We start from the raw sequence: 288,358 nt of genomic DNA on the forward strand, positions 1-288,358 counted from the left end.
CCACTGACTCTGTCACACTTCCCACTGACTCTGTCACACTTCCCACTGCCTCTGTCACACTTCCCACTGCCTCTGTCTACACTTCCCACTGACTCTGTCTACAATTCCCACTGACTCTGTCTACACTTCCCACTGCCTCTGTCTACAATTCCCACTGACTCTGTCTACACTTCCCACTGACTCTGTCTACACTTTCCACTGCCTCTGTCACACTTCCCACTGACTCTGTCTACACTTCCCACTGACTCTGTCACACTTCCCACTGCCTCTGTCTACACTTCCCACTGACTCTGTCACACTTCCCACTGACTCTGTCTACACTTCCCACTGACTCTGTCTACACTTCCCACTGACTCTGTCTACACTTCCCACTGACTCTGTCTACACTTCCCACTGACTCTGTCACACTTCCCACTGACTCTGTCTACACTTCCCAGTGACTCTGTCTACACTTCCCACTGACTCTGTCTACACTTCCCACTGACTCTGTCACACTTACAACTGACTCTGTCACACTTCCCACTGCCTCTGTCTACACTTCCCACTGACTCTGTCTACACTTCCCACTGCCTCTGTCTACACTTCCCACTGACTCTGTCTACACTTCCCACTGCCTCTGTCTACACTTCCCACTGCCTCTATCACACTTCCCACTGACCCTGTCTACACTTCCCACTGACTCTGTCTACACTTCCCACTGACTCTGTCTACACTTCCCACTGCCTCTGTCTACACTTCCCACTGACCCTGTCTACACTTCCCACTGCCTCTATCACACTTCCCACTGACCCTGTCTACACTTCCCACTGACCCTGTCTACACTTCCCACTGACTCTGTCTACACTTCCCACTGACTCTGTCACACTTCCCACTGACTCTGTCTACACTTCCCACTGACTCTGTCTACACTTCCCACTGACTCTGTCACACTTTCCACTGACTCTGTCTACACTTCCCACTGCCTCTGTCTACACTTCCCATTGACTCTGTCACACTTCCCACTGACTCTGTCACACTTCCCACTGACTCTGTCTACACTTCCCACTGACTCTGTCTACACTTTACACTGACTCTGTCACACTTCCCACTGACTCTGTCTACACTTCCCACTGACTCTGTCTACACTTTCCACTGACTCTGTCTACACTTCCCACTGCCTCTGTCACACTTCCCACTGCCTCTGTCACACTTCCCACTGACTCTGTCACACTTCCCACTGCCTGTCTACACTTCCCACTGCCTCTGTCTACACTTCCCACTGACTCTGTCTACACTTCCCACTGACTCTGTCTACACTTCCCACTGACTCTGTCACACTTCCCATTGACTCTGTCTACACTTCCCACTGACCCTGTCTACACTTTCCACTGACTCTGTCTACACTTCCCACTGACTCTGTCTACACTTCCCACTGACTCTGTCTACACTTCCCACTGCCTCTGTCACACTTCCCACTGACTCTGTCTACACTTTCCACTGACTCTGTCTACACTTCCCACTGACTCTGTCTACACTTCCCACTGACTCTGTCTACACTTCCCACTGCCTCTGTCACACTTCCCACTGACTCTGTCTACACTTCCCACTGACTCTGTCTACACTTCCCACTGACTCTGTCTACACTTCCCACTGCCTCTGTCTACACTTCCCAGTGACTCTGTCTACACTTCCCACTGACTCTGTCTACACTTCCCACTGCCTCTGTCTACACTTCCCACTGCCTCTGTCACACTTCTCACTGACTCTGTCTACACTTTCCACTGCCTCTGTCTACACTTCCCACTGCCTCTGTCACACTTCCCACTGACTCTGTCTACACTTCCCACTGACTCTGTCACACTTCCCACTGCCTCTGTCACACTTCTCACTGACTCTGTCTACACTTTCCACTGCCTCTGTCACACTTCCCACTGACTCTGTCTACACTTCCCACTGACTCTGTCTACACTTCCCACTGCCTCTGTCACACTTTCCACTGCCTCTATCACACTTCCCACTGACTCTGTCTACACTTCCCACTGCCTCTGTCTACACTTTCCACTGCCTCTGTCACACTTCCCACTGCCTCTGTCTACACTTCCCACTGACTCTGTCACACTTTCCACTGCCTCTATCACACTTCCCACTGACTCTGTCTACACTTCCCACTGACTCTGTCTACACTTCCCACTGACTCTGTCACACTTCCCACTGACTCTGTCTACACTTCCCACTGACTCTGTCACACTTCCCACTGACTCTGTCTACACTTCCCACTGACTCTGTCTACACTTCCCACTGACTCTGTCACACTTCCCACTGCCTCTGTCTACACTTCCCACTGACTCTGTCACACTTCCCACTGACTCTGTCTACACTTCCCACTGACTCTGTCACACTTCCCACTGACTCTGTCACACTTCCCACTGACTCTGTCTACACTTCCCACTGACTCTGTCTACACTTCCCACTGACTCTGTCACACTTCCCACTGACTCTGTCACACTTCCCACTGCCTCTGTCTACACTTCCCACTGACTCTGTCACACTTCCCACTGACTCTGTCTACACTTCCCACTGACTCTGTCACACTTCCCACTGACTCTGTCACACTTCCCACTGACTCTGTCTACACTTCCCACTGACTCTGTCTACACTTCCCACTGACTCTGTCACACTTCCCACTGACTCTGTCTACACTTCCCACTGACTCTGTCTACACTTCCCACTGACTCTGTCTACACTTCCCACTGCCTCTGTCACACTTCCCACTGCCTCTGTCACACTTCCCACTGCCTCTGTCTACACTTCCCACTGACTCTGTCACACTTCCCACTGACTCTGTCACACTTCACACTGCCTCTGTCTACACTTCCCACTGACTCTGTCACACTTCCCACTGACTCTGTCACACTTCCCACTGACTCTGTCTACACTTCCCACTGACTCTGTCACACTTCCCACTGCCTCTGTCTACACTTCCCACTGACTCTGTCACACTTCCCACTGACTCTGTCTACACTTCCCACTGACTCTGTCTACACTTTCCACTGCCTCTGTCTACACTTCCCACTGACTCTGTCACACTTCCCACTGACTCTGTCACACTTCCCACTGACTCTGTCTACACTTTCCACTGACTCTGTCACACTTCCCACTGACTCTGTCTACACTTCCCACTGACTCTGTCTACACTTTCCACTGACTCTGTCTACACTTCCCACTGACTCTGTCTACACTTCCCACTGACTCTGTCTACACTTCCCACTGACTCTGTCACACTTCCCACTGCCTCTGTCACACTTCCCACTGCCTCTGTCTACACTTCCCACTGACTCTGTCTACACTTCCCACTGACTCTGTCTACACTTTCCACTGACTCTGTCTACACTTCCCATTGACTCTGTCTACACTTTCCACTGCCTCTGTCACACTTCCCACTGACTCTGTCTACACTTCCCACTGACTCTGTCTACACTTCCCATTGACTCTGTCTACACTTTCCACTGCCTCTGTCACACTTCCCACTGACTCTGTCTACACTTCCCACTGACTCTGTCTACACTTTCCACTGCCTCTGTCTACACTTCCTACTGACTCTGTCTACACTTCCCACTGACTCTGTCTACACTTCCCAGTGACTCTGTCTACACTTCCCACTGACTCTGTCTACACTTCCCACTGCCTCTGTCTACACTTCCCACTGACTCTGTCTACACTTCCCACTGACTCTGTCACACTTCCCACTGACTCTGTCTACACTTCCCACTGACTCTGTCTACACTTCCCACTGACTCTGTCTACACTTCCCAGTGACTCTGTCTACACTTCCCACTGACTCTGTCTACACTTCCCACTGACTCTGTCTACACTTCCCACTGACTCTGTCTACACTTTCCACTGACTCTGTCTACACTTCCCACTGACTCTGTCTACACTTCCCACTGACTCTGTCTACACTTCCCACTGACTCTGTCTACACTTCCCACTGACTCTGTCACACTTCCCACTGCCTCTGTCACACTTCCCACTGCCTCTGTCTACACTTCCCACTGACTCTGTCTACACTTCCCACTGACTCTGTCTACACTTCCCACTGACTCTGTCACACTTCCCACTGCCTCTGTCACACTTCCCACTGCCTCTGTCTACACTTCCCACTGACTCTGTCTACACTTCCCACTGACTCTGTCTACACTTCCCACTGACTCTGTCTACACTTCCCATTGACTCTGTCTACACTTTCCACTGCCTCTGTCACACTTCCCACTGACTCTGTCTACACTTCCCACTGACTCTGTCTACACTTCCCATTGACTCTGTCTACACTTCCCACTGACTCTGTCTACACTTCCCACTGCCTCTGTCACACTTCCCACTGACTCTGTCTACACTTCCCACTGACTCTGTCTACACTTCCCACTGACTCTGTCTACACTTTCCACTGCCTCTGTCTACACTTCCCACTGACTCTGTCACACTTCCCACTGCCTCTGTCTACACTTCCCACTGACTCTGTCTACACTTCCCACTGACTCTGTCTACACTTTCCACTGCCTCTGTCTACACTTCCTACTGACTCTGTCTACACTTCCCACTGACTCTGTCTACACTTCCCACTGACTCTGTCTACACTTCCTACTGACTCTGTCTACACTTCCCACTGACTCTGTCTACACTTCCCACTGACTCTGTCTACACTTCCCATTGACTCTGTCTACACTTTCCACTGCCTCTGTCACACTTCCCACTGACTCTGTCTACACTTCCCACTGACTCTGTCTACACTTCCCACTGACTCTGTCACACTTCCCACTGCCTCTGTCACACTTCCCACTGCCTCTGTCTACACTTCCCACTGACTCTGTCTACACTTCCCACTGACTCTGTCTACACTTCCCAGTGACTCTGTCACACTTCCCACTGACTCTGTCTACACTTCCCACTGACTCTGTCTACACTTCCCACTGACTCTGTCTACACTTTCCACTGCCTCTGTCACACTTCCCACTGCCTCTGTCTACACTTCCCACTGACTCTGTCTACACTTCCCACTGACTCTGTCTACACTTCCCACTGACTCTGTCACACTTCCCACTGACTCTGTCTACACTTCCCACTGCCTCTGTCTACACTTCCCACTGACTCTGTCTACACTTCCCACTGCCTCTGTCACACTTTCCACTGCCTCTATCACACTTCCCACTGACTCTGTCTACACTTCCCACTGCCTCTGTCTACACTTTCCACTGCCTCTGTCACACTTCCCACTGCCTCTGTCTACACTTCCCACTGACTCTGTCACACTTTCCACTGCCTCTATCACACTTCCCACTGACTCTGTCTACACTTCCCACTGACTCTGTCTACACTTCCCACTGACTCTGTCACACTTCCCACTGACTCTGTCTACACTTCCCACTGACTCTGTCACACTTCCCACTGACTCTGTCTACACTTCCCACTGACTCTGTCTACACTTCCCACTGACTCTGTCACACTTCCCACTGCCTCTGTCTACACTTCCCACTGACTCTGTCACACTTCCCACTGACTCTGTCTACACTTCCCACTGACTCTGTCACACTTCCCACTGACTCTGTCACACTTCCCACTGACTCTGTCTACACTTCCCACTGACTCTGTCTACACTTCCCACTGACTCTGTCACACTTCCCACTGACTCTGTCACACTTCCCACTGACTCTGTCTACACTTCCCACTGACTCTGTCTACACTTCCCACTGACTCTGTCTACACTTCCCACTGCCTCTGTCACACTTCCCACTGCCTCTGTCACACTTCCCACTGCCTCTGTCTACACTTCCCACTGACTCTGTCACACTTCCCACTGACTCTGTCACACTTCACACTGCCTCTGTCTACACTTCCCACTGACTCTGTCACACTTCCCACTGACTCTGTCACACTTCCCACTGACTCTGTCTACACTTCCCACTGACTCTGTCACACTTCCCACTGCCTCTGTCTACACTTCCCACTGACTCTGTCACACTTCCCACTGACTCTGTCTACACTTCCCACTGACTCTGTCTACACTTTCCACTGCCTCTGTCTACACTTCCCACTGACTCTGTCACACTTCCCACTGACTCTGTCACACTTCCCACTGACTCTGTCTACACTTTCCACTGACTCTGTCACACTTCCCACTGACTCTGTCTACACTTCCCACTGACTCTGTCTACACTTTCCACTGACTCTGTCTACACTTCCCACTGACTCTGTCTACACTTCCCACTGACTCTGTCTACACTTCCCACTGACTCTGTCACACTTCCCACTGCCTCTGTCACACTTCCCACTGCCTCTGTCTACACTTCCCACTGACTCTGTCTACACTTCCCACTGACTCTGTCTACACTTTCCACTGACTCTGTCTACACTTCCCATTGACTCTGTCTACACTTTCCACTGCCTCTGTCACACTTCCCACTGACTCTGTCTACACTTCCCACTGACTCTGTCTACACTTCCCATTGACTCTGTCTACACTTTCCACTGCCTCTGTCACACTTCCCACTGACTCTGTCTACACTTCCCACTGACTCTGTCTACACTTTCCACTGCCTCTGTCTACACTTCCTACTGACTCTGTCTACACTTCCCACTGACTCTGTCTACACTTCCCAGTGACTCTGTCTACACTTCCCACTGACTCTGTCTACACTTCCCACTGCCTCTGTCTACACTTCCCATTGACTCTGTCTACACTTCCCACTGCCTCTGTCACACTTCCCACTGCCTCTGTCTACACTTTCCACTGACTCTGTCTACACTTCCCACTGACTCTGTCTACACTTCCCACTGACTCTGCCTACACTTCCCAGTGACTCTGTCTACACTTCCCACTGACTCTGTCTACACTTCCCACTGACTCTGCCTACACTTCCCAGTGACTCTGTCTACACTTTCCACTGACTCTGTCACACTTCCCACTGACTCTGTCTACACTTCCCACTGACTCTGTCACACTTCCCACTGACTCTGTCTACACTTCCCACTGACTCTGTCACACTTCCCACTGACTCTGTCTACACTTCCCACTGACTCTGTCTACACTTCCCACTGCCTCTGTCACACTTCCCACTGACTCTGTCTACACTTTCCACTGACTCTGTCACACTTCCCACTGACTCTGTCTACACTTCCCACTGACTCTGTCTACACTTTCCACTGACTCTGTCTACACTTCCCACTGACTCTGTCTACACTTCCCACTGACTCTGTCTACACTTCCCACTGACTCTGTCACACTTCCCACTGCCTCTGTCACACTTCCCACTGCCTCTGTCTACACTTCCCACTGACTCTGTCTACACTTCCCACTGACTCTGTCACACTTCCCACTGCCTCTGTCACACTTCCCACTGCCTCTGTCTACACTTCCCACTGACTCTGTCTACACTTCCCACTGACTCTGTCTACACTTCCCACTGACTCTGTCTACACTTCCCATTGACTCTGTCTACACTTTCCACTGCCTCTGTCACACTTCCCACTGACTCTGTCTACACTTCCCACTGACTCTGTCTACACTTCCCATTGACTCTGTCTACACTTCCCACTGACTCTGTCTACACTTCCCACTGCCTCTGTCACACTTCCCACTGACTCTGTCTACACTTCCCACTGACTCTGTCTACACTTCCCACTGACTCTGTCTACACTTTCCACTGCCTCTGTCACACTTCCCACTGACTCTGTCTACACTTCCCACTGACTCTGTCTACACTTTCCACTGCCTCTGTCTACACTTCCTACTGACTCTGTCTACACTTCCCACTGACTCTGTCTACACTTCCCACTGACTCTGTCTACACTTCCTACTGACTCTGTCTACACTTCCCACTGACTCTGTCTACACTTTCCACTGCCTCTGTCACACTTCCCACTGACTCTGTCTACACTTCCCACTGACTCTGTCTACAATTCCCACTGACTCTGTCTACAATTCCCACTGACTCTCTCTACACTTCCCACTGACTCTGTCTACACTTCCCACTGACTCTGTCTACACTTCCCACTGACTCTGTCACACTTCCCACTGACTCTGTCTACACTTCCCACTGCCTCTGTCTACACTTCCCACTGACTCTGTCTACACTTTCCACTGACTCTGTCTACACTTCCCACTGACTCTGTCTACACTTCCCACTGACTCTGTCTACACTTCCCACTGACTCTGTCACACTTCCCACTGACTCTGGCTACACTTTCCACTGACTCTGTCTACACTTCCCACTGACTCTGTCTACACTTTCCACTGCCTCTGTCACACTTCCCACTGACTCTGTCTACACTTCCCACTGACTCTGTCTACAATTCCCACTGACTCTGTCTACAATTCCCACTGACTCTCTCTACACTTCCCACTGACTCTGTCTACACTTCCCACTGACTCTGTCTACACTTCCCACTGACTCTCTCTACACTTCCCACTGACTCTGTCTACACTTCCCACTGACTCTGTCTACACTTCCCATTGACTCTGTCTACACTTTCCACTGCCTCTGTCACACTTCCCACTGACTCTGTCTACACTTCCCACTGACTCTGTCTACACTTCCCACTGACTCTGTCACACTTCCCACTGCCTCTGTCACACTTCCCACTGCCTCTGTCTACACTTCCCACTGACTCTGTCTACACTTCCCACTGACTCTGTCTACACTTCCCAGTGACTCTGTCACACTTCCCACTGACTCTGTCTACACTTCCCACTGACTCTGTCTACACTTCCCACTGACTCTGTCTACACTTTCCACTGCCTCTGTCACACTTCCCACTGCCTCTGTCTACACTTCCCACTGACTCTGTCTACACTTCCCACTGACTCTGTCTACACTTCCCAGTGACTCTGTCACACTTCCCACTGACTCTGTCTACACTTCCCACTGCCTCTGTCTACACTTCCCACTGACTCTGTCTACACTTCCCACTGACTCTGTCTACACTTTCCACTGCCTCTGTCTACACTTCCCACTGACTCTGTCACACTTCCCAGTGACTCTGTCTACACTTCCCACTGACTCTGTCTACACTTCCCACTGACTCTGTCTACACTTCCCACTGCCTCTGTCTACACTTCCCACTGACTCTGTCTACACTTCCCACTGACTCTGTCTACACTTCCCACTGACTCTGTCTACACTTCCCAGTGACTCTGTCTACACTTCCCACTGACTCTGTCTACACTTCCCACTGACTCTGTCTACACTTCCCACTGACTCTGTCTACACTTCCCACTGCCTCTGTCTACACTTCCCACTGACTCTGTCTACACTTCCCACTGACTCTGTCTACACTTTCCACTGCCTCTATCACACTTCCCACTGACCCTGTCTACACTTTCCACTGACTCTGTCTACACTTCCCACTGACTCTGTCTACACTTCCCACTGACTCTGTCTACACTTCCCACTGACTCTGTCTACACTTTCCACTGACTCTGTCTACACTTCCCACTGACTCTGTCACACTTCCCACTGACTCTGTCTACACTTCCCACTGCCTCTGTCTACACTTCCCACTGACTCTGTCTACACTTTCCACTGCCTCTGTCTACACTTCCCACTGATTCTGTCTACACTTTCCACTGACTCTGTCACACTTCCCACTGACTCTGTCTACACTTCCCACTGACTCTGTCACACTTCCCACTGCCTCTGTCTACACTTCCCACTGCCTCTGTCACACTTCCCACTGACCCTGTCTACACTTTCCACTGACTCTGTCTACACTTCCCACTGACTCTGTCTACACTTCCCACTGACTCTGTCTACACTTCCCACTGACTCTGTCTACACTTTCCACTGACTCTGTCTACACTTCCCACTGACTCTGTCACACTTCCCACTGACTCTGTCTACACTTCCCACTGCCTCTGTCTACACTTCCCACTGACTCTGTCTACACTTTCCACTGCCTCTGTCTACACTTCCCACTGATTCTGTCTACACTTTCCACTGACTCTGTCACACTTCCCACTGACTCTGTCTACACTTCCCACTGATTCTGTCACACTTCCCACTGCCTCTGTCTACACTTCCCACTGACTCTGTCTACACTTCCCACTGACTCTGTCTACACTTTCCACTGCCTCTGTCTACACTTCCCACTGCCTCTGTCACACTTCCCACTGACTCTGTCTACACTTTCCACTGACTCTGTCACACTTCCCACTGCCTCTGTCACACTTCCCACTGACTCTGTCTACACTTCCCACTGACTGTCACACTTCCCACTGACCCTGTCTACACTTCCCAGTGACTCTGTCTACACTTCCCACTGACTCTGTCTACACTTTCCACTGACTCTGTCACACTTCCCACTGACTCTGTCACACTTCCCATTGACTCTGTCTACACTTCCCACTGACTCTGTCTACACTTTCCACTGCCTCTGTCACACTTCCCACTGACTCTGTCACACTTCCCACTGACTCTGTCACACTTCCCACTGCCTCGGTCACACTTCCCACTGACTCTGTCTACACTTCCCACTGACTCTGTCACACTTTCCACTGACTCTGTCTACACTTCCCACTGACTCTGTCTACACTTCCCACTGACTCTGTCTACACTTCCCACTGACTCTGTCACACTTCCCATTGACTCTGTCTACACTTCCCACTGACTCTGTCACACTTCCCACTGACTCTGTCTACACTTCCCACTGACTCTGTCACACTTCCCACTGACTCTGTCTACACTTCCCACTGACTCTGTCTACACTTCCCACTGACTCTGTCTACACTTCCCACTGACTCTGTCTACACTTCCCACTGACTCTGTCACACTTCCCACTGACTCTGTCTACACTTCCCACTGACTCTGTCTACACTTCCCACTGACTCTGTCTACACTTCCCACTGACTCTGTCTACACTTCCCATTGACTCTGTCTACACTTCCCACTGACTCTGTCTACACTTCCCACTGACTCTGTCTACACTTCCCACTGACTCTGTCACACTTCCCACTGACTCTGTCTACACTTCCCACTGACTCTGTCTACACTTCCCACTGACTCTGTCACACTTCCCATTGACTCTGTCTACACTTCCCACTGACTCTGTCACACTTCCCACTGACTCTGTCTACACTTCCCACTGACTCTGTCTACACTTCCCACTGCCTCTGTCACACTTCCCACTGCCTCTGTCACACTTCCCACTGACTCTGTCTACACTTCCCACTGACTCTGTCTACACTTCCCATTGACTCTGTCTACACTTCCCACTGACTCTGTCACACTTCCCACTGACTCTGTCACACTTCCTACTGACTCTGTCACACTTCCCACTGCCTCTGTCACACTTCTCACTGACCCTGTCTACACTTCCCACTGACTCTGTCTACACTTCCCACTGCCTCTGTCTACACTTTCCACTGACTCTGTCACACTTCCCACTGACTCTGTCTACACTTCCCACTGCCTCTGTCTACACTTCCCACTGACTCTGTCTACACTTCCCATTGACTCTGTCTACACTTCCCACTGCCTCTGTCACACTTCCCACTGCCTCTATCACACTTCCCACTGACTCTGTCTACACTTCCCACTGACTCTGTCACACTTCCCACTGCCTCTGTCTACACTTCCCACTGCCTCTATCACACTTCCCACTGACTCTGTCTACACTTCCCACTGACTCTGTCACACTTCCCACTGCCTCTGTCTACACTTCCCACTGACTCTGTCTACACTTCCCACTGCCTCTGTCACACTTCCCACTGCCTCTGTCTACACTTCCCACTGACTCTGTCACACTTCCCACTGCCTCTGTCTACACTTCCCACTGACTCTGTCTACACTTCCCACTGACTCTGTCACACTTCCCACTGCCTCTGTCTACACTTCACACTGACTCTGTCTACACTTCCCACTGCCTCTTCACACTTCCCACTGACTCTGTCTACACTTTCCATTGCCTCTGTCACACTTCCCACTGACTCTGTCACACTTCCCACTGACTCTGTCTACACTTCCCACTGCCTCTGTCACACTTCCCACTGACTCTGTCACACTTCCCACTGACTCTGTCTACACTTTCCATTCCTCGGGAAGGCGGCAAACACAATCAAGGATCCTTCCCACCCTAGTCATTCTCTCTTTTTCCTTTCCCATTCTGCAGAAGCTTGAGAACACATGCCAGTAGAATGAAGGACTGCTTCTCCTCTAGTGGCACGCACAAAATGCTGGAGGAACTCAGCAGGCCAGGCAGGATCTATGGAAAAGAGTACAGTCGCTGTTTCGAGCCAAGATCCTTCATCAGGACTGGAGAGAAAGAAAAGATGAATAGACATAGTAAGAAAGTTGGAGGAGGGGAGGAAGAACCACGAGGTGAAAGATGAAATGGGGAGCTGGAGGGGGAGGGGTGAAGTAAAGAGCTGGGAAGTTGATTGCTGAAAGAGATACAGGGCTGGAGAAAGGAGAATCTAATAGGAGAGGACTGAAGGCCATGGAAGAAAGGGAAGGGGGAGGAGCACCAGAAGGGGGTGATGGGCAGGCAAGGAGATAAGGTGAGAGAGGAAAATGGGGATGGTGTTGGGGAATGGTGAAAGGGGGTGGGGTGGGGGGTGAGGCATTACTGGAAGTTTGAGAAATTGATGTTCATGCCATCAGGTTGTCGGCTACCCAGGCGGAATATAAAGTGTCGCTCCTCCAACCTGAGCGTGGGCTCATCACTGCTGTAGAGGAGGTTATAGACAGCTTCTACTCTACCCAAATAAGACTCTTGAAATGACAAAGGTGAAATCTTCATCTCTCAGTCTACCTTGTGATAGCCCTCGAACTTTATTGATCTCCCTGGACCACACTTTTGCTGTATCTGTGAAGCTATATTCTGCCTTCTGTAAATTTTTATTCTCTTAATGTACTTTTGTCTGGACTGATCTGTCTGGATGGCCTGCAATCAAAAGTTGTTCGCTAGATTGTGTTTACTCCAGACAATATTAAACCAGCTACCACTGATGGTCCGGAGTGTTGGGGACACAGGTTGAAAACACTGGGGAAGGGGTGATGTGAGGAGGGTTTATCTTAGATGGCTTTTGACTGGGAACCCATTATCTGTGAGGGTGGAGTAGGCTTATCAATGATAAGAAGGATATTGGATCAGAAGTTGAGGGGAAAAAAACTTGCAGGGATGGGGAAGTAGGGTTAAACCCAGAGGGGCAAATATCCTGCTTTGTGCTGTAATATATCTACATTGCCACGTTCTGCCAAGTTGTTATAAACCCCTGGTCCATCCCAACATGGACATGGCATCCAATTCTGGGTCCCACACTGTGGAATGGATTCACAGCTCATGGAGAAGGTGCAGAGGATATCTATAGGAAAATGCCAGTAATGTGGAGGAACTAGAGGTGCTGAGGGACTGCTCCTCAGAACAAAGAAAGTTAATGGGAGATGACAAACTTGTCATTTCAATAGAGTGAATCAGGAGTAGCTGCATCCAGGGACAGGAAGGAAAGGGATCTCGGAAAAGGAGTGAGGGACTTGGCAGAGGGACCTGAGGACAAGGAGTATTGGTAGAGGGACCTGAGGACAAGGAGTGAGGGACTTGGCAGAGGGACCTGAGGACAAGGAGTATTGGCAGAGGGACCTGAGGACAAGGAGTGAGGGGCTTGGTAGAGGGACCTGAGGACAAGGAGTGAGGGGCTTGGTAGAGGGACCTGAGGACAAGGAGTATTGGTAGAGGGACCAGAGGACAAGGAGTATTGGCAGAGGGACCTGAGGACAAGGAGTGAGGGGCTTGGTAGAGGGACCTGAGGACAAGGAGTATTGGCAGAGGGACCTGAGGACAAGGAGTGAGGGACTTGGTAGAGGGACCTGAGGACAAGGAGTATTGGCAGAGGGACCTGAGGACAAGGAGTGAGGGGCTTGGCAGAGGGACCTGAGGACAAGGAGTGAGGACATCAGCACAGGGACTGAAGTGGGGGAGGAAGAGAGCAAATGGCTTTGACTGGGGGATATGCTGTCTGAAAGGGCACTGGTGATTGTTCAAACAAAGTTGAAGAAAGAGTTGAAGCAGGGAATTCAAAGTTCAAAGCTCAAAGTAAATTTATTGTCAAATTACATCTATTACATATCCAACCCTGAGATTTATTTTCTTGTGGGTTTTCACCGTAAGTACAAGAAACACAATAAAATCAATGAAAGACCATATCCAACAGGATGAACCAGTGTGCAAAAAAAAACTGTGCAAGTACAAAAAGTAAGAGAAGAAAAACAAAGAAAATAATAATAATAATAATAATAATAATAATAATATATAAACAATAAATATAGAGAACATGAGAAGAAAAATCCTTGAAGGTGTGTCCATAGGTTGTGGGAACAGTTCAGTGACAGGGTGAGTGAAGTTGAGTGAAGTTATCCCCTCTGGTTCAAGATCTTGACAGTTGAGGGGTAATAGCTGTTCCTGAACCTGGTGCTGCGGGTCCTGAGGCTCCTGTACCTTCTCCTTGATGGCAGCAGCGAGAAGAGAGCATGAACTGGGTGATGGATGTTGATGGATGTTGCTTTCCTGTGACAGTGCTCCATATAGATGTGCTCAACGGAGGGGATGATGCACCATCAATAACTCTGAGACGTGGGTTAAGGTAGGCTTTTATTGGCTGGAAGAAAGCACAAGCAGCAAGTGACCACCACACAACATCCTGGAGACTGAGGCCGGGGCTGTGCCTCCAATCGCCTTTATACCGGGGTCTTTGGGAGGAGCCACAGGAGCAGTCAGCAGAGGGGTGTGTCCAGACAGGTATATGTAGTTCACCACAGGGGAGGGCTTTATCCATAATAGACTGGGCTGTATCCATTACTTTTTAGGCTTTTCTATACAAAGGCATTGATGTTTCCATACCAGACCATGATGCAATCGGCCAATATACTTCCCACCACACACCTATATAACTTTGTCAGCATTTTAGATGACATGCCAAGTCCTTTTGCAAACTTCTAGGAAGGTTGAGTCACTGCCGTGCTTTCTTCATAATGGCACTTATGTGTTGGACCCAGATCAGATCTTCTTAAATGATAACACCGAGGCATTTGAAGTTGCTGACCCTCGCCATCTCTAAACCCCCAATGAGGACTGACTCATGGACCGCCATTTTCCTCCTCCTGAAGTCAATAATCAGCTCCTTGGTCTTGCTGACTTTGAATGATAAAGCCAGACATTGCTGTGACAGCACTCAGCCAGATTTTCAGCCTCCCATCCTACATGATGATTTGTCACCACCTTCGATTTGGTCAATGACTGTGGTATCATTGGCAAACTTAAATATGGCATTGGAGCTGTGCTTAGCCACACAATTGTAGGTGTAAAGTGAATAGGGCGGGGGGCTATGGACACATAGCTGAGGGAGATTGTGGAGTAAATGTTGTTGCCAATCTGAACTGACTGGTCAGCAAGTGGTGAAATCAAAGATCCAGCTACACAGGGGGTTTTGAGGCCTAGGTCTTGAAGCTTATTGATTAATTTTAAGAGAATGATAGTATTGAATGCTCAGCTTGAATTTATAGGATTGTGAGGAGACAGCAGGGACTAGTGGGGTTGACTAAAGAGATTTAAAACAAAAACGAAGAGCGGGCAAAAATTGCTCCTTGTCTCTCTGAACAAGGGCAACGCAGAAAGAGACCGAGAATGAAGACTGTTTCAGAGGCAGTTATGGGGTCTCAATTTGTTTAAAGGAATATATCAGAAATGGAGCAACAAATAATCTACTGGAGGAACCAACAGTTGATCAGCATCTGTTGGAGTAAAGGAATTGTCAACATTTCCCCCCACAAATGCTGCTTAACCCCCTGAGATCCTCCAGTAGATTATTTGTTGTTTCAGATTCCAGCACATGTAGTCTCGTGTCTCTCTTTTTATTAAAACTGTTGTGCTGAATATTGATCAACTCAAAATGTTAATTTTAGAATCATGGACAGAAGAAGGCCATTCACTCCAACATGTTTGGGCTAGTAAAAAGAGAATTTTCCAGCTTCATCCCATCTTCTTATACTGGGCTGATAGTTTGGGAGATCCCAGCACTTATAGTGCATACTGAAGGACTGTTTCACTGTGGTGAGAGTTTATGCCTTGATCACACCTTCAGCCAGTGAATTTCAGGCTCCCATCACTGCTGGGACAAAAACAAATCCCTTCTCTTCTTCTTTTGCACGATCAATTAAGTAATTTATTGTAAGTTACAGTAATTTTAATGCATGTCACTGTACTGCAGCCGTGAAACAACAAATTTCATTCTGTACAATAAACCTGATTCCTAATTCTGATTCTGATTCTGCCGATGATCTCACTGGTTTGTGACTCGTCTGCTAAGGCCAACAGATCCTTCCTTTCTGCTTGAACCTGGTCCTCAGGACTTTGACCTAGATTATTAATCCAGTGATAATACCTCTCAGTCATCATCTCCCTATAATGTGGAGCCAGAAAGAGTTAACATTTCAGGTCTGTTCTGAAGGGCCCCAGAATGTAATCATTACCTGTTTGTCTTCCCACAGTTGCTGCCTGACGTGCAGAGTATTTCCAACATGACCTGCTTTTATTTCAGATTTTCAGCATTTACCGTTTGATTATCAATCACGTAAATGAGAGTGGTTCAATAATAAATTGTAGCTTTAAGACTTTCTGTGTTACACCCGACAACTGGAGCAGCGATCCGAGAAATCATGGTTAACATCTATCAAAGGGTTTTTGATGGATTGCAATGTTGTCCAGGTTTAACATCCCCCGCTGTGGACCAGTGACGCTGTACTGCCTGGGATTTTGTGTCTAAGCGCTTGGAGAAAGCGTGTAGCCCAGATTTCATCAACCTCCTCTCCACGGACAGTTGGGAATCTCTGGAATATGTTGTTGGCTGAGTCACTGGATCTGTGAGGTAGCAACACAACATACCGCCACAACCATTTACATACAATAGATCAATACAGAACAGGAACAGATACTTCGGCTTCTGATGCCCAGTTACACTAATCCCTTCATCCTGCGCATGGTCCAGATCCCTCCATTCTCTGCACATTGATGTAAACTGGTGAATTGGTGAATCAATTTATCATTGTCACATGTACTGAGGTGTTGTAAAAAACTGTCTTGCATGCCTTTCATACTGGCCAACTCATTACAACAGTACACTGAGGTACTTTGTACAGGGTAAAACAATAACAGAATGCAGTATAATGTGTTTTAGTTACAAAGAAAGTGCAGTACAGCAGACAAATAGGCGAAAGGTCATAGACATAAGAATTGATATTTCAAGGAGTATAATGATTATAATAGGAGAAATGAGTGAATCTGCAGAGATCAGCTTGTAACAAGGTGCCCTGATCTAATGCCATTACATGTGCCTATCTAAGAACTTCTTAAAAAGCTCTATCACATTTGCCTCCTCCACCACCCTCTGTGTAAAAACCTACCCTGCACATCTCCTTTGACCTCTTCCCCTCTCACCTTAAATGTATGCCCTAGGAAAAGGGTACCAGATGTCAACTATAACTATCTAGTATTTCAGGTGCCTTGCCGTTCGGCATGGGCAATCATGTCTCTCCATCCATCACGGTCCCTGACCCTCCGAATTGCCTCCCCTGTTTCTAACCGTGATGTTAATCCATCTCTCATTTTCATTCTCTGACTGCCTCTGCTTCTTTTTCCTTCCAGCTTTCCAGCTGTAACTAAATGTCCTAATGTCTCTCTTCACATGATGTGTCCAAAGAATTTTGATTGCTGTTTTCTGATTTTTTAAAGTAATGTACGTTTTGTTTTCATTCTCTATAGAACTTCTTCGTTGGTTATCCAGTCTGTATATGATATACATAGCATTCTTCTAAGAAACTACATCTCTGCTGCATTGATTCTTTTTTCCATTGCATTTGTGATGGTCCATGACTCGCAGCCATACATCAGTATAGGAAGAATATAGCAGCTGAGAGTTCTAAGGTGGGTGTCAATTGGTATTTTCTTGTTCGTTAGGATGGTTTTCATTTCTGTAAATGCTGTTCTTGCTTTTATGTCTGTTTCGCATTTGCCATCAGATGTTACCCATGACCGAAGGTACTTGAAGTTGTGAATTTGTTTCAGGATTTCATTTCACAATACGATCCTACAGTTTGGGATACGTATCAGGTTTCTTTGATACTGCCATTACTTCATTTTTCTTTCTGTTTAAGGTTAGGCCACGTCTTTCGCTCTCTGTGTTGATGATAGATACTAGTTTCTGTAAATTTACTTCACTGTTTGCTATCAGTACTGTATCAGTCACATAGCGGAGGTTATTGATATTGTATCCTCCTATACTTATTTCAAGTAGGTCTTGGATGGTTCTCATGATGTTTTCACTGTACAGGGAGAACAGGTCTGGTGATAGAACACAACCCTGTCTGAATCCTCGCTTTATTGGCTGATATTCACCAATCTCGTTGTCTATCCATATGGCTGCACTTTGTTGCCAGTGGAGATTCCTGATTATTCTTAGATCTTTTAGGTCGATATCAATATCTCTAAGCATTTTCACGATGACTTGGTGTTTCACTGTGTCAAAGGCTTTTGTGTAGTCAATGAAACAGAAGTATAGGTTTTTTTTGTACTTCTATTGACCTTTCGATAATATTCCTGAGAATACAAGTTGTGTTTGATGTTCCCTTGCCATCGACAAAACCGCACTGTTCTTCACTGATCTCTGGGTTAATTTTGTTTCTTATTCTCAGCGTGATGATTCTCAGTAGAATTTTTGTGGGGTGGCTCTATGCCTCTCATAATTTTACGAAGTTCTGTCAGATCTCCCCTCAGCCTCTGGCACTCCAGAGGGGGGAAATATCAAATATGTCTAACCTTCCCTTACGGCACATGCCCTCAAATCCAGGCAGCGTTCTCGTCTACAGCTTCTCCAAACCCTCAACATCCTTCCTACAATGGGCCGAAACAGAATTGAATGCAATACTGTAGATGCAGCCTTACTAGAGTTTTATAAACATCTCAGCTGGTGAAAGTTTATCCTTTTCTTTCCAAGTAAATGTGTAACTTGAGTCATTGTTAAAATGCAAAGCAAGTGAATTAATTCAGAGTACATTGGACGGGCACCTACATTCCATATGTGCCCACCAGAGGGCACCACAGCCCCAGTGTTTGGATTCAGGATGAACCCTTCCCAGGGAGATCTGGATTTCAATTCTCCATCTTCCACAGGTGCGTGTGCAATTCTGAAAACACGTTCATAAAGAGATGGGTGGCTCCCATCACATCTGTAATACTCTGCTGGTGCTGTAGGTAAGAAGGAAACAAGAGCCAGAGCCCAGTTCAGGAGAAGGCCATTTAGCCCATCGAACTCAGGAATGATAGTCATAGAGCAACACAACAAAGTAGATAGGTCCTTCTGCCCAATCAGTTCATGCCAACCCCATTGTCATTGAGCTAATCCCAATTTCCTGCACTCGGCCTATATCCTTCCAGGCCCCTCCCGTCCATGTACCTAGTCAAGTGCTTCTTAACTGATACAATTTTACCTGCTGCAACCACTCCTTCATCAGCTTGTTCATACACTCACCATCTTGTGCATGAAAACTCACCTTGTAAATCTTCCTGCTTTCACCCTAAATCTATGCCCTCTTCTTTTGGACTCCCATACCTTGGGGAAAAGACTTGTAATATTCATCTTATCTATGCCTTTCAGATTTTTAAACCGCTTCTATCCTTCTTTTTCAAGGAATAAAGACCTAACCTGTCCAATCTCGCCCTTTAACTCAGGCCCCGTAGAACTGGCAATATCTTCATCATTTTCTTCTGCAAGTTTTCCTGTTGAACCTCAAGTGTGATCCTGAGCGCTTCCCCATCTGTCCCCGTTCTCTCAGTTTCTCTCGGTGTCTCTGAGTCCATCTCTCCCTCGACTGTATCCAGTGACTTCTTCTCCAGCGTGAGTAGTTCCAGAGTCTTCTGTGAGAAATTCTCCTGATCTCCCCCTTATTTTGAATCGGGATCAGATGCAGGTTCATTATCACTGATATATGTTTTGTGACAGCAGTACAGTTTGTCGTTAACAATTACTGTAAATTACAATAAGAAATAAAATAAATAAGAAATGTAAAAAAAGGAATAGTGGGGTAGGGTACATGAGTTCACGGGCTGTTCAGAAATCTAATGGCAGAGGGGAAGAAGCTGTTCCTAAAACACCGAGCGTGGGTCTTCGGGCTCCTGTGCCTTCTGCCCGATGGTGGTAATGAGAGGGTGGCATACCCTGGGTGATAAGGATCCTTTATGGCAGATGCCAGTTTCCTTGCTACTGTTAATTGCTTTCCTTCATCTGCCCAACACATCAGGTGACTGAGGGGTTATATTGCGTTGTTCTGAGGTGAATGATAGCAGGGCAAAAATAAAAAAATAAAGTGTGTGAAAGTAAGGATAGGATCAGGGTGGTCGGGAAGGTTCCCGAACTTTGTCCGTTCACATTCAGTCAGATGGTGTCAGAGCTTTGGCCTCAGCTCCCTCCATTTCCAAGACGTAGTGGTTCAGGTGGGCAGCAAGAGGCTGTTTCTGAACCCCTCGCGGGCTGGAGCTTACGGGGTTGGCAGATCGAGGTGTTCAACATGAAAGGTCTCTTCTGGTGGGAGGAGACATTTTGAGAACAAGAGAGCAGAGGCCGATGTTTGGAGCCGTGACATTTGGCTGTTCGGTTAGAGCTTCCATCTACTGAGGGCAAACAAGGAGTGAAAACACTCTCGGCCAACTTGTTGGGGCTGATCACCACAAAGCTCACAGTACATTTTTGTCGGGGGGGTTTCTAAGGAGCTTGAAAGGGGGTGAGTTGGTGCTGAGGTGTTCAACCTGCTAGCACAGGCTTGGGGAGGTAGCTGGTCTTCCACAGCAATCTTTGGAAAATATTGTAGAAGAAATGATTGTGAAACTGTACATTTATAGTCAATGATAGCTTCTGGTTTCATTGTCATGTCTAACAATTGTTAGTTTGCCAGCAGGAAGCCTCAATCATCTCTCTCTCTCAGAGCCCATCTCAACTTGGAGATTACTTGGGATGTTGCATTCTGCCCTGGTCATCTCACCATAGGAAGGAGGAGAGACCATGCAGAGGAGATTTACTGGGATGCTGTCTGCTTTAGAGAACACGAGGAAAGGTAGAAACCAGCAACTCACCAGGCATTGACCACTGTTGTGAAGAACGCTTCTGTCTTCCTCCATCCTCTGCATGTGGGAGTCTTTCTAATTCCACTTCAGAATGGCTGTGTCCCCGATCCCAGACAACCTGCAGGATGGATTCGCCTCTTCTGATCCATGTATGTACAAATCTGAGAAAGTCCGTCTAAAAAACTCTCAGAATTCCAAACTCCAGAAAACACAACCCTGGTTTATGCAAACCCCTACAGCACATTTCACAGTGTTCATCCCTTCCTGTGCCTGTAACCCCCTCCATCCACTACATCACTCTAGCCCCTCTACCTCTCCCTGCCTCTATAGCCACATCTGGCCCACTATATCGCTCCCTGTATCTGTAACACAACCGGCCCCTACACCCCTTCCAATCTCTGCATCCCCCTCCAGCCCCTACACCCCTTCCCATCTCTGCATCCCTTCCCATCTCTGCATCCCCCTCCAGCCTCTACACCCCTCCCCATCTCTTCAGCCCCCTCCAGCCTCTACACCCCTTCCCATCTCTGCAGCCCCCTCCAGCCCCTACACCCCTTCCCATCTCTGCATCCCCTCCAGCCCCTACACCCCTTCCCATCTCTGCATCCCCCTCCAGCCTCTACACCCCTTCCCATCACTGCAACCCCCTCCAGCCCTTACACCCCTTCCCATCTCTGCATCCCCCTCCAGCCCTTACACCCCTTCCCATCTCTGCATCCCCCTCCAGCCCCTACACCCCTTCCCATCTCTGAATCCTCCTCCAGCCTCTACACCCCTCCCTATCTCTTCAGCCCCCTCCAGCCTCTACACCCCTTCCCATCTCTGCAGCCCCCTCCAGCCCCTACACCCCTTCCCATCACTGCATCCCCTCCAGCCCCTACACCCCTTCCCATCTCTGCATCCCCCTCCACCCCTACACCCCTTCCCATCACTGCATTCCCCTCCAGCCCCTACACCCCTTCCCATCTCTTCAGCCCCCCTCCAGCCCCTACACCCCTTCCCATCTCTGCATCCCCCTCCAGCCCCTACACCCCCTGCCATCTCTGCATCCCCCTCTAGCCCCTACACCCCTTCCCATCTCTGCATCCCCCTCCAGCCCCTACATCCCTTCCCATCTCTGCATCCCCCTCTAGCCCCTACACCCCTTCCCATCTCTGCAACCCCCTCCATCCCTACACCCCTTCCCATCTCTGCAGCCCCCTCCAGCCCTTACACCCCTTCCCATCTCTGCATCCCCCTCCAGCCCTTACACCCCTTCTCATCTCTGAATCCCCCTCCAGCCCCTACACCCCTTCCCATCTCTGCATCCCCCTCCAGCCCCTACACCCCTTCCCATCTCTGTAATGCACTCCAGTCCTCAGAACCTTCCTGTTGTACCCCCCTCCATTTGCTGCAGGGAGCAGGTTGTGCAATATCGTCAGGGTGCTTGGAAATGTCCTGAATGGAGGAATCCTCTTTTGTGTTTGAGAAAGACATTGATGAGGATGAGTTATAAGCAGTGTTCGAGGTGCAGGTGTATCCACCAAAAACGGAGGGGCTGCCAGCCCTTCCTCATTCTGCCTTGTCCCAACACAGCCACTGTGAAATGTGACAATTGTTTAACAGGTCAAGTTGATTCATAAAACTCAGTGGTGTCATAAAACACATCGAGAGATTGTGCTTTATTGTACAACACCACAGGTCACCCTGACCGGAACCACAGTCAGAGATTCTGGGTTTGTGAGCTCTACTGTGAACTCCCTGCTCTAGACTGAGATCCAGAAGCTACAAAGGGCTGAGAACGCACACCACCAGACTCAAGAACAGCTTCTATACCACTGTTATCTGACTTTTTATTCAGCTGTTGTCTAATTCCAGAGACACTTGTTCAAGGAGGCAACAACCCATCATCAAAGTTCCCCACTGTCTGGACCATGCTATCTCTCACAGAAACCTGAAGTCCCTCACTACCAGATTTACGACCAGCAACAATCATTCAGCTCTTGAACTGACCAGCATAACTTAGACCTTGAGACATAGGAGCAGAATTCGGCCGGTCAGCCCACCGAATCTGTTCTGCCATTTCACCATGGCCTACCCATTTTCCCTCTCTTAATTCTCTAAAGTTCAGCAACACGATGACTGCTTTACACTACTCGATAGTATTTTTCACCATAGATGCTGCCTGGCCCGCTGAGTTCCTCCAGCATTTTGTGTGTGTTCCTTACACTAAGACTAGGTTTCTTATTTTTCTTCTAACTGTGTTCTTTCTGGTAAAGTTTGTGTTTGAGATTTTAAATTTATCTTCTTCCTGTGAATGCTGTTTATCTGATGCTCTGAGCCTGTGACACTGCAGCAGGTAAGTTTTCCGTTGCACCCGTGCACACATGGACTTGTGCAGATGACAATAAACTGAATTTTGGCTTTGAGTCTTGAATGGATCTCTTGTTTGCTGAAGATGAGCTTTTGATCTTCCAATCGTTATTTCAGTTTGTCAATCCTCACTGCATCAGTATCATTATTCTGCATTCTGTTTTTATCTACCTTTTGTACTCGCTGGATGTGCTTGTTTATGGAATGATCTGACAGGACGGCACAGAAACAAAAGCAAGCGTTCCACTGCATCTTGGTAATTATACGCCAATTACAAATTGCCTACTCCATTTTGTCTTACTCTTTGCTTACTGCTGGTACATGGAACTCAGGGCCAGGGGTTGTGTCTGCCAGCAATAGCCCACCCTCTGCGGGTGAAACTCTCCGCTCCTGTGGCAGCCACAGGTACAATACCACAGCTGCAATCACTTCCTGCCACACTCAGTGTCAAAGGAAGTGGATTTTGCTGATGATGGCAAATTACAATTTATAACACCTCAGTCAAGAAAACAATGCAAAACTTTAACCTGGAATTATGCAGTGCGGCAGAGTCTCTTTCGCCATTGTGTCTGTACCAGATTTGACATCCCAGTGTAGGTTGGGAGCATTATGACAGGCCACTGGATAGAGGGAGTGAGTTAATCCCAAAGTTAGCCCATCTCACCTTTTCCCAATTTTACTCAACCCCCTTTTAAGAACTCCTATTGAATCTGCCCTCACCAAAGGGAACAAGTGGCTGTGTAAGAGAAAAGGTCTCAAACCTACATGTACAGAGACTCTGTTTTACTTTTTTTCCTGTGTTCACATATCAGGAATAAAGAAGATCTGGGTTTACATTCACATCCCTTTTAGTAAAGGCACTTTACCAAACTTAGTTTAGTTGGGTGTTTGATGGTCAGTTTTAACACAACGGGCCGAACAGCCTGTTTCTGTGCCCTTCCCTCTCTGCTGATCGCTTCATTCTATATCCCTCTGCTTACTCGCCCTCCCACCACCAGAATTATTTGCTCCTCATTTCAGTAAAATTCATCATGTTAAACACCTCCATCCAATCTCTGCTGTAAGGAGAGCAACTCTGGATTCTCGAGAACCTCTTCAGATCTATCTAGCGGCTCTTCTCCCCGTCCACCACGAGCGTTGGACACCCAGAATGGGACGTGGTGTTCTAGTAGGGATCTGTCGACGTTTGACATAACCCTCCTGACTTTGACAATTACAGTTCAACGTTAACCTACATGGAGGTAAATCCATAGCTATTTGTTAAGTGTTTTGAGCTGCAAAGACCACAACAACGTCATTGACAGTCTGTGGTGTACAACCCTCAGTAAGTAATAATGCTGCAAAGCACTCTGATATCAGTTGTTAAACATGGTTCAGCAAAGTGGCGGAAGTGTGTTGTAGCACAGAGTGGTGGGGCACATTCACAGTGGAACTTGATTAACAGCTCTCACGTGGTTAATGTCACGCAAACTGCCGGCTCGGTTTTATCAAGTCATTGCGTGATAGGGCGTGGAAACTGGCCCTTCTGCCCATTGAGCTGATGCTGATTAGACTGATTCAACCCAGCCCCATTCTACTCTCCCCAATCAGAATCAGATTTATTATTAGTGACTTAGATGACATGAACTGTGCTGATTTGCGGCAGCAACACAGTGCGAAGACATTAAGCTACTATAGATTGCAAAAATGAATAAATTATGCAAAAATATAAGGAATACACAGTTAGTGTTCATGGGTTTGTGAACTCCCCTCCCCCCCCCCACCCCCACCAAACCTACCACCCACTCACACACTAGGGGCGATATACAGAGGCCCAGCTGACATGCCTTTGGGATCTGGGAGGAAATTGGGTGCGGGGGTGGGTAGCCCATGTACTCACAGGGAAAACGTGCAGACTCCATACAGACAACACCAGAAGGCAAGTTGAAGCCTGCTCTCGTGCTGAGAAGCACCAGCTGTACGAGCTTTACTACTACGTTCTTAAAAGTAGTAAGACCTCTCTGATGAACAGCTTGGATTCTTCTGGAAGTTGCTGGAAACTCCATTCTTAAATGCTGGTGCCAGCTGGTGAATTCTGAGAAGTCCTGGATTTTCTGAGTGAGCACCAGTGCTCAGCTCCTACCGCTGGAGACCACAGAGGGTCCCGTGCTGGGGCAGGAAGATTCCCTGGTATTTACCACTCTTGGGCCCTGCTCCATCTCTGCACCAGGTTCCATTAAAAATAGGTTCTCTGCTCCCAAAGGGAATTGGAGGCGAGCAGTGGAGGGAGTTTTCCCTAATTAAAAAGCTTCCAATAGTTTTCTATTTGGAATTATTTATTGCATTTTAGCTTGTCGTTAATGGTGTGTGAATGCAGAAGCCAGTCTAGTACACAGAGCACAGTCTAGTGCAACAGAGCATAGGGCCCTACAAACCACAACGCTTGTGCCGAACATGATGCCAAATTAAATTAATTCTCTCCTGCACATGCTTCTGAATTGCCACTATTGTATCTGTTTCCATCAACACACGAGGCAGCTCGTTTCAGGCACTTTAACATTTTCTGTGTAAAATAAAACCTTGCCTCATAAATCTCCTTTAAACCTCCCCTGTCTCTCCTTAAAACTATGCCCTCTAGTATTTGACATTTCACCCTGCAAAGAAAATGCTAATTTATCCTAAGTACGTCCCTCACAATTATACATGCCTCTATCAAGTCTCCTCTCAACTTCCGCCATTCCAGAGAAAGCAACCCAAGTTTGTCCAAGCAATAGGTCAAACACACGGCCTGGTAAATCTGTCCAAAGGCTCCCCAGACCCTTCCTATAATGAGGCGACCAGAACTGCACATAATGCTCCAAGTAGCTTTATATTGCTGCTATGCTTCATTTGATCTACACAGTTCAGTGTATGAAGCATATTTCAAGCAAAAGAAGATCTGCAGATGCTGGAAATCCGAGCAACGCACACACACAGAGCTGGAGGAGCTCAGCAGACCAGGCCACATCGACAGAGAAGAGAACAAAGAGGACAGGCAGCATCTATGGCAAAGGGTCTCGGCCCGAAACATCGACTGTACTCTTCTCCATAGATGCTGCCTGGCCTGGTGAGTTCCTTCAGCACTTTGTGTGGAACATATTTAGTAGAAATAGGATTCTGTCACGTTTTCCTTCCCCTCAAGCTTGCTGTGTCATTTAATGAGATCATAGCTCATCCGAGTCTGGTCTCAGCTCCAATGTTTTACCAATTTCCTACACCTTGACTCTCCAAAAATCTGTCTCATACATTCATTGACTTCACCTCCATATTTTCTGGCAGAGAGGCTTCCAAAGATCCACGACTCTGAGAGAACAAATTTCCTCTCATCGTCATATTAAATGGGTGACCCCCTCCCCTTATTCAAACTCCTGAATATTTCCACTCAAAGAAACATCCTCTCAGCATCCTCCCTATCAATTCACCCCCCAGGATCTGACATCTTTCACTAAAGTGGGCTCTAATTGTTCCAAACTTCAAGTGACTGAAGATACTGGAATCTGGAGCAACATACAGAAGGAACACAGTAGGCTGAGCAGCACCTATGGGGGGGGGGGGGGGGCGGAGAGGAACTGTCGATGCTTCAGGTTGAAACCCTGCATCAGGACTGAGAGTGGAGGGAGATATAACGAGTATGAGGTGGTGAAGGGGATGGTGAGACAGAGGTCAAAAGGTGATCGGGTTGTTGAGGGTAAGTGAGGGATAAAGGTCAGATGGAGTTGGATGGGGTAGGGAATTGGTGAAATAGAGGCCCGCATGGGCCCAGTCTGTTTAACCTTTCTTCATTAAACAATAGCTACACCCAGGAACCATCCTGGCAAACCTTCTTCTACAGCCTCCTGTGTAATGCATCCTTCCTTAAATATGGAGACAGAACTGTTCACACACTACCAGTTCATTGATCTTTGGCAATGTGGTTATGAAAAAAAGTGCATAGAGGCTACAGTAGGATGCAAGAGGAGAGGCTGGGAATGTCAGTAGGTTGGAAAGAGATCAGAAAAGTGGTATTGAAATCAATTTGGACCATTGTGATATTATAAAATGGTAGAGTAGGCTCAACAGGCATACAACTGTTTCTCTTTCTTATGCATATTCTATAGGCAGACTAAGAGAGTGGGCAGGACTTGGTAGACGTGGAAAAGTGCAAGGTCAATTACTTTGTGGAAGTAAAAAAGCGGAGGATCTTTTACCTGGAGATTGAAAGCTGTTGGAGTTTGGAGGAACCCAGCTGTCACAGCACATGAATCATTGAAAGTGAACAGCCAGAAACAGCAAGCAATTAAGATGGTAAACAATCCCCGTTGGGAAGTGGCCTGGTCGAGGGAAGTGCCTGGTGTGAAAAGTGCTAGTCTTTGGCTCGAGAGTCTTCGGCGAGGAGACTACGCCAGGCACAATTGCAGAGGGTGAAGACATGACCGCTAAGCTGATTCAGTGTGCTACGCGCATGATGTGGGAGGTCAGGGACACAGATGGTGCCCCCGGCTGCTACAGCCGTGGAAAGTGTGTCCAGATTCAGCTTCTGAAGGAGCATGTTGCAGCACTGAAGAAAGAACTGGTTGACCTCAGGTTTATCCGTGAAAACGAGGGTTTTCTGGACAGGACCTACAGTGAGGTTGTTACACCGAGGATACCAGAAGAGAGAAAGGGGGCGATGATGAGGAAGGAAAGGATGCTTGAAGTACAGGAGACCCCAGGGGATGTACCTCGTAAACAGGTTCACCTTCTTGGAAGCTGTCAGGACAGAAGATACTGCCAGTCTGAGAGGCGGACAGGTCTGCGAGCCGAAAATTGGTGCAGAAGCAGAGCCGAGGAGTCAGACATCAGGAAGAGCCGTGGTAGTAGGGGACTCCATAGTGAGAGGTACGGAAAGGGGTTTCTGCGGCAACAGGCGAGATTTAAGGATGGTGTGTTGCCTCCCTGGTGCCAGGATCCAGGACGTCATGGACCAATTGCAGGGAATCCTCAGGGGTGAAGGTGAACAGCGGAAGTGGTAGTGCATATCGGCACAAATGACATCGGGAAGAAGAGGAAGGACATTCTGCAGCGGGACTTCAGAGAACTCGGAAGAAGGCTGAAAAGCAGGACTTCCAGGGTGGTTTTCTCTGGTTTGCTTCCAGTTCCTCATGCTGGAGAGGGCAGGAACAGGGAGATAATGGATCTGAATGTGTGGCTGAGGAACTGGTGCAGGAAGCAAGAATTTACATTCTTGGACCACTGGGATCTGTTTTGGGGTAGGGATGAATTGTACAAAAGGGACAGGTTGCACCTTAATAGGCAGGGGACCAGCATTCTGGCAGACAGGTTTGCCACTGCAACACGGATGTGTTTAAACTAAGTAGTGGGGGGGAGGGGAAGAACTGGAAATTTAAGGATGGAGTTAAAGGGAAAGTGAAAATAAGAAAAGTTAAAAGGGACAACAGAATCAATGGAGTAGAAAGCTCAAGAAGAGATCATACAGTATAGCCAAGTGAAATAGGAATTGATATGAAAGGAGAGGGGAGTACTGAATTAAAAGTATTATATATGAATGCACAAAGTATAAGGAATAAAGTAGATGAGCTTGAGGCTCAGTTGGAAATTGGCAAGTACGATGTTGTGGGAATAACTGAGACATGGCTTCAAGCGGACAGGGCCTGGGAAATGAATATTCAAGGATATACATCTTATCGAAAGGTCAGACTGACTGGCAGAGGGAGTGGGGTGGCTCTGTTGGTGAGGAATGATATTCAGTCCCTTGCGAGGGGGGACATAGAATCTGGGGATGTAGAGTCAGTATGGATAGAACTGAGAAATTCTAAGGGTAGAAAGACCCTAATGGGAGTTATCTACAGGCCCCCAAACAGCAGTCTGGATGTAGGGTGTAAGTTGAATGAAGGGTTAAAATTGGCATGTCGCAAAGGTAATGATACAGTTGTCATGGGGGATTTCAACATGCAGGTAGACTGGGAGAATCAGAATGGTACTGGACCCCAAGAAAGGGAATTTGTGGAGTGCCTCCAAGATGGATTCTTAGAACAGCTTGTACTGGAGCCTACCAGGGAGAAGGCAATTCTAGATTTAGTGTTGTGCAATGAACCGGATTTGATCAGGGACCTCGAGGTAAAGGAACCATTAGGAGGTAGTGACCATAATATGATATGTTTTAACCTACAATTTGAGAAGGAGAAGGGAAAATCGGATGTGTCAATATTACAGTTGAACAAAGGGAACTATGGAGCTATGAGGGAGGAGCTGGCCAAAGTTCAATGGAACAATACCCTAGCAGGGAAGACAGTGGAACAAAAATGGCAGGTATTTCTGGGAATAATGCAGAAGGTGCAGGATCGGTTCATTCCAAAGAGGAAGAAAGATCCTAAGGGGAGTAAAGGGCGGCTGTGGCTGACAAGGGAAGTAAAGGGCAGTATAAAAATAAAAGAGAAGAAGTATAACATAGCAAAGATGAGCGGGAAACCGGAGGACTGGGAAGCTTTTAAAGAGCAACAGAAGATAACAAAAAAGGCAATATGCCAAGAAAATATGAGGTACAAAGGTAAACTAGCCAAGAATATAAAGGAGGATAGTAAAAGCTTCTTTAGGTATGTGATTAGCAAAAAAATAGTTAAGACCAAAATTGGGCCATTGAAGACAGAAACGGGTGAATTTATTATGGGAACAAAGAAATGGCAGATGAGTTGAACGGGTACTTTGGATCTGTCTTCACTAGGGAAGACAAAAACAATCTCCCAGATGTAATAGTGGCCAAAGGAACTAGGGTAAAGGATGAACTGAAGGAAATTTATATTAGGCAAGAAACGGTGTTGGATAGACTGTTGAGTCTGAAGGCTGATAAGTCCCCGAGACCTGATGGTCTGCATCCCAGGGTACTTAAAGAGGTGGCTCTAGAAATCGTGGATGCATTGGTAATCATTTTCCAATGTTCTATAGATTCAGAAACAGTTCCTGCTGATTGGAGGGTGGCTAATGTTGTCCCACTTTTCAAGAAAGGAGGGAGAGAGAAAACAGGGAATTATAGACCAGTTAGCCTGATGTCAGTGGTGGGAAAGATGCTGGAGTCAATTATAAAAGAGGAAATTACGACATACTTGGATAGCAGTAGAAGGATCAGTCCGAGTCAGCATGGATTTATGAAGGGAAAATCATGCTTGACTAATCTTCTGGAGTTTTTTGAGGATGTAAATATGAAAATGGACAAGGGAGAGCCAGTGGATGTAGTGTACCTGGACTTCCAGAAAGCTTTTGATAAAGTCCCACATAGGAGATTAGTGGGCAAAATTAGGGCACATGGTATTGGGGGCAGAGTACTGACATGGATTGAAAATTGGCTGGCTGACAGGAAACAAAGAGTAGCGATTAATGGGTCCCTTTCGGAATGGCAGGCTGTGACCAGTGGGGTACCGCAAGGTTCGGTGCTGGGACCGCAGCTGTTTATAATATACATTAATGATTTAGATGAAGGGATTAAAAGTAATATTAGCAAATTTGCTGATGACACAAAGCCGGGTGGCAGTGTGAAATGTCAGGAGGATGTTATGAGAATGCAGGGTGACTTGGACAGGTTGGGTGAGTGGGCAAATGTATGGCAGATGCAGTTTAATGTGGATAAATGTGAGGTTATCAACTTTGGTGGCAAGAACAGGAAGGCAGATTACTATCTAAATGGAGTCAAGTTGGGAAAAGGGGAAGTACAACGAGATCTAGGTGTTCTTGTACATCAGTCAATGAAAGCAAGCATGCAGGTACAGCAGGCAGTGAAGAAAGCTAATGGCATGCTGGCCTTTATAACAAGAGGAATTGAGTATAGGAGTAAAGAGGTCCTTCTGCAGCTGTACAGGGCCCTGGTGAGACCCCACCTAGAGTACTGTGTGCAGTTTTGGTGTCCAAATTTGAGGAAGGAGATTTTTGCTATTGAGGGAGCGCAGCGTAGGTTCACAAGGTTAATTCCCAGAATGGCGGGACTGTCATATGTTGAAAGATTGGAGCGACTGGGCTTACATACACTGGAATTTAGAAGGATGAGAGGGGATCTGATTGAAACATATAAGATTATTAAGGGATTGGACACACTGGAGGCAGGAAGCATGTTCCCGCTGATGGGTGAGTCCAGAACTAGAGGCCACAGTTTAAGAATAAGGGGTAAGCCATTTAGAACAGAGATGTGGAAAAACTTTTTCACCCAGAGACTGGTGGATATGTGGAATGCTCTGCCACAGAAGGCAGTGGAGGCCAAGTCTCTGGATGCATTCAAGAGAGAGTTAGATAGAGCTCTTATAGATAGCGGGTTCAAGGGATATGGGGAGAGGGCAGGAACAGGGTACTGATTGTGTATGATCAGCCATGATCACAGTGAATGGCGGTGCTGGCTAGAAGGGCAGAATGGCCTACTCCTTCACCTACTGTCTATTGTCTATTAATTCATTGGCCTTCATTTCAAGAAGGTACGTGTACACAAGGAGAGAAGTTTTACTCCAATAGTAAGAGCACTGGTGAAACCAGACATGGAATAATATGTACAAGCCTGCCCTGGGCTCTATACCTAAGGAAGGACAGACTAGTCATACAGACAGTGTAGATCTAGAGTTATAGGTTCAGTATGGAAATAGTCTCTCGGTTCCATTGAGTCTATGTGGGCCTTTAACTGTCCATTTAGACTGATCCAACACCTATATTACACAAATCCCGTTTTTATTCTCCTCATGTTCCCATCAGGTCTTCTCAGATTCTACCACTCACCTACTACAAGAGGCTAATTAGCCAATTAGGAAATGGGAAACTGTCCCTTTAGAACAGAGTAGAGAAGGAATTCCTTTAGTCAGAGGATGATGTATCTGCAGAATCCATTGCCACAGATGGTTGTGGAGGCCAAGTCATTGGGTGCATTTAAACTGGAGGTTGATGGGTTTATATTAGTAAGGCCGTCAGAAGATGCAGGTTGAGAGGGATACTAAATCAGCCATGATGGAATGGAGAGCAGATTTGATGGGTTGAGTGGCCTCATTCTGCTTGTGTGCCTTATGGATTAAACAGATCGGGTGTGTACTCTTGAGTTTAGAAGAGTGAGTGGCAGTTTCACGGATATATACAGAAGTCTTTTGGAGATGCTGTGTGGATATTGCCCCTGGCTGAGTATCTAGAACCAGGGGTCTCAGTCTCTAAGTATGGGCCAGATGTTCAGAACTGGTTCTGTATGCAGAGAGTTAAATCTTTAGGGCTGTGGAGGCTTTGTCATTCCGGTAAGTGTACTCAAGACTTGATTTTGAAAATGAAGAGAATGAAATGATATGGTAATACTGCAAAGGAGGGGCTGAGGTAAATGATCAGCAACCATTTTTATGACCAAATATTCCATTTCTCTGGTTTATCTTCATCCCAGTATTTGTGTTTCATATGTCATCAAATTTTCCAAATGCATCGTTAACTTGCTCAGAATTCTGAGATTAAATTCGCGCAATCGTGTCTCTACCCGTCACTCTCCTGTGCAATCCTTACCAATGTCACGGTGGCCTCCCGTGTTACCATTGCAGATTTTTATGCATGTGTGGTGGAGAGCACTCCCACTGATTGGATCACAGCCTGGTGTGGAGACCTCAGTGCTGAGAATCACAAAAGGCTGCAGAGAGCTGTAGATTCAGGCAGTCCATCATGGGCACAATGTTCCCCCTCCCCCCCCACATTATCGAGGCATCAAGAACATCTTCAACAGGAAGCACCTCAAGAAGCTTACATCCATCACTAAAGACCTTCACCATCCAGGACATGCCCTTCCATTACCACCATGGAGGAGGAGGTACAGGAGCCTGAAGACCCCCACTCAATGATTTAGGAACTACTCCTTCCCCTCAGCCATCAGATTTCTGAATGTCCAGGAACCAAGGAACACTATCATTATTTGGTCTTCTTTGCGTTATTTATTTATTTTTGTGATTTGTTGCAATTTTATTTCTTTGCCCTGCACTGCTGCCGCAAATCAACAAATTTAATGTCACGTAAGTCAGTGGTTGCCCACTTGGAGAAAGCAAATGCAGATCATGTGGCTGCAGAATATTTTCAATCTCCACATGGATGCTCCTGAGCTTCCAATTCTGACAATGGGTCTCTGACCTGAAATATTATCTTACTTTTCACAGATGCTGCCTGGCCTGCTGAATGTTTCCATCATTCTCTGTTTCTATTTCAGATTGCTAGCATTTGCAGTTCCTTTTGTTTTCATTCACTGAGCGTTTACTCTCAAATTATCTAATACCTTCAACTTCCTTTCACTCTGACAGTGACATCTAATGTAAGTTTGAGGAACAGCACCTTCCCTTCTGACTGGGTGCATCACAACTATTAGGGTTCAGTAATGAATTCATCACTTTTAGATAACCACTCCTTCCTTTTGATTAAAGATCATAAACCAGAATGAACAGTATCAGTTTAGTTGCGAGAATTACCGAGTGCACATGCAGCCAGTTTATCGCATGGTGAAGCGACTGGGCCTGCAATGCGTGGGAGGCACTGTCTTTTGGGTGTGGGCTTTCAAGTGTCCTTGACTAGACAGGCCCAGTTTGTGGCTCCCATACTAAGTCACCCAGCATGTACCATTGCTAACATGACTCAGTAAAAATGTGTAATTAAATGTTGTTATTCTTGCTCCATGCATACAGTACATAACAGAAAGGGGAAACTGGACAAGTTTGGATTGTTTTGTCTGGGACACTGGGAGATGAAGAGAAATTGGCTGACGATTGTTGGTAGAATCTCAGATGGAGACGAGAGGGCGCACAGGAGTGAGATGTATCAGCTTGTCGAGTGGTGTCGCAGTGACAACCTCGCATTCAACGTCAGTAAAACCAAAGAACTGATTGTGGGCCTCAGAAAGACAAGGGAACACGTACCTGTTTTCATAGAAGGATCAGAAGTGGAGAGAGGAGCAATTTCAAGTTCATAGATGTCGATATCTTTCAGTACCTAACCTAGACCCAACATATCGATGCAGCCATAAAGAGGGCAAGATGGTGGCTACATATCATCAGGAGTTTGAGGAGATTTGGCATGTCACCAGAAACACTCACAGATTTCTACAGATGTACAGTGGAGAGCATTCTAACTGGCTGTATCATCGTCTGGTATGGGGGTGGGAGGTGCTACTGCACAAGATTGAAGTAGGCTGTACACAATTGTAAAATTAGTCAGCTCCATCATGGGCACCAGCCTCCAGAGTATCCATAACATCTTCAATGAGTGCTGCCTCAAAAAGACAGCGTCCATCATTAAGGACCCCCACCACCCAGGCCATGCCCTCTTCTCATGCTACCATCAGGAAGGAGGTACAGAAGCCTGAAGGCACACACTCAACATTTCAACAACAGCTTCTTCTCTTCTGCCATCTGTTTTCTGAATGGACATTGAACCCGTGAACACGACCTCACTACTTCTTATTTCTATTTTTTGCACTACTTATTTAATTACTTTATATATATTTTTTCTTTAATTTACATTTTTTCTTTCTATTATTATGTATTGCATTTTACTACTGCCACGAAGTTAACAAATTTCACAACTTCCGCTGATGATATTAAACCTGTTTCTGATTCTGATCTGGTTGGTAGCTGGTGCCAGGTATGGACTTTTACAGGTAGTGGTGATAGGCTGTTAGCGGGACACAAGAACTGGCAGGGAGTGGAGGGATATAGACAATGTGCAGGCATGGTCTATATCCCTCACATGGGGTACAGACGGGATGAGTTTAATTTGGTGTTGTGGTCAGTACAGATATAGCGGGCCAAAGGCCTTTTTCTGCACAACACTCTTCTATGTTCTACATTAACTTCTTTTTGCTCTCTCTGCAGATGCTGCCGGTTCAGCTGAATATTTTCATGGTCTGCTGTTTTATTACAGAATTCAATAGACAATAGACAGTAGGTGAAGGAGTAGGCCATTCTGCCCTTCTAGCCAGCACTGCCATTCACTGTGATCATGGCTGATCATACACAATCAGTACCCCGTTCCTGCCCTCTCCCCATATCCCTTGAACCCGCTATCTATAAGAGCTCTATCTAACTCTCTCTTGAATGCATCCAGAGACTTGGCCTCCACTGCCTTCTGTGGCAGAGCATTCCACATATCCACCAGTCTCTGGGTGAAAAGGTTTTTCCACATCTCTGTTCTAAATGGCTTACCCCTTATTCTTAAACTGTGGCCTCTAGTTCTGGACTCACCCATCAGTGGGAACATGCTTCCTGCCTCCAGTGTGTCCAATCCCTTAATAATCTTATATGTTTCAATCAGATCCCCTCTCATCCTTCTAAATTCCAGTGTATACAAGCCCAGTCGCTCCAATCTTTCAACATATGACAGTCCTGCCATTCTGGGAATTAACCTTGTGAACCTTCGCTGCACTTCCTCAATAGCAAGAATGTCCTTCCTCAAATTTGGAGACCAAAACTGCACACAATACTCCAGGTGGAGTCTCACCAGGGCCCTGTACAGCTGCAGAAGGACCTCTTTACTCCTATACTCAATTCCTCTTGTTATAAAGGCCAGCATGCCATTAGCTTTCTTCACTGCCTGCTGTACCTGCATGCTTGCTTTCATTGACTGATGTACAAGAATACCTAGATCTCGTTGTACTTCCCCTTTTCCTAACTTGACTCCATTTAGATAGTAATCTGCCTTCCTGTTCTTACATTCCTACATCTATCGTATTTTGTTTGTCCATACTGACTCCATCCAGCCATAGGCAGAGGGTCTCAAGTTGTGGAGGCCCCCTCCTTGGTGACAGATACCCCAGGGGTACTCAGGGATCAATCATTCAATCCCTCCTGCGCTGGAATTTGCCTTGGCAAATTCATGCGCTCACGGCTGAAAATGTTGCACGTACCCACACTCTCTCCTCCGCTAATACCTCTTCATTATCAGACAAATTCTCAGAATCAGAATGAGAATTGTAATCATGTTTATTATCACAGACTTGTGTGACAGGCTGCAGCAGTACAATGCAAAGTTGCAAAGATGTAAAATCACTCGAAGTTACAGAATAAATAATAGTGCAAGAGAAGAGGACTAGCGAGTTATTGTCATGGGTTCATGGACCATTCAGAAAGCTGGTGCTGGTGCGACAGAAGCTGACCCTGAATTGTTGAGTGTATCTCATCTCTGATGGTAGTAACAAGAAGAGGGCATGCCTAGGGTTCTTAGTGACAGATGCCGCCTGCTTGAAGCACTGTATGGTGAAGATACCTTTGATGTTGGGGAGGGATGTATCCATGGTGGAGCTGGTTGAGTTAACAAGCTTCTTGTGATCCTGTGCATTGGAGCCTCCATTGCCAGACTGTGATGCAACCACTCAGAACGCATCTATAGAAACTTGCAAGAGTTTATGGAGAAGGTTAAAAGATCAGCACAAGTCATAGGCCAAAAGGACTGTACTGCGCTGTAGTGTTCCTCAGACTTATAACTAAGCAGAGCCACTGGCTTGCCTTCTTCGAGATTATGTCAAAGTATTATCAATCAATTCTCTGACATCCAGCACTTAAAGAGATTAATTTCCACCAAGGCCATGTTGGAGACCCAACCATTGTGAATGCGCCCACCACAAACTATGTTTACCAACACTGAGTCAAATCTCCCCACTGGTTAAACCCAGCTGAGCCGTTCCCAGCCTGGTTTGATGTCATGTTTGATCAGGTGTGGTACTGATCGTACATCAGCTCTCCTTGCTTCCAGCCCTGCACTGCTTCAACATGCTTCACAGAACTGGCCTCTAAGAATCTTGTACTGCACCTGGACTTAACTCCACAGCCCACTGCAGTTTCACCCCTTCTGTGCATCATAGCCTGAGGGTGACTCGGAGAGATGCAGTTGCCCCTTAGCTCCTGTGATTCAGGTTCGATCCTGTCCACTGCTGTCTGCATGGAATTTGCACGTTCTCCCTGTGACCTCATGGGTACTCTGGTTTCTTCTCACACCCCAAGGATGTGCTTGGAGGTTAACTGGCTGCTGGAAATTACCCTTAGCCTGGGCAAGTGACAAGAGAATCAAGGGAGATTTGATAGATACATGAAAGAGAACAAGTCGCAAGGAGACAAGCAAACCTGAAAGCAGGATACAATAAATAGCATTGTCCTTTGAGAAGGCAGCAATGGATCTGAGTTTAAGGAAGGTTATTTGCATTTCTGCTGTCCAGCCTTAGCTGAACTATCACATGCCATTCCATTAATTCTAAATATCTCATTTTTTAGCTGTTCCTGAAGTATTTCCTTCCTGGACTGGTCCTCCTCATGATTCTCCCCTGTTAGAAGCAACAAACTCAACCCTTTTCTCACCTTCTCCACATGATCCTACAGCAACTTTACCAATAAGATCCTACCAATCTCTGCCCTAAGTATGCCCAAAGCACAAACCAAGGAGGAAGGCTGTTGGGAAATAAGAAGAGAAATCTAATGATTCCAACAGATAGTAGGAGAAAAAAAGTTTAGATAAACAATCACAATCTGCAAAAATTATTGTATGCAGAATTATTTAAGGAATAAACAGTCATTTAGGGGCACAGGGAATACTTCAGGCAAAATGTCCAAATGTAGAATTTGCTGATGAATTGTTATAATTACATTGCTAATTAACTGGCTGGGAAATCAAACCTTGTTGTGAATGGAAACCATGGAGAGTTGAGAGTGTGAGTCATGTCCAGAGATCCTCTGTCTGCTTTTAGTCCTTTCTCAAAGGAGACGAAGGCAATCAATAATTTAATTTACAAGCAGACTTCTCGTGAGTTGTCTTTAGAACCTTTTGCAGCAAACTTGAAAGTCACGGTGCAGATCCCTAAAATTGGATATTTGTCTTCTCGTTAATGTTCTCCTGAAGTTGATTAACCCAACTCCTGTTTCTGATTAGCCATATCTCCTCACCCCTAGTCAGTGAGGGAACAGGAGCTACAGCTGCTGGAATCTGGAGTGGTAAACAACCTGCTGGAGGAAAACAGTGGGTCTGGCAGCATTTGTGGGGCAGGGCACTGGCACTTCAAAACCAGTTGCCTCGGGCAGGTGGGGCTTGTCAGCCTCGGATGGCAGCCCGCCTAGGAGACGGAAATCTGATTTTAAACCTCCACTGCCTTGTGGTTATACCCACCCATGGGAAAGGCTTCAGGAGTAAAGCCTGAGGAAGAAATCTGGAATCGGGGTCACTAAGGCGGTTTGATGTTGTGTATAAATTCACTCTGGCAACCTCTGCGATGACACTGGTGCCAAGCTGTATCAGAGCTTGTCCTTCCCTTGGACTACATCAGTGACGTGGAGAGAGGGAACCCACTGCATGGGCAAGAGCCGGTTCTTCAAATCTTCCTGCCCAGGCTTGTGCCCATGGGATTGATGACTGCCTACTGCTATAAGTTCAAAAGTCAGGAAGTTACGTTGCAGCTTTATGAAACTTTACTTAGGCCACATCTGAAGTATTGCATACAGTTTTGGTCACCCCATTCTAGGAAGAATGTCAAGGCTTTGAAGAGGGTGCACACAAGGTTTACCGGGATGCTTTCTGGATTAGATTGCTATAATGAGAGAGTGGACAAACTTAGGTTATTTTCTGTGGAAAGGCAGAGCCTGAGGGGAGATCTGAGAGAGGTTTATAAGATCATGGGAAGCACAGATAAAGTAGACAGACAGTATTTTTTTCCCAGGGTTGAAATGTCCAGTACCAAAGGGCATGCATTTAAGGAGAGGGGGGCTATGTGCAGAGCAGATGTGTGGGGCAAGTTTTTTACACAGAGAGTAGTGGGTGTCTGAAATGTACTTCCTGGGGTGGTGATAGAGGCAGATACATTGGGAATTTTAAGAGACATTTAGGGAGGCACACAAACGTGAGGGAATTGGAAGGATATGGACATTGTGTAGGCAGAAGGGATTAGTTTAGTTGGTCATTTGATTGAGCTACTAAATTAATTGTTCTGGCATCACACTGTGGACTGTGTTCCTGTGCTGCACTGTTCCATGTTCTATGATCTACCTACAACATCTGGAGCAGCACACAATCAACGTTCCCGCTGATTTGTTTTCACAGCTGTGCGGACCAACCATTGCTCTGAGTAGGTAATTTTCACATGGCCTGAAAACTGCGTGGCATTTTAAATGAACATTATATGAAGGAAAATTTCAGCTGCGAGGCACCGAAGGCTGCCTACATGGGGGCATTCCAGTTACGGGTGGCTGTGCACCCGTGCAGCTTAGCGGGAACCATGCATGCAGTCTGCTGGAGGTACTCAGTGGGTTGAGCCGCATCTGTGGGAGGAAAGGAATTATTGATGATTCTACTTGAAACCCTGCATTGGATTTTGAATCAAAATGTCATCAATTTACAGTTCTATGTTTGATGTTCTACCCTAATCTTAGTTTATTCTCCAACACTCCTATGAAATACCCCAGATTCTACCCCTGACAAACACTCTGACATCCTGAAGTCCCACACCACTAGGTTCAAGAACAACTACTTCCCTTCAACCATTTCGCTTTTGAACAAATTGGCACAACACCAATCATTACTGTTTAGCAAAGTATGACTACTCTGATCACTTTGCACTATAGCGACTTGATTTCCTTTGTTCTTATTATGCCCTTTCTTGTAAACATTGTGTATAATTTATGTTTGTGTTTTTCTTGTGAATGCTGCTTATCTGATGCTATGTTCCTGTGATGCTGTTGCATGTAAGTCTTTCACTGACCTGAGCATACACATACTCAAGTGATAATGTGATAAAAAACTTGACTTTGACTAGGACAATTGATCTACCAATTGATCAGGGATGCAGAAGAAGCCAGTACAGTCACAGGGAGAACAGATTGCACCCAAGATCAGAATTGAACCCAAAACAATCTTCAAGGATGCGTCAAAGAGGCAGTGTCCATCATTAAGGACAACACTCACCCAGGTCATGCCTCGTTCTCATTGCTACCATGAGGAAGGAGGTACAGGACCCTGAAGGCACACACTCAATGATTCAGGAATAGCTTCTTCCCCTCTGCCATCCGATTTCTGAATGGACATTGAACCCATGAACATGAGAAAATCTACAGATGCTGGGAACCCATGAACACTACCTTACTACTTTTTTATTTCAATTTTTGCATTATTTATTTATTTTTAACTATTGAATATATATACAGTATAGCAGAGCCAGAGGACCAGAGGCCATGTCAGGACAAGCCACTGCACGGGATGTACCATCGCCAGGTATCAGAGGTGGCTGACATCAGAAAGTCCTACCCATGGGTGGAAGTGGCAGGGCTGAGGGACAGCACAGAGTCACTGCTCATGGCTGCACATGAACAGGTGCTGAGCTCAAGAGCAATAGAGGCAGGGGTCTCTCACCCCAGACAAGACCCAAGATACAGACTGTGCAGGGAATCCACTGAAACCATCCAGCACATGGTAGCAGGGTGCAAGATGCAGGCAGGGACAGCATACACCGAACGGCACAACCGAGTTGCAGGAATTGTGTACAGGAACACCAGCACTGAGTATGGATTGGACACTCCCATGTCCAAATGGGAAACACCGAGAACTTAGTGGAGAATGACAGAGCCAAGGTCCTGTGGGTAAGTGGGTAAGCAGGTACTGGCCAACCAGCCAGAGAAAGTATTGGACAAGGAAGAGAAGAAAGCGATAGTAATAGATGTGGCCATCCTGAAAGACAGTAACATCGGGAAGGAAGAATACGAGAAGCTGAAGAAATGCCAGGCCTTGAAAGAGCAGATAGAAAGGATGTGGAAGGTTAAAGCCAGAGTAAATCCAGTGGTGATAGGAGCACTTGGAGTGTGATACCTGGACTGGGAGAGTGGCTCCAACAAATCCCCGGAACATTGTCTGAGATCTCGATCCAGAGAAGTTCAGTACTAGGAGCAGCAAGGATACTGTGCCGATCCCTCAAGCTCCCGGGCCTTTGGTAGAGGACCCGAGACTGAGGGAAAAATACACATACACACCATCCATAAGGAGTGAGAAAAAAATATATAGATACTTACTGCAATTCACAGTTTTTCCCCCTATTATTGTGTATTGCATTGTACTGCTGAAGACAACGAATTTCATGACATATGCTGGTGATATTAAACCTAATTCTGATTCTGATCTCTGTTGTTATCAGATTGTAGATCTACCAACTGGGTGGTTGTGCCTCTCTAACCCAGGGTCCGTTGCCATCCCAGGTGGACTTTGATGTTACAGCACAACTTCAGATATGAGGATTCTTCCCAACAGCCTGGACAACACATCCTCTAGAAATCCTCAGACAGAAAAAAAATACCATTATATCACCAGAATGCAGAGGGGAGCTGAGTATAGGGTTGTTCATCTTAACTGGAAAGCATGTTGGCCACACACAGCAAGAGGAATGTCTGCCTGTGTTTTGTATGAGAATCTGTTTCTGTCTGCATTTGTGTGTATATGTACCTGTGTGACAAACTATGTTTGAGTATCTTAATTTTTGTGTATTTGTCTAAATGTGTGTGTGTGTGAGAGAGTGTATGAGAGAGTGTGTGTATGAGTGTGTGTGTGTGTGTGTGTGAGAGAGAGAGAGTGTGTGTGTGTGTGTGTGTGTGTGAGAGAGTGTGTGTGTGTGAGTGTGTGTATGAGTGTGTGTGTGTGTGTGTGTGTGTGTGTGTGTGTGTGTGTGTGTGTGTGTGTGTGTGAGAGAGTGTGTGTGTGTGTGTGTGTGTGTGTGTGTGTGTGTGTGTGTTAGTTAGAGACCACAAGGGAGCGCCTTCTCCGCGGGCTGCAGCCGCTGCACATTTCTGGATGAAATTCGCGTATCTGAACAAAACCGCACAGCGAAAGCAAACCCTGGTTCTGGACAGTGATCACAAACAATCTCGTTTACTTGAACTTTTGGAAAAGTCAGATTGAATGCTTTAATTTCAACCTGCTGTTCATTAACTAAATATATATATATATAAACTGAAACGTAGAAGGAAATTACAGTAAAGGAAGAGAAACTCTCGGGGCAGGAAAATAAATATCCGAACTGGAAACCAGAGTTTTTTTTGGCTCCTTAAAACGTCGCAGTTGACGATGTGAATTATTCCATTATTTTACCAATTGTGATTTCCTCTATGTGAGCAGCTTCAGCAGGTGGGTCCAGATAGATCTGAGGCATTTACCAGACAAAGCGTTGCCACGGAGCAAGTGCTGAGGATGTGAAGTTAGTTTGCAAGGATCGGATTTCAAAACAATGTAACGCCCAACGCGAAAGTTCCTTCGAGAGCGGTGGGCACTTTGACCCTTATGAGATCTTGCCTCCCACTTTGCACAGTGACGTGTTAACGCTTTAAATATGGAAATAAAATTGCCCGGCGAGTTCCTCGGGTAGAGAGAGGTACTCGCGTACACAGCCAGTCTCTGACTCACAGGTTGTGTTACCTTACCCCCGGCGTGGTCGCAGCCAACAGAGAAAGAGCGAGAGGAAATCCCCCGGCTGTGTGTTTCGTGGTGCCTGTTCTGAGGCAGGGACAGTGAGAAGGCTCCCAAACCCCCCTGTCTCCGGATATTACTGCAAAGTGGAACTCGAGCACCCAGCTTCGAGGTAGGGAGAGTTCGGGCTCTGTTTGGTGTCTTTGTGTGGGGAATTAAACCAGCCGGTGTGGGAATCGGTGTGAGCTTGTTTGTATATGACACTGTGTGTGCAGAAGAGTGTGAATTTGTGCGTATGATAATGTGTGTAAGGTGAGAGTGTGTGGACTTGTGAGTGTGCATGTGGATCTAAGTGTGTATACCGGTGTACCCCCGGCGAGTGTACTCGACTGTACTGTATTGTAGGTCTGGGTGAACCGTGTGCCCGGGTGTACTGTACTGTTATCGGGGCGGCAGGCATCACCCAGAATGCGCCGTTCCGCTCGCTGCCGCCGGGACAAAGGAATCTCCAGAGCAGCCCCGGCCGTTCGTCTGGGAGAGCTGCGGGGCTCAGTCTGGGCTGCAAAGCCGGCGCAGGTCAGAAGTTTGCCTCTTCTGTTGGCCGTGTTTGGTTTTAGGACGGAGCCGATTCGATGAGGCGCGGGACAGCGTTCGGAGACGCCACGTGCTTTCGGAAAGCACTGGACTAACCCGGCTCAGGAAGAGTGTGAGGGTGCAGGCGACAGCCCACCCTTGGTAACTGCCTTCTCCAGGTGGGATCGAACTGTGCACCAGCTGCCCTCTCGCCTTCCGAGGGGCAGGGAAACGCGGAGTATTGTCCGGTCGGTCGTGGACAACCCTGACCGAGACAATATCCTTGTACCCCCCACTCCCCCCATTACCTCAGCTGCTTGTTCTGGTCGCCAGCATTGGCTTGTAACCGTGAGAGGTGGCCGGGAATGGACGCTTTCTTAGCAACGGCGGAGGCTGAGGGGACAGTAGTGGAAGTTTGTGAGATTATGTGAGGCATTGATAGGACAGACAATCAGTCTACTTGGGGTGGAGATGTCAAAAACCCGAGGACGTGCATTTCAGGCGAAAATTGGAAAGCTTAAAGAAGGTGTGCAGGTCGGATGATTCTAATATAGATTGTGGCGGGGGCCTGGAATAGGCTCCGAGGCTGGTGGTAGAGTCAGATACCATGGTGGCGCTTGAGGCTGTTAGACACAGGGGTATGCGAGGAACGGAGGGATAGGTAAATACATGGATAGAAGATGTGTAGTGGGTTATGGGCCAAACACAGGCAGGTGGGACTAACTTGCTGAGCTGGGATGGCACGGACAAGTTGGGCCAAAGGGCCTGTTTTCGTGCTGTATGACTGTTAGTCATATGAGATTTAGTTTAGTTTGACATAGCGTTCAGCAGAGCTGACGGGCTTGTCCCTGTGCGCTGTGGTTTTTGTGTTCCCCGTTTTCTGGCTTTGTCATGTAGAGGCCAAGTCGCCTGCCTTGTCCAGTTCTTCCAGCAGGGCTGGTGGGTTGGGGGTTGGGGGAGGAAATCGGCTGGTAACGCTCGGTCTGGGACTCCCTTCACTTTCCCAGTGTCAGATCCAAACCCAGTATACTCCTCTGTCTAGCAGTGTGAGAAAGAAATTCACCATGGACAACGGCTCATTGATCTGCGGTGACTAAAGCGCAGATAGTGGAAATTTGAAATAGAAATCAGAAACAGCCTGTGTGCTGGTCAGGCGGCCCCACCAGCTGGGTGCTCTGTCTCATGCTATCCTTGCTGAAGTAATTTAGAGTGCGGCTGGGTTCACACGGTGCACGGCAAACTCCACAAAGAGCAGTGTGATTCCAGCCTTGCCCCATGAACCCTGGTTCCACTCCAAGGGAACAGACACAGCCTCCTCTGACTGAATCACAGGGCTCCCAAGTTGCCTAACTGAGCCAGTCCCACTTGCCTGTATTTGGCACCATCCTATTCCTGTACTTGTCTAAATATCTAATAGAGATCTTTGGCAGCACTTTCCACTGCCCCCTGTGACAAAGTTGCCCCTGGGGTCCCTTTCAAATCTTTCTGCTCTCCCTTTAAACCTTTGCCCTTTTGTTTTGGATTTGTTCAGCCGGAGGGAAAGACTGAGTGTTCTCTGGCCATCATGACTATAATTGTGATGCCTGCCGCTCTGATACTGCAGCACTCCCGCTGGGAGATTAGATTGTGAGCACGACTGTATAACCAGTAAGGTAAGCCTTGTTGGCACCAGAGGCAGGCTGACACTTGTAGAGTGCTCCTAGTATGCTGATCTTTGATGCAAATGACACATTTCACTGTATGTTTCGATGTTTGTGTGACAAACAATCTTTGACCAGTAGCCCTTAAGTTGCCTGGAGGTTGGGAATGGGCTGCTGTTAGTGAACTGCCAAGGAACTGGTTCACAGGTCCATTGTTTCTATCGGGGCAGCTCGCCAGAGTCCTCTGTCCTGGTTCAGTCTTCCAAGTTGTCCCCAGATGTAACCCATCTTGAAGGATCCTTCCTCTCCCAAGGGATGAGGTCTTCGGAGTTTCTGTTGGCATTTCTGTAGCTCTGGGTCATTATGGGATGGGATTGCTAGCCCCATGCCCAACCCTCTCCTTTCGCAGCTTGGGTTAGGACCATCCATGGTGGTGTTACAAGTGTTTATGTCCAGGCCGAATTCATTAATAGCAGGTTTTGTTTATTATTCTCGTCACCCAGTGTAAGCTGCCATGGCTGGCTTTGTCCTGGAGCAGTTACTAAAAGCTGTCCCATCACCAGTGCAGGAACTGTCATGGATAATGGGAAGCACAGAGTGAATCTTAATCAAGATCCACAGGAAAGAAACTTGCAATGTTCTTTATTATTGGGATGCAATGGTTTAAGCAAAGCTTTGCCTGCAGTCTGCTGGCTGCCAAAGATTCCATGGTCATCACTTAAAAGAAGAGCAAGCCGTTTTCCCCGGAGTCCCAGCTGAAATCTGTCCCTCATCAGCATTCCTGAAAACTTGGTCGTCTGTTGTCCACAAATCACTTGCAAGGCTTCCTACCTTCCCGTAGCGACTACTCTTTGCAAGGTACTTCATTGGTTGTAGAGTGCATTGGGATATCCTGTGTTGTCGAAAACTGGTGCAGAAGTGCAGAGCATTGCTTACAGATAACCTCTCTCAATAACCCCCTCTTCGCGTAGTCAACAAAGCAGATCCTTCCTTTCTACTGCAGCTAATGGTGGTCACTGTGATGAAAAACCCTGCTGACTCCCTACTCGCTCTCTCCCTAAGATCTGAGTCACAGCTTCAGCAGTGGAGTCACTGCTGTGCCGTGTTAGAATGACTCCGGTTATTCATCCATAGTTAACTTGAAGGGATATTGGGCCAGCTTCCAAATGTGGGAGCCCCCGCAATACTTTAATTGTTGCTGATGTGAGAAGCACAGCATCAGGACACAGTCATGCTGCTGCTTGTGGGATCTTACTGTGTGTCAATTAACTATCCTGTCTCTGCATAAGGCTGTACCGAGCTTCCGACAGGTGCTAAAGTTATATGGCTCAGGCAGAGTGGTTGCACAGGGGAGATGACAACCAATACTTCTTTCCCCACTTCTTGTCTTCCTGCCACCCCTCCCTCTCGTCCATACCCTCCTTTCTCCATAATCTGCCATTCACTGCATGTGTCCTGATGGATAAGTTATTGTGATTTCCTTTAGTTCAGCAATTTCATTTATGCTTTATTCATTTGTGAACTTTTTGATTGTAATTGGTGTTTCAAGTAGCTTAAGTTGAGGTGAAGTGTTACTGGCCGGTGTGGGAATACAGTGTTCGGTTTCACATCGACCAGATACCTTCACACCCTGGTGGAGGAGACCCCGTGCACTTTGGTTGCGAATGGAGACTCGGCCACTGAATACTGAGAGAGGCCGCACCAGGAGAAGGCATTTTGTGTCTGCGGTTGAATCGGGCTTCAAGTATGTGCTTTATTTAACTGTCTAGTAAAGAGACAGAGCCCTCCAATCAACAGAGGAGTTAGGGAGGAGGGACATGCTGTGGGAAAGAGAGAGAGAGAGTAGTAGATCGAGAGTTAGAGAGATGCAGAGAGAGAGTAAAAAAGACAGGGAGACAATGATAAAGAGAAACAGGACGGGGGGAGACAGAGAAGCAGAGAAAGGGGAACGGAGAGAGAGGGAGACCGAGAAACAGAGAGAACAGCATGAGAGAGACTGAGACAATTAGAGCACACAGAGAGAGGGGGAGAGAGAGAGCAAAATAAAAGGAGAGTGAAACACTGAGATAGACAAACAGCAGCAGAGAGATGCACAAGAAAGAGGGCAAGGTAAAGTGTGAGACAGGGAAATGGGAAGAAACGGGGGGGGGGGGAAGGAACAGTCATGGCTCTGCTAACAGTGAGCTGAGGTGAGGTGAGCTTGTGTAGAGCAGCAAGGGGTCAGACCCGAGGAGCAGTGAGAAAACCGAACAGAGAAGGAGAGGATGGCATCTTCCTGTGTGTGTATTTATGTATCTGTGCACCTGTTTCTGTTTGTAGGGAGAGGGTAGTGAGGAGGTGGGAGGAGTGTGTTGATTGATGGAGGGGAGGGCAGGCTGGGTCTTTGTATGAACTCTTTGTAAATGCTGACCAGGTGTTCATATGGTCTCCAGCCTCTGCTTTGCTGCAGAGCGTGTGGACCAGGGGCAGTGTTATGAGAGTGTTACCCTAGGGCTAATCTCATTGTGCGACTTTGGGCCATTCACTGTCCTCTACATGGATGGGTGGGTGGGGGTGGGGGGAGAATATCAGAATGTTTCATGATCGGGACAATTAAAGTGCAGGCACATCTGGTTCTGTGCTTTCTGAGAGGGTCTGATAGAGTGAATCAGGAGAGACTGCAGGATGTGGAGTGACAGTGTGAGTGGGATGGAGGAGGGCTGCAGGGGTTGGGGGAAGAGGGGGAAGGGCACTGAACGGGAAAGGATGAAGAATGGGGTGGTCTACCCCTGTGAGGGCCACTTGGCCAGGGTTCACCAGGAGCTGGAAAGGTATGCAGGTCACTGGATTGGGGACTGATTAAAGGGCTCATTCAGATCCAGCACTGCACAGTGGGCTGAATGGCCTTCTGATGGGCCCAAGGAAGGTGTGACCCTGGGGGCACAGGAACTGGTGATGAGGTGTACCGTGGAGAGGGTGGGCACATTGTTGATTACCTGGGCCAAATGCTTAACAGCTCTCGTTGGGATCGATAGTTTGCAGATAGCACTGACCGCCAGATGCACCTCCCGTGTGTTTGATTAAGTTCTCTTTCGTCTTCAGGCCAGCAATGTCTGAGCTGATAACACCATCTAAGCTCACATAAATAGCATAACTATTAATACCTTTGTTGCTAATCTAACAATCACACCCAGCTGGGAGTGTCATTTGCCATTATTTCGTATTTGGCAATAGAATAACCTGGCAAATGCCTGCACTTTAAGTTTAATGATCTTACACCTCCCACAGTTACATGTTAGTGATAAGGCTTCATTTATCAACCTCAGGTCAAGGTCAAGCAGAAACGAGCAAAAACTTTGGGGTTGTTAGAATTATAGTGCAATACAGCACAGAAATAGGGTCTTTGGCCCAACTTGTCTGTGTCAACCACGGTGCCCACCAAGCTGGCCCCATTGTATTTGTGTGACCCATATCTCTCTCAGCCCCTCCTGCCCATGTAATTACCCAAATGTCTTTTGAATATTGTTATTGTACCTCCCTGAATCGCTTTGGCCGGTAGGCTGTTCCACCACCCTCTACGTGAAGAAGGTGTCCTTCAGGCCCATCTTGAATCTCCCTCTCACTTGACACCTCAGCCCTCTAGTTTTTAGTTCTCCTTCCCCATGAAAACAACTATCTGCATTCACCCTGTCTAAGCCCCTCGTGATTTTATACACATCTATCAGGCTAGGCCCCCCCCCCACCCAACCCCAGTCTCCTACATTCCCAAGAATAAAGTCCTAGACTGCCAACCTCCCTCTATAATCCAGGCCCTTGAGTCATGGGAACATTCCTGTAGATTTTCTTTGTACTCTTTCCTGCTTAAGGATGTCCTTCCTTTAACAGGGTACTGTACACAATACTCAGCATGCAGTCTCACCAGTGTTTTATACAACTGCAACATAATATTCCTACCCCTGTACTCAGTGCCCTAATTGATGATGGTCAATGTGCTAAAACCCTTCTTTACCACCCTGTCAACCTGTGATGTCTCTCTCAAGGAACTGTGTACTTGTACTCCTAGATTTTGCTGTTCTACAACACTCACGATCCAACCTTTCACTATGAAAAGTCCTACCCTAGTCTGACTTTCCAGAGTGCAACACCTATCTGAGTTGAAAGCCATCAACATTACCCTGTAACTATTGATAAAGTTCTTCATTATCATTATACGATACCGCCTATTTCAGTGTCATCTGCAAACCTCATCAATTATCTCGGTTACCTCTTCAAAAAAACTTTTAACAGATTTCTGAGACGTAATTTCCTATGCTGTCTAGTTGATCCCTGTCTATCCAAATGTTGTTAGAACGTGTCCCTCAGAATCCCCTCCAGTAACTTATTCATCACTGAAGTCAGGATCACTGGGCTGTGGATCCATGGCTTCTCTTCGCTGCCTTTCCTAAATAACAGTAGTCACCCTCTGGTCTTCCAGAAATTCACTTGTGAATTGAATTGAATTTATTTACATCTTGCATCCATCCCACTGCGTGAGGGAGTACAAATCTTTGCCTTATAATTCTGTCGCAATGTACAGGCATGTGAATTTAAAAGTCTAATGTCCTGTAGAAAGAAGCTGCCCATAGCTTGTTGGTCCCGGCATTAATGCTGCGGTACAGTTTGCCAGACGGAAACAGTTTATGGGTTGGGGTGGCTGGTTTCTGCGATGATCTTCCAGGCCTTCTTTACGCACCTGCTGCTGTAAATGCTCTCAGTGGAGGGCAGTTCACATTCACAGATGTGCTGGGCTGTCCGTACCACTCTCTTGCACTGCCCAGCGATCAAGGTTGGTGCAGTTCCCGTACCAGGCGGTGATAGAGCCAGTCAGGATGCTCTCAGTAGTGCCCCTGTAGAAGGTCTTGAGGATCTGGGGGCTCATGCCGAATTTCTTCAGTCGTCTGAGGTGGAAGAGATGCTGTTGTGCTTTTTTTTCCACACAGCCGGTGTATAAAATGCCTGTGGGTAAAAATAATGCAAGTATCTGTGCAAGGGCATCAGCAATTTCTTCCCTAGTGTCCCACACAGAATGAGACCCTGGGGATTTATCTACTTTAATGTACTTTCAGCTGCCAATAACTCCTCTTTGCTTATCACTCATTTGCCTCAACCTCTCGGCTTCTATGACATTCTCCACAGTAAAAATTGGTGAGAAGTTTTCATTTAAAAATTGCACTCATCTCCTGCTGCTCCACACACTCTCGCACACAGCAATGCTGATACTTAAGGAGTCCTACTCTCTCCATAACCGCACATTTACTCTTAATATACATGTAGAATGTCTTGGGATTTTCCTTAAGCTTGCCTGCCATATGCATCTCATGACCTTTTTCTGCCCTGTGTCCAATCAGAGCCTTTCTGTTTCCATCCTGTCATTATTAGCATTTTAGTAACTGATTATAGTTCATACCATTTAGTTATGAATTGCTCATTGTTGTGCCAATGGTCTGGTGCAGCAGGTTGGGAAACAGACATAGAGGTATAAGAATGACAAAATCACAAGTTAGTAGGGTTTACCGATTAGGGAGGACAAAGAGCACCCAACAATTTTAACCTTTTTACCTTTTTTTGTTAATATTTGTTGATGTGTGTTAATATTGAGAGATGAGGGCTTTTTCTCTGTTACCCTATTAAAGAGGTAAATAAGAGATTTGTAATCATAATTATTTTGTGAAGGTGTTATCTAGAAGTATTTTCTCTGTACAAAGGTTTTTCTTTTCAACTTTCACTCTATAGCAGTAACATAAATGATTGGATTTTATTCTGTCATCTTTGCCATTTGCTGTGATTACACCATAAATACTTTATCGATAAAAGCTGGAGGTAGAGGTTCAGGAGGATGGAGAAACAAAGTTAAGGTGTTGGGTCAAAGATCTGTTCCAGGACTTTATAATGCGGGTTGTTTTCATATCCAGCGTTTACAACAGAGATCTGTTTTCAGAGTTAGTATTCATGCATGAAAAAATATTATTTTGAATTTAATAATCAGATTGTGTGTTGGATTAAAGGATGTATGAAGATAAACTGGAGATGTTTATGTTTTATGCGTCCTTTAAATATGATAGCTTTATTTCCCAGTCAATGTATTCCCCTTAAATTTCTTGGGACACCTTACCATCCAACATGTTGGTCATGGAAGAGTGGCTCTTTACTAGGTTGGAACTGATCCAGTGAGAAGTTTTGGTTGCAGTGGATCCCGGTTACTGTGATGTCAGGTGGTCAATGATGGGAAGGGGAGGAGGAGGAATTGCAAGTTGGTATTGGATAGGTTACAAAACATCATGTCCACACTCGCTATCTGCTAGTTCTATTTTACTGAAGCCATTCTCTGAGCCATTGAAAATTTTCCTTCCTATCTATTGATCTAACTCCCTCTTAAAAACCATAGTGGAACCCCTCTCCATCACATCCCCACCCACTGCACAAGAGCATTTCTCTTCAAATCAAAATCAGGTTTATTATCACTGATTTGTTGTTTTGTGGCAACAGTACCCTACAAAAACATTAAATTCCTATAACTTACAAAAATAATTAAGTAGAAGAAAAGACATTAAGTGGTAATTTTAATAGATTCATGAACCATTTAGAAATCTAATGGCAGAGGGTGAAAGCTATTTCTGATTGTTGAGTGTGTGTCTTCAGGATCCTGTACCTCCTCGATGGTAGTAATGAGAAGAAAACATGTCTTGGATGGTGAGGGTCCTTGTGATGGGTTTCACTTCCTTGAGGGACCATTTCTTGAAGATTTCATCAATGATGGGGAGTGTTGTGCCCATAGAGTGATTAATTCTCTTTGATCTCCAGTCCTTAACCCTTTTCCTCCTGCCCTCTTTCCTTTCTTTTTTCCTCTTTCTTTATCTGTATTATCAACCATCAGCTGTTATCCTCCAATTCCATATCTCCACCTCCAGCACTTGGTTGTCTGTTCATCAACTATTTCCTCACCTGGTTCCACTTATCGCCTTCCAGCCTCTGACTCGAACTGAAATGACTTTATTTCTTTCATCCCTCACGTGCATGAGGAGTAAAAATCTTTATGTTGCGTCTCCGTCTAAATGTGCAATCATAGTAGTTTATAATTTATAATCAACTCTTTATACTAGGCATGTCCCCTCTACTGTCTTAGTCCTGATGCAGGGGTCTTGACCTGAAGCATTGACCATACCCTGCCTCTACAGATCCACCAGTTTATAGCTTGCTCTGTCTCAGGCCTCTCAACCAATGGGAAGGGTCTCCAAATATACCCCGTCCAGACTCATCATTTAAGTATACTTCTATTAAATCTCGCTCAGCCTTCTCTGAAGAAAACAGTTGTAGCCTCTCCAATCTATCCTAGAGGGCTATAGTCCCTCAGTCCATGAGCCATTCTCATGAGACTTATCTGGACCCTCTCTGATGCCCTCACTTCCTTCTCTTATCAAGATGCTCAGAAATGAATAATACTCTAGTTGAGGAAGGCCCACTGTTTTGTAAATGTTTAACCTGACATGGTGTGCTAACATTATATACTCTTCCTAAGTTGATAAAGCCCAGAGCCACGTGTGTTCATTCACCTGCTCTTCCAGCCTGCCCTGTCACTTTCAATGTTTCGTGAACACTTGCCCCTTCGTTTGCTCCCCATTTTGAACAGCATCTGTTGTTGCATTTTGCTGCTGCTTGTTTGGATCATGATCCATTAAGTAACATTTCTCCGCAGTGAACTGCACCTGGCCACTCCACCAGGCTGTTCATAGCCATGTCGCTGCAGTCTAGGACTCTCCTCTTTGCACTGTGAAGTTTGATGCCATTGGCAAGTTTAGACGTTTTGATATCATCACCAAGCTTGTGTCAATCACACAGATCAATTTAAAAAAAACACAGAATTTAAAGATAAAGATTTGTCACGTTTACACTGAAATGCATCATGTGTCAAACCAATGGAGATGGTGCTGGCCAGCCACTCAAGCGTCACCACGTTTCTGATGCCAATATAGCATTCCCACAGCTCACTAACCCTAACCCACCAATGTGGGAGGGAACTGGAGCACCTGGAGGAAACACACATGAACACAGGGAGAACATACAAACTCCTTACAGACATCAGCGGGGGTTGGACCTGGGTCTCACTGGTGCTGTAAAGCATTATGCTGACCACAATGATATCATGCTATTCACACAAAATGCTGGAGGAACTCAGAAATTCAGGCAGCATGTAGGGAAAAGAGTTCCTCCAGCATTTTGTGTGTGTTGCATTGGATTTCCAGCATCTGCAGATTTTCTTGTTTATCATGCTAGTCACCTTCCTCCAGTCTGAAATACAACCATCTCATCTTTTAACTTTAGCTCTGTGTCCTCAGCGTCCACTGCAGCTTCCCACTAGTTCCATCCTATCCAGGCCCTTCTCTGAGGCCTGTATGGGTCTATTTCCCTCTTGAGTTCCACAGTGGAGTCCGCCTCCACCCGCAGCCCTTTCTTTGCCAACGTGCACGACTTTACAGATAACCCTGTTATGTGGCACCCTGTCAGAACCCATCCATTACAATACCTTCATAAACGTTTTCCCGCATCTCATCAAACTATTCTATCAAACTTGAAGAAATGCAAATCTGAATAGAAAATGGTGGAAATACTCAGCAGGTCAGGTCTCAATGGTGTCTGTAATTTGTCAGCACTTCTTCCAATCTAATAAACTGCAACAGTTCACAATGTGGTCTCTACATTGGAGAAATGAAACCAGATGCTGGCACCCACATTCAGTCCTTACCCCACTCCCTGACATTTCAATTTTCTACTCTGACCTCCTGCAGTGTTACAGTGAGGCCTAATGCAAGCATTGGGGACAGCACCTCACCCTCTACCTGGACACATCACAGCCTACTAGAGTCAGTACTGAATTCGCCAGCTTCAGTTGTCTTGCTTTCTATCTGTATGAGCCGTCCACCTGTGATATTGGCTCAGAATGTTTGTTTCTCTGGGAGTACAGTGCAGCCTGACATGCTGGGCATAACCCCATGCTCTGCATTTCACAATTCTAACATTTTTTGTAACTCTGTATCTTCATTCCCTAATGGCTCCCATTGACTAGATAGCCTGTTTACAGTTTACCCCCATTGTCACCCAGGCTTTTCCCTCTACCACTCTCCCTGTGGTTTAACAAGCTTATTTTGTCTCCTTTCCAATTATGACAAAGGGTCTTCAATCTGAAATATTAACTCTGTTTCTCCTCCCAAAGCTGTAACCTGTCCTACTTGGAATCACCAGCATTTTCTGCATGTGTCTTGGACTTCAGCATCTACAGTTTTTAAAAATTTTGGATAAACACAATTTGCCCCAAATAGGTAGACCCTGTCTTGCTTTCATCAATCCATTTTCCTCCAAGTGATTATTAACCCTGACCAGGATTAATGTTATGAACGTCTTCTCACACTGTGGTTAAACTAGCTAGTCTGTAGTTGGTGAGTTTCTTTTTGAATATTAGTGCAGTGTCCATCACTCTACAACCTTCCTGCACCATCTCCTGTAATATTACCAGCTGTACCCCCATGACTTCCTCCTGTGCTTCCCTCAGAGTCCTAGGATGCATCCCATCTGATCAGGTGACTTAACTAGTTTCACTGCATGCAATGTTTCTTCAACCTCCATGCTACAATATTGAACATATCCAATGCCTCAATGATCTCCTAGTTCACCATTACACTGGAAGCACCATCTTTCTCGGTGAAGACAGATGCAAAGCACTCATTTATTTCCTTAACAGTGCTATCAGCATCCATGGGCCAGCTCCCAGTTTAGTTCTCAATAGGTCTTACTCCACCATGTCTATTTATGTGCCCATAGAACACTTGTGGGTTTCCGCTTATTTATCCTCTCTTGGCCTACCTGATTTTACTTTTCATTTCTCTCTATTTCTTTAGTAATCTAGTTTTTTTGTTGGCATTCACAAACCCCACACTTGTGACACACAGCTTTGTCTTCCTCTATCTTCACCTGCATGTTTTTGTTATTGAAGAAGCTTTCTTTACTCAAAGACAGCCCACCATTCTGCTACAGTTTTGCCTGTCAACTTCTGTTTCTAGTTCACTCAATTCTCATTCCATTGAAGTTATCTCCCTCCAATTAATTACTTTTATTTTGGGTTGCTCCTTGTCATTTTCTATTGCTACCTAAACCTTATAATGTTATGATCACTGTCACCCAAATGCTCCCCTACCAAAATCCGCTTGTCCCACTTCATTCCCCAGAACCAAATCCTGAATGCCTCCCTCCTCAGCCTGGAAACATACTACTCCAGGAAATTGTTCTGGACACAGTTTTGAAACTCCCTGTCTTACCACTATGCTCCATTATAATTGCCCTGTAGTTTTTCACATACCTCTGTCGGTATATTTTCTGCTCTATCAATCTCCCCATCAGTGACCTGTATGACGCACCCGAATGTGTAACGTTCCTTCTACTGCTTCTTAGGCCTAACCAATTAGATTCAGTCATTTGATCTCTCAGTGCCATCTTCTTTCCACCGCTGTAATATCTTCCTTTCTTTCCTTTCCTCTCCTTCCTGAGCACTTTACACCCAGTAGTACTTAATGCCCTATCCTGCCATTATTTAGCCAAGTTTCTGTTATCATCATCGCGTCATATGCCACACTGTGTGCCAAAAATTACAAGAATATGAACAACCAGAGCTAGCAAACCTAGGCACAGGAAATCTGCTGTTCTTTTGGGTTCCTGTGCTGATAGCTGTTCTCAATGCAACATGACTCATTATTTTCTATAAATTAACCATTGATGTTGATCTTGAGAAGGGTGAATGTTGTGGTCCAACTTGTGTCGAATTTGTCCCTGTAGAAGTCAGTCAACAGAACAGTATTCATAAGAAGACAAAAGGAAGTCTACAGAGTCTGGAGACACAAGAGTCTGCAGGTGCTGGAATCTGGAGCAGTAAACAATCTGCTGGAGGAACTCAGCAGGTCTACAAAATTGGGGTGTATATATATCAAAAAAGTTACGGGGCCCCAAATTTCAGAGTGTTACCACGGCCAACCAAAAAGAGAGTCCAGACAGATTATGAGGGATGGGCATGATTTGATGTGCCAATCTTAAATGGTTGGAGTTTGACTGTTGCGAAGATATCTTTTGAACATTTGGGTTCTCACCTTGAGCTTGTTATTTTGTGTTTGAACATATGGGTGGGCTGTGATGAACTGTGTGATTGATTCAAATTTAATTTTTAAATCTTTGGATCAACTAGCATTTGATGAAGAGTTTGCTTAAGACCACACTGCGCCTTGAGGGAAGATCAGGGGACTAGCTGGGAAGGTTTTTCAAAGATGGCCTGAATGTTCTCACATGTACAGCATGATTTCATATGAAAGCTGAAGCCGAAATGCCATGCTAACATTGACATGCTCTGCCCAACTTGCATAGCAAAAGATAGTGGGAGCAAGTGTAGGCTACTTGGTTCCTCTCGCTGCTGTATCATTTAGTATGATCTCGGCCATATTCCACTTCTGTGCCAGTTCTCCACAGGTCTTGTAAAAATTTCTTCACCTCCTCATTAAACAGCCCCATATCCACAAATCTCAAGGGTACAGAACTCCAGTGACTCGCCAACCTCTGCGTGAAGAAATTGGTAAATTGGTTTATATTGTTACATGTATAGAGGCAGCAGTGAAAAACATGATTTTGCATCGAGTCCATGCAGATTATTTCTTGCGACAGTGTACTGAGGGAGTACATGGGAAATCAGAAATAACAATGCAGAATAAAGTGTTACAGTTGAAGAGAAAGTGCAGTATAGGTGGTCAATAAGGTACAAGATCACAATGACGTAGATTATGAGGTTAAGAGTCTATTCTATTGTACTATGGGACCATTCAGTAACCTTATAATGGTAGGGTAGGAGCTGTCTTTAAGCCTGGTGGTATATACTTTAAGGCTTTTGTATCATCTGCTTAATATACCTGAGTTTTAAAGGATCTTCCCCTTGTAACCATGTCGCTGTGTTCGAGGATTTGCCACTAATGGAAACACCTGACCTTCTATTCTGTCAATATCCCTTAGGACTTAAGGTTTCAACAAAATCACCCTGGTTCTTCCAAACTCCAAGGAATACAGATCCACCAACTTCAAAGACAGTAAAATGTATTATCAAAATGCATATACGTTACCATATACTACCTTGAGATTCATTTTTTTAGCTGCTTGAGATAGGTCATCCTCATCTCAGGAATTAATCTTGTAAATCTCTGGACTGCCCCTGTGTTACTAAAGTCTTTCTTGAACAAGTGGACTGAAATTGTGTGGAGTAGCTGGAGCTGCTGATGGTGGTTTATTGTCACATGTACTGAGGTAGAGTCAAAAGCTTTGTCAGCGTGGCAGATCGTTCTAGACACAAGTACTTCGGGGTAGTACGAAGGGAGACGCAATGAGAAAGTGCGGAATATAGTGTTAGTCACAGAGACAGTGAAGTGCAGGTGGACAATAAGGTGTAAGGGCAACAAGAAGATTGAGAAACTAAGAGCAAGTCTCTAGGAGGTCTGAAAATTGCCAGACCTGTAAACAGATTTACAAGTCTGGCAATTCTTGAAGTCAAAGAATTTAGATTTAAAAGAGTAGATCAGTTATAGTAGAAGTAAAGTACCACTTTCAGGGGCATGAGGGCATGCAGCATTGGCAAAAGTCAACTGGAGACTAGAAATGTTGGAATTGGAATAACAGTGAAAACTCTGGAGGATTTCGGCAGGTAAGGGAGCATCTTTGGCTAGAAATAGACCATTGATGTTTTTGGTCAAAAACCTTCACTTGCACTCAAATTGACTGACATGTAACCTAAATATTGACTGTCATTTCTCTTCTTGGAAGCTACCTGACCTACTGAGTTCCTCTTTTGCCTTTTTTGTTGCTTGGAAAGGATTCTTGCTATCTGGCTGACAAATGCAGAATGCTATGACCTGTCCCTTCTTCAGTGAATGCAGCTGATTGGATTAAACAGTAATAGACAAGTGAAATATGGAAGACTGAAGGAAGGAGAACCCTGGGAAACACTCTGCATGTTGGCCGGCATCTACAGAGAGAGGGGCAGAGTTAACTTACAGGCGATGATGTTCCAGCTGTGTTTCTTGAAACACAGCTGACCTGAATCATTAGCTCCGAGCTTATAACACTTGGCAAGTCAGCCATTTGTGGGGCAGGAGAATGCCATTCACCCCATCCTGCCTGTGCCAGTCGGGAATGAAAGTGCCTGCTGCTGTTCCATATTCCCACAGGTTGTTGCTATACAGCTGCTCGTTCAACTGGTGTTTAAATGTGGTGAGGTTTTCATGCAGTCTGTTTACAGCTGCTGCCCCCACCCCACCCCGTCTGGGGTTCCCACTTCCCCATCTGTACCTCCACCTACCCCTGTCTAAGTATCACACTGCCTTGAGACAGCAGTCAACATAATCAAAGGCTCTAGCCATCTTTCCATTGGACAAAAGGTAGGGCATGAGACCACGTACCACCAGGCTCCAGGACAGCTGCTGGTACAAGAAGATACAATAATGATGATGTTATTCTACATTCTGTCAATGTTTTCCTTTTCCACTACCTCAATGTACTTGCACAGAGTGGCCACTTTATTAGGTACCTCCCCTATCTCATAAAGTGGCCATTGAGTGTATGCTCGTGGTCTTCTGCTGCTGTAGTCGATCCACATCAAGGTTCGATGTGTTGTGCATTCAGAGACGCTCTTCAGACACTACTGTTGTAACGCATGCTTATTTGAGTTACTGTCACCTTCTTGTCAGCTTGAACCAGTCTAGCCGTTCTCTGCTCTGCTCTGACCTCTCTCATTAACAAGGCATTAGAACTGGATGTTTTAGCATTTCTCGCACCATTCACTGTAAACTCTGGAGACTGTTGTGTGTGAAAATCCCAGGAGAGCAGCAGTTTCTGAGATCCTCAAACCACCCCATCTGGCACCAACAATCACTGCACAATCAAAGTTGCTTAGATCACATTTCTTACCCATTCTGATGTTTGGTCTGAACAACAATTGAAACTGTTTTACCTTGTTCTTGTGCATTGAGTTGCTGCCACACGATTGGCTTGTGAGTTAGTTTCATTTACAGGCTGGTGTATCTAATAAAGTGGCCACTGAGTGTGTGTCTGTATGCCATGCAGACATAGTTTTGTCACTGTATCTCAGTACATGTGACAATAGTAAGCCTATTACCAGTGAGTTCCAGATCTCCACCACCTTCTAAATAGCCGGAAAGCTCAAGGTGCCTATTTTACTTTGCAGGAGATGGTTTGTACTGGGTATTGAACTGAAGGCTTGTGAGTAAGGCTGACACAATAAAACGATGGAATTTTGATCTGATCAAAATATTGATGCAATCACATCTCCATTTCCTTCCCATGAATCTTCATTCTTCACATTGGTGAATCAAATGTTCTGTCACATCTCGCATGTTTCACCCCTCTTGCAATGATTTGTCTTCCTCTGATTCAGTAGAATCCGATTTAATGTCATTGGCATATGTCAAGAAATGTGTTGTTTTATCACATCAGTACATTGCAATGGATAATTTTAAAATAAATCACAATTGGAAATGTATTTAAAATTAAAGTGGAGCAAAAAAAAAAGTGAGGTAGTGTTCATGGGTTCACAGCCCATGAAGAAATCTGATGGCAGAGGGGAAGAAGCTGTTCCGGAAACATTGAGTATGTGTCTTTAGGCTGCTGTGTTTTCTCCTTGATGGTAGCAATGAGAAGGGGTTATGTCCAAGGTGATTTTTTGGTTTGGTGGAGGTTATTTAATGATGGATGCCGCCTTTTTGAGGTATCGACTTTGAAGGTGTTCTTGATGATGGATAGGTTAGTGACAGTGACGGAGCTGGCTGAGTTTACAACTTCTGAGCTTTTTTCCGATCCTGTGCAGTAGCCCCTCCGTACCAGATAGTGGTGCCATCACAGTACACCTGTACAAATTTGCGACAATCTTTGCTGACACATCAAGTCTCCTCAAACTCCTAATGAATTATAGTGGCTGTAATGCACACAAAATGCTGGAGGAACTCAGCAGGCCAGGCAGTATCTGTGGAAAAGAGTACAATCTACGTTTCAGGCCGAGGTCCGGTACTTTTTCCATAGATGCTGAGCTCCTGCAGCATTTTGTGTGTGTTGCTTGGATTTCTAGCATCTGCTGATTTTCTCTTGTTTGAAATATAGCTGCTGTTGTGCCTTCTTTGTAATTGCATCAGTAAGTCCAAATATTTCGTCCAGGTTTTTGTCCTCCAGCTTTTACCTGGGACGTTTTCATTCCTTGCCATCCCTTTCCAAAACAGACGTTGTACAGAGAAAGTTGTCACTGATAATAACTTGCTGTGTATCTGAAGAATGGCGAAAGGTTGCTTCAGGAGAGGGAGTGGCTGTGCTCTCTGACCAATGAGCTCCACGTGAGGCCCGGCTCATTGCGTCCCTCCCTGACCTTCCAAACAACCCTTATACTGCAGAAATTGTCACAGATAACCTTGAGGTGACTTACTTTGTATCTGAAGGCATGGCTCAGGGTTGCTTCAAGAGAAGGAGTGGCTGTGCTCTCTGGCCTCTGAGTCCCACGGGAGGCCTCTCTCCGGTCTCTCCCAGCCTATTGTGTCCCTCCCTGCGCTACGACTGTGTCGGCTGCCCGACCCCCATCACATCATGGCACGTCAAACTCAATCTGCTTTAAGTGGGCCAGTCTGGCTGGGATTAACTTGCTTATACCTTTCAAGACAGCGGTCCTTTGAAGGGCAGGATCTTCACTGTTGTAAGTTGCAGTCGACGGGGAATAATGAGCCGAGGTTCACATGTTGCCGGCTCCTGAAGCTAGAATTAGTGCAAACAGCACGCCTCAGGAAAAATGCGACCAATCTTTCTTTCTCTTCTATTACTACAGGATGGAAGACGAGGCGGTGTTGGATAGAGGAGCCTCCTTCGTTAAACATGTCTGTGATGCAGAGGAGGTAGAGGGTACGTGGAGCAAATTCCCTTTTGTATTTCTTAATGATGTCGACTGTGGCTCAGCAGGGTGAGCAGTGGTATGTGCCTTTGACATTGGAGCTCTTTGGGTTCAGGGATCCAGCCTCAGGTCAGGGTTGGCACGCCGCAGTTTTGGATGAAATATTGTGCCAGGGCTCCATCTGCTGTCTCAGGGAGAATGGACAAGATCCCAGGTCAAAGTCGTGGAGCAGGAGAGAAGAGCCATCTTCAGTGCCCCAACCAATATTGCCGTCACCACATACAAATGATCTGCTCTTTGATCTGATTGCTAATTCCGGGATCTTACTGCACTGTTACTGGTCAGAATACAACACTTAAAAGGCACTGAAAAGTTTTGGAAGAGGTGAAAATTGCTAGAAAAACACACATTACTTTCTCTGAATGGAGGTACAAAGTTTCATGGGGTTGGGAGAGACTGGGAAACACTTGGCTATGGTTCTTGGATGATGTCCATTCCCCCCCTTCAGCATATTTACATTTAAATTCATTTATTTCCTATATTAATCACATGTACATGGGAATATACAGTGAAACACTTCCTTTGTATTAGCAGCTGATGCTGCGGGCAGCCTGCGGTTGTCTGGTGCCCACATAACATGCCCACGATGTTCAGCAGAAAGAATGACCAGTAATCACACACCGCTCCTAAATCTGTGTCGTGCTTGGTCAACATGAGATGCCTGTTGACAGAGAGCTACTCAGACACTGGGAATGGGTTTCAGGAGCGAGCTTTAGAATCTGTCTTAGAGGAGGTGATAAGGACAGGAATTCCAGAGTCTGGGGCCTTGGCAATGGAAGGAACTGCTGCCAAAATGGATTGGTGCGAGTAGGTGGTATTTGTGTATGTAGTGATTGGGGGTTGGGGGGGGGGGGGAAGGATTTCAGCTACGGAAAGATAGACAGAGACTGTAAGGGGAAGAGCATATTCACTGGAGTGGGGACAACAAAAGGGAGATATAGGGACTAGAGGGGGTTATAGAGAGCAGGAGGGATGTATGGGTTGAGGGTGATGCAAATAGTGAGGGGTATAAGGGCCAGAGGAGGTTTCCAGAGATAGGGAAGTCTGGAGAGAGTTGTTCAGAGGGAGGGGTATAGTGCCCTGAGTGGGTTAAACATAAAACATAGAAACATCGAAAACCTACAGCACAATACAGGCCCTTTTGGCCCACAATGCTGTGCTGAATGTGTACTTTAGAAATTACCTTGGCTTACCCATTGCCCTCTTTTTCTAAGGATTACAGAGATGGGGAAGTCTGTAGGGGCTGGAGGGAGTTGTACAGAGGGAGGGGTATAGATCCCTGAGTGGGTTACAGACATGGGGAAGGTTGAAGGGGCCAGGGCAGGTTAGAGACAAGGAATATGAATTCCACAAGGATTTTAAGCTTAACTTGAGAATTTTAGTGTGGTGAACTACATATACCTGTCTGGACACGCCCCCTGCTGACTGCTCCTGTGACTCCTCCCACAGACCCCGGTATAAAGGCGATTGAGGCCTGAGCCCGGCCTCATTCTCCAGGATGTAGTATGGTGGTCAACTACTGCTTGTTCTTTCTTCCAGTCAATAAAAGCCGATAACTCGACTTCATGTCTCAGAGAGAGTTATTGATGGTGCATCATTTAGTTTAAGTGGTATTGAGCCTGTGAGGGGACGAGTCACGAGCTCCAGGTGATGAGCAGTTTTCCAAGTTCTCATTAATTAATTGAAAACATTTATTTCTGAAGCCCCAAATCACTTCCAGGTTCTGACATTATTTGGCCCTGGCCTCCCTTTCTTTGGGTAATTACTATCTGTTTGGCTTTGAGAAATATTTTCAGTGTTCTACTCTTATAGTGAATGCATTAACCCCCTGTGCATCTCTGTGTGAGCTGTAGAGAAGTGGGGGTCAGTTAAAGACCTCCTGTCAGTAATTACATTTTCATCCAGCTGCCACACCTTGCCCCTCTCTGAATCTCCCCTACTCCCCTTCTCTCCACTCCTCTTTGCCTCTGTGTTCACCCACCTTCTTAAACTGCTGTTCAACCCAAACACTCACTGCCCATATTCCCACCCACTTTTGGGGGAAGGCAGTTTCTTCTGAATCCCACCTTCTATTCATGTCTGCTAGTTCTGGCTGTTTCTCAGAAGTGGGAACTTCTCTGCCTCCATTCAATCAAACCCTCCCATACAGTTAAGAGTTCCCTTTTCTAGTGAAACTTCTTCATCCTGTTCCTGCCTTTCCTCTCTGTTCATCTATTAGTTTTGTACTTTGGTTGTATTCCCTTTTGTAATGTGGTCACTGAGCTCTAAGTCTAATGTAATAAAGGTTTTAAAACCACCTTGTCATCTTTGCTATCCATTTCTATTTCTCTGCTATTTAAAATAGACCAATTTGCATTTCTGTGGAACCTTTCACAAATTCAGGGCATGCTAAAGCATTGGGGTTTTTCAACCAGTAACATAGAAAGTCTACAGCACAGTACAGGCCCTTTGGCCCACAAATCTGTACCTTAGAAATTACCTAGGGTTACCCATAGCCTTCTATTGTTCTGAGCTCCATGTACCTGTCCAGGAGTCTCTTAAAAGACCCTATCGTTTCCGCCTCCACCACTGTCGCCGGCAGCCCATTACGTGCACTCACCACTCTCTGCATATAAAACTTACTCCTGACATCTCCTCTATACCTAATTCCAAGTGCCTCAAAACTGTGTCCTCTTGTGCTAGCCATTTCAGCCCTGGGGAAAAAGCCTCTGACTATCCACAAGATCAATGCCTCTCATCTTGTACACCTCTATCAGGTCACCTCTCATCCTCCATCGCTCCAAGGAGAGAAGGCCAAGTTCACTCAACCTATTCTCATAAGGCATGCTCCCCAATCCAGACAACATCCTTGTAAATCTCCTCTGCACCCTTTCTATGGGTTCCACATCCTTCCTGTAGTGAGGTGACCAGAACTCAGCACAGTACTCCAAGTGGGGTCTGATCAGGGTCCTATATAGCTGCAACATTACCTCTCAGCTCCTAAACTCAATCCCGTGATTGAAGGCCAATGCACCATACGCCACCTTAACCAGAGTTAACCTGCACAGCTGCTTTGAGTGTCCTATGGACTCAGACCCCAAGATCCCTCTGATCCTCCCCACTGTCAAGAGTCTTACATTAATACTATATTCTGCCATCATATTTGTCCTACCAAAATAAATCACTTCACACTTGGGCATGTTGAACTCCATCTGCCACTTCTCAGCCCAGTTTTGCATCCTATCGATGTCCCGCTGTAACCTCTGACAGCCCTCCACACTATCCACAATACCCCCAACCATCAGCAAGTTTACTAACCCATCCCTCCACTTCCTCATCCACTTCTCCCTCCACATTAGTGTTTTGTAAAATCAGCATTTAAAAAGGTCAAATACTAAATATAATAGCAAAACAATACAAGAATTATCAAAAATGTTGGATGCTTTGAAAGGATGTTGCCAATTTAACATTAAAGTGGCAGTAACAATTTATATATATATTTTAAAAACTGGCAGCTTCAAAAACAATGTTTGTTGGGCACAAGTTAGTGCAGTGTTCCATTTCTATTATGGATTTAGGGAGTATGCCCACAAGAAAATGAATCTCAAAGAGTCACATATGGTGACATGTATGCACTTAGATAAAACAATTACTTTGAATTCAAAGCAATAGATAAACTTTTTTCACCAGAAGGGTCAATCAACACAGGGTGCAGATTGAAAATGACTGGAAAAAATCCAGTTGAAGTTCTTTTTCTAAATTGTTTGTTGCACTAATTTGGAATGTGTTGCCTGAAGTGAGATTTAATGAAATCCAACAATAGATGTTAAAGATGAGTTGAACAAATACTTGTTTTACAAAAGCATGTTATCACATTTTGGTGCCTTGGCACCCTCTAAACAGCAATTGGAAGCACAAATCAAAATGATCACTTTACACGTTGTTCAATGATGCAAGCGAACTTTCAGATTTAAAGCAGTAGGCAGTTAAGAACATTAAGCCAGATGTGCCCTTATTGTTTCATTTCAAGAAACCATTCACAAACAAGCTTGTGTAAAGAGACAAGGCCTGGCAGATATTTCATTGAGTGGATTGACCAACCTTAGCCCACTGAGAATCTCTTAGTGACGTCCGACTTCCAGTCTAGTGAAGTGGATCATACTTGGAGTCTCCTACTCCTACTCCTCCGAGGCAGTCCCTCGGGGTACCATAGCTCTCTTCCGCTGTTGCTCAGCTGTGCAATTAAATTCTTTTGGCAAAGTGGGTGGAGTTTGATGAGATGGATGAGTGAGATGGCCAGATTATTGTATGCACGTGCACGTGTGCGTGTGCATCCCACATGTTCCCGACTAGGGAAAACACTCCTAACTCCTAAATCCAGTAGTCAGGTTTGGCACAGCAAGCTCCGAAGATCTCATGGGAGATCACAAATCGAAGGGAGATCAGGCTGTGGCCGTTCATCAGATTGAACTTGGTGTAATCTGTGGAGGGCAATGGATGGTCAGCATTTTGGTTTGAGACCTTTCATCTGGACCTGTACTGGTGGGCAGTTGATGGACAGTTCGAGAGCAAGACGGTAGTGTAATGGTTAGCACAATGCTTTATAGAACAGGTGACCCAGGTTCAATTCCCACTGCTGCCTGTAAGGAGTTTGCACATTTTCCCTGTGACTGTGTCTTATTATAAAAGAGCACACCATATACAACCCTGAGATTCATTTTCTGGTGGGCATACTCAATAAATCTATAGATTAATAACCATAACAAGCAATGAAAGACCTCACCAACTGGACATTCAACCAGTGTGCAAAAGACAACAAACTGTGCAAATACAAAGAGAGAAATAATAATGATAATGGTAATAATAAATAAGTGATAAATATTGAGAACATGAGATGAAGCATCCTTGAAAGTGAGTCCATAGGTTGTGGGTGCATTTCAATGATTGGGCAAGTGAAGCTGACCGAAGTTATCCCCTCTGGTTTAAGAGCCTGATGGTTAAGAGGTAGTAACTGTACCTGATCCTGGTGGTGCAAGTCCTGAGGTTCCTGTGCCACCTTCCTGATGTCAGCAGCGAGAAGAGAGCGTGTTCTAGGTGGTAGACAGATACACTAATTTTTACTGAGGTTGATTTAAGAATAATTATTGACTGGCAGGCAAATGCAGTGCAATATGACAGTACTGTGCAACAGTCTGAGGCATAGCTAGGGTGCCCAACACTGTTGTGGAGTATATGGAGAAGAGAGACTTAGAGGCTGTAGGTCAAATGTGAGTAGTTGGGCTTAGCTTGCTGGGGAAAATAGTCGGCATGGACCAGATAATAACAATAATAGCTTTATATAGCACCTTTCATACATTAACCTGCAGGCTCAAAGTGATTGAAAAGGTAGATCAATATGGTCATAAAAATGAGACAAAATTAAAAATCATAAGTAAAGACAAACATTATATAAATCAACATCAACATTTATGAAGTAATCCTATAAATAGGCCTAATTTTTAAAAAAAAATAGAGTTTTAGAAGTATTTTGAAACCTAGCCTGGTGTATCTCGGTCAGCAGAGTATTCCAGGCGTGTAAGAGGAAAAGTTCTCATTTGCTTGGCTCTTGGAACACAAAGCAAACCGGTATTTGCAGATCTATGATTGCGATAGAGATGTAAGGGAATGAACACTCCAAAACTTACGGAGAAGCCAGATTATTCAGAGCCTTGTATACAATTAAGAGTATTTAAAAATTGATCCTAAAGAACATAGGCAGCCATTGTAACGATAACAAAACCAATGAAATGTGCTCAGATTTTCTTTGATTTTAATATGAGGCAAAGGGCCTGTTTGCAGGCTCTGTGACTCTGTAATTCTATTAATCAATTCAATAGATCGTGTACTAATCTCAGGGAGTTTGCAGAGTGCACTTCCTTTTTTTAAAATTTTTTTTATTAGTTTTTCAAAACATTTTACAAAATTAAAAACCCCAAATCCCAATGAGGAGCATTAATACAGAGCAAGGTTAAGCATACAATAACAATATGCTACACAGGAAGAGAATTTAACAAAAAAGCACCTAAATTAAAGACAAGTGAGCTTAGTGTCCTCCCCAAACCCCACAACACAAGAAAAAAAACAATTCCAGACCAACCACCACGCAGTATAGAGAGTATAAGTCCGGACAGTCAAACTCCCAGACTGTAAATACACTTAGCAACAGAGGATAATAATGCCTACTACCAGGAAAAAAAAGGGAGCTGAAAGCAAGGGACTGAAAAGAAAAAAAAACCCTAGTCAAGAGGAAGGTTATGAAAGTACTCGATAAAAGGCCCTCAGATCTTATGGAACTTTAAATCTGAATTGAGAACTGAATAATGAATTTTTTCGAGGTCCAAGCAGGCCATAATGTCGTTAAGCCATTGCGCATGAGTGGGCGGGCAACATCTCTACATCTAAGGAGGATCAAGCGTCTCGCCAGGAGAGAGGCAAAGAATAGTATTCGGCATTTGGTCGGACCCAGACATAAATCTGTCTCGCCCCAAAAACCGAACAGAGCAATTAAGGGGTTAGGTTCTAGGTGCTGATTCAGAATACCCGATAGTGTAGTGAAGACCTCTTTCCAGAATTTCTCCAAGCTAGGACAGAGCCAGTACATATGGATGAGAGAGGCCACGCCCCTCTTGCATTTATCACAGAGCGGACTAATGCCAGGGTAGAATCGAGATAGTTTAGATTTAGACATATGGGCTCTATGAACAATCTTAAACTGTAAGAGACAATGGCGAGCACAAAGAGAGGTTGAGTTAACCGATTTGAGAACTGAGTCCCAGCTCTCCTCGGATAAGGAGATATTTAAATCCTGCTCCCAGGCCATTTTAATTTTATCCACAGGGGCCCCTCGTAAGGCTGCTAGTTTATCTTGGATAATTGAAATTAAACCTTTACCTAGTGGATTAATGGAGAGAAATAGGTCCATAGCATTTTTCGCAGGCATTTCAGGAAAGTTAGGAATTAAAGGAGCAGTAAAGTGTCGGATTTGGAGATATCTGAAAAAGTGAGCGTTAGGCAGGTCGAACTTAACAGAGAGCTGTTGAAATGAAGCGAAGCGGTTATCAATGAAGAGATCTTCAAAATGTCTAATTCCCTTCCTGTACCAAACATGGAATGCTGAATCGAACGTGGTAGGTAAAAAAAAGGTGATTATGTGCGACAGGGCTAGAAATGGAAAACCCCTGGAAACTATAGCATTTCCTGAACTGAGCCCATATACGCAAAGTGTGTCTAACCAGAGGATTAGCTATTGATCTGGGCAGACTGCTAGGGAGTGCAGAGCCAAGAAGTGCAGATATAGATAATTCTTTAGTGGAGCTCAACTCCATTGCCACCCAGTTAGGGCACTCAGATTGACCGTGGAAGAAAGACCAGAAGGCAGCACAACGTATATTAGCTGCCCAGCAATATAAGCGAAAGTTAGGTAAAGCCATGCCACCCTCTTTTTTAGATTTTTGGAGGTGGATTTTATTAATTCTAGAGCGCTTATTCTGCCACAGATATGACAAAATAATAGAGTCTAAGGAATCAAAAAAAGATTTAGGAATAAAAATTGGGATAGATTGAAATAAGTATAAGAATTTGGGGAGAACGTACATTTTGATGACATTGATACGACCTACCAAGGACATAGATAGAGGTGACCATTGTGCCAGACTCTGTTTTGTAGCATATGAAAGGTTGACAAAGTTTTCACGAAAGAGATCTTTAAACTTCCTTGTGACTGTAATTCCAAGATAAGTAAATTGATTATGGACTACTTTAAAAGGGAGATCTCGAAATATTAGTTCTTGTGCTTCTTTATTAATTGGGAAAAGTTCACTCTTATGTAAGTTGAGTTTATAGCCAGAGATCTGGCTAAACTGGTCAAGAAGTGAAAACATTAGAGGTAAGGATGTAGACGGATATGAGAGAAAGAGTAGTAAGTCATCAGCATAGAGAGAGACTTTATGTTCAACACCCCCTCTCCAAATCCCGGTCAGTTCAGGACATTTTCGAAATGCTATCGCCAGAGGTTCCATAGCCAAATCAAAGAGAAAGGGACTTAAGGGGCATCCCTGACGGTATTGAGATTGAATACTTGGGATTTCTGAAAGTTAGTTAGAACAGAAGCAGTAGGACACAGGTACAGCAATTGGATCCAAGAGATGAAACTTTGGCCGAGGTCAAATTTTTCTAAGACTGCAAAAAGGTAGTTCCACTCTATACGATCAAATGCTTTCTCCGCATCAAGGGAGATAACACATTCTGGAGTCCCAGTTGGAACTGAGTATAAAATATTAAATAGACGCCGAATGTTAAAAAAAGGGAGACGGTTTTTAATAAAGCCTGTTTGGTCATCAGAGATAATGGAGGGAATAACGGTTTCTAATCTATGAGCCAACACTTTAGCTAAGATCTTTACATCAACATTGAGCAGAGAGATCGGCCTGTACGAGGAACACTCTGTTGGGTCTTTGCCCTTTTTTAAAAGAAGAATAATAGATGCCTCATTGAAAGAGGGTGGCAATTTGCTGTAATTAAACGAATCAGATAATACTGAAAGTAACTGAGGAGAAAGAAGTGAGGAGAATGATTTATAAAATTCTACAGGGAACCCATCAGGTCCAGGAGATTTCCCTGAGGACAGTGCAGAAATTGCAAAAGATATTTCTTCTAGTGATATAGGCGCATTAAGTTTGGCTTTGAAATCAGATGAAAGTGAGGGGATATTCAGATTCTGTAAAAATTGATCCACAGAGATATTGTCATTCAGGGATTCAGAGGAATAAAGCCGAGAATAAAATTTTTTAAATGCGTCATTAATTTCTAAATGATCCGATGTAAATTCTCCGTTCTCCTTCCGGATCTTTGTAATATGTTGTTTGGCTTTAGAACGCCTCAGCTGATTGGCTAGGAATTTACCAGACTTATCCCCATGAATGTAAAAGTGGCTCTTGCTTTCGAGAAGTTGGCGTTCGACAGGTTGAGTGGACAGAAGGTTAAATTTAGTTTGGAGTTCAACGCGCTTCTTGTATAATTCAGGGTTCTTAGTTTGGGCATATAATTGATCCACATCTTTAATCTGGTTAATGAGGTCTGCTCGATCTGCACGGGATCTTCTATTGAGATTTGCTGTGTAAGAGATTATTTGACCCCTCAAATATGCTTTCATGGCATCCCAGACAATCTGGGATGGCACTTCAGGTGATGTATTAGTGTTAAGATAGAAGGTTATCTGGTCTTTAATAAATTTTACGAAATCATCATCCGATAATAAAGTTGAATCGAACCGCCAGTGTTTGTTCCTCTGAGGGAGACCGGGAAAGTTCAGAGAGAGGGTAATTGGGGCATGGTCAGAAATCAGTATACTCTGATAGTCACAAGTGTGGGCAAATGGGATAAGTTGGTTATCGAGTAGGAAATAGTCAATTCTAGTGAAGGTATGGTGAACATGTGAGAAAAAGGAATAATCTCTCTCCGTAGGATGGAGGAAACGCCATATATCAGAGATACCAAAATTAGAGAGAAACGACTGAATAGCTAAGGCAGATTTGGTAGGTGATCTGGTAACAGAGGATGATCGGTCCAGTTTAGGATCCAACCAACAGTTAAAGTCACCACCCAATATAAGAGAGTATGAGTTTAAGTCTGGTAGTGAGGAAAAAAACCGTTCAAAAAAGTTAACATCATCAAAGTTGGGGGCATACAGGTTTGCTAGTGCAACTTTAGTGTTATATAGTTTACCAGAAACAATAATAAAACGGCCATTTGTGTCCGATATTTTATTATGGAGTTCAAAAGGAATATTTGGGTTAATAAGAATGGAGACTCCCCTAGCTTTAGCGGCAAAGGATGAGTGCAAATGCTGACCCGCCCACTTGGACAGAAGCCGGGAGTTATCGAAACAACGAATATGAGTTTCTTGGAGGAAAGCAATGTCAGCTTTGAGTTGTTTAATATGTGAGAATACCTTCCTCCTTTTAACAGGGTGGTTCAGTCCCTTTACATTCCAGCTCACAAATTTAAGTGCACTAGCCATTATCAATTACTAATGCATAAAAGGCAGCAGGCATATAAAAAATCAAGCGGTACAATAGCAGTCTGGGAGTGGAGATGTAAACATAGATTCGTAAGGTCAAAATATAAACATGTCCTAAACAATAAAGAAATGTTGGAACTGGAAAACCCATCCCACCCACACAACCCAAACTAGACGGCTACCAAAACAAGTAGCTAGCTCTACCAGAAAAATTAACCCAAATACAACTTCCAGATCTGTGTCATTGACAGCAGTTCCGTATAAATGCTATAACAAACAGTAACTAGTTTATGCACTAGAAAACATAACTACAGATTAGAACACCTTCTGCCGAGATATACAACTTAATACAGAGCGAATCAGAAGAAAACCAAAACTAACCTACCCGCGAAATATTATAGAAGAATAAAGTAAGAGAAAGGGAAAAAAAAGGTAAGAAGGAAGAAGAAAAAAAAGAGGAAGGGGAAAATTATAAATTCAAGACGAGTATTTATCAACCGTTTACCGAGAAGGGAGAAAAAAAACATTCAGAGAATGGAAAAAAAAGGGGATGAAGAAAAGAAAAAGATAAAATAAATAAGTATTTAAAACAGAGGAAAAATAAATCAGCAGTTGAACTGTGAACCGACAAACAGGGAAGCCTTCACTAAAGACTTCAAACCTCCAAAACAGGTTAGATTTAGTTGTAGAACTCTGTAGGTAAAGTTATACAGAGGTAAAAATAGATTACACACACACCAAATCCCGGGAGAGATTGTCAACAGCCTTTAGAGTTTCAGTGAATAATGTCTGAGTGATTCAAGTGAATTCCGAGTCCAGAGAAAGTAATTTTACTACGAGGAGTACTTATCCACCATTTTAGGAGGTCCGATCAGATTCCGAAGATGACTGGATAGCCGGAAGACTTGCCACAAACGCTTCAGCTTCCCTCGCTGATTTGAACCACTTGAATTCCCCGGTATTAAACTTGATTCTTAGGTCAGCAAGATTACGAAAGGAAGGTTTGAAACCACGATCAAAAAGCACTTTCATTACGCCTTTATACTCAGCGCGCATCTTTAAGGTCTGGGGTGCAAAATCTTCCACAAAGCGAATGGTTGTATCCTGGAAAGAAAAAGAGCCTCTGCGACGTGCCTCCACAATCAGACTGTGTTTTACCTGGTATTGATGGAAACACAAGATTACTGGTCGTGGACGGGATCCCAGAATTCCGGGAGAGACATAGACTCTGTGTGCCCGTTCCAGCTCGGGCGGGTTTGGAAGCAGATCCTTCCCGAATATCTCACAGAGAAACTCGGCGAAAAACTTCACGGTTGGTCCCTTTTCAGTCGCCTCTGGTAATCCCAGAATTCTGATGTTGCAGCGTCTGCTGCGATTTTCGAGATCCACCATTTTGGAAAGAAGTTTATTAGATTTTTCCTCTAAGCTGGAACAGAGTCTCCAAGTATCGAACCCCACTTTCTAAAGCTTCAGAAGTCGAATCGATGTGAGATAAGTGTTCAGCATGTTTGTCCACTTTATCGTTGATCCGATCCAGTTTCTCTTCTAACTGTTTGAAAGCAGTTTTAATTTGCTTTAAGATTTCGTCTCGGAGATTTTCAAGCGCCTCCATCGTCACGTCCGACGAGGTCGTAGTTTCTTTTCTCCCGGATTTAGAACTCTTGCTAGACATTGTAGGTTAGATATATTCACAGGCAAGTAAGAGATACCGAAATAATTCCTAACTAAGCTTTATAAAATGGAGACATTTAGTGCAAAGGTAGCGACAGTAACGGAACAAAAGTTCGGAGCAGCTAAGCGATCGCCATCTTACCAGAAGTCCCCGTGCACTTCCTTTTTATCTGTTATTGTTTCCTGTATAAAGATTCGCATTGCCCTCATTCTCCTTTTCTATTATTTCACTATAGACTGTGAAGTTAGTTGGACATGAGTTGTCTTTCACGGTTCTCTTATTCATTAAGGAACTGCTAATTCTGCCCCTGATTACTGCTTCTAGAACTGTTCCCAGCACTGTTTACTTCCTACACCCCTTCTGAAAGTTTGTACGGTGTTTGCAATCCATATTTGCAGTCTGCCTGTTGTTTTGCACCTTCTCCCGACCTGTAGATTTTTGACCAGGGTCTCGTCTCTGTGATTTTTACAGGCTTCCATCACTCAGATTCCCACTAGCCCCACTTTGTACAGGCAGTCTATCCACCTTGAGACCACCCAGACTCCCACCATCACCTCCTGATTTTACAGAGGAAGTGCAGAGCAGGCCAGCAATAAGGTGCAAGGCCATGGTGAGGTCAAGAGTCCACCTTGTATGATAAGGTCGACTCTTGACCTCACAGTCTACCTTGTTATGGCTCTTGGACAGTACCTATCTACTGACATTGCATTTTCTCTGTGACTAATATTATACTCTGCATTCAGTTATTGCTTTTCCCTCGTACTATCTCACTGTGCTGATGTGATCTGTATGGATGGCATGCAAAACAAGGTTTCTCACTGCACCTCAGTACCCTTGGAACATTGCGTTCAATTCTGGTCCTTCTGCATTATAGGAAGGACATGAAGGCTTTGGACTGGGTGCAGAGGAGGTTTACCAGAATGCTGTCTGGTTTGCAGGAAATGTGCTCTGAGGAGAGGTTGGACAAGCTGTGGCAGTTTCCTCTGAGTACCAGAGGCTGAGGGGAGTTTTGATAGTTTATAAAAGTGAGGGAGATGGAAATGTGGAATTAAGGTTCTGGTTAGATCAGCCTTGGTCTTAAATGGTGGGGCAACACTTTAGAGATCATTGTGTCTCACAAACCAAAGTGCAGCATCAGAAGAGCCATTTGAGCAGTGACAAATCAGAGAGATTCAGAGTGGAAGCAACAAGTCCCGGAAACCCTCAGCAGGCCACTGTGGAGTGAGATGTGCCAAGTTATGATCTCAGCATTAGAGTTGTGACAGACTTTGAGGAAGTGCAGACTGAGGAAGGGTTGGGAGGAGAAGAGTATGAAATAGATCAAGGAAGCATGACTAAGAAATGAGGCAGCACAGTGGTGCAACCAGTAAAGTCACTGTCTTGTAGCACCAAGAGGCCCAAGTTTGATCCTGACCTTGGGTGGAGTTTGAACATGATCTCATGAGTTTCATCTAGGTGCTCCAATTTCCCGGGAGCAAGATGTGTGTTTGGCAAATTAACTGGCTGCTGTGAATTGCCCCTCGTGCAGAGGAGTGAATGGGAATGTGGAGGGGAATAAATAAAATAAGATTAATGTAGGAGGGTGGTCAGCATGGACTTGATGGGCTGAAGGGCCATTTCTTTTGCTGTTTTTCAATGAAGCTGTGATTCTAAGTGATAGCATGTGGAAATGGTATGAAGAAAGATGCAAGGAAAACGTTTGTGAACCTTTTGTAATTACCTGGTTTTCTGCATTAATTACTCACAAAACATGGTCTAGTGTTCATCCAAGTCACAATAATAGACAAACACAATCTGCCGAAGCTAATAGCACACAAACAATTGTACTTCCCATCAATACAGAGTATTCCATTTAAACAATCAGTCTAGATTCAGAAAAGTATTTGAACTTTTAGGGTAATGTCTTCTATAAAAGCTATTTGGAGTCGGGTGTTCCAATCAATGAGATGAGGTTGGAGGTGTGGGTTAGAGGTACCCTATAAAAAAGACACGTAAATTCAGGTTACTGACAGAGCCTGCTTTTCTCAAGAAAAATCTCTTTATGTGCACCCTGCCTCAATCAAAACAACTTTCAGAGGACCTTAGAGTTGTAGAGATGCATGGATTTGGAAAAGACTACGAAGGCATCCCTAAAGACCAGAGTGTTCATCAGTCCACAGTGAGAGAAATTGTCTCCAAATGGAGGCAATTCAGTGCTGTTGCTACTCTCCCTAGGAGTCGGTGTCCTGCAAAGATCACATCCAGAGCACAATGTACAATGCTGAAGGTGGTGATAACGAACCCAAGGGTAACAGCAAAAGACCTGCAGAAATCTCTGTTCATGTATAAAGGTATCAGAAAAACACTGAACAAGAACGGTGCTTGTGGAAGGACACCACGGAGAAAACAACTGCTCTCTGAAAATAAATAAATTGCTGCACAAGTTGTGCAGCAACTACCTGGGACAGTGTTCTGTGGACAGGTGAGACAAAAGTTGAACAGGAAAAAGGGCACTGCACAGCAACACCAAAACCTCATCCCAACTGTGAAGCATGGTGGAAGGAGCGTCATGGTTTAGGGTCGCTCTGCTGCCTCAGGGCCTGGACAGCTTACAATCGTTGAGGTAACAATGAATTCGAAATTGTATCAAGACATTTTGTAAGGGTAGTGGTCCATCACCTGAAGCTTAATAGAAATTGGATGATGCAACAAGGCAATGGTCTGAAAGACAAGAGTAGATCAATACCAGAATGGTTAAAAAGAAGATTTTTGTTTCAGAATGGCTTAGTCAGAGGCCAGACCTTAACCCAATTGAGGTGCTGTGGCATGATCTGAAGAGGGTCTGTTCATGGAAGGTATCCCAGAAATATTGATGAACTGAAACAGTTTTGTATGGAGGAATGGTCTAAAGTTCCTCCTCACCATTGTACAAGCCTGATTAGCAGCTACAGGAAGGTTATTGCTGCTAAAGGAAGTTCTACCAGTTATTAAATACAAGGGTACACGTACTTTTTCCAGCCTTGACTATGAATGATTAAACAATGTGTTCAATATAGACATGAAAAGTTCAATTCTTAGTTATTAGTTTATTAGTTTAGGCCGATTGCGTTTGTCCATCGTTATGACTTGGATGAAGATCAGAATACATTTTGGAGAGTGACTAATGCAGAAAACCAAGTAATTGCAAAGGGTTCACAAAGTTTTTCTTACAAATGTATATAGAGAAAAAAGGTCTCTGCAGGAATGATGCAGTGGTAGTGAGGGAGTCAGGTTGGCACATCTGGTGTTTATATATTTAAAAAAATTATAATATCCCTGGACAGAGATGAGAGGAGTGCCCATGGTATGAACTTCCCATCAAAGGTGTAGCCCATGGTGGGAGTGTATCCTTCCTTCCAGTTTGCTCTCATTGAATCCAAAGTAGCTATGCATGCTTGTTCCTAGGGGCAATTCACAGCATATTCAAGTAACACACACAAAATGCTGGAGGAACTCAGCAGGCCAGGCAGCATCTATGGAAAAGAGAGCAGTCGACTTTCTGGGACGAGACCCTTCATCAGGACTGGAGAAAAAAAGATGAGTCCTCAGCCCGAAACCTTGACTGTACTCTTTTCCATTTTTTTTTTGTGTGTGTGGGTTGCTTGGATTTCCAGCATCTGCAGATTTTGCCTTGTTTATCACAGCATATTCAATTGATCTACCAACTTGCATACCTTCGGGACATGGGAGGAGACCAGAACATCAGGGGAAAACTCCTGAGATCACCAGGAGAACATGCAAACAAAACTGGGCTGAGAAGTGGCAGATGGAGTTCAACACAGCTAAGTATGAGGTGGTTCATTTTGGTAGGTCATATATGATGGCAGAATATAGTATTAATGGTAAGGCTCTTGGCAGTGGGGAGGATCAGAGGGATCTTGGGGTCCGAGTCCATAGGACGCTCAAAGCAGCTGCGCAGGTTGACTCTGTGGTTAAGAAGGCATATGGTGTATTGGCCTTCATCAATCGTGGAATTTAATTTAGGAGCCGAGAGGTAATGTTGCAGCTGTATAGGACCCTGGTCAGACCCCACTTGGAGTACTGTGCTCAGTTCTGGTTGCCTCACTACAGGAAGGATGTGGAAGCTATAGAAAGGGTGCAGAGGAGATTTCCAAGGATGTTGCCTGGATTGGGGAGCGTGCCTTATGAGAATAGGTTGAGTGAACTCGGCCTTTTCTCCTTGGAGCAACAGTGGATGACAGGTGACCTGATAGAGGTGTATAAGATGATGAGAGGCATTGATTGTGTGGATAGTCAGAGGCTTTTTCCCAGGGCTGAAACAGTTGCCACAAGAGGACTGGGGAGTAGGTACAGAGGTGATGTCGGCTAAGTTTTTTACATAGAGAGCGGTGAATGTTTGGAATGGGCTGCCGGCAACGGTGGTGGAGGCAGATACGATAGGGTCTTTTAAGAGGCTTTTCGATAGGTACTTGGAGCATAGTAAAATAGAGGGCTATAGGTAAGTGTAGTAATTTTTAAGGTAGGGACATGTTTGGCACAACTTTGTGGGCTGAAGGGCCTGTATTGCGCTGTAGGTTTTCTATGTCTCTATTAAGAGGAGAACAGGGAGAGATGGACCTTGGGGGTAAAGTGGTATGCTGCCAAGTTAAGGACTAGCTCCCCAAATCTAGTTCCACTGCAAGCAGTGGCAGAGTGCAAGGTTATCCAAGATGGTGTGAATGTATTCACTAGTTGTTTAGATATTAAGGCAATCAAGAAAATGGGCAGGGAGGTAGTATTGAGATATTGAACTGATATCTCATTAATGCCTTTCTCATGGAAGAGAAGGGCTGACTGTTCCCTTTGCTGTCTGAAGGATCTCCAGGTGAATAATCTGACCATCTTCTGCTCTGGGATTGACCTGTGACCAAAGTTCAAAGTAACATTTATTATTAGAGTACAAACATGTCACCGCATACAGCCCTGAGACTCTGTTTCCTGCGGACATACTCAGCAAATCTATAGAACAGTAAACAGGATCAATAAGCATGGAGCTGTGCAAATGCAGAAACTGTATAAGTAAATAGCAACAAATAGCGAGAGCATGAGATAACAAGATGACAAGGCTTTGAACTGAGTATATTGGTTGTGGGAACACCAGAAATATAATGAGTGTAGTTATCCTCTGGTTCAAGAGCGTGATGGCTGAGGGGTAGTAACTGTCCTTGAATCTGGTGGTATGGATCCTGAGGCTCTAGTCCCTGCTACCTGATGGCAGCAGTGAGCATAGAGCATGGCCTGGGTGGTGAGGACCAAGGTTCGAGATATGCTGATCAAGGTGATAGGGAATTTCCTTCCATCCACTGTCGTATCTATGCATTGAAAGAGACAAGTTTCTTTGCCAGCCACGTGTTTCAGCATCAGTAGTGGTGTACAGAAGCCTGAAGTCCCACAGCACCAAGATCAAGAACAGCCACTTCCCTTCGACTGTTTGGTTCTTGAATCAACCCGTTCAATCGTAATCACTACAGTTTAGCAACACTGTACACCGTGCATGAAAATGAACCGCTTTTATGCTAATAGGTTTCCTCTTCATAAAAGTTGAATAGAATTTGTATTTAATTTGTGTTTTCTCTTGTGAGTGCTGCTTATTTGATGCTCTGTGCCTGTATTGCTACTGTAAATAAGTTTTTCATTGTACCTACGCATACATGGACTTGTGCAGATGACAAAAAACTGGACTTGGATTTTGAATGAATTCAGGCACATAGCTCATACCCTTAAATAATTAGTTGAGTCTGTTGTCTTGTGTGAAGGTGCAGGGAGGTACAGGTACAACAAACAGGCAAGTAGGTACAGACAACACACAGAATGTGAATGAAACATAAATTGTACAAGAGTTCTTTGAAGAAAAAGACTGTCAAAACAAGACAATAGTGCAAAAACAGAACACAAACAGGGACAAGTCCATGAGTGTACTGGGGTACACTACCGTACTCCATTGCTGCGTCAGTGTCGGAGTTGTGCAGGTTGCTTCAAGAACCGGAAAGTTGTAGGAAAGTGGCTGTTCCTGGAGTTTTACTTAAATTATCCACTTAATTTCCTGCCTCCTGACTTCCCAGAGCCTTTCTCCTTGGCAGAGCACGTTGGCAGTGTGACGGGATGCTCACCAGCGCGCTGGGTGAGTGCAGCTCCAACGCTTGAGGTGTTCACCCCATCCGGGACGGCCCCTGTGTCTCTCTTCGGGAGGCAAGCTTTTCCCTCAGCCACTTTTCCCTCCCCTCACCCCAGACACCATCATCCGAAAACCTACGTTACAAAGGATAATGGATTAAACTCATTCCTATCCCTGGATTAGCCTGTCAGTTGCCATGACAATATTTTTAGTACTGTCTGGGATTGTTTATGACTCAGGAGCTATTAACACCATTTAGCTTGGGGGGGGGGGGGATTATGACTTGAATAATGTGGGGGTGGGTGGAATCCTGGTCTATTCTTTGTGATCATCATATTGCACAGGAGGACATTCTATCCGTACAGAGTGGAAAAGAGCCATTCTGGCTTATCCCAGTTCCCAACTCCAGGTCCATGGTTCTGGAGTAATCCTGTTTAAATACGTGAGCCAAGAAGCAAACTTGATTCACACCCTACCTGCTATTTGAAGCACTCCTTCCCTCCACCACCAGTACTCTCTGTTTGCAGCATCGTCTACAAAATTGCCCAGGATACTTAAAACCTGTGATCTTCAAGGGCAAGAAAAAACAGGGCAGTGGATGCAGAAATCATTGGCATCTCCAACTTTCCCTTGGAATGAGATGTTATCCTGGTATAGAAGTAATTATTTCTTCAGTACTGCCAGAACTCCCAGACCTCACTGAAAGGCAGCAGCAGTCCAAAAGCAAAAATCTGCTGGAGTAACTCCGTGGGTTGAGCAGCATCTGTGGGGGGGGGGGGGGGGGGGAGTTGTTCATATTTTGACTCGAAACCTTGCAAGGTTCAGACCATAAAGAATGATGAATATTTTTCTCCCCCCACGGATGTCTGCTGAGTGTTTGTTGCTCCAGGTTCCAGTGTCTCCAGCAGTTCAACACGACTACTCACTACCACATTCTGGCCAGTAGATATGCACTTTATCAGGGATGCTCACACCCCATGAGTAGCTCACAGGCATTTTCCAATGAGTAATTTAATTTTTGTGGTGCAAGAACTGTGGATTTTCTGGATTTGAGTTCACAAAATTGTAGAATAATGATAGTATAAAAGGAGGTCTTTCAGCCCATTCAGTTTATACTGGCTCATGCGAGTGTAGTCCAGAGCTCACTCCTTTGGCCTCTCCTATACATCTATAATTCTTTTTCCTTTCAGAAGCTGATCCATCTCCCTTTGAACCCTACTCTACAATTCCCCATACTCTCCCTCTGACTTGGTGGGTTGGGATTCCAGATCCCACCCCTCTCTGTACTTAAGGCAAAATCCTTTTGCCACTTTTGGTTCAGAAGATGTGACAAGAAGATATTGGTACAACCATTCTACAAATTCTGTGAAGAGACTTTGAGACATAACTTCTTTACACAAAGCACAGTGAATACCTGGTATAAGCCAGAAGAAGTGGCTGAAGCAGGTACAATTATAACATTTAAGCAGATTTATATAGGTACATTGGGGAGAAGGGCTTAGAGGGTTTTAGGCTGAACTGGGACTATCAGGGAGCATGGTGTAGTCAGAATTGACCAGTTGGGCCAAAGGGCCAGTTTCTGTGCTATATTACTCTATGAACAACTTCTGCTTGTCCAGCCTGTCAACGCAGCTAAGCCCCTCATTCCTGGAATTATTTTCGTAGCCACCTCTGCACTTTGTCCAAAGCCCTCCAGTGTGGTGTCCAGAACTGGACACAGTAATCAGCTCTATCTGACCCAATCGTTCATAAAGGTCCAAGGTGATGGCTGTGGGTAGTTTTGTTCTGAATAGATGCGACACATAAACATTAGTCATACTTGGATAGTGTGAACTGGAAGGATTTTTCCCTTGGCAGAATTGTCAGTGACTAGGAGTGGGGAGTTGTATTCGGTCAGCAAGTGATTTCTTCCCCCCCCCCCCCCCCCCCACCAGAGGGTGGTGGGGTCTGTAAGGATGGAGAAGGTAGAAACAGCTGGGTTCTTCATGAAAACCTGCCTCCCCTCCATAGGTTCTGTCTATATTTCCCACTGTCCTATGTTAGCAGTGAAAATAATCAAGGTCCCTCCCACCACGGTCATTCTATATTCTTCCCCCTTCCATCGGACAAAAGATAGAAAAGCGTGAGAACATACTCCACCAGGCTCAAGAATAGCTTCTACTCGGCTGTTATAGGACGAGTGAACCATTGCCCGGTATAACAAGATGGACCCTTGATCTCACAATCTACCTCATTATGACTTTGCACTTGTTGTCTGACTGTATACAACTACAACACTTTGTATTCTCATATTTTATCTTGTATGACCTCAAAGTACTCATATAATGAATGGATCTGCATGAACAGAATGGAAATTTTTCACAGTATATGCAATAATAATAAACCAGTCTACCAGTTTAAACTATTTATTGTTTAAAAAATGCATTGACAAACTCTTCAAGACCCATGAACCCAAAACTGAGCCGGGAGATCATCTGGACTGGCTGTTTTCTGGCCTGTATGGACAATGTGGGCTGAACGGCCTCCTACTACAATACAGTGAGCTGGCTGGGATCCCCATAGCCCCAAGATAAACTGTAAATGGCTCTCAGACAATACTAAAACTATCGTCACAGCAACTGACAGGCTAATCCCTCCCTCACAGGGTTTGATCCATTATCCTTTGTGAGATGGCAGGTGTTCAGATTGTTGTGTTTGGGCCGTGCGGAGGGAGAGCAAGCTGGAAGGAAAATTTGTTCTGGGTGCACGTTCTCCTCTGGCAGATCCCATCAGGACGTCACCACTGGCACCAGGTCTTCCTGCCAGCTTGGCCGGTCATTGCTATACAGGTCCTGTTTCAGTTGTGGAACTGCACGCTTGGTTAAAGCTCCAGGACTGGAGGGAGTGTGGTAGGCTGTAAGGAAAAGCTGGACAGGCTGGGCTGCTTTCTGTAGCAAGTACTGCAGGAGACTGAGTGGTGACATGACAGAGGTTTATAAAATCATGGGGGGCAAACACTGGGTGAGTTAGTCTTTCTCTCAGGGCAGGGAAATCCAGAACTAGATGACATAGGTCTAAGCTGAGAGGGGAAGGATAAAGGGGGCTTGAGGGGCACATTTTTCAATGCAGAAGGTGGTGGATACATTGAACAAGATGTCTGAGGAAGTGGTAGAGGTGGGTATAATTATAACACTTAAAAGATATTTGGACAGGTTTAGCGTAAGGGGTTCCCAACCCTTTTTATGCAATGGGCCCCTGCCATTAACAGAGGGGGTCCAAGGACCTCTTTTAGAGGGGTATGGGCCAAACACGTGCAATTGGGTGTAACTCAGGTAGGCATTTTGGTCAGAGTGGACAAGTTATAAAGTCCAAGAGCCACAGAATCATACAGCATGGAATCAGGCTCTCCGGTCCGACTCATCCATACCAACCTGAGGGGATGTATGCTGAGGGGTGATATCCATACTGGGGGCATCTAGACTGGAGGCAGAGTCCCAGAATAAGGATCACCCATTTGAGCACAGCTTCCATCAACAAGCTGTTATCGAATTGAAGAAGTAACCTCACTGGGGTGTTCTGTATCGTGAGGGGAACTGATCCTGTTGGTGAAGAAAAGCTCTTTCCTCTTCTTGGGGAATGGCAGTGTCGGTGAGAGAGTTACTGCTGAGAGAGCTGCTGAGGTCAGAGTTAAATGAAAATTTCAAAACCCAGTTTGAAGGATTTTTCCAAAACCAAATGCCAAAAACTTAATGAGTAGCCGTCTACTGAAATATTAATTCTCTCTCTCTCTCTCCACAGACACTGCCTAATGAATATTTCCAGCATTTTCTATTATTATTGGTAAATTTTTGTCGGCTTAAGAGCCAAGATGAGGATTGAGATGTTAATGGGCCTGGATTAATCAAGTAATGGGGCTGGCTGGATTGTCTCCTCTTGATGCTAAATTGCTCTTCCTTGTTCTTCAGTGTGTGAGTGCAGAGAGTTGAAGCTGAGTAGGTGACTGAATGGAGATTAACCCTTTGTGTATTGACTTTCAGGCCATCACACGGTTTATATTGGGGTTCACGTGCCGAAGAGCTATCGGAGGAGGAGGCGACATCGGCGACGGGGAGTTGGCCAGAAGGAGAGGAACAAAGAGCGAGAAAGAACAGCCGAGGCTTTGGACCGCTCTGATACAGAAACTAATGAAGACCAGATAGGCGGGAGCCTGTTCAAACCCCACAGTGAGTGCGACACTAACCCATTTTCAAGTTTGGCTTTGTGGTGGCCCTCATCACGTATCCTAACCGTGGAGTGACGGTGTCCCCCTCCAGTCTATCAGACAGACAGACATACTTCATTGATCCCGAGGGAAATTGGGTTTCGTTACAGCTGCACCAACCAAGAATAGAGTAGAAATATAACAAAATAAAACCATAAATAATTAAATAATAATAAGTTAATCATGCCAAGTGGAAATAAGTCCAGGACCAGCCTATTGGCTCAGGGTGTCTGACACTCCAAGGGAGGAGTTGTAAAGTTTGATGGCCACAGGTAGGAATGACTTCCTATGACGCCTCAGTGTTACATCTCGGTGGAATGAGTCTCTGGCTGAATGTACTCCTGTGCCTAACCAGTGCATTATGGAGTGGATGGGAGTCATTGTCCAAGATGGCATACAACTTGGACAGCATCCTCTTTTCAGACATCACCTTCAGAGAGTCCATTTCCACCCCCACAACATCACTGGCCTTACGAATGAGTTTGTTGATTCTGTTGGTGTCTGCTACCCTCAGCCTGCTGCCCCAGCACACAACAGCAAATATGATAGCAAAGTTAGCAAGGAAGAGCAGGCACCTGTCACTAACTTCCTCATGTCAGAATGAGGTGCTGAGGGAGGTTTTTGCAAGGCTGAGGGTGCTGGAGAGGTGGACCACCCACTCTGTGTCTGGATGCGTGTAGATGTCAGAGTCATAGATTTTCCCCCAGAGGCACTTTATCAGGTACACTTGTGATTGGAGTGATTTTGAGCATCGGGAGATTGTTGGTGCCAGATGGGGTGGTTTGAGTATCTCAGGAACCACCCACCTCCTGGGATTTCCATGCAGAACAGGCTCTGGAGTTTACAGAAAATGGCGCAAAGACAAAAAGAAAACATCCAGTGAGTGGCAGTTGTGTGGTGGAAGATGTCTTATTAATGAGAGAGATCGGAGGAGAACGGCCAGACTGGTTTGAGCTGACAGGAGTGTGGAGGCGGTTCAGATAGCCACTCATTGCAACAATGGTGTGCAGAAGAGCATCTCCGAATACACAATAGGTCAAACCGTGAAGTGGGTGGGCCACAGCAGCAGAGGACCATGATCGTGTACTCAGTGACCACTTTACTGGGTACAAGGAGTATCAGCTAAAGTGGCCACTGAGCGAACGTGGATGCAGAGATCAGTTTCATTTGTCACGTGTACATGGAAACATCCGGTGAAATGCACGGTTTCCATTAACAACCAACGCAGCTGAGGATGTCCCACAAGTGTTGCTGCACATTCTGGCGCCAGAACTGCATTTCTGACAAGTGCAGCAGAACAGCCCACAACACAAAGAATCAGAACATACCTAGCAACAGAGTGAGCACTGTTCCCGCGCCCGCCACTCACTCACCCACCCACACACTTACACAGCAAGGAAACGAGCCCTTCGGCTCACAGTACTGGTTCTGTACTGCCACCCATTGATACCAATCGTATACTAATGCCATTGTATTTATTCTCTTCACATTTTCCATCAACTACTCCACCACCCCCCCCCACCCCTGCCAAGATTCTACCTCCCCCCTACACACCAGGGGCTATTATGCAGTGGCCAGTTGAACTGCCAGCCCGCTACCTCTCTGGGATCTTGTTTGCTGGCCTGTGGATCCGCTGAAAGGGCAGGCTCCTACAGCCACCTCACCTGGCAGTGTCCTGCACTTGACAGGAGCGTCAGTGGCCAAACCTTGGCATGGGGGCGGAGCAACTAACCACTGACTCCACCACAGGACGAGTGGAGGATTGCATGCAGAGTGATTCTGGGAGGGAATTCCAGAGGCTGGGGCTTCAGACTTGTCCCGTCCCAGGGATTTGGAGGGAGGGCTGCAAAAGCTACTCAGTGTTGTAGTTGCTGCCAGCTGCCACAGGTGGAATTGTTTGCTTGGCGAACTCAGTGTCAAGTTTCCCTGCAGGTCTGTGGCCTCTACCACATATTTCTTTTTCCACTTCGACTGCCTCTGGCAGGAGAGGGTAACTTAAGGGTTAGAATGTACCTGTTGTGAGTTCCAGTGGAAGATTACTCAAAAGCTTATTTCCACTGATGTTTAGCCCGCTCCCTGCCCGCTCTTCAAGCCAGGACCTCCTGTGCACAACAGCACCTGCGTACAGTTCAGACACTGATGTCTCCATGGAGATGCAACGGTTGGTCAGTGAAAAGGAAAGGACTTATTTTTAAGGTGCCAGGTTTCAGCTGAACAGGGTGTTGCAATCAGGAAAGAGCTAGCCCTTTCTCACCGACTGGCTTGATCACAGTGCAGAGACACACAAGCTGACTGTCCACCTTACTGCCCCCTATTGGAGGGGTGGCAAGACGTGGACCAGGAACCTGAGAGAACAAAGGCCCATCTTTTGTTCTGCTGCCATTCTGAAGCCAAGATACAGATCTCACTACTGATCCAACGATTCCAGCTACATTGTGGCTTCCGCACCCCTTTGAGTAAAGTTTTCCTTCCCATCCCACCTGCTTACCACCAGGGTCGGACTCCTGGACCACTCAAACTACACTTACTTCAGATGTAGTCAACGACTTCCTTTTCAGATGAGAGATGAAAGGTTAAAAAAGAACCCAAGAAGCAACTTTTATGAAGAGGATGGTGGGTCTGAACTGCTAGAGAAAGTGGTTGAGGCTGGTACAATAATGGCATTTTGAATCAGAATCCGGTTTGTTAACAGTAACTCGCACTCATAATAAAGTGGCCACTGAGTGTATGTTCATGGTCTTCTGCTGCTGTAGCCCGTTCACTTCAGAAATGCTGTTCTGCAAGGCGTGATTATTTGAGTTACTATGGCATTCCAATCAGCTTGAACCGCTAGTCATTCTCATCTGGCCTCATTAACAATACCCACAGAACTGTGGCTCACTGCAAGTTCTTTTGTTTTTCACACCATTCTCTGTAAACTTTAGTCCATGAAAATCCCAGATCAGCAGTTTCTGTGAAACTCAAACCGCCCCATCTGGCACCAATAATCATTCCACGGTTAAAATCACTTAGATCACATTTCTTCTCCATTCTGATGTTTGGTCTGAAAGACTGACACACTTGACTATGTCTGTATGCTTTTGTGCATTGAGCTGCTGCCACATGATTGGCAGATCAGGTATTTGCATTAACGAGCAGGTGTACTGGTGCACTGAATAAAGTGGCCATTGAGTGGGTGTTGCAAAATTTGTTGTTCTGTGGCAGCAGTACAAAGTTCAAAGTACCTGTATGCCACCCTGAGATTCATTTTCTGTGGGGATACTCTACAAATCCAAAACAGAATGTGAACCACGATAGAATCAGTGAAAGACCACTCCAACTTGAGGGTTCATCCAGTGCGTAAAGAACAACAAGCTGTGTAAATACAAAAAGAAAGGAAATGAGCAATAAATATTGAGAACATGAGATGGAGTCCTTGAAAGTGAGTCCATAGGTTGTGGGAATATTTCAATGATGGGGCAAGTGAAGTTGAAGGAAGTTATCCTCTCTGGTTCAAAAGTCTGATGGTCGAGGGGTAGATAACTGTTCCTGAACCTGGTGGTGTGAGTCCTGAGGCTCCCGTATCACCTTCCTGATGGCAGCAGTGAGAAGAGAGCGTATCCAGGGTGGTGGGATCCCGAATGAAGGATGCTGCCTTCTTAAGGTATTGCCTTTTTAAATTATCTTTGAAGGTGTGGATTGTGCCCATGATGGAGCTGGCTGAGTTTACGACCCCCGGCAGCCTTTCCTGATCCTCTGCACGTCAGGCGGCGATGCAACCAGTTTTAAATTTGTTAGAGTCTCTGGTGACATACCAAATCTCCTCAAGCTCCTAATGAAATGTAGCTGTTGGCATGCCTTCCTCGTATCAATATGTTTACATTGGCTAAGTACATGGATAGGAGGGTTTTAGAGGGATATAGGCCAAAGGCGGGCAGGTGGGACTGGTGTAGGTGAGCTCCATGGTCAGCATGAACAAAGGGCCCGTTTCTGTACTGTGATACTGTGACTCATGAACAAAGGTCCTGTTTCTGTACTTTGATACTGTGACTCATGCATCCCTGCGGCCTGCAATTCTTTCATGTTATCATCATTTCTGCTGTGCCTGTGGCCAGCAAGATTCCAAAATCTGCCAGGCACGAGACAGTGGGCTGTGACTGGATTATGGGTTCTGGATGTTGACCTCAAACACTGGGCACGAAGGGTCTGAGAGTCGGTACTGTCCTAGGATCATTTTGTGCAGGACTTGTGTTGGATTATGCTAGACTGGGGCTGTCTGGACTAATTGGGGACTCAAGGACACCATAAGAATGAAGCCATTCAGCCCCACAGCTCTTTGCTAGTGCTTATGCTTTCCACTCCTCTCAGTTTGTCTTCTTCCTTCTCTGTGGAGCCAATCTGCCTTTAACTACAAGCAAACCATGAGTGGAGCACAGCTGGTACAGCCGCTTCTTCCCAGCTCCAGTGACCTGGGTTTGATCCTGACCTCAGGTGCTGCCTGCTTGGAGTTGCACATTCTCCCTGTGACCATATGAGTTTCTCCCAGGCACTCTGGGTTCTGTCCACGTCCCAAAGGTGTGTAGTCAGGAGGGTTAATTAGCTGCTGTAAATCATCTGTAATGTGTGGGTGAGTAGGGTGTTCAAAGGCGTGTCAATAGAAAAGGTTTTAGAGAAAATTAGTGGGGTAATTCAATTAGTCTGTGAGATAGCATAGAGTAAATGGGCCAAATAGCTTTCTATACTGTAGAGAAATGCAGAGGAAAGCCACACCAGTGAGAGAGAGTTCCACATTTTCACTCTGCAGATTTCTGCTCGTTTCCTGAACGGATTGATTGGTATTGGTGTTGAATTGAATTGAAGGTATCAAATATTGTTGGTTGCTAGCTCTAGTCTCACCCAGGTAGAAACTTCTTTGTCCCTACACAGTAAAATCTTTTATTTTATGTATTTAGAGATGCAACATAAGAACAGGCCCTTATAGACCATGAGCGCACACTGTCCAATTACACCATGTGACCAATTAACCTACTAATTGTACATCTTTTGGAACATGGGATGAAACCGGAGCACCCAGAGGAAACCCACGTGGCCACAATATACAAACTCTTTACAGACCACGGTGGGAACTGAACCCAGGTCGCTGGAGCATGACTATTTGCTGTGCTACTGTGCCAGCCATTTTGTTTCTGTCAGCTCACGCTCGTGGACAAGGGCACAAGGAGAGTTGCAAGCAGAGCCAAGGTTCAGAGGGATGTGGGCCAAACGCAGGTAAATGGGACCATGGCACGGCAGCTTAGTGGTTAGCACAACGCTTTACAGAACAGGTGACCCGGGTTCAATTCCTGCCACTGTCTGTAAGGAATTTGTACATTCTCCCCGTCACTGCGTGGGTTTCCTCCGGGTGCTCTGGTTTCCTCCCACAGTCCAAAGACTTTCCGGTTGATAGGTTAGTTGGTCATTGTAAATTGTCCTGCCATTAGGCTAGGATTAAAAATCGAGGGATTACTGGGCGGCGTAGCTCAAAGGGCTGGAAAGGCCTATTCCACACTGTATCGCTATAAATAATCAGATTGGTTCCTTTGCCAACATGGACCAGTAGGATGAAAGGCCACAGATCTCCAAGGTTTATTTGTTCTGGGAGACAGATTCTTAGCCCATTCAGTGTCCCTGATCCCACTTCTCTCCCCCCCCCCCCCCCACCCTCTGATGGAATATACTGTAACTCTTGTAAACCCTTACTCCACCACCTCTCATATTCTCCCTATAGCAGAGAGAGCTGTAGTGTAGACCAGTCTTTAAATTTACAAAAGCACCATAGCTGAGGTTGGGAAAGGCTTTCACATGTTTTTAATAAGGATTTTGTACAACATACACAAGACCCACAGGGTCATCATGGCCTCATTAACTTGATGAGTTCACAGTGGAACCCAGCCTGACCAATGGAGAGACCAGCAGATTTTAATCCTTAGATCTCTGAGCCTGTGCTTTGATTATAATTAGCTAGGCCTTGTTAATACTTTGCCAAAGTCTGTCCACTCTGTATTCACATGCGTCAGCTACCGGACACTGGTTACCTGTGGCTGGGGAGCAGCGGTGTTTGCGGTGGGAGTTTGGGCAGGTGAGGTGGCCAGGCTGACATTCTGGGATGCGACTCATGTCCAAGAGCTGCTGAATGTGCTGCTGTCCTGCATCACCATGTAGAATGGCAGGGTATCACCACTCCGTCCCTGCCTCTAGCGATTGAGCTGACTGAGTCAGATTGTGTTTTTCACTTTACTGTTATTCCCCAACTGCCCTTTTCCTAAAATTCCTTATCAAGTCATACATAGGGTGATAGAGCAAAATATGATGGCTACAGGCCCTTCAATTCAATGAATCCATGGTGACCACTTTGCCCACCCATACTTCTGTTATTCAAATCATCTCATATCAGCAGCACATGTAAACCAAAGTATATTTAACATTTTTAGCTTGTATACAAGCCCCACATGAAGCAGGGCATCAAACAGTTGGTTAAAACTCTGAGTGATCTTACCTCGTTCCAACTTCCTGCATTTGGCCCATTGGGCTAAAGCCCCTCCCCTCCATGCATCTGTCCAAGTGCATCTTGCACCTGCCTCAACCAGCTCATTCCATGTACTCACCTCCCTATGTGTGGAAAAGGTAGCCCCTCAGGACACTTTTAAATCTTTCCCCTCGCACCTTAAATCGATGCCTCTAGTTTTGGACTCCCCTCCCCTGGGGAAAGTACTCTGGCCTTCGAGCTTGTAAGACCCTAAGCTATAGGATCAGGATCAGACTATTTGGCTTATTGAGTCTGCTCTGCCATTTAATCATGGATGATCCTTTCTTCCCCTCCTCAGCCCCACTTCCTGGCCTTCTCCCTGTGACCTTGGATGCCCTGAAAAATCAAGCACCCATCAATCTCCACCCTAAATACACCCAACAACCTGCCTCCACAGCTGCCTGTGGTAATGAATTCCACAAATTCATCACCCTCTGGCTAAAGAAATTTCTCTGCATCTCTGTTTTAAATGGATGCCCCTCTATCCTGAGACTGTGCCCTCTTATCCTAGAATACCCCATCATGGGAAACATCTACTCCACATCTACTCTGTCTAGGCCTATCAACATTTGAAAGATTTCAATGAAATCCTCCCTCATCCTTCTGAACTCCAGCGAGTACAGACCCAAAGCCATCAAAACGTCCCTTGTATGATAACCCTTTCAATCCTAGAATCATCCTTGTGAACCTCCTCTGAACTCTCTCCAATGCCAGCACACCTTATCTTATATAAGGAACCCAAAACTGTTCACAGTACTCAAGGTGAGGCCTCACCAGTGCCTTATAAAGCCTCAGCATCACATTCCTGCTCTTGTATTCAAGACCTCTTGAAATGAATACATTTGCCTGCCTTACCACTAACTCAACCTGCAAGTTAATCTTTAGGGTGTTCTGCACAGGACTCCACACATCTCTTTGCATTTCAAATTTTTGAAATTTTCTCCCCCGTTTAGAAAATAGTCTGCACATTTATTTCTTCAACCAAAGTGGATGACCATACATTTTCCAACATTGTATTTCATTTGCCACTTTCTTGCCCATTCTCCTAACTGTTTAAGCCCTTCTGCAGCCTTCCTGTTTCCTCAACACTGCCTGCCCTTCCACCAATCTTCGTATCATCTGCAAACTTGACAACAAAGCCATCTATTCCATCATCTAAATCATTGATATACAGCATAAAAAGAAACGGTCCCAACATTGACCCATGCAGAACACCATTAGTCACTGCAGCCAACCAGAAAAGGATCCTTTTATTCCCACTTGCTGCCTCCTACCAATCAGCCGATGCTCTAACCATGTTGGTAACTTTCCTGTAATACCATGGGCTCCGAACTTTGCAAGCAGCCTCATGTATGGCACCTTGTCAAAGGCCTTCTGAAAATCCAAATATACAACATACACTGCATCCCCTTTATCCATCTGACTTGTAGTTCCTCAAAGAACTCTAACAGATTTGTCAGGCAAGATTTTCCCTTAAGAAGACCATGCTGACTTTGTCCTATCTTGTCCTGTGTCACCAAGTACTCCATAACCTCATCCTTAACAATTGACTCCAACATCTTCCCAACCACTGAGGTCAGGCTAACTGGTCTATAATCTCCTTGCTGCTGCTTTCCTCCTTTCTTAAAGAGTGGAGTGACATTTGCAATTTTCCAGTCCTCCAGAACCATGCCAGAGTCCAATGATTCTTGAAAGATCATTACTAATGCCACCACAATCTCTCTGCTTCTCATTAAATATTTGCATTAGGTTCCTCCTCATTCTCTTATATCCCAAGGAATAAAGACCTAGGCTGGCCAACATCTCCCTGTAAATAGGGTCTTCCAGCATTGATATCATCCTTGTACATCTTGTTTGCACTCTTTGCAGTTTAACCACATCATTCCTGTAACAGGGTGATCAAATCTGTTCACAATACTCTTAACTTACATTGTGAAATGAGGCCATTTGAGCCATCAAGTCTATGCATGCTCTCTGAAAAATCAAATTCACCCACCTTTCCCTGTAATTAATTCTCCCTTACGCCCACCTAAACCAGGGTTAGTTTACAATATCCAGTTAGCGCACTAGTCTGTGTGTGATTGAGAGAAAACTAGAGTCCCCAAGGGTAACCCACGTGGTCACAGGCAGAGTGTGCAAACTCCACACATCTTAAACATGGTGAAGATGTTGGAGGTCCAGAACTCAAGCCACTGATGATGAAGCTACGATGATTTCAGCCTGGTGTGTGTTAGACCACCTTTACTGTAGCCTGTGTACCTCGGGCCTCAGCTGTTACTACAGGTGCATGGAGGAAGCATATGTGGTGGTTTGGGCAAGTTCTCGTCCAAATGTATACGTGGTTGTATCCCTGGTGTGACATAGTTGTGCAGCTCGTTGAGCTACTGCCTCACAAGTCCTGCGTCTGACCGACCCTTATGTCCGTGTGGAGTTTGCATGTTCCCTTAGGTGCTCTGATTTCGTCCTACATCTCCCAAAGACGTGGGCTGGTAAAGTTAATAGGCCAGTATAAATTGTCCCTAGTGTGTGGGTGAGGGTATAGAATATGGGGAGAATAAAATAGTGTGTGTTTGAGGGGTCTGGTTTCTGTTCTGAGTCTCTCTGTGACTCGTATCACATCATGGACACTGCATTAGTGGGGTGTTAAGTGAGAAACCAGCCTAACAACTGTAGGCTTTTGTGGGAAAGCAAATGCAATGTTAGCATTCGTTTTGAGAGCACTAGAGTATGAAGGCAAGGATATAATGCTAAGGCTTTATAAGGCACTGGTCAGATTGCGTTTGGACTAATGTAAGCAGTTATGGGCACCTTATCCAAGAAAGGATGTGCTGGCAATCGAGGGGATCTCGAGGAGGTTCACTAGAGTGATCCTGGGAATGAAAATGTTAACATATGAGGAGCATTTGATGGCTCTGGCCCTGTACTTGCTGGAGTTTACAGGAATGGGGTGGGGGGGAATCTTATTGAAACTTACCAAATTTTTGAAGGTCCAGATAGAATGAGAGCAGATTTCTAATAGAGGGGGAGTCTAGCACCAGAGGGCACAGACTCAGAATACAAGGATGTCTGTTTAGAGCAGAGATGAGAAAGAATTTCTTTAGCCACAAGGTGGTGAATCTGTGGAATTTATTTCCTCAGTCGGCTGTGGAGGGCAAGTCATTGGGTATCTTTAAAGTGGAGATTGACAGGTTCTTCAATTAGTCAAGTGTCAAAGGTTACAGAGAGAAGGCAGGAGAATGCGATTGAGAAGGGGATAATAAATCAGCCATGGTGGAATGGCGGAGCAGACTCAATGGGCTAAATGGCCTAATTCTGCTCCTATGTCTTGTGGATAAGCCTCAGGAGCTATTTGACCTCACAAGCTCCTGACACGGGTGAGGGTGGAGCCCGCTGAGGTGGTGGGTGCGCCAGTGTGCAGGAGACGAGCAGGTCATCAGGTATTAAATGTTTACTGAGGACGTGCACAGTAACATTTGAACTGCATTGTGCATTGAGCTTTCAGTGACCCGTCGGTTCAAAAGTGATGAGACTGCAGTAAGGACCCTAGGTTTCAGGAATGCTGAGATGTAGTGAAACCTGTTCAATGGTTTGAGGAATGTGCTTAAAATGTATTATCAAATTTCATTTTTGGCTTTCTGGCCGTGTGAGCCAGAACAGTAGATTACTGATGACCAGTTGGGCAGAATGTGCGTGACCTACCACCGACTCAACTTGCAATCTCTTTAAGGGATTAAGATGGGGGGGGGGGGGAGGGCGGGAAAAAGTTATGGTAATCTCCTATAATCATCCGAGCTCAGCCAAGTAAAATTAATAGTTTGTTAATTTAAAAGTAATCAGTTTAAAAGGAAAACGCCATCATTAAAATAGTCCCTAATCCTACCCGGATAATGTTACACCATTGAGCCAGTGAATGTGTGGCAGCTGAAGGTTTCATTCAGATCACAAAGAGTAGTGGTCAGAGACAAAGTTCTCATTGTAAGGGGTTGGTGCTTGGCTGGTTACTGTGTGCTCCCTGCTCTCACTGAAACATGCCACAGAGGGAGAGGGAGGAGGAGAATGAGAGAGAGAGAGTGTGTTTGTGTGTGAGAAAGATAAATGGAGACGGGGAGAGAGAGTGTCAGAGAAAAAGAAGAGGAGTGGACAAGGGTTATTCAAAATGGTTTAATGTAATTTCCTGTACACACACATAAAGGAGAACAAAATAGTGTCATGCCGGATCTGATGCAGTATTAAAAACCACACAAAAGATAAAGAACACAATGAATATGGATATATGTTAGCTTGTATACAGAGTTCAAAGTACATTTGCTATCAAAGTATACATTACACAGCCTTGAGATTCATCTCCTTACAGGCAGCCCCAAAACAAAGAAACTCAAAAGAACCCATTTTTTAAAAAAGACTCACGAACACCCAATGTGCAGAGAAGAAAAAAAAACAAATTGTGCAAGCAATAAAAGTAAGCAAATAGTATTTAGAAGGAAAGTGAGTCCTTGGGCACAAAGCCTCAGCCTTAGTCCAGCACATAGTGGAGTAAGTGTCGCAGAGCCTGCAGACATGGAGCCTGAAGCAGGCCGTAGCCTCGGCCTAACCCTCAGTGCAGCGAAGAGTAAATGTTGTGGCGCAGTGAGCAGAACCAGGCCGACCCTCACCTATGGTCCTGACATATTGCCTTTTCAATCCATCTGCCCAGGCGTTTAAGTCGTCCAAACATTAGGTCGTTCCTTGCTGTAGGACCTGGGGCCTGTCGCATTGATAGGCTGTGGGCCTGGACCCTGCTACCACATCTTGGCCTATACCCAACCTTTCCAAAACGGCCCAGGGCTTAGATCAATCAAACCTTGCACTTGGTTGAGGTGGACAGGCCTCAAATCTGCCTCTGCTCCACTTGCCTCAGCTTTGCCTTGATCTCGCTCCAACTTCACCTTGCACCCGCAAGCTTTGACCCTTGACTCAACCTTGGCTCGCTTCTCCATTGTTTGTGGTGATCATTTACCGTAGTTTTTTCTTTCACAGAAAAAGTGATAATAACAAAGTACTTAGTTGTATTCCTTGTTTTGGTAACCACCAGTAAGGAGTCACTTGCTCTCACCAGTGCCATCTTAAACTGTATGAGTAAACCTGATTGATTGTATGTCTATAAAGTGGCACTAGGTTGTACACAAGATAACTGACAGAAAATATTGAAGTAGTGGTGGAATTATTGATTGGAGGTGTTGATCAGTCTTACTGATTAGGGATAGTAACTGTTTTTGAGTCTGGCGGTCCTGGTGTGGATGCTACGTAGCCTCCGCCCTGATGGGAGTTGGACAAATAGTCTATGAGTAGAGTGGGTGGAATCCTTCATGATGTTACTGGACCTTTTCCAGCACCTTTCTGTACATATGTCCTTGAATCCAGGTAGGCTGATGCCAATGATGCATTGGGCAGTTTTGACTACTAGTGATGGAGCCTTCCTGTCTGCTTCAGTGCTGTTTCCAGCGATGCAGCTTGTCAGGATGCTCTCTACTGCAGAACCGTAAAATGACTTGAGTGTAGGTGAGCAAAGACCAGCTCACTTCATCCTCCTCTGAAAGTAGAGGTGTTGGTGAGTTTTCTTGACTGTGTAGGATGTGTTCTGGGACCATGAGAGGTTGTGTGTGATGTGGACTCCCAGGAGTTTGAAACTGCTTGCAGTTTCTATTACTGTGCCGCCGATGTAATGGGGGGAGGTGCTGAGTTCCTCTGAAGTTGATAACCATCTCCTTGGTCTTACTGACATTCAGAAAGAGATGATTTGCCTGCCACAAGGCCTCTTTCCTGTAAGCCGCTCATCATTGTTGATGATGAGCCCCATCACTTTCATATCATCGGCGAACTTGACAATGTGATTACTTGTGTGTTTGGCCGCGCAGTCATGTGTGAGCAGAGTGGAGAGCAATGGGCTCAGCGCACGGCCCTGTGGGGCACCTGTGTTGAAGAAGATGGGGAGGGAGGAGCGGTTGTGCATTTCGCTGATCTGAAGTCTGTTGGTTAGGAAGTCCAACCATTGCGTAGAGCTGTATTCAGACTGGGGAGTAGGAGTTTGTTCACCAAGGTCTGTGGGATGAGAGTGTTGAATGCTGTACTGGAATCCAAAAACAGCATCCTGACATAAGTGTCCTTGTTTTCTAGGTGTGTCAGGGCCAGGTGCATGACGGATGCTAGGGTATCTGTCATAGAGTGGTTCTGTCAGGAAGCATATTTGTGAGTGTCCCATGTGGCAGGAATGGAGTTTTTGATGTGCCCCATTATCAGCTGTTCAAAGCAGTTCATGATGATCGGTATCAGATGAAAGAACGGTAAAGAATAAGGCAGCACAAATTCTTCGTTTAGTTCCGAAGGTGCAGAGCTTTTTGGTACAGGGATGACAGTGGCTGATTTGGATCATGTCTGGATGAGTGGAGTGTTGAAGACGTCAGTGAGCGGGTGTGTACTCTGGCTGAGTACTCGGCCTGGCTGCTGTACAGGGGTTGACTCCCTGCAGAGTCACTCTCGTGTGTGCTGCTGTTACTCACCTGTGGGGTGGGTAGCTGGTGTTGTGCTGCATGCCTCAGAGCATGCATAAAAGTTGTTTAGTGCATCAGGGAGAGAGGCATTGCTGATACAGTCAACGCTGTTTTTCCTTGTGTAAACAGTAGTACCCTTGAAGCCCAGCCTCGTATGCTGGACGTAGTTCAGCCTGGGCTTCAGGTTGGGCCATGAGGTCATCATTCTTGTGGGACCAACATCATCTATACGCTTACTGAGGTAGCCAAATGGTGGCCTCTTTGAACATTTGCCTGGTAGTCCATTCGAAACAGTCCTGAAGCATAGAGATTGCCTCTTTGGGCCATAGAGTGATGGTCTTCATGAATGGTTTCTCCATTTCCAGCGCCGGTCGGTGTGCTGGGATTAGCATTGTGGAGATGGGGTCAGAGAGGCCAAGCTGAGGGCGTGGTGTGGCTTTGTAAGTTGGTGGAATTTGGTTAAAATGTCCTGCAGGTTAGCATAATTGACGTCTCCTGCAATTATGAAGAGACTGTCTGATTGCTTGTTTTTAGAGAGCTTACGATACTGTAAAGTTCTCCCAGTGCAACCCTGGTGTTCGCTTTGGGGAGGGGGTATGTAGACAGTGGTGGTGAATACACCAGTAAACTGCCTGTACAGGTAACATGGCTGGCATTTAATTGTAATATGAATTCCACCCCCCTTCCCAGACCAGTTACTGCTAACTACAGGTGAGTTTGTGTGAGGGATGATTGATATGTCCGTGGCCTAAGGTAGAAGGAGTCAATTTTAGAAAACCTAGCACATTTATTTTTCAACATAGTCCCCTCCTACACATTCAGTCCAGCGGTCATGGAGTATACAGATCTTGGACCTCCAGAAAGTGTCCACAGATGGGTGATTGATAAGTTTGTGACCTAAGGAAGAAGGAGATGAGTTATACAGCTCTCATTACATGCACATGCAGGACCACTCTGAGTGATTATGTAGAAAGCTTGAAGTTAATAACTCATCTCCATATGCTCCACAATCACTGGACTAAGTGTGTAAATGTAGGAGGGGACTATGTTGAAAAATAAGTGTGCTAGGTTTCCTAAAATTGACTCCTTCTACCTTAGGCCACGGACATATCAATCACCCCTCGTACATTAACCTTTGCTAATACACACACAGATTCCACCTCCCTTTGATTTCCCCGACAGGGAGTTCCTGTCTGCGCAGACACAGTTGAAGCGTTGAGTCGGGCATATTGTCGTTTTACCATGTTTTGGTGTAAACAGTTTCTCATCTCTCCTTCTGTGCATTCATTCTCAGTCCCAGTGAGTCCATTCTATTATCTAGCTAACGGAGGTTGGCAAGGGAAAGTGACGGTACTGCCGGTCTGGTCGGGTTAGCTCTCAGCCTAGCTACCACCAAAGCTCTCTAGCTGTGTTTCTGCTTCATCTCACAGCTCCTGCATCTGCTGCTTCCTCCAATCGCCGTCACCGGTTCCGGGTCCGTAGAATCATTAGTCCGTTGAGCACCAGCATTAACAGGGTGGAGGCAGATGAGTTTGGTAGGAGGAGATGATCAGAGATGAGGAGGTGGAGAGGGGTGAGGAATTGGAAGAGCTGACCATGAGAGGAACTCCTGAGTGCTGGTGGGAGATGCTGGGGAGGGGATTCCCAGGTACCTGTTGGACATCTGATAGCTGGAACTCAGACTGATCAGTGAGCGGCTGTGTAGGCACCTCGTTTTGTTCCCTGTGTAATGTTCAGATCTGCAGTTCCCACTCCCTAGGCAGCCAATCTGTGGCAATATTTCTCGCTCCTTCATGACCGCCCAGAACTCTACGTTATCAGGTGTTGCAGCCACCAGGTTTCCTGCCTGATTTCTGATGAATGAATTAACCCCAGCAGTAAAAGGCCAGGCAGTAAATTTCTGGGCAATCGTTTGCCATCAGATGAAAGAACAGTAAAGAATGAGGCAGCACAAATTCTTCACTGCTAGCACAGCAGCAGTTGCTCAACTGCAGTGACCAAGGTCTCTGTTTGTGTGGAGTCTGCACGATCTCCCTGTGGCTCCTGTGGGATTCGCTCCAGTGTTCTTTGGGGAGGTGCAATGGACGGATGCTGTAAATTACCACAAGTGTGAGAGTGACAGGTAAAGTCTGGGGGGAGTTAATAGAAATGTGGGCAAAATAAAAAGGTGGATTATTGTGTGGTTGGTGTCAACATGGACTTGGTAAACTGCAGGTGTATATGTCACTGACTTAGTGAATTCCCTGCACAGACGACCTCTGTTCTGTGCCAAGGTATTTGCTCCACTCAAGCATGTAGCTGCTGTCCATCACCCCAATTACCATTGTCTTCTGTCCCTCCCCACCCTTGAGATTAACCAACAAGCTCCCCACCCTCACAGTGCGTCTGTCTCATCCATTTCTGATGGGAGTGTGCTCCGTTCTCACTGCCTTCAGGTAAGGAGGATCGTCTGGATTCCTGACGAGGTTTATTCATCAAAGTGTTGCAATGGAAATGTCTACCCTGCAGCTACTCGCCAAACAGAGCTGAAGATCTCTTCCCCACTGCTGCCCAACCTTTGTTGTCATGGTGAAAAGTTCCTGGGCCAGACCAGAGTTAACCTGAGCTGAGACCCTGCAGCGGAGTCCTGATGAAGTATCTCGGCCCAAAATGTTGTCTCCCCACAAGTGCTGCCTAACCTTCTGAGTTCCTCCAGCATTTTGTGTGTTGCTCCAGAATTAAAATCTGTTGTGTCTTCTGATGCCTCTGCAAGTATCCCAAAGACTGAATGAGCTGCTGGGGGAGGTGGTAGGGGTAGGTGCACTTACAAACTTTAAAAGATATTTAGACAGGTGCATGGATAGGAAAGATTTAGAGTGATCTTAATCTATTGGACTAGCCCAGCAGGATCTCTCTTTCAGCCAGGACAAGTTGAGCCTGTTAATCTACTGTTTAACACTGGCTAGTCACGTTCCCATGGGACAAGTCCAAGGGGCTGACACCAGTCTTTGGGCTCTGTGAGCTGCACCCTGGGTATTATTTTTAGTGACTGACAACTGGTGTCACAGTTGGGCTGTGAGATAATCAGGGGATTGGTGTCAGTGGGCCCAACAAGCATTCACAATGGAATTTTAGGGGCTTAAGCCATTTGGAGTCAGAGGCAATCTCAGACTTCCTTCTATAATGCTGATTAATTTTTAATCACAACATTGCTGCACTGTAAATTAGATCACAGTATCTCCCATTCAATTCCCAGAGTGAAACGGTGATATCATTGAAGGGTACAACATTCTTACGGGGCCCAGTGGGTACGATGCAAAGATGATGTTTCTCCCTGGCTGGGCTGTGCTGAAACAGGGGTCAGGGCCTCAGAGTAAGTACTAAGCCGTTCACTGAGGCCAGATGTTCCTTCACCCAGAGCGTGGCGGACGTTTGAATGTGGAGAGTCAGTCATTCCAGACCAGATTTTTGCGTGTTTCTGAAATCGGGGAGTATGGGGGTTGGTGCCGGAAAGTGGTATTGATTTATTGATATTAGTTTATTATTGCCACATGTACCAAGGTACGGTGTAAAACTTTTGTTTGCATGCTATCCAGACAGATCATGTGAAATTAAGGTAGTAAAGTGAAATCAGAAATGTTGCAGAGAAAGTGTAGCATCGGTAGAAAGTGCCACAGTGAGGGATATTGGGAGATCAGGAATTCATCTTTTGGTGTACGGGAGGCCCATTTGAGAATCTGCTAGCACAGAACATTGAACAATGCAGTACCGCACAAGATCAGGCCCTTCAGCCCACAATGTTGTGCCGAACTAATTAATCTAGTAATTAAACAGCTAACTAAACTAATCGCTTATGCCTACACAGTATCTATGTTATTCCACTCTCTGGATATTCACGTGCCTGTCTAAGAGCCTCTAATATATTTCCCTTCACCATCACCCCTGGCAGTGCAGTTAAAAGCATCCAACACTTCTGGTGTAAAAAGAACTTGCCCTGCATATCTTCCTTGAAATTACTCCCTCATCTTAAATGCATGCCCTCTAGTATTAGATATTTAGACCCTTATCAAAGAAGGTACTAGTGTCTACTCTATCGATGCCCCTCATAACCTTATAAGTTTCTATCAGGTCTCCACTCGCCCTTCAAAGATTCAGAGAAAACAACCCTAGTTTGTCCCGTCTTTCAGTGACAGAGGAGCTGTCTTTGAGTCTGGCTGTCTGTGCTCTCAGACGGTGGTACCTTCTGCCCAACGGGTGGGGGAGAAGAGGAATGAGTGGGTGGGAAGAGCCCTTGATTATGTTGACTACTTTCCAGAGGCAGCAGGAAATGTAGACAGAGGTCACAGAGAGAAATTTGTAATTGGACTGGGCTATGTCCAAAACTGCAATTTCTTACATTCTTACCCAATACAAAGTCGTGATGCATCTGGATAGGACGCTTTCTATGGTGTGTCTGGTAAGAGTCAGTGGGTACATGCCAGATTTCCTTAGCCCTCTGACGTCGAGGCTCAATATCTGTGAGTCTGGACCGGGGATTGGAGGCCTGTCTGCATGTGTAGGTGGGTGGGAAGGAGGGAAAGAGGCTTGTTATTGTTGCATGTGTTGTTCTGCTGAGCATTATGGGCACGTTATGGGTGCCAGAATGTGTGGCACCCTTGCGGTCTGCCCCCAATGCATCCTTGGGTTGTATTGGTTATTCACAAAAACAACACGTTTCACTGTGTGTTTCAATGTACATGTGATAAATAAGTGAATCTGACAGTAGTGAGCTGAAAGCCGGAGACACAAGAGACTGCAGACACTGTAAACCGGAGCAACAAACAATCTGCTGGAGGAACTCTGCATGTTAGGCAGCATCTCTGGAGCAAAATGGACATGGGAGAGGGATTGCAGTGGGTTTGGGGAGCAGACTCAATGGACCGAATAGCCTAATTCTGCTCCTATGTATTATGGCCTTGTAGAAGAGTGTGTAGATAATGGGCAGGTGGGCATTACACTCCTCCCTTGCCCCCCCCACTGTTCCCATCTGCCTTCCCACATCCCTCACTTGATTCCATGCTTCACCTGCCTCTCCAATCAGATTTCATTATCTTTAGCCCTCTCGCCTCCTAGCTTCTGTTGCCTCTTCCCTCCACCATCTGCAGATCACCATTCCTCAGCTGGATCCACCTATCGCCTGCTAGCTCTCTCCCCACCTCTTCCCTCACTTCATTATCTCCCTCTGCACTTTCGTTCCTGATGAAAGATCTCGACCTGAAACGTCAGCTGTTCATTTCCCTCTGTAGACCCACAGAGTTCCTCCAGCATCTTGTATGCGGCCCAAAAACGGGATAGGGAAAGATCAGTACAGATATTCGGCCCATTGTCAGCATCATTGTCTTCATACTGGTGGCCAGTATGGAGACAATGGGCCAAAGGGCCTGTTACCTCATTCGATGACTCCAGGATCACCAGGAAGTTGGACAGGCTGGCTGGTTGTACTGGAATAAAGTCATTTCAAATGAAGTGTTCAAGGCAGTGCTGAGGGAGGGAGAGGCTGGGAGGGACATACAGAGACCGAAGTGGCTCAGCAGGTAGTACCATTGGCTCACAGCTCCCGAGTTCAGTTCTGACCCCCAATACTGTCTGGAGTTTGCTTTTTCTCCCTGGGATTGCATGGATTTCCCAGGTGCTCCAGCTTCCTTGCAATTCCCAAGGATCTGCTTTAATTGGCTGCTGTGTGGGTGAGGGGTAGAATCTGCGGGGTGTAGAATGGAGGTAGAACAGCCACAGGGAAAGTTGGTAAGTGGATGGAATTGCTCCGAAAGCTATCGAAGACTTGATGGCCTATGTTATAGGAGACGTGAAGAGGGACTGGATTAAAGGTGACAGGTCAGATTAGTGGGGGGAGTGGATTCTGAGAGGGTGAGTTCAGTTGGGCTTTCTGTGTTGTAAACTGAAGATGGAGTGGAATTGGTGTTCACCCCTCCTCTACACTCTATACCTCCCCTCACCCTCAGCAACCCTCCACTTGACTGATGGAACCTTGCCTGAAGAAACATCAGCAGCCCAGGCAGCATCTATGAAAAAGGATAAACAGATAAACAGTTGATGTTTCAGACCGAGACTCTTCTTCAGGACTGGAGAAGAAAAAAGAAGTCAGAGTAAGAAGGTGGGGGCGGAGAGGAAGTAGTTGGTGATGGGTGAAACCAGGACGGAGAGGTTCAAGTAAAGAGCTGGGAAGTCAATTGGTGAAAGAGATAAAGGGCTGGAGAAGGGGGAATCTGATAGAAGAGGACAAAAGGCCGTGGGTGAAAGGAAAGGGGGAGGAGCACCAGAGGGAGGTGATAGGTGGGGAAGGAGATGAGGTGAGGGAAGGAAATGGGAACGGTGAAGTGGTGGGGCATTACTAGAAGTTCGAGAAATAGATGTTCATGTCATCAGGTTGGAGAATATCCAAACGGAACATTAGGTGTTCTTCCATCAACCTAAGTGTATCCTCATCACGGCAGTAGAGGAGGCCATAGACTGACATGTCAGAATGGGAATAGGAAGTAGAATTAAAATGAGTAGCCACTGGGAGATCCTGCTTTTCTGGCAGACAGAATTTAGGTGTTCGTTGAAATGGTCTCCCAATCTACAAACCCCATTTCCAGAAAAGTTGGGATATTTTCCAAAATGCAATAAAAACAAAAATCTGTGATATGTTAATTCACATGAACCTTTATTTAACTGACAAAAGTACAAAGAAAAGATTTTCAATAGTTTTACTGACCAGCTTAATTGTATTTTGTAAATATATACAAATTTAGAATTTGATGGCTGCAACACACTCAACAAAAGTTGGGACAGAGTTAAAATAAGATTGAAAAGTGCACAGAATATTCAAATAACACTGGTTTGGAAGACTCCACATTAAGTAGGCTAATTGGTAGCGTCCATCAAAGGCTCAGTCTTTGCAAGCAAGGATGGGTCGTGGCTCACCCCTGTGTGCCAAAATTCGTGACAGAATTGTTAGTCAGTTCAAACGGAACATTTCTCATCGCAAGATTGCAGAGAATTTAGGTCTTTCAACATCTACAGTACATAATATTATGAAAAGATTCAGAGAATTCAGAGACATCTCAGTGCGTAAAGGGTAAGGTCGGAAACCACTGTTGAATGCGCGTGATCTTCGAGCCCTCAGGCGGCACTGCCTAAGAAACGGTCATGCTACTGTGACAATTATAGCCACCTGGGCTTGGGAGTACTTTGGAAAACCATTGTCACTTAACACAGTCCATTGCTGCATCCAGAAATGCAACTTGAAACTGTATTATGCAAGGAGGAAGCCATACATCAACTCTATGCAGAAACGCCAGCGAGTTCTCTGGGCCCGAGCTCATCTCAAATGGACCGAAAGACTGTGGAACCGTGTGCTGTGGTCAGATGAGTCCACATTTCAGCTAGTTTTCGGAAAAAACGGGTATCGAGTTCTCCGTGCCAAAGATGAAAACGACCATCCTGATAGTTATCAACGAAAGGTGCAAAAGCTAGCATCTGTGATGGTATGGGGGTGCATCAGTGCCCACGGCATGGGTGAGTTGCATGTATGTGAAGGTACCATTGACTCTGAGGCGTATATTAGGATTTTAGAGAGACATATGTTGCCATCAAGGCAACGTCTCTTCCCAGGACGTCCATGCTTATTTCAGCAGGACAATGCCAGACCACATTCTGTACAGGCTACAACAGCGTGGCTTTGTAGACACAGAGTGTGTGTGCTTGACTGGCCTGCTGCCAGTCCAGATCTATCTCCTATTGAAAATGTATGGCGCATCATGAAGAGGAGAATCAGACAACAGAGACCACGGACTGTTGAGCAGCTGAAGTCTTGTATCAAGCAAGAATGGTCAAAATTTCCAATTGCAAATCTACTACAATTAGTATCCTCGGTTTCAAAACGATTAAAAAGTGTTATTAAAAGGAAAGGTGATGTAACACAATGGTAAACATGCCTCTGTCCCAACTTTTGTTGAGTGTGTTGCAGCCATCAAATTCTAAATTTGTGTATATTTACAAAATACAATTAAGTTGGTCAGTAAAACTATTGAAAATCTTTTCTTTGTACTTTTGTCAGTTAAATAAAGGTTCACGTGAATTAACATATCACAGATTTTTGTTTTTATTGCATTTTGGAAAATATCCCAACTTTTCTGGAAATGGGGTTTGTACCTCGGGTCTCACCAATATACAGGAGGCCTCATCGAGAGCACCAGATACAGTAGATGACCCCAACAGACATGGAGGTGAAGTGTCACCTCACCTGGAAGGACTGTCTGGGGCACTGAATGATAGTGAGGGAGGAGGGGGATCAGTGGGGAGGGACAAATGGAAAAGAGGGTGATCCCTGTGGAAATTGTGGGGTAGGGAAAGACTTGCTTGGCAGTGAGATCCCATTGGCGATGGTGGAAGTTACGGAGAATTATGTGTTGGACGTGCAGGCTGGTGGGATGGTAGGTGAGGACAAGAGGAACCCTATCCCTGCTGGAGTGGTGGGAGGATGAGATAAGGGCAGATGAGTGTGAAATGGGAGAGATGCAGGTTAGTTTTGCAATGAAAAGCCTCACCTTGAGAGCAGATGCAGCTGAGACAACTATCTCTGGAGACAACTTATCTACTGACATCTTTTATAAACCCACTGATTCTCAAAACTACCGAGACCATACCTCTTTGCACCTTATTACTTGTAATCCCCTTCTCTGAATTCCTCTGTCTCCACTGCATCTGCTTTCAAGATGAGGCTTTTCATTCCAGTAAGATGTCCTCCTTCTTTCAAGAGAGGGGCTTCCCTTCCTCCACCATCAATACTGTCCTCAATTGCATCTCTTCCATTTCATGCACGTCTGCTCTCACCCATCCTCCCGCCACCCCAGCAGGGATAGGGTTCCTCTTGTTCTCACCTACCACTCCACCAACCTCTACTTCCAGCACATAATTCTCTGTAACCTCTGCCATCTCCAATGGAATCCCACCACGAAGCACATCTTTCCCTTCCCTACCACTCTCTGTTTCCATAGGGATTGCTCCCTATGCAATTCCATTGTCCATTCAACCCTCCCCACTGATCCCCCTCCTAACACTTATCCTTGCAAGTGGAACAAGTGCTACACCTCCTCCCTCACTACCATTCAGGGCCACAAACAGACCTTCCAGGTGAGGTGACACTTCACCTGTGAGTCTATTGGGGTGTTCTACTGTATCCAGTACTCCTGCTGTGGCCTTCTGCATTTCGGTGAGATCTCATGTAGGTTGAGAGACCGCTTTACCGAGCATCTACGCTCTGACTGCCGGAAAAAGCGGGATCTTCCCATTCCCATTCCAACATATCAGTCCAGCCTCCTCTACAGCTACGATGAGGCCACACTCAGGTTGGAGGAGCAACACCTTATATTCCGTCTGGGTATCCGACAACCTGATGGCATGAACATTGGTTTCTCGAACTCTTGGTAATGGCCTCCCTACCCCTTCACCATTCCCCATTCCCATTTCCCTCTCTCACCTTATCTCCTTACCTGTCCATCACCTCCCTCTGGTGCTCCTCCCCTTTTTCTTCCTTCCATGGCCTTCTGTCTCCTATCAGATTCCCATTCTCCAGTTCCTTATCTCTTTCACCAATTGACTGCCCAGCTCTTTACTTCACCCCTCCCCCTTTCCCGGTTTCACCTATCACCTGCTACCTTGTATTTCTTCCTCCCACCACCCCCCCCCCCCCTTCCAACCACCACTACTTTACTCTGACTTCTATCTTTTCCTCCAGTCCTGGTGAAGAGTCTCGGCCTGAAATGTCAACTCTTTACTTCGTAGATCCTGCCTGACCAGCATTTTGCGTGTGTTGCTTGGATTTCTAGCATCTGCAGATTTTCTCTTGCTAGAAGAAGGACTAGCCTCATTTCTGGTGAGTTTGAGCTGAAAGCACTGCCCACTTTGGGCTGCTCTGTGGAGAGGTCAGGGCAACTGCTGTCAACCGAATACTGCAGATGCTGGAAATCTGAGAGAAAAGGAGAATGCGGGAAGACCTCAGTAGGTGAGGTGGCAGCAGTGGAGAGGGAACCTGTTAACGTTTCTCTGGCTGACCTTCAGAAGCGGTTAGTCAGAAATGAACATGTTTGCAGATGCAAAGGAGAGGAGAGATCTGTGGGGACATGGCGATTGTGCAGGTAACTAAAAGGTAGAAAAGTTGAAATGCTGAATGAATGACAGTAATTACCAAAGGAATGTGGACGGAATGCTGAAAGTCTGGAATGAAAGATCCGGGAATGCTGATTATCTGTAAGTACTGAGGCTGACAGGCTAAAATGTCCCTGGCTGATGGATGAATCTGATCCATGATCTCAAGTGAGCCATAGAGGGGCTAGAATAGGGGCGGGGTGGAGCGTGGCAGCTGACTGGAACCTCAGGGCTGTCTTTGCAGACTGATCGGAGCTACTGTGCAAGGCAGAGTCACTTGAACTGTATTTGACCTCTCCAGTGAAGCAGAGAGCACTGGATCCATCCTCTAGACTGGAAGAGGTGATGATGAATTGCCGCTTCTTCTGGAAGGACTGGTTGAGTCTCTACATGGCGGGGAGAAAAGAAAAAGGACAACTGCAGGGGAAACAGCAGTAAGAAGGGGAGTGTTTGTATTCATAAAGTTAGGCAGCATGAAAGGGGACCTTCAGCCCAACGCACCCATGCTGACTTGAGCTGGTCCCGTTTGGTGGAAATGAAAAAGTGGATGCGAGGTTTGTGCAAGGAATAATCCGTCTGGAATGCTGAGTGAAGGGAGGCCATTTAGACTTAATTTCAATGTTGGCGATGGTCCTTAATAACATCAGCATTGGGGGTGGTCCTCATTCACATCGGTGTTGAGGGTGGCCCTGTCATCTTTGACAACAACTGGACCTTTGTTAAGTTGAGAATGTATAATCAGATAAAAAGAGTTTGTAAATCTGAGCCCCTTTCAATAAAATATTAAACCCCCTGTGTTTTCCTCATTTGCACTTACCCAGTCAGTAGGATGATAGGGAACTATAGAGTTTCTTCAGAACTTCAGTAATTAAAATCGGTCGGGTTTACCAATTCTGCAAACTCTTAACATCTGGAAATGTATCTGCAAGTTAAATTCTTGGCTCCATGATTCCACATGGTCAAAAGTGCCCGAACTCCTCCCATTCTATTTTCAATTTTTTAATCCTTATAAAGTAAATGCTTACAAAGAAGTAACAGTGTACTCTTCTCTCCCAGATGAATGAGTTCTATTTCCTCTATTGCGGGTATTCCCAAACTTTTTTATGCTATGGACCAATACCATTAAGCAAGAGGTCTGTGTAGCACACACAAAATGCTGGAGGAACTCAGCAGATCAGGTTGCATGTATGGAAAGGAGGTCTCTGCCCGAACATCGACTGTTTATTCCTTTTGATAGATGCTGCCAGACCTACTGAGTTCCTCCAACGTTTTGTGTGTGCTGCTCTGGATTTCCAGCATCTGCAGGATCTCCTGTGCTTACGATTTGCTGTTCCTTTAGTACCGGGTATCTAGTATCACATGACTTACTCCAGACTCGGTGGGTTTCTGTTTAGTTGTGATAGTAGGGTTTTAGCAGAAGTTGTAGTGGGCAGTGCAATCCTTTCTGCACTGATTAGACTTGGGACCAATGGTAGATTGATTGGGTATGATCACCCATCCATCTTAAAATGGTAATCACTGTTGCCATTTGTGTCACAAAGCAGTTCAGCTCACCTGGGCTTTAGATCTCGGTGTCTGTCATTTCAGTTTTTAATTCCTTGACTACTGGAGAGGCTGGTGGAGTTACATTTGATACTGGTTGTGACGTCGGAGCCTCCCTGGGTCTGCTTCCACAATTACAATTCTCTGAAGTGGGAGTGACCAGGCAAATCATTCTGCACGGAGCTCACAACGCACCCCCTGCACGCTTGTTGACAGTCTAAATTTTGCACAGATACTGAAATTGATTGTGGAAGGTATGAATTATTGATCTTTGTACATCTGGAGGTCTGTTGCAATAGGGAATTGTTAAGCATTCATGTGTGAAGGTTGAAAATCTAATTAACTCTTTCAGGGTGTTGCTGTCATTCCTGCACAGCTGCAGCTAAGATGCTAACAGCTACAATGCACCTTAATGACTGAGCAACACACACAGAAAGCTGGAGAAAAGCACGGTCGACGATTTGGGCTGAAACAACCGAGTTGGACAAGTTGACTTTGAGGTTTTTGAGCTGGCGAGGTCCAGTCCCACTTAGAGATAATAGCAGATGTTATGGTACTGCTCTGAATGAGCAGTGCTGTGTCATCCTTGGGACTGATTTGTGCTGTCCATTAGCACTGAGAGGGTGTTCTGGGTTACTGAGCACTGTTTGTGAAAGGTTTGCTGAGAACGCAATCAGATGCCAGATTTGCAGCGCAGTGGTGTTGGGTTTCTCTGTGCAGCAACAGTGCTGGATCTGTCAGAAATGTCCCCCAATGATTGTACAGCACAGGAATAGATCCTTCTAACCAACTCATCCATGCCGACTAATCACGTCAAGTAGTGGACCCAGGTATGTTCGAACCATGTTTGCAGTGGGGATGTGTCGTGATCTGTGTACGTGCTCCTTGCTTTGCCTTTCCATCTTTTGTCAGAGTAGTTTTCTAAATAATCTCTCCCTTGTCCTCTCCAGACCATGTTTGGTCTTCAGTAGTGCTCATGTCAGATTTGCACTGTTTGCAGTAAGGCTCCTCGATGATCAGCAAGAACCACTCTTTCTTGCAACCTCCTGTGGTGTTGATATCAGTGTATGCCATCAGCACAACTATAGAGCTGTTCAGGTCAATGGTGAGGTTGTGAGATTCGCCGTCTACATTTCCTTTACTTGACCTTTTCGTTTCACTCGTTTTCCTGTGGCAGCCATATGTAAACCCCGGCTCACATGAGGGGGGGGGGGGTGAGGGTAGAGTGCCTGTCGATGACTCAAAGTATACAGAAACAAGGCAGCATTAGTCTTTCCATGATGACTTAAAGCTCCCAAAACCATCCCTGGACACCTTCTTCTTGGAGATTTCCCACGTCCATCAATAGCACTCTTGCCATCGGACACAGAAAATGCTGGAAGCACTTTGGGGCAGCACATAGCAGTTAGTATAACGCGATTAGGCTTCAGTTCCTGCCGCTGTCTGTACCGAGTTTGTACATTCTCCCCGTGACTGCAACGGTTTCCTCCAGATGCTCTGGTTTCCTACCACATTCCAAATGGGCCAGGAGGTGTTAATTGGTTACATGGGTGTAATTGGGTGGCATGGGTTTGTGGGCGGGAAGTGCCTCTTTTTGTGCTCTGTCTCTAAATAAATAAAAACAAAATTACAACACTCAGCAGGGCAGGGAGCATCTGTGGAGGAAGAAACGGAGTTGACGTTTCACCCTTTGTCAGAACTGTCCTCCCAGATGTGAGGCATACAGATTCTCTGTGGTCTAAGTGGATGATTGGTAATAGAGGTCGGGGTTTGTGGTGATGGGGGACGTTCGTGCTGGCAGTCAATCATTGTCCTCTTTGTCCCAGGATTATAAAGCAATCAAGAAAAACTGGTCTGTCAATGGAAACCAGTCAAAACTTTCTAACACTCCTGTGGTGTTTCCTCTGGAATTTTTTCCCCTTGTGGTGTTCCTTTAGGGACTGATCTTCGTTTCGTGCTGATTCCAAGGTGCATCCATCATGTGGCTCTGGTATCACTCCTCTGGGAACGTCTGCAGTTCTGGTCAGAACATCGGTCTTTGAGATCTGCTGGTTATTGTAGCTCTTTCGAGGTGTCTAAATGCAAGGTGTGTGGAGCTAAGTGAAACATTTTGAGACATGTTATGTGAATGTTGACAGAAGAAAACAGCTACATGATTTTATGGATGTAAAATGATTCAGAAACACATTAGCAGCTTGCCAATCTTTCCTCTTGCTTGTCTTTGTGTACTATTTGAGTGACATGCACCTTACTGTGTCAGTGTTGCTAGGGGCAACAGCACAAGGAAGAGGTCTGCATAATCAGAAAAGCTTTCTAACCTTTACAAAAATGACTTGCATAGCTGGCAGAGTAAATTCCTCCACTTGTGTTCTGGTTGATACTCTTGTGAGTGGCATCTATATTGAATCCAAAATTCACTCAGTCAGTCTCTTTATAATCCCTTCCTGGTGGTGCGTGAGCCTTGTCAGGATTTGCTGTTTAAGACAGGTTACAGCAGCATGCTGGGCCTTCTCTCTGGCTAGGCCAGGACAAAGCCTTGCACAGAGTGTCAACGTGGCCAAGTGCCACCCGGACATCTATTAGCCTGGCACACTCAGAAATGCTGAATGAGTGCATGTGAAACCACAAAAACAGATGAGGAGGGAACTCGTTCAGATCTACGAGTCAGGGGCTGGGTCACTTGGGCCTTGGATCGTGCTTTGACATTCAATAAAATCACGACCATCTGATGGTATTTCAAGCAGACCCGGTATCCTTTTTCTAGCTCAAATATCAAGAAGCTTGTTTGCTTGGCCTTGAAAATATAAAGTCATAGCTTAGAAGCAGGCCCTTCTGCCCAAATAGTTCATGCCAACCACTGTGCCCACTCGGTCCCAATTTCCTGCGTTCTGTTCCTATCCCTAAGCCCTGCCCCTCTATTTACCTATCCAAGTGAGCTGTTGTACCTCTTTTAACTACTTCCACTGGCAGCTCGTTCCATACACTCACCATCCTCAGTGTAGGAAAACGTTACCCCTCAAGCCCCTTTCAAGTCTTTCCCTTATTCTAAACATATGCCCCCTACTTTTGGACTCCTTTACACTGGGGGGGAAGACCGTAACCATCCACCTTATCTATGTCCCTCATGATTTTATAACCTCTAGATTTTTTCTCCTCATTCTCCTGCGTTCCAAGGAATCAAATTCTAGCCCTACCGTCCTCTCCCTATAACTCAGGCCGTCTTGTCCTGGCAACATTTTCTGGGTATGCTCCGGTTTCCTCCCACTGTCCGAAGATGTTCCAGTTAATTGGTCATTGCAAATTGTCCAGTGATTATGCTAGGATTAAATCGGGGGACTGCTGGGCGGCTCAAAGGATCTATTGTGTGATGAATCTGATTCAGAATCCAGTTTGTTATCACTGGCATGTGTCATGAAATTTGTTAACTTAGCAGCAGCAGTTCAATGCAATACATAATATAGAAGAGGAAAAATAATAATAGTATTAATGAATCAATCAATTACAGTATGCATATATTAAATAGATTAAAAATCATGCAAAACCCAGAAATAATAGATATTAAAAAAGTGAGGTAGTGTTCATGGGTTCAATGTCCATTTAGGAATCGGATGGCAGAGGGGAAGAAGCTGTTCCTGAATCATTGAGTGTCTGCCTTCAGGCTTCTGTACCTCCTACCTGATGGTAACTGTGAGAAAAGGGCATGCCCTGGGTGCTGGAGGTCCACCACTCCTTGAAATTATCATGGGAACTTTGTAGGCTAGTACCCAAGATGAAGCCAACTAAATTCTGTTGCTTCTCTTGGTCCTGTGCAGTAGCCTCTCCATACCAGACAGTGATGCACCCCATCAGAATGTTCTCCACAGTACAACTATAGAAGTTTTTGAGTGTATTTGATGACATGCCAAATCTTTTCAAACTCCTAATAAAGTATAACCGCTGTCTTGTCTTCTTTATAATACATCAATATATTGGGACCAGGTGAGATCTTCAGAGATTTGACACCCAGGAACTTGAAGCTGCTCACTCTCTCCACTTCTGATCCCTCTATGAAGATTGGTATGTGTTCCTTCATCTTACCCTTCCTGAAGCCCACTATCAGCTCTTTTGTCTTACTGCTGTTGAGTGCCAGGTTGTTGCTGTGGCACCACTCCACTAGTTGGCATATCTCACTCCTGTATGCCCTCTTGTCACCACCTGAGATTCTACCAACAATGGTTGTATTGTCAGCAAATTTATAGATGGCATTTGAGCTGTGCCTAGCCACACAGTCATGGGTATAGAGAGAATAGAACAGTGGGCTAAGCACAAACACTTGAGGTGCACCAGTACTGATCGTCAGTGAGGAGGATATGTTATCACCAATCTGCCCAGATTGTGGTCTTCCAGGTAGAAAGTCAAGGATCCAATTGCAGAGGGAGGTACGGAGGCCCAGGTTCTGCAACTCCTCAATCAGGATTGTGGGAATGATGATATTAAATGCTGAGCTATAGTCGGTGAACAGCATCCTGACATAATTGTTTGCATTGTCCAGGAGGTCTAAGTCCGTGTGAAGAGCCATTGAGATTGCGCTTGCCGTTGGCCTATTGTGGTGATAGGCAAATTGCAATGGGTCCAGGTCCTTGCTGAGGCAGGAGTTCAGTCTAGTCATGACCAAACTCTCAAAGCATTTCATCACTGTCGATGTGAGTGCTACTGGGAGATGGTCATTAAGGCAGCCCACATTATTCTTCTTGGGCACTTTGCCTTTTTGAAGCAAGTGGGAACACTCTGCCCATAGCAGTGAGAGGTTGAAAATGTCCTTGAATACTCCCGCTAGTTGGTTAGCGCAGGTTTTCAGAGCCTTACCAGGTACTCCATCAGGACTTTCTGCTTTGTGATGGTTCACCCGCTTTAATGATAGAGATCTCGGGGTCACCAGGTGCAACGGGTTTTCACAGCTGTGGTTGTGTTCTCCCTTTCAAAGCCGGTATAGAAGGTGTTGGATTCATCTGGTAGTGAAGCATCACTGCTATTCATGTTATTGGGTTTTACTTTGTAGGAAGTAATGTCTTGCAAACCCTGCCAGAGTTGTCGTGATGTCGCCTCCAACCACATTAAGAATTGTCTCTTTGCCCTTGAAATAGCCCTCCACAAATCATACCTTATTTTCTGGTACAGGCCTGGGTCACCAGACTTGAATGCTACAGATCTAGCCTTCAGCAGACAACATACCTTCTGGTTCATCCACGGGTTTTAGTTTGTGAATGTACAGTAAGTCTTTGTGGGCACACACTCATCCACACAGGTTTTAATGAAGTTGGTAACAACTAGATAAGTTGGTAACAATCTAGCATACTCATCTGGATTCGAAGATGAATCCCTGAATACAGTCCAGTCCACCGATTCAAAGCAGTCCTGTAGGTGCTCTTGTGCTTCCTTTATCCAAACCTTCTTGGTCCTCACTATTGATGCTAGAGTCTTCAGTCTCTGCGTATACTCAGGGAGTAGAAGTACAGCCAGGTGATCAGACTTCCTGAAGTGGAATAGCATGGCAGGCATTCTTAGTGGTGTAGCAATAGTCCAGTGTATTGTTTCCTCTAGTATTGCAAGTGATCTGTTGATGGTAATTGCTAGTGATTTTTTTCAGACTGGCCTGGTTAAAATCCCCCAGAACGATGGTGAAGGTGTTAGGGTGTGCTGTTTCGTGCATGTTGATCCCATTGCTCAGATCATCTAAAGCCTGATTAACACTGGCCTGAGGTGGAATATATACCGCTAACCAAAATGATTCCAGAAATCTCCCATGGTAGGTAAAATTGATTCCACTTAACTGCTAGATATTCCATGTCTGATGAGCAAAATTGGGACAGCACAGATATATTTGTGCACCGAGAAGAGTTGATGATGAGTCATACTCTGCTTTTGGGAGACTTTGTAGATCTATCCTGACAGTGTGTAGTAAACCCGTCAATCTGAATCACTGCACCCGGCACGGAAGGGGTTAACCAGGCTTCCATGAAACAAAGGGCACACGCAGTCCTAATGTCCCTAGCTGTGAGATAATTGATTTTATTCACCAGAGACTGCATGTTTGCCAGCAAGATGGTCGGTATTGGGTGTTTAAAATCCCGTTTCCTTAAACGCACTTGTATCCCTGACCTGCACCCATGTTTCCTCCATAGAATCCAGCGAGGAGTCCGTTCACAATCGCATTGTTTCCGTCAGTTTTAAGCAGTGATAGTTCGTTTAAACGCATTAAGACATCTTTGTTGACTATTGACCTTAGAAGCAGTTGTGATATTTAGCTGTATCAGGCTGAAACTAGAATATTTAATCATATCCATTGAGCGTTCTGCTGCCACTTGAGTCACCTTGAGGTGCCCAGGAGTGTATCTCAAATAAATAGAGAAAAATCCTCAAATCTTTTCTGCATTCTTTCCAGTTTAACTGCATATTTCATATAACAGGGCGACCAAAACTTACCACCAACTTGTAAGTTAACTGTGACTTGTACATCTATAACATTACATGGTCCTGGTCAGTCTAACGGCTTTTGGAAGCTGCCTGTGGATTCTGGTTTCACCACCTTCCCTGATGATGAGTCCTGGTGTTGAAGACATCCTAGATGCAAAATGTTCTCCTCAGTTCTCCCTTATTTGCCCGGACTTTCACCTAGTGAGTTCACTTTGAATCCCCTTCTGTCTTTGAACTCCTGTCAAATCACCTCTTGATCTTCTCTGTTCCTACAATAACAATCCCATTTCTCTAGTCTGTCCTTGCAGTCCGTGACAATGTTTCTGCTCTGTGATCTCCCTCCCGCTCTCTTTGTCCCACTGACACTGGCCGTACTTGGATAAGCCACTGCAATATAGCAAAAACACTCCCTGTGGGAGCACAGTTACCATTCCCACTGCAGAGAGGTTTCTCCTAAATATCGTACTGGATTTATTAGTTACTTATATTTGTGGACACATAATGGCAGAAGTACCTTGCTGACCCACACATCCCACACAAAACTTTAGGACAGTGTTTGAAATGAGATTCCTCTCTGGAGTCAGATGTGTAAACTTTGATCAGTAATGTTGTTACGTGTGTGTGTGTGTGTGTGTGTGTGTGTGTGTGTGTGTGTGTGTGTGTGTGTGTGTGTGTGTGTGTGTGTGTGTGTGTGTGTGTGTGTGTGTGTGTGTGTGTGTGTGTGTGTGTGTGTGTGTGTGTGTCGTCCCCCACTCTCCGTCTCTCATCTCCATTTAATTTTGTCAAACAACTTCCCCTCTTGAGCAGAAAAGCTCCAGATCATTTAACAGTCTGAGGCAAGAGAGCATTAAGCACAGCAGTGGCATTGGGGGCTAGAGATGAATGCTGAGTTATCCCCAAACCACCCACTTCCGTTCAGAAACTGTTACTTCCACTGCAAAGCAATGGAGCAACTTTGCTTTCTCTCAACCCACAGCAAACCAGTTAACACAGTAGTGAGGACGTGAGTGGGTCTCTTTATCTCAATTTCAAAATCTTTATTCTTGTTTTCAAATCCTTCCGTTACCTCTCCTCATCCCTGTAAACCCTTCCATTCCAACACAGCCTCCTAATTGTCTCAAAACTCCTGCAGCCCTTATATCCCTATCTGTGTACGTCCTTAATCTACATCTCCTCCCCCTATCTCTGTAAATTCTAGCTCCCAGATTCCTCACTCACGTAATTTCCATAACTGTAACCCTCTGGCCCCTACACCCCTCACCATTTCTGTAATCCCCTCCGGCCACTACATCCTCCCTATCTCTGTAACACCCTCTGGCCCCTACACCCTCCCTATCTCTGTAACACCCTCTGGCCCCTACACCCCTCACCATTTCTGTAATCCCCTCTGGCCCCTACACCCTTCACCATTTCTGTAACACCCTCTGGCCCCTACACCCTCCCTATCTCTGTAACACCCTCTGGCCCCTACACCCTCCCTATCTCTGTAACACCCTCTGGCCCCTACACCCTCCCTATCTTTGTAACACCCTCTGGCCCCTACACCCCTCACCATTTCTGTAATCCCCTCTGGCCCCTACACCCTTCACCATTTCTGTAATCCCCTCTGGCCCCTACACCCTCCCTATCTCTGTAACACCCTCTGGCCCCTACACCCTCCCTATCTTTGTAACACCCTCTGGCCCCTACACCCCTCACCATTTCTGTAATCCCCTCTGGCCCCTCACCCTTCACCATTTCTGTAATCCCCTCTGGCCCCTACACCCTCCCTATCTCTGTAACACCCTCTGGCCCCTACACCCTCCCTATCTCTGTAACACCCTCTGGCCCCTACACCCTCCCTATCTTTGTAACACCCTCTGGCCCCTACACCCCTCACCATTTCTGTAATCCCCTCTGGCCCCTACACCCTTCCTATCTCTGTAACACCCTCCGGCCCCTACACCCCTCACCATTTCTGTAATCCCCTCTGGTCCCTACACCCTTCCTATCTCTGTAACACCCTCCAGCCCCTACACCCCTCACCATTTCTGTAATCCCCTCTGGTCCCTACACCCTTCCTATCTCTGTAACACCCTCCAGCCCCTACACCCCTCACCATTTCTGTAATCCCCTCTGGTCCCTACACCCTTCCTATCTCTGTAACACCCTCCAGCCCCTACACCCCTCACCATTTCTGTAACACCCTGCAGCACCGTCACTCCTCCCTATCTCCGTGACCCTCTCTATCTCCCTCTCTATATTCCCCTCTATATCTCTAAACCCCTCCCTTTTCTCTGTAGCATCCTCTGGCCCCTACACAACTCCAATCCTAGAGAGGTTAGGGGCCCCTCTAACCCCCACTAACCCTAACCCCTCCCCATTTCTGTTATTCCTTCCAGCTCCTGTATTTCTCCCCGTCTCTGCAACCTTCCTCCGACCCATAAACATCTCCCTGTGTCTGTAACCTCCTCAACACCTGCTGCTCAAGATGGTGGCAGTGGCCAATGGCACTCTCCTGAACTGTGACTGATTGCAGCCTGTATTTTCCATTTTGATGGCGTATGTAATGTTGGTCCGCGTGAGCGATCTGGCGCTTTTGCTGTTGCCTGGGGAATTTGGCGAGATTGAGAACGGAGAGTGCAGCTGTCGTTTCCTGATGGCGGAACATGAACCCTCGGTTGGCTTCATTACTCCTCGCCCATTAAAGCGCCGAGCAAGATTGAAATCGCGGATGAGAGTGGAAGGCAAGCGGGTGTGTGCGTTTGACCACTCTTCCTCTTGCTGCTCCCTGGGAAAGAGCAGGAGTCTTTTGCCCCAAACTGGAAGGTTTGATCGCAGCTCATAGATGTGGGACTCTTTTTTTCGGCGGGGGGGGGGGAGCTCTGCAGTTTGATGTTTAATATCCCCAGTGCTGATGTACTCTGCGGCTGTGGACTCGTTTTTTGGAGGACTTTGTGGTTCATGTTCTGTGTATTTCTGGATACTCTTTTTTTGCTATTTGTGTGATTTGATCGAGGCGCTTTGGTGCGGAACTGTCTCTGTGACTGAGGCCTGCAGTCATCGACACAGCGCTAAACTGAACTGACTGGTGGCTGTCGCTCCTGGACCGTTTCTGGGACTCTGCGGTTTGACGTTTAATATTCTGTTTGTTATTTGCTGTTTGCGCGATTTGTTCTTTTTCTCGCACGTTGGGTGTTTGATATTTTCTCTAAACAGGTTCCACGTTGTTTCTTTGTTTCGTGGCTGTTTGTGGGAGGATGAGTATCGGTTGTTTACTGCAGACAAAATTTGATGATAATAAATATACTTTGAAACCCCTTCACCCCTCCCTATCTGTGTTACCTCTTTAACCCCTGACTTGCTCACAACCTCTTGGCCCTACACTTTCCATCTCTCTAATGCCTCTCCTACCATACACCCCTGTATAAAACCTGTGCTCTTCTATTCCTGTCATCTTGAACATCTCTCCACCATTCCAACTTCCATTCTTCCCCCATGGTGGTTGTGCCTTCAGCTGCCTGGGCCCTGAGCTCTGCAATTCCCTTTCCAATCCTCCTGGAGGGCAGTGCTTAAGGCTCCCCTCTCTGATCAAGCTTGTGGTCATCTGCCCTGACCATGGTGTGGCTCAGGGCTCAGTGTTTGACAATGGGTCTCAGGTACTGGAGCCTGGAGCTTGAGTAGTTGTACTTGTGCTGTACTTTGAATGATAACGAGCACCGTTTGTCTCCCTGTAGTTTCACCTGCAGCGGAGAGAATCCGTTTCATCCTCGGGGAAGATGACGAGAGCCCTGCGCCCCAGCTCTTCACGGAGATGGATGAACTTTTGGCTGTTGATGGGCAGGAGATGGAATGGAAGGAGACGGCCAGGTAGGAAAGCCATGTCACACATCTCACTCACTATGAGCTGTGACCCTTTCACAAACCTTGGTTGGTCCAAACACTTTTAGAACCAGGGGCTTGATGTCTGAAGTAGAGTCGCTGCTGTAATGTTGGGACAATGGCATTTTGAACAGCAAGATCTAACGGAGGTGAATGAGAAGGTGAATATTCCATTTCTGCTTCAGTCTCCAGTTGAACAAGTGTAAGCAGTCTCTAGTGTTTCTTTGCTACCTTGATCAAGAGCTGCATCAGTTACTCTTTCTCCTCTGCACCCTTTGCAAACCATGATTTCATTCCTACACCAAGCCCCCCCCACCACCCATCCCAGTGTCTCCATGCTCTACCCAAGATTATCTTGTCCAGGACTCCCATCTCTGGCTCCCTCAATCGTATTTCCACTAAGCCACTGACCATCAGGCCCACCTTCCTGCATCAGACACAATGGACCTGGGCAATGTGTCTCCAAGGAGCAGAATCTTCGTTAAACTTCCTTCTCAATGGACTTGCACCTTCCACAGCACCAGCTCCTTCCTCATTTTCCTCACTAACGTGTTTTAAAGGGCAAAGGAGATTACCCCAATGCCCTGGCTCATTAGTCCATTGGTTGACTTCACCAAGATTATCTGTTTGCATTGTTAGCGGGATCTTGCTATGTATAATTTGGCTGCCACCTTTCCTACATTGCAACAGTGACTGCACACCAAAGAGTACTTCATCAGCTTTGTGACACCTTGAGAGGTTTTTAGAAATGCCAAGAACTGCATTTAAAAGGACATCTAAGTTTGAAAGCAAGTGCTAAAATACTGCACTCAAGAAATTTATTTGGAAAACAATCTCTTCGTCATCACTAACTGAGTGTATTAATCTAATCAGCAGCATGTTGAATGTAAACAGTGAATAATGATGAAGAGCGACTCTCAGCTGAACTTTCAGTTGTCTCTTTATTTATGGAATAAATATTGACACTTTGAGTTCACCAATCCTTTGCACTTGAGGGCAAGGCTTGTGTGTTTAATTCATTCATAAGCTACAACAGAAGTGTATTGTCAGTGAGATGTCTCTGAATTCAACCGGGCCTACGGCATGTTCTCCTGATGAAAAGCAGGATTATTTAGCCTGCTAACCACAGTGGGTGGTAGTGATTTTAAATGATGCACGGCACATTAACTAGAACATGGGGAGTGATGCTCTGATACAAGATGTGGGGGTAACTGGTCATGCAAATGTTCATTGTTCACCACTAGTTACATTAAAGTGCAGAGGTGACTACATTTAGTGGGTCTGGAGCCATGTACTGATGTCTCCAGGTAACAATAGCCTTCTGTTTTTTCAGATGATTTTTGTTCATCTCAGAAAATAGACCCCAAAAAAAAAATCACTCTCTGGTAATCACACCTCTACAATATCATAATGAATGGCATCAAGAGCTGATGAGAATTACTAGATGTGGAGAGAGAGGGAGGAAACTCATTTCTGTCATTGGCAGAAACAAGCAAATGTACATAGATGGGCCTGTTCAATTTAATATTACAACAGGAGCTCTCTTGTATGTAGGGTGTCAATAAGTTGTGTGATCATAACCATTGTATGGGGTAAGGATAAAGGATTCCCTTTCCTGGATAACATTAATGAGCCAAATGGGTTTTTACAACATACCAGTCGTTTAATGTTCAACATTATTGAAATTAATTTCTTTATTAATTTCAGATGAATTTACTGAATTCCAAATTTGCTGTAGTGAGATTTGAACTCATGACTCTGGAGTCATGACCCAACACTCTAGCTGCTGCTCTAACAACTTAACCTCTACCCTGCTCTACCCACTCTGGCGGGGATGTGGTCACTTAAAAATCTCCTTCACTGTTCCTCAGGTGGATCAAGTTTGAGGAGAAGGTTGAAGAAGGGGGTGAGAGATGGAGCAAGCCACATGTGGCCACACTCTCCCTGCACAGCTTATTTGAACTCCGCACTTGTATAGAGAAGGGAACAGTCATGTTGGATTTGGAAGCTTCAACTCTCCCTCAGATTGTGGGTAAGCTGACTTTTCTTCTTCCCTGACCCAGGTCACTGGATCATATTTGGGATTGTTACTACAATGAAAGAAAGACCAGGTGACTTCTGAGATTTGCCTCACAACATGAGGGAGCGGAACTTCACACATGAACGTTTTCCCCCTGCTCCTCCCCCGCATCATCCTCCTTACCTATGCCATGTCCTGGCAGTGGAAAAGATACAGAGGGGAAAATCTCAGGGAGAAATAATAATCTGGGAAATTTCTCTCTGAGCTGCTGAGAAGATGGAAATTTATCCAGAGGATCACATAGACGCATTGTCGTGTCTGACAGCTCTGGCCTTCCATGAGATGAGGTTGTTGGTGTAATCACAACCAATCTATCTCCCTCTTAAAGAGTCAGTACTCATTCCACAAGCTCCCACTTCTCTGGGAAAGGGAATCATCTCCCTGTTCCCATCCGTACGAGATCGAGCCATGCTCTTTTACCTTACTGAAATCTGTGTGTTACAGGTGAGGCCGGTATATATTGCCCTTTCTTATTTGCCCCTGAGAAGGTGGTAATGAGCTAGCTTTTTGGACTACTGTAGTACGTCTGGTGAAGGTGCTTCCATAGTGCTACTGGGTGGAGTGGGGGGGAGCTTCAGGATTTTGACCTGGCGATGGTAGAGGTCCCGTGACACATTTTCAGATTAGGTTCACATATGGCTTGGAGGAGAAGCTGCTGGTGGATGGCCTTCTCTGTATCCCTGCTCCCACTGCAGAACTTCTAATCATTGAAGGTTACTTTGGGAACTGAGTGTGAGTAACAACACACGCCCTGAACACAGACTTTGTTCGTTGTACGCTGGGCTGTGCTCACATCACTGTGCCTGAAGGCCGCAGGTTCTGGAGGTGTGAGGACAAAGCTTCAGGCTGGCACTCAGTGCAGGACTGGGAGGAGCACCTTCCTGCAGATGAGTTGCGAGCTGAGGCAGTCCCTGCCCTCTCAGATAGATGTAGGAGGTTACATGATTTGATGCAGGGAGTTTTCCCAGTCTCCTGGCCAATATTTATGATTAGATCAATTTCACTGGGCTAAGCCACATTCTCAGAGTTTAGAGAACTTGCTGTGTACAGAATTGCACGTCTACCATAGTTTAATAGTGACAACCCTTCCAAAGTATTTCCCTGTCCGTTGCGTGTTTTGGGATGTTCTGAAGATGATGAAGATCGTAATGTTTATCGTGTCTCTAGCGGAGTGGCCCTCTGTGCGTTTCCTGCCAACCCTGCTGACCCTTTGTGTTCTGACAGAGATGATCATCGATGAGCAAGTTGCAAAAGGGCTGTTGAAAGCTGAGCTGAAGGAGAAGGTGACCTACACTCTGCTTCGGAAACACCGGCACCAGACCAAAAAATCCAACCTCCGCTCCCTGGCTGAAATTGGGAAGACGGTGTCCAGTGCAAGTAGGCTGTTTTCCACATCAGATAATGGTAATACAGGAGCCAATTTGCTGCAGTGTCCTCCCCTCTTACTACCACACCATCATTGTCCATTTCATTGCTAACATCCCCCCTTCCCTCCTTACATGTATGGCGTCATATCATAGAAAGCAAAATGCACTGCACCAATGGACAAAAACCAAAGCAGCCATCTCCTCAGTTGCCTATCCAGTCTCACAGTCCTTACAATTAATAGAGACAGCCATTGAATTAATTAACACCAGATTCCCCTAGGAACAGGAGGAGGCAAACTGCACATGAAAGCCACCCATCGTATAGTTAGATCGTGTTTAATCTGTAACTTAATGCCTCCTACCACCTTGGTTCCTATCCTGTAATTCTCTCGTCTATTAAAATAGAATTCCCCCATCGTCATCTGACCCTTATTCAGTCCTGGGCTTCACACCATCTGCGTGGAGTGAGCTTTGGGCTTCTGTTCCACTTTGTGTGAAGAAAGAATCAAGTGTTTAGGAAATGTTTTGGACAGAATCATTGAATGGATGTAACAAGAAGGGATGGCGTGTGGCCTGTGGAACCCATGCTGGTTCTATGCAAGAGCAACTCAGTCAGGCCCTTACCCCCATCCACATGGAACTCCTCACAGAAGCCATTGAAGAGCTGAATGTCTGTAGCTCCATGATATACATGTATATGGTGACTGCACTGCTACCTGTTCCCCCCCCTCCCCCCAGTGCAGTCTGTTCAACTCACTATGTTCCCCGTTCCTTTAAATGGGCAGCAATTAGGATTGATACAATTGTGCAATGTCACAGTGAACGAGACGGAGAGCTTTATCCAGGGAAGCACCTTGAATGGCCCAGCTCTGCACTTGGCTGTGGCAGGTTAAAGCCTGACAGTTGGCTCAGGCCCTTAATCGGTCCCTTGCCTCTGCTTCATTAGTGAGCCTCCTCCATGGACTTCTTATAAAGAGTTCTTCGCTATTGCTGCCCAGGAATAGGTCCCAGCTGCTCCCATTGACAACCTGTCATGGCATTGCTGTAATTTTACATGGGGAGGAATTTCCACCTATTACACGTAGTCCTTCTATCTTTATTCTTTGACTTTGAAACTGATTGGACCATGAGATGAAGTTCTGATTGACTGGCTAATTTATGATGTATTTTATTTCCTTCCAAAACAATCTGGAATCATAGAAACTTACAGCACAGGGGAGGCCATTAAACCCACTGGTGTAATGGCATCCCAGTACTAAACCTTCAGTAAGTTCCACTCACTGAAGTACTTGTGCAGTTCCTTTTCAAGCTTTCCTACTGATCTCCACACATCACACTCACCAGCAGTGATACACAGACATTTACTGTGTGAAATTGAATCTGTCCTGATGATTTGAAACCCTGAAATGTGCTGGAAAATCTTCTGAAAGCTATGAAAACATATACAATACTATTACATTATAATTGATCATCCCTTCTGATGATGTGGAACACTTGGGTATGTCTCCAATATTCTCCTAAACTCCAGATTAATATTGTTCACTTGTCTGCCACGGACAAGATCCAAGCCAATCAGTCACTACAACATCTTTTGGTATGAATGCCATACATGGAATCATTTGGAAAGTCAGTTGCCGTGTAGATTGGATCTTAGTTATTGCACCCTGGTGGACCTTGTGAGACTCTGATCCCATGGAAACACCTAGGTTATGGTCATGCATTGGAGGTGTGGAAGACATAATCAAACGTGGTCTTCCATCAGTAATATGAACCCTGCCCTCTTTCATCAGAGCTTAACCGAGATCCAACGTTGGGAAATCAGTCTCACAAACTTCACACAGTTGTGCTTTGATTATTTGCTCCAATGTTGTACATTAATCTGAAGTTTTAATAATTTCTGATATTGCATATCCATCTTAAAGCTGATGTTGGTTACAGTGGGTGAAATGCAACTGGATTGAATTCATTAATTCACCTCAATATTTATCAAAGTAAACACAATGGGACAGACTTTGTCCTCGAGAACTGATCCTGACCGCACAACATAGCTGTGGCAACACTCAAACAGTTGATCCCAGTAAGTTTAATCCAGTTGACTTGGAGTTAGCGAATCCACCAGTCACAACTATAGTGCATATTTAGTCCCAGTGATCGAGGGGGAAGTTTGAGTGTGCCATCTCTTTCTTTACAAAGTGAAGGATATGCAATAGATAGTCTCCATTTTAATTTGTTTGCTTGTTCAACTGTATTGACCAGGGCAATCAGAGCAGTGTCATTATAGGCAGACTTCAAATTTCCAATCCATCTTGCTAATGCATTGCTTGACGCATCCTTTGTGTGGTTTATATTCACCAGGTGTTGGATTTAAAATATTCATTGGCAAATTTAAAGCAGGAACTTTTGAAAGCTTGGGCTAAATCTTGCATATTTGGGGAGAAAAATTGGGATAAATATGCATAGACTTCTGAAGTAAAATCTCTTGCATCATTGCTCTGGTTGGTAAGTTTAACAGCAGCCTGATGACAGACATGTGATGTACTGGTTGTTCTCCTGGTAATTACTTGATGATAAGCTGCTATATACACATTTATTTCATTTTTCACCTTGGGCATTCTGCCTTCTTGCTGCAAGCCCAATCTGCCTTCGCTATTGCTGGATTTTTTTTTCTTTCTCTCTTGCCTTTTGCTTTGTGGCTCTAAACACTCCGCCTGCTCTCGATGGCCTGCGATAAGCTTGCATTCCGCTCGACAGCTCACTGCCGTGCCTTGCGTTCCGACGCTCAGATCAGGACCTGCGAGTCCCACGGAGCCAGAGCATGGCACTGCCCTGTAAGTCCAACCTGTGCCAACACACAGCGGTGGGGTGATGGCATGATGTGACCTGGTCCTCAGTAAAATCTCTGGGCAGATGGGACCTGGCTTCCCTAGAGAGCAGAAAGTTAACGGGTAACTCCCGGTGAACTGCTTCAAAGGAGATGCTGGTGGGAGAGAAAGGGGGAGAGAGAAAAACTTCTTTCTTCTGGTAGGGAAAGGGGAGACCAAGTAAGGGGACAGAGTCTGAAGCTCTGGGAACGCTCGTTCTGAAGGGAATGGGAATCTGGACTGCTGTCTCCCAGTATTGTTGAAGGTTGGGAGAGTTCACAAGGACAAGGGAGGAATCAGAGAGGGAATTGTTGTGTGGGGATAGCAAAGATTTTCAGCCCAAGGCAAGTACTGATATGTTTGAGTGGAAAGATGGGATTTAGGGGCTAAATGGCCTTCAAAGGGAATAATACTTTGCACTTTTGGATTGTTATTGGCAAAACCAGGAACTTCAGTCTGGGGGTGTTTGGAGGTCAAATTTATCCATTGTCGGGAGGTGATGGTGTAGTGGGTAAGTCGACTCTAATGTGGATGGTGATAAGACCCTTTACCTCAAAGCAGACCCTCACGTTCATCGCTGGCCAATAACAGTGAGTGAAACCTCCATGGAGCCTTCCATCAGCTGACATTTACCATTATGTACATCCGTCACAGCCCTGCCTCGTCCTCCCATTACCTTCACCCCCATTAACATCTGGCAGGTCATACTGTTGCATAATCCTTCAAATTATATGATCTGGAAGAATTTTGACACCACATTAAGTCTCTGGGCAGATCTCAAGACCCCAGGACTACTGTTCCTTTAAGAAGCAGTGGAGTGGAGAGACTGCAGCAAATAACATGTCACCAGCAATGTGGATTAATAGGCAGCATTAACCCCGTTGTGCTAACTCAGAGTAAGTATTATAAACACAAATTAGAGGGGATCTGTGTAGAATTTCATTTAATGGCTTTAAACCACTGAATCACTTTAGCATTCGGTCTCCTTGGAGACAATAGTAAGTGCAGACTTTTCTCGTGCCGGATCAGATGTGAATTAGCATAAATGGGTGCATTAAGGTTGGCATGGACTTGGTGGAGTGAAGGGCCTGTGCCCGTACTCTATCTGATGCTGAGAAATGCCACCTCCACTTCTGTAGTGAGGGACTCGGGGCAGTAATCAATGCTGGTGTTGGGGTGGGAGGGTGGGTGGTTGTGGATTTCTGAGAGAAACGATGATGCATTGGTCCAGAGTGTTCGCGACTAACAGCTTTATCTAACCCGCAGCTCCGCAGCCCTTAACTACTTTCCTTTCAGCTGGTACTAGGGTGGAAGGTGGGTGGGAAAGAGGGGCTAAAGGTGGGTATCGATGTCTGAGGCTCTCCATCATCACAGTGTTAGTGTGGCTCAGCACTCCATGTGTTCAAGCCCCTCTTCAGGGATTTGAACTCGTGCATTACTGAGAGAGCGCTCTACTGTGTGCTCTTTCAAATATTAAGGCCCTACCTGCTCTGATGGGTAGGTATATGGAACACCATTTCAAAAACCAAGGAGATTATTATATTAATTGAACAGCAAAAATATGATGGTGAAAATCTGAAATTTAAAAAAAAATGGTGGGAATACTCTGCAGGTCAAGCAGTATCCGTGGAGCTGAAAACAGAATTAATGTTTCATGTTTTGGACCTATCATCGGTAAGGTCAGACACAAGTTCACCAACCAGAGACATTAGCTCTATTTTCTGCTCCTGACCTGTTGAATATCCCCCACATTTCTGTTTTTACAGTGTCACTTGTGAGAGCTTTCAGCGTGCAAATTGTGGTATAAAACACTGTGCTATTCTATCGCACATGGGCGGGGCTAACCAGTCCCTTGCTGACTCCTCTGAAGCCAGGGGATACGAGCAGGCCACAGTCCTTGTTTCCTAAACAAGGTCCTGTAAAGGACACTGCCACAGGTTGCAGGTGTAAACCAAAAGTATCAAATTAGATGCTTATAAGAATGTAGGTTTCTTTCTTTCTGAATCTGTTCTCCCAATTGTATTCTTTCTGTCTGAGTTCTCAGGTGAGTTCAAGCTTCCCTGAACAGCTTGCTTTGTTCTGTTTGAATCCCCGCCATTGGTTCTCTCTTCCAGGTAGCCCAGCGTTAATGCATCACAACCTGACCACAACCAGCATGAATGACATCTCGGACAAACCAGACAAGGACCAGGTAAGAGGTTGGTCGTAGAGGAACACGACATAGGACTAAAGTCACCGCTGAGCGTCAGTGGTTCATTTATTCCCGTAGAGCCATAGAGATAGACGACACTGATATAGACCGCTTGGCCAACGAGTCCATGTTGACCGTGGTGCTCACCCAGCAAGGACCACTTTCCAGTGCTCGGCCCACATCCCAAGAACCATCCCGCCGTGTACCTGTCCAAGTGCTTCTTAATCGATATTACTGTACTTGCCTCAACCTCTTCTTCTGGCAGGCCATTCCATAGATCAACGCCCTTTGCATGGAAAAATTTACTCTCAACACCTGTTTAAACCTTACCCCTCTCACCCTAAATTTATGTGTCCTCTAGTTTTGGACTCCTCTAACCTGGGAAAACTACTGTTAATGTCTACCTTAACTATGCTTCTCATAATTAAAATTTTTTTATAATGCTTAATTTTAAACAATTTGATAATCTGACACTAATCCTGTTTTATCCCCTCTACATTCCCATCAACTCCCACCAGCTTTCGCCCCCCCCACCCCCCCCCACCCCGGCAACACACTGCAGTCAATTTGTTGCAGCCAGTTAATCGACCAACTTGCACGATTTTAGGATGTGGAACGAAACCGGAGTACCCAGGGGCAACCCACACATTTACAGGGAAAACCTACTAACTCCATGCAGGCAGTACCTGAGGTCAGGACTGAACTCTGATCTCTGGAGTTCAGAGGCAGCAAACTGCACCACTGAGCCACCCATTCTTCGGGCAGCTCGTTCCATGTACTCATCTCCCTCTGTGTGGAAGAAGTTGCCCCTCATGTCCCTTTTAGATACTCAACCTCTCACTTTAAATCTAGTTCTGGATCCCATACTTTGGGGGAAAAGACTGTGACCATTCACCTTACTGATACCCCCTCGTGATTTTATAAATCTCTAGTTGTCAGTTCAGCAGACAGCATGTCAATGCCACCTTCAGCTCATTTAGGGATGGACAATAAATACTGGTTTTGTCAGTGTTGCCAACAGCTCATGCATGTGAAAGAGAATATGTCATTATCAAGATAAGAAATTCCTTGAAAGTGTCATCACAGGTAGATGGGATTGTAAAGAGAACTTTTGGTAGATTGGCCTTCATAGATCTGGGTATTGAGGACAGCTGTTGGGATGTTGCGTTGAAGTTGTTTATGGCGTTGGTGAGTTGGGCAATTTTAGAGTATTGAGTGCAATTCTGGTCACCTACCTATAGGAAAAGTACCAATAAGCTTGAAAGAGTACAGAGAAAATTTGTATAGGTGTTGCCAGGACTTGAGGAGCTGAGTTTCAGAGATAGGTTGAATGTTAAAGGGAGGAAAGATTTAAAGTTGATCTGAGTGGCAACATTTCACATGAGGTGTCAAAGGAAGTGATAGAGGCAGGTACAATAACAGCATTTGGGCAAGTTCATGGACAGGAACAGTAGGGGTATGTCCCAAATACATCAAATGGGACTGTGTCGCAGTAACGACTGAACAACAGTGAGGAGGAACGACAGATTCCCATGTGGAGATAGAAGCATGAGTTCATACATGGAATTCCAATAGAGCGTTGGTGGATCAACCAAGCGACAACGTCAGACAAATCTTTCTCAAAGCAAGGACTCTGTGAAAAGCACTAATCGAGAGTCCACTTTAAATAACCACAGTGTGTGGGAAAACCCATGCCAGCCACAACTAACTTGGCAAGATTAACCAGAAAGCGCAAAGGTTGAACAACTCCCGTTAAGACAACAATTAACAAAAACCGGTTCTGTAGAAATCTCGGAGCCCAATGCTCTCTGGCTCACTGCACAGTTCAGTTGGGTATTTTGGTTGGCAAGGATGAGTTGGTCCGTGTTGTTCAGCTCTATGGCTCCATGACGAGATACTGAAGACAGTTGTCAGGTTATTACAAAGTGATAATCGAAGTTATAGCTATTATTTCCAATCATGTTTGTTGAGGGATAAGTATTAACTCTGGGGGATAACTACTGCTCCCCTTTGAATTTCCGCCACACCATCATTCACATCAGGGCAGCAGGGCCTTGATGGGTCTTAGCTGGTAGATGGCATTGTAGATAGTTGGCACTCCCTCAGTGCTGTTGTTGTGTCTGGAGTTATACTCAATTTGTGTTGCTTTAACTCAGTTTGTTTACAGTTGAGCAACAGCCAACCATTGACATTAGAGTGCAAAGCCAGCCTATTTGGCCCTCTGCTCCTCCCATGTGTTCATCAAACTTCCCCTTAAGGCTACGTCTGTGGGAGTGAGTTCCATTCTCTCTCCACTCCCCAGGGAAAGGATTTTGCTTGAGCTCCGTTTTTGAATTGCTAGTGACCGTTTGACCCCAGCTTTCCGGTTTTCCTGTACAGAGCCATCTCTGAGCCAAAGTACCACGTGGCCTTTTACTCACCAACTACCTTCCCTAACCACCACCTTTTGGTTTTCTCATTCCAGCTGAAGAACAAGTTCATGAAGAAGTTGCCTCGGGACGCCGAGGCCTCCAATGTGCTGGTGGGGGAAGTGGATTTCCTGGAGGCCCCCTTCATTGCCTTCGTGCGCCTGCAGCAGGCTGTGATGCTGGGGGCTCTGACGGAGGTCCCTGTGCCAACCAGGTGAGTGAATGCTGGGGGGTCTCACCAGCTTCCACAGGCCGGTCCCATCATCAGCTGGGGATCAGTGATGACTCTGGTCACTGATGGATAGAAGTTGTCCGGCACCTGAGAGAGGAGCTCAGATCCATAGGTACCAGCGCAGTGCTGAGGCCATGCAGCATTGACAGCTACCCTGCTGATAGATAAATTAAGTGACCTGTTCTGTATCTAGTTGTCATTAATCCAAAGAGGGTGCAGAAATCATTCAGAAGAATATTGCCTTGACTGGAAGGCTTGAGTTATAAACGAGAATCACAAAAGATTAGTATTGAGTTTCAGCAAGTAGTTAAGGGGTCAAATTGCATGTTAGGCTTTATTGCAACAGGTTTTTTAAATAGGGAAGTCCTGTAGTTTTGGAAATGGCCCAAATTCAATTCACCTTACTAATTCTTGGGATGAGAGGGAGCTCCTGGAACAGTCTGTACAGTTGTAGCTGACATACAATAGGAAGAATGTGATTAAGCTAGGGAAGGTGCAGAAAAGACTCTCATCAAAGTTGTTGAAGGGCTCGAGGTAGAAGGAAAAGCAATGACTGTATAACTTGGAGTGAAGGAGGCTGAGAGGTGACTGCGTAGAGGTTTATAACCTCATAAGGGGTATCAATAAAGTGCATTGTCACAGTCGTCTTCTCAGAGTAAGGGAGTCCATAACTGGAGGCCATCAGTTTAAGGAGAAAGATTTAAAGGGGACCCAAGTGGCAGGTTTTTCACACACAGGATGGTAGGTAATGTAGATTGTCAAGCTGCCAGAGGAAGTGGTGGTGTGGGAGGGTGGGTGCTGCATTTACAATGTTTAAAGGACATTTGGACAGGTGCTGTATGTGGATATGAAAGGTTTAGAGGGATATGGACCAAAAAGGATTGGCGAAGACAGGCATGGACAAGTTAGCCAAATGGCCTTGCTCTGTGCAGTATAACTCTTCGACTAAAGATGTACTTTGAATTTAATGTTATAAGTCAAGACAATTGCCCTGATTACAGAGAGATCGGTACAGAATGATTCATTATCTATCACAGATTCATGTGTTTCAGGTGAGATGACTGAATTCTTGGTGAAGGGAGACACTTCAAGGAATGAGTTAAAGGGAGAAGAGGGATAAGGAGGATTTCCCAGAACTTGGGACTTTGGCAGTAGAAGGCATGGTTACCATTGGGATGGCAATAGCTGGGGTGTTCCAGTCACTGGAATGGAGGAGAGCAGAGACCTTGGAGGGTGGCAGGGCTGGAGGAGTTACAGAGGCAGTGGGAGTGGGGTGGGGGAGGGATAAAGACGGTGAAGTTGGCATATTGGATTCCAAGGCAGGCCAATGAGTCCAGATGTGAGGTGGATATAATGTAATCATTAGACCTAGTGTGATTTTTAATGCGATTCTGTTTATCCAGATTCCTGTTTGTTCTGCTGGGACCGAAAGGCAAGGCTAAATCCTACCACGAGATCGGAAGGGCAATTGCTACACTCATGTCAGATGAGGTGAGACTGATGATCCTGTCACCACCTCGTGACACCAATATCGGAATTCCTGGGCTTCCCAGTCAGATGGAGTGGGTCACCGTGATCCCTTTGCCAGCCACCATTCCACACTCAGTAAAACGCGAGTTGCATAATATCTGACTATTCCAGAAATCCTTATGGTTCAGCAACTCAACCCCTGGCTCCCACTCTGCCTCAGACCCCGGTTCCTCACTGAGATCCCAGTTTCTACACTTCCAACAAATTGTACATGGTCCTGTTTTCCACACTCCATTTAACTTAGAAAAAAATTAGAAAGATTAACATCAAATGGTGAGATGTGTCATTTGCATCGGTCTGAGGGTGTGTGTACTTGGAGCCATGCTTCTGGTGCCAACGTAGCATGCTCCCAATTTTCTAACCCATTCAGCTTAAAAATGTGGGAGGAAACTGGAGCACATAGAGGAAACCCATGCAGTCACATGGAGAACATACTAACTCCTTACAGACAGTGCTGGGAATTGAACCTGGGTCAATGATGCTGTAAAGCATTACACTCACTGCTACGCTACTGTCCCCCACTAACTGGTCTTACTGGAAAATTTGTTATTCTCACAACATATAATATCTAAAAAAATATAGAATTTCAAATGTGTTGGGAGTTTTACTCAAGAATAATATCTAACAGGCTAACTTATTTGTCACATGGCATTGCCATAGTCTTGAGCATCCTACCGAAAGCTGAAAGTGGATATGGAGAGGCTGTTTGCATTAGTAGCTGAATCCAGGATCCAAGGCACAACCTCAAAATAAAGGACGGTCCTTTTACATCTGAGATCTGGAGGAATTTCTTCAGGCATAGAGCGGTGAATCTTAAGAATTCGTTGCCACAGAGGGAAGTGGAGGCCAAGTCTTCAAGCATTTTTAAGGCAGAGAGTGGTAGGTGCTTGATTAGTACTGGTGGTTGAAAGTTATGGAGAGAAGGCCAAAAAATGGGGTTGATAGAATGGCGGAGTAGACTTGAGCCGAGTGGCTTGTTTCTATTCCTTATGGTCTTATTCTGTTCCAAATGTGTTTTATGGCATTTTCTGAAGTCTAATTCATAGTCCTGCAGTTTCAATCAAATCCTGAATGAGAAGCTGATTACCTGGCTGGAGACTGGCAGTATCAAACTATATGTTTTTGTCTTGATCACATATATTTTCCCAAAAAGAAGCATGCAGAGTTAGATTGGGCTGTTTCAGCTCTGGACTTTATCCAGGAGAGGAAGATGTACTCAGTATTGTGACACCAGTAGTCTGAACTGGACCAGTATTTGGTGTTACTTCTACAACAGGTCAATGGCATTCTTGAGGTTGAAGGGAGTTAGGTGGGTCATCTGTTACAACCTTGGAACAGGAGACTGCAGATACCAGAATCTGGAGCACCAAACAGGCTGCTGGAAGAATTCGGCAGATTGAGCAGCATCGGTGGGGTAGGGTGGGTGGTGGTGGAGGTTGAAACGCTCCATCAGGACTGGGAATGGCCTTGGTGAGTCAGGGTATAGTGTAACAGAGCTTTGTATACAGTTCTGGTCCCCTCATTACAGAAAGGATATGGAGGCTTTGGAAAGGAGGTAGAAAAGGTTTACCGCAATTCAGATTCAGTTTATTGTCATTTATAAACCACAAATACAATGCAGTTAAAAAATGAGACAACGTTCTCCGGAATGATATCACAAAAAAGCACAAAATAGACCACACAAGAAAGACCACATAACGTTTGGTAATCCCCAATCCAGAGTGCGGAGAGGCTGCTGCATATCGATATCGCGCTACCGTCTTAGCACGTTCCCCGGAAAGGAACTACAAACCCATCAGACAAACCTAAAGCTACAAGACCTACACAAAACCACATAGTTACATATAGTTATAGTTAACATATAGTTTCAACAGTGCAGACAATACCATAATTGATAAAAGACTAACTGACAAAGACCACATAATTATAACACATAGTTTCAACAGTGCAAAGCAATACCATAATCTGATAAAGAGCAGTCCATGGCACGGTTTAAAAGAAAGGTCTGAAAGCTGCTGCCTGGATTAGAAGGCATGAGCTCCAAGGAGAGATTGATTGAGCTTGTGTTGTTTACTCTGGGGAGTCATAAGCTAGAACGTTTTTTAAAAAAAATTATGAACAGATAGAGTAGATAGTCTTTCTTTTAATCTCCCTGTGGTAGGAATGTCAAATATTGGAGGACATGCATTAAAGGTGAGAGGGGATGTGCATTTTTTTCACAGTCATAGGTGTCTGGAATGCGCCCTCTGGGTTGGTGGTGGAAACTGAAATGACAATGGTAGTTATGAGCCTCTTAGACACATGAATATTCAGGAATGTAGGGATATGGCTCAGGTGCAGGCAGAAGAGATCAGTTAACTTTGCAATGTGTTCAGCATAGATATTGTGGGCCAAAGAGCCTATGCCTGTGCTGTAATGTTCAACGTTCTCTGCTTTAATTTTGCACCGATCAGTTCTCTAATGAAAATTGGAGAGGGCTTTAGATCAGGAACTCTGCCCCTTCACCCTTGAATTCTGGACTGGTTGCTGCAGTTTCCAATTGGCCCCATGACAACACCAAAAGCCTGAGATCTGTCAACCCTCCTTGTCTATTTCCAACAATGTCCTGCTGAATGAGATCCCACCCCAAGTCACATCGATGTCTCTTGGCAGACAGCAGGGACACAGCAAATGTGCCAACTGGACACCCTCCTGAGCCTCTGGTTTCCTATGCAGGAAATGCAAAACGTGGAGTTGAATCATCCTTGAGATTGGCTCTTCCTTGTTCATTAGCTCACATGAAGTCCCCTTGCAAGCATCAGCAAAGACTCACTCGTTCACTCTCCCTCTGCTCCTGTCACAGACCAGTCCCACTGCTGCACACTTGTAAAGGGATTCCTGAAAAAACAACAATTTCATCATGCTCTCTGGGGTTGTCATCGAGTCACAGTGAGATATGGCACGGAAACAGGCCATTCAGCAGACACACCACTGCATTTTGACCAGAACTGGTGTTGTGAGAGGACTAAGAGTACAACACAATGTGCGTGACACAGTGGTGCAGATGGTAGAATCACTGCCTGCCAGCTTCAGAGACCCAGGTTTGATCCTGACCTTGGCCACTGACTATGTGGAGTTTGCATGTTCTCCCTGTGACCATGTGGGTTTCTTCTCACATCCCAAAGACGTGTGGGTTGGTGGGTTAATTAACTGCTGTAAATTACCACCAGTGTGTGGGTGAGGGAGAACAATAAGGGGATTTGTGTAGGATTACTGTAAATGGTTGGTTGGACATGATGGGCTGAATGGCCTGTTTCCATGCCATATCTCACTTGGCTAAAGTAATGTTTCCTCATCTCTGTTCTAAATGAATGTTCCTCAGTTCTGAGGCTGTGCCCTCTGGTCCTAGACTCCCCCACTATAGGGACATACTCTCCACATCCACTTTACCTAGGGTTTTCAATATTTGATAGGTTTCAATGAGGTTTCCCCCTTGTTCTTCTAAACTCCAGTGTGTACGGGCCCATAGCCATCAAATGTTCCTCATGTGTTAACCCTTTCATTCCTGGCATAATTCTTGTGGATCTCCTCTGAACCCTCTCCAATGCCAATGCACCTTTGGCACGTAGGGACCGAAAACTGCTCACAAAACTGATGCCTTATTAAACCTCAGCATTACATCTTTGCTCTAATATTCTAGTCCTCTCATAATGAAAGCTAACATTGCGTTTGTCTTCCTTACCACAGACACAACCTGCAAGTTAACCTTTAGGGAATCTTGCACAAGGACTCCTAACTCCCATTGTACTTCTGATTTTTGAATTTTCTCCCCATTTAGAAAATATTCCACACCTTTATTCCTTCTGCCAAAGTGCATGATCATGCACTTCCCTGCACTATATTCCACCTGCCAGTACCTTGCCTGTTCCTCCAATCTGTCTAAGTTCTTCTGAACACACCCTGCTTCCTAACACTACCTGCCCATCCCCCTATCATCATTTCATCGGCCAACTTGGCCACAAAGCCATCAATTCCTTCATCCGAATCATTGACATATATTGTGAAAAGAAGTGGCCCCAAACTGAACCCTGTGGCACACCACTAGTCACTGGCAACCAACCAGAAAAGGTCACCTTTATTCCCATTCTTTACCTCCTGCCACTCAGCCAATCTTCTATTCATCCTAGTACCTTTTCTGTCATATTTTCTGCTCTTATTTTGTTAAGTACGCTCGTGTGTGGCATCTTGTCAAAAGCCTTCTGAAAATCCAAATAAACAACATCTACTGACTTTCCTTTGTCTATCTTGCCTGTTATTTCCTCAAAAGAATTCCACTAGGTTTGTCAGGCAAGATTTCTTCATCAGAAAACCATACTGACTTTGGGCTAATTTATCATTACTCCGAAACCTAATCCTCAATAGTATTCTTCAACATCTTCCCGACCAGTGATGAAGTCAGGCTAACTGGCCTATAATTTCCTTTCTTCTACCTCTCCCCCTTCTTAAAGAGTGGAGTGACCTTTGCAATTTTCAAGTTCTCTGGAACCATTCCAGAATCTAGTCTAGATAAGTCTTGAAATCAAGAGTCCATCTTAACGTATTAGATGGCCATTCAATAGTCTGATACCAGCAGGATGGAAGCTGTCTTTGAGCCTGGTGGTATGTGATTTCTGGCTTTTGTATCTTCCGCCCGATGGGAGGGGTTGGAGAAGAGGGAAGGTATAGAGTGACTGGGGTCTTTGATTACACTGGCTGCTTTACTGAGGCAGTGAGAAGTGTAGAGGGGAGGCTGGATTATGTGTTGTGCTGAGCCGTGTCCATAACTCTGGAGTCTCTTACTGTCTCGGGCAGAGCACATACAACCTGTCCTCCCTGACCCAGGTGTCGTTAATGGTATCTGTTCATGCTTTTCTAGGGTTGAGACACTACACTGAATCATTTTTAATGGTCTCATTTCAAAATTGAGACTGCTAAAAAGGCATCAAACCTGAAACAATACCTCTGTTTCTGCTGCCTAACTTGCTGAGTGTTTCTAGTATTCTCTGTTATTATTTCAAATTTCTTGCACCTACAGTAGGGTTTTTGCTGAGAAAGGATTTAAGGGTTAAATCATGAAGATAAATATTCCCTATTCTGTCCCGAAGTCAGAACAGAGGAAAGCCATTTAACCCTTTGAATCTGTACCTGTCCTGCATTGGCTAAACTGGATTCAGTACAGGTTTGAAAGACTAAATGGCCTTATCCTGTTCTTACTCTCCCAGTTAGGACATGATCATGGAAGACTGTATTTTGTGGCATTTGTCACTGTTTACTGTTCGTTGAAAGGTTGCTTTTCTCTCTGTTGATCGATTTAGCTATTTCATGACATTGCTTACAAAGCCAAGGACAATGAAGATCTCTTGGCTGGAATCGACGAGTTCCTGGATGAAGTAATTGTCCTACCGCCAGGAGAGTGGGATCCTGACATCAGGATTGAGCCCCCAAAGTCGCTGCCTTCTTCTGATAAAAGGTAAACAGAGCTTTTATTTCTGTTGAATACTGGGTGCCACAGATGATCTGTGTTAGGGGAGCCAGACTGGTCAGCAGAAGCTCAGCAAATCCCCTGTCCTCGATTGGCCAGGCAGGCAGAAGAAGAAATCTCCCATTCTTTGGAGATGGTCCCATTTATCCATCTCGGATCAGGCAAGACTTTCAAAGAAAATCAGGGAAGTTCTCTTCAGTGTTCAGGCCCAAATTCTTGCTGTAAGTAGCATGATATAATTTATGAGGACATTGTCAAGATTTAAATTATAGAAAGAAATTGGGCAAGTTTGGTCTTTATTAATTGGAGTGCAGGAGAATGAGAGGTGATTTTATAGATGTGTATAAAATCATGAGGGCTATGGATAAGGTATACATCTTTTTCAGAGTTGAGGAATTAAGAACTAGAGGGCATGGGTTTAAGGTAAGGGGGAGAGATTTAATAGGAACCTCAAAGACAATTTTTTACAGAGCAGGTAGTCAAACGGTATATGGAATGAGCTACCAGAGGAACATTAAAGATTATCTTCATTCGTTGCATGAAACATTGAAACATATAGTGAAATGCATCATTTGCATCAACAACCAACACAGTCCAAGGATGTACAAACAAGCTGGAAGAACTCAGCAGGTCGGGCAGCATCCATTGAAATGAGCATTCAATGTTTTGGGCCAAGACCCTTCATCAGGACACAGTCCAAGGATGTGCTGGGGGCAGCCCACGTGTGTCGCTATGCTTCTGGCACCAACTTAGCATGCCCATATTGTACGTCGTTGGAATGCAGGAGGAAACCAGAGCACCTGGAGGAAACCCATGTGGTCACGGGGAGAATGTACAGACTCCTTACGGACAATGGTAGAAATTGAGTTTGGTTTGCTGGCAGTCTCTGTTATTGCATCGCCTTACTTCATGCTGCAGAGTGGTTGAGGCAAATACACTAACATTTAAAAGGCACTCGGACAGGTACGTGGAGGGGAAAGGTTTAGAAGAATAACTTAAATGGGAATCTTGGTCAGCCTGGATGAGTTGGACCGATTGGTCTGTTTTTGTGCTGAATTACGTTATGACTCCATTATCCAATGAGTTGTTTGTGTGAACTGGCGGCTGCCATTTTTAAACTACAGCAGTACTGGCACTGGATTGGCCTTGGGGCGTGCCAGGGTCAGGAGGTGTTGTGTGTAAGTGTGAGCCTTTAATTGTTCCCCTGACTGCAAGCTGTTGGCAGAATACAACGTGAATGGTGTTTGTCAGTCAGCACTGCCAACAGTGCGAGGAGAAGCAAGAAACCAATGCATTATTCAGTACGTTACTGTCTATTTACAAAACTTGGGCAGATTCTCGTGTCTCTATGCCAACAGGGAGGACAAACAAATGAATTATTTCTCTGCTTTCTATTGCAGAGAGTGTGAACAATGAACAAATTGCTGATCTCTTCCTGGATGGTGTCTTTCCAGTTTTAAATTCTTTAAAAGCTAAATGATATAAGGCACTGAGGTGTGAGTAAAGTAATTATAACATGAAGGTCATGGTCAAGTTTAGGCTAGGGGTTGTGAAGGAGCAAGCCGAAGTTCCCCTGCGGCTGATTAAAGACCGGAGCTCAAAATAGGTGGAAGATTACACACAGGTTTTCAGCAAAATGTCCATTGTACGGTGTGCTCCTACTCTTCACCAGTTCCAGCATTGACTCAGCGGGCTGAATGACCTCCCATTGTGTTGTAATGATGTGCTGATCAATGAGGCAGTGCCACCATTGCACTGGTGCTCACTGTGCCTATTGTATCCATGGCTTCACTCACACGTGAAAGCACAAAGATAGGGTTACAATTGTTTGATGGTCTTTAAAGCCTGGTCTATTTTCCTGTCTCCTCCCTCCGTCGCTAGTTCCCATGCCCCAACTTTTCTTTCTCTACCCCCTCTCACTCTTCTTCTCCCCTCCTCTTTCTCTGGGGGTAATTATAACCCAACTGGGAAGCAGATGGGATAAGCGGATTTCACATCTCACCTGGTATTGTCTTCGAGACTCTAAAATACCCCCCCCCCACACACACATTAAAACCTATTTCTGCAAGATCCAATCAATTTGCATCATTCCCCTATCCAATTATTTGCTGCAGCCTCTCAGGCAAGTAAGTTGTGACAACACATTCCCTCTCTCCAGCGGTCTCCAAATTACAAGGAACAAACTGCTGAAAGAACTCAGTGGGTCAGGCAGAATTGTGAAGCAGAGGAACAGCTAAGGTTTTGGGTTGAGGGCCTGCATCAGGACCTGCCCACATCCGTTCATTTGAAGGGTCTCCATCCCTTCTCCCCCACTGATGCTGTGCGACCCACAGAGTTCATCCAGAAGTTTGTGTTTTGCTCCAGATTCCAGCATCTGCAAATCACAGAGTGGTATCTCAATGAAACCAAGCAGCTTCGGGGCCTGTGAAGGAGCATGGCATGTGTTGGCTTCCATGGTAATTGCTGTCTTTGTGTACACAGTGAGCTCCCACCATCAGCAGCTGGAACATTGATGCAGTGGACACTTCAGACATCCCACCCTGCAAAAACTCATTGCAGGGAGGTAGCACCCCCGTGCCCCACAACCCCATATCCCCCCACTCCAAGGGTGTATGTAATACTTTGTTTAGTGATTTTGTCTAATCTGTAAGCCAAGTTGGGTATATGCAGAAAATGTGACATTGAAATATGTACTTATATTATCATGGAGTTATGTTTTTTTTATTACAACGTTAAGCAGGTCTACAGGGAGTTTGGCCTCATCACGTAGGACTTCAATAGAGTAGCTTCTTAGCTCTAGCCAGCTAGTTTAAGTAATGTTAGCTATGCTAATGAATGAATGACACCTGTTAAACTTACCTCAATATTCATTTAACCCACCATGGGCAATAGGTAAGTCACTGTTGCAAACAGTGCAGCGAGCAACACTGTCATTATTTTTGACCCCTATTAGGCAGGAATACACTTCAGTGTAGTCTGGGGTGAAGTACGTTTTATATTTTCTTTTTTTGGAACACTCTGCCATGGCGCAGCAGGACACTAAACTGAACTGATGGACAATGTGAGAGAGAGAGAGAGAGAGAGAGGTCGACTCTAAAGCCCACCCACAGAGAAAACTGATGGGTCTACTTAGCACAAAGAGAGACCAATCAGGATGCTCCCTCTCACTCTCGCTCTTCTTCTCCCTCTCCCTCTCAAAAAAATTGATTTCCAGGATATTGTATATAATTTGCGGGTGTCAGGGAGCCACTATCAATATGCAGGAGACTCCTGGAACTTCCGGGAGAGGTGGGATGTCTGACACTTGGAGAGAAGGAGGGAGGAAGGCAGGAATGGAGGGAAGGAGGAACATCTACTCAGGAACAATTTAGAAGAGTGGACTCTCCTTCCTCTTCTAAATGGAATACTATAGCACCTTGAAGTGTCTCATCCAAAATGCAGTTCCTCCTCCTGTGCTGCACTGCACTGTCAGCCTAGTTTTGTACTTCAGTAAGACTCAGACCCTGGTTTCGAGGTAACATGGGAAACCGATCTGACACAGAGATTGCAGGCTTGCGATCATGCAGGATAGACACTCATTTGTCAGCTTTCAGTCTTTGTTACCTTTGGTTGTGTGTTGGGGAGTGTGAAAGGGAAGAATGGGGAGGGTAAGATCATCGGATATTCCCCGAGGTGACAGCCTTCACTCACCAGGAGGTTGGTCTGATCTCCTGGGGCATTAGAAAGTAAGCTGAAAAGCAACAGGTAGACATTTGTTCAGGGAGCAGAGCACATGGGGTGGGGGGGGGGGGGTGCTGATGCCTCGACCTCCCCAGCCCAAGCAAACCTGAACCAGAAGCAGATGTTTGTGATTTGTTGTGAAGCTAACTAGGAATAACAAACAAGAGAGAATCTACACATGCTGGACATGTAAGCAACGCACACAAAATGCTGGAGGAATTCAGCAAGCCAGGCATCTCTTTTCCATAGGTGCTGCCTGGCCTGCTGAGTTCCTCCAGCATTTTGTGTGTGTTAACTAGGAATCAATTCTCATTGCTGAATGCAGATGGGATCCAATCAGAAGTCCAAGACAACAGAATGGTTAAGCCTTCAACTATATTCAAAATAATTCACGTGCCAAAATAGTAATGGCACCTTCATAGCAAAGGAAGATCAAACAAGGGAGATCAAGCAAAGGAAGACGACAGAGGTGAAAAGCAGATACAAAGACTGTAGATGCTGGAATCTGCAGCGATAAGCAATGTCCTGGTGGAAGTCAGCAGCATCTGTGGGGTGGGAGGGGAATTGTCAACGTTTTGGGTTGAAATTCTGTATTATGAGTCCCGATGCAGGTTTCAACCCGAAGCTTTAACCAGTCCTGTCCTCCCACAGATTCTGATCAACCTGTTAAGTTCCTCCACATGTTGCTTCAGATGTTAGCAATCTGAAAGAAAAACAGAAAATGCTGGAAAACCTCAGCAGGTCAAGCAGTGTCTGTGTAGAGAGAAAACGTTTATTCAGGCTATGAACACGCTTATTCTGCAATCGGGTATTTCACTGATTGCATTTTGAATGTTGTTTACCTCTGTGGTTTGTGTGAGTTAAGGTACTGACCGCTTCAGAGATGTGGCTTCAGCAGGAGTGGTTACTCGCCTGTTAGATTGCATTGAAGATTATTTCCAGGTCCATTAAAGACCAGTGGGATATTGTCCCAGTAATGTCCTGAGGTGGCATGGCTGATACCCGCTCCGAGTCAGTTGCACACAAAATGAACCCGTAGGTCACGTTCCTAATGATGTCCAGGTCATGCATGTAATGGAGTTCCTGGCCGTACAACACACAGTTCCTCTGTGGGTTGTGGGAAACGGACTTCTTTTGTTATTAGCAACAAACAAATTGCTGAAGGAACTCAGTGAGTCTGACAACATATGGACAATCGGTGTTTTGGGTCAAGACACACCAGCTGGATTGAAAGAGTAGAATTGAAATGTTGACCTGAAACGTTGATGCTCCATGTTCCTTCACAGACGCTACCTGACCCGCTGAGTTCCTCCAGCAGTTTTGTCTTTTTGTTTCACATTCCAGCATCTGGAGTCTCTTGTGTCTCTTCATTATTTACTCACTAGAACACCATGAGCTCATCACAAAAGAGATAGCAATTAAAGGGTGCACTCTGACTCCTGATTCCTGGCCTCAATGGTCAGGTGAATATTAAAGGGTGGAGAGGTTTACAACGGGACACAATGAGCTCGAGACTCCGTGGAGAAGCTCGGTCCGGGCCCATTGAAGTCGGCCTTGCAGTGTAATGTTTCAGAAAGAGTTGCTCCATCAACCAGCCAGACTGGACCTGCAGGGCAATAACTACATTAAACCGTAGATAAGATAAAAGAGCTGACTGATGATTGTCGGATTGCAAAAGATTTTGAATTGTTTCGCTTTTCTATAATAAGCAGGTTTTAATTTTGAACCCTTACAAGCAATTCCAGTTCCGACCAGTTTTAAAAAGCATACAGGTAGAATCATTGCAAGATAAGATAAAACACTTACTGGTACTTTCACCCTTAATAAAACCATTGCTTCCTCTCAGTAAACAGATACGGAAACGCCCAGCTCTTTAACTGTGACCCCATTAACTGAACACTCTCTGTAATGAGATAATTTGCTCAGGTGTAAACCTACCCACACACAATGCAAATGCTGATAAGAACTGTGGCTGCAGTTTCTAGTCCAGCCTGGTGGGTTTCTGGGAATACATACCGGATAACATGCAAAACTGTATCGTGTCTCAGGGGAATGTAAGTGATCTCTCAGTAGTGGTTAATTTGACCGATGTCATAGCAGTGACACCACTTCACAAGCACTTCATTGGTCATTAAGAGGTTTAAACATAACAAATGGGAACAGGAGTAGGCAGTTAGGCCCTTCACACCTGTCCCACCATTTGGCAAGGTCAGGGCTGATCTTCTGACTCAACTTCCTGATCGTGCAACATCCCCTGTTTCCTAGTGAATATGTAATGACATTAATTATGACACTGTTTTGGCTCGTGATGCCAATAGTACGAAGGTGACCGTGTATCATGAATGATAGGATGGTGACGAACTGGGACCAGGCTAGGGTAGGGCAACCCTCAACCAGATTCCCTCTGAGATCAATTCTAGAGACTCCTAGAGAGACACAGCATGGCAACAGGCATTTCAACCCACTGCCTCCATACTGAAAACCAACCAGCCGTTTGCATCGGTCATGTTTCATGCTCCCCACGTTCCCAGCAGCTCCACCCAGATTCTACCCCTTACCCTCACTCTGGCCAGTTAACCCACAGACCCATGCATCAGTGGGATGTGGGAGGAAACTGCAGGGCCTGGGGGGAAAGGCACACGGTCACAGGGAGAATGTGCCAACTCCATGGCACCTTGCAGAGCTGTGAGATAGTGGCTGTGCCACTGTGCCATTCTGGTCTGACTGTGGGATCCTCCTTACTGCTTTACCTGCGTGTTAATTTTAATGTAAATAGCAGCGCCTGTCGCGTGTTTGAAGCTGGGCTCCCCCACCTGATGTCCTCCCCACTGGCCTCAGTGGAGAGGGAGTTGGCACAATTCCATTTGCCCCCTGTGAACTTCTCTGTTACCAAAGGTCCTTGTATCAGAGAACTGTTGGTGTTCAGTTCTGGAGGGTGAATATTTCTCCTCTTGAGCTTCAGCAGAGCAGAAGATCCAACAGCAAGCAATTCCTTTCCTCATCGGTTAGAGGGGATGTTAATACCAAGGAGGACTGTGATGGGATACAAGACTTACAGAATGACTGTGTAAATGGTTAGGTCAAAGTCAGCAAGCTACTTGGGCAACATGAGCATAAGTTTCTTGGACAAAGGTTCACAAATAATTAAAGGTTATTAATGAGACTAATTATGTGAGAGACAAATAGCAAGTTGCAGCTAAGATGTTAAATGGTTACATGCCTTTGTTAGAATATAGATGACCCTGGCCTTAGCATACTGAAGAAGGTGTAAAAAGACTCTCAAAGTCAGTGCCAAGATTAAGGTTATACCTATCAGGCCATTAACCTGTTTCCTTCTGTACCTAGTCCATCACTTTTGTAAAATAAAGGACAGAGATTAGCTTCTGTTTCTCTGAGCATGAGTCTTTGGAAATCTCTTCCTGAAATGGTGGTGGAAGCAGTGGTTCCAATTATGTTTCAAGCAAAGCTTGACAGATTGTCAGTGACACACACAAGAAGCTGGAGGAACTCAGCAAGCTAGGCAGCATCTATGGAAAAGAGTACAGTGGATGTTCCAGTCCTGCTGAAGGGTCCTGGCCTGAAACAGCATCTGCAGATTTTCCCTTGTTTGTAAATAGAATTGTCAGTGAGTGACTGTGGGCCGAGCTAAGGTTATGCAGGCTAGATAGAGAGGTGGAGTTGAGGTTAGCCACATCTTGTTGAATGGTAGCGAAGGATTGACCTGCACCCACTTCTAATTTGTATGTTCCTAGATCAATCCAACTTGATAGATATGTGGGGGGGGGAAGGAGGTTTCTTTCCACGGTGATCTTGTCAAACATCTTGGCTGTTTGAATTAATTCTGGCTTACCCATAGAAGACAGAAGATGGTGGTCGATGGGACATATTCTAGCTGGAGGTCTGTGAATAGTGCTGTTCTTCAGAGGTGTGGACCTCTGCTGTTTGAGATGTCCTTTATGAAAATGTAGATAAGTAGGTTAGTAAGTTTGCAGATGATAGTGTCGTGGATAGCATAGAGCAGTAGTTCTCAGCGTGGGTCATATGGCTCCCCCAGGAGGCAATACTGCATTTTGAAGGGGCCACAAGTAAAACAAAAACAAGAAATTGAGGCCACAGGAGCTTCTGAATAGGCCATGATAAGTTTGCTGCTTTAATGGAATATTACTAAACTCTATAAATAAAAATAAATGAATGTATTTAATTTAATTGGAACCCTGAATGAAAAATATGCTAGATGATGCAAATGAGGCAGCAGAATAGCTGACGTATATTAGATATATTTGCAAAACTGAATTTATTAAACAAGCAGTTACAAGGGAAAAAACTGCAATCTCGTATGCAAAGAGGCTATTTCCACTTCCCTTGGAAAACTCGCGCAACTTCTCAGCAGCTGTATTGGATGTTGTGAGTTTATGTAATTTCCTTCAGTGGCCACTCTTAAAATAGAATCGTAAGATGATGATTTGATTGTATATCTTGAAACGACAACACAGTGATACAGAATTTCAGTCCCAGAGACCTGCTGGAGGTGCATACTCCAGATTGGGTGGTGGATCCATCTGGAGTGAACATGACTGATATTGACACCACATTGCATGAATGTCTTATTGAGCTGCAAAGTGATGGAACAAGCTCAAGCAAATTCAAATGCAGCAAGCAGAATTTCTGGATAACTAGTGATATTCAAAATAAGTTTCCATAGCTCTAGGACAAAGCAAAATTGTTTTTAATTGGGTTTTCCACCTCTTTACTAGCTGAATGTGGTTTCAGTCAAGCTCTTCACCTGCTATCAAAAGTTCATAACCGTCATGATGTTGTGAAAAAGAGGTGATCTTCAATTATCTTTAATCAAGTAGAAACTGGATATTCCAAAACTCACTAGTTGCAAGGATTTCACCAAATACCCTAAGCAACAATATTAAATGCTTTTTAATTGCTGGTTGGAAGAATATTATCTATATTATAAATAAAGTATCCTCTTCAGAGGTTTGAAATAGTTTTTCATATACACCTGTAACATTATGTTTAACATACAATATTTCCTATAACCTGTCAAAACATAAATATTTACTGTATATAAGAATAATTTTACAGTTGACCAAAAATAAACCATCAGCAACTAACACAGACTATGGAGGGTGGTAGGGCACAGGGATAAATGAAAGTCACAAGTGGTCCATGAGCAGAAGAAAGTTGAAAATTCCTGGCATAGAAGATTGTCAAAGAATACAGTTGCAGATATGGGAGGGAAAACTGCCAAATGTGAAGTAGCGCACCTTGGTAGGTCAAATGTAAAGAGATGGTGATAGGCAGAGATATCTTGGGGTCCAAGTTCATAGCTCCCTGAAAGATTGGTAGCCTGGTGAAGAAGGCAGATGACATGCTTGCCTTTATTAGTTGAGACACTGAGTTCAAAAGTCAGGAAGTTATGTTGCAACTTTATATAATTCTATTTAGGCTGCATCTGGAGTTCCGCATACAGTTCTGGTCACTCCGTTATAGGAAGGATGTTGAGGGTGTGGAAGAGGTTTACCAGGATGCTGCCTGGACTACAGGGAATGCGCTATAACGAGAGGTTGGACAAACTTGGGTTGTTTTCTCTGGAACAACAGAGGCTGAGGGAAAATCTGAGAGTAGATAGGCAGTATCCTTTTTCTTGGGGTTGCAATGTCTAATACCAGAGGCCATGCACTTAAGGTGAGAGGGAGTAAGTTCAAAGGAGATGGGAGGGGAAAGTTTTTTACACAGAGTGGTGGGTGCCTGGAATGTGGTGCCAGGGGTGGCAATGGAGGCAGATACGTTAGGGAATTTTAAGAGATGTTTAGACAGGCACGTGAATGTTAGGGAAATAGAAGGATATGAACATTGTGTAGGCAGAAGGGATTAGTTTAGTTGCCCATTTGATTACTAATTTAATTGGTTCAGCACCACTTTGTGGGCTGAAGGGCCTGTTCCTGTGCTGTACTGCTCTATGTTCTATCTAAGAAAAAAACTGCAGCAACACACAATCACACAATCTGCTGGAGGAACTCTTTGGGTTGAACAGCATCTGTGGAGGAAAGGAATTGTTGATGCTTCTGTTTGAAACTCTGCATCATATTTTGACCCAAAACGTTATCAATTTCTTCCCCCCCCCCTCCACAAAGGTTACTTGACCCTCCGAGTTCCTCCAGTAGTTCGTTTGTTGTTCCAGATTCCAGCATCTGCCCTATTGTGACTTTATCTACAAAATCCTAACTCTCCACATTCTCCTTTCTAAGGACCATGGAACACATTCATTCTAAGAATGTCATCAAAAATCCAGTAACAAAATTAGGGCAAATGCTAGCAGGATTTTTCCACTGAGGTTGGGTGGGACTACAACTAAAGGTCATGGGTTAAAGGATTAAGGGGAACATGAGGGGAAACTTCTTCACTCAGAGGGTCCTGAGAGAGTGTGGAATGAGCTGTTAGTACAAGTGGTGTATGCCAGCTCGATTTCAATGTTTAAGTGAAGTTTGGATAGGTACATGGATGGTAAGGGTATGGAGAGCTATGGTCCCGATGATGGGAATGGGCAGTTTAAATGGTTTTAACATGGACTAGATGGGCCAAAGGGCCTATTTCTGTGACTCTAATAAGGTATTCATGACTATCTCCTTTATCCAGAGAGCTATGAGATGTGGAAATCGCCCTCCAGGGAGATGGCATGGATGGATTTATGGGGATAACCATGCAGTGTGGAAAAATGTGAAGTTATTCACCATAAGCGTAAAGTGAAGCAGAGTGTCAGAGTCAGAATGGAAATCAGATTTATTCTGACTGACGTGGATTTGTTTTTTATGCAGCAGCAGCACAGTGCTAATGCTAAAAATACAACAATAGTCTGGAGAAAGGAATAATGAGAGCATTCATGGGTTCATGGTCCATTCAAGAATCTGATGGTGGAGGAGTAAAGGCTGAATTGTTGAACCTGGGTCTTCAGGTTCCTGAAGCTCCTCCTTGATGTGGTAATGAGAAGAGCACTTTCTGGGTAGTGAGGGCCCTGGCGGTGGATGCCGCCTTTTTGCACTGCTGCCTCATATAGTGATAGTGGGAGAGAAGTGCCTGTCATGGAGCTGGCTGAGCCTACAGCTTATGCAGCACTTAGCATGCATTACAGTCTGCTAACCAGGTTCTGATGCAACCTGTCAAAATGCTCTCCTTTGTACATCTCTGGAAACTTGTACCAGTCTTTGGTGACATACTGAACTTGCTCAAGCTCCTAATGAGGGCTGGTTCGCCTTCATGGTTGCACCAATGTGTTGGGCCCAGGAATATTTATTAAAATTTATTTGGGCACCATGGTACAAAAGTGATTAGTGTGACACTATTACAGCTCGGGGCATTCCAGAGTTTCAGAGTCGAATGCCGGTGCCGGTCTGTAAGGAGTCTCTGCTGAATGTGTGAGTTTTCCCTGGGTGTTCCTGTTTTGTCCCACAGTCCAAAGCTGGACTAGGTTAATTGGTCATCGTAACTTGTTCTGTGATTAGATCAGAGTTGCTGGGGTGGCATGGCTCAAAGGGCCGAAAGGGTCCACTCCACATTGGATGGTTAAATGGGTAAATAAATGGGGACAGATTGGGTAGAGTTGATGTTCAGAGGCATCCGGATGTGTTTGTACACATGTCATCGAAAGCCAACAAGTAGGTGAGGCAAACGCAAGGAATGCAGTTGTTATAATGGCCATATTGAGAGGGTTTGAGAGCAGGAGTAAAGGAATCCTATTGCAATTCTCCTGGTCCTTGGTAAAACCTCATCTGGAATATTCTGTGCAGTTCTGGTCTTTTAACCCCAGGAAGGATGTACTTGCCACAGAGGGAGTGCAGTGAAGTTTCACCAGACTGGTTCCAGAGATGGTCGGTTTGTCATATGAAGAAAGATTTGTATTGTCATTTTTTTTAACGCGAGTGACGAGGTCAGAGACTGTTATTGTCGCTGTTTTTTTTACTGCGAGGAAGGGAGGGGATTTTTGGGGTCTGCAAGTATTGATTCTTTTTTGTGCCCGGGTGGAGAGTTGGTATCTTTTCTTTCATCAGCACCCATGGTCTTTCTGCATTTAATGGCTATCTGGAGAAGACAAAGATCAGAGTTGTATTAATAGTGCATACTTTGACAATAAAATGAACCTTTGAATAGATTTGGATTGTATTGTTTTCAGAATCAGAAACGGGTTTAATATTGGCATATATTGTGAAATTTGTTATTGTATAGTACATTCCAATACATAACAAAAACTGTAAATTACAGTAAATATATTATATTAACATTTAAATTTAATAAATAGTAAGGAGAAAAAGAGAGAGAGAAGAGAATAATAAGAAAAAAATGTAGTGAAGTAGTGTCCATGGGTTCAATTTCCATTCACAAGGGAAGAAGGATTCATTCAAAGGATGACAGATCTCTTTGAAACTTGCAATATTTGGAGAAGGTTCCTCAGGCTGGATACAGGGAGGAGTTACCCCTGACACAAGTGTTAGTAACTCGGGTAAGGCTGAGTTGAGAAATTTTGGACACTCAGATACTCATGGGACTTTAGAATTCTCTACCCTGTGAGACTGTAATAGTTCAGCAGTTGAGTTCATGCCAAACAGAGATGAATAGATCTTTTGGATATTGTTGGAATAGAAATAATACAGGGAAATGATGTTGATGTAAAAGATCAGCCAAGATCTTGGCAAATGATAGACTAGGTTTGAGGGGCCAAATGGCCTGTCCCATGCATTGCTACATTGACATGGATGGAGGAACAGAAGCTGATGGTGAATTGATGTCAGGTGATGGAGGAGGTTGAGGCTGGTGTGGAGCAGAAATGCCAACCAGGCGCTAAAGTGTTAATCCACTTTTTTCTGCAAAGAAGCGGAAGAGAGAGAGAGAGCCAAATGGTAAATCACTGTTGTCCTTTTGAACAGGAAGAACATGATTTCAGGAGGAGAAAGCATCCAGATGAACGGAGACATGCCTCATGACAGTGGTGCTGGGGGTGGGAGCCATGAGGTGCCGGATGAACTGAAGAAAACCGGAAGGTAAGACCAGAAATTTTGTGACATGAGTAAAGGTTACCATCAAATCTGCATTCTGGGCATTGTTGGGGCTAGAGTGGGTGGTGTTTTGTGAGAAAACACCAATGCTTTTGATATACTTTTTCCCTTTTCCAATATAGATTCATTGATTACCGGATCATATCATTACTGCTGTATTCTGCCATTCAGGCTATTTACAGTTAATTAAACTGGAACACAGTCAAACCTGTGTCACACCCATTATTCCTGGAAGCCCTGCATTGTATCAATGCATACAGAGTGCTCCTTCTCCAGGTACACATGGGCATAGGTGTAACCTTGGAAGAGGGGCAGAGCCCTTCAACTGCCCACCCACCTCTTAGAGCTGTGAATGACCACTTTGGCCAGGTCAAGGAGCAAACTGACCAGGAGGTCCCCCAGTTGACCCACCTGTTGACCAGAGATCAGGAGCATGAGGCTGAAGTGCAGTCTAAACTTGAGCACCCCCTTCTGGTATTCAAATGGAGGGTGCAGCTTCTCATATTCCATATATACCTGATACACTGTCCCATCCCAGCAGTAGAAATGACGAGCGCTGGAGAGCCTGTAAATCAACTTTAGAATCTTCTACTACATTGTGTTCAATAGATGAAATTACGCTTGGTAAAATTCAGTGATTATTTCCCAAAACATGGCTGTTTGATGTCCGTATTTATATGGGTTGTTCGGTTTCATTAAATCTTGAATCGTTGAAATTGTACCACATCATGTAGTCGGAAAGATTGGAGGGATAGGATCCAAATGCTGGCAAATGGGACTGGTTTAGATTGGCATGGGCGAGTTGGGGTGAAGGGCCTTTTTCCGTGCTGTATAACACTGTGACACGATGATGCATTACTCATGAAGAAAACGGAGTTTCAATGTTTATTTTTTCTTTATTATTATTGCCGTCAGGGGAAGTCTAACCCAAAGGAGGTGTTTTCCTAAAATCGAACTTCCCAGATGAATTATATTGCCATGGGCTCTACGGGAATGATCAATTCCTTTAACTGATAAATGGTAGATTGTTGAGAACGCCATCTTCAATTGCTTCGGACTTTTGTCCTTATCGGTGACCTATGGACCCTCAGAGCTAGGGTGGAAACAAATCGTCCTTGATTCCCAGCAAATGCAAATATAAATAAATAGCAATAAATAACAAATATGAAATAATACGATAAAGAGTCCTTGAAGTGAGACCATCAGTTGTGGGAGCACCATAAATAGAATGAGTTTATCTATCCCCTTTTGTTCAAGAGCCTGGTGGTTGAGGGGTAGTAACTGTTCTTGAACTTGGTGGTGAAAGTCTGGAGCAGTGTTCCCTCTAAGGTGTGTGCGTGTGTATGTGCTACGAGCGCACAAAGAAATTTAAACTGAGCACAAAATCACCTTCTCCCTCATTGGCATGTTACGTATACAACACAATCATACACAATCGCATTTCCTTTTCCGGTTTCTGACGCGAACGGTGTTGACAAATTGGAGTTGGTGATGATTTGTCTGCAGATTTTAGAACTGGCTTATTTATACTGTTTTTATTGATGAAATTATTCAGAGCGCACATGTTGTTGTCAATGGGGGAAAAGATTGCACTGCGCAAGAATTTTGTGCGCACTGGTCATAACAAATTAGAGGGAACATTGGTCCTGAGGCACACTATTCTCTGTGTGTAAAAATAAATAAAGTAAAAAATAATTTCTCTGCACATCTCCTTTAAATTTTCCTCTTCTCACTTTCAGTGAACGTCTCCTAACACTGGACATTCCCACCCTGATAGAAAGAATTTGACTGTCCACTGTCTGATTTTATTAAACTTTTCTTTTGTCTGACACCTTAGATTCTTCGGTGGTTTTGTGGCGGACATCAAGAGGAAAGTCCCGTGGTATGCCAGCGATTTTTATGACGCACTGAGCATCCAGTCTTTGTCTGCCATCATGTTCATCTACCTGGGGACCGTAACCAACGCCATCACCTTCGGAGGACTCCTCGGAGACGCGACGGACAACATGCAGGTTCGGGGCACTGGTGACTTGACAGATACACGTTCCGACCAGGGGCTCAGTGTGTTAATCACACGTAGGACTACATTGCAGATACTGCGGAGAATTTTCACTCCCCGGGATCGCAAGTGTGGTGGTCTCACATCACACTGTGTGTGAGGTGTCAGTGAGCAGAATGATTTGAGAGTATTGAGGTGCGTCCCCAGTGAACTATGGGGCTGGACAAGCCAGATGTAAAGTTAGTGGCTTCCCTGGCTGGTAATTGTACTTGGTTTATTATGGTCATGTAGCAAGTTACAGCAAAATGCTTTTGTTTGCAACTGTCCTGACAGTTCACAATTACATTGAGATAGTAAAAAGCAACACAGAACGCAGAGTAGTGTTACAGTTACAGAGAACCTGCAGTCCAGGCAAATAAAGTACGTGCCATGATGAGGTAGTTTGGGAGATCAGGAGTTCATCTTTAGCCAACAAGAAGTTGGTTCTACAGCCTTGTAGCATCAGGGTAGAAGCTGTGTTTAATGCTGGTGGTTTGTGTTTTCAAGCTTTTGTATGTTCTGACCAAAGGAAGTGGGGAGAAGAGAGAGTGTCCACGGTGAGAGCTGGTTGGATTGGGTTTTGAACCAGTCTCAAAATGAGTGGTCAGAACAACGCAGAACGGGAGCAGTCCTGTCAGCCCACGATGTTGTGCAACGTCATGTAGAGAGAAAAAAAACCCTCCTTCAGAGGACGGTGAATCTTTGAAGCTCTCCAAATTGTGCAGGCTCCGTCACTCAGTATGTTTGAGCTTCGGCGCTGTCTTTGTGGAGCTTACGTGATCTCCCTGTGACTCTGTGGGTTTCTTCCCATACACATAGAGAGATATGGCCCTTTGGCCCAATGAGTCCATGTTGGCCACAGTGTACAGCCTGTTAATCCCAGTTTCCTGCCTTCAGGCCGGATCCTTTTAGGCTCCTCCCGTCCATGTACCCAGCCAAATGCTTCTTAATGAAACAATTGTACCTGCCTCAACTGCTCTCCCTACCAGCTTGTTCCATATACTCACCACCCTCCGTATGAGAAAGTTCCTCTCAGGTGCCTTTTAAATCTTTTCCCTCTCAACTTAAAATTATGACCCTTTGTTTTTGATTCCCCAACCTTGGGGAAAAGACCAGCCACCTTATCTATGCCTATCGTGATTGGACATACATCTGTGAGGTTCTCCCTCATTCTCCTACGTTCTAAGGAATGAAGCCCTAGCCTTGCCAACTTCTCCCTATAACTCTGACCTCCAGTCCTACCAACATCTTTGTATATCTGTGCACACTTCCAGCTTAACTGCACCTTCCCTCCAAGCGCAACCTCACCAATAACTTGTACAGCTGCGACCTGATTTCAGGTTTCAGGTTTAGATTTATCTGCTACATGTACAGTGAAATGTGACATTTATGTTAACAACCAAAACACCCCAGAATGTGTTGAGGGCAGCCGGCAACCATCGCCACACATTCCGGTGCCAACAGTGTATGCCTACAATGCTTGGCAGAACAACACAGAACACAAGCAGCAACAGCAAAACCAACGCACATACACAGTCGTCAAACCCCAGGACAGGCCGCCGTCTTCAGCCTCCAGTGGACTCCAGGATTCGCAGGCAAGGGACTCCGACTTCCCCAATGAACTGTGCATCATCAGTGGGGACGGGAGAGGTTCCGGAGGATTGGAGGGTTGCAGATATTGTTCCCTTATTCAAGAAAGGGAGTAGAGATAGACCAGGAAATTATACACCAGTGAGTCTTACCTCAGTGGTTGGTAAGTTGATGGAGAAGATCCTGAGAGGCAAGATTTATGAATATTTGGAGAGGTACAATATGATTAGGAATAGTCAGCATGGCTTTGTCAAGGGCAGGTCGTGCCTTACGAGCCTGATTGATTTTTTTGAGGATGTGACTAAACATATTGATGAAGGAAGAGCAGTAGATGTAGTGTATATGGATTTCAGCAAGGCATTTGATAAGGTACCTCATGCAAGGTTTATTGAGAAAGTAAGGAAAAATGGGATCGAAGGGGACCTTGCTTTGTGGATCCAAAACTGGCTTGCCCACAGAAGGCAAAGAGTGGTTGTAGACGGTCATATTCTGCATGGAGGTCAGTGACCAGTCATGTGCCTCAGGGATCTGTTCTGGGACCCCTACTCTTTGTGATTTTTATAAATGACCTGGATGAGGAAATGGAGGGATGGGTTAGTAAATTTGCTGATGACACAAAGGTTGGAGGTGTTGTGGATAGTGTGGAGGGCTGTCAGAGGTAACAGCAGGACATTGATAGGATGGAAGACTGGGCTGAGAAATGGCAGATGGAGTTCAACCCAGATAAGTGTGAAGTGGTTCATTTTGGTAGGTCAAATATGATGGTAGAATATAGTATTAATGGTAAGACTCTTGGCAGTGTGGAGGATCAGAGGGATCTTGGGATCTGAGTCCATAGGACACTCAAAGCAGCTGCGCAGGTTGACTCTGGTTAAGAAGGCGTATGGTGTATTGGCCTTCATCAATCATGGAATTGAATTTAGGAGCCGAGAAGTAATGTTGCAGCTATATAGGACCCTGGTCAGACCCCACTTGGAGTACTGTGCTCAGTTCTGGTCACCTCACTAAGGATGTGGAAGCCATAGAAAGGGTGCAGAGGAGATTTCCAAGGATGTTGCCTGGATTGGGGAGCATGCCTTATGAGAATAGATTGAGTGAACTTGGCCTTTTCTCCTTGGGGTGACAGAGGATGAGAGGTGACCTGATAGAGGTGTATAAGATGATGAGAGGCATTGATCGTGTGGATAGACAGAGGCTTTTCCCCAGGGCTGAAATGGTTGCCACGAGGACACAGGTTTAAGGTGCTGGGGAGTAGGTACAAAGGAGATGTCAGGGGTAAGTTTTTTTTACTCAGAGTGGTGATTGCATGGAATGGGCTGCCGGCAATGGTGGTGCAGGCAGATACAATAGGGTCTTTTAAGAGGCTTTTAGATAGGTACATGGACCTTACTAAAATAGAAGGCTATAGGTAAACCTAGTAATTTCTGAGGTAGGGACGTGTTCGGCAGAACTTTGTGGGCCGAAGGGCCTGTATTGTGCACAGAGATTCTCAGAGGCTCCAGACATTGGGTCTCATCTACTGACCTTCAGGTTTTGATCTAAATGTCTAATTGACCTTTGGGCTTCGATCTGGACCTCCGATTGACCTTTGGGCTTCGATCTGGACCTCCGATTGACCTTTGGGCTTCGATCTGGACCTCCGATTGACCTTTGGGCTTCAATCTGGACCTCCGATTGACCTTCAGCCTTTGATCTGGACATCTAATCGACCTTGGGCCTTGATCTTCGGTATTGACCCAGGACTTTTGGATGATGACGAAGGACGATCATGGATCAGGGCCTGAAGTCCCGGCCTCGAATGCTGGAATTGTCGATGATGGGAGCCTGAAAACTAGGCCTCGAACTTCGGTCTCATTGATGATGGGTCACCGAACATCCTTGCTGGTCTGCGGGCCTGACGTCTGATCCCGACCTCACTGCTGCCTTTCGAACGCAGGGGCTTAGACTCTGGCCTGTCCTATAATTCCCCCACATTCCTGCCCCTAAGTCCTAACCTGACCTGTAACTCTCCTCGTGTCCCCAAAAGCATCCTTACAAACCAAAAATAATGAAGTCTGAGCTGATACCTCGATGGAGACCTCGGTGTCATCTTGAAAACTAACGTCCCTGCTCTTGCACACAATGCCCTCATTGCTGAAAGACTGAAGACATGCGGGGTGGCAGGTGAACTGGTTTGGGTACGTTGTCTAGTATGTAGGTGAGGGGGAGAATGTGCGGATAGTTCTTGGGAATAAGGATTAACGTGTATATAGATGCCTGAAGGTTGCCATAGACTGATGAGCTGAGGTGCTTTCTCCATATTGTATGATACCATGGCTCAAAAAGAGGGATTTTTAAAAAAAGACTTTTAAGGGAATCACAGGATTTGAGGCCAGTCACTGCCAGAAAGTGTGGTCTGGGTAATGAATAGAAGAACCTGTGTGAGGGGGTTTACTTCTGAAAGATCTATTCAATTTGTCAGTAACTTTCTTACACCAGTGGTCACTGGGTTTGGATTTGCACAATGTGGAAACACCTCAATCAGACCTTAGAAATTTTAAAGATCTTTATACTAGGATCATCATTATATAGATTTGTGATTGTATGCCTAAGCATTGTGACTAGGTCAGGCCAGAGCTGGTGATAGTTAGAATTAAGGTTTGACTTTAAAGGGCACAGTTGACTGGTTTCACTGCTCCTCAATTATCATTGTCTTTTTGATGGTATCTTGCACACTGACATTGACCTTGGGCATTAGATTAACTTAGAACCAGGAGGAAGGCACGTGATAATCACCACCCAACCACCATTCTCATCCTGCCCACCATTCCATAAGAACAATGGCCAATCTTCCGAATCATACCTAATTCAATTCCTCAAATTCTTCTGTGTGCACCAGTCAACAGATCTTGCTTTTGTACAAACTCGATGACCGTCAATTTACTTCATTCAGGGGTAGAAAATGCCGAAGATTCACACCTTTCGAGTAAAGACATTTCATTTCATCACATCCCTTATCCAGAGTTCTCCCACAATTCCTGTTGTAATACATGTATGCTCAGGTGCAATGAAAAATTTACTTGCAGTGGCATCACAGGAATATTGCACAGATGCAGCTTTCATAGAAAAACATAAATTAGATATAAAGTAGGCACAACTTTGACAAGAAAACACGATTAGAACTAAAAGAAGTTCATTTTAGTGCAAAGTGATTAAAGTGATGCTAAACTTGATGTTTGGTTGAAGAATTGAATGGTTAAAGGGAAGTAGCTGTTCTTGAACCAGGTGGTGTGGGATTTTGGGCTTCTGTACCTCCAGCTCAATGGTAGCTGTGAGAAGGTGGCTTGGCCTAGATAGTGGGAATCTTTGATAATGAAGCAGTGCCACTGATGGTTGAGCACAGATCTTGCTTTTGGCCTTATTCTTTTGCTTGCTTCTGCAAAGCAGCAAATGTAAAAACAGAAAAGAAATACAGAAAATGCTAGAGGTACTATGGCAGCATGTATAAAGAGAGGCAGAAATGGTACAGGCTGATGACCTTTCATCAGAACAGAACAATTCCCTCATAAACAGGAAAGACTGGTTATCGGAGGTCGTTGGTTCCGTGTTGAGTCCCAACTTCTGTAACACGCTGGATGGAAGACTAAGTGGAGTCCCTTGGGCTTCACTCGAATAACGTATGGGGCCAGAGACAGAGGTCACCATGGGAGTAAGAAAGAGAACTAAAGTCTCAGGAACACTTGTTGACTGAAGTGATAGGAACTGATGGTACTTTGCACATTTGCTGCCGGGGAATGTGAGCACAGGCAGTGGTTGATGTTCTACAGAAACTCAGTGGACAAGAGAGAGACAGGATGAGAAAGATGGGAAGATGCATTGGCCAGACAGGATCAAGTGGTCACTCGGTGTAATTCTACTGAACTTCCTCTGCCTTGGGGTGGAAGGCCGGCAAATGGAACTTCAAGGCCAGACATTTGTCAGTTTGTTAATTCAATTTCTGCTCTTCCTCAGGGCGTGCTGGAGAGTTTCCTGGGCACAGCCATCAGTGGAACCACCTTCTGTCTGTTTTCTGGACAGCCACTCACCATCCTGAGCAGCACGGGGCCAGTGCTCGTCTTCGAACGTCTCCTCTTCAGCTTCAGCAAGTAGGTTTGATGTCGATGTACACTGAGCATCGATGTTGGAGAAGGGATCAGAAGTAGGCGTGACCCATGGCAGCCGGGTGGGAAACTAGAGGGCATGGGGGCAGGTAAATTCTAGGCAGAGGCTTCATGATGAACTTCTAGGCAGAGGCTTCTTGAGAGGACAGAAGACCATGGGTGCAAGCTCTGAAAGTGTCGCCAATTAATTATCTTTCCCCTCATTTTCCCTACAGCAACCCTTTGCAAGTATTTATCAAATTTCCTTTTGATATTGTTTCCAGTATTCTGAATGGAGTTGCATTTCAAATCCACACATTCTCCTGCCTCACATCCTCCACCATATCCTTGGGCCTTCTGGCAATCGCCTTCACTCTGTGTCCTCTGGTCACTCACCCCTCCTGTCACTGAGCGCAATTACTCTGTCTAAAACTTTTATGATATTTAGACCTTGAGATTAATCTTGGCATTGATCAATTTCCAGCTGGACCTGCCTCAGTGAGCACTGAGACTCAGGTGATCAAAATCAGTCAGATGGTGAGTGTTTAAATTTAGATCTCTTTTTCCATGCTGTGACTGAAGTTGTTATGTCAGCATCTCCCACTGCCCTCTGCTAATTGGAAAGTGGTGTTAATTACAGCGGTGGGTGACAGAGTCCAAGGGTACAGTCCCTCATACAGTGCAGCACTCCCTCAGGGTGGCCCCTTGTACGGCCCCTCCCACAGTGGGACACTTCCCCCCCCCCCCACCCCCACCATCAGTGCGGTGATCCCACAATGCTGCCCCTCCAACAGTCGGGTATTCACACTGTACTACCCCTCCCATGATGCACTGATCCAGCGGTAATGATCCCCTAAATCCCTCCTCCTTCCTGCACCACCTGAAGGTTTCTCCAGAGAGGTGACGCGGGAGGAGTGGGTGATGTTTGGTGGTGACAGTTTACACTGAGCTCTGGGCACTGCTCTGAGCCAAACTTCATTTCCTGATATCTGCACCAGTCAGGGCGCATTGGCATCAGCGGCTTCATGTAGCCTCTACTGTCCCCTGATCAGATGCTCCTGGTGGGTAACTTGTTCTGTCCCATCACCTGTATCCGGCTGGTGCTGTGCATTGGCAGTAGTACCCTGTGCCAGGAACAGACGTTTTGTTCCTGTGTCAGCTGTTTCTCTGTGGGTGGCACTTTCTGTCACACTCACTCCAGCTCCCTCTCTCTAGTTCTCATACTTTCTCTCTCTTTCACATTCTCTCTCCATCACTGACCCACTCTATCTCATCCTCACTCATACTCTTTCTTCCTGTAGTCTGCCTGACTCTTTTACTGACTCTCTGCTCTATCTCCTTCTCTGTCCCTCTCTGTAAAATCATTTTCTCCATCTCTGTATGTCTCTTTGTCCTTAACCTTCTCTCTCTCTCCCTGTCTCTTTGTCTCTGTCTCTCTATCTCCCTCTGCCTTTTACACTATTTATATTTTTGTCCTTTTCTATCCTTACCTGACTCTCTCTATCTTTCAGTCTATTAATAATTTCTCAATCCTTTGCAATTATTTATCTATCTCTCTAGCTCTCTCTCTAACTCTAACTCTCTAGCTGTCTCTCTAGTTCTCTCTCTAGCTCTCTAACTCTCTAACTAGCTCTCTTTCTCTAACTTTTTTCCTCCCTCTCTAACTCTCCCATCACCCCTCCCCCCCCCCACCTATCCATTTGTCTGTTGCTGTCTCCAATACTATCCCTTTCTGTCTAGTTCTTTGTAATTATCTCTCTCTCACACACACACACACGCGCGCGCGCGCGCACACACGCACACACTCACTCACACTCACTCTCTAGAACTGAGTGTCAGGCTTCCGCACTGCCTCTCTGCTGCAGTAGTGAGAGATTGCTTCTCTGTTAAATATCACGTGTGATGTTGAAATCTGGATGTAGCTGCCTCTCAGGGACAGAGGAGATGTCGAGCGGTTTTGTGAAGAGAATAGTTGTCCTCTGTGTCGTGAGCTCAGTGAGAGAAGTGATTATTGAAACGAATTAGTATCATCGGGAAACCACTGACTGAGTGATGATGAAAGAGTGACCTGTGGAGGAGTGAACAATTGTGAACAGCAGGTAGTTTCCCAGGGAAAGATGATCCAAAACTAGAGGCCATCGGTTTAAAGTGAGAGGGGAGAGAATTAAAACTAACATGAGGATCAAATGTTTGAAACATGCATATGTAATTTTTCTTTTTTACACTATGTGGAGGATGCATGGAACACCCTGGCAGGGGTGGTGGTAAAGGTCAAAACATTAGGAACATTAAAGAAACCCTTAGATAGGCACATGGAAGAAAGAAAAATAGAGGGCTGTGTGGGAGGGAAGGGTTGGGTTGAACTTAGAGTATGTTAAAACAACAGCGCAACATTGTGGGCTGAAGGCCTGTATTGTGCTGTACTGTTCTATGTTCATATATGAAACATGCTACTAGAGGTATAATAGCAATATTTAAGGAACTTGAGCATGTATGTGGTTAGGAACAGTTTAGAGGGTAATGGGCCACACACTGACAAATGGAACTAGCTTAGATCAGGATCATTGTTGATGTGGGCGAATTGGGAGAATGCTGTAATTTGCCCCCAACCCCAAACCCTAACTTACCCACATCCTAACTAGAGCATGCAGTTGAGTGATAGAATCTGAGGGCAGATGATAGGAATGTGAGGAGAATAGCCAGCAGGGAGAATTAATGGGAGAATGGATTAGTCAGTGAGTTGGAATAGGCTTGATGGGACAAAATGGCTGCCTTCTATGCCAAAAGAGGTCATGCTACCTGAAGCAGGCATGTGACTTGGAGACAGGTCAGAGCTCCCTTCAGTGAGTTAGTGGCCCTGTTCCCACTGACGTATGAACACTGTGCAAAGGTTGTAGGGTTCAGAAAACTACTATCATCCTGATGTGTGATTTCAGAGCCAAAGGGACCTTTGATAAAGTTTAAAGGAGAACTGCATTATATTAGCAACTTTCACCAACTCAGTATGTCCAAGGCCACTTCTTGCTGAAGCATAGGCAACACTCAGGAGCTAGTTTGTGTATGGCAAGCTCCCACAGCTATATCAGTCTATGTTTATAAGGGGGTCATCAGTAACCAAGAAACTGCGATAACTGCTCTTCCTCAAGATGAAGCCACCGAATCATCACCGTACACCGGAGAGGGGATCAGGGGTAAAAGTAACTTGTATTCCTTATGAGTAAAGTTATATGGCTGATTCCTTATCAGCTTACTGTTAGAGTACATTCAACAAGGCAGCACTCCCCCAGTATTGCACTGGAGCATCAGACTAGATGTATGTAGTGACACATCGGGAATGGGGTTTGAATCCACCACCACCAACCTGGGGTCCACGGGCCCCTTGCTTAATGTCATTGATCCACGGTATAAAAAAATGGTTGGGAACCTCTGTTCTCTGGGTCGATTGATATATTATTGTCACATGTACTGAGATACAGTGTAAAACTTAGTCTTGCATGCCGTCCATACAGATTATGTCACCACATCCGTTCATTGAGATGCTACAAGGGAAAGCAAGAACAGAATGCAGAATTAGGGACTTGTTGGTTTTGGTTTATTATTGTCACATGAACTGAAATTCAGTGATAAGCTCGTCTCACAAACTGTTCTTACGGTTCAGATCAGTACACAGTGTGTTGAGGTAAATAAAGGTAAAGCAACGACTATGCAGAATAAAATGTAACCGCTTCAGAGAAAATGTAGTGAGGGTAAACAATGTGATAGGAACTCATGATGAGGTAGTTTGTAAGGTCAAGAGTCCATCATACTGGGAAACTGTTCATCGGTCTTGTAAGAGTGGGGTAGAAGCTGTCCTTGAGCCTGGTGGTTCCTGTGTTCAGGTTGTTGTATCTTCTGCTTGATGGTGGGGGTAGGGGGGTGGAGAAGAGAAGATGTCCAAGGTGGGAGGGGTCTTGGTCTTGATTCTCACCTTCTATTTGAGGATCAGGGATCCCAGAGGATGAGGATCTTTGGATTAGCCCGGGGGCTGTGTGAGGCCGAATCTGACGGAATCCTTTTGAAAACATGTTCCTGGCAGCTCTAATAAATAGTTCATGGGAGCGAGCTGAGAACGTTTTAATTGGGAGTCCCGTGACACGGCACAATCTTCACCATCACTGCTGATACAATGGCCCTCTCAGATGTGAGAAAATGCTGCCTTTGTCATCTCCAGTTTGGTCAGGATGGCGTTGCGTTCTCGCACTGAGATTGGATCTCTGAACAAACGTGATGAAAGGCCATCGTTGCAGGAAACAATGATTACAGGCGAAGCCACTTCCATGCGGAGAATGTTGAAGCCCCGATTCATGTGCTTCTGTTGACTTTAAAGAAATCCCACACAATTATATAATTGTGCTGTGTTTCCAGGCTGGACAGACTCACTTTACAGATCAGTGAACAATTATATTATCCACAGCATACTGAGAAATGTTTGCTTAGTGTTGAGAAGATAAGTGATTCATTGACTTCTTGTTTATTGCCCATCCCATAACCCCAATGGTCATTTGTACAGGTAGCCTTGGTGGGGACCTAAATATGAATCGGTCTAGATAGGGACACTAGATTTACTTTATATAAAAAAAATTTGTGATCACCATTAACAGATTTATTTAATTCTTTGAATTTAATCTCCCCAGCTGTTGTGTGGGATTTGAACTCTTGTCTCCTGTTCAGTCACCAGGCATATACTGTCTGTCCCCCGAGTGTTTATCAGTCAATGGTTGTTCCCTTTCACCAGCCTCGCCTTCTGATGAAGCAAAGCTTTGTATTAAAAGTTCTTATTCTTACGTTCAGTTCCTTCCAGGACCTTTTCCCTCCTGGTCTTAACAATCCCTTCAGCCCTATAACTGTGTTTCCCCAGTCCTAGTCCTAAATCTTTGATTTTAATTGTCCCATAAGACATAGGAGCATAACTAAGCCATTCAGTCCATTGAATCTGCTGCACCATTCGATCATGGCTGATATATTATTCGGTTCAACCCTATTCCCCTGCCTTCTCTCCATTCCCCTGCCTTCTCTCCATTCCCCTGCCTTCTCTCCATTCCCCTGCCTTCTCTCCATACCCCTTGACAATCTTACCAATCAAGAACCTATCAACCTTTGCTTTAAACAAGCCCAATGACTTGGCCTCCACAGCCATCTGTGGCAATGAATTCCATTGATTGTCCAACCTCTAGCTGAAGAAATTCCTCCTCATCCCGGTTTTAAAGAGATGTCCGTTTTATTCTGAGGCTGGACCCTTTGTTTCTAGAATCTCCCACTGCAGGAAATATCTTCTCACATCCACTCTACCCAAACCTTCAATATTTATTAGGTTTTAATGAGACATCCCTTCATGTTATGAAAATAGGCCCAGAGCCATCAAATGCTTCTTCGTCCCACCCACCTAGACCCTTCTCTGACTTTTTTCTCAAGGATGTACCTTAAAGCCTGCCCTAGTGGCTGTTTCTTGTATTTAATTTGATAACTACAACTGTGGTATGTTTTGCTCCATGAGTGGGACAATGCACAGTAGTGTAGTACTTTTATGTACTGCACTGTGCTGCTGCTGCAGCAAAAAAAACCACATTTCATGACATATGAGTGATGATCGTCCATGATGAGGTGGGTTGTAGCCAATACAAAACTTAATGAAATCTGTATGAGGATGGTTCCTAGGCTAGACAGGGAGGCTGGGAGGAACTATGTATAGAACATGGTATAAGGCTGGGGACTGAATCCACACTGCTTCCTCCATGAATGTGAATGTAGTAGGAATGAATAATAATCCCGTGGATGACGTATCAGTTGGTGGTACTGTGATTGGTAAGACAGGTTGCCTAAGGCTACGGCAGGATCAGATGAGAAGGTGGACAAAGCATTGGCAGATGGAATTTAATCCTAAATTCTGTTGTATTTGTTTTTTCCTTATAAATGTCTGCAAGAAAATGTATCTCAAGGTAGTATATGGTAATATATACATACTTAGATAATAAATTTACTTTGAAGTACAAGGTGGTGCATTTTGGGAGATCAACTGAGGGTAGAGCATCTGCAGTAAATAGTCGGGTACCAAGGAATATTTGTAAACATAAGAAACTTAAACTTCAAATCCATAGTTCCTTGCAAGTGACAACACGGGTAGATAGGGTTGTGAAGAAGACATATGACATGCGTGCCTTCGTAGATCAGGACATAGAAAATAAAATTTATAAAGTTATGCTGCAGTTTAACCAAATGCCTTCATCTTCCTTCACTTTATGACTCCATCAGGAGAGCATTTTCTGTCTGTTCACTCTGCGTATACATACTGTGATTTTTAGATATCTTCACCAGAGCTCTTCACTACCTTCCTTGTTCCAAGAACAACCCCAGATTTTCCTGCCTATCATCAAAGCTCCATCCCTCATCCTTGGAATTACTCCAGCAAATCTTTTGCATTCTCTCCAAACTTTTTCCCAAAATGTGGTGCTCATAATGAGATGCAGTTCTCCAGTTGTGACTGAACCAGGGTTTTATGAAGGGTCGTTGTGACTTCCTTGCTCTTTGTCTCTATTTATAATTTGTTTTGTGAATATCTAGCTGTTTAGTTATGCTTCTTAATGCTCAGCTGTTCCCTGAACAGATTCTCAGCATCAACTTTACCCTCCCAGAGTGGATTAGTCTGTTGAAGGCAGAAACAATGCCTTTGTGTTTAAATGGTTGTATCCCTATGGGGGTATCAAGCTGCAACGTACTGAAGACTAAGTCAGTGCAGTATTTACTAATGTTAATATTTCTTCCAGAGACAACGCTTTTGACTACCTAGAGTTCCGCCTTTGGATCGGGTTGTGGTCGTCCTTCTTGACCTTCATCCTCGTTGCCACTGACGCCAGTTTCCTGGTCCAGTACTTCACCCGTTTCACTGAAGAAGGGTTCTCATCATTGATCAGCTTCATCTTCATTTATGATGCCTTCAAGAAGATGATTAAACTGTCCCACTACTACCCCGTTAACGCAGACTTCAAGGTGGACTACATCACTCTGTTCGGCTGTACGTGCCTGCCACCTGAACAAGGTAGGAATGCTTAAGCAGTTTTGGCTAAATACATTGAGGTTTTATTGAAATGACCTGTGTCATCTGGGCATTACTGGCACTGTGCAAGGCATTGCTGAGAACACACTTGGAGTATGTGGTCAATTTAGAAGGCATAGAGCATTGCAGGCCCCTTGGCCCATCTAGTCTGTGCCAAACTATAATTCTGCTCAGTCCCATTGACCTCGACAGGGTCAGCCAGTTATAAAAGAGGTGCCGCTACGCTAGGAGGAATGCAGAAACATTTTACAAGATGTTGTCAGGACTTGAGCCACTGGGTTATAGAGAGAGCTTGAATAGGCTGGGACTTGCTTGAGACTGAGTGATCTCATGGAAATGTTATAAAATCACGAGGGGCATAGATAGGGTGAGGGCACTGTTTTTTTCCCCAGGGTTGGGGAATGAAGAGCTAGGGGACATGGGTATAAGGTGAGAGGGGAGGGATTCTATAAAAGCCTGAACTTTTTCACCCAGTGGGTGATACATAGACGGAGCAAGCTACCTGAAGAAGTGGCTGAGGCAGCTACAACATTTCAAAGACATTTGAATAGGAAACATCCCTGTGCATACATAGGAAAGGTTTAGTGAGATACGAGTCAAACATGGGCAAATGGGACCAGTTTATATCAGAATATTGGTTGGAATGGTCAAATTGGTCCAAAGGGCCTTTTTCTGTGACCTTTGACTCGATCACTCTCTGAGCGCACTTATTATCATTCTCAGTCTACCCTTGGGAAAACGGTGGGGTGGCGCCTCTTCAATCCCTGCAGTCCTTACGGTGAAGGTGCTTCCGCAGTGTTGCTGGAGTGGGAATTCCAGGAATTATTGGTGGTAGTATTTGCTGTAGCTGTGATATTTTCTTTGCTTCTGATAGCATGCTGCTTGAAAGTTGCACGGTGGTTAAAACGTATCTGGCCACGTCTAAGTAGCTTGCACTGTTGTCGGTGACTGAGGCTGATAAATTTCTTTATCATTCTCCTTTGTTCACTATATCTGTTCAGAAGTTAGCCTATAGTTTGTTCCCTCTTTAAATAGGCAGTTGACTGAGTGGTTGCTGTAGAATGTTTCTGTGGATCAAGGCAAATGCCCTGGCCCGACCCACTAGCTTACACCAGACTAAGCATGAGGCCAGTTGTGGTTTATGTGGATCTACCTCAGGCAGATTAGCTCATTTCATATCAGTTGAGTACTATCTAATCAGGGAAGCTTAGTGGTGTTAAATACCCTGCATTTAAATATATTTACTGAGATCAGAAGTATTCTGGGAACAGGAGGATGACTGAGGTGAGATGGCTCTTGGTTTCAGTGATGTCAGAGCAGGCCGAATGGCCTGATCTTGCTTCTATCTGCTGTGCTCTTAATTGAACTTTAAAGTCCTTCATGTTAAACAGGATGGCACATTTTTGGGAGGAAAGCCATGTTGATGTTTCAGGGCAGTGTGGTGTATTGCAACATGAAGTTGTTTCTTGAAGACGCAGCCGGGATGGGGTGTGGGGCATTCATCTGTTTGTAATTTCAACTCCACCTTACAAATATTCAAATACTCTGCTTCCGCAGCCCTTTGTGGAAGAGATTTCCAAAGACTCAGAACCCTCTGAGAGGAAGAGCTTTGCCTCATCTCTATTCTAAATGTTTGACACTTGATTTTAATGTAACCCCTCATTCTAGATTCTTCCAAAAGAGGAAACATCCTCTGTGTCCATCCTGACAAGATTCGTCAAGCTATAACACATTTCAGTCAAATCTAGTCCATCTTGTCTAACCTTTCCTCATAACACAACCTACCTATTTCAGATATTAGTTCCGTAAACCTTCTCTGAACTGTTCCAAATCATTACCGTCCTTTCTTAAATAAGGAGACCAACAATGAATGTGCTACTGCAGATGTTGTCTCACCAATGATCTATATAATTGAAGCATGATCTCCTACTTTTATATTCAATTCCAATAGCCACACTCTCTATAGGACCAATGCTCACTTACTAACACATTATTTAGACAGAAATCTACAGCACATTACAGGCCCTTCGTCCCACAATGTTGTGCCAACCATGTAACCTACTCTAGAAACTGCCTAGAATTTCCCTATTGCTTAGCCCTCTATTTTTCTAAGCTCCATGTACCTATCTAAAAGTCTCTTAAAAGACCCTATTGTATCTGCCTCTACCACCATCAATGGCAGTGCATTCCATATTTATAACATATCTGTAGAAACTCTTAGCATCTGCTTTTATATCTCTGGTTAATTTTACCTTTTACTTTTTTTCCCCTTTCGTAGTAAGGTTTGAATCATCAGTTGCTGTTTCTTTTTTGTAATATCCTGCCTAATCTTCTGACCTACCACCTGGCTCTGCACAGTTACATGGATTTTTCTTTTAGTTTAAGATTACATTTAACATTTTTAACAGATTGGTTTATTATTGTCATATGTACTGAGATAGATGAAAAATTTAGTTTTGCATGCCACCTACACAGATCATTTCATCATATCAGTGCTTTGAGGAGGTACAAGGGGAAAGCAATAACAGAATGCAGAATAAAGTGTTACAATTACATAGAAAGTGCACTGCAGGCAGGTAATAATGTGCAAGGCCATGACAAGCTAGATTGTGAGGTCAAGAGTCTAAATTATCATAGTAAGGAGCCATTCAATAGTTTTATAACAGCAAAATAGTGGCTGTCCTCGAGTCTGGTGGCATGTGCTTTGGGGCATTTGTATCTACAAATCCTACAATAGGTATTAAATATGGCCCAGTCCATCACAGGTAAAGCCCTCCCAACCATTGAGCACATTTACATGAGCCGCTGTTGCAGGAAAGCAGCATCAGTCATCAGGGGCCCCCACCACACCACAACACCCAACACCACCCCACCCCACCACATTCTCTCTTCTCACTGCTGACATCAGGAAGAAGGTACAACAGCCTCAGGATTCATATCGCCAGGTTCAGGAACAGTTATTATCTCCCCCCCCGCCCCCCCCCCCCCCCCAAAACATCAGATTTTAAACCAAAGGGGATAACTTCACTCAACTTCACTTGCCCCATCATTGAAATGCTCCTACAAACTACGGACTCACTTTCAAGGACTCTTCATCTCATGTTCTCCATATTTAGTGTTTATTTATTATTATTGTTTCTTCTTTTTGTACTTGTGCAGTTTTTTTGTCTCTTGGTCTCTTGTTGAAGACCCTGCTTGGGTGATCTTTCAGTGATTCTGTTATAGTTATTATTCTATAGATGTGTTGAGTAGGTCCACAAGAAAATGAATCTCAGGGTTGCATATGGCAACATGTATGTAATTTACTTTGAACTTTGAAATTTGGTGGGTGGTGGGAGAAGAGAGGTTGTTTGGGGTGGATGGTATCTTTGATTATGTTGAAAAGTAGATCATCTTAGACTGTGAATCCTGCTTTTAAAAATTTTCCTTCTCATAGGAGTGTATTTATTCTGTGTATTCTGAAATATCCTCCTAAATGCTGCACAGTGAGGTGCAGGTTCAATTTTAATCTGTGTGTGGTTTGCATGATCTCCCTGTGACCATGTGAGTTTCCCCCACATGTTCTGATTTCCTCCCACATCACAAAGGTGTCTGGCTTGGTGGGTTAGTTAGCTCCTGTAAGTTGCCCCGTGTGGGTATGGGGTAGAATCTTGGGGCAATTGATGGTTAGTGTGGTATTTGGGCTGCATCTCATTTGAATGATTCCTGAATTTATTTTGCCAGTTAACTTCATCTCTTGTCCTCATTGGTGTCTTTATTTAATTCTAAACACTTGCCATGAATAGATTCTTCTCCTCAGACAGAATGCTAAATTCCGTCGTTTTGTTTCTGTCTGTTACCTAGAGATGCTTTCACAATGAAGTTATCAGTTCATCCTGTCCATTTGCACAATGCCAAGTCTAGTGAAACGTGCTCCCTGTTTGGCACCACAACCCACTGTTCTAAACTCTTGTTCTGAGAGAGACCAGACAAACATAATTAACACTCAGTTGTCATTGTGGCTCAAAAATGAAGAGCATGAAGGTTCAGGAGAGGTTTAGCAGCCACAAATATTGAAAAGCCACTGCATCATTGGAGCCCAGGTCTATTCTCAGGGAGATGTATGATATCCTGGGGTACCTGCTTCAAGGAAGAGCAGGTTTCTTCCCCTGTGGAATTGCAATTAAAATTGGTTTATTTATAGTCACATATACCATGATACAGTGAAAAGTTTATGAGCTGTTCATAAAGATCGAATCATCATACAGTGCATTGAGGTAGAACAAGCTAAAACGATTACAATGGAGAATAAAGTGCACCAGCTACAGAGAATGTGCAGTGCAGGTAAACAATAAAGTGCAAGGCCATAATGAGGTAGATTGTGAGGTAGTGAGTTCATCTGATTGCTTTTTAAGACTATTAAATTGTTCTCTGATACAAAGTAGAAGCTGTCCATCTTCTATTTGATGGCTGGGAGGTGGGGCAGATAAGAGCATGTTTGGGGCAGGTGGTATCTTTGATTTGGCAGGCTGCTTTACTGAGACAGTGAGAAGTATAGAAAGAATCCATGGAGAAGAGGCTGCATTCCATGATGTGCTGAGATGTGTCCACAACTCTGTGGTTTCTTGTGGACTCGGGCAGAGCAAATGCCTGCTAATGCTGCCATGGAGAGAGTTCCAGTATTGTCTACCGGGGCAGTGAAGGAATAATGATATATTTCCATGCCAGGATGGTATGTAACTGAGTGGGCAAACTCCAGTTGCTGGTGTTCCCTGTGCTTTTGCTGCCCTTGTCCTTCTGGCTGGTAGAGGAGCTGGGTTTGGAATCTGCTATCAAAGGAATCGGTGAGATTTAGCAGTGCATCCTGTATTAATATCTGAGGGGGAATTGATTAGACTGGTTTCGGGATGTAAGTTTATGGACCATCACATCATTAGGGAAGGCCATTCAATCCAACATGCCTATACTAACTCTTTGATGGGCTGAGTCAGTCTTACTCTGCAGCCCTGAACATTTTTGTCCCAGTGTTTTACGGCTTTTGAAGGTTCCTGTTGGCCAGTCATTTCCAGATACCACAGTCTGCTATGTCAGAGCATTCCCACTTTCTCCCATCTGCTTATCCTGTCTGACCTCCTGCCATCCAGGTTCCTGAATGGCCCAATCCTTGCACCACTCCCCCACTGATCCCAGTATCCTGAGAAATATCGTGTGATATAGCTCGGTCAACGGACAGGAACTCTCTGCTGAGAGAAGTTTGGAGTTTCCAGCCCTCCCTGCCCTAACTTGTGAATAGGTCATAAATCTTGGACTAAAGTAATGGGATCTGGGTTGTAGAGGGTGAGGTGGGTCACTGGCTGCCCAGTTCTGAGAGTGTGTGTGAAAAGCTGCCAGTTTCAGACTGATATCAATCAGTAATACACGGCTCGAGAATACACGGAAACAAATCACTTCTAGCTGGAAGGTGATTCATTCTGTCTCCAAGCACTGGCAGAACCTTGACTTTCTAGGGCGTGATCACTCACCCCACTGATCTATCGTTTCCTCTAGCTCTTTCCCAGTCTGACCAATCGCACAGTGTCTCAACACTCATTGTTCCCCAGCAGAGTGCCAGACTGTTCGGTTTGGGCTGCCCATTGCCAGGATCACAGGGAGGGAGGCCATTCGGCCCTCAGCTTGGATACTCTCTGTTTACTTGCCTTCGCTGCAGCTCTGACCTGTCTTTACTTCAGTAAGACCCCCTGATCTTGGGTTTGCCCCATGGTGTCAGCAGCCCACGGGGGGGGGGGGGGGGGGGGCGGAGGGGGATATCCTATTGTGCTCGAGGGTCTAGGAACTGCTACTGGACATGATCCTAATGTTACCCTGCTCCTTTTTCTCAGGACTCCACTCTCTCTCTGCCAGAGGAAATCATTGCTCTTTCCAACCATAAAAGGAGAGGTCAGGATTAGGGGCAGTATGGTAGTGTAATACTGTCACGCACCAATGACCCGGGTTCAGTTCCGCCACTGTCTGTAAGGTCTGTGTACATTCTCCCCAGGACCACGTGAGTTTCCTCCGGGTACTCTGGTTTCCTCCCACAATCCAAAGACTTGCGGGTTAGTAGAAACATGGGTGTAAATGGAAGCGGGGGCTCAATGGGCTGGAGGGAACTGTTACCGTGTTGTACACAGAGACCGCGAGGGAGGGCAGAAGTGTGAGGCAGGTGGGGTGAGGTGTGGGGAAGGGTTGGAGGGAGATGAGCAGAGACACAAAGGGCTCCCAGTGCTGGACTCTGGTAAGTAAAGGATGTGACAATGGTGACCATTGGGGGAGAGGTGAGTGGCAGATAGAATCAGAACCAGATGGTGGTGGGGTTGAGGTGGGGGAAGCCGGTGGGTCAACTGTGTGTGTAGTGGGTGGATGGAACCAGGAGAAAGTTGTTGGAAAGCGTACATGACATCTTGTGGAACCTAGGGACCTCCCAGAGTACTTCGAAGACAGTCAAATTGCAGATTCTGTTGTGGGCTGCTGTTCAGCAAGGAGACCTATGAGATTAGAGGGTTTATCCACTGAGCCATGACCTTGCCTTTCAGAATAAATAGCACCTCTACTGCTGATTGCTCTCCGTACACCAAACTGGTTTGTGGAAAAACTTATAATATTCCATTTTGTGCCTCTCTTTCTCCACCCCCCCCCCCCCCAAATCACAGCCTATTTCAAAGCCTCAGAGGCATGCAGGGTAGAGATGTTACAGAGCCCAATCCAAGTGTCCCCAGCCCCAACAAATTCCACTTCTGAGGGGGTTGAGTCTTTGAAATTCTCTGCCCCAGAAGACTATGGCAGCTCAGTCATTGAGCTGATTGAAAACAGATCAATTAATTCCTGAACATTACAGGAATTGATGAATAAGGGGTCAGGCAGGAAATTTTTGGGAACAAAGATAATCTTGTATGGACAGCAGACACGTGGCCTGGATGACCCCCTGCCCCGTTCATCTCTATTTGCTTTCATGGATCGTGTGGGTTTTGGAAGTGGTTATTTATATCCTGCCACTCCCACATGCAGAACACTAAAACAGGACCTTATCTCAAAATTGTGGCTACAGATAAATTGAAGTAATGACATAAAATTCAATAGAACTAAAACAAAATTCTGCCATCAGTCATTTCTAAGAGGTTGGATAACAGAGTTAGAAGCTCAACATTATGGTGTGAGATGACATGAAGGAAAGCATATTAGCCTGGTCTCTGGAACTGCCCCCCTCTGATGCCCCCTCAGACACCCCCTACCGCCCCCTCTTTATCTCTCTGTCTTTCTTCTGCTTCGATTCCCACCTCTCCTCATATCTCCATCCCCTTCATCGTTATCTTTCTGGCCCTCTTCAATTTAAATATTAGATTAGAAATTTTTGAAGACAGCTACTCATGTGACTTGTGCTCAGTCTTCGACTTCTCATCTGTACCCCCACACTGATCATCTTCAGGCACAGTCCAAACCCCTTTCAGAAACTGGTTTTGGAATCAACCCACATCGTTGTTCCCAGCAGCGCATTCCACATTGTTCCATGGATCACTCCAGGGCATTGGGGATGACTAGAAGAATTGGATCAGCCTATGATTGAATGGCGGAGCAGACTCGATGGGCCAAATGGTTTGCTTCTGCTGCTATATCTTATGGTCCTATGAAAGATTTTCAGCAGATGGGGTTTTTCCAGTGATTTGTATCCCGGCCCTGAATGGCAGATCATTTAACTTGGAGACTCTGATCTCTGGTTCTAGATGCCCCAGGCAGGGGAGATCTCCTGGCATATCTCTGCTCTCATGTTCTAAGCCAGTGGTACTCAATGGGGGCCATGCTGCGTTTCATAGGGGCCACAAGAATAAAAACAAGAAACTAGGGCCATATGAGTTTCTGAATGGGCCATGATAAGTTTACTGTTTTAATGAAATATATCAATTAAAAAAAAAAGAAATGAAAATATGTCATTAATTTGGAACTAAATAAAATGAGTGGGGGAAAAAATGCCAAATGATGCAAATGAGCATGTAAAATAATTGGCCTGTATGGTGCTCCATATCCACCACCAAATCACACACTACAGATCGGGTGGCGCTATCTACAGTGAGGCCAGTCAGCGAGTTTGCAACAAGAAGCTGCTGCTGTTTGCCTTCCACTGAGTCATGCGTGTTATAATACTTATAAAACGTGACCTGTCCTCTTAAAAATCTAAATATTGACTGTGTGTTATAATAATTAGCACACTTAACCAAAACAAACTTTAGCAACTAATGGAGACTGCGCATGGTGAGGACACAGAATTAAGTGAAAGTCTCAAGTAGGCCGCGTGCAGATAAAAGTTGAGAACCGCTGGTCTGAGCTTTGATTAATGCACCCAAGTGCTCTTATCAACCAATTGCCATTGTGCTCAGCCAACTCAGTGTACGCAGACATCAAGGTGTTCCTTCATGTGTACTTCCCAGAACTATGCCATTAACAACAAGAAGTCTTTCCAGAATGTACTAGTGTGTTCCTCGCCCTAGGCTCCAGCCAGGCTGGATCTTGCTCAATCTAGGCATTCATTGTGTGGAGATAAACTTGACAGGTGTGGGTGCTGTGGTTTGCAATTGTGTTACCTGTGGTTTATGTGTCAGTATCTTGTATGTTGCGAATTGCTGGCAGTGTTCACTCTCAAAATTCAGTTAGCTCCATTAGAGCGCAGATTCTGCGCAGTTAAAGCCTGAAATAATTGCATTAATTTTTTTATTTTCGCCACATGCTTTCATTGCAAATTTGGAAACGGCATGAAGGTCAATGATTATAGAGGCACTTGAGTCTTTGTGAAACCCTTGCTTGGAATCCATTCCTAGGCGAACTCTTTTAGGGGCATATGCAGTAAAACTCCAATTATCCAGCACCTTCAGGACTGGCTGAGTGTCTGGAGTTATTTAGAGATACAGTGCAGAGTAGGCCCTTCAAGCTGCACACCTGGATTTAACCCTAGTCTAATCACAGGACCGTTCATGATAAACCTAATCAATACGTCTTTGGGATGTGGGAGGAAGCCGGAGGACCCACAGAAAACCCACACATTCCATGGGGAGGTGTACAGACTCCTCATAGAGGACACCAGGATTGAAGTCCAAACTCCAATGCCCCAAGCTGTAATAGTGTCCCACTAATCACTACCCTACCATGGACTATTGGATGTTAATCCTTAATATTCATACGCACTTTTACTTCACCTTTATTACATGTGAATTTTCTAGTGAACCCGATGAGCTAAAGGAGTGGGAGATGGGGATGCTGGCCCCGTCCACTCTCTCGGCCCACACTCCGGAGCCTACCCTTCAGCTCAGGCCACACAGCCCACTTGCACCCTGGACCCCTCGCTCACATTGCGGGTGAATGAGTGAGTCCGATTCCGGACCATCAGGCTTTGCATACCAAACAGATCCCATTGTCAGGGAGATTCGCTGGAGCAGATGCGGGAGGCTGGAGAAGCCAGGGTTGCTCTCTCAGGAGCAGAGCACGTTAAAGGGAGATTTAGTGGCGATGATCGGAATGAGAAGGAGTTTGATCGGGATAGAAACGTTCTGATAAGCAGGCAGCAGAGGTGGAGGTCACTTGGTCTATCACTTTGTGCCAGCTCCCAGCATTCCCGTTCAATCCCTGTCCAACCCTGTTTTTGCAACTTGTACTTCTTCTCATTACTATCAAGTCCCCCTTGACTATTTTTCCACTTAGCTTAGATAGGGATAACTTACAGTGGCCAGTTAACCTTCCCGGTGGTCATTGGGATCTGGGAAATCCAAACAGTTACAGGGAGAACGCTGAAACTCTGCAGAGTCAGACCTGAGACCAGGACTGAGCAGCGGTCACTGGAGCTGTGAAACACTGGCGCTACCTGCTACACCCCCGTGGCCTGATGCCTTAAGGACTAAAGAAGGCAGGAGGAGGTTTTCACTAGAGGTTATTATAGGCCATGATCCGGGAGGTGGTGGAGGCTGAGTCGTGAAAGTAGCTTTTAGCAGAATTGGGAAACCAGTCAAAGAAGGAATTTTCCTTGGCCAGGGTGAGTATTTAGGGAGAGAACCCCAAATACACCCATACCATGAACTAAGACATACACTCAGTGGCCACTTTATTAGGTACACCTGTACACCTGCTCTTTAATACAAGTATCCACTCAACCAATCGTACGGCAACAACTCAGTGCTTGCAGACATGGTCAAAAGGTTCAGTTGTTGTTCAGACCAAATATCAGAATGGGGAAGAAATGTGATCTAAGTGCCTTTAACTGTGGAATGATTGTTGGTGTCAAACGGACTGGTTGAGTATCTCAGAAACTGCTGATGTCCTAGGAGTTTCACCCACAACAGTCTCTAGAGTTTACAGAGAATAGTGCAAAAAAAGAGTGAGCTGCAGGTCTTTGGGCAAAAATGCTTTGTGAATGAGAGTGGTCAGAGGAGAATGGCCAGACTTGTCCAAGCTGACAGGAAGGTGACAGTAACTCAAATAACCATGTGTTACAACAGTGGTGTGCAGAAGAGCATCTCTGAATGCACATGTCGAACCTTGAAGTGGATGGGCTACAACAGCAGAAAGCCACAAGCATATACTCTGTGTACAGTGTAAAGAGAAACAATGATAGACTCTGTGCTCCAGAAATCTGATGTGTTCTGGAAGACTTAAATAAAAGTTGGAGATGGTCTTGCCTCAGTAGAGTTGAGCATTGTAGTGTCTGGCCTGCTAATTTCTCAGGCCAGACCTCTCAATTTAGTTCCAATATCTGCCTAGAGAGCCACTGTAAAAAAAAAAGAAAATTAGCTACAGATGAAAAGATGTTTTACTGTTTGTTAAAGGTCTCTTGTGAAGAACAACACACACAAAATGCTGGTGGAACACAGCAGGCCAGGCAGCATCTATAAGGAGAAGCACTGTCGACGTTTCGGGCCGAGACCCTTCATCAGGACTAACTGAAAGGAAAGATAGTATCTGACGAAGGGTCTCGGCCTGAAACGTCGACAGTGCTTCTCCTTATAGATGCTGCCTGGCCTGTTGTGTTCCACCAGCATTTTGTGTGTGTTGTTTGAATTTCCAGCATCTGCAGATTTCCTCGTGTGAAAAATGTTGTTTTCCAAGTTATAACTGTGATGAGGTGGATTGATCCTTGAAACAAGGGTCACACCTTCCCTGCTTTGTTTGACAAACTATTTATGATTTGCTGACAGTGAGCCTCCGGACATCAGAGTGAACCAAGCAATCTGTGAAAACATGCCAGGAGCATTTTTTTTTGGTGCTCAGTAAGACTGCTCAGAATGTAGCAACTCTGTTTATCAAAATCAAAAACACTGCAGATGTTAGAGATCTGAAACAGAACGAGTCTCAGCAGCATCAGTGGATAAAGAAACTGTTGGCCTTTCAGCTCTGGGACACTTGATCATTTTGCTGGTTAGACAAGCCAGGGTGTCGCAGCCCTGACCATTCCTTGACACCATTGCCTCACTATTGGATATGTGTAAATGGCCAGCAGATTTCTTTTGCACCTTTTGATCTTGTTCCGATCAGGTCCTGTCTGTGTGGAGTTTGCATGCTCTCTTTGCCGCCACATGGGTATCCGCTGGAGGCCTTGATTTCCTGCAGCACATCCCGAAGATGAATGAGCCTCAGTGTTGCTTACCAATGTTCTGGTGACTTGTCAACTTTAGAGCGGTTAAATGTGTTCATAATTCTTCTTTACACTGAACAAGGAGAATTATTAATATGGACTTCAGATCATTCCTACCTACAGTTATACCAGAGTGGCAATAATCTGAATAGTAAATTACCCTTCATGTATGCGCTTAGCAAAAGAATCCAGGAGCAATTGATGTGCAAGTTGGATTGCAAGGCATGTTTCCATGCAGAACATTTAGTAACTCTATCACTTTAATAACCTTGTGAAACAACTGGCGACAATTTCATTGCATTAGCCTTGTTTTATAAATGCAGGTTATGTCTAGGTGGGAATGATCTGAAGTCCCTATTAATAATTCTCCTTGTTCACTGTTACGAAGAATTATGAATGCAATTTAACCTCATTAAAGTTGACAAGTCCCCAGAACATTGGTAAACAATGTTGAGGCTCATTCAGTCTGAAGGCTGCCCGATGATCGGGGTGAGCAAAGTCCACTTGTAATCTTGCTGATGACAGCTAATTGGACGACAGCCTTTCTCATGACGATGAGTTCATTGGCTACCTTTCTACACCGTATGTCCCAATCGCACCACTATGACCACCCCCTCCACCTCAACAAAGACCTTGACAGTGTTCACACAAGGTCCCTGTTACTTTGCTGATCCCTGAATTATAAAGAGTTTACAGCACAGAAAGAGGCTATTAGCCTATCTGGCCAATGCTATTACTGCTCTCTGCTCACTTCCCCTCCATCTTGCCTCTTGGCACTTGCTGGTGGAATATAAAAGTAGAGAAGTCTTGCCTCGGCGGTATAGGGTGGTGGTGAGAATGCATCACGGCTGCCATGTACAGTTGTGTTCACCTCAAATGAGAACAAATATTCTTGCACTGGTGTTTAGAGTAGCTTCACTAGGCTGACTTTTGAGATGAAAGATTGAGCAGGTGATGATAGATTGGACTAATACACTGCAATTGAAAAGATTCTGAGGGGGATTGATGTGATGGATGCTGAGGGGCTGCTTTCTCCAGTGAGGATGTATGGTACTAGGGAAAATTGTTTCAGAATAGGGACTGCCCTATTTAAGAAAGTGAGGGGAAATTTAATTCTCAGAGTCATGGATCTTTGGCATTTTCTAACCCCGAGAGATGTAGAGGCAGAATCATTGGATTTATCTGAAGCCAATAGAATCTTGGTGTCTCATGGGGTCAGAGATCATGGGAAATCAGCAGGAGAATAGACCTGAACAACACTCTAGATCTATAGCATCTGTAGGATCTCTTGTGAATAGATCCAAAGCCGAGCTTAGATTAGTTGTGATGTTATTGATTTTTGTGATCTGGTCTGATTCTGATTTTCAATCTCATTCTGATTGTGAGGCAGATTTGAGGGGCCATGGGCCAACTGCTGCTCCAATTTCTTTCTTTTCCCTTCTTTACCTTTCTACTTAGCTCCATCTCTGCTGTTCACCTCAACAACTCTCTGAGAGGGGGAATGCTCCACACTCTCCACTCTCCAGGTAGAAAAAACACTTTCCAGATCAGATTTACTTGTGACTCCATCACATCTGTGAACTCCACCATCTGAACTCCCCCACAGGTTGAAATATCTTTTCCACATGTACCCATTCAAGCTCAATCATTGAGACTATGCTCGCCTCATTCTCCTGATCTATCTCATTTATAGCTCAATATCTCAATTTATTTCAGTCTTTTGCCATCAGGGAGGAGATATGGGATCCTGAAGGGCCACACCGAACAAATTAGAAACAGCTTCTTCTCCTCCAACATCATATTTCTGAACAGTCCATGAAAATGTGAATGTAACCTCTATTCCTTTTTTTACAGTATTTATTTATTTTTGTACTTGATAGCAATTGTTTCTCTGTGCACTGTACTGCTGCCACAAACAAATTTCAGAACAGAAAAGTCAGTGATAAACTGATTCTGATTCAGATCCCTGGGTGATCCCGAGGTGAGATTTTCAACAGCCAAGGTGATGATTGGATAAGAATGCCAAGCAATCACTCCTTGGCCACAGAAAGATTGGTATCTACTCCTCCTGTCATTCAGCCTATTTAGTTTAATACTGTTTGCAATCCAGCTCCTCCACCTCGTTTGGCAGCTACTTCATTGGCCCTCAAATTTGTTGGGAAGCCAATATTACACAAATACTAGTTCCCTGTGCTACCAAAAACGCACAAAGATTAGAGGAACTCATCAGGTCAGGCAGCATCTATGGAAGGAAATGGATAGTTAATGCTTTGGGTCAAGACCCTTCTGTGACCTTTCTCCCTCTTCTACCTGACAGCGTTATACCCATAGACTCAAGTGACTGCAAATTCTGGAACGTGGAGTAGAAAATAAATTGTACTTTGGTGTATGTGCCAATAACAGACCGACGGCATTATCAATAAGCTGCTGGAGGAACTCAGTGGATGGCTGATGTTTTAGCCTGAGGGCACATCAGGACCGATTATACCTGAACTGATCATTGCTAATTGTTTTTGAGTGCTGAGAAGTCACCTCTTGCTAAACACATTGTCCATACGCAAGTGTCTGTTCAGACTGGCACATGTCGAGTTCAACAAAGTGATTCTCCCTCCAAAGGTTAGGTGCAATTTATATTGATCAGGCCTGTGTTCTTTTTGGGGAGATTGATCTAATCAAGGTGGTTAAAACAAATGAAGAGGTTTAGAATTATAGAGCACTACAGCACAGATAAAGGCCGTTCAGTCCAAGTGGCCCATACTGAACTGTTATCTGCCTAGTCCCAACCTCAGTGGAAAAAGCCACCTTGCATTATGCCCCTCATAGTTTTATATACCTCTATCAAATCTCCCCTCATTCTTCTGTGCTCCGGAAAATAAAGTATTCAAGCTTTTCCTATACCTCTTCTCCTCAAGACCCAGCAATATACTTGTAGATTTTCTGTATACTACATAGAGACCGGAATTGGCCTCACCAATCTCTTATACAACTTCAACATAACATTCCAACTCTGATGTAAGGTATGAAGGTCAATGTGCCAAAAGCTCTCTTTACGGCCCTACCTCTAATACTACTTCCGAGGAATTAAGGATTTGTATTCCCAGATCCCTTTGCACTCCTCTATGCCCTACCATTCACCAGGCAAATCCTATGCTGTCCTTCCAAAGTGCTACACTTCACACTTGTCTGCAATAAATTCCATCTGTAATTTTTCAACCCATTTTTCCAAATGTTTCCTCTAAACAATGGAGGGTAAATCTACAAGAGGTTCTTCCTTCCTGAAAGAGAGGGAAAATGCAAGGCAAAGAGGTGGAACAATCTCAGAGCTCAGGGTGATGCCAGGAAGCTCCTTCTAGCAGCAAGGGCAGCGGGTGTCTCAGATCTCTGCTCTGGGATGGCTGTTCAAATTTCAGAACTGAGGTCACTCAGTTTTCATGGTGTCAGAGAGTTTACAGGACCGAGAGTTAGGAAACAAGTCAGTCAGGTTCTAGCTGACTGGCAGGTCAGACTGGAGGGGGTTTTCCACATTCTTGACTATTAAAATTGACATAAAGGTCAGGTAGCATCTATCAAACACAGCTTACATCTCTGGACTATTGAATATTTCTTGCATTTCTGATTTTTTAAAAATTAATTTCCAGCTTTGGCAGCTTTAAATTTTCAATTAAAAAATCAAATGTGAAAATTAAAAATCTGATTAGGATGATGTGCACTGATAGGCGGTTGATTAGTGTGCACAGAGAGACCTGCAATCTGATTGATCACTGTATGACGAAAAATGACCCACTTCGTGTTTCTGGCTAGTTCCCAAGTTGGGAACAGCTTGAAGCTGTGGTGGTGGTGATCTCTGGACTGTAGGTGAACTGAAATGAACCAACTAGCCACTCCTCTTCCCCTGTCTTTTGCTTTAAGTGTAGAATGGTCATTAAGTCTTAGACCCATTGACATTTTTACATGCACAAAGCTAATTTGGTTGCTCCCTGCAGTGAAGATAGTTATGGGATGTGTGTCAGTAATGGTCCCTGTGTTGGGGAGTGAGGCTCAGGGCCATGTGAAAAGGGCTGCTCTCTGTGCCATAACTCAAACATTGGTCCTCCTTCACATCCACTCATGAACAAATTTACATTGGTCCCAACTTATCCAGTTAAACTTGGGCCTCTGGGCTACTCTATAAAGCTGAACAAAGGCAACAGGACACAGCTCAGCACATCACAGACACCAGCCTCTCCTCCATGGACTCTGTCTACACTTCCTGCTGCCTCAGTAAGATCGCATCCACTCCAGACATTCTGTCTTATCCCCAACCTCTCCCATTGGACAGAAGATACGAAAGCATGTACCACCGGGCTCAAGGACAGCTTCTATCCCACTCTTATCAGACGATTGAATAGTGCCCTTGTACAATAAGATGGACTTTTGACCTCACAATCTACACCATCATGGCCTGTACCTCATTGTCTGCCTGCACTGCACTTTCTCTGAAACTGCCACACTTCATTTGGCATTCTGTTATTACTTTCAGCTGTAGTCCTTTAATGCATTGACGTGTTGAAATGAACTGTACAGATGGTATGCAAAACAAAATTTTTCACTGTTTTATTGTACATAAGACAATAGTGAATCAAGTTACCAATTTATCGGTTTAATTTACCAATATTTAGGAAGTGACTAATAAATCTATTGAGGAATTCAGGGGAGTCTCGTTTCTGTAGAGAATGGAAGGAATGTGCGTAGGGAGAGATCGGTGTGAACAATTGGGATGACCTCAGTACCTGGCAATAATAAACCAATTTGCCACATAACCAAAGGTTCCAACCTTCGGTGCAGATACTGTATTCCTCGAAAAGATGTCTGTTATGGGGCAGTGTGTCTATTGGTGAAGCGGGACTCTCTGTGCAGAGAGAGAGAAAATATCTGGAACAGAGTTTCTACCCATCACTTTGACCATCTGAATAGGCATGCATGGTTAGTTGTAGTTGGACCGTAATCCAAAGATGAAGGACTGGTTGAATTGCTCTGATGAAGAGCTGCCTTGGACTCAACAATCAAGACTCTTTGTAAACCTCACCACCCACTGTTGGCCCTACTTACTTATCAGGAACTGTCAGTTGTCCCTCATAGTGTCCACAAATGAGCACTCTTTGAGTGGATCAGATACTGGGAGGATTGAATTTTCTTGACTTGGTAAGATTTCACCAAAAGCTTCCAGCTCTAGTTACTCTGGTCTTCAATTTGCCGACTCTATCTCACTTTTCCTCTGTTGCATTATTTATCTATCTGTTTATTGTAACAATGGTTCTGCCTGCACTGTACTGCTGCCAGAAAACATCATGACTAAACCTGATCCTGATGTTCATTTGAAGTTTCACACCTGACTGGCAGGGCTTAGGAAGAGTGTGTGCAGAACTCCACTGGTCTCTACGGCTGGGGCTCTGTGTGCAGCAAAGTCTATATAAAAAAAACCTGGTGAATAGCCTGAATCTGTAATTGAAAAGCGAGCAGGTTGAAAGCCTTCCGGTTCAGACCACTGACATACCAAAGGATAGGCATAAGGCCCCAATGTACTCTCTGTTTTCTAACAAGGTTGTCCTTGTTGATAATCCTGCCAATGTAACCCAAGTCTTTGTGCGATAGCGGATGCTTCCAAAACATGCCCCAACCGTTTTCCTTACTGGCATACTGAGGTAACACAACATATTGCACAGTCAGAATTTGGAACATGCTGACTGTGGTGGGTCCAAATGCAGCCCTCAACTTGGAATTGGAGAACTATTTTCAAAGGAGTAATTTCCAGGGCCCTAAGGAGAGTGCACTGTGAATATTTGAAGAATTCTTTCAAAGAACTAGCATAGGTACAATGGGCTGTTGTTTTGTGATCTGTGAATTGGCAGTTCCCATGGATCTGCGCCTTGTCTGTCAACTACCAGTAACCACTGACAATGTCTTTCCCCTCTGATAAGAAAGAGTTAACAGTTGGTTGTACCCTCTGTGACTGAGGACGTTCATATGTCCCTCCGGTTAACAAAAAAATTTGATTGATCGTTATTGTAATAGAGGGAAAGTGGTAGGCAATTTGCACACCACAGAGTCTCACAACTGAAGATGATGTTGGTTGATGGCTAGATTGTTGATCAGGACCCCAGAGAAAACTTTACTTACAACTGAGGGAACAGTTTAACATCTCACCTAGTTTCTGCCTCATGGACTCCCTGTACAGTGGTGTGTCTGGAACTTGGACAGAGGCAGGCAAAACATAATAGTCAAAACTTTAATTTCAATGACCAAAAATACCGTGACTTGTGGTGACAACAGCTAAGAATCTGTCTTATCAGCACTTTGCAAGATGAATATTTGACTGCCAGTCCCTTTAGTGTTGATTAAGTGAATAATGATTTATGTTATGCTTGAGGCATGCAAAGCATCTTGGGCGAATCTGGGAGAGGTCATTCCTTCAATTCTTCTTGAGTTGACTGACCCTTTCTCTCATGCTATTCTGCAGGTGTGAATTCAAGCCTTCTTTGGAATAGCTCTGACCTGGTGACTTCAGCCATTCCCAGGATATACAATGACACCATTCACAGAGTAAGTGCATATCATTCTGGGGCACAGCGACGGAGCTCATGATGCTGGGGCTAGGTTCCCTTTGCCCCTTCTCTGTGTGGGATGTGTTGCAGGGAGTTTACCTTGCTAAACAGCACAGAGCAATCCACAAATTCAGATAGAAATGGAGATCGAACCTATTAAGTTCTCTGGCTGCTCTTACAAGTGCGAGCAAGGGGAATGGGGAGCGATTGATCAGGCACAGACAGAAGATTCGGATTCAGATTAGTTCATTGTCACGTACACTGGGGTGCAATGAATTTCCGTACCTGCATGAAGGTCACAGAGTAAAGAGTATACATAGTAATAATAAATACCACAATAAATACAGTGACAGATTGGTGCAAAGTATACTACTTCAAGTCCAAGTTCAATTGTCGTTCAACCATACATGAATACAGGCAAGCAAAGCAGTGTTACTCTGGGCCAAGGTGCAAAGCACAGTGCCAACCCCACACACAGCACAAGGCACATAGAGCACATATAAGAGAAGTAAATCTACAGTCACACAAAATAAAACAATATAGCCCAAGTCCCTGAGTGTCATGTGTGTAGATTGATGGTGCATGAATGTTGTTGGCAAGAACAACATTCGTGGTCATACCCTTCTTATTTCTCAGTTCCACCCATAATGCCTCACTAGTTGAGTTCTCCAGTCCGTTCTGACAGAACAGAGCTGTGACATTTTCCCTCGCTAGTTTGACAAGGTCCCGCATGGGAGGCTGGTCAAGAAGGTTCAGTTGTTTGGTATTCAGGATGAGGTAGTAAACTGGATTAGACATTGGCTTTTTGGGATAAACCAGAGAGTGGTAGTAGATAGTTGCCTGTCTGACTGGAGGCCTGTGGCTAGTGATGTGCTGCAGGGATCGGTGCTAGGTCTATTGTTTGTCATCTATATCAATGGTCTGGATAACTGGATCAGCAGATTTGCAGATGACACCAAGATTGGAGAATGAAGAATGCTATCTTGGCTTGCAGAGGGATCTGCATCAGCTGGAAAAATGGGCTAAAAAATGGCAGATGGAATTTAATGCAGACAAATGTGAGGTTTTGCGCTTTGGTAGGGCCAACCAGGGTAGTTCTTACAGAGTGAATGGTAGGGCACTGAGGATTGTGGTAGAACAAAGGGTACATAATTTGTTAAAAGTGGTGTCCTCAGTTTGAGCTGCCCAGCTCTTTTTTGTTTTGTTTTTTTTTTGTTTTGGGGTTTTTCTGTGTACATTTTAATTATAAAAGTTTCCTTCTCTTTTTTCTTCTTTTTTGGATAAGAGGAGAATCAATTATCTTTTTCTTTATTATATACTATTTGATTAATACTATGTATGATCTTGATAATGTTTATTTTACCTTTTATATGAATTGTTATTGATACAGATATTTGAGATAATTCTCCTTTTGTTTATTTATATATATGTACCCTTTTATTTAACGAATAAAAAGATTGATAAAGAAAGTGGTGTCACTGGTAGATAGGGTTGTAAAGAAAGCTTTTGGCACTTTGGCCTTCATAAGTCAATATATTGAGTACAGGAGATGGGATGTTATGTTGAAGTCATACATGACGTTGGTGAGGCCTAATTTGGAGTATTTTGTGCAGTTTTGGTCACCTACCTACAGGAAAGATGTAAACAAGGTTGAAAGAGCATAATGAAATTTTACAAGGATGTTTCCGGGTCTGGTGAAGCTGAGTTATAAGGAACAATTGAATAGATTAGGACTGTATTCTTTAGAACATTGAAAATTGACAGGAGATTTGATAGGGGTATACTAAATTATGAGGGGTCTAGATAGGGTAAACGCAAGCAAGCTTTTTCCACTGAGGTTGTGTGGGACTACAACTGGAAGTCATGGGTTAAAAGTGAAAGGTGAGAAGTGTAAGGGGAACATGAGTGAACTGCCACCACAAGTGGTGCATGCGAGTTCAATTTCAGTGTTTAAGAGAAGTTTGGATAGGTACATGGATAGTAGGGATATGGAAGAGTTTGTCCCGATGCAGGTTGATGGGAGAAAGAAGTTTAAATGGTTTCAGCATAGACTAGATGGGCCAAAGGGTTGGTTTCTGTGCGGCACTTCTCTATACCTCTAATAAACCCAGTCCTCAGACGAATGCAGCTTGTCTTCCACTGAGCGAACACTGGAGGGCAGAACAGATGGGAGGGACAGGCCTTCTACCCAGCTAGTGGAAAGTGAGGTCTTGCAAAAGGAAATGTTAAACTGACAACAAGAGAAGAGATAAGAATTAAGGATTTGAAAACATAGCAGCACCACCAGGAAAGGGATGTGAAAGAGGTCATTGGTTCAGAAGTCTGATGGCAGTGGGAAAGAAGCTGTTGAGTCTAGACATTAAGCATTCAAGCTCCTGTCCGAGAAGGTACATTGACGAGTGAAAAAGGAATGGGCAGGGGGGCCGATGTTCTTGGCAATACTGTTGGCCTTCCTGGTTCCATGAACATGATGAGCCTGTACTCCAGTGTGGTTTTTGAGGGATTGGGCAGGAAGACTGAGCCTCTCCCTTTCATCCCTTCACTGATATTTGATATTGACTCCATTTAACAGGTTCCAGCCTTTGAAATATGTGCAGATTGTTATGCGTTTGTTAATGGCAGCTGCACATTTTACTTCAGACAGCAGTTGTCTTGGGCAGTTGATTCTGACCGGCTTGCTGGGGGTGTTTAAATGCCTAAGTCTACCTCTTTCTCACAGTGTGCCTCCGAACAGCTGTAGTCCAAGGCACTGGGATGGGAGGTCAGATGGACCTCACTGCTGGCATTCTGTACTGTCACTCCAGCTGCTAGCTCAGGTGGAGGTACTACCCAAATGAGATAAGGAGACGAAAGGTGGAGAGTGCTTGTCACCCAGGAGTAGCCTGTATCAGCCAGTTCTGTGCTGAGCGGTAGCACTTTACTCTGCTCTCTCACGTTCAGCTGCAGCTTTTGGCGGAGACTCAACAAAACAATGAATTGTGGTTACATGGTTATAAAGGCACAGGAGGAGGCCACTCAGATGAGTCAAGTTCAGTTGATGTTTTTATTGTCAGATGCACAAGTATGGTAAGGTACAACGGGAAAACTTGCTTACTGAAGTTTTATAAGCATGTAAGTACAGACAACACACACAACATTAAATTATACCATAAAGTGACAAAAAGAGGTGTGCAAGGACAACATGGTGTAAAAATAAAATAACAAACTCAAAGATTAGTCATAATCTTTGTTTATGACTAATAGGTGCCTGGAGTGGGTTACCAGGGGTATTGGCGGAAGCAGATAGTTGGTTGGAATTTAAGAGGCTTTTAGATAGACACATGAATCTGGAAGGATATGGGTGATACACAGGAGAAGGACATTTGGTATAAATTGGCATCAAGATCAGCACAACATTGTGGGCTGAATGGCCTATCAAGTGTTGTACTTTTCCATGTTCTATCAAAGATTTCCAGGATGATGGAAGATGTGGTCTGTGGTTTTCTGTTGCCTCTCAAACATGTTCCCCCACACAGGCAGATCAAGCTCCATCACCTCACCTTGTTATGTAACAGTCTCTAGAGTTTACAGAAAAGTGTGCAAAAAAACAAAAAAAAAATCCAGTGAGCAGCATGCCTTGTTAAAGAGAGAGGTCAGAAGAGAACGGCCAGACTGGTTCAAGCTAACAGGAAGGTGACAGTAACTCAAGTAGCCATGTGTTACAACAGTGGTGTACAGAAGAGCATCTCTGAAAGCACAACACATTGAACCTTGAAGTGGATGGACTACAGCAGCAGAAGACCACACTGAGTTTCACTCCTATACATAATAAAATGGCCACTGAGTTCATATTGTGTTGACCAGATCTGCACAAAGGATTGTAGGTTCAGCTTCACTAATGTTTTGCACAACTGCAACCTGACATCCTAACTCCAGTACCGAACGCCTCAACCAATGAAGGCAGGCATGCCAGATGTCTTCCTGTCTACCTGTGTTCCCATTTTCAGGGGAAACTCTTCGAACCTCTGTCTACAACACTGCCCAGGGCCCTGCCATTCACTGTGAATGCCCTACTCTGACAATTTCCCAAGAAGTGGCTCAAGTATCACCTTATGTGTCTTGGTGGAGTTCATTGTTTGGTAGTAACTTGTAGTGTACCCAAGAACATTTTCTTATTTAATTTACATATTTGCTCCTTTATAATTGGACGTTATTACTGAAGTAATTGACCCAAACGTACTTGATGGCAATATATACCAGGGCAGCTCTCAAGTATGGATTTGGGGTCTATACTTGTCTCATATTCAATCCTTTCATTCTCGGTTTTGTTTTGGTAAACTTGTTGTGATAACAGAATCAGGACCCAGCCAAGTTTGCTCTGAGACCTACCTGAAGGAAGCTATTTTTTGAATGGATTTGTGGATCCCATTCATAAATCAATGACTGTTGTGGCCGTAGGAATTGTTGGCTTGGCAGAGTTTCTGCTCAAAGCCCAAAATTAGATTGCTATCTGTTTGTTCATGTTATAGCAAATGCACACACAGGACGTTGCACAACAGAGCCTTGTTTGCAAACTTTGCAATAAATTCTAATTACCCTTGATACATGAGAGGTCCAGAGAGCAAAGATTTAATGTAATCACATAGATTGATCGTACCAATCTAAAGTATACATTCAGAAAACCAATCTCTGATTATTTATAGAGCTCAGCAAAAATTTGTGATATGAAAGAGTGATTTTTTTTTTAACTTTATGGAACGTAAACTTCACTTGAATTGCTGATATTTATTGTCCATCCCTTACTGCCCCTGGACTGAGGAGGTAGTTAAGAGTTAACCATGTTGGTGAGTCTGGAGTCACAGTTAGACCACGCTGGATAAGGACAGTATTTTAGCCAGCCAAATGGATTGTGTAACAACTGTTTCAATTCATTGCTTGAATTCTCAGCTGTTTATGTTGCATTTTGCACTGAGGTCTTGCTTTTGCAGTCTTTTTACCACCATGCAGTATAATTTATATCATTTATATTTTGCGTGTTGTCTGAAACTACATGCCTGCGATGCTGCCGCAAGTTTTTCATTGTGCCTATACCTCACTATATCTGTGTACATGACAATAGACTCGGCTCAGGCCCATGCACCTGATTCTAGAACACTGCCTGCTGGTCTCTAACCACCTCCAAACCAGAGGTACCACTCTAACAGTGGTTCTCTCCACCAGCCATCCGGCCCCACCATACTCACCTCCTGCTAACTTGTGAAGTGCCACCTGAAACATAGAATGTAGAAGAGTTCAGCACAGGAAAGAGCCCTTTGGCACACAATGTTGTGCTGAATCAATTAAATTAATTATCAAATGATCAACTAAACTAAACTCTTCAACCTACACAATGTCCACATCCTTCCATTTTCTTTGCATTCATATGTCTGTCTAAACGATCATTAATAGGCCCTAATATGTTTGCCTCTAGCACCACTGCAGGCAACACATTCCAGACACCTACCACTCTCTGTGTAAAGAACTTACCCCTCACATTTCCATTGAAATTACCCCCCTCTCACCTTAAATGCATGGACATTTCAATTCAGGGACCAAGGTACTGTCTGTCTACTCTTACCTATGCCTCTCATAATCTTATAAAACTCTATCAGATCTCCCATTAGTGCCTGCCACTCCAGAAGAAACAACCCAAGTTTGTCCAACCTTTTGTTATAGCACACGCCCTCTAATCCATGCACCCTCCTGGTAAACCTCTTCTACACCCTCTCCAAAGCCTCAACATCCTTCCCATAATGAGGCAACCAGAACTGTATGCATTAATCCAGATGCAGCCTAACTTGAGTTTTATAAAGCTGCATCGTAAATTCCTGACTTTTGAATTCAGTATGTCAACTAATAAAGACAAGCATACCATATGCCTTCTTCACCCGCCTATCAACCTGTGCAGCCTCTTTCAGGAAGCTATGAACTTTGATCCCAAGATCCCTCTGCTCACCAACACTGTTAGGGTCTTGCGCTTAACAGTGTCCTATCTCTTTGCATTTGACCTACCAAGGTGCAACACTTCACATTTGGCTGGGTTAAACTCCATCTGTCATTTCTCCACCCATATCTGCAACTGATCTATATCCTACTGTATTCTTTGCCAGTCTTCTACACTGTCCACAACACAACCATATCTTCTGCAAACTTACTAACCCACCCAACTACATTTTTATCCAGGTCATTTATATGTAGTGCATCACAAACAGCAGAGGTCCATGAAGAACATAACTAATCACAGACCTCCAGCTAGAATGAGTCCCTTTGATGCTACCCTCTGTCTTCACCATGGATCCCATGCACTTTAAACTTCTGGATGAGCCTCCCACTAGGGACTTTGTCAAACGCCTTCCATGTAGACAACATCTAAATCTCTACCTTCATCGATCACCCTCATCGCCTTGTCATAAAATTCAGTCAAGTTAAAAAGATCACATTCCGTTTGCTATGCACAAAGCCATACTGGCTCTCCTTAATTAAGCCATTGTTTTTCAAATGCTTATGAATCATATCACCAAGAATTCTCTCCAATAACTTCCCAACCACTATCGTGTGAGTCACCAGTCTATAGTTTCCAGTATTATCCCTGGTTTGGTTCTTGAATAATGGAACATGAGCTACTCATCTGTCCTCCAGGATCTTGCCTGTGGCTAAAGAGGACATGTAGACATTGGTCAAATCCCCAGCAATCTCTTGCCTCCCTCAATAATCAAGGGTATATCCCATCAGGCTCTGGGAACTTGTACATCTTCCTGCTCTTTAAGAGACCCAACACTGCCTCCTGCTCTATCTTGAAATGCCTGAGCATATCAATATGCTCAGCCATGATCCTTCAGTCCTCCATGTCCTTCTCTGTAAATAATGGTGGGAAGTGTCCATTACGGACCTCACCCACATCTTCCACATCCAAGCAAGTATTACCCCCTTTATCCTTGAGTAGTCCTACCTTCTCCCTGGTTATCCTCTTACTCCTCTACAAGGAACCATTTGATTTTCCAGCAAAATGATCCATGATCTTGCCTCTGATGGCTGGCGAAGTTCATAGGGCCCAATGATAAGACTCAAAGTAAGGCAGAATGTGGAAGGGTCGAGAATCATATGAAAGTTAACATTGCACTGTAACCCCTTGGAGTAAATGGGGTTTACTCCAAGTTTCCATAACTTGCCCCTGATGATTTCTTCATGAAAGTCACCTCCCTGATGCTTAAGCATTGCCCCTGCCCTGGGATTGCAGTGTGGGCCTGTGCCTGTGGTTTTATTCTCTGCTCTGAGGCGGTGCCACGGTACAGGGATATCAGTGCCATCTCCGGGTCAGGAGGAACGTGGTCTGAGCATGGTTGAACATCCAAGCCGGGGATGGTACCTGATTTTCAGAAAGTGGTTGCAATTTCAGAAGCATAAGGTTTGGCTGTGATGGTTTCTCCCCCAGGTGGGTGTACAGGGCACTGTGTTGAAGAAAGGTAGGGAGAATCCCTAGTGTGTCTGGTAAACAGTTGGCCTCACTCATCACAACGGAGTCATCTGGGGTTACTGGTTTATTATTGTCGCACGTACTGAGATACAATGAAAAGCTTTTGTCTGCATGCCATCCACACAGGTCATTCCATACAAAGGAGAACAAGAAATAAACAATACAGAATATAGAGATTTAGATGGCTACTTAGAGTGCCAGGCTTTAGATGTTTCAGAAAGGACAGGGAGGGAGGCAAAAGAGGTGGAGACCTGGCACTGCTGATCAGAGATGGTGTCACAGCTGCAGAAAAGGGGAAAGTCATGGAGGGATTGTCTATTGAGTCTCTGAGTGGTAGTTAGGAACAGGAAGGGGTCAATAGCTCTACTGTGATTTTTTTATAGACCACCCAATAGTAACAGGGACATCTAGGAGCAGACAGGGAGACAGATTCTTGAACGGTGCAATAATAATAGGGTTGTCATGATGGGAGATTCTAATTTCCCCAATATTGATTGGCATCTCCCCAGAGCAAGGGGTTTAGATGGGGTGGAGTTTGTTAGGTGTGTTCAGGAAGGTTTCATGACACAATATGGAGATAAGCCTACAAGAGGAGAGGCTGTACTTGATCTGGTATTGGGAAATTAACCTGGTCAGGTGTCAGGTCGCTTAATGGAGAGCATTTTGGAGATAGCAATCACAATTCTATCTCCTTTACCATAGTACTGGAGAGGGATAGGAACAGACAAGTTAGGAAAACATTTAAGTGGAGTAAGGGGAAATATGAAGCTATCAGGCAGGAACTTGGAAGCATAAATTGGGAGCAGATGTTCTTGGGGAAATGTACAGCAGAAATGTGGCAAATGTTCAGGAGATATTTATGTGACGTTTTGCGTAGGTATGTTCCAATGAGACAAGGAAAGGATGGTACAGGAGCCATGGTGTACAAAGGCTGTTGAAAATCTAGTCAAGAAGAAAAGAAAAGCTACGAAAGATTCAAAAAATGTAGGTAATGATAGAGAGCTAGAAGATTATAAGGCTAGCAGGAAGGAGGTTAAGAATGAAATTAGGAGAGCCAAAAGGGGCCATGAGAAGGCCTTGGCGGACAAGATTAAGGAAAACCCCAAGGCATTCTACAAGTATGTGAAAAGCAAGAGGAAGAGGCATGACAGAATAGAACTAATCAAGTGCAACAGTGGAAAAGTGGGTATGGAACCGGAGGAGGTAGCAGAGGTACTTAGGCTCAGTATTCACTATGAAAAAGGATCTTGGCGATTGTAGGGATAACTTCACAGCAGATTGAAAAGCTTGAGCACATAGACATTAAGAAAGAGGATGTGCTGGAGCTTTTGGAAAGCATCAAGTTGGATAAGTCACTGGGACCAGACGGGATGTACCCTAGGCTACTGTGGGAGACGAGGGAGGAGATTGCTGAGCCCCTGGCAATGATCTTTGCAACATCAATGGGGATGGGAGAGTTTCTGGAGGACTAGAGGGTTTCAGATGTTGTTCCCTTATTCAAGAGATGGGGTAGAAATAGCCCAGGAAATTATAGACCAGCGAGTCTTACTTCAGTGGTTGGTAAGTTGATGGATACGATCCTGAGAGGTAGGATTTATAAACATTTGGAGAGGCATAATATAATTAGGAATAGTCAGCATGGCTTTGTCAAAGGCAGGTCGTGCCTTACGAGCCTGATAGATATTTTTGAGGATGTGACTAAACACATTGATGAAAGTAGAGCAGTAGATGTAGTGTATATGGATTTCAGCAAAGCATTTGATAAGGTACCCCATGCAAGGCTTCTTGAGAAAGTAAGGAGGCATGGGATCCAAGGGGACCTTGCTTTGTGGATCCAGAATTGGCTTGTCCACAGAAGGCAAAGAGTGGTTGTAGATGGGTCATATTCTGCATGGAGGTCGGTGACCAGTGGTGTACCTCAGGGATCTGTTCTGGGACCCCTTCTCTTCATGATTTTTATAAATGACCTGGATGAGGAAGTGGAGGGATGGGTAAGTTAATTTGCTGATAACACAAAGGTTGGGGGTGTTCTGGATACTGTGGAGGGCTGTCAGAGGTTACAGCAGGACTTTGATAGGATGCAAAACTGGGCTGAGAAGTGGCAGATGGAGTTCAACCCAGATAAGTGTGAGGTTGTTCATTTTGGTAGGTTAAATATGATGGCAGAATATAGTATTAATGGTAAGACTCCTGGCAGTGTGGAGGGTCAAAGGGATCTTGGGGTCAGAGTCCAAGGGCACTCAAAGCTGCTACACAGGTTGACTGGTTCAGAAGTGATATGGTATATTGGCCTTCATCAATAATGGGAGTGAGTTTATGAGCCAAAAGGTAATGTTGCAGCTATATAGGACCCTGGTCAGACCCCACTTGGAGTACTGTGCTCAGTTCTAGTTACCTCACTACAGGAAGGATGTAGAAACCATAGAAAGGGTGCAGAGGAGATTTACAAGGATGTTGCCTGAATTGGGGAGCATGCCTTATGTAAACAGGTTGGGTGAACGCAACCTTTTCTCCGTGGAGCGACGGAGAATTAGAGATGACCTGATAGAGGAGTATGAAATGATGAGAGGCATTGATCGTTTGGATAGTCAGGGGCTTTTTCCCAGGGCTGGAATGGCAAGCACAAGAGGGCACAGTTCTAAGGTACTTGGAAGTAGGTGCAGAGGAGATGTTAGGGGTAAGTTTTTTACGCAGGGAGTGGTGAGTGCGTGGAATGGGCTGCTGGTGATGGTGGAGGCGGATACAATAGGATCTTTTAAGAGACTTTTGGATAGGTACATGGAGCTTAGAAAAATAGAGGGCTATTTAGAAAATCCAGAGTGTTTTATTTGTTTTGTGTGAAAGTATGTTTACTGCTATCTTATGTGCTTTGTGCAATGCATGACTGCTGGTACTGTATTTTGCACCTTGGCCCCAGAGGAACTCTGTTTCATTAGGTTCTATTCATGGGTGTTCATGTGTGGTTGAACGACAGTTAAACTTGAACTTAATTGAACTTGAGTTTTTAACCCTGGGGATTGAGCTTGGGATGGCTGGGTTTTATTCAGATGAACTCGGGTGTTAGGGTGATCTTCCACAATCCATTTACCCCTGACATGGATGGTGATAATGAAAACCTGCTTCATCAGACAACAACAGAAGGTGTTTGCTTTTTCTGTGCTGGACTTTTATAAATTAAGTACAACTCCAACACCTTACAATTCTTTCTCAATTGTAATTTTTGTATAACCTAGGACCACAGCGTGTAAATATGCAGGAACAACTGCTTGAGGATCTTTATTTTTAGCTGGTGGTTTAAGAGATTAAAAATTGTCCCACATCATGAGAAATAAGTACCCAAATATGTTTCAAAACAATGCCATTGGAATTTACTTTAGCTTAAGATGGCAGATGGTTTAACTTCGCATCCAAGGTGCAACATCTCTAAGAGTGCTGTCCTCCCCTTGTACTGCACCAGGTACTCATTCACTTGTTCATTATGTGCCATGTTTTATGACGAAGGTGATCTTGCTCTTTCCATAACCACAATTGTACTTGGCAAAGGTTTCTGCTGAAGTGGTTTGCCATTGCCACCTTCTTGGCAGTGTCTTTACGAGACGAGTGACCCCAGCCATTATCAATACTCTTCAAAGATTGAATGCCTGGTGTCTGTGGTCACATAACCAGTATTTGTGATGTGCACCAGCTGCTCATATAACCATCCACTACCTGCTCCCAGAGCTTCTCGTGACCCTGATCGTGTGGCTAAGCAGGTACTACACCTTGCTCAAGGGTGACCTGCAGGCTAGTGGAGGGAAAGAGCACTTGCACATACTTTGGTAGAGACATATGCCCACCCCACCACTCAACTTTATGATCCAGTTTCTGAGTAGGAAGAGCCTAGAATCATCTGACTCGAAGGGGGGAATGTGATACAGAGTGTGAATGAATTATACTGCCACGTGCCCATGTCTTTGTGGTTAAAAAACCAATTGCATTATCAAATTTCTGCTAAGCTTTTCTAATTGGGAAGAACTTATTCTGAAGAATAGGAGAATGTGCAAGTTTTCTCTGTTAACTGGAGAGATTTCGCACATCAGCTGCTTTTGTCAAATTGGTAGGGGCGCAGATAAAAGAATTGGCAAGCGTCAGTTAGTGAGTGGGAGGAAGAGAAGATGAGATTCATGACTGATAGAAGTTCCAAAACACACATTCTCCCTCAAAAATGATCTGTTCACACGGCACCTTTAGCCTGATCTTATCATTCTTAGTCCTGCTGGTCTGTCTGTGTCTCCTGTTATCTGGGTTCTGAATTGACTGGTGAAGCTGATGTGGAATTTAAAGACTAACATAGATGGGGTAAGAGGTGCCTGATGGGGTAAGTGTGTGGGTAGTTTGTGAAGTCATTCACCCATTCTGCTATGTATGCTGGACTTCTGTGTGCTTGGCCCTCGATATTCTCATCCCCATCCCAATCTCTCCTTTTCCATTTTGAGCGGTCACAGGTTGGGGATCCCAGGTGTCAGTAGAGATGTTGAATTTCTGTATCAAGTTTAGAGGACATTCTTGAATTGTTTCCCCTGCCTGTTGATAATCCTTTAATACATCAGAGCTTGGAATGGTGTTTGTTTTCAAGTTTGAAAATGCAAGTGATGAGGCCTGCCTAACGTAGCCAATCCAGTATTGGGAATGTTGACCTGGGAGAGGACACTGATGTAGAATCACTTGATTTTCCAGTGAAGCTGGAGAACTTTGTGACTGACAAAGAGGGTATTTGACGGGCCTAATACAAAGCTAGTGGTTTTAACCCAGTGAAAATCCTCTGTGAAGCCTCACCTGTCCTTAAACTTCTTCCATGCCCACCATTCAGGGGCACAGACAGCCTTTCCAAGTGATTCATTTGCACTTCTCTCAATGTGATCTCCTCCTCAAATGGTGATTGTATGACCACTTTGTTTTTTTTCTCTCGAGGCTCCCATTGCTGGCCACTTGAGTTCTCTAACCCACTCCCAATCTGAGCTATCTGCCTATGACATCCTGCACTGTTCTGATGAGGACCAATACAAGCCTGAGGAACGGCACTTCACAGTCCATCTGACTACTTAGTAATTTTCTGAATTCTATAACTTCAGATAATCACTTTCTCTGTCCATGTTTGAACTGGCTGCTTCAGAACTGTCATTCCATTGTGCTATGGATTCATTTGTTCCTTCTCCATTAAAACCAGCTTCGTTTGCATTCTCCAGGAGCCCTCATCTCTGCTTTCGGTGCATTTTCTCTCTCTAACTGCCCCTATTAATTCAGCAGCTAGGTGACCTCTGCCACTTACCCCATGGCAAACCTGACCTTACCCTATCAGTGGCATTCATCATCTATATCCCCCCCCCCCATCACCCTCTTTTGCAACTTAAAATTAACTTGTTTCTTTCTCTTAAACACAAGAGATTCTACGAATGCCATAAATCCAGAGCCACACACAAAATGCTGGAGGGGCCCAGCAGCTCAGGCAGTATCTCTGAATAAACATCCGACATTTTGGTCCGAGACCCTTCATCAGGTCTCAGTGCAAAACATCAACTGTTTATTCATTTCCATAGATGCTGCCTTACCTGCTGAGTTTCTCCAGCATTTTGTGTGGTGTTTTCTCTTGTCCCAATTCTATTGAGTCTTTGATCTGTTTCTCTTTCCACAGATACTGCCTGTCCTGCTGAGTATTTCCAGCATTTTGTCTTGTTTCAGATTTCCAAAATGTTCCGAAACAGATGTGTCCAAATTTTAGGTGGAATCAGAGATGATTGATCATCTAATCAGAGGATAACTGTTTAAAAAATGATGAAAGTATGGAGAGGACAGATGCAGGGAAGATGTTCCACCAGGCTCAAACACAACTCCATCCTGCTGTTATAAATCTTTCGAATGCTCCCCAGTACAAAAAGATGGACTCTTGACCTTGCAATCTAAGGCAAAGTTGCCACAACTTCACACCTTATTGTCTACTAGCACTGCACGCTCTCTGTAACTGTCTCACTTTATTAGGCATTCTGTTGTGCCTCAATGCACTGATGTGATGAAATTATCTGTGTGGATGGCATACAAAACAAAATTTCCCACTGTATCTCATGTACAGTGTGACAACATTGAACCAAGTTACCAATTTAATTTGCCATTATTGAGGTGCTTTCAATGTAAGAAGGTAACTAATAAATCCATTGGGGAATTCAGAGGAATCTCCTTTCTGCAGACAAAGGTCAATGGGGATAGGTCGATGTAAGCAATGGAGATGGGTTGTAGGAGGCTGGGTAAACACACAAGGAAAAAGGTACAGAAGCACAGGAAGACAGTGGAAGGTCCAGGGAGCTAGCAATAAGCAGAGGGGTAATATGGCTTTTTCTTGTGCTGTACACTTGACATCATAGAGCGAGGTTCATGTGAAACTGCTGGGTCTAGGGAGACTATTCAAATGTGCTGAAAGAACAAGGATGGTAAGCACCATTATACACACAGACTGTTCATCTAAAGATAATGACAAAGGTCTGACTGACAGCTAATGTGATTGCTGTGTATGTAAGGTACTGATGAAACAAACAAGGGAACTAAGGGCAAATTAGCTTAACATGGGTGGTAGTAACTAGATGTAATGGAAAGATAATCTCATTATTAGTGATATAATAAAGCACTCAGCATGAATTCTCAAGGAAGATTGTGCTCAGTGAAGAAGTGCCGTCAGAAATAGATAATGGTAATGAAGCAGACGAATGTATTTTAAGTTACAACAGACATTTGGTAAGGTGCTGCACAGAAAGCTCAGAGTGTCCGGAGCTGTTAGAGCCGAGGGTATCAGAATCACTGGGAGACTAACTGCTGAGCAGAACTCGGGAAGGAGAGGATAAGGCAGGGAAGCATTTATCGATACCAGGAGTAACTTGGACCTGAGAAATGAAGGGCAATTACAACGCTTTCGAATGAAGCTGATTGTTGATACGTGATTTATGCTGAAGAAGATGCAACACATAAACTTTTAGAATGCACCAGCACAAGAGTAACTAACTTCAGTGTATGCAGGTGTGGTGTTGCATGTTGGTGTGAAATGCAAAGATGTGCTGAACTTGAGAAATACTCTGAATGGGTTAATGATCCAACAGGCAACTGGGTTATTGCAGCCATCAAAACATCGATGTGGTTCATTTGCTGAAAGTTGAGTAACAAAGGGAAACCATTCAGTTTGTACAGAACCTTGATTAAACCTCAATCAAGTTCAAACAGATACAATGTAGTAAGGATTATAATCATTGTGTGGACTTCCAAGAAAGTGATTTTTGTTTTTCCTGTTCCCAGAACACAAGCATTGACTGGTCGTTACTGTCCAAGAAAGAATGCCTGAAATACGGAGGCCACATGGTTGGTGCAAGTTGTCACTATGTCCCAGATGTCACCCTGATGTCATTCATCCTTTTCCTCGGTACCTACAGCTGTTCAATGACACTAAAGAACTTCAAAACCAGCCCCTATTTCCCAACCAGGGTGAGTTATATAGATCAACACTTGGTGCCAGTCTACCAGAGGCTATTTAATTTGTATTACATGTTAAGCTACCAGCAAAGAGCATGAACTCAGAGGTGGACCTGTCACATGCAATGCTGGGAGCATTCTTATCCAATAAGTGGTAAATCCAGGGCAGAGGGCGAGGCATGGAAACTGGAGCCAGGGTTGGGGGAATGCAGAGGTCTCGCAGGGTGATGGGACTGGGAGAGGTCAGTGATTTGGGAAGGAACTACGGACACAGTTGGATTGGGAACACAGTTTGGTGATGGTGGAACGGGCTGGTGTGGGATACAGTATGACGGAGGTCTGAATGATGTGACAGTGGCAGGAGGGCATTGGGGTTATTGAGCAGATTGTATCAAGGTGAATGCTGCTGTCCCTTGCCAATAACCTATTGTTAACTGTCCCGCAAAACTTTGTTCTGGGAACTTCCTGAATATACTGATGGAACACACCACTGCTACCTACCTCCACTCAGATCCCCTTTAAATCTATTTCCTCTCAACCTCAAACCAAGGTCTCTAGTTCTGGACTCCCCTACACAAGGGGGAAGAAGACTGTATACATTCATCTTATCAATACCCCTCAACCTCCCTTATGCTGCCCCTCAGTCCCCCGTGCTCCAGGGAATACAATCGCAGCTATCCAGACAACTCAATGTTGGAGCACAGCTCTATAATATCAGAGAAACCCGGATACAGCCCAATGGCTACTGGAGCAAGCTGGTGGGTCGAGGAAGCAAACCCTTAGGTATCAAAAATATGGACCAATCAATAATTCTGGTCTCGGGCTTGCGCACAGGCCTTTTAGTCCACTGACTACCAAAATATGCATTTTATAGAAGGCAGAACCTCTCAGTAAACTTTGAAATTACTGTAAAGCAAGCCAGGAAACACTCAAGAAACATCATAATAATAAAAATATAGGAATCATTGTCACAATAGTAATATCTACAAGAGGTATCACAGGACCATAAGATATAGGAGCAGAATTAGGCCTCTTGGCCCATCAAGTCTGCTCCGTCATAGCTGAAACCATTTTTCCTCTCAGTCCCAATCTTCTGCCTTCTCCCTGTATCCTTTCATGCTCTGAGCAATCAAGAATCTATCTACCTCTGCCATAAATATACATAAAGACTTGACCTCCACAGCTGCTTGTGGCAACGAATTCCACAGATTCACCACTCTCTGGCGAAAGAAATTCCTCCTCACCTTCATTCTAAAAGGACACCCTTCTATTCTGAGGCTGTGTCCTCTGGTCCTAGACTCTCTCACCATAGGAAACGTCCCATCCACATCCACTCTATCAAGGCCTTTCACGATTCGATAGGCTTCAATAAAGTCACCCCTTGTTTTTTTGAATTCTAGTGAATACGGGTCCAGGACCACCAAACTCACAAGTGAGGACTCACCTGTGCTTTATAAAGCCTCAACATTCCTTCCTTGCTTTTATATTCTAGTCCTCTTGAAATGATTGCTAACATCGCATTTGCCTTCCTCACTACAGACTTACCCTGAAAATTAACCTTTAGGGAATCCTGCACAGGGACACCCAAGTCCTTTTACACCTCAGATTTTTGAGTTTTCTCTCCATTTAGAAAATAGTCTATGCTTTTATTTCTTCTACCATAGTGCATCACCATACATTTCCCAACACTGGGTTCCATCTGCTACTTCTTTGCCCATTCTCCTAATCTTTCTAAGTTCTTCTGTAGCCTCTCTACTTCCTCAAAACTACCTGCCCCTCCACCTATCTTCGTATAATCTGCAAGCTTCGTAACAAAGCCATCAATTCCATCATTCAAGTCATTGACATACAATGTAAAAAGAAGTGGTCCCAACACAAACCCCTGTAGAACACCACTAGTCACAGGTGGCCAACCAGAAAAGGCTCCCTCTGTTACAAGCAAGAGAAAGTCTACAGATGCTGGAAATCCAAGCAAGGCGCAGAAAATGCTGGAGGAACTCAGCAGGCCAGGCAGCATCGAAGGCAGTCCTGTTGAAGGGTCTCAGCCCAAAATATTGACTGTACTCTTTTCAATAGATGCTGCCTTGCCTGCTGAGTTCCTCCAGCATTTTGAGTGTGTTGCAAGACTCCTTCTATTCCCACTCTTTGCCTCCTGCCAATCAGCTACTGCTTTATCCATGCTAGTATCTTTCCTGTAACTTGTGCTTGGCTATTTCCGGACCTCGGGTTTTACCAGCTTGAGCTGAGAAAAAATAAACACACAACAATAATAATAATAATGATCCTGTTTTCCACTCACATCCCCATCCACTTACACCCCAGACTTCTCCCACCATTCACTGTACACTAGGATTAATTTGTACAACTTAAAGAAAATACTATTTATTACAATACAGTGGAAGGCCATTCAACCCATTGTGTCTCTGTTGGCTCACAGAGCAGTCCATTCCTCATTTCCTTTCTCTGTAACTTTAACTCCATATTAACACCTTCCAGATTCCACTACTTCTATTTATGGTGTGCAGTTAACCAACCAACCCACACAACTTTGTGCCACGTACTCCGGTTTCCTCCCACATCCCAAAAACCCACACAGGGAGAACGTGCAAACTCCACAAAGACAGCAAACGAGGTCCTGGACCCCTTAGAGCTGTGATACTACCTGCCGTAACTGGGTGAAGTGCAGTGCCTTAGATTTCTATGGTGCCTTTCACAAGTTCTGTGGAGCCACATGAGATTACGCTGTGGGTGTGTGGACTGGGAGGAGCTTTCTACAGCTGTCATGTCTGGTGTGGAGCAGAGGAACCTGGTTCAGTGACACATTCTGTACCACCTTCCACCCCATGCCTCTTATTCAGCCCAGACCAAGTGATTGTCGGTCTGTGGGATGCTGCTGTGCGGTGTTCAGTCTGTGCCTCCCTGCAACATCAGAGTGAGTTCGGCATGCAAGTGTCGTGGTAAAACCGGAGACACCAGTGAGAGATCAGCAGGCAAGGGAGCAAAGAGAAACATAATAAACTAGCTGCATTAAGGCAAAAGCAGCCGGTAACTCAAAACCAGAGTGGAAATCCTATTTGCCATCAGGTATCTGTTGTGAAGCCAAGAGGCTGCTTCCACAGCCAACAGGAGCTTTGTGAGCAGGGTGCCGCCTTGTGTGAGCTCTTACACTGCGTGACCAGCTGACTGTATGTCAGTGAGACCGCACTTTTTATGCCACTACACTATAGGAAGGAAGTGATTAAGCTAGTGAAAATGCAGATAAAGTTCCGAGGCATGTTGACACAAGAGTCGAAAGGTGCTGGATTCTGGAGCAACACACAATCTGCTGGAGGAACTCAGCCTGTCAAACAGCATCAGTGATGGGAAAGGAACTGTCAACACTCTGCATCAGGACCCAAAACATCAACCATTGCTTTTCCCCACAGATGCTGCTCAACCCGCTGAGGTCCTCCGGTAGTTTGCTTTTGACAAGGACAAGAGGGTTTGAGTTACGAGGATAGGATGGACAGGCTGGGGCTATTTCAAAGATTATTTTATTATCAAAGTGTGTATGCAGCATTCTACCCTGAGACTGGTCTTTCCAGGCCTCAAACTCTTCCACCTCCTCTTCTCATAGTTGACAGTGATGAGCCCCACTGTCATCATCGGTGAACTTGACAATCAGATCTGCCTGTGTTTGGCCTATTGACCTCTGGACTTCTCTTCCCCATATACTTACCTTGATGGCTTTTAAATGTTTCTAATGTTACTTGACTCAAAAATTCTTTCTTTCTATATAAACACCACCCTTTTCGAGAAGAAGCTGCTCCAATATCCCTTCTAAGTCCCTCACCTCTGAACCTATGCCCTCTGAATTTGAATGCTGTCAAATTCAAAACCTCTCAGAAACCTTTGAAATTGTGGTCTGGAGCAAATATGTAATGAGGCAAAACAAAATAATAGCTGTAATATTAAGCTGTTTGTGACATGATTGAGAGCTTAATAATAGCCAGGGATAGTTCCACCACGCTCCAACTGCTCAAGGGGACAGACAAATGAACAGAAGTACTTTGATTATCACTGACATGTCATCAAACGTTTTGTTTTGTGGAGCAGTACAATGCAATACATAAAAGTGCCATAAATTACAAAACATAAACAGTGCAAAAGAGGAACAGAAAATAGTGAAAAGGTTTACGTTCTGAGCAAGGTCTCAAAGGAGTATTTGATCCCAGGTTCAGCTGTGTCTTTCTAACTGGGTGAACCACTCAGGTTTGGGAGGAGAGTTCATCTTCTCAGGAGGACTCTCACTTGCTGAAAATTTCCCCAAACAATGCCTGGCTTAGCGGGGAGAAGACAGGTAGCTGGGTGGCATTATGCAGGATCCCCACTCACTGGTCTCTCCCTCTGTTTACAAACCCCCCCCCCATCAGATCCGGAAGCTAATCAGTGACTTTGCCATCATCCTGACCATCCTGATCTTCTGCGGCTTGGATGTCCTGGTTGGAGTCGACACACCAAAGCTAATCGTGCCAAGCGAGTTCAAGGTATGAATCTTTCTGTCTCCATCTCTGAAACATTTCCCAATGTGTATTCGGGAGCTTAAACTGATATTGGCTGCTGTGACTGACCACGGTTGATAAGACTCCTGAAGTTTCAGAACATCTCATTGTCTTTCTCATAAACAGCTGCATGAGGCTATTCTGCCCATTCCACCTTTCCTGACTCTTTCAAATTAGAATGAAATTAATGACACTACCAATTAGTGTTTTCCAGATGTTTATCTATTTCCCTTCAGAAATTTCCTATTGAATCTGTAACTGTTAATCATTGCTGGACACTTGTGCATAAGGGAGTCAGTCTCCTTCACATCCTTTGCTGATCCCCGTGACTTTGTCCCCTCTCATCTCCAGGATGGCAGAGTGGTGCAGTGGGTAATCCAGCTGACTCACAGCTCCAGAAATCCTGGATTAATCCTGACCTCAGATGCAATCTCTCCCTGCTACCTCCCGGGGCTAAATTTCATCCCACATCCCAAAGCTGTGAAGGATTCTCTTTGTCCAAGCGGCAGATCACGTGAAACCATTGGTCCGCAGACTGTGCCCACAGTGGTCGGCTCTCATGGAGTAACAGAGCTCTACAGCAGGGCAATAGACCTTTTGGCCTACCTGCCCTATGTAGACCATCAACCACCCCTCCACTACACGAGGGGCAATTTACAGTGGCCAGTTGACCCACCGACCCCCACATTTTTGAGTTGTGGGAGGAAACTGAAGCACCCAGGGGAAACCCAGGTGGTCACAGGGAGAACATCCAGTCTCCAAACAGACAATGCCGGAGGCCGGAATAGAACCTTCACTGCTGGGGCTGTCGGGCAGTGGCTCTGCTTGCTCCCCATTCCTCTTCAGAACACAGAACAAGTGGCAGGATTCGCACCAAGTCCTTGATGTATCCATTCTGAGCCATCAGCAGCTTTATCAGAAGGTAAAGCATTGAGATGGCATGGGGTTTGTTCAAGGAAAGACCTGGGGGACACATACAGTGTACAAGGAGGCTATTCCACAGTGCCTGTGCCAGCACTCCGAAGCAGATGTCTGGTACAATCCAATTCCCACTGCTCAGCAAACCTTTTCAAAACTTCCTGTTAAACCAGCCCTCTCAGGTTGAGCTGGAGGTGCCAGTGGTAGCAGTGTAGATGAGGTCAGCTGGTGTCACTCTGCATTTGCTGCTTTTCCATCAGCAATGCACACACACAAAAGCTGTCATACAGGTCACGTGTCAGGTGCAGTGTAAAGAAATTTAAACTGCTAGCTTTAGTTTCAATGAGCACCATGCCATCCGAGACAGATACAATTGGGATCAAATAGTCAGCGAGTCGGCCTTATATGTACAACCCTTCCTCAGTCACAGAGATGAAAGGGTGCTGATGAAGGGTCTCAGCCTGAAATGTCGACTGTTTATTCCCCTCCATAGGTGCTGAGTTTTGTGTGTGTTGCACAGGGGTGACTAAACCTCTTGCCCCTGAGGGAAGGCACTGGTCAGTCTGTCTATACCCAGAGTTAACGTGCTTGGAGAGAAGGAGAGGAAACGGGAAGGTCTCATCTCTGACTCTGGCCAACGAAAGATGATGGGCCTTCTGTCTTCCTCCTCCTTCGAGCGAGGGAGCCACATTGGCTATTTCCCAATCTAGTGATGACTCCTGCAATTTGAAAATTTTCAGCTGAGTGGCTTTGTCTCCTGGGTGCAGACAGTCAGATCCTGGTGACTTGACCACCTTTACAACCTGTGAGATTCTCTAATACTTCCTGCCTTGTGACTGGGATTTTTACAAACCTCCACATTAGTGATATTTGCTGTGAAGACTGGCATACCTGTTATTTCTTTGCTCCAGTTACTAATTCACCAACCTTATTCTTTAGAGCAGGGGCTCCCAACCCTTTTTATGCCGTGGACCCTTACCATTAATTGAGGGGTCCATGAACCCCAGGTGGGGAGATTCTATACCTGCCTTAGCCTCCTCCTTCCGATGTGTATATCCACAGGAATTCTCACTATTTGTTTTGGTCTTACACCCATACTTTCCTCTCCAAGTCAGTCCTCCTCCTCAAATCTCCACTCACTCTTCTGAATAAGGCACAGGCCAGTCCATTCCACCCTTTCTGGGTGTTGTAAATGTTCTGAACTGCTTCTAATGCATTAACATCCTTTCTTCAATGAGGAGTCAAAACGCCACAGTACACCAAAGAGCAAGTTGAGAAGATGGTGGCACACTTGGCTGCTGTGGCCACCTTGAGTTCATTCAAAGGTGTATTTATGTGTTCTGTACATCCTATTACGATTGCAAGTCACAACTGGATACATCAAATTCTGAAGGACTATCTCGTCAGTGAGTTGCTTAATAACGATGGAGCTGGACTTGCTTTGTTGTGTTGTCACCTGGACTTGTGTACCCGTTGTGTCAAGACGGAGCGTGATGCAACAAACAGAGCCAGTGATTGCCGTAGACATTTTTATTTTAATTGCAAGACCCTGTTGACCATTGGTAGTGTAGAATACTGCAAGTCCGGTTCTCTGGTTCATTGGCGAGACCGACAACGGGGAAGCTGAGCTGCCTCAGTTGGGGCGAGGACTAGGCCCATGCCGCAGGATCGCCTGTTGCATCAGTCCAGGGGAGAGATGCCAGAATTGGTGAGAGAGAGCAGAGGTGTGGTGGGCACACTAGAGTCCATGTTGGTTAGGGGTTGGTCTCTCCTGTTGGTGCTGCCCTCTAGTGTTTGCTCAGCACTGCTCTCTGGTGGGTTCACTCATTGCTGCCGCCAGTGTTAGCTGTGTGGAAGAACAAGCTGGACCAGGACAACTTACCATCAATTTACAGTCATTCTACTCTGGGACATGGGGCAAGTTTTTTTTCTTCTTTGTGACTACGTTTCTGAAATCATAGCCGTATGTGCTACTTGTGCAATGTGCAGTGCGCTGTTTGCTGTTGATAATGTGTATTGCACCTTGGCCCTGGAGGAACGCTGTTTCATTTGGCTATATTCATGTATGGTTGAATGATAATTAAACTTGATCTTGAATTTGAACTAAAACCAAATTTCCCTAACTTTCACCTTCAATTCCACCAGCAATAATTGGTAACATTTTATTAGAACATTGAACGTGAAAGAGGAGCAGGCCTTTTGGCCCATGATGTTGTGCTGAACTAATTAAATGAGTAATTAAACACCTGACAAAGCTGATCCCTTCTGCCTACACATGGCCCATATCCTTCCCTTCTTTGTACATTTATAAGAACAAAAGCAATAGGAACAGCAGTTGGCAAACTGTTAAGCCTGCTGTGCCATTCGATAAGATTATGACTGGTCTAGTTGTGGACTCCACCTACCCGCTCTTTCCCCATAACTCCTAATTTCCCTGCTATGTTAAGACCTAATTACCTTAAATATATTCAGTGGGGTAGCCTCTATTGTTTCCCTAGGCAGAGAATTCCACAGATTCACTCCACTCAAAAAAGCAGTTTCTCTTCATCTCTGTCCTAAATCTATTCCCCTGAATCTTGAGGCTATATTTCCTTAATTCTAGTCTCACTCACCAGTAGAAACACTTTTCCTGTCTGTATTTTATCTATCCCTTTCTTAATTTTATATGTTTCTATCAAGTACCTTCTGAATTGTAGACGACCCAATCTCTCCTCATAGGGTAACCCCCTCATCTCCGGAATCAACCAGGTGAACCTCCTCTGCACTGCCTCCAAAGCCAGTATATTCTTCCTCAAGTATAGAGACCAGAACTGCATCTGCTTACCTAGGAGCCTCTATTGTACTTGTCTCCACTCCCACCCCTGGCAACACATTTCAGGCACCCACCACTCTCTTTGGTTTAAAAAAACATTTGTCCTGCATATCACCTTTGAACTTACTCCCTCTCACATTAAATATATACTCTCTGGTATGAGCTATTTTGACACCGAGAAAAAGATACTAGCTGCCTAACCTATTTATTATTTTTCCTAAATACTTGCTGTACCTGCATCTGAGCCTTTAGTAAATCATGCTCAGATCCCTCAATAACTGTAATCTCTCACTATTTCAATAATATACCTCCTTTTAATTTTATCTACCAGAATGAGTAATTTCACATTTTCCCCACATTACACTCCCGTTACCTGGTCTTTACCCACACATTTGACTTATCCATAACTACCTGCAACCTCCAAGAGGCACAGAGTTAGCCAGCGTGGAAATGAGTCATTAGGCCCAATCTAGTCCACGCCGACTAAGATGCCCCGGTTCCACTGACGAACCAGGTGGTGGCGTGGTTTAGTATCGCCATCAAAAGAGGCAGCACGCACTCGAGCATTGGCGCAGGTGTTCTGCTGAGACATCCTGCATGGGAGGTTGAGCACATGATCTCCTGGGGGTGTCATCCAGCTACTGACGTGATCCACGTGGGTCCTCTGGCAAGGGTGATTGATCCTGGGGTTCTGTGCTTCATTGTTCTGTGATTTGGAGCATTGTCATCAGTTTTGATCACCCTTTTATAGGAAAGATGTTATTGAACTAGAAAGAGGGCAGAAAAAGGTATATTGGGATGCTGCCTGGACTTGGGGGTGCCTAAGTTACCAGAGAGGATTTTATTCTCTTGAATTTAGGGGGTGCCTGACAGAGGTATGTATGATCATGGGGGCATAGACAGCGTTAAAGCACATAACACGAGGAGATCTGCAGATGTTGGAAATTCAAACAACACACACAAAATGCTGGTGGAACACAGCAGGCCAGGCAGCATCTATAAGGACTGTCGACTTTTCGGGCCGAGACCCTTCGTCAGGACAAAGCATGTAGCCTTTTTCCCCAGGAAAGAGGTGCTGAAATAAAGTGGGAAAAGTTTAAGAGCAGAGGCAAGGAATTTATAAAGGACGTCAGGGACAGCTTTTTCATACGTAAGGTGGTGCATGTTCAGGATGAGCTGACAGAAATAGTGGTCGAGCCAGGCGCATAAGCTATGTTTAAAAGCCATTGAGATAAGTACATGGATAGAAGATGTTTAGAGAGCTATAGGCTAAATATGGGCAAATGGGACGAGCTCACAGGGAAACACAGTTGGCATGAGTTAGTCGGGCTGGAGGGTCTGCTCCCATTCTGTATGACTCTAATTCAAGTTAATGTGTTTTGGGGGTGGGGGGGAGGTGTTGACAGGAATGTGTGTTCCTGACAATGGTTATTGCCCTGTTGTTTAACTTGTTAACTTACTGTTCCTCCCTTAGCCAACCAACCCAAAGAGAGGATGGTTTGTGCCACCATTCGGAGGCAATCCATGGTGGGTGTGTCTGGCCGCTGGCCTCCCAGCTCTCCTTATCACCATCCTGATCTTCATGGACCAACAGATCACAGCCGTCATCGTCAACAGGAAGGAGCACAAACTGAAGGTCGGCATTTGATGTGTGTTAGTGATCTGATGGGGTTTGGTTCACTCATCGTCTCGTGCTGAGGGTTTTCAGTTGATCAGACCCCTCTGCTTTCTCCAGGGCCCTACAAAATTCCTGCCAATCATGAATGTTTTCCCTATTTCCAGTGGGTAAGTTCCCACTGACTCCCAGAGTTATATTGAATTACAGAAATGTTTCTACAATTTTCTGGGGGAACATTTACGCTGAGTTCCCATTGTTATAGTTGAATGCATGCAATATCTGAATAACGTGGGTGACTTTGTAGCACAGTTATAGATTGGCAGGCATTACTGAGTCATGGCTGAAATATGATCATAGTTGGGAGCTTAACATCCAAGGATACATGTTCTATCAAAAGGACAGACAGGTTGGCAGAAAGGATGGTGTTGCCCTGTTAGTAAAAAATTAAATCAGATCTTTAACAAAGGTGACGTAGGATTGGATGATGTAGAATCCATATGGATCAAGTTAAGAAGCAGGACCCTAATGGGGGTTGTATACAGCCCTCTGAACAATAGTCAGAATGTGGGTGACAAATTACAATGAGAGGCAGAAAAGGCATGTTAAAAGAGCAGTGTTATGGTAGTCATAGGGGATTTTCAATATACAAGTAGGTTGGTGCTGGATCCCATGAGAGGATTTTTAGAATGCTCCAAGATAGGTTTTTTAGAGCAGCTTATGGTTGAGCCTACTAGAGCATCAGCTATTCTGGATTGGGTGTTGCATAATGAACTGGATTTAATTAGAGCTTAGATAGATAGATAGATAGATAGATACTTTATTCATCCCCATGGGGAAATTCAACTTTTTTTCCAATGTCCCATACACTTGTTGTAGCAAAACTAATTACATACAATACTTAACTCAGTAAAAAAAATATGATATGCATCTAAATCACTATCTCAAAAAGCATTAATAATAGCTTTTAAAAAGTTCTTAAGTCCTGGCGGTTGAATTGTAAAGCCTAATGGCATTGGGGAGTATTGACCTCTTCATCCTGTCTGAGGAGCATTGCATTGATAGTAACCTGTCGCTGAAACTGCTTCTCTGTCTCTGGATGGTGCTATGTAGAGGATGTTCAGGGTTTTCCATAATTGACCGTAGCCTACTCAGCGCCCTTCGCTCAGCTACCGATGTTAAACTCTCCAGTACTTTGCCCACGACAGAGCCCGCCTTCCTTACCAGCTTATTAAGCTTAAGATAAAGGAACTCTTTGGGGAACATAGATCACAATATGATGGAATTCACCTTGCAATTTGAGAAGAAGCTGAACTCAGGTGTATGAATATTACAGTGGAGTAAAAGGAATTACAGAGGAATGAGAGAGGAGCTGGCCAATATTGATTGGAAGGGGGCACTAGCAGCGATGACGGCAGAACAGCAGTGGCTGGAGTGTCTGGTTCAATTCGGAAGGTGCAGGATAGATACATCCCAAAGAAGAAGTCATCTTCTAAAGGCAGGATGACACAACCGTGGCTGACAAGGGAAGTCAATGCCAAAATAAAAGCAAAAATAAGGCATATGATAGAGTAAAAATTAAGTTAGAGGATTGGGAAGCTTTTAAAAACCAACAGAAGGCAACTAAGAAAGCCATAAAAGTGGAAAAGATGAAATATCAACATAAGCTAGCCAACAACATTAAAGAGGATACCAAATGTTATTTTTTCAGATATATAAAGAGCAGAAGAGAAGTGAGTATAGACATTGGGCTGCTGGAAAATGGTTCTGGAGAGTTAGTAATGGGGGGATAAGGAAATAGCAGACAAACTGAATAAGCAGGATAGACAAAAGTGAATTGGTGGATGTTGTGTACTTGTACTTTAAGAAGGTCTTCAACAAGATGCTAACATGAGGCTGCTTCACAAGTTAAGAGTGCATGGTGTTACAGAAAAGATACTAGCATGGATAAATCATTGGCTGATTGGCAGGAGACAGAGAGTGGGAATACAGGGAGCCTTTTCTGAATAGCTGCCAGTGACTGTTGTTGTTCCACAGGGGTCAGTATTGGGACCACTTCTTTTTATGTTGTAGTTCAATGATTTGGATGATTGAGTTAATGGCTTTGTGTCCCAAAACACACTTCTTGTAAGATATTATCCTCTCTGGTACTTTCACAGAATATCTTAAATCTTTAAATTGGTATAATCCATGTTTTCTGACTCTATATGTTTCATTAACCTGAATCATATGTAATCCTGAAACTCCTATTAAATCTCCTTTTCCTTGGCCAACAACCCCTGGACAGCCCTGAAACCATTCAGTAGCCCCACTCCAATGTGTCTGGGCTCCAAATTATTGGTGTCATCAGCGGGCGACTTGGGTTTCTGAGGTCCAGGCATTTGGTTTTAGTGACCATAAGATCAGCTCGGCCATATGGGCTTCAGATGCTGACTGGAAGGATCATCCTGTGTCAGGATATAGGGTTATCTGTTGGCTCTGCCTTCACACACCTGTCTTTCCAGGAATTTTAATCACTTGATGCCAGGCCCTTCTTGGCAAGAGTTCCTGCTGACATTAATCACACAGAGGAACAAGTCTGGCAGTCCTTCTCTAACCCCACAGCGATGCAAGATCTCTGCTCCCTTTCAACCTAGAACGCAGGGCAGGAACAGCCCATTGGCCCACCATGACTGTGCCAACTGTGATACCAATCTAAGCAAATACTATCTGCTTGCATGTGGTCTATACCCCTTCATTCCCTGCCTGTTCATGTGTCTGTGCAGACTTTGGCCTCTTACTCTGCCCTTCATGCCATTGTTCAACCTCTGGTTGCCACACCTATGGACAGAGCACCAAATTCGGGATTTTCCTCCCATAGACCTCTGCTACTTTGAGATGTCCCTTGACCTTATCTCTTTGGCCATGTCTTTAGTTACTGCTGTGGTGTGGAATCAGCTTGATTTTGTTTGATAGTACTCCCCCGAAATATTTTGAGGTAATTTTTCCATGCATTTTATGTAAACGGAAGCTGCTGTTGCTGAGATGGTCCTTTACCAACTCAATGGACAGGGCAGCAGAACCATAGGGAAGTCCACCAACTGGGACTTGCCTTTCAAGCCTACACCATCCTGACTTGGAAATATCTGGCCATTCCTTCACTGTCTCCAGGATCAAAATCCTGGAACTCCCTTCCTAACAGTATTGTGGGTACACCCACACCTCAAGAAGTGCAGAACTTCAGTAGGGAAATTCCCCACCACCTTCTCGATGATGGGCAATTAAATGCTGGCTCAGCATGTGAAGCCCACGTTTTCATACAAAACGGGTGGTTGGATCGAACTTAGATGCCTAGAAAGAGAGAAAAAACAGAAATAGTTCTTGGGTGAACTCAGCTCATCGACATTCACCATCATAAATACTGATTGAATGGTGTCAATAACCTTTCCACCCTCCTGTGCCCCCACTCTCACGCCTGCCTCTTTCACACTTTCAGTATACCCCTCCCTTAGAACAAGCTGACTTTAAGCCGTTTCTGTCTTTTCTCTGAAACAATGAGTTAACTGGGGAGGTGGCTGTGTATCCAAGAGCAACTGGAGCGATAAAAGGCAAGAATATAGATTGCAGCCACTTAAAAACAATTCCTGTGGAACAAGAAAAAGAAACAAAAATATAAGGCGTTGCTAGTCCTGCTCTATTTTACACTAGTTCCGAAGCTGACTGCCAAGAACAGGTCAAGGCGGCTTCACACAGATCAGTGACGCTAAAAGAAGTTAACGGTGGATGATGCATCATCAATAAGCAAAGGAGGAAATGTCCCTGAGTCAGGCTGGTCACGTCCAGGCAGCGTGGACCTGGACTCCCGCTGGAACTCCCACTACCAATCACCGCTCCTCTTGCTACTCTACAACCTACAGACTCACTTTTCGGGAGTCTTTACAACTAGATGCGCTAGGGGCATTTAAGAAAAGCTTAGATAGGCACACGGATAGTAGAAGAGTGGAGGCCTGTGTAGGAGGGAAGCGTTACATTGATCTTAGTGTAGGTTAAAAAACTTTGGCATAACTCCATGAACTGAGCTGATCAGCCTGTACTGTGCTATTACTCTTAGTATTACTTTTTGTTTGCATTGTTCGTCTTCTTTTGCTCATTGGGTCTTTGTGTATTTATGTATAGTTTTCATGAATTTCTTTTCCCCATCGGTGGGGGAGAAGAGAGAGAAATTGCCTTTCAACTCATGAGAGAGCATAGGCCATCAACTTTTAGCTGTTGATGTTTCTATAGCAGGCAATTTCTTCTTTACAAGGTCGAGTTGCTAGCTCGGCGCTCAACCCAGCACGGATGGCAAGCGTGCATGGGAGCCGGCTGGGTTTGAACTCGGCACCTTCCGCCCCAAAGTCCAGCGCTGATGCCACTACGCCACCAGCCAGCTTTTCCCCATCAGTGCCTGCAAGAAAAAGAATCTCATCGTAGTATATGGTAACATATACTCTATGTTTTTTAAATACTAAATTTACTTTGAACTTTGGGTGGGGAGTTCAATAGCACCATGGGAGCACCTTCACTGGAAGGTGGTTCACCCCCCCCCCCCCCCCCCAACTTCTCAAGAGCACTTAGGGATGAGCAATAAATGCTGGTCGTGCAGGTAGTGCCCACCTCCTGGGAACTAATGATCAGATGTGTGGGAGGAAGGCAGGGTGTCTCTACCTGATGTGAGCCTCACGTAGAATCACAAGGAGGAACCACATCACTAACCTACCGTTTGGCTCAAGGAGCCTTTCTGTCAGCAGGTCTCTTCCTCCCACAGCCATTTGTCTTTACGCCTCCTCATTTAGTGTCGTACAGCACAGAAAGAGGCCCTTCAACACAACTCATCCATGACAACTAAGATGCTCATAGCTAGTCCCATTTGCCTAAGTTTGACTCAAATCTCTCTATCCTATCCATCTACCTGGTCAAATCTTTTTTTTAGTGTCTTAATCACTTCCTCTGGCCAAAAGACTTTGTACCATGATCCCTTACCTCGTTAGGTCATTCCATATATTGACCATACCCAGTGTAAAAAGTTACCCCTCACATTCCTATTAAATCTTAAAACCCCAACACTCTGGAAAAGCTGTGAAAAAGACTGTGCCTTCACCCTATCTGTGTCTCTCATGATTTTATAGACCTCTATAAGTTTACACATCCGTCTCCTATGCTCCAAGGAATAAAGTCCTACCCTACCCAACTTCTCCCTATAACCCAATCCCTTGAATCCTGGCAACATCCTTATAAATCTTTTCTATGCTCTTTCCAGCTTAATGCTATAATTCTTTTAACAGGATAACCAAATTGGTGCATGGAACTCTAGCTGTGGTCTCACCAGCGCCTTGCACAGCTGCAAAGTAGCAGACCAACTTCTATACCCAGTGCCCTGATCAATGGGGGCCCGTATGTCAGAAGCCTTTTTTCACCACCCTGCCTACCTGTGACATGTTTCCAGGGAACAATGAACTGTGTTTAATGCCACAACTGTGACATGGATTCTGCGTTCTCTGTTTTTACAGAAAGGGGCTGGCTATCACCTCGACCTCTTTTGGGTGGCAATCCTCATGGTTATCTGCTCCTTCATGGGGTTGCCATGGTACGTAGCAGCCACTGTCATCTCCATTGCCCACATCGACAGCTTGAAGATGGAGACTGAAACCTCAGCACCTGGGGAACTGCCCAAGTTCTTGGGAGTCAGGTAGGTGACATCTCGGGTGCTGGGCTGGGAAGCTGGGATTTATGCAACAAACGTGTGATACAATCTGCTTATCAAGGATAGAGATCAGTGCATAGGCAATCTACGCCACTATTCAGCAGGGTAACTTCTGAGCGTCCGTCTCAACCCGCTTTACTCTCCAATTCCCATATCCCTTTTTCTAAAATGCAGAGAGGATATGGGGAATATTGCCTCAATGGACAGTCACACAGCATGAAAACAGATCGTATGCCCATTTAGTCCATGCCATCAAGATCCTCCATCCAACTTAGTACCATTTGCCAGCATTTGGCCCATAACCTCCTACAAGTCCATGTACCTGTCCAACTGTCTTTTAAAGGTTGGTTATAGTACTTGTCTCATCCACTTCCTGGTAGCTTATTCTACACGGATTACCCCTCAGTCTCTTACACTCCAAGAAAAACAGATCTAGCTTGTACAACCTCTCCCTATAACTTAGTCCCACAAGGCCTAGCAACAACCTTGATATCTTCCCAGTTTAATAATCTCTTTCCTGCAGCAGTGTGACCAAAACTGAAAACAGGAATTCAAGTATAACATCACCACAGCATGATCTCCCAATTTCTGGACTCATTACCCTGACTTATGAAGACCAACCTTGTCAAGCCTCGTCAAACCAAGCCAATGAGACAACCAGAGCAGCAAGATAAGGAAGGCAGTGAGATAAGCAGGACACTGAACCAACCAGGGCTAAGAGTGTGTGACAACCAGGACAGTGAGATAACTAGCAGTCTGTCTATGTTCATGATGTTGGTGAGGAAACCAGGGACAGCTCCGGAGTTGACTTGGTGCCAGGGTCTTCCACAACTATCTGAGAGAGGAGGTGGGCTCTCAGTTCCTCTGGCAGTGCAACACTCCATCTGAGAGAACCTTTGTACCCAAATGCCTGAGTTCGTCAGCAGTGTTAGTACATCACTCCAAACTCCACCGTCACGCGCTGTAGGATGGGGATGCTCAGTCACCCATACAACCACAATTCCTGTTTTGTAAAGTTCTGTGAGTTTTAAGCTGACTTCCTTGTTGAGCTGCTGCTGTTTTGCTTTACGTCCAGGGAGCAACGAGTAACGGGCATTTTTGTCTTCATTCTGACTGGTGTCTCTGTCTTCTTGGCTCCCATTCTAAAGGTACCTCATTTAAGCATTTATTAATTTTTTTAAGAAGTAATGTTTTTATGTGTTGTAATTGACTGCACAGTTCAACACCATTGACCCACTGTGTTTCTCTTGTCTCTTTGTCGAAGTTTCAGTTTCCCTCTGGTAGGAGAACACCATTTAACCCGCTGTGTGTCTCATGATCGCAACAGGAAATTGGTAACACAAGCTAGGCACATGTCACGCACACATATACTCTCTCTCTCTCTCTCTCTCTCTCTCTCTCTCTCTCTCTCTCTCTCTCTCTCTCTCTCTCTCTCTCTCTCTCACTCACTCACTCACTCACTCACTCACTCACTCACTCACTCACTCACTCACTCACTCACTCACTCACTCACTCACTCACACACACACACACACACACACACACACACACACACACACACACACACACACACACACACACACACACACACACACACACAGGAATTGTGAGCTGCTGCTTTGTTTCACTGCTACAGCACACTTCTGCCTCCTTGTGACAATTGTGTGCCAGTGCTTCAAAGACATATTGTACAAATGGATTCATGCTATTAGTTGAGGCTTACTCATCCTCAAAATACTAAAAAGATTTATTTTCACTATGCAAAATCAACACTTTCCCCTGCTGTAAGTTAAGGTGAACGACGAGGTGTGGGATTCTCTGCCCACTGTGAGAGAAACTATGTTCATGCGTTTCCTAAGCCCTGAGAGTATTCTGATGGGGTGGGGAAGGTGAAGATGACCCTGGTTGGAGGTATGAGAATGATATTTATGATTTGGACCTTGTGCCATCTGGAAGGAGATCAGGAGGGCTGATGCACAAACATCTGTCCAGCACTGCTGGTGAAGCTTGCTTCCCCTACCAAACAAATAAACGCGCGCGTGTGCGCGCACACACACACAGACACACAGACACACAGACACACAGACACACAGACACACAGACACACAGACACACACACACACACTCACTCACACTGTTCTGTCTGATGGCTATAGATAAAGGAATTGGTTATTAAAATGGGTTTATTATTGCCATGTGTACCAAGATTATGTATTGCATTGAACTGCTGCTAAGTTAACAAATTTCACAACACATGCCGGTGATAATAAACCGGATTCTGAAGATACAGTCAATGCTTTGTTTTGAATGCCATCATAAGTTACATGAGTTTGGTACAAAGGATAAGCAATAACAACATTTAGATTATAATGTTACAATTAAAGAGAAATTTCAGTGCAAGCAGACCATAACGTGCAAGGGGCATGTCGAGGTAGATTGTGAGGTTAAGAGGTCCATTCCAGAACTTTATAGCAGTGGGATAAAACCTGTCCTTGACCCTGATGGTATGTGCTTTCAAGCTTTTGTATCTTCTCCCCAGTGGAAGTGGGAGAAGAGAGTGTGTCTCGGATGGGTAGAGACTTTGACTGTGCTGGCTGCTTTTCTAAGGTATGGAGAAGTTCAGACAGGGTCAATGGAAGTGAGTGAGGCTGGTTATCATGATGGACTGCGCTGTGTGCACCACTTTGTGGAATCTCCTGCGGTCTTGGGCAGAGCACATGCCGTACTAAGCTGCAATGCATCCAGACAGAATGCTTTCTATGGCGTATCTGAGGGTCTACAAGAGCGTGCTGATTTCTTTAGACTGCTGAGGAAGTTGAAGCACTGGTGAGCTTTCCTGGCCATTGTGTCTCCATAGTTGGACCAGGATAGGCTATTAGTGTTGTAATAGAAACATGAAGCTGGCAACCATCTCCAGCTCAGCATCACTGATGCATTGGGGGGGCATGTGTTCTGCCCCGATTCCTGAAGCCAATGACTAACTCTTTGGTTTTGCTGACTCTTGTCTGATCCCCTACCACTAGTCTGTCTTGTCATTATTGGAGATCCAGCCCACTAGAGTGGAGTCATTTGCAGGTGGAGTTAGATCAGAGTAACATGCATTTAGAAAGCACACCACAGCTTCTTACAGACATCTGAAACACTGCACAGCCAGTGAGATGTGTTAGGGGCTGTAATAATGAAGGAAAGGTGTAAACTGATTGTTCAAGGATAAACATTAGCCCAAACGTCAAGAAGACTCCCTTAGTGTAGTCTTTTTGTGTGCAGCTGGGAGCATTTGGAGCCTCCGTTTTAAACCAATGACAGCATCCAAAAGTCTTAAGAAGGTGGAATCCGGCATCAAGGGTCCCCTCCATCCAGATCATGACCTCTTCTTGCTGTTACCTTCAGGCAGGAGGTACAGAACCCAGAATCCCACACCACCACTTTCAGGAACAGCCACTTTCCTGCATCCATCAGGCTCTTGACCTGACCTGCACAAGTTCTAGCTCAGTAACAGAACACTATGGACCACGTATTGTCTCAGTTTGTGTCTCTGTATGATGGTCTTGCTTTTGCTCAGTCACTCTATGGTATCATTTTGAGTATAATTTATATTTTGTGTGTTGTCTGTCCTTAAATACTTATGATGCTGCTGTGAGCAAGTTTTTCATTGTACCTGTACCTCACCATACTTGAGCTTCTACTTGACCTGACAAACAGTGCCCATGACTGTACTGGAGTGTTTGTACCCCCACTCTGTTACTAAGACTTCTTTCTTGCTTCTAGTTCATCCCGATGCCAGTGCTGTATGGAGTATTTCTGTACATGGGTGTTGCTTCCCTGAATGGTGTACAGGTGAGTAGCGACTATTCCGAGTTCACAGTACTCCAGACAAACTCCCTTGTGATTATTAGGCCTTTGTTACAGTTGGAGTGAATACCTCTGGGGAGATTGTAATCAAAGAGGTGTACAAAATTATGTGTATCGCTAGGGTGACTGCACACAGGCTTCTTCCCCTCGTTTTGGGTGGGACTAGAGCAAGAGGTTTATAGTGAAAGGTGAAATATTTACAGGGAATCTGAGAGGAAACTTTACTCAGAGGGTGCGAGCTGCCGGTGGAATTGATAGATGCGGGTTCAATTGTAACAGTTGAGAGAAGCTTGTATAGGTACATGGACAGGAGGTGTTGGGAGGGATATAGTCCAGGTACAGGTAGATGGGACTAGGCAAAAGATCAAGTCAGCATGGACTAGATAGGTCAAAGGGTCTGTTTCTGTGTTGCAGTTCACTAAAGAGATTCTCCCTGAAACTCCCTGAGATTTCAGCCACCTTGAGCCAATTAATGGTGGTTCTCCTTCAAAACAGACGATGAGAGTTTCTAAAGTGGAAAAGCCACTGTACTGGGGCAGTTCCACTCTCTCAACCCCCAACGTCTGGGTCCAGTGGTTTGAGTAGTCGTCACAACCGGGGTCTTCCTTGGTTGCAGCGGATGACCGTGCCTCATCAGGCCCTTCGCTCTCCACGGAGCATTGCAGAAACCGCCTTCCTAGCTGCTGGGTCTCGTCCGCCCAGTCCATGAGAGCTGGCTTTGTGTGCTAGCACAGTCACTGGGATATGAGGCCAGGGTACCGGGGTTTGGCTGCTGTCACATGCAAACAGCTACTTGGAGCCTCAGAAGAGAGCTGAGTGTCCGGTAGGGACCAAAGATGAGTGAGCGGCCCCAGATTAGACACAATAAGCCTCTTCGCCAGAGGTGCTACCCCTCCCTGGACACCCCATATCTCCCCATTAATTGAGCCATAAAATTGTAGAATTATACAGTAAGGGAATAGGCTCCTCAGCCCAATTCATCTATGCCAAACAAGTTGCCTAACTCAACTATTCCAATTTGCCTGCATTTGCCCCATAATCCTCTAAGTCTTCCTTATCTGAACACATGTCCAGCTATCTTTTAAACATTGCAATTATATCCATCGCTCGTACTTCCTTGGGCAGCTTGTTCCATACACCCACCATCTTCTGTGTGGAAAAACTTGCTACTCCGGTCCATTTTAAACCTTTCCCCTCTTACCTTAAACCTGTACGCTTTGAGTGACAACTGAGGGGTCCTGGATCGTGCTCCATCACAACCCTGATGTGTCTCGTAATTGGTGAAGGGCTTTGAGGTGTCAGGGGGTAAGGATCCAGTGAGAGGACTTGTTCTTGAGGCTGAGGGAGCAGTGGATTGAGGGTGAAGGCTCCGCTTTATGGTTTCAGTTCATGGACCGGTTGAAGTTGCTGCTGATGCCTGCGAAACACCAACCAGACTTCATCTACCTGCGTCACGTCCCCCTGCGCAGAGTGCACCTCTTCACCTTCATTCAAGCAGTCTGTCTCACCATGCTGTGGATCTTGAAGTCAACTGTGGCAGCCATCATCTTTCCAGTCATGGTAGGTTGCCTCACTTCTTTACAGAGCTCACTGCAAGCCTTGGGTGCTGTTGGGCTGTTGGTGTGGAGTTTGCACGTTCTCTTTGTGACCACTTGGGTTTCCCCCAGGTGCTCTATCCCTACCTCTATATCTCTTCCCCACTCCCTCCCACCACGGATCCCTGTACTGATCTACATTTAAGGAAAAAAGTCTTTCCAAAGTTCTCAGCCTACAGTTAGGCCCTGGTTATGTTGGCAGTAGCAATGAAGCAATAGTTACACTAGGATTCCACTCAGCCTCCACAACTTCAGAGAAACCAACATAAGTTTCTCCAACCTCTCCTTATACTGTAGCTTATACCTTCTAATCCAGGCAGCATCCTGGTGAACCTTCCAAAACATACATCAGTACATACAAATGCCCCCAAATCCCTCTCCAGTAAAGTCACATTTGATTTACTCCAAAATTATGGTGAGTGGTAATGTTCCTGGTTGCTATTGGTAAATTCCAGGCTGCTCTAAATCAGCACAAGCAGGAGCGTGGTGAGGATGGTTATGAAGCCTAAATCCCTGGCCTTCCTGCTTATAGAGTGTCAGTTCTGGTGATCCTGGTGGATAGAATGTGACATTTGGGTTGGAATATGCTGGCTGTGTTTCATTTAACCACTGCAGCCTTGGAGTAATATAATGGATTCTCCTTGGTGCCTACAGATCTTGGCGCTGGTAGCCGTAAGGAGAGCAATGGACTACATCTTCACCCAACATGACCTTAGCTTCCTGGATGATGTCATCCCAGAGAAGGATAAGAAAAAGAAAGAGGATGACAAGAAGAAAAAGAAGAAGATGAGTGCAGACAGTGATAACGAAGATGTGAGGAATGGCTAAGTAATTTAGTAACTGGCTGTTAAATTAATCCTGCAGATCCGACCATAACTGAAACGTGTGACTAATAAATGGTAAAATATAGTTCCCACTTTAGGCAATAATCCATCAGAAATGAATTTCAAATTCTTTCCAGCACAGACGACTTTCGGCCAGTCAAACCTGTTACAGGCTCTCCCATTAGGCCTGCATATTTTTTTTAAATTGTTGCCAGTTTCCTTAAGAAAGGTCCCACTAAACCTGCTATTGAAGAATTTCTTTCTAAGTTCAAAGTAATTATATTATCAAAGTGTATATATCTGTTGCCATATACAATGACGAGATTCATTTTCTTGTGGGCATTCACAGCAGAGTAGAAAAAAACGCAATAGAGTCAATGAAAGACTGCCCCAACAGGACAGAGAGCAATCAGTTTGCAAAAAACAACAAATTCTGCACATATAAAAAAAGAGAAATAATAATAATAATAAATAAACAAGCAATAAATATCGAGAACATGAAATGAGGAGTCCTTGAAAGAGAGTCCCTGGGTTGTTGGAACAGTTCAGTGGTGGGGTGAATGAAGTTGAGTGAAGTTATCCCACCTGGTTCAAGAGCTTGATGGTTGAGGGGTAATAACTGTTCCTGAACTTGGTGGTGTGAGTCCTGAGGCTCCTGTACCACCACCTCATCAGCGAGAAGAGAGCGTGATCTGGATGGTGGGTGTCCTTAGAGATGGATGCTGCTTTCCTGCGATAGATGTGCTCAGTGATGGATTGGGCCAGATCCACTACTTTCTGTATGCCTTTTCATTCAATGGCATTGGTGTTTCCATACAGACCATGATGCAACCAGTCAGCATGCTCTCCACCTCACATCTATGGAAGTGTGTCAAAATTTTAGATGACATGCTGAATCTTTGTAAACTTCTGAGAAAGTAGAGTTGCTGCCGTGCTTTCTTCTTAATGCCACTTTCGAGCTGGATCCAGGACAGACCCTCTGAAATGATGACACTGAAGATTTTAAAGTTGCTAACAGTCTCCGACTCTGATCCCCTGATAAGAATTGTCTCATGCACCTCTGCTTTCCTCCTCCTAAAGTCAATCAGCTCCTTGGCCTTGCTGGCATTGAGTGAGAGGCTGTTGTGACACCACACAGCCAGATTTTCAGTCTCCCTCCTATATGCTGATTCATCACCACCTTTGATTCAGCCAGCGACAGTGGTGTCAGCGGCAAAGTTAAAATGGTGTTCGAGTTGTGCTTAGCCGCACAGTGATACGTATAAAGTCAGTAAAGCAGAGGCTGAGCACTGTGCTCTGATGCACCTGTGCTGATGGAGATGTTACCACGTTCTTTTTAGGCTCTGGTATAATTGAAGCCCACCTGAAGTAGGTAGGTACCTCAGACGGTCGAAGCAAGAGGTTAAAGATACTGGTGAATGTTCCAGCAAGTTGATACACACAAGTCTTTAGAACTCAGCCAGGTGCTCTGTCTGGTCCAGACGCTTTCCATGGGTTCACCCTCATGAAGGGAGCCCCACATCATCTTCAAAGACTGAAATCACAGCTTCATTGGAGACTGTGGGAGTTCATAAAGGTGCTGCCACATTTTGACTTTTGAAACTGAGCGTAAAAGGCATTGAGCTCATCTGGGAGCGAAGGCCTGTGGTCACCTATGTCGCTCGGTTTCATTTTGTAGGCGGTGATAGCATTTAAGCCCTGCCACAGCTGTCGAGCATCCTTCAGTGATTCAGGTTTGATCTGGGTTTGCCACTTTGCTCATGAGTTGGCTTTCCGGAGATCCTATCTGAACCTGTTTGATTTTACTTGGTCGCTAGACCTGAATACCAATGATCTGCCCCTCAGCAGGTTGTGCCTCCAGGGCTTCTGGTTAGGGAAGACTCTGAATGATATTATGGAGTTATACTCGTCTACAACTGTTTTTTATAAAGTCTGTGAAAACCATGGTGTATTGGTTCAGATCTTCTGACGAGTCCTTGAATATGGCCCAGTCCACTGACTAGAAACAGTCTCGTAGCTGCCCCTTTGCCTCTTGTGACCACCTCTCTGTTGTCCTTATCTTTGGAGGCTTGTTCTTTAGCCTCTACCTGTATGCAGGTCAGAGGAGGATAGCTGAGTGATCAGAGTTCCTGAACTGTGGTCTAAGCATGGAACGCTAGGCAGAGTGTTACAGTGGTCAAGTGTATTGGGACCCCTGGTGCTGCAGGTGATATGTTGATGATAATTGGGCAGAGATTGCTTCAAACAAACCTGACTGAAGTCCCTGACAATGATTTGAAAGACAGGGAGTAAGGCTGTTTCTTGTTTGCTGATGGCAGCATTCAGTACAGCGAGATTCTGTATAACCTTGCCCTTTGGCAGTTTGTGAACTGCGGTCAGGATCATGAGGAGAACCTCATGGTAAGTAGAATGGTTGCCACTTAATCATTAAATGCTCAAGGTCGGGGAACAAAGACTGAGCACCGCAAAGAGTTTAACATGAAATACAGACGCCACGTTTTTCCTTCTCTAAATCAGCAGTCCAATCCATCCTGTGTATCAAGAAGCCCTCGGGTCTTACCAAAGTATCCGGTGTGTCCAGAATGAGCCATGTCTCCATGAAACAGAGAAGGCAGCAATTTCTTATTTTAATCTTGTTCTTAGGTCCACAGTCATATTCTCCAGTGACTGTATGGTTGCTAACAAGATGCTGGGTAAAGTACGTTTGATGCTGCTTCATTTTAGCTGCTTGGGGGTCCCCCTTCCTACCTCTCTTTCAGCCCTGGTGATGTACCTTTGTCTCTCTCACCCCTGAGAGTTGTCTGCCGAGTCCATCAGAAGATCATGAAATTCCTAGTTTGCTACAAGACAGTTCAAAAGTATGTTACTTAAAGGGAAATGACAGGCTACAGACTGCAGTGAGAGCACTTCAAAAGAAGTGTATTTAGAAGTTTTGTAGGCTGCCCGCAACATGTTGCTATGGTTGGTTCGTGTGGTGCTTCAATTTATGTCATCTGGTTACCAATTCTCCCACTGCTTCTCCCCATTGAAGCTCTTCTGCATCACAGATGGTCCCTGTGACCTGCTTTGTTATCGGGCAACTCATCCAATCACAATTTGCCTTTTAAAACATGGAAACTGACCCAGGGAGGTGATCCCTGGCTGGGAGCGATGTTATCGGTGCTGTATCACTGCAGTAATATTGATTGCAGTTTATTTTAAGAAGACATCTTTTAAGAGAGAGGGTTTATATTGACCCTCTGGTTTGGGAGAAAGAGCTCAGTTCTCCTCTCACTGTTCCTAGTCTTTCTGAGGTCAACACTGAACTGCTGTGCTCTAAATTTCAGTGACTCTTTTGTCCAGGGCTCATCACAATCAATTATTCCAAAATTACCTTTCACTCCCATGATATGAACACATTATCACAGTGAACTATCTGCTGTCCAGGAACTGAAACCAACCCACATCGAAGATGAGATCATCCCTTTGCCCAGTTGGAACTCAACACAACCAAGTGTGTTATGAATAATTGATATGGAAATTGCTGGTTATTAAGCACTACCTTTGTCTATGACCAGAAGGGACAGGAAGACTTGAGGCTAAATGCAATTGTGTTTCCCATGACTCGAAGAGGAACCTCTTCATGTTTATGGGTCTTGGTGAGATGGTGGCAATTCCCTAAAAAACCTATCCATGTCAATATCATGGTCACTCCATTTGATGTAGGTCAGTGTGGGTATTGGGGTCTTGCTGTAATTAACAATGAAGAGGAGGAGCGGTCAACTAGTTCCCAGTGTTCCCAGTTGTTTTCCAGCATAAAGTCTGCACAACCTCATATGCACCATGACATTTGTTAGTGTGAACATAGTATAGTAAACAGAGGGATTTGCACTTCAATCCTTGATGTTGTGCCGAACTAGTAAACTTGTTTAACTATTAAAATGGTAATAAAATGCATAATTAAACTTGTCCCTGCTGCCAACACAATGTCCACATCCCTCCACTCTCTACGCATTCATGTACCTATTTAAGTATCAGTTAACTGCCTCAACCACCACATCTGGCAGAGTATTCCACAGACCCACCACAAAATGTGTTTTTTAAAAAAAATGCACCATACACCTCCTTTGTAATACCCACCCTCACCTTAAATAAATGTCCTCTAGTGTGGATGGTGTTGCAGTCAAAATTAACTCTCCACAATTTGGACAGTTAGGCTTGCCAGTTTGTTCCTGGAGATTTCATTGGATCGTCGCTGACTGCCGTCTTGCCATTGGTCATTGACATGCTTGTCCTTTCTGTTACCCGCTTTCCCCTCGTCAGTCAGAAAGCAAGCAATCAGTTGACTTCCTAATTGGATGCTTTGGATGTGGAAAACAAGTAGTTCATTTACCAGTTGTCTTGCAACCAACAAGACTTTAGTATTATTCACTCTTGGGTATTTCTGATGAGTGGCCAGAAGGTTATTTAAGTGAGAATAAACTTCAGTCCAAGGTTAGGAGCTCTGCTGGCTCTTGCTGAGGCTGTGTTGTTGGGAAGAGATCTTGATGCTGGCTCAGGTAATCTCAGTCTCTCTCTCTTCTGGCTTGGCTTTCTCCCAGCCTGAGGCCAAGACCGCCACCTTGATGTGATGTGTTGAAGACTGTTGACCATTGCTGAATCAGAATCAGGTTTATTATCACTGGCATATGTCACCAAAATTGTTAACTTTGTGGCAACAGTACAATGCAATACATGATAAATATAGAAATAAACTGAATTACTGTAAGTATATGTACTAGATATTAAATAGTTGGTTAAGTAGTGCAAAAACAAATTTTAAAATAATAGTGAGGTGGTATTCATGGGTTCAATATCCATTTAGAAATCATATGGCAGAGGGGAAGAAATTATATGTGTCTTCAGGCTTCTGTACCTCCTTCCTCTCAGTAATGGTCTGATTGTTATCATTGATAATCAAGGTTGCAATATCAAAACATCATGTAGTGTGAAGTTAAGCAACCAGCAATGGATGCCTTAACTAGCATGGTGTTTCTCCTGGTTGGGTCCAAGCAAGGCAAGCCAAGCCCAAATCCTGTTACATCGATCAAAATGTTTATGATAATACTTAACAGAGTTCATTATTTACATTTCTTATTGGCTGGGAGTAGCTTTTTTGTGTTTTGTGCATTGCTGTTGTCTTGTTTAAATACCTTCTGAAATGTTTTTCAGTACTGAATCACGTTTCTGCTCCTTTGTGAATATATCCCATGGAAAACTTTGTCCTTTGACCAGACGGACTGTGATGCTGCTACATGTCATGAATTATCTGTCTAACCCTCAATGCAATGCAACTGCCCTGGTGCCACACTGCCACATGCCCATGTCCTCTATGTCATGCCTCTTCCTGCCAGTATCTGTAAACTTCTCCACTTGTCCTTTAGGCATCTGTGAGTGAGTGTGTTTGTGTGTGTTGTGCATGTGTAGGAGAGAATGAGTGTGCATGTGAAAGAGTGTTTCTCGTGTGTGTGTGTGTATGAGCGTGTGGGAGGGTGAATGAGAGCATACTTCTATGATAGTCTGTATGTGCTGTGGGTGTGTCCATGCGCACGCTTCTGTGAGTGTGTACATGTGTGTTGCACTTGTGTGTAGAGCTTCTGTGAGTGTGTAAAGAGTCTGTGTGTTTGAGAGTGTGCTTCTATGAGTGTATACAAGTGTGTGTTTGTGTGCTTCTGTGAGTGTGTAAGGAGTGTGTGTGTATGTGTGTTTGAGAGTGTGCTTCCATATGTGTTTGTATACAAGTGTGTGTTTGTGTGCTTCTGTGAGTTTGTGTGTGTCTGTGAGACACCCTGCAGATCTAGTGGCATCTCTGAACAACATAGCTTTTGGACCCGTTCTGTTCATGCTGCAGAAACACCCGTGAAAGAGTGGAATTACAGGGGGCAGTCCCTCTTTTACCAGTGCAGTGGCATTGACGTAAACCCTTTGTTTTCAGTCAGTTAACCAGCTGACTGATGATCCTCTGCATTGTTGAGTATTCAGGTTACAGCCCTAACAACCATTGAAAGACAACAACATCTACTACAAGCAATTAATGCCATAACAAAGTCCACTCAGATCTTTTGTTTAAGAGTTGGTGCCCATTACCAGCACACACACAAACCCTCACCCATCCTCAGCAGTTGGTATGGTCATTTTCATTCATTAACTTTGAGCTCCAGTTTGTGATGTGCTGTTTTTAAGCATTGTAAACATTTCCTTCACAGTCTGATTACCCATACTCAGAAAAAGTTCCTGCAATTAAAATTTCAATGGACATGATGGAACGAGAACCCTTCCTAGGCAGTAACATATCTTCTGAGAGTGAGTAAAATCTTATGACTGCCACAATTCCATTCTGTCAATGGGATCATTTCACTCACACTTCTCACAATGTCCAATACCACCAACACTTATTTATTCCCCATTTCTACCATTTCCCACCTCCATCTCTCTGTCTCCCTCTCTTTCGCTCTCTGTCTCCGTCTCCTTCTCTCTCTCTGTCTCTTTCTTGCCACACTCCTGGACCTCACATGAACTGTGCTGTTAAAGCTCTGTGGCTAACAATCATCAGCTAACTGTGCTTCACTGGGAGCCATAACCAAATGTTAACCCTCCGTCTTTTGTCTCCCTTTTGCTGTCGTTTCCTTTGTGTTTCAGGTCAGTGAATTCTTTTGCTTTATCTGCACGCTCTTTCCCTTAATCAGCGCAGAGAATGTGATTGGGAGGTTGTGCTTACACCCTGTCCTTTGAAAGCAGTCACTGTTCAACTGCAACCAGCCCTTCGTTCATGTGTTTGTGACTGCATGGGTATGGATTTCTGCTTTGCAAAATCATTCTGAAAATTTGCCCTTCAGTATGTGACCCCTGCACACGGTAGGAGTAAAGGCAAACCATGTGCGTGTAAGAGACGGTATACTCCGCCCTGTCCCCACCCCTCATGGATCTGGACCACCATCTATTGCCCCGGTAAACAGTGAGCCAGTGCATCCCTTGGGGTGGAGGTAGTCCCACAGGGACAGGATATGGACCCTGTGACAGTGAGGGACAGTGATATATTTCCAAGATTTTGTTATTTATTTTTATTTGTTTAGGGGTACAGCAGGGTAACAGGCCCTTCTGGCCTAATGAGCACATGCCACCCAATTACACCCCTGTGGGCAATTAACCTAACAGCCCACACGTCTTTGGATTGTGAGAGGGAACCAGAGCATTCGGAGGAAACCCGTGCAGTCATGGGGAGAGTGTGCAAACTCCTTACAGTCAGCAGTGGAATTGAGCGCAGGTCGCTGGCGCTGTGGTAGCAGAGCAGTTAGTGCAACACTATTACAGCTTATGATGTCAGAGTTCAGTTCCGTCGTCATCTGTATGGAACCTGTATGTCTTCCTCATACAATGCATGGGTTTTCTCCGGGTGTTCGAGTTTCCACCCCCAGCCCAAAGATGTTCCGGTTGGTAGGTTAATTGGTCATTGTAAATTGATTAAATTTGGGTTAAATTGGGGGGGAGGTTGATGGGCGGTGTGGCTTGAAGGGTCAGAAGAGCCTATTCCACGCTGATTCTCAGTCTAAGTAAATAAAATAATAGCGTTACATTAACCGCTACCCTACAGTGCTACCCCTTGTCCTAGACAAGGTTGATGGATTCCCATGTTCCTGTTGTCCTTTGATATTTCTGAAGCATCCTGTCTCTTAAGAGGCCATTCTGATGACTTGCTACTAATAAAATTGACAATAGATGATAACACTGAACCTCCCTCGCTTCCCAGTCCTAGTCCCAGTACTGCCTTTAATACAGTGGATGTGGACCAAAAGTTTAATTTCTAGACCTTGTCCTTCGTGGGGTTAAAGGCCAGTTGGAACAGGATCGTTAGGGGTGACTTCCACTGTGTTCCTCAGATCCCAGGTAGGGGTCTGACCTTATGCAATTGGGAACTACCTCCATGAAGATGTTGGGCAATCAGTAGCCTTGTCTACATTTGTCCAGTTTTTTTTTTGTTATTGGCTACAGCTCAGTTTTTTATTGGGTGTCAGTCACTTGGAAATGTTTGGTGATTGGACCACAGGTAGATGCGAAGGCCCCCTGATCTAGCTGAGATGATCATCTTTTGTGAATGGAGTGGGCATCAAATACTACACCCCCATCTGGTGATGGTGGTGAAATGTATCCTTGCCTGCTGATCATAGATCCATAGGCTCTGCTATACTGCCGTCCAGTACAGACCCCCTGACCTTTTCTCTCTGGGTTCTGGGCAGTGATAAGCTAAGGGTGTCAACTTCCTTCCTTAGGTTAGAGTCTCACATCCCTGGCAGTAAATAGGCAAAGTTTTGAAAGAAGAATGAAATTCTTCCTAGTTACTTTTGCTGCCTTTCAATACCATCCTCACCAGCTTCTGCTAAACAGTAGTTTCAAACCCCATTCTCATCCCACTTCAGTCTATGTTTCCCAGCCTAGTTGCATTCAGGTTATTATGGGATGGGGTGGGAGTGGGGTTACAATTAGGCATGACTGTAGCACATGGTTTTCCAAACTCGTCCTACAGTGTGTGGGAGGAGTGCCTCTACAGCAGGAGGTTAAAGGTCATAGAGGTAGGCAATCTGTTCCAAATCATGCACATTGGAAGTGCTGGGTACTAATTGTCACTTCAAATCACTGTTCATGGTAATGATGTTCACACAACTTGTCTCGGGAGCTCAGTGCCTTCCAAAATATGCTACCACCCCGGGAACAAGTTTGTTGGACCACTGGTAAGTGAAAACTCCCACTCACTTTCCCATGTCATTGGTGTTAGTCAACCAATCACTCTCCATTCACTGTACCAATAACTGGTCTGGACAACAGCCCTTGGCAGATGAGATTAATTGGATATCCTGGGTTTCCCACCTGAATCTGATTTGGAGGGTACATTCCCACCACTTGGTTGTCTTTGGACCACATATGGCCTGACCTACTGCCCAGATGTGGATCACTTACCATCCAGTGGTGAACATTGAAGGAAACCTTGGTGGACATGAAGCTGGGACCTTTTGACCATGAACAGCGTATTTGTGGGTTCGTTTTGAACTTGAAGTAAATCATTGCTAGGCCTGAATCCCTGTGGCACAGGATGAGTGGGTAACGGTTCTAGCTTCTTGCATCTACTGAGGGAAATTTTCCTGCTTTTGGTTATATTAAGGGATCATGGACACAACACAAAGAAGAACTGAGGTAGAACAATCATGCTCTGGTAATCGTAGTGTGCACAAGAGGCCTTTCAACCCACTGCTATCCAGTTCATGACATTCTCACAGAGACCCATGACTGAAATTCCCTTGAAATCTCCATGGACCTGTCGGTCATCATGTTCCTAATCACAGCAGCCATACAAATATTTCCCTCTCCCCACACTCTGGTTCCTTTAATGGTTGTATTAAATCCATGTCCTTGTCACTGGTTCTGATTTACCCAATGGAAAATTCTCCATCATTTTGAACACTTGAATTAAATGAGATCAAAAGATATAGGAGCTGAATTAGGCCATCCGGCCGTTAAAGTCTGCTTTGCACTTCAGTCATGGCTGATTTATTTCCAACCCCAGCCTCCCACCTTTTCTCCTTAACCTTTAACCTCCTTACAAATTATAAACCTATCAATTTCTGCCTTAAATACACCCATTGACGTAGCCACTATAATCCTCCAAGACAACAAATTCAGCAGGCTCACCACCCTCTGCCTGAAGAAATTCCTCCTCCTCAGTTTTAGAGGGACGTCCTTTTATTTTGAAGCTGTGCTTTCAGGTCCCGGACTCTCCTTTTAATGGAACCATCCTATCCACATCCATTCAATCCTGGCTTTTCAACATGCAGTAAGTTTCAATGAGGTCCCCTCCCCACACTCCCATATCTCCTTAACATTCTCTATGCTGTGGAGAACAATCCCAACCTCCACCAACACCTCGTCCCTGTATCCCTGAAACAGTTCTGGTACATCCCTTCCATATTTCAAGGCCTTGGCATAATTCAGAAAGTGTGGAGCACAGTACAGCTGTTCACCCATTTCCAATAGCAGGAAGATCTCCCCTTTTGTGTCACTGTCCTGTGTGGAATGGTTGCCAAGTAAATTTAGTTTTAAACTGATGAAGTGACAAATTTTCCCCTTTTTCAATCCAGGAGAAAAGCCACCAGCATTCCTTGAACGACATACTTCGTGCTGATCCAATCCCTTTCTTCCAGTCAATCTCTATACCAAGGTAAGCCAGTCTCACTGTCAGTACTCGGGTACACTCCTGCAGTAATGACACCATCACAGTTCTGTGTTTATGCAAAAAGTTCTAGCAAAGTTTCGAGCACAGCTACAAAGTGTTTCAGACAGGTTTGATTGTACTCTTCCATTGTTCAAGCTTGCTTGCATTCTCTGGGCAACTAGAAGAAGGGAAAATATCTTACAGTGCTTTAAACAAGTGGACCAAGAATCTGAACCATTGATAAAGAGACACGAGCTCAAATCGAATCTTGGCATATCAATTCAATTGATCTGGAGCAAGAAGACCTTGTGTCAGTTATGGTCACAGCTAAACTAGTGGATTGTAGCAAAAACTCGTCCAATGTTCTTCCTTCCCTGGTCTGACCAACCTGTAACCAGGGAAACTAATGAGATTGATCCTAATTGCCCATGAAGTCCATGTTCCATGGACAGATAGAGACATTGAGTGACTAACAACACAACTCAACATATTGACATAAAACTGGTCTGCACAGTGGTGTGACTGATAAAGCAGCAGGCTTGCAGGCTTGCAGCTCCTGCGACCAGGGTTCAATCTGAGTTCAATCAGAAAGAGTAATTGAAACAAAAATTCTGCAGGCGCTGGAAATCTGAAATGGAAATGGAGTCGTAAAAGGCATCAGTAAGACTCCAGTTGGAGTGCAGTGTATAGTTTTGGTCATCCTGTTATAAGAAAGATGTCATTAAACTTGAAAGAGTGCAGAAAAGACATACAAGAAATGGAGTCTAGGACTAGGAGCAAAGGGCACAGCCTCAGAATAGAGGAATGTCCATTTAGAATGGAGATTAGGAATTTCTTTAGCCAGAGAGTGGTGAATCTGCAGAATTTGTTGCCACAGGTGGCTGTGGAGACGAAATGAATGGGTATATTTAAGGCAGAATATGATAGATTCTTAATTGGTCAGGGCACGAAGGGATACAGGGAGAAGGTAGGAGATTGGGGCTGAGAGGGAAAATGGATCAGCCGTGATGAAATGGCCTAATTCTGCTCCTATATTTTATGGGCTAATGTTGCCAGGACTCAAAGGCCTGAGTTTTAGGGAGAGGCTGGCAGGTGTAGAAGTGTAGGAGATTGAGGGCTGACATTATAGAAGTGTGTAAAATCATGAGGTGTATAGATATGGTAAAAGCACCAGCTTTTTTTTCCCTCGGGGAAGGGAATCAAAAACTAAAAGGCATAGGTTTTGGTGAGAGGTAAAAAAAACAAATTAAAAGGGGCATGAAGGGCAACTTCTTCACACAGAGGTGGGTGGGTTTGTGGAATGAGCTGCCAGAGGAAGTTGTTGAGGAACTACAATGACATTTTGACAGGTACGTGGATGATCGAGGGGTTTGAGCCAACACAGGCAAAGGGTCAGCATGGACAAGTTGGGCCAAAAGGCCTGTTTCCATGGTGTATTTCTCAATGACTCTATTACTCATCAAGTTAGGCAGCATCTGCGGAGAGAGAAGCTGTTTGATGATTTTTGATCAGAACTGGAAATGTGAGAAGTGAGGTTGTTTTATGTTCCAGAGAAGGGGGCAAGGTGGGAGAAGAGAGAGCATGTCAAAGATAGGGACGAGAGAGCAAGGTGACAACCCCAGCAGCTAGGGGAGAAAAGGCAAACCAAACAGAATTAGAATCAGGCTTAATATCAATGGCATATGTTGTGAAATTTGTTAAAATAGTGGCAGCAGTACAATGCAATACATGATAAACATTGAGAAAATAATAAATAATTTGCAGTGGGGTGTATTGATATAGCCCCCCCCCCCACCCATCCCAGAGACAACAATTAGAAGCCAAGATGAAAACCACAAGGGTGGAGGTCAGCACAGCAGACTAGCTGAGCTGCAGAAAGTAGGGAAGGCCAAAGACTCATCTCGGCTATTAAGGAAGTACAGAGATATGTCCATAGCTGAAGCCCTGGAAACTGCCAAGCAACAGCTAACAGCTCTGGCAACCAGACTACAGAGGTATACCAAGGACACAGAAGCCAAGCAAATAAATGCACTCTTCTCCAAAGAACCAGGAAAAGTATTTGCACAGTTCCAGAGCAACGACGTGCCAGTACCTAAAACAGCAACTGAGGAGCACTGGAAGAGTATGTGGGAGAAAGAAGCATCACGTAACGCCAGCGCCCAATGGCTGAAAAACCTAGAAGCAAGTCTCTGCAAGCTCCCAGAGGAAGAACCAGTCACCATCATAGCAGTAGATGTCCAACAATGGGTAGCAATTATGAAGACCTGGACAACACCAGGGCTTGACACGATCCATGCTTTTTGGCTGAAGAAACCAACAGCATTGCATACACGGCTGGCAGCTCAAAGAAGGGCAGTACTCGTTATGAAGGATCCTCACAAAGGAGCAACAACGTCGAACTACCAGCCTATCACCTGCCCGTCAACAACATGGAAACTCCTATCAGGGATCAGGCTGAAGAAACGTGTGTAAATTCCTGACCTGCTCAGAGGGGGATTGGTGATGGAACCAGAGACTCCAAGCACCAACTACTGATGGACAAAGCAGTCATGTGACTCCAAGACCAGGCAAACTGACCTAAACACGGCCTGGATCGATGACCAGAAAACATACGACTCAATGCCCCACACATGGATCATCCTGGAATGCCTGTCTCTGTACACGGTCAACAAGACACTAAGGACCTTCATCAAGAACTCAATGGGCTGTTGGAAGACAATGCTAGAAGTTACCTCAAAGCCAATATCACAAGTGACCATCAGACATGGAATATACCAGGTGATGCACTCTCCCCACTGCTGTTCTGCAAAGGCCTGACCCCCCTCAGCCAGATCATCTCAGAGAGTGGACATGTGTCCAGTTTCAGGAGTGGAGAGACCATCAGCCACCTCCTTTAATGGACGACATCAAGCTGTCTGCCAGAAGTGAGAGAGACATTGACTCACTAGTCCACCTGACAAGGGTGAACAGCGGAGACATCGGGATGTCATTTGGACTGGAAAAGTGCAGCCGGGTGGTAGTGAAAAGAGGCAAACTCATCCAGACTGAAGGAGCCGAGTCACCTGAAGGCCACGTACCAGATGTACAGGAAGCTACAGATACCTGGGGATCCTGTGGGTGCGTGGAAGCCGCGATGGGGACAAAGAGTGAGACAAGTCCTAAAAAGCCAGCTGAACAGGAAGAACAAGATCACAGCCATCAACACATTCACGCTACCAGTCATCAGATACCCAGCCACAATAGTGTGCTGGCTAAGGAACGAACTGGAAGCCGCTGACATTGATACCTGGAAACTACTAACCATACATGGAGGATTCAATCCAAAGTCCGACATTGAGCAACTGTACGCCAGCCGGAATCAAGAAGGACAGGGACTTGTCAAGGCCACAGTCCTGGAAGAAAAGTGAAATATCCATGAGTATGTCAGGAAGGTGGCCCCTAGGAACGACCTGCCAGGAGAAAACCTCGGACAACAGGCAGGGGACATGGAAGTGGACATGGGTTTTCCTTTTTCTTATTTCTTTTTATTTTATATTATGATACACCTAGGTTTGCCTTGTCTGTTTGTATATTGTATCATTTACGATGTGGGAATACTTATTTATACTGTAATCATTGTTCTTGGAATCTTTTATAGTTAGTTGAAATATGTACGTTTGTAATCCCATTATCTATGTACCAATTTTATTTTGTTGTTATTAATAATGATAATAAAAAGATGGAAAAAGAAAGAAGTGGACATGGGTGAAGCAGAGCCAGAGGACCAGAGGCCATGTCAGGACAAGCCACTGCACAGGATGTACCATCACCAGATATCAGAGGTGGCTGACATCAGAAAGTCCTACCCATGGGTGGAAGTGGCAGGGCTGAGGGACAGCACAGAGTCACTGCTCATGGCTGCACAACAACAGGTGCTGAGCTCAAGAGCAATAGAGGCAGGGGTCTCTCACCCCAGACAAGACCCAAGATACAGACTGTGCAGGGAATCCACTGAAACCATCCAGCACATGGTAGCGGGGTGCAAGATGCAGGCAGGGACAGCATACACCGAACGGCACAACCGAGTTGCAGGAATTGTGTACAGGAACATCAGTGCTGAGTATGGATTGGACACTCCCATGTCCAAATGGGAAACACTTGAGAAGGTAGCAGAGAATGACGGTTAAGATACTTTAGGACCTCCAAGTACAGACCGGTGAGCAGGTACTGGCCAACCAGCCAGACGTAGTAATACTGGACAAGGAACAGAAGAAAGCGATAGTAATAGATGCTGCAGTAACATCAGGAAGGAAGAATACGAGAAGCTGGAGAAATGCCAGGGCTTGAAACGATGTAGAAAGTTAAAGCGAGTAATCTCGGTGGTGACAGGAGCACTTGGAGGTGTGACACCTGGACTGGGAGAGTGGCTCCAACAAATCCTGGGAACAACATCTGAGATCTCAGTGCAGAAGAGCGCACTACTAGGAGCAGCAAGGATACTGTGTCGATCCCTCAATCTCCCGGGTCTCTGTTAGAGGACCCTAGTTTGACGGGAGAATATGCATACACATCACCCATAAGGGGTAAGAAATATACATCTGTAGAAATTTTCGAGTGTTTTAGGTGACAAACCAAATCTCCTCAAACTCCTAATGAAGTATAGCCACTGCTTGCCTTCTTTATAGCTGCATTGATATGTTGGAATCCTCAGAGATCTTGACACCCAGGTACTTGAAACTGCTCACTCTCTCCAACTTCTGATCCCTCTATGAGGATTGGTATGTGTTCCCTCGTCTTACCCTTTCTGAAGTCCACAATCAGCTCTTTCATCTTACTAATGTTGAGTGCATGGTTGTTGTGGTGACACCACTCCTCTAGTTAGTATATCTCACTCCTGTATGCCCTCTCATCCCCATCTGAGATTCTGCCAACAATGGTTGTATCATCAGCAAATTTATAGATGGCATTTCAGCTATGCCTAGCCACACAGACATGGATGTGGAGAGAGAAGAGCAGTGTGTTAAGCACACATTCCTGAGGTGCGCCAGTGTTGATCGTCAGTAAGGAGGAGAAGTTATTACCAATTGAAACCGATTGTGATCTTCTGGTTAGAAGTGTTAAGTGCAGAGAACAGCAGTTGGTGGAAACACCCAGAAAATCAGCCAGCATGTGTGGAGAGAGATCATCTGAGCTCGTGTTGCAGGAGGAAGAAATGAAGAAGGCTTGGAGACGGTGTGGAGAAAATCTATTGGGATGCTGCCTAGATTAGAGACCGTGCTTTATGAGTAAAGGTTGGGTGAGCTAAGTCATTGCTACCCTGCAGAAAAGGCACTGGCTGTCCACTCTATCTATACAACTTATCATCTTATTCACTTCTATCTAGTCACCTCTTATTCTCCTTTGCTCCAAAAAGAAAAGACCTAACTCATCTAGCCCTTACTCCCAAGACTCTTTGCACCTTGGATATTTGAATTTTCTTCCCGTTTGGAAAGTAGTCTACACTTCTATTCCTTCTACCAGAGTGCATAACCATGCAATTCCCAACAATGTATTCTACCTGCCACTCCTTTGCCCATTCTCCTAGTCCGTTTGTCCTCCTTCAAACTCCCTGCTTCCTCAGCACTACCTACCCCTCCACCTGCCGCCTTAACTTTCGCAAACTTTGCAATGAAGCCATTAATTCCGTCACCCAAGTCATTGGCATATAACGTAAAAGAATCAGTCCCAGCACAGACTCCTGAGGAACACCACTAGTCACTGGCAGCCAAGCAGAAAAGGCTCCCTTTATTCCCACTCTTGCCTGCAGACAGTCAGTCAATGCTCTGTTCTTTCTAGTATCTTTCCTGTACTACCATGGGCTCTTGTTAAGCAGCCTCATGTGCAGCACCTTGTCAAACACCTTCTGAAAATCCAAGTAAGTGACATTTGCCATTCTCCTTTGTCTATCCTATTTGTTATTTCCTCAAAGTATTCCAAAGGATTTGTCAGGCAAGATTTCCTGTTAAGGAAACCATGTTGATTTTGGCCTATTTTATGTGCCTCTAAGTACCCTGATGCCTCATCCTTAACAATTGACTCCAACATCTTCCCAACCACAGAGGTCAATCTCACTGGCCAATGATTTCTTTTCTTCTGCCTCCTCCCTTCTTCAAGTGACATTTGCTATTTTCCAGTCCTCCTGAACCATGCCAGAATCTAGTGATTCTTGAAAGATCATTAGTGATGCCTCCACGATCTCTTCAGCTTCCTCTTTCAGAACCCTGGGATACAGTTCATCTGGTCCAAGTGATTTGTCTATCTTCAGACCTTTCTGCGTCCTAAGCACCTTCTCCTTAATAATAGTATCTGCACTCACTTCTGCCCCTTGACACTCTCGAACCTCCAGCATACTGCTGGTGTCTTCCACAGTGAAGACTGATGCAAAATACTTATTTAGTTCGTCTGTCATTTCCTTGACTCCCCATTACTACCTCTCCAGCAAGATCATCTACCTTATTCCGTGCACTGTGTACATTCAATATAACACCTGCAGTCTTGGATTCATCATCCTTTTTGATTCTGTACCCATGCTATTGTGCAACTCATCCCACTGACTGCGATTTTGCCCTATTATCAGCTTGTCCTTCCTGACAGTCACACTACACACTGCATCTGCTTTTTATCAACTGGCCCATCCTCAGCCCTGTCACTCAGTTTTCCATCCCCCTTGCCAAATTAGTTTAAACCCTCCCCAAAAGTTCTTGCAAACCTGCCCACAAGGATATTGGTCGCCCTCGGGTTCAGGTGTAATCTGTCCCTTTTGTACAGGTCATACCTTCCCCAGAAGGGATCCCAATAATCCAAAAATCTGAAGCCCTGCCCCCTGCACCAATTCCTCAGCCATACATTCATCTGCCAAACCATTCTATTCTTAACCTTCACTGATATGTGACACAGGCAGCAACCCAGAGATTACTACCCTGGAGGTCCCACTTTTCCATTTTCTACTCCTTAACTCCTTAAATGCTCCCTTCAGGACATCCTCCCTTTATACCTATGACACAGTTGAATAGGAGATTGGTAAGACCACGGGGTGTTATGTGCAGTTTTTGTCTCCACATCTAAGGGAGGAAGGGTCTACTTACTGTAGAGTGAGTGCTGCAAGGGTTCACCAGATCGAGTTCTGGGATCACCGGAGAGACTGTGGGAGCTGGAACCGGGAGCAACCCGCGGTTCTCCGGAGGAACGTGGTGGATGGAGCAGCAGAGGAATAGTCAGAGATTCAGATTGAAACCTTGCATACGGCCTGGTGCTTTGTTACTGCGGCAAGGTTTAGTCATGATTGGTGCAGATCCTGGAGTAGGCTCATAGGGCCAGAAGGTCCGCTGCAGCATTCTGTGTTTCTCTGAGTGGCCTCTGCCTGTCCTGTTTAGCTCCAATTCCAAACCAGTGCTGTGGTGGAGAGGGGTTTGCTGATCTTCAATTACCCGCTCATTAAAGCTTCTTCCATTTGTTTTGCAGCCCTCCAACCACTCCATTGAGAACTGTGCCTCAGATAAGAATCGAACTTGAGCCCGACTACGAACCAGGCTCCTTATGGAGAAGCAAGGGAACAGAAACAGCGCTCTGAGCCAGCGACCCAGTGCAGATCGCACACGTTCTCACCCGCCAACGCTGCAAGGCAGACTCGCCTTGTGTTTGGGAATTGCAGTCTGGTCAGAAAGCTGGGGAAGGCCCGAGGCACTTTTCCTTTGCTCTCCATCTACGCAACCCACCCCACCTCACAAACTCTTCCAGAGAGCCCTCCAAACCCTTCCAGGACTAACGTCTTTCTCGAAGAATGTAAGAGGCAGGTGGGGAATTGAGGAGAGGCCAGTTTGGTACGCTACAGCAGCAAGATGCTCCTCTCCTCTTTTAACTACTCTGCCATGGCAGACCAGTCTAGCTCAGTTATTCCTTATGACCTTATTAAGAGCCAAAATGAAGGACTAGCGGGGAATTGCTGACTATGCAAAGGTTATTGTTCCAATGACACTTTTGCCCTGCTTGCTGGATAAACTAATTACAGATACATCATAGTCTCTTCACACCTGACGTCTTATATTGAACTCCTTTTATCATTTGATCCAGTAATTATCAGGTGGGATATATTATTATCTAGCAGCAGACACAGTCTGTAGTCAGACATAGCTCTACCTCTCATTTCTAGAGTGACAGAAATTCTGTACAAATGATTATTATTGTATGCCGCTGTGATTACTAATCTCAATCTGAAAGGTTAAAACTGGGGTCACTAGATCATTAACACTCTTGAACACATCTTTGAAGCCCTTTTTAAAGCATTGCGAGAGATTAAAACTATTATTTTATTTGTGACCAAGCAGTAATTTAAATAATTATTTTTAAATGACACTTTTTTTGTACAGTGCTTAGCCTTATTCTCCCACATGTAAAAATAGGATAATGATTTTAATTAATTTGGGGACCAAGATGCAAGCTCTTTCCTTTAATACCCTGCATGCTCTGTGCTCATGCGTACTTGCTGGTGGATAGCCCACTTGCTTCTGGGATTGAGCAGAGGTCAACTTCAGCACAGTGCTGATTTAGCCCGCAGGACTGGGCGAGGTGCTGATTTTAACCACCTTCTGTCACTCTCCGTTAATCTCAGTAGCTTTGGTCACGTTGGGTTAGAAGATTGCCCCTTGGTACAGAGGAACTAATTCAATTCATAAATCTTGGCTTGAACACAGAAGGCAGATTATTGTCGGAGTTGTGCTGCCCACCTGTGCTGTTGGAATGGCCACAGAGAAGGCTATGCTGAGTTCCGAGGTGGTGTCCTCCCAAGTGTGGGTCGGGTAGTGTTCTTCCTACCTTTCTGTTGGATCCGCAGTGCAGGTTCAGAAATTAACTACAACTGTCTTCAGTGTAATGAATACATTCGGCACAACCAGGCTCAGTCTCAGTCCGGGGAGGTGGGAACTGAAGCCCATTCGTCCACACGTGCAAACAGAATAGGAGCAGATGGCAGTCATTTGATCCTTCAAGTTTGTTCGTCGTTTTATCAAAATCATGGATGATTTCTGTACTGCTATATCCCTGTACTATCTCCCTGATTCCCTTGATATCCGGAAATCTACTGATTTCTGTGTTAAATGAACGGAGTGACTGAGCCTCCACAACACTTCAAGCTGATGTATTCCAAAGGCTCGTCACCTACTGAGTGCAGAACTTCCTTCTCAGTCATAAATGGCCGACCCCTTATGTCCCAGACACCTCAGCCAGGAATAGCAATCTCCCTGTCCAGCCCTTAAGAATTTTGTAAGTTTCAATAAGATCACTGATTCTTCTGGACTCTAGAGACTTCCACTCAGTCTCTCCTGATATAGTAAAGTCGTAGACTGGCAATCCTAGTGAATTCTTTCTGTATTCCTCCTATGGCATTTACTTCCTCCTGTAAGGGATTTAAAACTGTTTTCAATGCTCTAGATGCAGTCCCATCAAGGCTCAATGTGTTTGGGTAAGATATCTTTACCCCTCTCATACCCTATCATAATAAAGACTGATATACTATTTGCCACCCTAATCACATGTCAGATCTCAGTGACTTGTGTACTTGAATATTCAGGTCACTTTCAAATTCAAAACAATTTATTGTTTAAAAATGTTCCGTTTTTCTCTTTTACACAGTTTTCCACACTACATTCCATTTGCCATGTTCTTTCCCATTCATTCACTTGTCCATATTCCCTGGGTGCCTCTTTGAACCCTTCTCCTTATTCATAGTCCCACCTAAATTTGTAGCATTGGCAAACATGGAGATTTGATATTGGTCCCTTAGTCAATTTATTGAAAGACATCGTGAGTAACTGAGGTTCAAGCACTGGTCCCTATGGTGCCAAACTAAGAAAGATCTATTTATCCCCACTCTGCTTTATATCTGACAAATATTTCTCAACACAATAATGCTTTCCCCTCAGCTCCTTGTGGATGAACCTTGTTGACCACCCTCCTCCTTGGGACATTCTAGAAGGCCTGCTAATTCCAGTGCACCTATCTACCAGTTGCCTTTATCTATGTAGTCACATCCTCAAAATGCAAGCCTGGTCTATGATGTAATTAAACTCAGCCTGATCTTATCTCAAATTCCATCTCCCTGCCTTGGTTCCTTAATGTTTATTCCCTCATCCAGCAAAAGTCACCCTCAGTTTCAAAAAAATTCATTTGACCCTAGTCTTGGTTACTCTCTGGGCAAGAGGGGCCCAGACTGACCTTCATATGAGGAAGACAGTCCTGATATTACCCTTGAATGGACGCTGAGTTTAAGGTTCAGCCCCACCACGAATAGATACTCTCTGTCAGCCCTGTTAACCTCTTTATTCCTTTAAAGCTTTTAGTGATCTTGAATTGTTTCAGCTTCTCCTACACAGCACATGAAAGGGTGTACTATCCGTTATGTTAGAAGATTGGACTGACTCTGTTTAGAATACTTGAAGATGTTTGGGCTTATGCAGAGAGATACTCTGGGACTTGGGACTTGGGATCTTCCTGTGTGGAGAGATGAAGTTGGGTATTCCCTGGTTGAGGAGTGATCCCTCTGTGACCAAAAGGACCAAGAACCTGTTACCTCAGGCTGTGGAGCCTGGAGCTGGAGAAATTCTCTCAGTATAAGGGGCCGGCCAACTAATACAGATGTCCTCACTTGGAGGGCTGTGAATATTAGAATTTCTCTTCCCTTGAGAACTCTAGAGGTTCAGTCACTGGGAATGTACAAGCTTGGCTGATTGGTTACCCAGTGTTATTGGTCAAGTTTTGGATACCTGGAATCAGGGGCATAGGCTGGGTGGGGCTGCTGGTGGAGGAAAGTGGGTTTGAACCACAAAATCATATTGAATGTCATAACAGGTTGGAAGAGCTGAAAGACCTACTCCTGCTTCTACTCCTCGTGCTTCTTGCTGAAGCTCTTTAAGAATGTGCAGTTGAGATGCTCACCTACATTTCTTTGTCTCTCTCTCTCTATTCTAATCAAATGTTTACTTGCATCAATAATTCATATAACCGGAGTTGTGAATGACGTTTGCCCTGTCCAGTATTACCAATGTCAGTGAGAGGTGAGGTGGGCTCTGGGGTGGGGATGGTTTTCTCAGAGCTCACTATATGGTATTCTACTTGTTACATCCCCAATACCAGAGGGGGTAAGCATTGTCAAAGGGCCAATAGTTGTTGATGTGACTTCATCCGAGAAGTGGGTTCAGAGTGTCAAGGAGTATGTGCTTGTCGATGTGGATACAGGAAGAGGGATGGGCATCTTACCTAGCCTTGATCAATTGCACTCAGAGCAGATCATTGGCTAATTTTTACAGAGGGGTGGAAGTGATGGAAATGGGGAGTGGGAAATTGGGGAATTAGGTTGGTGATAGATTGGAAAATGTGGAAGTGGGAAGGGATAGGAACTTGTCAAAACAGGCAGTAGTAAAGGATGGGGAGATGGTATGGAGGGTTGTAAAATAGGGGTGGGAAAAAAACAGAAAAACAGCCCCACAAATCTAATACAGGTTTAATGTAATCCTGATATATGGTCATTTGAGCAATCCTGCAAGTTCATTGTAATATATACCCTGGGCCTCATGGAAAATTGAAGCGTTCTGCATCTCAGCAGTCACTGCTGTGTGGTGGATATGCTCTGCGTACTGTGACATCTGAAAGGGTGACTTTAGAACATGTCAACTCATGGCAACATTGGCACTTGTTACTGACTCTCTATTGCCCAGGAGGAGAGAGAGACAGTTATAACCTCCCATACCCATCAGGAAACTGGCTGCTGTTGGATACTCTAACACAGCGATCATGGATTAAAGCCACATGAGGTTTAACAAGCAGAAATTTGATAGGAGAGTTGTAATGTTGAACATTTCAAACCAAGTCTACACATACTTACGCAACATGAAGCACACACCCAGGACATTTAAGTCTACTTGGCAAATGATTGCAGTCTTTTGTAGAAAAGTATTACATTTAATCCATTCCTAAAATAGCAGTGTTGAAATTCCAGCTTTTACAGAGAGCAGCAGGGAACTGCAGCTTCTACCTACAGCCCCGCTAACACAAGCAAACCAAGCTGTGGACAGGACAAGACTGAGGAGGACAGGGAGCTGGGTATTAAAGGAGGAGAGAGAATCAGAGGTTCAGGAACGGTATTGGCAGGTGAAGACAGATTTGTCAGTGGGAGCAGGGGTGGGCCAGTGGACAGAGATGACAGAACACCAAGCCCATGAAGAGGATGAGAACTTTAAAGGCAAAGTGTTGCCAGGCAAGGAGCCGGTGTAGGTCTGTGAGTACAGGGCTGGGTTAACAGGACTCCAGGGATGTGACATAGTGTGTTTTTCTTCTACCCATCACTGCACACAAAGTCTTCCAATGTGATTATACTTGAAATGCATTTGACTACTGAATCACTTCAATCATTCACTGAAATACCAAACATTCATTACTTTGTGTTAATATTTTCATTACTGTAAATACTGGGAGCAGCGAAGGTTGAAGGGTGGACTACAAACCAGTGAAGGATGCACAGTATATGAACTCTGCCTTGCTACTCCCAGTCATAACCTCAGCCCATTCCTCCCCTCTGTGATAGACTGTGTACATTTGTAATCTCTCATATGCACCTTGAGCCACTTAAGTCACTAATAATCTCCGTAGGGCTGGTGATTGCCCTTGTGGGAGAAGTGTAAAGATGTTGCATTTAATTGTAGCTTGCCGAATAGGTAAAAATGGCAACATTATGAGATGTTGGATTAATATAAACAACTTTCTGTGCTAGCAATGATGATTTTTTTTATCAAATGATGTGGGATAAGAAAAAATTAGGGAGGTTTTTATGCATTTTTTTCAGATCAAGTATATGTGAAAATAAATAAAGCAATTTTATGCACTAATTTTGTGGCACTTTGTCTGTCTCCGCTGAAGGGGTGAATGAGTTTTGAAGTTGTTTGTCCTTTACACCTGTGCATACATGTACTTGTGCAATGAAAAACCTACTTGCAGCAGCATCGTAGGTACATGGCATCATGTAAGCAGCATTCACAAACAAAAAATATTAAATATATAATACACAAATTTTACAATAATAAAAGCATAATTAGAACAACAAGAAAACAAAGTCCATTTAGTGCAAAGTGATCAAAATGTCATAGTGTTTCTAAACTACTAAAAAGGGTTGTGCTGGTTGGTTCAAGAACCAAGTGGTTGAAGGAAAGGAAAAGTTCTTGAAATTGGTGATTTGGGACTTCAGGCTTGACCTCATGCCCAATGGTAGCTGTAAGAAGATGGCATAGCCCAGATGGTGAGGATCTTGAATGATAGATGTTACCTTCTTGAGGCAATGTCTCCTCTAGATACTACCAATGAGAATAGTACTGTGGGTAGCTCTGTCGGAGAAATAACGAAGAAACAATGGGCCAATTTGCTTTGAATGCTATAAAACACAGCATCAACCAGGTTGGGTAGTTTGGTGCTATGTTGCAAGCAGTGGGAATTTGTGCTGCTTAGCTCATTTTGGTAACCTTCACACTTCATTAGAGCTGCAAATTATCCAGGGTTGGCCCGGAATCTCCACAGATTAAAGACTAACCTACATGACATGAGAACAAGTAAAACCATGGATAAGATTTTGGAATACTTGGTTATTAAAATATTGGACCTGACAGTATGGGTAAAGTTCTGTTACGTAAGTAAATCTAAATTCAAAGCCTGCTATTAACAAAGGTGATGATGAATATACTGGATTATCATAAAACCCAATAAAGTTCTTCACAGAGGGAAAGTTTTGTCTTTCCCAATCTGGTCTATAATGCGCTCCAGGCCTCCTCATGTATCTAACTCTGACAAGGCCCAGCAAGCCATTCAGTTTTGGGACAATTAGGGATGGGAAATAAATACTGGTCTTGTCAATGGAACACACATCATGCAAAAGGTTAGATACATACAGCATGGAAACAGGTCTTTCAACAACTTGTCCAAACTGACCAAGGGGTCTTCCTGAGCTAGTCCCATTTACCTTTTATTTTGCCCATATTCCTCATAACTTTTCCTATCCATGTAATGGCCCCTGCCTCTACCATTTCCTCTGGCAGATCGTTCCATGTTCTCATTCTTTGTGTGAGAGACTTTTCCCTCGGGTCCCCTTTAAGTCTTTCTCTCTTTAAACCTACCCCCTCTAGTTTTGGATTTCCATTCTCTGGGGAAAAGACTATGACAACCCATCCAAATGATTTTTATAAACTTCTGTAAAGTCCACCTGTTGGTTCCTTTCACTCCAGGGAAAACAATCCCAGCCTATCCAGTATCTCCTTATAAATCAAACCATCCAGTCCCAGAAACACAGCGTGAATCTTTTCTGCACCCTCTTAGGCCATCCTTCTATGCTAGGCAACCAGAACTGTATACCATATTCCTGATGCGCTCTCACCAGCATCTTGTAGAGCTATAACGTGACGTACTTAATGCCCGGCCTGATGAAGGCAGATGTGCTGTACACCTTTAGAGCCTGCCTACAGTATGTCACTACTTGCAGAGAACTATAAGCTTGCACCCCTAGGTCTCCCTGTTCTCCAACACTCCTCAGAGCCCCGTCATTCACTAAAGTCCTGGACAGATTTAGCATCATACTTGTGCGAGTTAGATTCCAATTGTCATTCTTTGGCCCGCTTTTACAGTTGCTCTAAGTCCTGCTATATCCTAAAACAGCCTACACTATTAACCACACCTCCAAGTTTAGTGTCATCCACAAAGGCAGTCCATTCAGACATACAAACAGGTGTTGGGCTGTCAACAGTCGGTTCATCCTGAAGCTGTTAAAAAGCCCAATTGAAACTTCTCAATGGACGTGAGAGGTTTAAGGAAGAATTTCCAGAGCCTGGGAAACAAGATTGAGTTAAGCAAGAGGCTAGTTTTGGAGAAAGAAGTGTGGAGATCACAGGAGACAGTATGCCTGGAGTAAAGGATTGAGATGGGAAGACAGAAGGATCTGAATATAAGGATGGGATTGCAATAGAGAGCTACAGCACAAAACAAACTGCACTGGCCTTCATCCACCTTTTTACACTCATCCTCCTCATATTCCCATCGATGTCCCAGATTCTACCTCTCACCTTCATTTATAGCTGTCAATGAATCAATAATTCAGCACAACTTCGGGATGTGGGAGGAAACCAGAGCACCAAGAGGAAGCACTCTTGGCCACAGGGAGAACTTGCAAACTCCATATATCCCAATGTGAGGATTGAACCCGTATCTCTGAAACTGGGAGACAGTGGCTGCATCAACCACTGTTTAAAATGGAGGTGTTGCAGGACGGATGTCTTCAAAGCATTGGAGGGTCAAGATTGAGTTTATTGCCATACGCACAAGTGCATGTAGGCACCGGTGCAATGTAAAGCTTACTTGAGCAGCATTGATGACACTTTGCATTTCATTATCAGCATTCACAAAAAAAAACCCATAAACTCAATATTATTTATACACAATTCTTGCAAGGAAGAACACAATTTGAGCAAAAAGAAATGAAATCCATTCTTGCATCGGTTGGTGACCGCAGGATGATGGGTATGTGAGGACACGTGTTGTAACATCTCACTTGAGCTCTGATTTATAAAGGATGGAAGGAAGGAACATTGTTTTGTTTAACCCTCATAATTAACACCTCTTTCCTCATCGGTTAAATATAAACACTGCTTCTAAAAATTTCATTTGATGAATGCCTGTGCTTGTAATCACTGTACTGTTACTCCCACCTGAGAGATTAAAATTGTCTGCCGAAAACCTCAAGGAGAATCAGAATGGGTACAAGTCCATATATGGGTAAAAGAGGTAAAGACAGCTCTGATTGGTTGAAGGTGGATGATCTCATGGTCATGTGTTGACCCTTGTCTTTAAAGGGATGTGGGCTGGTGAACAATGGGAGCAGGGGGATGGAGGATTGTATAGCCTAGGCCCTAGAGAATTGTGAGCTATCTGCAAGGACTAGGTAATATCTATCTGTACTTTCTTTGTCCCCAGGCATGCTTAATTATTTAATTTGCTCCCCTGTTGCTTGGTTTGAGGGAATATCTCTGACCATTGGAGATAACAGTTCATTCTCCAGAAGCTGGACTTACTAGAATCCAAATATTTTGTTCTCAGCTAACCTCAGCAGCTAGAACTGAGGACTATGCTGATGCATACTGGAGTGGTTCTGTGTACTTCAATGGTGGCTTCAACAGCTTGCTCCTCATAGCGTACTGCCCTGGTTTACATATCATGTGGACAGCTGAGATGCAACATCCATAGTTGACCCCAACGGTCCTCACTGGAATGGTTATTTGCACCATGAGCATGGATTGACTGGTCAAGCTCCGATGAATGACTTTTTTTTTGTTGTGATGCGCCTGGTCTTGATTTGAGCATAACTAATGGAAGGGAACTTGTTCCTGTTATGCAAAAATACTTCTCAGTTGAAACTGGCCCATTTTTCTATACTGTAACAGTGGTCAAACAATATTGGCTGTAGAATGTCTTTGGGTGTATTAAAATAATGAAAGACAACTGAATGAGTGCAAATTCTTTCTTCAAATTGTCACCGAAATTAGAGTGATTGGGCTGTCATTCGTTAAGTACTTCACTCTATCTGAATCACTTGTGATTTGATGGGGAGGGGCCTGGTGGGATCTGAGCTCAATGCAGAAATGTTGGTAGACATCGTTGTTGGCATGAACTTGGGCCGGAAGTCCTACCTGCATCTGTGTTGTAATGCTCTTGGACTGTGTGATGGTATGTGATGAGGAGAAGAGGGTGAATCAAATCCCATTCATAAAACTCAATTACATATTTGTGTAATTCTTTTTCAACCCAGAATACACAGTGCATGTGACAAGGTATATAAACCATAACTGATTGCCCTGCGTGTCGATGACAGTGACACATCTCTTCCTGATAGGGTGAATGTATTTTCTGAATGATTTGACCAATTGAATGATGTGACATCGAGGAAAGTCCCCTTTCTTCCAGAGGAACAGGTTCCCTATCGAGCTGCAGCCAAGGTGAGGAGGACTCTAGCCAGGATAAACTGCCGCAAAACAGCAGGGCCGTACAATATGCTGGTCAGGTGCTGAGGGATTGTGCAGCCCAGTTCACAGTAGCCTTAATGACATCTTTAACATCTCACTGAAACAGTCCACTGACCCCACAGGCTTCAAGGCATCATACCGGTGCCCAAGTGAGCGATGGTAACTGGCCAAAATGATTACTTCAACAATCATGAAGTGCTTTGAGCAGCTGGTTATGGAGTGCATAACCTCCCACCTTCCTGCTGCATTGGACGCTTTCCAGTTCGTCTGCCGCTCGAACGGTCTACTGATGATGCCTCGGCCCTCCACAACACCCTGTCCCACCTGGAGAACAATGCCTCGAATGCCAGGGTGTTGTTCATTGATTTCAGCTCGGCATTTAACATGATCGTCCCTCAGAGGCTGGTGGGTAAACTCGCCTCGCTGGGACTCAACAGTCCTCTTTGTAAATGGACCTTGGACTTCTTGGCAGAAAGACCGCAGTCAGTCTGAGTTGGCAGCAACACCTCAAGCTCCATCACACTGAGCACTGGTGCCCCCAGGGTTGTGTGCGCAGTCCACTGCACTGCCTCATTCAGCTGAAAGCACTTCATCAAGTTCACTGTGATACGACAGTGCTTGGCCTCATCAGCAACAATGATGAGTCAGCATACAGAGAGGAGGTAGAGAGGCTCATCAAGTGGTACAAGAGCAACCTGTGTCTCAACGTGGACAAAAGAGGTGACTATGGGCTTCAGGAAGGCACAGATCGACCACTCTCTATTACACATCGATGGCTCTGCCGTGGAGAGAGTGAAGAGCACAAAGTTCCTTGGTGTGCAGATAATGGATGATCTCATCTGGACCCACAACAACTCCTCACTGAGGTGTTCAAGTCTCCCTCCCCAGTTCTAACAACTTTCTACAGGAGCACCATCGAGAGTATGCTGTCTGACTGCATCATTGTGTGGTGTGTAAGCTGCAAGGCATCGGACTGCTGACACTACAGAGGACAGTAAAACCCACCGAGAGGATCATCGGGGTCTCCTTTCCCCTATTTGTGACATTTTCCGGGAGCATTGCAGAAGGAGGGTCTGAAGCATTGCAAGGGGTCCCTGCCACACATCCTACAATCTCTTTGATTCACAGCCATCATGAGGGAGGTATAGAAGTACTAGGACTAGGACTGAAAGACTGGGTAACAGCTTCTTCCCTCGGGCTGTGACATTAATGAACACCCTGCCACTGAGGTCTCGTCACCAGGCCAGCGAGCGGTTTACTGTTTACCTGTGCTGGGCTTTTCTACATGCATTTTGAAGTATATTTTATTAACTTGTTTATAGCATGAGATTTTGGTTGTGGGTGCACTGTGGCCTGGAGGAACGCTGTTTTGTTTGGCTATAGATGACAATAAACTTGAACTTGACTTGAATAAACAGTGTCAGTGATTGTTTTGAGTAAAATTGGACTACACTTTTCTGGTCACAATCCATGTTAGTGTGTATGACATTTCCCTGTGTCACATCAGAGCAAAATCTAACATCTTGCTTGAGACAAAAATGCAAGATACTTTCTAAGCAAATGCTTTAAACACGTTAACTCTACTGGCATTTCAACATAGTATTGGGAACAACTCAGACATCCAAGGGAGTTTTGAAAACAATGGTTTGGTGGTTTGGTGCACTTTAGCTGGAACATTAATTCAAGTTCAGTGTCTATTCCCTGAAATCACCATGAAAAACCTCTTGGTGCTCTTCCAAGACTGAAAATGGGAGATTTTTCCCTAAGAATGGCCAACAATAATCTCTCAACCAATGTCAAAGAAGGAGATTAGTTGTTTTTTTAGCACCTTGTGTGAGCTTACTGTACAAAAATCGATTGCTGCATTTCCAACATCACAATGCTGACTAAAATTCCAATGTATTCAATTGGGTATGAAGAGATTTTGAAGGTCATGTTTCTGTAACAACAATTATCCAGAGATTATTCATTAATCATGACCAGAAAATGCTACGCTGCCTTTCAAGATAAATATTTGGTTTGATTGTGTTCAATTGTTGCAAATATATAAATAGTGGACAACATATTTTGAGGTTATGATTTTGAATTCAATTATTTACAGTGAGGCTAGAAGAGGCAACTTCAAAGTTAGGAGTGGACCTTCTACCCACTGAGTCAGGCATTCCAAGCTGATGGAATGGATGCCAAATCTCCCAAGACACTTCCAGCCAGTATCTACCATCCTGTGTGATGCTTGGTGTGAGTCCTCATGTTATGAAGTGTAAACTCCGGATTCACATTGTGCTTACATTTAAAGGTGAATTCAAAGGCTCAAAGGGAACTTAGTATCAACGTACATACTATATACGTTACCAAACACTACCTTGAAATTCATTTTCTTGCAGTTATCTACAGTGGAACAGTGTAATGGAATTCCATTCTCCTGGCTGTTTTCAACATTTTCATATCCAGATTGTATGTTTTTAGAAAATAGAACAGTATAATGCCCTGGGAGAGGCGCTTCTGCCCACAATATTGTGCTGAACTACATCCAATTCCTTCTATCTGCACGTGATTCCTTTCCCACCATTCTCTGTATATCCATAGGCTTGGCTAAGAGCCGATGTTGTTTCTGCCTTCACCAATGTCCCTGGCAGATTAATACAGGCACCCATCACTGCTTTTAAAATAAATTACCCTGCACATCTCCTATTGAACTTTTCACCCTCTCACTTTAAGATAATGCCTTCTTGTATTAGACATTTAGAACTTAGGCGAATGATACCAGCTGTCTAGTCCAATCTCTTTCATAATTTTATTAACTTTTATCAGGCTCCTTTGAGGTCTTCTGAATTTGGACAGGTGTGCAGGGAACAGCGTGCATATCTGCAGGTAAATCGTGTAGTGAGCTGTACATTTAAGGACATAGAAACAGGCTGGAGGAGTTGTGACGAGAGATGGCAAATGGAATTTAAGGCAGAGAAATGTGAAGTGTTGCAGAGTAGGCAGACTGAGTGTATGGGATCTAGGACCTTGCTGAAATGCAGAGTACAAGAATATGGGGAACCACAATGAAACTTTATGAAACACCTGTTTGGCCTCTACCCCTATGTTGTGTCCAGTTCTGAATCAGAATCAGGTTTAATGTTATTGGCAAACAGTATGTCGTGAACCTTGTTGCTTTGCGGCAGCAGCACAGTGGAATACATAAAAAATCTATGAATTACAATAAGAAGTATATGCAATATTTTAAAAATTAAATAAGTAGTGCAAAAAGAGAACAAAAATAGTGAGTAGTGTCCATGGGTTCATTGTTCATTCAGAAATCTGGTGGAAAGGAAGAAGCTGTTTTTAAAACATTGACAGTGTGTCCTGGGTGACTGGTGTCTTTAATAATGGATGTCATCTTTTTTTTGAGGAATTGCCTTTTGAACACTTCCACAATGCTGAGGAGGCTGGTGCCTTTGATGGAGTTGGCCGAGTTTAGAACCTTCTGTCGCTGTTTTCCTCCAATCTGATTCTGGGCATTGCACTTCAAGGTAGAGTTAGCTGCTCAGGAAACAGTGGCAGTGAGGTTTACCAAGATGATTCCATGAGGGATAGACTGAAGAAGCTGGGTCCTCCTTAGAATGGAGGAGGAGGTGGTGATGTGGTGTTTAAAATCATGAAGGACACAGACAGAACTATTCCTTGTTAGTAGGGGGGTCGAGAAGCAAGAGCCACTGAATCAAGGTAGCTGGCAATAGTAGCTCAACATGAGGATACATACAGTCCCATAGAGTTGGGGTCTGGAGCTCACTGCTGGAGCAAAGGAGGCTGGTTCATTTGTAGCATTCAAAAGAAAACGATTTACAGGATTATTCTTACTGAGAGCATGGTCTGAATGGCCTCCTTTTCTGCTCTAACAATCTTGTAATACTTTATTTGCTTGAGAGGGCAGGTAGGACTGTGGTTTAATGTCTGATTAAACCCAGGGAACACACTCGATCTTGCCAGCTTTGAGGATATCAACCCACATATCCCATCTCTCTCCTTATTTTCCTTCTCCTGCCATTTAGAAACATAGAAAACCTACAGCACAATACAGGCCCTTCAGCCCACTAAGTTGTGCCGAACATGTCCCTACCTTAGAAATTACTAGGCTTACTCATAGCTCTCTATTTTTCTAAGCTCCGTGTACCTATCCAAAAGTCTCTTTAAAGACCCTGATGTATCTGCCTCCACCACCAGCCCATTCCATGCACTCACCATTCTCTGAGTAAAAAAACTTACCCTTGACATCTCCTCTTTACCTACCCCCCAGCACCTTAAACATGTGCCTTCGTGTGGCAGCCATTTCAGCCCTGGGGAAAAGCCTCTGACTATCCACACGATCAATGCCTCTCATCATCTTATACACCTCTATCAGGTCACCTCTCATCATTGCTCAAAAGAGAAAAGGCTGAGTTCGCTCAACCTGTTTTCATAAGTCATGCTCCCCAATCCAGGCAACATCCTTGTAAATCTCCTCTGCACCCTTTCTATGGCTTCCACATCCTTAGTGAGGTGACCAGAACTGAGCACAGTACTCCAAGTGGGGTCTGACCAGGGTCCTATATAGTTGCAACATTACCTCTCGGCTCCTAAATTCAGTTCCATGATTAATGAAGGCCAAAACACCGTACACCTTCTTAACCACAGAGTCAACCTGCACAGCTGCTTTAAGCGTCCTATGGACTCGGACCCCAAGATCCCTCTGATCCTCCACGCTGTCAAGAGTCTTACCATTAATACTATATTCTGCCATCATATTTGACCTACAAAATGAACCACCTCACACTTATCTGGATTGAACTCCATCTGCCACTTCTCAGCCCAGTTTTGCATCCTATCAATGTCCCGTTGTAACCTCTGACAGCCCTCCACACTATCCACAACACCTCCAACCTTTGTGTCATCAGCAAACTTACTAACCCATCCCTCCACTTCCTCATCCAGGTCATTTATAAAAATCACAAAGAGTAAGGGTCCCAAAACAGATCCCTGAGTCACTAATCTCCATGCAGAATATGACCCATCTACAACCATTCTTTGCCTTCTGTGGGCAAGTCAGTCCTGGATCCTCAAAGCAATGTCCCCTTGGATCCCATGCCTCCTTACTTTCTCAATAAGCCTTGCATGGGGTACCCTGCTTGCTGAAATCCATATACACTACATCTACTGCTCTTCCTTCATCAGTGTGTTTAGCCACATCCTCAAAAAATTCAATGAGGCTCATAAGGCATGACCTGCCCTTGACAAAGCCATGCTGACTATTCCTAATCATATTATACCTCTCCAAATGTTCATAAAACCTGCCTCTCAGGATTTATTTTCATAAGTCCATCAATTCTACTTGGGTTTTTGTTTTTTTTTGCCATTAATTTCCACTGAGCAGTTTTCAAATGTCTGTTAACCTACCATTGTGCCTTTGGGATGTGGAAGGAAACTGGAGTTGTCGGGGGAAACTAATGTGGAAAGTCATGTGAGCTAATGCATCACCCGAGGTCAGGCTTGAACTCGGGATGCTGAAGATGTGAGGCAGCAGCTCTACCTGCGCTCCTCGGGGTTTTTCAAAAGCACTGTCAGCATACTCGGGCAGGTAACTTCAATGCATTTAGTAGCCTGCACAGACTGAAGCCGTATGTACTGGTGAAGGTGCAGAATTAATGAATAGTGCAGGAAGGGCAAGGTAAAACCAACTTGTTGGTTTATTGTTGTCATCTGTATCGAGATGCTGTGAAAAACTTTTGTTTTTTTTGTGCCATCCATACAGGTTGTTCCATACATATTTACAATGAGGAAGGAAAAAGAAAGCATTGCAGAATGTACAGAGAAAGTGTAGGTAGATAAATCAAATGCAAGATAGATTTGGAGGTCAGGAGTTCATCTCTGGTATACCGGAGGTCCATCCAAGATTATGATGAGTGATATAGAAGCCGACCTTGATATGTGTTCTCAAGCTTTTGATCTTCTGTCCAAATTAAAGTGGTTGAAGAAGGAATGATTGGAGTGTGAGGGTCCTTGATTGTGTTGGGTACTTTCGCAAGGCAGTGGGGATTGTAGGCAGAGTCAAGGGAGGGGAGGCTGGATTTTGTGTTGGAAATGGGCTGTGTCCACAACTCTCAGCAATTTCTTGCAATCTTTGGCAGAGCAATTGCCATACTAAGCTGTGTCTGTATCTAGACAGAATGCTTTCTTTGGTTCATCTGCTTTTTAAAAAAATGAAGGTCGAATTTCTTTAGTCTTTTGAGTAACTGGCCACCGATGCAGCAATCATTCCCTTCATTATCCTGAACAAGCACAGATGAAGCATTCACTCATCAGTAACATTATTGTCTCACATGGAAAGGTACAGAGAAAAGCTTTGGTGTACTGTTCATACAAATCATTTCTTTTCATTACAAGTGTGTTGAGGTAGTACAAGGGAAAACAATAACAGAATGCAAGATATAGTGTTACAGTTACAAAAAGCACAGTTTAGGCAGACAATAAGTGCAAGGTACATTTTAAGGCCAGAAGTTCATTTATTGTACTAGTCGTATAACAGCAGAGTATAAGCAGTTCATGAGCCCAATGGTGTATGTTTCCAGGATTGTGTATCTTCTGCACGATTGAGGGAGGAGAAGAGAGAATGACTGGGGCGGTTGGGGTCTTTGATTATGTTGGCTGCGTACATAAAGTGTACCTCTTAGTGTGGCAGCCACAGATCCCCACCCTGAAAGAGGTCATATTGCTACAACTCGGCTCTCTGCTGGAGAGCTAGCATCTCCCCAGGACGATCGACTCTTGCACTGCCAATAAGAATCGTGCCAAATTTTCAGAGGCTGGAAACATTTAAAATAAACGGTTTTACTGTTTGTCTTTAAGTTTATTTGTTGTTATGTGGTCAGAGATTTGGACTATGCTTTTCTCTTACTTTGTGCCAACTCAGTCTTGCTAAGACTGATAGGTCATTTGTTCTCCAGTCTTTTGATCAGATCACTCACAGTCATGGAGAGATACAGATGGGACATGCACTCCTCGGCCCATTGAGACTGCACTGACCTTCAAGCAACCATTTGCACTAACCCTATGTCGGTCCCATTTTATCCTGTCACACCCTCATCAACTACCCCTAGATTCTACACATAGTGTAGTGGTTAGCACAACACTTTGCAGTACCAGCAACAAGAGTTAAATTCCCATCGCTGCCTGTAAGGAGTTTGTACATTCTCCCCGTGACTGCGTGGGTTTCCTCCAGGTGCTCCGGTTTCCTCCCACAGTCCGAAGGCCTATCAGTTGGTAGGTTAACTGGTCAATTGTAACTTGTCCTGTGATTAGGCCGGGATTAAATTGGGGGATTGCTGGCTGGCACAGCCTGACGAGCCAGAAAGGCCTATTGTGCATTGGATCTCAATAAATAAGTTAACTAACCTACCAACCGGCATGCCTTTGGGATATGAGAGGAAAGCGGAGTGCCTGGGGAAACCCCACAGTCATTGGGAGAACATGCAGGCAGCACCCCAGGACTGAACTGTGGTGTCTGACACTGTGAAACAGTGGCTCTACCGTCTGTAATACTGAGCCAGCTAGCAATCCGATTTCCCCAGGAACTAACCTAACTAGAAATCTATCTGGGAGGAGACAGTGTCCAGAAGGAATAGGTCCCCTCAACAACTACATCAGGAAAATGAGTGAATTCCCGGCACATGGGCGAATGGATTGTTGACAAAGGGAGGCTTTTTCTTTACCGTGCGCTTCTGGTACACATTACTGCTCTGTGACTCTTTTCCCAAAGTGCTGAGTTAAATTGCATCATTACGAGGCAGCCAAACGGAGATAATCCGCTTATCAGAGCGTAAGACTCTGTTAATCCGGCATCCAGTGGTTCAGTAACCCTGATGGTCTGGCATCTGACTCGCTCATCAGCCCAGAAGGTGGGATGGTGGGCTGGTGAGCGAGGATTCCAAATGTGAGCAGTGTGTGTATCCAGAACAGAGGGGACACAGTCAGGAACATGAGATCCAAAGCACTTAGATACAGTACAGCCAGCTCTCTTTAAACTCTCCAGGTTCATTCAAATAAATATTCATACTACTGTAAAAGTGAAATAAAAGTTTATTGTAATTTTAATAATGAATATCCAATTATTTGGAAAATCCAACCAGGAGTGCTAGCCTGTTAAAATTTTACAGTATAATGGTAAACAACTTGCATTATTTGGCATTTTATATGACGGTGAAAATGTTCCATTGTCCTTCAGAGGAGTTTAATGTGTCTGGATCCACTGCAGGTCAAGTCAACAGTGGGACCACCACCACTACTGGCAGCTTCCCCTCTACAAGTCCCACATAATCCTCCTTTGTCACTGGGTCTACGCTCTGGAGTTCCCTCCAGAATAGTGCTATTAAAACACTATCACCAGAAGGGTCACGCACCCACTGCCTCAAGGGTAATCACTAAATTCCTCTGTTGCCACCTGCTGCATTTCACGAAGGGAATGAATCTGTGAGGTATAACTCTCAACCAGGTACGTGGTGAAGCAATTAGTGTGAGAGGCTGCCTGCCATGTGTGGAGGGTCTGGCTCACTCAGAAGGAGCTAAATCCTCTGTGGAGGAGGAGAGTTTCTAATCAGAAAGTGGAATGCCTGATTAATTAATCAGGACTGTGTTCAGTTGGCAAGCAGCTCCTCTCCCCGTGACTCCTACTCCTGGCAGTGAGTCACTGATAGAAAGGTTGGAATTTGAATACGCTGTACCTCCCGCCTTTTGCTACCTCGGTTCGTCCTCCTGAAGTCGCACAGCATGGGACTAGTCCCATCAGCCTATGCCAATCAAGATTCCCATCTAAGCTAGTCTCATTTGCCTGGATTTGGCCCATATCCCTCCAAAGCTTTCCTATCCGAATGTAGTCACAGTCATTAGCTCGTTATTGCTGTAATGCAGGGAAGTGTGGAAGCCACTTTGTGGCCAAGTAGCTCCCACTGACAAAAATGGATCAGATTGTGCATGATCCAGCCCGTGACTTGCTTTGGCCCCCAAACGCAGTCACATGAACTCTGCTGTCCTGCGGTTCAAACAGAGCTCAGAACCTACTGTTTCAGCTGTTCTGCCCTGCCGACTGTCCACGGCCAGAAACTAGGCTTCAGGTGCTGGAACATGAGGCTCTGGGACCCAGATACCCAAATGTCCTTGGAGAGTTAGCTGCCTCAGCTGTCTTCCAATGTCTCTCTGATGCTCAAAGTATTTTACATAAGATTGCACAGATATTTATTTAAAACACATTTAACTGAAATAAATAACTAATTTGAAAAAGACTCAAGCCACTTTACTGGATTTCTCACCATGCTGGTGCCCTGCCTTGTGAAGAACTTGTGTCGTACACACTCAGTGCAGAGTCCAGTGGCAGGATATGCTGGTATCAGCTCTCCAATGCATTCATGGTGGGGAAGCTGGAAATCCAGTGATTCATGAGGAGATCCTTGCCAGAGATTCTCTTCCAAACCATTGGCCAACAGTAGGTACGTTGGGCCCAATATTAGAATGATTCAGGCCATTTCATTCACTAAAGTTAAGTATTGGCCTCAGTAAGTAAGGGGGCAGATGAGTGCATTGATCCATATTATTGTAATGTTATAGAGTCAAGGCATTGTACAAAACAGAAAGAGGCCTTTGACCCATCACATCTTTCTTGCTACTACCATTGGGCAGGAAGTACAGGAGTCTTGGGTCACACAGCATCGGGTCCAAGAAAAGTTATTACCCTACAACCATCAGGTTCCTGAGCCAGTGTGATAACTTCACTCACCTTAACTCTAAACTCATTCCACAACCCACAGGCTCATTTTTAAACTCACTCCACAACTCACGTTCACAGTACTATTTATGTTTTTTATTTGCACAATTTGTCTTCTTTTGCACATTGGTTATTTGTCAGTCAGTTTCTCATAAATTCTATTGCATTTCTTTATTTTCCTGTAAATGCCTGCAAGAAAATAAACCTCAAGGTTCTATATGGTGACAGTTACATACTTCAGAAAGGCAGCATCCAACGTTGAGGACCTCATCACCCAGGACATGCCCAATTCTCACCCCATCCAGAATGCACTGGAACCTCTGTGACATCCATGGGTCTCAGTATTCCCCCCACTGTACCAGTGTCGTGCGTCGCATGCTCCTTCCCCAGGAACACAAGCAGGAGATGGTCACTTGCCCCTTGAGCCTGCTCCACCATTCAGCTGGATCGTCCTTTTCAGTATTTCCCTTCAACTTACACCTGCTAACACCCTCCCACCTACCTCCAAGAGCAGGGCTGCTGCTGTTGAGGAATTACCCATTTGTTGCTTATAAGCAGGAACATTTCCTCAGAATTTCCTTAGCCTGAGTGTGATGAATCTGTGGAATTCATTGCCACAGATTGTTGTGGAGGTCAGGTGTTTGGGCATATTTAAAGTAAAGGTGGATACGTTGATTATTAAGGGTGTCGATGGTTATGAGGCGAAGGCAGGAGACTGGGGTTGAAGGGGTTAATAAAGCAGCCATGATGAAATGGCTGAGCAGAGACTCAGAGTCGAATGGCCTAATTCTGTTCCTATGTCTTATGGTCTAACGTGTTGCACCGTTTGGTTTTCCAAGCTTACTGGGAGAGCTGCAAAAGAATGACTTTTTATAATTGATATTAGAGTTACTCATCACAGAATTAGGCACTTCAGTTTAACTAGCCCATGGGAACCAAGGAGCCTATTTTGAGCTAGTCCAATTTGCCTGCATTTTGCCCATATCCCTCTAAATCTTTCCCATCCATGTCCTTTCTCACATGTCATTTAAATATTGCAATTGTACCTGCCTCAAGCACTTCCGCTGGTATTACAGACCACACATTTACACAACACACTTTCAAGAGTCCCGATGAAGCAGTTTCAAAAGGAGGGAGCCACAGTGCCACCTAGTGCCATGATTGGTGTCTGCAGGACAGCCGTCTGCTTTCACCGGGATATGATTTCATCAGACTGAGCTCAAGGACATCAGAGCAGTTTGTGCCGGTTTCGTTTGGATGAGTATTTGAATGGTGCAGTAATGTGGTCAACACGAGTGCATTTCCTCACTCTAAACCCTCAATGTGTGTATACATTCCTCTCAGCCTAATGAAATCTCGTTCACCTTCCCTCTCCCTTCAACTGCCGACGCTGCTGCTTCTGAATTTCCCAAAGCAGAGATAAGCCATTACTTTCACATCTAGCAATTATTACCAGTCTCTGCGTGGAATTGTTTTCCTCAAAAATGACCAGGTAGCCATCCGCAGGTTATGACAGGGTTGGGTTCTTGGGAATTGTTCAAATGCTGGACAGCTTGCAAGTCCAAAGTCTGGCCTAGACCAAATTTCATCCCCCTCACCTCCCCCCCCCCCCCCCCCCCCCCCCCCCCCGGCAGAAGATGCCTGTGAGCGCCACATCGCTGGCAAATTCGTCCCATCAGTCAGATGTTCATAAACTGGCAAGGGCCTGTAAACTGTATTTTCTTTGCCATTGATTGAACTATCGGTCCAAGAGATCTGGTGCGATCTCTCCGGTTTTCCTCCAATCATGTCCTGTCCTTGGCGTTTGAAATATAGGTCCCAGAGATCTGATGAGGTCTCCCTGTTTCCCCCCAGGTCTCTGGGGAGAGAAATCTTCCATTTGAACCACAAGGTGCCACCTCCAGCTTCGTGACACTGTGTTAATGCTGCACTTGCATCTGGCTAGAGCAGGGGTCCCCAACCTTTTTTTAAGCGATGGACCCTTAACATTAACCGAAGGGTCCATGGGCTCCTCCATTGGGAACTCCTTTGCTCGAATTTGTACAAATATTTGGGATTCTCATGGTGTGATGCACAGAAGCTTGGATATTGGACTCAAAATGGACTGACTACGAGTCATAGCTTCCCAAGTGCAAGCCATGGATATCAAGGTCTCTCCCATTGAACAGCCAGCCACTGCTGCGAGCATCGTGTTCAGTTCTAGTCCCCTGGACGTAGGAAGGGTATAGAAGCATTAGAGAGGTTGCAGAGGAGATTTATCAGGATGGCACCTTGGTTAGAAAGCATGTCTTGTGAGGATAGATTGAAGCAAAGAAGGATGAGAAGTGACGTGAAAGAGGTATATGAGATGATAAAAGGCATGGATAGAGTGGACAGCTAGAGACTTTTCCCAGATCGGAACTAGCTAATACAAGGGGGCATAATTTTAAGGTAATTGGAGGGAAGGTAATGTCTGCGGTAGGTTTTTGTTACACCGGGTGGAGGGCCCACGCCAGGGTGGGGGTCGAGGCAAATACACTGGACACAATTAAGAGACTCTTAGACTGGCACATAGATGAAAGAGAAAAGGGGGGAAATGTGGGTCAGCGCAACATATTAGGCCAAAAGACCTGTACTGTGTTGTAATGTTCTGTGTTCTGATGGTTTATTATTGTCTCATTTACTGAAAATGCATACAGTCAAATCCATTCATACAGATTATTCCATACACAATGACACTGAAATAGTGAAAAAGGAACTGAATGCAGTGCAGGTAGTCAAATCGAGTGCAAGGTAGATTGGGAGATCGAGTTCATCTTTTAGCAGGTGAGGTCTTTTCAAAAGTCTGGCAATAGTGGGATAAGAACCATTCCTGCCCTTTCCACTCCATGTACAGGCCTGATGTGCCTCCGAGCTGTCAGCAGAAGAAGGAATGAATCATTTTGTGGTGATGCCACTGCATGGTGTGACCAGGCTGTGTTCTAGATAGATAGATAGATACTTTATTCATCCCCATGGGGAAATTCAACTTTTTTCCAATGTCCCATACACTTGTTGTAGCAAAACTAATTACATACAATACTTAACTCAGTAAAAAATATGATATGCATCTAAATCACTATCTCAAAAAGCATTAATAATAGCTTTTTAAAAGTTCTTAAGTCCTGGCGGTAGAATTGTAAAGCCTAATGGCATTGGGGAGTATTGACCTCTTCATCCTGTCTGAGGAGCATTGCATCGATAGTAACCTGTCGCTGAAACTGCTTCTCTGTCTCTGGATGGTGCTATGTAGAGGATGTTCAGAGTTTTCCATAATTGACCGTAGCCTACTCAGCGCCCTTCGCTCAGCTACCGATGTTAAACCCTCCAAGGTAGTTCTACCAAGTTTTATCCAATTGTTGTAACCTTAATTTTGTTCATCTATTTCTTATGTCATCAATTTGCTTTTCTCCTGAAAATCCTTTTATAATTTTTTAACTCTTTTATAATCACCCAAGACAACAGGCAATGAGGACAGTGTGGGGGCCTCCCTCAACCATGCCCCTCTAATGGCGCCGAGCTCCCTCATCCTGCTCTTCTGACGACACCAAACTCCCTCAGCCCGCCCTCCAGTGGCACTAGGCTCCTTCGGCCAACCCATCTGACTACTCTGAGCTCCCTCGCCCAGCCCCTCGACCGCTGCCGGGCTCCCTCAGGCCCATCCCTCTGATGGTGCTGGGTTCCCATGGTGCTCTCTGTTAGAGCGATCCGTCTAGTCACACTGCCACACCCTCTCCCCAGGGACCTGTAACTTCTCATTTTTCGGGCTGCAGTGCCCTCATGTTCGTTCTATTCACTTGTCATTCGATGTCTCCTTCTGCCCACGGGAATAGTCTCTCCCTACCCACTGAGCAGATTGGTGATGAATTGGAAAGGTAAAGGGCTGGAGAAGAAGGAATCTGATAGGAGAGGAGAGTGGACCGTAGGAGAAAGGGAAGGTGGAGGGGGAGGACGGAATATAAGGAGTTGCTCCTCCACCCTGACGGTGGCCTCATCTTGGCACATGAGGAGGTCATGGACCAACACATTGGAACAGGAACTGGAATTAAAACATTTGGCCACCAGGAAGTACCACTTGTGGCAGATGGAGCAGAGGTGCTTGATGAAGTGGTCACCAGTTTATGATGGGTCTCACTAAGATAGAGGAGGCCACATCAGGAGCACCGGATAACCCCAGCAGATTGGCAAGTGAAGTGTTGTCTCACCTGGAAGGACTGTTTGGGCCCTGAACGGAGATGAAGGAGGAGGTGTATTGGCAAGCGTAGCACTTAAACAGCTTGCAGGGATAGTGCCCTGAGGGATTTTAGCAGGGAGGGACGAATGGACAAGGGGATTATGGAAGGAGCAAATCCTGCAGAAAGCAAGGGGGTGTGTAAAGATATGTTTAGTGTTGGTATCTATTTGGAGATGGCAGAAATTGTGGAGGGTGATGTGTTGGATGCAGAGGCTGATTGGGTGGTACGAGAAGAACCCTTTCACTGTTAAGGCAACGGGAAGGTGGGGTGAGCAGGGATGTTCAGGAAATGGAGGAGATGCAGGCAAGAGAGAATCAATGGTGGAGGAAAGGAAATCCTGTTCTTTGAAGAAGGAGGATATCTCCTTGGTCTGCAGGTTTGATGGTGAGGTTGTTTCACCATGCTTGATTCCCCAAAGGAAAGTTCTCCTGTTGTGTCTGCCCACTGTAGAATTGGTTAATTAGAAACATAACAGACTGCAAAAGTTTCTGTGAAAAGGAAAAGATTTGATACTTATGGTGAGGGTCTCTTACAAACTGAAATAGGGAAAACTATGTTTGAGTGTAACGAAATGGCAAATGAATTAAACCACTGGTTTATCTTTCTTCAAGGACGAAGACACAGAAGATCTATGGAGGATACAGATGTAGAATGAACTAGGAACTTTAAGAAATTGTCATTAGCATAGAACAGTACAGCACAGGTACAGGTCCTTTGGCCACAATGTTTATGCCAACACGATGCCAGTTTAAACTAATCCTGTCTGCCTGTATGTGGTCCACATCCCTCATTCCCTGCCATTCTACATGTCCCATAAATTTTGCTATTGTGTGCTTCCACTACATCACCTGGCAGCCTGTTCCAGACACCTATGAATTTGTTTTTAAAAAAACTTGCATTTTAAAACTCCTGTAAGTTATCTCCCTCACAGCTGAAAGTTATGCCCTCTAGTATTTGGCATCCTGGGGAGAAAAAGATTATCTACCCCATCTATGCCTTTTATCACTTCATAAACCTCTATCAAATCTCCCCTCAGCCTCTGACACTCCAATGAAAACAACCCAAGTTTGTCCAGCCTTCCCTTATAGCGAATCCAGTAACACTGCGGTGATCCTCTTTCACACCCTTGCCAGAGGCCCCACATCTTCTGGTAGTGGGGTGACCAAACTATACACAACATGGCCTGACTATAGTTTCATAGGGCTGCTACTTTTACCCTATCCACTTGCTGGTGCCACTTTCATGGAGCTGTGGATTGGCTCCCCCTACCAAAAAAACTACTACCACTTGAGAAATTAATGGGATTGAAAAGAGAAAACTCATAGATTCTAAACCCATTTCCACAGATCATAAAAATGTCCATGTTAATTATGAAAGGGAGAAAATGGGGACTGTAGGCCAGTAGCCCTGATATAACTGAGGACACTTATTAAGCCTATGATTGAGGAAGTGGCAACTGCATTCCCAAAGCAATGATTGGGAAGAGTTGGTGTGGATTTGTGTCAAGAAAATCTGATTGTGATACACCTGTTAGATTTTTGAGATTGTAATTTGCAAAATAGATCAGGCTAAACAAGCTGATATGTGTTTGGACTTTCAGAAGACCTTTAAAGTGTCATACAAATATTATTAAACACAATTAGGTTTATGCAGTGTTGGAGGCAATTGTGGTGTGGTCTGATGTCTGGTTAAATGCAGAAAACAAATTTGGAATAGATTGGAAGGCTGTGGTTAGTTGGGTGTTTCAGGAAACAATTCTGGGGTCCTGACAAGAATTACCAGTGGTTTGCACCGACTGCAGTTTGTCCAGGTTAGCTCGGCTGAGTGGACTGTCAGCAGAATGCAAAAGGGCTTCAGTTCGAGACGGTGGGCAAAGACTGAAGTCTCACACCACCAGGTTTAAGACAGCTGCTTCCCTTCAACCATTCAGCCCTTGAACCATCTAACATAACCGTAACCACCACAGTGTCCACTTTGATCACTTTTACACTAAAATGGGCTTTGTTTATTTTTTGTTCTAATTGTGTTCCTTCTTGTAAAAAATTGCATACAATGTATGTTTTGTGAATGCTGCGTAAATGATGTTAAGTGCCTGTGATGGTGCTGCAGGTAGGTTTTACATTTGCATGTGTGTCCTTGTATGTATGGCAGCTAGCTAAACCTTGACAAATTGGATGGAACGTAAACCATGATTTAATTACAGGTGACCTGGGTTTAATTTCTGCCGCAGCTTGTAAGGAGTCTGTACATTCTCCCCGAGACCGCGTGGGTTTCCTCTGGGTGCTCCGGTTTCCCCCCACAGTTCAAAAGACATACTGGTTGGTAGGTTAATTGGTCATTGTAAATTGTCCCATGATTAGGCTAGGAATAAATTGGGAGACTGCTGGACGGTATGGCTCAAAGGGCCAGAAGGCCTTCTCCACATTGTATCTCAATAAATAAATTAATGTGTGAGCTATGCACCCTACCCTTCTAATTCAAAAATTTTGCAATGAACAATAATGTAAGATTGTCCCATTTGGCAGAAAACTAGAAAGATAGTACTTTTAATTGGTGGGATATTGAGGGGCCTCGGCATCCGCGTGCACCAATCGCTGAACGTGATTAACATGCAGGTACACCAAGCAGTTGGGAAGGCAAGAGGATTTGTTTACAAAAATGTAAACGCCCTTCTCATTTTACATCGTTTACATTTTTCACCAGTTATCTCGTGTTTGTTGAGATTGTATTTTGAAGATTATGTACAAGTTTAGTTCCTACCTAAGGGTGGATATATTTGCAATGGAGAGACAGTTGCCTGGAATGGAGTGTTTGTCGTGTGAGTAGAGATTAAGCAGTCTAGGTACAGATTTAGAGGAGAGGTCTGAATTAAACGGAATTTCAAAGAATGAGAGCAGATCAAATTGAAACATGCACAATTCTTACGGGGTTTGACAAGGTAGATGCAGCGTTGTTTCCCCTGGTCTGGGTGTGTAGAACCGGTCCCACAATAAAGGGTCAGTCATTCAGGACTCAAGAGAAAACAGCTTGTTAGCCTAAAGGATGGCGAATTTTTGGAATGACTTACTCGTGTGGAACTGTTGCTTAGTATATCCAAGACAAAGGTGAATGGATTTCTTTGATATTAATTGCTGTGGGTTCAGTTGAAGAAAGTGCCACTGAGATAAAAGATCAGTCAAGATCTTATTGATTATGGGAACAGACAGGAGGGCCAGATGGTGTCCAAGCAGCTCTATAGCCCTGTGCTGTGTACTGTCATTCGTAGATGAGAAAGTGGAGTGTTCCAACATTATTCCAGGGGGCTGTGCATCAAGTGACACTGAGCTGAGGGAAATAATGTTTACAACTTTCATTCTCTGCAAGTTGCAAAGTCAGATAGAACTTATCTTCATTCTTGCACAATAGGAATTACTGTCACCTTTGGCCACATCTTTATTGCCTTTTGTTCATAATCCCAGAGTTTACGTGAGCCATTCATAACTACTAGAGCAGGCCACGGGCCTTCTGTGACTCACTCTGATTCTTTAAAACTTCTGCACCGTCACCCCGCCAGGTGCACCACGCAGCTGGGATGAAGAGGAGCAGATAATGCGTGCCAGGTCAGGGTTTCAGCACGTCTGCACACCTGGTGGGCTTGTTGCCTAGGCTGAAGCTGCTGTACTGAGGCAATGGTGCACTGTAATGTGTTGTATTTCAGAGATGGGGCATAGGGCAACAGAGAAACAGGCCCTGTGGCCCATAATGACTGTACCAAGCATGTTGCTGGATTAAACTATCCCCTGCTGCCTGTGCATAACCCAATTTGTTTGTTTATTTATTTGTTTAGTGAAGCAGTGTGGAATAGGCCCTTACAGCCCTTTGAGCCTCAACCTCCAACAGCCCCGATTTAACCCCAGCCTAATCACGGGACAATTTGCAATGACCAATTAACCTGCCCAGCAAGTCTTTGCTCTGTGGAGGAAATCGCTCTATTCTCTGCATATTTATGTAAAGCTTCTTGAATGCAGCTATCATATCGGATTCCACCACTACACGAGGCAGCACATTCCAGGTACCCGCCACCCTGTATTTTTTTTAAAAAAGCTTGCCTTCCATATCCTTTTAACCCCCACCCCCTACCCTCCTTAAAACTACGCTCTCCAGTATTTGAATATGAAACTGAAGCCCACTCTCACATCGCTCCTGAATCTAAGTGATCTCCCATATTAGAAGAAGATCAAGGGTGGCTCCACGGTGCCTGGGACAGGCTTATCCTTCGGACAGCCAGCTGGTGCCCTCCTGCGAGGCAAGTGGTTGCTGTGCTCCCCACTTGTTCAGGAGGAGTGCCTGGAACAGGTCACGATCTAAACTCCTGGCTCAGTCCCTCCCAGAGCCACAGCTGACATCCCGAGGCAGAAGGTGGAACTTCTTAACGGACCCAACAAAACGAGGTGCCCTTCGGACTGTGGAGTGACTTTCTCCTGGAAGTGGTTCTTCCACATTGAATAATAATAATATTGACAGTGACCCTCGCTGTGAAGACCACTTCCATTCATTTGTCTTTGGATCCTGTTTTTCTAACTCCAAGGCATGCCTATGCAGACATCCTGCAGTCACCCATGTGCAGCCACTGACACACAGCTAACAAAACCTTCCAGTGCCCTGTGTAAACACTCGGTAAAGATCACTGCGCTGATTTCTTTACCGAGGGTATACCTGGATGAATGTAGAAAGAGCAGGCAGCTAGTTGGAATTCTCTGCCAAGCCAAGCCAAGTGTAGTGGTAAGTGCAAGCTTTGCAGCGCCAGCAGTTGGGGTTCAACTCCCACTGCTGTCTGTAAGGAGTCTGTACGTTCTCCCCGTGACCGCGTGGGTTTCCTCCGGGTGCTCCAGTTTCCTCCCACAGTCCAAAGACCCTACAGTTGGGGTTAATAAGTTGTGGGCATACTAAGTCAGTGTCGGAAGCATAGTGACGCTTGTGGGCTGCCCCCAGCACATCCTTGCACCGTGTTGGTCATTGACAGCAACGACACATTTCACTGGATGTTTCGATGTACGTGCTCATCTTATTTATCTTTATTGAGCAACACACACAAAATTCTGGGTGAACTCAGCAGGTCAGGCAGTGCCTATGGAAGGTTCAGGACTGAAGAAATGTCTCAGCCCAAACCCTCGCTGTTTATCTGCCTCCATCAACGCTGCCCGACATTATGAGTCCCTCCACTACTTTGTGTGTGTTGCTCCAGATTTCCAGCATCTAATTGAAAGTATTGCCTGCTTTATCGGAGTTTTTCCCTTGAACCTGAGCCTGCCCGTGGTGAAGATATCACTGCCCATAGCTGTAACTGATCTATATCCCATTGTATTCTCTGCCTGTCTTCCACGCTATCCACAACACCACCAATCCTCATATCATCTGCAAACTTACTAACCCACATCCTCATCCAGGTTATTTATATGCATCACAAACAGCAGAGGACCTGTGGAACACCACTAATGTCAGATCTTTATTTAAAATTAAGTCTCTTCAAACAGTACCCTCTGTCTATGGGCAAGCTAGTTCTGAATCCAAACAACTAGTTCACCACAGATCCCTTACATTTTAATCTTCTGGGTGAGCTTCCCATGAGGGACCTTGTCTAATGCCTTACAAAAATCCATGTAGACAATACCTACAGCTCTACAATCAATCACCCTCAATCACCTCATCAAAAAAACTGAATCAAGTTAGTAAGACATGTATTGTTCCATACAAAACTATGCTGACTCTCCATGACTAGACCATGGTTTTCCAAAAGATCATGTATCCTATTCCCGAGAATTCTCTCCAGTAGCTTCTCTACCACTGACGTGAAACTCATCGGTCTATGGTTTCCAGGATTTATCCCTAATTCCCCTCTTGAATAACAGAAGATCATTAGCTATTTGCCAATCCTCCAGAACCTCACCTGTGGCTAGAGAGGACACAAAGACGTTGGTCAAGGTCTCGGCAATCTCATCTCTTTGTTCTCTCAGTAACCTGGGGTATATGCTATCAGGCCCAGGGGACTTATCCACCTTAATGCTCTTTAGGAGAGCCAACACTACCTCCTCCTTTACTTCAAAATGCCATAGCATATTAATATACTCAGCACTGATCTCCCTACCCGCCACCTCCTTCTCCGTGGTAAATACTAGTGTAAAGTACTCTTGACCACATACTCTGCATCCTATCAAACGTACCCTCTTTATCCTTGAGAGGTCCTGTTCTCTCCCTAGTTTATAAATGGGGTAGGCTGAGGTTGGGTGAGACTAGAAATAGAGGCCGTAGGTTAAGGGTGAAAAGTGAAGTCACTGAGAGAGTGGTGTGAGTGTGGAATGAATTGCCAGCAGAAGTGGTGGATGTGGGTTTATGAGAAGTTTGGATAAGTTCATAGATGGGAGTAATATGGAGGGTTATGGTACCAATGGGACAAGCCAGAATGAAAGTTTGGAAAGCCCAGATGGGCCAAAGGGCCTGTTTCAGTGTAGTAGTGCTCTATGACTCTGAAATCAACAGAATCAGAATATTACTGGAGGGGTGGTGAGCACCATCAAATGAAATTCAACTTAACAAGTGCTATACTGATATTGTGTATATCAAAAAAAACTTCAAACAAGAGTATTGAGTAACAGATGGACCTTGGTGTGTAAGTCCAACAGTCATTGAAGATCACAACAGAGATTGAGAAGACATATGGATACTGGCCTTAATTAGTCAGGGCACTGAATGGCAGAGGAACAAGATAAAGTTCAAACTTTATAAAACTTTGGTTAGCTGGAGTACTGAGTACAACTCTGGTCACCATGCTGCAGGAAGGACGTGACAGCACTGGAGAAGGTGCAGAGGAGATTCACCAGGATATTGATGAATCTCCTCTGGTGAAACATTCACAGGATAGAATGACGTGGAGAGACCCAAACCCACCAATTCCCCTCCTCCCACAGATACTACTCAACCTGTGGAGCTGCCCCAGCAGATTGTTTGCTGCTCCAGATTCTTGTGTCTTTGTCTGGGCCCAGACTTACTGACAGTTTTCAGTGGACACCCCTTAAATAACATGCAATGTTTCACTTTTACCAACTAAAGTGGACAATTTCACTTTTAGTTGGATGAGTCTCCATCTGCTATGTTTTTGCCCACTCATTCATCCTGTTTCAGCTGCTTTGAAGCCTCTCCTGCATCCTCTGCGGACTGTGAATGCACTGATGCAAGGGCAGAAGCGCTTCACCTGGTTGCTCGGATTGGAGGACTTTAGATATGGGGAGAGATTGGGTGGACCGGGAGCAAATGAGGCCAAGGGCTGGCCTGAGAGAAGTATACAAGATTATGAACAGAATAGGGAGTAAAAATCTGTTCTGCTTTGTGGGTGGCATGATGGTGTAGTGGTTAGCACAATTGCTTTACAGTGCCAGAGATCACTGATCAGGGTTCAATTCCCACCACTGTCTGTGTGGAGTTTGTATGTTTCCTCCAGCTGCTCTGACTTCCCCCCGGGTCTCCCAACAGAGATGGGAGGGGGTTTATGAAATAAAATGAGAGACGGATGGAATAAGATGAGGTGGGCGTGTGAAGTTTGAAGGCAACTGCTGGGGGCGGAGCTCAGCCAGAACACCAAGTGCTACCAGTGCCCAAGCATAGAATATCATCCTAATGTAGGCCTCCATCCAGAGAAAGCCTTGTCTATTCTTTTCCTAGCAAACACGAGGAAGTCTGCAGATGCTGGAAATTCTGGATAGTAAGAGATCTCTTACTATCTTTTATTTCAGTTAGTCCTGACGAAGGGTCTCGGCCCAAAACATCGACAGTGCTTCTTCCTATAGATGCTGCCTGGCCTGCTGCGTTCCACCGGCATTTTGTGTGTGTTGCTCTATTCTTGTCCTGTTCAGTTCTCAATCCATTTAAATAAATTGCCTCAACCCTATGTGCTTCGGTCTTATATGCAACTGTTTTGCAAAGGACTTCTATCAAACGCTTTTTGAAATTCTAGGTACCACACATCTGCTCACTTTCATATATCTATTGGACATTCTCAAAAATATTTTAAAATATGATTTTCCTTCCAGAGATCCATGTTGACTTCATCTTTGCCCAATGATATGTTCAAGAATCATTTATAATAGCATTTCCCCAGTATTGATGTTAGTAGCATTTTCCCATCTATAATAGCATTTTTCCCCAGTATTGGTACTAAGCAATCCAGTCAATAGTTTTCATTTTTCTCTCACTCTCATTTTTAAATATTGAGATTGTGTTTACCACCCTCAAGACTGCAGAAGTCATTCTGTTATTATTGAATTCTGGAAAATGATAACTAAAGCATTCACTTTTTCTATTTTCAGTAGGCAGGAATGCAGATTGTCGGGCTCTGCTGTTTTATTAGTTGTTCGGGACCATTAATTTCTCCAGTGCTATTTTCTTCACTAACTCTAACTTCCTTTAGCTCCTTACCTTCATTAGATTCCAGGTTCTGTAACATTACTGGGAAGCTACGAGACAGAATGAATGAATTTGTTTAAAAGTTCAATCATTTCCTGTTGCCCATTATGAATGTTGGAGACTGGCCACTAATTTCACTAATTTTTTTTAAATTATTACTTTTTTAACAAAATTTTGCAGTTAATTTCTATGTTCCCTGCAAGTTTTGGGCACCACGCCTTATTAGGATAAATCCAGGGATGAGTGACTTTAATTATGTGGATACAGTGGGAAAGCTGAGGTTGTTCTCTTTAAAATAGAAGAGTTTACAGCACATCTGATTGAATAATTTAATATGAGATGTATAGAGACAGCAGATAGGAGTTTTTCCATTGACAAACTGTTCAGAGATGTAATGTGATCAACAAAACAAAAAGACATTATATGAGGAAAAATCTTTTTACCTCAGCAAATGTCCAGGGGAGTTACTGTAGGAGATTCAGTTCTATCGTTCAAAGGTGGCTGGAAAGCCTGAAAGTAACAAGAATTTGCAGGGCTGGGGGAGAGAGAGAGAGAGTAAGGGAGTCTGACTGGCTTGCACACGCTGAAATTGAGTGAGAATGGTCCCATTTCTATGATTCTGCATCTCCACTTCCAAATGCTGTTCAGTTCCAGGTTTTCTTCCCTTAACCTGTGGTGATCATGGCCCCAGATGTCTAGGCCCTAAGCCCTGGAACCCTCCAACACTGCAGCCCCCACTCCCACCGAAACCCCTGCCTCAGAAACTCTCTTTTTTTTCCTTCAAACAACTGAAGAAGCATCCCTGGCCCAATAAACAACTGAGAAAGCATCCTGACCCAATAAGTTACCTGGTTTTCCTTCCCACAGATGCTGCTTAACTGGTTGAGTTCTTGCTTTTGTTGTTAAAACCTTCCTCTTTTCTTCTCCAGCCTTTCAGACAAGCGCCTGAATATCACTTTTTTGGCTCAGTGTCAAATTTCATTCTGTGTCAGGAACCTGTTAATCCCAAATTATTAGTGTAGTTTATTCACAAATAAAAGCAAAGTTTGTGTTCCTATTGTTTTTCCAATGACCTTGGGATGTCACAAAATGCTGTACTCCACACTTGAGAAGCACTGTCCCCGTTATGATTAGGAAGCACAGCCGCCATTTGCTCAGTAAATGATAATGGCGAGATCATCTGGTTTTAGTGACCTTCATCCTCCTCTGCTCCTCCTCACATAATATCTTGAAATTATGTTCTGCTGAGGAAGTAGTTGGGCAGTGATTTAGAATGACACTGGAAATAAGGCAGCAACAAAGAAGGCATGAGAGTCAATGTCAAGTTTATTGTCATAGGCACAAGTCCATCTGTGTACTGGTGCAATGAAAAACCTGCTTGCAGGCATATCACAAGCACATAGTGTTTTAAGATTGAGTCACCAGAGGCTATACTCACTGGAATTCAGAAGAGCCAGAGGAGGTCTTACAGTAACAAAAAAGTTATGAAAGGGACGGATAAAGATAGAGGCAGGAAAGTTCTTTCCAATGGTATGTGAGACTAAAGCTAGAGGACATAGCCTCAAAATTTGTGGGAATAGATTTTCAAGTTCAAATTTCAAAGTAAACTTACTACCGAAGTTACAACCCTGAGATTCATTTTCTTTCTATGCTCAATAATTCCAATAACCATTATAAGAAAGAACATAAGAAATAGGAGCAGGAGGAGGCCATCTGGCCCATCGAGCTTACTCCGCCATTCAATAATATCATGACTGATCTGACCATGGACTCAACTCCACCTACCTGCCTTTTCCCCATAACCCTCAATTCCCCTTTTATGCAAAAATCTATCCAAACTTGTCTTAAATTTATTTGCTGAGGTAGCCTCCACTGCTTCATTGGGCAGAGAATTCCACAGATTCACCACTCTCTGGGAAAAGCAGTTCCTCCTCATCTCCATCCTAAATTTACTCCCCCAAATCTTGAGGCTATGTCCCCCAGTTCTAGTCTCACCTACCAGTGAAAACAACTTATCTATCTCTTTCATAATTTTATATGTTTCTATAAGATCTCCTCTCGTTCTTCTAAATTCCAGTGAGTACAGTCCCAGGCAACTCAATCTCTCCTCATATTTCCCTTAATTCTCATAATTCTCCTGATAGAATCAGTGAAAGACTGCACCAACAGGGTGGACAACCAGTGTGCAGAAGACAACAAGCTGTGCAAATACAAAAGAAAAAATAAATAAACAAATGACTAATAACTATCGAGAACATGAGATGAAGAAAGCTTGAAAGTCCATGGGTTGTGGGAACTGTTCCGTAATGGGGCAAATGAAGTTGAGTGATCACCTCCGGTTCAGGAACCTGATGGTTGAGGGGTAATAATTGTTCCTGAACCTGGTGGTGTAAGTCCTGAGGCTCCTCTACCTTCTTCCTGATAGCAGCAACAAGAAGAGAGCATGTCCTGGGTGGTGGGGGTCTCAAGATGCTGGATGCTGGTTTCCTATGACAACGCTCCATGTGCTCAATGATGGGGATGGCTTTACCTGTGATGACCTTGGTCATATCCACTACTATTGTAGGATTTTCATAGAAAAATAGAAAATCTACAGCATGATACAGACCCTTCGGCCCACAAAGTTGTGCCGAACATGTCCCTACCTTAGAAATTACTAGGGTTACCCATAGACCTCTATTTTTCTAAGCTCCATGTGCCTATCCAGGAGTCTCTTAAAAGACCCTATCGTTTCCACCTCCAGCACCGCTGCCGGCAGCCCATTCCACTCACTCACCACTCACTGCATTAAAAAAAAACTTACCCCTGACATCTCCTTTGTATCTACTTCCAAGCACCTTAAAACTATGCCCCCTCATGTTAGCCATTTCAGCCCTGGGAAAAAGCCTCTGACTATCCACACGATCAATGCCTCCCACCATCTTGTACACCTCTATCAGGTCACCTCTCAGGGTCAGGACCAGGGTCCTATATAGCTGTTACCTCTCGGCTCTTAAACTCAGTCCCACAATTGATGAAGGCCAATGCACCGTATGCTTTCTTAACCACAGAGTCAACCTGCGCAGCAGCTTTGAGTGTCCTATGGACTCGGACCCCAAGATCCCTCTGATCCTCCCCACTGCCAAGAGTCTTACCATTAATACTGTATTCTGCCATCATATTTGACCTACCAGAATGAACCACCTCACACTTATCTGGTTTGAACTCCATACGCCACTTCTCAGTCCAGTTTTGCATCCTATCAATGTCCTGCTGTAATCTCTGACAGCCCTACACACTATCCACAAAACCCCCATCCCTTATGTCATCAGCAAATTTACTAACCCATCCCTCCACTTCCTCATCCAGGTCATTTTTAAAAATCACTAAGAGTAGGGGTCCCAGAACAGATCCCTGAGGCACACCACTGGTCACCGACCACCATACAGAATACAACCCATCTACAACCACTCTTTGCTTTCTGTGGGCAAGCCAGTTCTGGATCCACAAAGCAATGTCCTCTTGGATCCCATGCCTCCTTACTTTCTCAATAATCCTTGCATGGGGTACCTTATCAAATGCCTTGCTGAAATCCATATACACTACATCTACTGCTCTTCCTTCATCAATGTGTTCAGTCACATCCTCAAAAAAATTCAATGAGGTTCATAAGGCACGACCTCCCTAAAGCCTGGCACTTGAAATAGCCATTCCTGCCCCTGCACCATCCAAGCCTCTGTAATGGCCACAACATCATAGCTCCAAGTACTGATCCACGCTCTAAGCTCATCCGCTTTGTTCATAATACTCCTCTCATTAAAATAGATGCTTCTCAAACCATCAGTCTGAGAACATCCCTTTTCTATCACCTGCCTACCCTCCCTCTCGTACTGTCTCCAAGCTTTCTCTATTTGTGAGCCAACTGCCCCTTCCTCCCAGCAATTCTAGTTTAAACTCTCCCCAATAGCCTTTGCAAACCTCTCCACCAGGATATTGGTCCCCCTGGGATTCAAGAGCAACCCGTCCTTTTTGTACAGGTCACACCTTCCCCAAAAGAGGTCCCAGTGATCCAGAAAACTGAATCCCTGCCCCCTACTCCAATCCCTCAGCCATGCATTTATCCTCCACCTCATTCTTTTCCTATACTGACTGTCATGTGGCACAGGCAGTAATCCCGAGATTACTACCTTTGTGGTCCTACTTCTCAGCTTCTTTCCTAACTCCCTGTAGTCTGTTTTCAGGACCTCCTCCCTTTTCCTACCTGTGTTGTTGGTACCAATATGTACCATTACCTCTGGCTGTTCTCCTTCCCACTTCAGGATATTGTGGACATGATCAGAAACATCCTGGCACCTGAGAGGCAAACTACCATCCACGTTTCTTTCCTACATCCACAGAATTGCCTGTCTGACCCCCTAACTATCGACTCCCCTATCACTGCTGCCATCCTCTTCCTTTCCCTACCCTTCTGAGCCATAGGGCCAGATTCTGTGCCAGAGGTGCGACCACTGTTGCCTCCCCCAGGTAGGCCATCTCCCCCAACAGTACTCAAACAGGAGTACTTATTGTTAAGGGGGACAGTCACTGGGGTACTCTCTAGCATCTGCCTCTTGCCCTTCCCTCTTTCCATTCAAAGGCATTGGTGATTCCATACCAGGTTGTGATGCAGCCAGACAATATACTCTGTCACCACACATCCACAGAAGTTTGTCAGACTTTTAGGTGTCTTACCGATTCTTCACAAGCTCCTACGGAAAGAGACACTACTATCCTTTCTTCATAATTGCACTTACGTGCTAGGCCCAGGACAGGGTCCTCTAACATTATAACGGTGAAGAATTTAATGTTACTGAGTATGACCTTCTCCATCTCTGATACCCCAGTGAAGACCGGCTCATGGACCTCCGCTTTCCTCCTCCTGAAGACAATAGTCAGCTCTTTGGTCTAAGACAGAGATTTAACTCAGAGATGAGGAGAAACTGTTTTTCATAGAGGAGTGAACCTGTGTGATTCCCTGCCTAGGGAAGCAGTGAAGGCTACCTCATTAAATATATATAAGACACAATTAGATAGATTTTTGCACAGCCGAAGAATTAAATCCTTTGAGGAGAAGGGAAGTGGGTGGACCTGAGTCCATGGCCAGATCAGCTGTGATCTCATTGAATGGCGGAGCTCAGCAAGATAGCTGACTCCGGCCTCTATAGGCAGAATTCATAAGAAAAATGTCAATTTAACATACACTGTAGACATTCTTTGCAAGAAAGAACACAATTAGAACAAAATAACTTTTTGAGCAAAGTGATCAATGGTGTTGCTAGATCATTATGATCAGGTCGATTCAAGAGCCAGAACCAATTAGCATTGTTGGTGCTGAAATCTGAAGCAACACACAAAACACGGGAGAAGCTCAGCAAGTGGACGGCACCTGTAGGAGAAAAAGAACCGTCTGGATGAAAGGTGTCAGCCTGATACAGAGATTGTCCATTTCCCTCCATGGATGCTGCCTGACCAGTTGAATCCCTCCAGCGTTTTGTGTTGCTCCAGCACAAAATCTCTGGAATGAAACTTGAACTGTCGGCCTCCTGACTTGGATGAGTAAGTGTTTTCCACGTGGATAATGCAGTAGCTGGCACTGGCCTCGGTTTCCTGCATCAAGTGAATTCACTTGGAAGTCCAGTGAAATCTTCTGAGTGGCTGCTCACAATTGCTAACCTTTGGCCTGATTCAGTGAGGGTGACAATCAGAATCAGGTTTAATATCACCGGCGTACGCCGTGAAATTTGTTAGCTTTGCAGCAGCAGTGCAACGTAATACACGATCATATAGAAAAAAATAAATAAGTAAATCAATTACAGTCTGTGTGTGTGTGTGTGTATATATATATATATATAGTGCGGGTGTGTGTGTGTGTGTATATATATAATGTGTGTGTGTGTGTTTGTTAAATTAAAAATAGAGCAAAAGAGAATTTTTTTAATAAGTGAGGTAGGGTTCATGGGTTCAATGTCCTTTTAGGAACGGATGACAGAGGGGAAGAAACTGTTCCTGAACATGTTCTGCTATCCGAGGACTTTATTGTGCTCAGCACCGCAGCGAAGTTTGACCGGAGTTCATTCACTCAACAGAAGGCTCTGGCCACTTGCTGTAGTTGCAGGGTTTGTCCCTGCCTTAGTAGGCTGCAGGCTGGGATGTGTGCCAGCAGGTCAGACAGTTACGGGGCATCACAGCTAATCCCACCCTGTTCTCGCCCAGTGTCATATCTGTTCAACTGCATAACCATGGGAGTCAGCATCTCAACCGGTCTTCTCTGTAATGTGACAGTCATAGGGAGAGAGAGACAGAGTCAACACCAACTCTCCTTTACACGAATCCTAATTTATTCCCATTTTTCATTCTGCTCACATTCCTGTTAACTCCTCCCATATTCCACCCCTCATCTACATACTGGGCAATTTACAGTGGCTGATTAACCTGCTGAGTACCGTGAGCTCGGGACGTGGGAGGAAACTGGAGCACCTAGAGGAAACCCCAGGGGTCACAAGGAAAACGTGCAAACTCCACATAGACAGCACCTGAGGTGAGGATTGAACCTGAGTCTCTGGTGTTCTGAGGCGATGGCTCTACCTGCCTCAGCACTGGGGTATTTGTATTGGAGTATCACAGATGGCAAAAGGATCATTGGGAACTTACACCACAGGGTCTCAATCCAGCACTGCAACGTGAAAATCAAGCTTGAACAGGAGTACACAACCATAGCTGGTCACGAGGTTACAGGGTGACCACTCAGAAGCGTTCTCGTCTCTGAGACCGCACAGACGACCTGGAGCTGGTTGTTGTGGGCTTCACTCCAGATAAAGCCACTTTCAGGTTCTTGTAGGACTGGGAGTCCAGAATATAAAACTGTGGCCTGACGTAACCGGAGAGGCACTGAGAAGTTTTACATAAAATGTGGGAAACTGGGGCAGGGGTGTGTGTGTGTGTGTGTGTGTGTGTGTGTGTGTGTGTGTGTGTGTGTGTGTGTGTGTGTGTGTGTGTGTGTGTGTGTGTGTGTGTGTGTGTGTGTGTGTGTGTGTGTGTGTGTGTGTGTGTTTACATAAAATGTGGGAAACTGGGGCAGGGGTGTGTGTGTGTGTGTGTGTGTGTGTGTGTGTGTGTGTGTGTGTGTGTGTGTGTGTGTGTGTGTGTGTGTGTGTGTGTGTGTGTTTACATAAAATGTGGGAAACTGGGGCAGGGGTGTGTGTGTGTGTGTGTGTGTGTGTGTGTGTGTGTGTGTGTGTGTGTGTGTGTGTGTGTGTGTGTGTGTGTGTGTGTGTGTGTGTGTGTGTGTGTGTTTACATAAAATGTGGGAAACTGGGGCAGGGGTGTGTGTGTGTGTGTGTGTGTGTGTGTGTGTGTGTGTGTGTGTGTGTGTGTGTGTGTGTGTGTGTGTGTGTATATATATATATATATATATATATATATATATATATATATATCAGTCAGGTCCCCAACCCCAGCCTCTAGTCTTGGCTATCTACTCTTTTTTTAAGATGTCTTTTCTAATCACCTGTTAAACTTTAACAGCATCATGTTCATGAAAACTTCATAAATAGCAATTGGGCCATAAAACCTTCAGACACATTAACTAACACCCTTTGTCATTGTCCTCCAGAATTAAAACATGACCTTATAATTATCAAGAGGATTTAAACCAAAAATCAGAGGGTTTACATGGATTGCCATGTGCTATCCATAGTTTATCGGGGTGGAGTATTAACGAGTGATCTGGGCATGTTGTTCATCAAGTTGTATAGGCAAAAAGACTTTCCACTCATTTAACGCAATCTTATTGACAGATGCAGTAAAAATCCTTTTGCCAAAATAAACTAGAAAAATTTCCATTTACTGAGCTTATCTGAAAGGCAAGTGAGATATGTACAAGCCTTTCGATCAATGCACTCTTCAGCTACGTTGGTCCCAGTTCCAATCCGAGGCAATCAGGAACAGACTAGACTGGTGTAACTACCGTAAGTAGGCTTCTGCATATACCGCAATAGTCCCTGTGCTCTTGAACCCAGTCTATAAACAGATTTGCACTGCACTGTGTTTAAATGTAATCAGTGTTCAAAAGTACTCACAGGCCCTTGCTGTTAATTTGCCCTTTGCACGACCAAACCTCTCTGTATTTTATTTAGTCACATTGCTCTCACTATGGTTTCCATGCTATTTCATTCAGCTGAAATGTTTTTTTGAACGGAGCAGTTGAAATTATGAAAAGTGACAATTACTTTTCAATCCAAGATTGATAAGGAATGCTTGATAGTAAATATTATAGAAAGACAGCTTCTATTTCTTTAGATGGAGCTATACAGCCCAAAATTCCCATTCACTTGTATTTGGCTCATGTCTCTCTGAACCTTTCCCATCCACGTACCTACTCAAGTACCTTTTAAACGTTGTTAATGTACCTGCCTTAACCACTGCCCTTGGCCATTCATTCCATATACTGACCACCCTCTGGGTGAAGAAATTACCCCTCAATCTCTCCCCTCTCACCTTAAACCTATAACCTCTAGTTCTTGATTCCCTAACCCTCTGGATAAGATGTGTGCATGAACCCTATCTATATCTTCTCATGATTTCATACATCTCTGTAAAATCATCCCTCAGTCTCCTAAACACCTCAGTTTCCTATGCTTAAATGAATAAATTTCTAACCCGTAAGACTATAGGAGCAGAATTAGGCCATTCAGCCTACCAAGTCTGTTCCACTGTCTGATAACTGATTTATTTTCTCTCTCAACCCCTTTTCCTGCCTTCTCCCCATAACCATTGACACCCTTTCTAATCAAGAACCTATGAACGTCCACTTTAACTACTCCCAGAGATTTGGCCTCCACAGCTATCTATGGCAATGAATTACACAGAGTCACTACACTCTGGCTAAAGAAGTTTCTTCTCATCTCCGTTCCTTCTGTTCTGAGGCTGTGTCTGCTGATCCTAGACTCTCCCACTATTGGAAATGACTTTTTCACATCCACTCCATCTAGGCGCTTCAAATTTTGATAATCTGCTTAACCTATCTCCATAACTCAGTCCCTTGAGACCCTAAAACAGCCTTGGAAATTTCTCCTGTACTCTCTCCAGCTTAAATATGTGAACAAAGCAACCAATGTAAGTATGGAACAACTAAGAACGAGTTTTAAGTTCCATCAATTCAGTTTTATTCTTGGACACCATCCCACAACATAGATAGCTTCTCTGGAAAATTGTCAGGTGATTAAGTGAAAAGATGGGACCTTTTTTTCCCCATAGTGATAATGTAGATAGTGTTTATCTTTATAGATATCATATGATTGTGATAACTGTTTAAAAAAACTAAAACCTTCTGGGGTCATACTCAGGCAGAATTGTTTACACATTGTGCGGAAAATCACCGCTAAAATTTAAAAAACAAAACAACCATACATTTAGAACTCTTTCATTTAGTATATGGTGTTCATTGATCGAGATGTGGTCTCACTACATGTGTAACAGTTTAAAATCGGCCTGCTATTGAAAGTTCAAAGTAAATTTATTATAAGACCATAAGACATAGGAGCAAATTAGGCCATCCAGCCCGTCCAGTCCACTCCACCATTATCAAAGTATCTGTCATCATATACTATCTTGAGATTAATTTTCTTGCAGAAAAATAAAGAAATACAATAGAAAGTATAAAGACTATAAATAACAGACTGAAATAAAACCAATGTGCAAAAGCAGATACCGTGCACTGTGTAAGTACTGTGGATTATATTGAGTTGTAGACTCCTTGAAAGTGAGTTTAAATAGGTGTGGAGTCAGTTCAGCATTGAGGTGTGGAGTTGTCCACACTGGTTCAGGGGCCTGATGGTTGAAGGGTAATAATTGTTTCTGAACTTGGTGGTGTGGGACCTCCTGTCCGATGGTCGTACTGAGAAGAGAGCGTGGTCTGGATGATGGTCGATGCCGCCTTCTTGCAGCACTCTCCGTGTAACAGCGCTCAGTGATAGAGAGCACTTTGCCTGTGATCGACTAGGCTCTGTTATTGTCACCTATACCAAGGTACAGTAAAGATCTAGTCTGGCATGCCATTCATGCAGGTCTGTTCATTGCAACACTGCCAGGTAAAACAATAACAACGCAGAAGAAAGTGTTACAGCTACAGATCAGGTGCAAGTAGACAATAAGATGCAAGGTCACAGCGAGGTACTTTTCAAGTCCATCTTATTGTACCAGGGAACTGTTCAGTAGTTTTATAACAGCTGACAGAAGGTATCCTTGAGCCTGGTGACATGAACTTTCAGGGTTTTTTTTCTCTTTTGCCTGATGTCTCAGGTGAGTGTGGTTTTTGATCACATTGGCACCGTGAAGTGTAGATGACCTCAGTCCTCAAAGCTGCCAGTTTAACTCTATCAAATAGCTTGTGTAGGGCTATAAGGCTTTGGGTGGGCACTTACCACGAGTGGCACAGTGCTGCGGAGGGTAGTGCCGCTGCCTCACATCTCCAGAGGCTCATGTTCGACCCTGACCATGGGTATTGCCTCTGTGGGGTTTGTACGTTCTGCCTGTGAGCCAGGTGCTACCCATGCCCACAGGCCGTTGTTAACTGCTGTAATTAGTAGGGGTGGAGATGGTGGGCACATCGGAGAGAACAGCTTAGACAGAAATAAATTGGGAAACTGGATTGCTGGGTTTGAAGAGCCTGAGAGGATTGCTCTAAGGTCAGGCAGAGATTTAGTGGGCTGAATGGCCACCTTCACAAGGAAATATGAATCATAACTTACGTTCACACTATTGATTGGTTTTAGTTAATTATCTGTGGGCAGGGCAGGGACTATGCCACCAGTTTGTGTGGTTCACTGTTTTCACCCCACACCCACTTAGACCCCCCCAGTCCTGGCCTTCGTAGAAGTTCAGCGTTAGCTGGAGGAACGCCACCTCCTCTGCAGTCAAGATTTGTCAATATCTGAACAATTTCAAATGGTAAACTCGGCTTCTTCCTGTTTGCAGCTCCTCTGCACCCATTTTCTGTTTCATTACTTAACCGTTTCCACCCAATTTTCAGTTGCAGTCCTCTCATACACTCCGTCGCAGGCCTTTCCAATGTTTCTGCACCCCCACCTGTACCCCCTTTCCCCCTACATACCCTGTGCTTACTTAATCGTTGACTTTGGGGATCTGAGGGGTAAGTTTTTCACACAGAGGGTAGAGGGTACATGGAACAAGCTACCAGAGGAAGACGTTCAGGAGACAGCCTATGATAGGGTGAACGGAGAAGTGTTTGTCTGCACTCAAATCCAGAATTAGAAAGCCTAGCGGAGTGCAGTTGACTCTGAGGAACAAGGCCAAAGATGGGCTCATTATCATACGCACAAGTCCACGTACGCACAGGGTGCAAAGAGAAAGGTACTTCCAGCCGCAGCAGAGACTCATAGCAGCACTTCACAAGGAAAACATAAATTAACCATAAATAATCACACATTGTTTACAAGTAAAGTCACAATTAGAACAAAAAAATGTCTGTTTTAGTGCAAAGTGATCACAGTGTTGCTGAACTGAAGTGATTCGGGTTGTATTGAATGGTTCCCGAGCTCAGTGGTTGAAGGGTAATAGCTGTTCTTGAACTTGGTAATGTAGGACTTCAGTCCTCTGTACTGTTTGCCCAATAGCAGCTGCAAAAGGACAGATGGTGGGGACCTTTGATGGGTGCTACTTTTCTGAGGCATTGCTTCCTGTACACGTTAGTGAACGGTGGGGATGGACGTGCCTGTGCATTGGGCAGAGCCTCGGCTCCCTGCAGCTTCTTGTATTCCTGCTGTTCCAGACCAGTCGGGATATCTTCATCGGTGCATCTGTAGAAGTGCCTGTTAGGTTGTTCAGTAACAAGGCAAACCTCCTTAACCTCGTGAGAAAGAAATTGTGGATCAGAGTTGGAACATCAGCAGATACTGACTGTGTTAGGGCCAGGGGAGAGTCTCTTGCTGGACTGTACTTGTGAATTCACAAGCGAGAGATGGGAAAAGATTAAACACTAAGGGCAGCAGTTTGCTTTGAGTTGATAGCAAATGTCAGTGTTTCTGAGAAACTTTCTCATCGGCAAAGCCACAGGATTGAAATTTAGGAGAGCTCTCGCTGGTTGATTTGTGCACTGACCTTTCAATGTTTTGTACAGACCCAAAAGGCCTACTTTATTTAACATCAAGTTCGATTAAACTCATGCAGACGTGTTAAGAATATTTTTCTGACTAATTAATGCCTCTCTTCCCCAAATCCTCGACAGGCAAAGAGCAGCCAGGGGTCGCTCCATAGTTCAGTGAATCACCGAGTCAGTGGGAGAGTACGAAGTCCCATCCTGAATCAACCGAGCCAGACCCACATTCCATCACGTCAGATGACCTGTCAATTCACACTCCTCGGAACTCTGTGTGATGAGGCATTTTAATCCATCTCAAAGCTGAACAAAATGCCATCACCTGGCCAACATAAGATGCTTTTCTGAATTTCAAAAAGACTTTCTTTGGCAATGAGGGCTAATTAACAGATCCATGCAATAAATCAAACAGGTTCAAAGTCTTTTCCATTTCCCTCTGGTTTAAAGTGGATAAACCCAGCTCCTGCCTGAAGCTTTCTCTTAGTGCGTAATTAAGATCAGTGGCTCAAGCACAATCATTGCTGAAGATTTTGCCCAAAATATCACCAAGATAGCAAAATATCTGATAAAATAAAGAATAGCAACACGTCAAAATAATGTTCTATTCATGTCTATCTCTCGAGGATCAACTATATTCCCCATATACATGTACACGTATTAGGAATTTGCTGTGGTATGTTGGTCAGAGCACGGCGTGCAACAGAAAACAATATTCAACAATTATAAAGAATAAAATATTATCTAAAAATAAAATAAAATTAGAGGTTAAAGTACAGATTTGGAATAAAATGTGCTTAACTACATAAATGCCAGGATTATTTACAATGTAAGCAGCATGATGAAGTGTGGGTTAGAGTATTTACAGTGCAGTGGTGGGGGTCATAGGCAGAGTGAGGTGGGGAGTAACGGGAATGGTTGATCAGAGTAATGGGAATGGTTGATCAGATTAACTACCTGGGGAGCGGAAAAAACTTTTAAAATGGTGTGAACTTCTAGTTTTAATAGCCCTAAAGCTCTTTCCAGATGAGAGCTTTTGCAGGGTGACTAGTATCCACAATGATTCTACCTGCGCACTCTGTTGTCCTGGATACAGACCAGTCCTGCAGTGATGGCAGACTTGGCCAACAACCGTTTCTGCTGACCTGCCGGTTCGGTCTAGTTTCCGTATCTTGTGAAAGAATTCTGCACTAAGCCAGACAGTAATGATTGATGTGAGGATGCTCTCTATGATGGCAGTGTAGAATTGGACCAGTGTATTCTGGGAAGGTGGAATTTTACCAGCTGCCACAAGAAGTGCATCCTCTGCTAAGCCTTTTTGTTCATGAAGGAGATGTGGTTCTCCCATGTAAGTTGCTGCGAAGTAATGATGCCCAGGAATCTGAATGTTGAAACGGAGCTGACTGTAGAGTTGTGGAGAGGAGGCACATTACTCCAGGAGTTGATATGCATCTCCATGGTTCTGGGTGCATTCAGATCCAAGGTGTGATTGCAGCAGGGAACTGGATTTCTAGTGATAGCTCTTCAATGGATTCTAAATGTAAATACCGAATGCTGTTTTAAGATTCAGAGCAATCTGGTAGAGAAAGTTTTTTTCAGCTGTGAGACTATTGGAAATTTTAATCTAAATCATGTTCAACATCAATGGGTCTACACTCCCTGAAGAAAGGATGGAGACACAGGGGAATCTGGAGCAACAAGCATCATGCTGGAGGATCTCAACGGGTCAGCCAGGGGGGAAATGGACAGTAGATATTTCAGGTTAAGGCCCTTCATCTGGACCAGATTGGATGATCGAGATGAGGGGTCTCAACCAGAACTGTCCACTTAACTCCGCAGATGCTGTCCGATCTGCTGAGTTCCTTGAGCATTTTGTGTGGTATTGCCTTTAAGAATGGAGGAAACCAAGTCATTGGGGGTGCTTTTAAACAGCAGAAAAAACAAGAAGATTGGAAATGCTCCACAAGACAGGCTTTAACTGTGGAAAGAGAAACTGTGTTCAGGTTTCCCTTTCAAAAGGGCATACGATTGGGCCTCAATTTTTCTGTCATGCATGTAGTTACCTAAGAGTTTCTTAAATGTCCCTAATGTATCTCTTATCTATCTCCCCAAATTCTAAGAACTTTCTATAGGGTCACAATTGAGAGCATCCTGACTGGCTGCATCACTGCCTTGTATGGGAACTGTACTTCCTTTAATCTCAGGACTCTGCAGAGGGTGGTGTGGACAGCCCAGCACATCTGTAGATGTCAACTTTCCACTATTCAAGACATTTACAAAGACAGATGTGTAAAAAGGGCCCAAAGGATTATTGGAGACCCAAGTCACACCAACCACAAACTGTTCCAGCTGCTACCATCTGGGAAACGGTACCGCAGCATAAAAGCCAGGACCAACAGGCTCCGTCTTCCACCAGGCCATCAGACTGATTAATTCATGCTGACGCAACTGTATTTCTATGTTATATTAACTATCCTGTTGTACATAATATTTATTATAAATTACTATAATTGCACATTGCACATTTAGACGGAGACATAACATAAAGATTTTTACTCCTCATGTATATGAAGGATGTAATTAATAAAGTCAATTCAATTCAATTTAGTCTCTACCACCAGCCCTGGCAGGGCATTCCACACACCCACCATTGACCTCTGACATCCCCTGATACACCTTCCTTCAATCATCTTAAAATTATGCTCCCTTGCATAAGCCATTTCTGTCCTGGGAGTACGTCTCTTGCTATCTTCTCTATCTGTGCCTCTTATCATCTTGTCTACCTCTATCAAGTCATCAGTCATCCTCATTCACTCCAAAGCCCAAATTTTCTCAACCAATCTTCATAAGGCATGCTCTCTAGTCCAGGCACCATCCTGGTAGATCTCCTCTACACCCTCTGTAAAGCTTCCACAATCTAAATCATCCCATAATCTCAATAATCAGTAAATTAACAACTTTGTCCATTTACCTGAGGAAGTTTAGTGCAGTAAAACATGCCGAGATGCCTGGCAGAATTTTTATTAAGCAGGTCTATGAGGACCCAGTCAGAGAGGGACTCACCTCACCAGTTTGATTGAGTTTTTGAGGTGGTGAACCAGAAACCTGATGAAGGCAGGGTGGTAGATGTTGTCTACATGGACTTTAGTAAGGCATTTGACAAGGTTCCACATGGCAGGCTGGTCCAAAACATTAAGGCACATGGAATCAAAGATGGGCTGGCCAACTGGACTCAAGATTGGCCTGGTGATTGGAGGCAGAGGGTGGTGGTGACAGCAGGATGCTTTTCTGATTGGACAAGTGGTTTGCCACAGGGATAGGTGCTGCGAACATTATTGCTCATGATGTACATGAACCACTTTGATGTGAATGTAGGAGGTACGATTAAGACACTTGCAGCTGACGTATAAGTTGGTAGTTTTGTGGATAATAAGAGAGGTTGTCTCAGGCTGCTGCAGAATATGGATCAAATGGAAGGTTGAGTGGAGATTGGAGAATGGTATTTAATCCTAAACTGCAGGGTGAGTCATTTTGGGAAGTAAAATAGAGGGAGGACATATATAGTAAATGGTGGGACCTAAGGAATGTTGATTAACAGAGGGACCTTCAAGTACAAAGTTCCCTCAAAGCAGCAACACGGGTGGACAGGATAGTGAAGAAGGCATATGCCATGCTTGTCCTTAAAGGTCAGGGCATCAAATGTAAAAGTTGGGACATTACATTGTAATTTTACAAAATACCAGTTAGAACACCCTTGGAATATTGTGTGCAGTTGTGGCCTCCATACTAGAGAAAGAACGTGGACTAACTAGAGAGAGTGCAGAGGAGATTCACAAGGATGTTACCTTCATTGGAGTATTTTAGTAGTGAGAGGTTTGGTTAGTCAGGGCTTGCTTTCCCTGGAAGGACAGAGACAAGAAGACCATAAGGCATATGAGTCGGTCAAGTCTGCTCTGCCCATTGATCGTGGCTGATTTATTTTAAATGTACCGTATGGCTTTGACTCCACAACCATCTGTGGCAATGAATTCTACAGATTCACCACCCTCTGGCTAAAGAAATTCTTCCTCATCTCTGTCCTAAAGGGACATCTTTTTATTCTGTGGCTGTTCCCTCTGGTTCAAGATTCCCCTCTGTTGAAAACATCCTCTCTATGACTACCCTATTCAGGCACCTCAATATTTGGTAGATTTTACAGAGCCACCAAGTTACAGTACAAAACTAAGAGGTGACCTGAGAGAGGAATATAACATTTTAACAGGCATAGATAGAGTAGACGGTCAGAATCTTTTTTCCCATGGCTGGGGGTTGAAAGTAAAAGGACGCGGGTATAGAAACATAGAAACATAGAAAATAGGTGCAGGAGTAGGCCATTTGGCCCTTTGAGCCTGCACCGCCATTCAGTATGATCATGGCTGATCATCCAAATCAGAACCCTGTACCTGCTTTCTCTCCATACCCCCTGATCCCTTTAGCCACAAGGGCCATATCTAACTTCCTCTTAAATATAGCCAATGAACCGGCCTCAACTATTTCCTGTGGCAGAGAATTCCACAGATTCACCACTCTCTGAGTGAAGAAGTTTTTCCTCATCTCGGTCCTAAAAGGTTTCCCCATTATCCTTAAACTGTGACCCCTCGTTCTGGACTTCCCCAACATCGGAAACAATCTTCCTGCATCTAGCCTGTCCAATCCTTTTAGAATTTTATATGTTTCAATAAGATCCCCCCTCAATCTTCTAAATTCCAGTGAGTATAAGCCTAGTCGATCCAGTCTTTCTTCATATGAAAGTCCTGCCATCCCAGGAATCAATCTGGTGAACCTCCTCTGTACTCCCTCTATGGCAAGAATGTCTTTCCTCAGATTAGGGGACCAAAACTGCACACAATATTCTAGGTGCGGTCTCACCAAGGCCTTGTACAACTGCAGTAGAACCTCCCTGCTCCTGTACTCAAATCCTTTTGCTGTGAATGCCAACATACCATTTGCCTTTTTCACCGCCTGCTGTACCTGCATGCCCACCTTCAATGACTGGTGTACAATGACACCCAGGTCTCGTTGCACCTCCCCTTTTCCTAATCGGCCACCATTCAGATAATAATCTGTTTTCCTGTTCTTGCAACCAAAGTGGATAACCTCACATTTATCCACATTAAATTGCAACTGCCATGAATTTGCCCACTCACCTAACCTATCCAAGTCACCCTGCATCCTCTTAGCATCCTCCTCACAGCTAACACCGCCGCCCAGCTTTGTGTCATCTGCAAACTTGGAGATGCTGCATTTAATTCCCTCATCTAAATCATTAATATATATTGTAAACAACTGGGGTCCCAGCACTGAGCCTTGCGGTACCCCACTATTCACTGCCTGCCATTCTGAAAAGGTTCCGTTTACTCCCACTCTTTGCTTCCTGTCTGCCAACCAATTCTCTATCCACATCAATACCATACCCCCCCAATACCGTGTGCTTTAAGTTTGCACACTAATCTCCTGTGTGGGACCTTGTCAAAAACCTTTTGAAAATCTGAATATACCACATCCACTGGCTTTCCCCTATCCACTCTACTAGTTACATCTTCAAAAAATTCTATAAGATTCGTCAGACATGATTTTCCTTTCACAAATCCATGCTGACTTTGTCCGATGATTTCACCTCTTTCCAAATGTGCTCTTATCACATCTTTGATAACCGACTCTAGCATTTTCCCTACCACCGATGTCGGACTAACCAGTCTATAATTCCCAGGTTTTTCTCTCGCTCCTTTTTTAAAAAGTGGGGTTACATTAGCCACCCTCCAATCCTCAGGAACTAGTCCAGAATCTAAGGAGTTTTGAAAAATTATCACTAATGCGTCCACTATTTCTTGGGCTACCTCCTTAAGCACTCTGGGATGCAGACCATCTGGCCCTGGGGATTTATCTGCCTTTAATCCCTTCAATTTACCTAATACCACTTCCCTACTAACATGTATTTCCCTCAGTTCCTCCATCTCACTAGACCCTCGGTCCCCTACTATTTCCAGAAGATTATTTATGTCCTCCTTAGTGAAGACAGAACCAAAGTAGTTATTCAATTGGTCTACCATGTCCTTGTTCCCTATGATCAATTCACTTGTTTCTGACTGTAAGGGACGTACATTTGTTTTGACCAATCTTTTTCTTTTCACACATCTATAAAAGCTTTTACAGTCAGTTTTTATGTTCCCTGCCAGCTTTCTCTCATAATCTTTTTTCCCTTTCCTAATTAAGCCCTTTGTCCTCCTCTGCTGGACTCTGAATTTCTCCCAGTCCTCAGGTGTGCCGCTTTTTCTGGCTAATTTAAATGTTTCTTCTTTGGACTTGATACTATCCCTAATTTCCTTTGTCAGCCACGGGTGCACTACCTTCCTTGGTTTATTCTTTTGCCAAACTGGGATGAACAATTGTTGTAGTTCATCCATGCGATCTTTAAATGCTTGCCATTGCATATCCACCGTCAACCCTTTAAGTATCATTTGCCAGTCTATCTTAGCTAATTCATGTCTCATACCTTCAAAGTTACCCTTCTTTAAGTTCAGAACGTTTGTTTCTGAATTAACTATGTCACTCTCCATCTGAATGAAGAATTTCACCATATTATGGTCACTCTTACCCAAGGGGCCTTGCACGACAAGATTGCTAACTAACCCTTCCTCATTACTCAATACCCAATCTAGAATGGCCTGCTCTCCAGTTGCTTCCTCGACATGTTGGTTCAGAAAACCATCCCGCATACATTCCAAGAAATCTTCTTCCTCAGTACCCTTACCAATTTGGTTCACCCAATCTATATGTAGATTGAAGTCACCCATTATAACTACTGTTCCTTTATTGCATGCATTTCTAATTTCCTGTTTAATGCCATCCCCAACCTCACTACTACTGTTAGGTGGCCTGTACACAACTCCCACCAACATTTTCTTCCCTTTAATGTTATGCAGCTCTACCCAAATCGATTCCACATCCTCCAGGCTAATGTCCTTCCTTTCTATTGCGTTAATCTCCTCTCTAACCAGCAATCTCCTCTCTTATAAGGTAAGAGAAAAGACTTTTGGTGGGCAGCTGAGGGGGTAAGTTTTTTTTACACACAGATTGGTTGGTACTGGAATGTGTGGCCTGAGGAAGTGGTAGAATCAAATACATTTACTAAGTCTGAGAAATTTAGGCGGGCAGAAGACAGGAAAGGAGTAGAAGGATATGGACCCAAGTCTAAAAAAGGGGGAAAAGATCAATATGGTTGAATTGGGCCAAATGGCCTGTTTCTTTGTTGTACCTCTCTATGACAGCTATATAAATAAAATTATCATTATTAGT

The 288,358-nt window shown here is 44.8% G+C and overlaps 1 protein-coding gene across 6 annotated transcripts; it reads left to right on the forward strand.

The window, feature by feature from the left end:
- The first annotated feature begins 42,755 nt into the window (after window positions 1–42,755).
- LOC140726256 (electrogenic sodium bicarbonate cotransporter 1-like) lies at window positions 42,756–242,262 on the forward strand. 6 transcript variants are annotated; one of them, XM_073042383.1, is made up of 26 exons: window positions 42,758–43,048; window positions 61,003–61,076; window positions 82,983–83,168; window positions 118,156–118,288; window positions 120,172–120,332; window positions 121,605–121,784; window positions 126,723–126,799; window positions 129,264–129,421; window positions 130,843–130,930; window positions 136,303–136,457; window positions 149,120–149,233; window positions 151,086–151,260; window positions 156,867–157,000; window positions 163,795–164,066; window positions 182,207–182,289; window positions 197,098–197,283; window positions 201,684–201,797; window positions 207,017–207,178; window positions 212,686–212,864; window positions 213,955–214,027; window positions 216,648–216,716; window positions 218,118–218,291; window positions 218,981–219,139; window positions 225,375–225,471; window positions 229,296–229,375; window positions 236,849–242,262. In XM_073042383.1, exons 2-25 carry the CDS (start codon window positions 61,004–61,006, stop codon window positions 229,337–229,339), a joined length of 3,246 nt encoding a protein of 1,081 aa, XP_072898484.1. In that variant the 5' UTR covers window positions 42,758–43,048; window position 61,003; the 3' UTR covers window positions 229,340–229,375; window positions 236,849–242,262. The 6 variants fall into 6 exon arrangements, with proteins under 6 accessions (XP_072898481.1, XP_072898483.1, XP_072898484.1 ...); XM_073042385.1 differs by having other exon boundaries at window positions 42,759–43,048; window positions 121,605–121,757; XM_073042380.1 differs by lacking the exon at window positions 225,375–225,471 and having other exon boundaries at window positions 42,756–43,048.
- Window positions 242,263–288,358: the final 46,096 nt, after the last annotated feature.

The sequence above is a fragment of the Hemitrygon akajei genome, chromosome 4 (assembly GCF_048418815.1).
Source record: "Hemitrygon akajei chromosome 4, sHemAka1.3, whole genome shotgun sequence".
NCBI lineage: Eukaryota > Metazoa > Chordata > Chondrichthyes > Myliobatiformes > Dasyatidae > Hemitrygon > Hemitrygon akajei.

Excerpts from the sequence above, each read along its gene's own strand:
- LOC140726256 (XM_073042380.1), top strand. The coding sequence starts at position 61,004 with ATGGAAGACGAGGCGGTGTTGGATAGAGGAGCCTCCTTCGTTAAACAT. Across the intron at positions 126,800-129,263 it reads ACAAACCAGACAAGGACCAG|CTGAAGAACAAGTTCATGAA; the intron begins GTAAGAGGTTGG and ends TTCTCATTCCAG. Across the intron at positions 136,458-149,119 it reads CTGCCTTCTTCTGATAAAAG|GAAGAACATGATTTCAGGAG; the intron begins GTAAACAGAGCT and ends CCTTTTGAACAG.